This window comes from Salmo salar, chromosome ssa18 (assembly GCF_905237065.1).
Source record: "Salmo salar chromosome ssa18, Ssal_v3.1, whole genome shotgun sequence".
Taxonomy (NCBI): domain Eukaryota; kingdom Metazoa; phylum Chordata; class Actinopteri; order Salmoniformes; family Salmonidae; genus Salmo; species Salmo salar.
The window spans coordinates 28,528,842-28,817,199 of NC_059459.1; the positions used below are offsets into that span (position 1 = coordinate 28,528,842).

Genomic DNA, 288,358 nt, shown 5'->3' on the forward strand with positions numbered 1-288,358 from the left:
CATTATATTACACTGATGTGATGTGTTACTGACTAGTTCACATTATATTACACTGATGTGATGTGTTACTGTCTAGTTCACATTATATTACACTGATGTGATGTGTTACTGTCTAGTTCACATTATATTACACTGATGTGATGTGTTAATGTCTAGTTCACATTATATTACACTGATGTGATGTGTTACTGTCTAGTTCACATTATATTACACTGATGTGATGTGTTACTGTCTAGTTCACATTAGATTGCACTGATGTGATGTGTTACTGTCTAGTTCACATTAGATTGCACTGATGTGATGTGTTACTGCCTAGCTCACATTATATTACACTGATGTGATGTGTTACTGTCTAGTTCACATTATATTACACTGATGTGATGTGTTACTGCCTAGCTCACATTATATTACACTGATGTGATGTGTTACTGTCTAGTTCACATTATATTACACTGATGTGATGTGTTACTGCCTAGCTCACATTATATTACACTGATGTGATGTGTTACTGTCTAGCTCACATTATATTACACTGATGTGATGTGTTAATGTCTAGTTCACATTATATTACACTGATGTGATGTGTTACTGTCTAGTTCACATTATATTACACTGATGTGATGTGTTGCTGTCTAGTTCACATTAGATTACACTGATGTGATGTGTTGCTGTCTAAATAAGGACTATGAATAGGGTGCTATTTGGGACGCAACCCTTGGAATCTCAGCATTTCAGGGGCTGACAGTTGGGCAGCTAGCTGTTACTCCAAACATATTAGAGAGATTTATCATGTTTCTCTTCAGATAATGCTATGGTTAAACCTATGTCACCCATTATGTCCTCAAAATCTGGGGTTTAATTGTTCTTAAAAGGGAAACACAACACATCATTATTTTGTCATCTCAGCCATTTATTTTAGTTCAATATAAAGATTGGAGATTTCAAACTCCCAACTCATCTCTGATTTGTAAGTAGATCGATTATTAGTGCTTTGAAAGATCCGTTCAGTAGGAAGACTGGGAATATTGAAACGTAGTATTGTAACTTAGTACCTCATAAATTGTCTTCACCCTCTGACAAAACCTCACTGCAGACAGCAGATAGCAGCCTCTTATGACTTAACCTGCTTGGTGATTTACAAAAAGTCTCAGAGTAGAAGTGCTGATCTAGGATCAGAACCCCATGTCCGTAAAATTGTATTCATCATTATCTAAAATGCAAAACTGATCCTAGATCTGCAAGCATACCTGAGATGTTTAATGAATACAGTAGCACCATTTTCACACCTGGCTGCATGTCAGAAAATCAAATGCATACATACCCCACAGGTAGTAAGCCAGAATTAATATTAATTGTAACGTTGTGCACAACAAGACAGAGGAAATCTGTTATTTCCTTCAAAACATCAAAGCTGGGAAGATAATGGATGACATCCTGGATTCATCCCAAATGGCACCCTATTCTGTATTTAGTTCACTACTTTTGACCAGGGTCCATAGGGATCTACTACCCATAGGGCTCTGGTCAAAAGTAGTGAAGTATAAAGAGAACAGGGTGCCATTTGGGATGCATCCCATTTTATCCCATGTGGGTTGTATATTATATTAGAGTATATCATTAAGTGGAAAGCAGGCTGCTATGTTAAAAACAACACACTGGGAACAAGAGAACGGAATTAGAACTAGCCGAGGGCGTTTTATGATACCAAATTACATACATTGCCTATAGAAAGTCTATACCCCCATTCAACATTTTCACTTTTTGTTGCCTTATACCCTGGAATTAAAATACATACAAGTATTTTGGGGGGGATTGATGTACCTTCCAAGTGAAGAAAATCTATTAAAAAAAATGAAATAGCTTGGTTGGATAAGTGTCCACACCCCTTGGAAAAGCAATCCTATAATTAGCTCAGGTGTAACCAATCACCTTCAAAAACACACACCAAGTTATTTGGCCTCTGCCTGTGTTAAATTGTAGTGATTCACACAATTTCAGGATAAATTCAGCAGTTCCTGTAGGTTCCCTTTGCTGGGTAAGTTGTGAAAAGGTACAGATCAGGGGATGGGTATAAAAATATTTCATAGGCCTTGAATATCCCTTGGAGCACGGTCAAGACGGTTATTAAGAAGTGGAAGGTGTATGGCACCACCAAGACCCTGGCGAGATCAGGCCGTCCCTCCAAACTGGAAGACTGAGCTAGTAGGAGATCAGAGAGGCTACCAAGAGTCCAATGGAAACTTTGAAAGAGCTGCAGGCTTTTATGGCCAAGACTGGTCACAGTGTGCATGTGACAACAATATCCCAAGCAGTCCACAAATCTGACATGTATGGCAGGGTGACAAGAACGAAGCCATTACTCAAGAAAGCCCACCTTGAATCCTGCTTTAAGTGTACAAAAACAAACACAATTCTGTAGCCATATGGGAGAAAGTTTTGTGGTTCGACGTAACAAAAATTGAACTTTTTTGCCTAAATGCAAAGTGCTAGGTTTGGCGCAAACCCAACACGGCACATCCCTACAGTGAAGCATGGCGGTGGCTGCATCATGTTATGGGGATGTTTCTCAATTATCAGGATAAAAGGGGAAATGAATGGAGCAATGTACAGAAAAGTCCTTGAGGAAAACCTGCTGCCCTCTGCAAGAAATCTGAAACTGGAATGGAAGTTCACCTTTTAGTATGACAATGACCCGAAGCCCACAGCCAAAGCTACAGTGTAGTGGCTCAATACTTCAGTGGCTCAGTCAGAGCCCCGACCTAAATCCAATTAAAATGTGTGGCATGACTTAAAGTTTTCTGACCGTCGGCGCTCCTCAAGGAACTTGACAGAGTTTGAAAAGTTTTGTAAATGGTCAAATATAGCCAAATCTTGGTGTGCAAAGTTGGTACAGACCTATCCCAAAATACTCACAGCTGTAATTGCTGCCAAAGGTGCTTCCACCATGTATTGTATTAACTTTTCACAAAACAAATAATCCCCTTAAAAGTGTGGAGTATGGTGTGTAGATACATTGGGGGAAGGGGAATCCTTATTTAAATGCATGAAACTAACACAATAAAATTTGAAAAAAGTTCAAGAGGGTATAGAATCTCTATAGGCCCTGTAAATGTGATTTCCTTTTTCTTTGAAGTATAACAAAACCATGCAACTCAGTGTAACTCAGCCAATTTCAGTGAAATATAATGATTATCCTGACTCGTAACCTTGGTTTCAGTCTGAGAGATTTGCTTTGCTTTGTCAATATATGTATCCCTGTCACCCACACGTAATATTAGGGCATTTGTCGTCTTTGAAGCATACAGTTTCCTATTCATGGTGGATAAAAAGGTTTGGTAAATATTGTGTCGAAGAACAGCTGCAAAAGGGATACTATTTCAGAGTTCTGAATACTATCCCACTGTTCAAAAACAGACTACAATCACTCTAAAACCATTTATCATATAACATCATTGTTAGAATGAGGGTGACAGTTTACTGCTGAAGATTGCTGTTGTTACCTGTGACAGACAGTTGTTCCTGGAAACTATGCCCCCATTCAAAGTTGTGGGTTTTAAAAGTGAAGCGATACTCAGCTGAGTCCTCCTCTCTCAGATCTGAGATTCTCAGGGTGAAGGGACCTTCGTATGTTCGAATGTATTCCACACGACCTGTACACCCTGGATCTGTGGTTAGGTCTTCAGGGGTCAACTTATCACTTCTAAACCAGAATGTTGACGTGGTGTAATAATAACTTACTCTACATCAATCAATGAGCCATATGAATGTGGGTTTAAATGCAATACCTTCATTAGGTTGTGTGGCTGTAGTTACTCCCCCACATCCTTAGAGCCAAGGATTAAGTGGACATCTGACGTTTGCATGATGGCTGAAGTGTGTTAATAGGGGTAGCGTGTAGGACAGAGACAAAGACCAAGAGAAAGTCTAATTAAAGATGCACTGAAACAGAAAATGGTGTGCTGCATCCATACTAGGAAGTCCTTGATGGAGATCCTAATATGGATGCCGTATTAGTGGACATTTCTTTTGCTGATTCTTGTTGTTTGTTCCATTTCCTGACCAAGTCTCCTTGAAAAAGAGCCATATTAAATAAAACAGATGTTTAGATGGTCATAAACTACTGTATTTCCTTCACTGAACTGCCTGAATAAATACCGATGCAGAGAAATCACTCCTGTTGATACAAGCTATTCAGACAAATTTCAGCTCCTCTCAGAGCATTGAAAACAGAGAAACCTTGAAACATACACTACCTTTCAAAAGTTTGGGGTCACTTAGAAATGTCCTTGTTTTTGAATGAAAAGCAATTTTTTTGTCCATTAAAATAACATCAAATTGATCAGAAATACAGTGTAGACATTGTTAATGTTGTAAATGACTATTGTTGCTGGAAACGGCTGCTTTTTAATAGAATATCTACATAGGCGTACAGAGGCCCATTATCAGCAACCATCACCCCTGTGTTCCAATGGCACGTTGTGTTAGCTAATCCAAGTTTATCATTTTAAAAGGCTAATTGCTCATTAGAAAACCCATTTGCTATTATGTTAGCACAGCTGAAAACTGTTGTTCTGATTAAAGAAGCGATCAGCTGTGATCGGAAAAATATGGCCACCTAAAGCAAAAGAGAAATGGAAAGAACTTGTCATTGAAAATATCCTTGAAAACCTTTTTTTCTTCTCATAACTGCAGCCTACATTCCACCATTGTCCTTTGAGATGGTAGTGTTAGAGAAGTCAGCACCTCCATTTAACCCTCTTTATTTCTCCATTATGTTCTGTTGCCACTTCTGTCACTACAATCACAGGTTAAGACCCTTCCAACAGCTCTGTAGAATTTCATACAATGCTTATCGTAGACCATGGGTGGCAAACCCAAAGAGGTTCTGGAGAGCTACTCTCCTGCAAGATTCTGTACCAAACCCACTCCATCACACCTCATTCTACTATTTAGCAGCACCCATTTTTGATAAGCTGAATTAGGTGTGTAGGTGTAGGGATGGAGCAAAAGCCTGCATACCCAGTCACTCTGCAGGAGGAGAGTTAGCCGCCTCAGCCAAAGATGGTTAATAGCTAGCGGTAACACTTCACTTGACACCCAGCATCATAACACATTATAACGTCATAATCATGTCATAATAAAACAGCTGACAGATATAGTTATAACCTGTCATAATATGGTCATAATACTGTCATGACCCGCATATTTACACCTGTTGTGACATATATTGCGTTATTTTATGGCTGGTTGTGACACCTACATGATAGTGTCATAACCCACATTTATTCACGTTTTTTCCCTGCCAAGAAGTTTCTTATCATTTGAAATTGTATTTATTAAGTCCTTGTTGTAATGAAATCTTTACAGTCATGTTTTTTTCATCATATAGTTTAAATAACTTGTAGAAAATACACTTTATGACACTGTCATGAAGCATTATGACCATTATAATCACATAAGCCAGGTAGGCCTGTCAAGTACATACCTTTATGTCAGTCATCAGTCATCAGCAACAGAGCAAAACACCAGTCTCAACGTCAATAGTGAAGAGGCGACTCCGGGACACTGGCCTTCTAGGCAGAGTTCCTCTGTCCAGTGTCTGTGTTCTTTTGCCCATCTTAATCTTTTATTTTTATTGGCCAGTCTGAGATATGGCTTTTTCTTTGCAACTCTGCCTAGAAGGCCAGAATCCCGGAGTCGCCTCTTCACTGTTGACGTTGGGACTGGTGTTTTGTGGGTACTATTTAATGAAGCTGCCAGTTGAAGACTTCTGAGTCATCTGTTTCTCAAACTAGACACTCTAATGTCCTCTTGCTCAGTTGTGCACCGGGGCCTCCCACTCCTCTTTCTATTCTGGTAAGAGCCAGTTTGCACTGTTCTGTGAAGGGAGTAGTACACAGCGTTGTATGAGATCTTCAGTTTCTTGCAATTTCTCGCATGGAATAGCCTTCATTTCTCAGAACAAGAATAGACTGACGAGTTTCAGAAGAAAGGTCTTTGTTTCTGGCCATTTTGAGCCTGTAATCGAAACCCACAAATGCTGAAGCTCCAGATACTCAACTAGTCTAAAGAAGGCCAGTTTTATTGCTTTTTTAATCAGAACAAGTTTTCAGCTGTGCTAACAATTGCAAAAGGGTTTTCTAATGATCAATTAGCCTTTTAAAATGATAAACTTGGATTAGCTAACACAACGTGCCATTGGAACACATGAGCGATTGTTGCCGATAATGGGCCTCTGTACGCCTATGTAGATATTCCATTAAAAATCAGCCGTTTCCAGCTACAATAGTCATTTACAACATTAACAAAGTCTACACTGTATTTCTGATCAATTTGATGTTATTTTAATGGACAAAACAACTTTTGAACGGTAGTGTATGTGTCATGTGTTATGTACAGTGTTATGACTATATTATTACAGGGTATGACAAGTTATGTCAGCTATGACATGGTTATGATCGTGTCATAAGTTGTTATGACGCTTGTTATGACGCTGGGTGACAAGTAAAGTGTTACCTAAACTTGTTGATATGATTATACCTTCTGACCTTCCTAAAACCCCTGTGAGCAAGCAAAACCCTTGAGTTCCAACCCTAGTTTCCAGCCCCAACCATAGTCTCTTGTGACCAGCAAGTTTAGAAGATTTGGTTCTGGGTTCCGAGATTTCCACAACCCAAGAGGTTGCTCCCGAGTGGCCCATCAGTTTAAGGCACTGCATCTCAGTGCAAGAGGTGTAACTACAGTCCATGGTTCGAATCCAGGCTGTATCACATCCGGCTGTGATTGTGAGTCTCATAGGGCGGCGCACAATTGGCCCAGCGTCGTCAGGTTTGGCCGTCATTGTAAATAAGAATTTGTTCTTAACTGACTTGCCTATTTAAATAAAGGTTAAATAAAGAAATTGTGTAACTGTGTTAACCTCAAAGTAACAGTCAACTGGTGTTGGACAGGAGACAGATGAAGACATTTTGGTTGGAGAACAGTACACATACCTCATCTGGGTTCAAATACATGTATATTGGATTCTTTGTTATTTATTATTAATTAACTTATTATTAATACTTATTCTCTGTGTATTTGAATATTTTCAAATAATGTGTCCAAATCAATTACTTCCATTGGAAGTATTTGAAAGTATTTTAATAAATAGCCTACAATTTGAAAATATTTTCAAATACTTCTTTCCAAATACATTATTTTCAAATACCAAACAGACCTGAGTTCAAATCAATGATGTGTATAAACCCTGGATTGCAAAAAAAAAATTCAAAGAAGAAATTACATGTATTTAAGTGTTTCTTTGTTGAAGTGCGGACAGTAACATCAGTACAAAAAAAACAATACTATAAGGAATACGTCTTCATATGTTCTTTATTTTTATGTTCAGTTCACATAATATAATTTAAATGTATGCATTAAGGTGTCTGTAATCTAATATACTTGTCAAAATGAAATGCAGACATTAATAAATGCCTTTCTCTATCTTCCAGGATTCTTAACATTGAGGACAAGTACCAAAACGGCTGTGCAGTGGCTTCAAAACAGTCAACAACCTGTCAGTCAACTAGGGTTAATACCAATCATTGGTTCAGATGCATCAGAGTACTTACATGTATATACAACAAATACTGGGTATTCAAGTATTTTCAAATACATGCCTTTACTTTTCAAATGTATTTCCAAATGCATTCCAATATTCAACTACTTGTGTTGAATATTTATACAGTGTATTCGGAAAGTTTTCAGACACCTTCACTTTTCCACATTTTGTTACGTTACAGCCTTAATCTATAATCGATTTTCAAAAAAATTTCCTCGTCAATCTACACACAATACCCTATAATGACAAAGCGAAAACATGTTTTTTTTAGAAATGTTTGCAAATGTATTAAAAATAATAAACAGAAATACCTTATTTACATAAGTATTCAGACCCTTTGCTATGAGATTCGAAATTGAGCTCAGGTGCATCCTGTTTCCATTGATCATCCTTGAGATGTTTCTACAACTTGATTGGAGTCCACCTGTGGTAAATTCAATTGATTGGACATGACTTGGAAAGGCTCACATCTGTCTATATGAGGTCCCACAGTTGACAGTGCATGTCAGAGCAAAAACCGAGCCATGAGGTCAAAGGAATTGTCCGTAGAGCTCCGAGACAGGATTTTGTCGAGGCACAGATCTGGGGAAGGGTACCAAAACATTTCTGCAGCATTTAAGATCCCAAGAATACAGTGGCCTCCATCATTCTAAAATGGAAGAAGTTTGGAACCACCAATACTCTTTCTAGGGCTGGCCGCCCGGCCACACTGAGCAATCGGGGGAGAAGGGCCTTGGTCAGGGAGGTGACCAAGAACCCGATGGTCAGTCTGACAGAGCTCCAGAATTCCTCTGTGGAGATGGGAGAACCTTCCAGAAGGACAACCATCTCTGCAGCACTCCACTAATCAGGCCTTTACGGTAGTGGACAGAAAGAAGCCACTCTTCAGTAAAAGGCACATGACAGCCCACTTGGAGTCTGCCAAAAGGCACCTCAAGACTCTCAGACCATGAGAAACCAGATTCTCTGGTCTAATGAAACCAGATTGAACTTTTTGGCCTGAATGCCAAGTGTCACGTCTGGAGAAAATGTGGCACCATCCCTACGGTGAAGCATGGTGGTGGCAGTATCATGCTGTAGGGATGTTTTTCAGGGGCAGGGACTCTGAGACTAGTCAGGATTGAGGGAAAGATGAATGGAGCAAAGTACAGAGATCCTTGATGAAAACCTGCTCCAGAGCACTCAGGACATCAGCCTGGGGTGAAGGTTCACCTTCCAACACAACAATGACCCTAAGCACACAGCCAAGACAATGCAGGAGTGGCTTCGGGACAAGTCTCTGAATGTCCTTGAGTGGCCCAGCCAGACCCCGGAATTTAACCCGATTTGAACATCTCTGGAGAGACCTGAAAATAGCTGTGCAGCGACACTCCCTATCCAACCTGACAGAGCTTAAGAGGATCTGCAGAGAAGAATGGAAGAAACTCCCCAAATACAGGTGTACCAAGCTTGTAGCATCAAACCCAAGAAGACTCAAAGCTGTAATCACTGCTAAAGGTGCTTCAACAAAGTAAAGGGTCTGAATACTTATGCAAATGTGATATTTCAGTTTAATATTTTATACATTTGTTAAAATTGATAAATTGTTTTTGCTTTGTTATTATGGCGGTACAATGTAATACGTTTTAGAATAAGGCTGTAACGTAACAAAAAGTCAAGGGGACTGAATATTTTCCGAATGCACTGTATATCCTAACACTTTCTTCCAAATGTCTTTGAAAGTAATTTAAATTCCTAAATAGCATTTGAACCCAGGTCTGACACACACACGCCCATACACACACACACCCCGAGCCGGCAAGGTGGACAAATCTGCCGTTCTGCCATTGAGCAAGGCAGTTAACCCTCAACAAAAACTGTTCCTTGGGTGCCGATGACGTGGACGTCGATTAAGGCAGCCCCCCGCACCTCTCTGATTCAGATGAGTTGGGTTAAATGAGGAAGACACATTTCAGTTGAATGCATTCAGTTGTGCAACTGACTAAGTATGCCCTTTCCTCCACTGTACACATGTTTTCATAACGGCCTTTCTGTGAGAAGGGTCTGTGATGTTGCTTAGTAACAGAGTGCAAAAACAAATAGCTCTGGCTAAAAGTAGGACCCTGATGAGGAAGAAGTAGCATTCACCTAGAGAGGAGCACTCTACCTAGAGAGGAGTACTCTACCTAGAGAGGAGTACTCTACTTAGAGAGGAGCACTCTACCTAGAGAGGAGTACTCTACCTAGAGAGGAGTACTCTACCTAGAGAGGAGCACTCTACCTAGAGAGGAGTACTCTACCTAGAGAGGAGCACTCTACCTAGAAAAAAGCACTCTACCTAGAGGAGTACTCTACCTAGAGAGGAGCACTCTACCTAGAGAGGAGTACTCTACCTAGAGAGGAGCACTCTACCTAGAAAAAAGCACTCTACCTAGAGGAGCACTCTACCTAGAGAGGAGCACTCTACCTAGAGAGGAGCACTCTACCTAGAAAAAAGCACTCTACCTAGAGAGGAGCACTCTACCTAGAGAAAAGCACTCTACCTAGAGGAGCACTCTACCTAGAGAGGAGTACTCTACCTAGAGAGGAGTACTCTACCTAGAGAGGAGTACTCTACCTAGAAAAAAGCACTCTACCTAGAGAGGAGTACTCTACCTAGAGAGGAGCACTCTACCTAGAGAGGAGCACTCTACCTAGAGCGGAGTACTCTACCTAGAGAGGAGCACTCTACCTAGAGAGGAGCACTCTACCTAGAGAAAATGACTCTACTTAAAGAGGAGCACTCTACCTAGAGAGGAGCACTTTACCTAGAGAGGAGTACTCTACCTAGAGAAAATGACTCTACCTAGAGAGGAGCACTTTACCTAGAGAGGAGTACTCTACCTAGAGAAAATGACTCTACCTAGAGAGGAGCACTTTACCTAGAGAGGAGTACTCTACCTAGAGAGGAGCACTCTACCTAGAGAGGAGTATTCTGCCTAGAGAGGACTACTCTACCTAGAGAGGAGTACTCTACCTAGAGAGGAGCACTCTACCTAGAGAGGAGCACTCTACCTAGAGAGGAGCACTCTACCTAGAGAGGAGTACTCTACCTAGAGCAGAGTACTCTACCTAGAGAGGAGTACTCTGCCTAGAGAGGAGCACTCTACCTAGAGAGGAGCACTCTACCTAGAGAGGAGCACTCTACCTAGAGAGGAGTACTCTACCTAGAGGAGCACTCTACCTAGAGAGGAGCACTCTACCTAGAGCGGAGCACTCTACCTAGAGAGGTGCACTCTACCTAGAGAGGAGTACTCTACCTAGAGGAGCACTCTACCTAGAGAGGAGCACTCTACCTAGAGAGGAGTACTCTACCTAGAGGAGCACTCTACCTGGAGAGGAGCACACAAACATGCACATGCACACACACACTGACACACAAATTATCTCATTGAGTTTGATGACTGGGTGTTGTTATCATTATGTAGTCTGTCAGAATGGAAATACACACAAAAAAAGTGTTGTCAATTTTTACAGTTCACCTGGGATGCAAAGAATTATGCCTACACCACTGTGATATGTGGCGATGAGTGGTTCCACGTGTGCTGCACATGTGGTACACAGGCTTTTTGTAGCCCGGCGGGTAGGAGCGTTGGGCCAGTAACTGAAAGGTTGCTGGATCGAATCCCCGAGCTGACAACGTAAAAATCTGTCGTTCTGCCTCTGAGCAAGGCAATTAACCCACTGTTCCCCGGGCGCTGAAGACGTGGATGTCGATTAAGGCAGCTCCCCTACACCTCTCTGATTCAGAGGGGTTGGGTTAAATGCAGAAGACACATTTCAGTTGTGCAACTGACTAGGTATCCCCCTTTCCTTTTCCCTTTTAAATCATGCCTGAGTCACACCAATTGTGTAACAACTTATGTTTTCTGTACTTCACTTGCATTCTTACACAACCCTGATGTCGCCAATACACTTCCTTGGCACTAATTTGTCCTCTCTCCCTCTCTCTGTTAAACCCATTATGTGTAGGCCTGCTCTAAAAGGGATGACATCTCCTGTAGTATGACTTTGTCTGCTTTTGTTTGTCAAAGATACTGTATACCGTTGTCTGCCTAGCTATTTTCATTAAAAACCCACATACTCTGAAACACATACACCCCCCTGGTTAGAAAAGCACTGCCACAAATCTACCTTAAACAATAGCTAGGTTTCCGTCCAGTTGGCAACAGATTTTTATGCTAATATTCTAAAATCTGCATGAAGAACATAAGCACATTTCCCCACCAGTGGTGTGTTTCCACCAAACTGACTTGTTGCAGATAAAAATCAGTGTGATGACGTAGTGCACACAAAATGTACTTTTTCGCTTAAGTTTTCATGTTCTGAATAAACATCTATAAAGTTCAATGTGTTTCCATCGCACTTTCAACCCATCGCACTTTCAACTGTTACAAAAAACAGTATGGAAGAAAAGTTTGAAAATGTCTGCACTCACTACAATAAGTCACTCTGGATAAGAGTGTCAGCTAAATGGCTAAAATATAAAAACTGTTGAGTTAAATAGCAAATGCACCGTGCTCTAGTCAGTCAACAGCTCGCAGATACGGTGCAGGCAGGTGGTGCAGGTAGGTTAGTCTACATGATGAGATTATTATGGATTAGAGCGAGAATATTTTTATTTGTCAAACGGCAGTCAACCATCAATCGTCATGTCACTAGAATAAGACCTTCAATATTTATTGGAATGGACCATCATAAAGGCATTTCCACCACCATTTCTCGCATAATACATTTTATTGACACAAAAAGATCCCACCTTGTCAAACAACAAATTATCTGTCTGCATTTATAAAATTGTACTAAAGCTTCCTGTTTCCATCACAGCTGTCATGATTTTTTTTAATACGGTATAACTTTACTCACATAAAAACTGTTTAGTTTATAACCCTGCTTACATTCGACTAAAGATATCAACTCTTTATCACGTTTTAGGGGAGACTCAGATGCAGACAGTGTCGAAGTAACAAAATGTTATTACTAGAACACGGTGTAGGCAAAATAACAGATCAAGGGCAGGCAGAGGTCAATAATCCAGTGTGATGTGACAAGGTACAGAACGGCAGGCAGGCTCAGGGTCAGGGCAGGCAGGCAGAATGGTCAAAACCGGGAAAACAGGAACTAGAAACAGACAGGAGCAAGGGGAAAAAACGCTGGTAGGCTTGATGAACAAAACGAACTGGCAACAAACAGAGAACACAGGTTTAAATACACTGGGGATGATGGTGAAGATGGGCGACACCTGGAGGGGTGTGGAGACAAGCACAAAGACAAGTGAAACAGATCAGGGTGTGTTTTTTATACCATATTTTTTAAATTGACAGATTTAAAGCTTTGAAATGTTTTTCCTTCTGGAGTGTCTTAACTGATGTCCACTTCCCAAAACGAAATTGACAGTTTTTTAGGAGAAACGTGATATTGTTGCACTTTTTATTACAAAACCAAATTCACATATCAATACTGTTCTGTTATTCATCACATTCTGAACACATTGATGGGGCTAAAGCAGCAATAGTTCAACTCGCGTCACCCAGGAGAAGAACCCATTGCCAACATTGCTGCCAAAAAAATACAGCATACATATTCAACAGTACAAATTCATAACACTCAGGTCATTATAAACAAAGAACTTGGGCGCCTATCCATGGCCCATTACCAAATAAACCTTCACTCTCATTGGCAGAGAATGCGCACAGCATGGCGTAGTGGAGCATGGCAAGTTTAATGTCCTGAGGGTTCTTTAAGCTGTTGGACATAGGTTGTATCCCAAATGTTACCTTATTCCCTATACAGTATATTATTTTTGACAATGGGCTTTGGTGCCATTTTAGAACACAGCCCTTAACTCCTGATTTGGCAACAACTTGACAGCAGGGAGTGGGCTCTCCAGGACAGCCAGCAGGATGGCTAAGTCCCTGGGTGTCACACACACCAATACACGCACACACACACACACACACACACACACACACACACACACACACACACACACACACACACACACACACACACACACACACACACACACACACAATTCACTGGGTGTCAGACAGCCAAACATCTATGATAAGCATGCAATCCTCCAAGCGCACAACAGGGTAAACTGTATAGGGATGATCCACACAGCAGTATGGCACTCAAGGCAATGTAGAAGGTAGACAATATAAAAGCAGACATGTATATGGTCAGAACAACTTGTTCAGTGTTGTCATTTCAAATTGTCCTGCAACATCTGTAGCCTTAATGGCCACATCACTTGAATTGTTTGATTTACCTCAGAAACCCAAAGGTGTCTGTCTAAACGATTAGATGCGTCATTTAAACCACTAGCACATAATTAGATGGCTCGGTTTGGCCCTGCCAATGAATAAATGAATAATAGTAAGCGTATCCCACCTATCAGCTAAAACCAGAGTAGACAAAATACTATTAGGTAGAGAGGCCTATTCTCCACGAGCAGCAGGGCCAATAATGTATTTTTGTATTTAACCTTTATTTAACCAGGCAAGTCAAATTTTTATTTACAATGACGGCCTACACCAGCCAAACCCGGATGACGCTGGACCAATTGTGCGCTGTCCTATGGGACTCCCAATCCCGGCCGGTTGTGATACAGACTGGATTAAATCCAGGGTGTCTGTAGTGACGGCTCTAGCACTGAGATCTAGTGCCTTAGACCACTGCGCCACTCGGGAGCCTTGAGGAAAGATAACACTCTCATTGTTAAGGCTCTGCACTGCAGACTCTGCACTGCAGTCCACTGGAATCCACCTGAATATTACAAAACAGATCTGGGTTAAGATACTATTTGAAATCTTTTAAATAGTTTGAGCATTTCGTTCTAGCCTAATTGGAGTGCCAGGTGGTCGAGGTTTGCAGTTTTGGGACTATTCTATTGTTCCATTAAGCCAGGCAAGCTCAATCAAACACAGAAAAAGTATTTGAAGTGATTTCAAATCAGGGGTTGGAACCGGTTCAGGGAACAGAACCAAAAAATGGAAAATACATTTTTCAAGGAACAGAACCAGAACCGAGAATGAAAGTGATCTATATCGTTCTGGAGCAGAAACATTATTTTAAAAGCATGGGAACAGGTAAATACTGTTCCTTTTTTTACAGTCTCACAAAAAAACACAACAAAGCGCCTATGCAAAGCCCTCACTGTCACTCAGAAACTTATTCCAGTGTCTGCCTGCCTGCCTGCCCATGTGCCTGTTTGCTTGTGTGCCCATCTGCCTGCCTACCTATCTGTCTGTCTGTCTGCCTGCCTGTCTGTCTGTCCATCTGTCTGTCTGCCTGCCAGCAGAACATCTTTGCCAGTGTGTGTGTGTGTGTGTGTGTGTGTGTGTGTGTGTGTGTGTGTGTGTGTGTGTGTGTGTGTGTGTGTAGGCTACTTGCCCCTCCCCCTCCCTCCGAAACGTGCATAGTCTACTGTAGCTACTGACGTTACAGGCATGATTCAGAAATTAAGGAGATATTTTTAATTAGAGAACAACAATGGACTAACTTTTTCAATGCTAATTAAGGATACTATAGTTATCACATTTTGCATTGGATATATTAGCTACAAAAAGGTAAGATGTGTTTTTATTTTCATTCTGGTGCCGCTTTGCACGCACAAGCTTGTTAGCTTGTGTGTGCAAAGACTCTAGGCGGCATTATGTGTAATGTAATGGAACTGAGAGTCATGATGAATGGCTACCACTGGTCCAAAGTTAGTTAAGCCAACTCTCTGAAGTTCAAAGACATTTAAAGTTCCTTCATAGAAGCCGCTCTTCTTTAGGTATAATTATGTGGGCCTAATTCAGATAATGCATGTTCTGAACCTGTTCAGAACTTTGACACAATACCTGTTAGCAAAGCTGTCAGCTATAGAAGACATGCAGGAGCTTGCATGGATTTGTAGTTTTTCATGATGTCTACGATGTCTGAGAGTCAATAGAGACAAATATATTGATAAAAGTCATCTTGTCCGAGAGATATTTATATGGTTATCAAAACATCACACCAGGGTAAGCCTACAGGAAACAGACATTATTTTAAGTGTTTCTAAAATGGGAAAAAATAATGGTGGAAAAACGATTGGAACCATTTCCCTGTTTGACAGCTAGGTTTTATGGGTATTATGACACCTCCACTGTGGCTCTATAGTGCCGTGGTATGCCATATCTGTCACGAACTTCATCATCCGATGATATAGCGAAATCGTCGTCTGAAAGTGTGGACCAATACACAGTAGAGTTGGTGTACATTTTCGTAATTTATTAAAGAACGTTGAACACGAGAAAACAATAAGCACGACAAATGACAGTTTTGCATGCTCACAAAAACACGCAATGCAAAAACAATCTCCCACAAATCCCAAACACAAACACACCCTAATATATGGGACTCTCAATCAAAGGCAAAGAGAAAACACCCAAAACAATTGAGAGTCCCAACCCCAATTAATCAACCATAGAAACACAGACTACCTAGACTAGACATAGAATTACCTAAACATAGATCATAAACCAAAAACCCGTAAATACTAAATCAAACGCCCTTTTCCCAAAACACCACCCTGAACCACATAAAACAAATACCCTCTGCCACGTCCTGACCAAACTACAATACCAATTAACCCTTATACTGGCCAGGACGTGACAATATCTCATAGATGCTTCAGTTTTATAATAACTAGGGCCAGGATTTTTTCAACAATGTTTGTTAAAGTTATGATGCTATCAATTAGTTCATGTAGTGATCTACTTATTCTACAATATGTTTTCTGGTATTTTTGAAGTACTCAATATAAAAATATATATATTTGGTTGTACACTTTTTGGTGAAACTTTTCAACGTTTATATTTGGAATGTGTGCGCCTGAAATGCTCAATTGATTGAAATAAATAACTATGACTTACAGTATGTTTGGTCTGTCTTCATAGGTTTCACAGCATATCCCCCCTTTTTTTGCCTTGGGAAAGCTGATTTGTATCACAGCATTCCTGCTGCGATGGTTGTCTGGGAAGCTGTGCAGACAGAGTAAATGCATTTCCTAAAATGTCTATCATTACAGCGTGAGGATAGTGGAAAGACAGAAGAAGATAGAAAGTGAAATAATAATTCCCCCATAATCATCATGATTAGCCCCAATGATACAAGCTACATCAACTGTAAGACAACAACCCACACCAGGGAATGGCAAAATATGATTTTCAAGGGTAAATAAAGACTTTACACACTGTTACTGTCACGTCCTGACCAGTAAAGGGGTCATTTTGTTATTGTAGTTGGTCAGGACGTGGCAGGGGTGTTTTTGTTTTGTGTTGTTGGGTTTTTGGGTACTGTTCTATGTCATGTATTTCTATGTTTGTATTTCTAGATTTTCTATGTTCAGGGTTTTGGTTTGGCCTTCAATTGGAGGCAGCTGCTCTTCGTTGCCTTTAATTGGAGCCCATATTTAAGTAGGGGTTTTTGTCTTGTGTTTTGTGGGTGGTTGTCTCCGTGTATCGTTGGTGTACCTTACAGGACTGTTTTCGGCGTGCTTTTGTTCAGTGTTTATTTTCTTTCAATAAAACAAGAAGATGATTCACATACCCGCTGCAGTTTGGTCCCATCACTACGACGAGCGTGACAGTTACTCCTTTTGTGGACAACATTCCTTCGTGTCAGCTGTGTGCTTGGCAGTTCTCAGACTTAATGTAGAGGGCTTAGGGATGGAAAAATAAAAAACATATAGTGACTATCAGGTGTGTTACAGAAAATAGTCAAAGCAGTTACAGTTACAGCCACAGTTACAGCCACAGTTACAGTTACAGTCACAATGTCAGACTCATCAAACTGTGATACTTACATTATGGTCAGCGTTAATGATGCACTGTTAGTGATGGTACAGCAACCGTCTTCAGGATTAGCTTCCTGGCAAGACCCATGAAATGTTAATATCATTATACTCTTGGGCAAGGTATTTATTTTTAGGGTACTATCAGTAGAAATTTTACAAATAGGGAGCTTCAGGACCCTCAGTTCACTATTGGGAGTAAGAACAGTATAATACACCAGGTGCCATTTTGAAATTTGCTTGTGTATCAGCATTTCTTCTCTTGTTATGTCATCACTGACAGTCACTCAATTAACCATGGCAGCTAACAATTATTAGATTGGTCGTTAGTCTAGCCAGTTATCTAAACTAGCAATCATGGCCAAATACCGACCAGCACGCGAGGCTGCTCGGACCTCGACCTCCAGTGGGCCCCCCTTGATTTTGTTAGTCATTCTCACTCATATCATATTAACATGGTATAATTCATTACAAAATGTGTAGAAGTGCAGGAAATGTGTCAGAATGAATGGTGGACATTCTGCTGTGGGTGAAAATCCAGCACGTGAAGGAAGAGGAAATTAGAAATATAGTGGATGTATAATTATTTAACTATAGGTACCATAGATGTGAGTTAAATAGCTGTAAGTAGCAGTAAACGTATTTTCAAATCAAATCAAATCAAATGTTGCCTGTTAGTTTACTCAAATTAGGGTAGGGCAGGGGGAAAAAGTATAGAGAGGAAAAAAAAGAGGGGGAAAAGGGCCCAGGATTCGTCCCAGCATATTACCAACTACTCTGTTCTATAGGATATTACCAACTACTCTGTTCTACAGGATATTACCAACTACTCTGTTCTATAGGATATAACCAACTACTCTGTTCTACAGGATATTACCAACTACTCTGTTCTATAGCATATAACCAACTACTCTGTTCTACAGGATATTACCAACTACTCTGTTCTATAGCATATTACCAACTACTCTGTTCTATAGGATATTACCAACTACTCTGTTCTATAGGATATAACCAACTACTCTGTTCTACAGGATATTACCAACTTCGTACTCTGTTCTATAGGATATAACCAACTACTCTGTTCTACAGGATATTACCAACTACTCTGTTCTATAGGATATAACCAACTACTCTGTTCTATAGGATATTACCAACTACTCTGTTCTATAGGATATTACCAACTACTCTGTTCTATAGGATATAACCAACTACTCTGTTCTACAGGATATTACCAACTTCGTACTCTGTTCTATAGGATATTACCAACTACTCTGTTCTACAGGATATTACCAACTACTCTGTTCTATAGGATATAACCAACTACTCTGTTCTATAGGATATAACCAACTACTCTGTTCTATAGGATATTACCAACTACTCTGTTCTATAGGATATAACCAACTACTCTGTTCTATAGGATATTACCAACTTTGTACTCTGTTCTATAGGATATAACCAACTACTCTGTTCTACAGGATATTACCAACTACTCTGTTCTATACGATATTACCAACTACTCTGTTCTATAGGATATAACCAACTTCTCTGTTCTACAGGATATTACCAACTACTCTGTTCTACAGGATATTACCAACTACTCTGTTCTATAGGATATAACCAACTACTCTGTTCTATAGGATATTACCAACTACTCTGTTCTATAGGATATAACCAACTACTCTGTTCTACAGGATATTACCAACTACTCTGTTCTACAGGATATTACCAACTTCGTACTCTGTTCTATAGGATATAACCAACTACTCTGTTCTACAGGATATTACCAACTACTCTGTTCTACAGGATATTACCAACTACTCTGTTCTATAGGATATAACCAACTACTCTGTTCTACAGGATATTACCAACTACTCTGTTCTATAGGATATAACCAACTACTCTGTTCTACAGGATATTACCAACTACTCTGTTCTATAGGATATTACCAACTACTCTGTTCTATAGGATATAACCAACTACTCTGTTCTACAGGATATTACCAACTACTCTGTTCTATAGGATATAACCAACTACTCTGTTCTACAGGATATTACCAACTACTCTGTTCTATAGGATATTACCAACTACTCTGTTCTATAGGATATAACCAACTTCTCTGTTCTACAGGATATTACCAACTACTCTGTTCTACAGGATATTACCAACTTCGTACTCTGTTCTATAGGATATAACCAACTACTCTGTTCTACAGGATATTACCAACTTCGTACTCTGTTCTATAGGATATTACCAACTACTCTGTTCTACAGGATATTACCAACTTCGTACTCTGTTCTATAGGATATAACCAACTACTCTGTTCTACAGGATATTACCAACTACTCTGTTCTATACGATATTACCAAATACTCTGTTCTATAGCATACAACCAACAACTCTGTTCTATAGGATATTACCAACTACTCTGTTCTATAGGATATAACCAACTACTCTGTTCTACAGGATATTACCAACTACTCTGTTCTATAGGATATTACCAACTACTCTGTTCTATAGGATATAACCAACTACTCTGTTCTACAGGATATTACCAACTACTCTGTTCTATAGGATATAACCAACTACTCTGTTCTACAGGATATTACCAACTACTCTGTTCTATAGGATATTACCAACTACTCTGTTCTATAGGATATTACCAAGTACTATCCTATAGGATATAACCAACTACTCTGTTCTACAGGATATTACCAACTTCGTACTCTGTTCTATAGGATATTACCAACTACTCTGTTCTATAGGATATAACCAACTTCTCTGTTCTACAGGATATTACCAACTTCGTACTCTGTTCTATAGGATATAACCAACTACTCTGTTCTACAGGATATTACCAACTACTCTGTTCTATACGATATTACCAAATACTCTGTTCTATAGCATACAACCAACAACTCTGTTCTATAGGATATTATCAACTACTCTGTTCTATAGTATATTACCAACTACTCTGTTCTATAGGATATTACCAACTACGTACTCTGTTCTATAGGATATAACCAACTTCTCTGTTCTATAGGATATTACCAACTACTCTGTTCTATACGATATTACCAAATACTCTGTTCTATAGCATACAACCAACAACTCTCTTCTATAGGATATAACCAACTACTCTGTTCTATAGGATATAACCAACTACTCTGTTCTACAGGATATAACCAACTACTCTGTTCTATAGGATATTACCAAGTACTATCCTATAGGATATAACCAAATACTCTGTTCTATAGCATACAACCAAATACTCTGTTCTATAGGATATTACCAACTACTCTGTTCTATAGTATATTTGTCACATCCTGACCAGTAAAGGGGTTATTTGTTCTTATAGTTTGGTCAGGACGTGGCAGGGGGTATTTGTTTTATGTGGTTCTGGGTGTGTTTGTGTATGTGTTCATGTAGAGGGGGTATTTGGTTTATATGGTTCGGGGTGGTTGTGTATGTAGAGGGGTATTTGATTTATGTATTCTGTTTTTTGGGGGGGTTATCGTTCTATGTTAGTTTATTTCTATGTTCTGTCTAGGCATTTGTATTTCTATGTTTTGTAATGGGGATTGGGGCCTTCAATTGGAGGCAGCTGTCTATCGTTGCCTCTGATTGAAGGTCCTATATTTAGGAGTGTGTTTGTCATGGGATTTTGTGGGAGATTGTTTCCGTGTATAGCTTCATGCCTTACAGGACTGGTAATCGGCATTGTGTTTTTGTATACGGTTTGGTTTTCCTTCTTTGTCCTAAATAAAAAAGAAGATGAGTATACATTTTCCCGCTGCGTTTTGGTCTACACCCTACGACACCCGTGACAATATTACCAACTACTCTGTTCTATAGTATATTACCAACTACTCTGTTCTATAGGATATTACCAACTACGTACTCTGTTCTATAGGATATAACCAACTTCTCTGTTCTATAGGATATTACCAACTACTCTGTTCTATATGATATTACCAAATACTCTGTTCTATAGTATCTTACCAACTACTCTGTTCTATAGGATCTCTCTCTTGGCACAACTTACCCTGGGTATGGGGTAATGATAAGGGAATTTATATGTTTAAAGTAATGACTAAAGAATTCCACCCTGAAACGTAATTAACTATGTGAAATGTATTAGAATTATTAGACTATAATCCAATAAGGTATGATGGAGACAAGTTAAGGGTGAGAAATGTGTAGTTGAGAAAATAGAGGACAATTGAACTACACATGACCTGGTTGGAACTCTGAAAAACTTACGACAGGAAAGAGGCCCTGTCAAGGCCCCTCTAATCTAGGGAGGGAAAGGAACCGCAAGGAACTGCCAAACTGGTAGAATAGTGATAAACGAGGAATGTGAACTGTGGAAAAAGATACAGCCCACCTACTGTTTGTGTGTGTGTGTGTGTGTGCATATATGGGGGTTATAAAGACTGTTCACATTTTGGTTGACTTTAGAGCTCTCTGAATAAAGAACCATGAACATTTAGCAGAATCTGAGTCTTTGCCTGATTATTATTAAATCCAGGCTCTTACAAACCTCGGGGATTGGTCAAAACTTAAATGATTGTTTAGTTATCATCATTGGGATTGAAAATTCTCGTGACAGGTAAGTTGAGCTGTCTACACATTTCTGTAGTGAATGAAATATTACCACTAACATTTTAAAACCTTGTCTATCTGTATTTCTCAAACCCAATTCAACACAATCACAATAGCTTTTTTGTGTTTTGATCATTTTAAGCATCTTTTAAAACAGGCTTTACACCTAACAAACACTTTGTCACGTTCTGACCAGTATAAGGGGTTATTGGTTATTGTAGTTTGGTCAGGACGTGGCAGGGGGTGTTTGTTTTATGTGGTTCGGGGTTTATTGGGATATGTATTTATGTAAGAGGGGTGTTTGTTTTATGTGATCCGGGGTTTTTGGGTAATGTTCTTGTTTTGTATTTCTATGGTTTTCTATGTTGTGTATTTCTTTGTTGGCCTGGTATGGCTCTCAATCAGGAACAGCTGTACATTGTTGTTTCTGATTGGGAGTCATACTTAGGTAGCCCTTTTTCACCTGTGGTTTGTGGGAAGTTGTGGTTGCATAGCTGTGAGGTTTAGCCTGCAATCCTGTTCGTTGGATCTTGTTTTGTTTGTGTTCAATAAAAGTCATTATGAGCATTCAACCCGCTGCGCCTTGGTCCACTACGTACGACGGCCGTTACACACTTTGTATCTTTCTTAACACTTTTAACGTAGGCCACCCACTGGGCACAGACGTCAGTTCAATGTCTAGTTTTGATTTACATTTGGTTGTCAACTAATGTGAAATCAATGTGAAATCCCCCCAAAAATGTCACCCTGTCATTGGATTCAGGTTAAAAGTTGGGTGGCAAAAATACTAAATTCCAACACGTCAATGACTTCTTGCAAATCCAATCAGTTTTCCATGTTGACTCAACTGTTTAGATACAAGCATCATGAAACCTCTAACACAATATAAATAAAATTGACTTGATGAGAAACCATTTTTTAGACTTAACTTGGTCAACAATTTTTCCATGTAGTTTCTTTGTTCACAGACTCCATGAAATGATGACCTCTTAAATATTTGGTCAATTGATACATTTTGTGTATGGTTTCCTAGAAACAAGGGTGGCTCAACTTACCGCTTTGGCTCAACTTACCCCACTCTCTCCTACGTAGTGGAAAGTTACAATTAAAAAGTTGAACTTCCTGTCATCAAACATCAATCAAAATGAGCTCCATCTTCTCAGATAAGACTGACCTGAGCTCATTGTAATTACGAAATTTAACATCACAACTTTGAGGCTCTATTCTAAAACAAGACTTCATGTCTTCAAACATTTAATCAAAATGGCCTCCATTGTCTTGGTTAAGAACAAGACAGATCTGAGCTAAAGTAGGCTAATTAAGAAGGCTATTAAGAGGCAGTGATACATCATGATATAGTCACGGGTAAATGCCGTTGTTTGGCCCGACACACAGCAGTGGGCAAGTCAACCCATTTACCTGTGACTATTTTCAAAATCTAGCACGGACTCGCTTGCCTTATAGCTTTTATAAAACGGTTAACAACATATTAAAATGAAAATTGTTATGATATGGGGGAAGGTTAGTGTTAGGACATAGAAAAACACACTATCCAGGTCACACTTCCACACTCCATTCCCCCAGGGGGCAGCAGCAACCTTGTCCAGATGTTGAGCCTGGTTGATAAGCACATCCGGTGCTGCCAATTAGGTTGATTGTCAGTCAGTATCCCGGCTGGCAAGCCATGAGGATGCTGGGTTGATTTGGTGGCCCTGAGGCCTTTCGTTTGTTTTTCTGTCTTTAGTTTGGGCATACCTTTTGTATTTTTCCTTTTTGTACGTATTTATGTTTTGTCCCCATCTGAACAAATAATAATCTGCTTGGACTGGCCGAGCACGAGGTCAAGAGAGACAGAGATGGCACTAGACCAAGGAAAGAATGCTGTCTCCCTGGGCAAATGGACATCCAACACGGTCTTCAAAAGCTGATTTCTCTCATAAATACACATATTCATTCAGGTGACATGTAGCTAGGCCTAGCACTCCTAGCCATAGAGAGTGCAACAATATATTAAGGCTAGTTATGGGTTTCGTAACACAATGAATAACATACGAGAAGCTTTTGTGTAAAATAACTGAGTTAAACATGAAGGAAGATAATGTTTCAGACATGATTATACTGATTCCCTGTGGAAAGCAGACCTGTGTTCAAATACTGTTTGAAATCTTTCAAACACCTTTAGCATTTACTCTAAATCTGCCTTGGGTCCCAGAGGGGCAGAGTTTGCACTTTTATAACTATTTTATCAGGTCTATTGAGCCAGGCTAGCTCAATCAAGCCCAGATAAAGTATTTCAAAAATATTTCAAATAGTATCCGAACCCAGATCTGTTTCAGACGTGATTAAGTCCCTGTAAAGAATATTAGTGTGAGGAGAAGTGCTTCTTCTAAGTGTTTTATTAACCCACTGCTGAGTAATGAGATTTATCACAAAAGTAATTAGTGGAGCCATGCTGACTGGAGAAGGAATCATGAGTATCTCTCAAAAACAGGCAAATGCACTTGTCTTGCCGGTGCGTACACCTTCCTGTAGAAGAGGAGTGTCAAACATATGGCCCATGGGGGGGAGACAAACTCAGTATACTTTAAAATGACTAAAACCAAGTGGAAACCGTGTGTCCAGCTTGTTTATTGACGTGCTAGCCGGAACCAGAGAGGAAGAGGTGAAGCGAGACGCTGGGTTTACGCCCCAAATCTGTCAACGTTAAGCTCATTAAAAATGAAGCTAGTGAAGAGTTTTTGTATTGGGGGCAATGAGTGTCGAATTTAGTCAAGATGAAAATGAATTGCTATTTTTATATGTTGCTAATAGAAGTTTCGTAATGCTTAGGTTGTTAAAAGTGTACTGATATACACTGAGTATACAAAACATTAATAACACCTGCTCTTTCCATGACATAAACTGACCAGGTGAATCCACTTGAAAGCTATGAGCCCTTATTGACGTCACTTGTTAAATCCACTTCAATCAGTTTAGATGAAGGGGAGGAGACAGGTTAAAAAATAATTTTTAAGCCTTGACAGAATTGAGACATATAACGAGTATGTGTGCCATTCAGAGGGTGAATAAGCAAGACAAAATATTTAAGTCCTTTTGAATGGTGTATGGTAGTAGGTGCCAGGCGCAAAGGTTTGTATCAAGAACTGCAACACTGCTGGGATTTTCACGGTCAACAGTTTCCCGTGTGTATCAAGAATGGTCCACCACCCAAAGGTCATCCAACCAACTTGGCACAACATTGGGAAGCAATGGCGTCAACATGGGCCAGGTTCCCTGTGGAAAACTTTCGACATCTTATGGAGTCCATGCCCCTACAAATTGAGGCTGTTCTAAGGGCAAAAAGGGGGTGCAATTCAATATTAGGAAGGTGTTATTAATGTTTGGTATACTCAGTTTATAAGTGTGATGCCCATGACTTTGAGATTTTTTTTATATATCTGAGTTGTCCCTGTTGAAATTCGAGATGGTCTATGCATATTCATGCAGCTAGCATAGCATCTTCCTCTCCATGGAATACAAGTGGTTGACATCAACACCCCTCATTGAATATTCAAAAAAGTATTTAAATAAAGAGATGTATCCACCAATCCAAAGAGAGGAATAGGCTGGAGCTTAACAGCCCCACTATTTCCTAGTTCCGACTAGCATGTGAACGCGGTAATAATCCCCGAAATATAAGCTAGACGGTTAGGGAGAATAGAAAATTCCAAAAACAGGGCCTCCCGATCGTCAGTTGGACAGTGTTTCCTCCGACACATTGGTGCGGCTGGCTTCCAGGTTAAGTGAGCAGTGTGTCAAGATGCAATGCGGCTTGGCAGAGTCATGTTTCGGGGGATGCATGACTCTTGACCTTTGCCTCTCCCAAGTCTGCAGGAGAGTTGCAGTGATGAGACAAGATCGTAACTACCAATTGGGGACAATATATATAATATACACTGCTCAAAAAAATAAGGGGAACACTTAAACAACACAATGTAACTCAAAGTCAATCACACTTCTGTGAAATCAAACTGTCCACTTAGGAAGCAACACTGATTGACAATAAATTTCACATGCTGATGTGCAAATGGAATAGACAACAGGTGGAAATTATAGGCAATTAGCAAGACACCCCCAATAAAGGAGTGGTTCTGCAGGTGGTAACCACAGACCACTTCTCTGTTCCTATGCTTCCTGGCTGATGTTTTGGTCACTTTTGAATGCTGGCGGTGCTTTCACTCTAGTGGTAGCATGAGACGGAGTCTACAACCCACACAAGTGGCTCAGGTAGTGCAGCTCATCCAGGATGGCACATCAATGCGAGCTGTGGCAAGAAGGTTTGCTGTGTCTGTCAGCGTAGTGTCCAGAGCATGGAGGCGCTACCAGGAGACAGGCCAGTACATCAGGAGACGTGGAGGAGGCCGTAGGAGGGCAACAACCCAGCAGCAGGACCGCTACCTCCGCCTTTGTGCAAGGTGGAGCAGGAGAAGCACTGCCAGAGCCCTGCAAAATGACCTCCAGCAGGCCACAAATGTGCATGTGTCTGCTCAAACGGTCAGAAACAGACTCCATGAGGGTGGGATGAGGGCCCGACATCCACAGGTGGGGGTTGTGCTTACAGCCCAACACCATGCAGGACGTTTGGCATTTGCCAGAGAACACCAAGATTGGCAAATTCGCCACTGGCGCCCTGTGCTCTTCACAGATGAAAGCAGGTTCACACTGAGCACATGTGACAGACGTGACAGAGTCTGGAGACGCCGTGGAGAACGTTCTGCTGCCTGCAACATCCTCCAGCATGACCGGTTTGGCGGTGGGTCAGTCATGGTGTGGGGTGGCATTTCTTTGGGGGGCCGCACAGCCCTCCATGTGCTCGCCAGAGGTAGCTTGACTGCCATTAGGTACCGAGATGAGATCCTCAGACCCCTTGTGAGACCATATGCTGGTGCGGTTGGCCCTGGGTTCCTCCTAATGCAAGACAATGCTAGACCTCATGTGGCTGAAGTGTGTCAGCAGTTCCTGCAAGAGGAAGGCATTGATGCTAAGGACTGGCCCGCCCGTTCCCCAGACCTGAATCCAATTGAGCACATCTGTGACATCATGTCTCGCTCCATCCACCAATGCCACGTTGCACCACAGACTTTCCAGGAGTTGGCGGATGCTTTAGTCCAGGTCTGGGAGGAGATCCCTCAGGAGACCATCCGCCACCTCATCAGGAGCATGCCCAGGCGTTGTAGGGAGGTCATACAGGCACGTGGAGGCCACACACACTACTGAGCCTCATTTTGACTTGTTTTAAGGACATTACATCAAAGTTGGATCAGCCTGTAGTGTGGTTTCCCACTTTAATTTTGAGTGTGACTCCAAATCCAGACCTCCATGGGTTGATAAATTGGATTTCCATTGATTATTTCTGTGTGATTTTGTTGTCAGCACATTCAACTATGTAAAGAAAAAAGTATTTCATAAGATTATTTCTTTCATTCAGATCTAGGATGTGTTGTTTAAGTGTTCCCTTTATTTTTTTTGAGCAGTATATATCAGAAAACGATGGATAGAGGACTATTTTTGGCAAATTTTGATGCCAAGGATATATAACCAATTTTCAGTGCGACCCTCCAGACCTTGTGAAGACCGAAGGCAGCACCCGGTGCAAAGTTAGTTTGATACCCCTGCTGTAGGTATTGTAAAGCAGGAAAATGTGCCAACACAAAGATGCACTGCTACTAATACAGTATCTCATTGACAGACGTAAGATGACTGGTATTATTAACTGGGAAGATAATACCAGTTATCTTACTTGCCAGTTATGAAACGGGTAGTTTGGGTCCTGGATGCTGATTGGCTGAAACAGCATTCCAGTCATGTCTATATCAGACAATATACCATGGTATGAAGCAAAACTTCTTGTTTACAATTTAATTTAAGTTGGTAACCAGTTTATAATGGCAATAAGGCACCTCGGGTGTTTGTGATATATGGCCAATATACCACTGTATCCAGGCACACTGCTTTGCGTTTTTCATAAGAACAGCCCTTATACTGTGTCCATAACCAATTGGGAAGTTGGTAATTACCCGTTTTGAAGTCGTAAATACCAGTTGGCTGCATTCACATGCTTTGAACTCGTTGAGAAATGCCAATTGGCTAATGGTCAACAAGCTGCGTCGTCAACCATAAACTAAAAGTACACCTATTATGCTTGTCAACAAATTATAGTGTTCAAAAACCATACTATTGCTTGCTTTTTTTTCCTTTTTTTTTAATTGTTACGTTTAACTTCAGAACATGCTGTTATCGAGATAATTTCGTTAGTAGGTGATGTCAGAGGTCAGCATTTGAGAGAAATCGGAGATTAATTTCCCACTTGTAATTAAGTGTTGGAGGGGCATTCAAATAGATTTTTCCCAGTCATATATGGTAAATACCACTTTCCCAATTGGTTATAACGCAGCATTAGGCGTGGTATATTGGCCAATATACTACACCCCCTTGGGCCCAATTGCATAATCGTAGTGTCTGTCAACAGACTGTGGGATGTGACAACTTTGTTCCTGTGCGCAGATTTTGTCTTCACTAATCAGTTGAAAAAATCAGAATGATGCAGGTGTCCACATCTTTAGACTGGTCAGACCCTTCAGGAGGGCGGTCACACATCCTAGCAAGGCAGAGGTCCTTGGTTCGAACCTCAGTGTGAGCTGAATCAAGAGGAAGTGGTACTCGCAAAGCAAGCAGCGTGAGGTCCTTTATAGTTGTGCAGTGACCCGGATCTACAGTTGTGCATTGCCAGCTTTACGTGTGGGGCTGACTGGTAAGACGCCTTAGGAGGGCGGTCACGTGTGCTAGCGAAGCAGAGGTCCGGGGTTTGAGCCTTGTGTGAGCCGAATCAGGAGGAAGAGGTACTCGCGAAAGGCTTCTGCATACATACAGTAGGTTCAGGTTTGTTCCTATCTGAACTCAGCTAAGCGAAGTGAATACCTTTGCTTGAAAAACTATTACAAAGCAGCAATATTATTGTTTGTCCCTCTTGAGATGCCATATCAACAACATAGCCAGTACACGTCCTCAAAATAAAAATAACTAAAGAAATCTGTAATTAATTTTGACGTTTTTGCCATTTTTTACTTCTGCTACCGAACTTCGACAAGCCTCAAGAAGAAAATGTGTGCTCGAACAGCTGCCGAACACCAAAACAAACAAAAACGTCACAAAATGGGGTCATAATATATGCGCAAATTGTTTCCACTGGGAAGCATATGGTAAACTTAAGCAAGAAGCGTGACGTCCTTTACACATGCACACAGCCATATAAAACAGACGCATGCACGCACACACCTCATCATTTGGATCTGCTGTACTTCAAACACTTGACATTGCACACGACCTAGTGATAAAAAAAATATCCTACACCAGGGCTCTTCAATAACCAACCCTTGGGCAGAGTAAGAGGAACCCATAGCCTCATGGTGTCATAGCAGGCCTCTATAACCAGTCAAGGGCCATGATTAAAAAGGGATGTTGTGTTGCATGACTGTTATTATAAATATTATAGAATCAGGAACACGTGACAGGAGAATAATCTAGAATAGAGAGAAGATTCTCTCTAACTGTGATCAACAAAAAAAGAAGACTCTTCAATGTGTGCAGTGCATCCAAGCGTGACATTAAACACACTTGGGGAAATAGATTGCAGTATACGTGGAGTATCTTTTCTTTTTATTGAACATACTGCGTACACTTTCACCTCCAGCACCTGCTTGAACCTTGCAAAGATATATATACCCCCTTGGATTTCTTCAAAAAAAAATTGTTACAAAGTGGGATTCAAATTGATTGAATTGTATTTTTTTGTCAACAATCTACTCATAATACTCTGTCAAAGTGGAAGAAAAATGTATATATTTTTTTAAAGATGGAATAAAAATGAGAACTCAAATATAGTTGTTGAATAAGTATTCAGACCATTTGTTTAGGCAAGCCTAAATTAGTTCAGGAGTAAAATTTGGCTTAGCAAATCACATAATAAGTTACATGGACTCAGTCTGTGTGAAATAATAGGGGTTGACGTGATTTTTGAATGACTACTACTCTGTCCCCCATACATACTGAGGTCCCTCAGTCAAGTATTGAATTTCAAGCACAGATTGAACTACGAAGACCAGGGAGCTTTTTGAAAGCCTCATAAAGAAGGGCAGTGATTGGTAGATGGGCAACAATAACAAATCAGACATTGAATATCTCTTTAAGCATGGTCAAGTTAATTATGCTGTGGATTATGTATTAAATCACCCACACACAAAGATACAGTCATCCTTCAGAATTGAGCTGTAGGACAGGAATGAAACACTCAGGGATGTTACCATGATGCCACTGTAATTTTAAAACAGTTACAAAGTTCAATGGCTGTGATGGGAGAAAACTGAGGATGGACCAACAACATCGTAGTGGCTCCACAATAATGACTTAAATTACAGAGTGAAAAGAACACAAATATTCCAAAACATGCATCTTGTAAGCAACAAGGCACTATATTATTACTGGGGGGAAAAACACGGCTAAGTAATAAACTTTTTGGCATAAATACAAAGCCTTATGTTTGGGCAAATCTAACACAACACATCACTGAGTAATTGCCTCTTTATTTTCAAGAATGGTGGAGGCTGCATCATGGTATGGGTATGCTTGACATCGGCAAATACTGGGGAGTTTTTCCAGGACAAAAAGAAACGGGATGGAGCTAAGCACAGGCAAAATGCTGGAGGAAAACATGCTTCAGTTTACTTTACACCAGACACTGGGAGAGGAATTCACCTTTCAGCAGGACAATAACCTACAACTCAAGGCCAAATCTAGACTGGAGTTGCTTACCAAGAACACAGTGAATGTTCCTGAGTGGCAAATTAGTTTTGACTTAAATCTGCTTGAAAATGTATAGCAAGGATCCAAAATTTCTGTCTAGCCATGATCCCCAACATCTTGACAGTGCTTGAAGAATTATGAATAAAATAATGAGCTAATATTGCACAATCCAGGTGTGGAAAGCTCTTAGACTTACACAAGATGACTGACAGCTTTAATCGCTGCCAAAGGAGTTTAACATGTATTGACTCAGGGAGCTGTATGCCACAACACATTTTTTTTTCGTTATTTAATTTCAATATATATATATATATATGTATATATACTGCTCAAAAAAATAAAGGGAACACTTAAACAACACATCCTAGATCTGAATGAAAGAAATAATCTTATGAAATACTTTTTTCTTTACATAGTTGAATGTGCTGACAACAAAATCACACAAAAATAATCAATGGAAATCCAATTTATCAACCCATGGAGGTCTGGATTTGGAGTCACACTCAAAATTAAAGTGGAAAACCACACTACAGGCTGATCCAACTTTGATGTAATGTCCTTAAAACAAGTCAAAATGAGGCTCAGTAGTGTGTGTGGCCTCCACATGCCTGTATGACCTCCCTACAACGCCTGGGCATGCTCCTGATGAGGTGGCGAATGGTCTCCTGAGGGATCTCCTCCCAGACCTGGACTAAAGCATCCGCCAACTCCTGGAAAGTCTGTGGTGCAACGTGGCGTTGGTGGATGGAGCGAGACATGATGTCCCAGATGTGCTCAATTGGATTCAGGTCTGGGGAACGGGCGGGCCAGTCCATAGCATCAATGCCTTCCTCTTGCAGGAACTGCTGACACACTTCAGCCACATGAGGTCTAGCATTGTCTTGCATTAGGAGGAACCCAGGGCCAACCGCACCAGCATATGGTCTCACAAGGGGTCTGAGGATCTCATCTCAGTACCTAATGGCAGTCAGGCTACCTCTGGCGAGCACATGGAGGGCTGTGCGGCCCCCCAAAGAAATGCCACCCCACACCATGACTGACCCACCGCCAAACCGGTCATGCTGGAGGATGTTGCAGGCAGCAGAACGTTCTCCACGGTGTCTCCAGACTCTGTCACGTCTGTCACATGTGCTCAGTGTGAACCTGCTTTCATCTGTGAAGAGCACAGGGCGCCAGTGGCGAATTTGCCAATCTTGGTGTTCTCTGGCAAATGCCAAACGTCCTGCAGGGTGTTGGGCTGTAAGCACAACCCCAACCTGTGGACGTCGGGCCCTCATACCACCCTCATGGAGTCTGTTTCTGACCGTTTGAGCAGACACATGCACATTTGTGGCCTGTTGGAGGTCATTTTGCAGGGCTCTGGCAGTGCTTCTCCTGCTCCTCCTGGCACAAAGGCGGAGGTAGCGGTCCTGCTGCTGGGTTGTTGCCCTCCTACGGCCTCCTCCACGTCTCCTGATGTACTGGCCTGTCTCCTGGTAGCGCCTCCATGCTCTGGACACTACGCTGACAGACACAGCAAACCTTCTTGCCACAGCTCGCATTGATGTGCCATCCTGGATGAGCTGCACTACCTGAGCCACTTGTGTGGGTTGTAGACTCCGTCTCATGCTACCACTAGAGTGAAAGCACTGCCTGCATTCAAAAGTGACCAAAACATCAGCCAGGAAGCATAGGAACTGAGAAGTGGTCTGTGGTCCCCACCTGCAGAACCGCTCCTCTATTGGGGTTGTCTTGCTAATTGCCTATAATTTCCACCTGTTGTCTATTCCATTTGCACAACAGCATTTGAAATGTATTGTCAATCAGTGTTGCTTCCTAAGTGGACAGTTTGATTTCACAGAAGTGTGATTGACTTGGAGTTACATTGTGTTGTTTAAGTGTTCCCCTTATTTTTTTGAGCAGTGTATAAAATTCTTCCACTTTTACATTAGAGTATTTTGTGTAGCTTGGTGACAAAAAAAATACAATTTAATAAATTTTAATCCCACTTTATAACACAAGAAAATGTAAAGAAGTTCAAGCGATCTAAATACTCTTGCAAGGCACTGTATTTATGGGAATGGGATAAAGCAGAAGACATTTCTGTTGGACAGTCATGTACTTTGGACAATAAAGTAATCTTCCTTTGTTATCAATGTGATTTCAACCATGTACAACCACGTGTGATTTCAGCCACGTAAAACCACGTGTGATTTCAGCCACGTAAAACCACGTGTGATTTCAGCCACATAAAACCACATGTGATTTCAACCATGCAAATGTTTGAAGTAAAGACAAAATAGAGAACAACAGCATAATCTTCAAGGAACTTTATTGATCTTGCTGTAACAGTGTCCAATGGCATTGGCATTTCTCTGAAAATAAAGTTATTTCAAATCGTAAAACAGAAGTTAGGTTTCTTGTTTCAAATCTTTTTTAGGAAAAAAATACAAATGAAAAAAAGCCCTCCATGTAGAACAAAACTGGCCTCAAGCTGGTTTCCCATAAAACAATTGCTGCAGGCCTACTTCAAAACAAAAAGATACAATCCTAATCCAACAGAAACATGTGCAATTCAAAATGGATACAATCGCTCCATATGTTTAACACTATAAACATTTTCCACATTAATAGACTGGGATTTCATAATTTCTCATAAAGCCAAATAACGGTTTCTCTCCTTCAATCAAATCCAATAATTACATTTAATATATATATATATATATATATATATAATCTGAATAAGAGATGACCCAGAGATGGAATGAAAATGTGGTTTAATTGCTGACAGTTTTAGTTATGGTAACAGTACGATCATCTAAAACAATAATGGCCATGATTCAAAGCCTCCCCTTTTAGAAAGCCCATAGTCTTAGCTGCTGAAAGAAAAAGAAACTGAATAACAAAATAAAACTGTCTTTAAAAAATGTATTTAAAAAAATATTTATTTTCAAGTGCTAAATACAAACATAAAAGTCTGTTTAAAATATATCTATTTTCTGGTTGAGGGTCATTTGAATCAGTAGACAAGGAACTCCATTTTAGTCGCAACCTTTTATCTTGGTATGTAATGCGTAAGGCATGGGGTAGAGACACTTAGCACAGTAGACTGAAAGAAGAAGAGATTAAGGTAAGAAAGACGGTGGAAGTGTAGTCTATTACCTAAACGAGGGATATCTGTAATACAGTATCAACGCCTGATGAAAAAAATGGTCTCAGCTCTTCCTTTCATGTCCATTTGGTATTTGACATTGAAAAAAGTTAAATGTCAAGATAGAAGTAATGTATGTAATAAAATGCATAGAAAAATTGTTGGAAACGATTCATGTTTTCAAACTTTTTCCTGTCTCATTTTCTAATAAATCTCAGTGTTCTTCAACAGTTTATGTAGTTCATTCAAATGCAGCAAATATCAGACTGTTTAAACCTAACTATTGTCTTGTAAGTAATGTATCAATTAATTTGCTCCTTCCATTTGCAAATCTATCAAATCATCACCACAAACCAAAAGCCCAATCTTCATAAAATCCCCCAAAAAAGACCCAAATCACAACATAAAGTCAGACTTGTATTGGTGATGGATAATTCAAGGCTTGGAATGACGATGAAATTCTCAGCTAATCTGAAGAATAAAAAATCTGTCACATCGTCCATATTAATTTAATTGTTGGTAACCTAACGTACTACAAAACAGGCAGCTATGAGACCTTGGAGCATATTCAGTCATTTAAAAAAGAAATGAAAATGTAAACCAAACTATTTGTTTATATCAATCCCTTTGACTGAAGATTCTAAGGCCGGTACTTTGCTCTACAAAGTAGTACAAGTAGTAAATGTTGCACAATTTCCTGGGCCCCATTATAAAAAGTCTGAATTGGTAAAGAAGGCTTTGTTTACAGTGTGCTCTGGTAGTACAGACATACAGAATGGACATCTTAGATTACTGCATTGACTTGGGCATCAACATTTAGTTAATGGGTAAGAATATCTCTGGTTACCTTGTTTTCAGACCCTTTCTCTTTCTGTGTGGCTGAAGTACATACAAATATGCCAGTTGTAACCCTGAGACCAGTTCGAATAGACCAGCAGTCTTCCACTAGGTCTCAGGGTTGGCCATAGCCTGGTAGCCCAGTTGCTTTGTACTGTAGCCAACGCCTCTGTGTAGTTTCGTTGTCAAGCCAAACTATGGCTTGACAACGATAGAAGAGTTGGCTACAGTACATGAAGACTGCATTCCAATATCCCACAACTATACCACTTAGGGGAATACATGTTAAATACATTGCTTCATTCTAAGTGGTATCCTAGCATGGACATCGAAACAGAGCCACCGTATTATATGGTATAGTTTATCCACATGGTTTACATACATCACACCCAGCAACGGCGAGACAGCGAGACAGAGAGCTAAAGAAGATGGCTGCCATGAGTGACGTGAGGGCTCACAACATTGGTTTCTACAAGCCAAGCCACTGGTGCACAGCACAGGTACAAGGTTAGTTCCTTCTTCTGTTGTTCCGTTGAGGTTCCTCAGGGGTGGTTAGATGTCCATCTCAAACTGAGCGTCCTCACCTTCAAACACAAGAACACAAAATGTAACCAACAGTGTACTCTAAAGCATTGTACTCTATACTACGATGGAAGCTAGACCAACTTAGGCTTTTATAAAGCTAGCCAGCCACATTCCAGCTCAGGCTTCATCTATGTTATGAAGGTGGATATTGATCACGCAGCTGGCACTACCTCCAGCAGGCTTGTAACTGCCCGTACATGTTGCACATGGCTAGCCAAACAACAAAATATTATTTTAGAAAATGCTGGACCATCAATCCATGGGCGAGTCAGTGACACATTTTAATCAACATGAAAAAATATTATCTTGCAAATTCAGCAGGCTATGGTGTGAAATAGGCTGGAAGAAGTGCCATCCTTTTATTACGTATCATTAATGTTGTCTTTAATTACGTATCGTTAATGCCATCTTTCTTTTATTACGTATCGTTAATGCCGTCTTTCTTTTATTACGTATCGTTAATGCCGTCTTTCTTTTATTACGTATCGTTAATGCCGTCTTTCTTTTATTACGTATCGTTAATGCCGTCGTATCTTTAATGTTGTCTTTCTCTAATTACGTATCTTTAATGCCGTCTTTTATTACGTATCTTTAATGGCGTCTTTCATTACGTATAGTTAATGCCATCTTTCTTTTATTACCTATTGTTAATGCTGTCTTTCTTTCATTACGTATCGTTAATGCCGTCATTGGTGTGCTTATCAATATACGAGCACCTTTTCCCCCCTCTCTGATCGATAACATAATTAAGTCATACCAAAGTTTGACCATGCGTGAACTTTCAAATGCATCCTGTCATTACCAAATGTGTAATGTGATAGGTATTCTAATATTAAAATGGCTAGTAGTAGCAGCACCATAGAGGTACATGTATGGACGGTTTTCTGAACCCAGATTAACCTAGTCCTGGACTAAAGCGCACTTTTAATGGAGTTTCTCGGTTGCTTCTTTGTTCAAGACTAGGCTTAATCTGTGTCTGGGAAACCTGCCCGTTATATATTCTAACAATACTTCTCTGTGTAATAGTAGCCTACTGACCAGTGGCTGTCTTGCCATGACTGTTGTTGGGTTTGATGCGGTTGTTGACCTCGTTCCTCCCGTTCTCGGTCAGGACGTTGAGGCTGGTCACCCCGGGAATGATGGGCAGGTGAGCCGGGGGGGTCTGGGCGATGGGGGAGTTACGCCTGTCCAACAGGAATTTACGGTCGTAGATGATCCGGGTCCCTACGATGGAGGAGAGTGATTATTTAGTAACATCATTGGCATATTAGTTCCAACCGTTGACTGTATAGAAATAAGGTGACAACATATGTATTACAAACCTGCTTTAGAGAACTGGTACACCATGTGGATAATAACATGTTGATTACCGTAAATTCCGGACTATAAACCGCAACTTTTTTCCCAGGCTTTGAACCTCGCGGCTTAAACAATGACGCGGCTAATATATGGATTTTTCCCGCTTTCAAATTTTTTTTCAACCAAAAAAAACCCACATTCTGTGATGTGCTCAGTTTTTTGGCGGCATGAAGCTTTCATTAGACCAATGAAATTGCCGAACGGGTTAAGGTCAAACAACTTTTTGGTTTACTGTTTAGATTAAATCGAGCGCTCTCAAACTTCCCATCATTCTGATTACGGTAGTCATTTTGTCACCCTCATCATGGCAAAGACACGGAGAAATGCATATGATGCAGCTTTCAAGTTGAAGGCGATTGATCTGGCTGTTGGAAAAGTATATAGAGCTGCTGCATGGGAGCTTGGTCTTAATGAGTCGATGATATGACATTGGAAACAGCAGCGTGAGGAATTGACTCAGTGCAAAAAGACAACTAAAGTTTAGTGCTCATTTTTTATTTTTTGTTACAAGCCGTGTTTCGTTAAAGCCTATTTATTTTTGTTACAAGCCGTGTTTCGTTAAAGCCTGTGTAAAGTTCATTTGTTTCAATGTACCGGTAGGCACCTGCGGCTTATAGACATGTGCGGCTTATTTATGTTAAAAATAAAATAAAAATGTAATTCAGTGGGTGCGGCTTATATTCAGGTGCGCTTAATAGTCCGGAAATTACATCTATAACAGTCATTGTTTCCTTCAATTTACCATCAATCAACATGCAATAGTGTAGCACTGTGTAGCAGTGCAAATATCGGCCAATCAAGGTCAAATTTCATTAATCTGTTTTCTTGTTTTGCACATTTCGTCCTGTCATCATTAGTGGGTGATGACAGTCACAGAACACAAATATCTGTGACTAGAAGGGGCAAGAGCATAAACCGTTCAGCTCTCTATATATTTAAAGACCCATTTTAAACAAAAGATGACGTATGTTGTGCACAACACTGCCTAGGCACCTGACTGTCAAAGTGGTGGTGCACAATTAGCTGTAGCTCAGTTGGTAGAGCATGGTGTTTGCAATGCCAGGGTTGTGGGTTCGATTCCCACGGGGGCCCAGTACGAATAAAACATTAAAAAAAATGTATGAAATGAAAATGAAATGTATGCATTCACTACTGTAAGTCGCTCTGGATATGAGCGTCTGCTAAATGACTAAAATGTAATTATTTTTCATTTTTCACAATTTCCTGCAATTCTACACAGGGTGAATCCATATTTATGAATAGAACACAACTATTTTACTTAAGTTCTACCACAATAAATGATATAAAACTCCAGTACTCAAATAAACATTTTAAAAACACAATATACAATATACAGTATCTATCTATACACCAACAGTGCACAACAATGCCTCATTTATCATAACCATTACAGATAAATCTTACTTGCTAAATTGCTCCATATATATACACAGTACAAGTCAAATGTTTGGACACACCCTACTCATTCCAGGTTTTTTTTTTTTTTAAACTATTTTCTACATTGTGGAATAATAGTGAAGTCATCAAAACTATGAAATAACACATATGGAATAATGTAGTAAGCAAAAAATTGTTAAACAAATCAAAATATATTTTATATTTGAGATTCTACAAAGTAGTCACCCTTTGCCTTGTTAACAGTTTGATTGAAACCCATTTTTTTTTGTTATATCCCTCATGTATGGTCTTTCAAAAACCAAACGTGAGAGACATTGTGGTTAAATCTGATTACCCACTAGAGAAAAGGGAAACTTGCTTGGACAAGGTTTCGGAGGGTAATTACAAATGTGGCCAATGTGCTCAACGCAGCTTCACTTACAAATGCTACTAATTTACCCACCCCCGCACAGGACAAAGATTTAAGATCAAAGGCCTGATTACCTACATGTCCACCAATGTTATTTACATGTTGAAATGTCCTTGTGGTCTGTCTTACATAAGGAAAACCCATAGAAGCCTTAAGACACGGATCACTAAGCACCGCAGCAATATACGGGCAGGTGAGACAAACAATCCGGTTGCTGTTCATTTTGTACAAGCTGGACATCCTATTAGTTCTCTGAGATACATTGGAATAGAAATGGCCAAGATGTCACGCAGCGGCGGGGACATTGAGGAAACTTCTTCAAAGGGATTCTTTCTGGATCCACAGGCTCAGCACATCCTCCTCTTGGCCTTAACTAGGAGTTTGACTTGAAACCGTTTTTATAGTTTCAAAATGTCCAAATTATAGTTTTTATTTGGTTTTATCCTAATTGAATATTGTATGTATATTACTGTAAATATTGATCACATTCCTTGTGTATGATCATATATTTTAATACATTGAATGTTAATATTGTGAACCTCTGTTATACATTTTTTACCTCCTGTTTCAGGAAGGGATGTCACTGAGTACAGCCCCTATATATAGGACATTTCACCCCCCACCTATATATGGATGCCTGATGAAGAACTAGGTTTTTGTAAGAACCTGGAAAGAGATTTCCAACGCCCTCCTTTTGTGATGAACATGATTTTGTTGGCTCTAATTCATGTTCAGTCAAAATGTTCCTCTCTTAATATTGTCAAGATAAATGTTTTATTTCAGAAAGACATTTCATCCTGTATAGTATAATAATTTTACCAATACGTTATTGAGCTCAGTTCTGGGGTGGAAATATTATTATTATTTTTTTTTCCTTTTAAAAAGTCACCAGAAACAATCTTTTCAGTACTTATCTTGTACATATCTTGTTTTAACCACGAAGCGGCCACGGTGCACTCACATATAGGGCTCAGCCATGGACTGTTACTTTTGTGACTGAATGAAAACATCTTAACAATGTGACTTTAGTGATTGATGTTGTGAAAACAGATGGCAAAAATGCAGAATGGTGTTAAATGCCTGTAAAGAGTTTGGGGGAGAAATGTTACATGAATAAATCTGTGAAATCATTAGGCCTACTGATTATTTCTAAGTATCTACTTGTGAGTTACCAGATATGCAGTTTTCTACAAAGATGCAACCTTTGGCAGGCTGATGGAAGGCTACTCTGGGTCAGTGGGAGATGTCAATTGCATAGTCCTCACTTCCTCCTCAAAACCCACTGGATGAGAAAGCCAGAGGTCCCTCCCCTCTGACCTTCTCCTCCAATTGGTTTTGAGAAGGAGGCGAGAGAGCATGAGCAACCTCTACGATGCGGTTGAGCTAACGTAGGCTAATGTGATGAGCATGAGGTTGTAATTAACCAAAAAAAAATCCCATGACATAGACATATCTGATATGGGCAGAAAGCTTAAATTCTTGTTAATCTAACTGCTCTATCCAATTTACAGTAGCTATTACAGTGAAATAATACCATGCTATTGTTTGAGGAGAGTGCACTATTATGAACATTAAAATTAATAAACCAATTAGGCACATTTTGGCAGTCTTGATACAACATTTTGAACAGATATGCAATGGTTCATTGAATCAGTCTAAAACGTTGCACATACACTGCTGCCATCTAGTGGCCAAACTCAAAATTGCGCCTGGGCTGGAATAATACATCATGGCCTTTCTCTTGCATTTCAAAGATGAAGGTACAAACATTATTAGCTTTTACCAGATCTAATGTGTTACATTTTCCTACATTCATTTCACATTTACACAAACATCAAAGTGTTTCCTTTCAAATGGTATCAAGAATATGCATATCCTTGCTTCAGGTCCTGAGCTACAGGCAATTAGATTTGGGTATGTCATTTCAGGCGAAAATTTAAAAAAAGGGTCCGATCCTTAAGAACTTTTTAAGATTCTCCCAGAGGCTGCGATACAGTGAAGCCTAATCATACATGCCTGTGATCATCATGATTCTTACAGGCAAAGTGAAATGACAACACCCGGAGTGCATCGGACATGAAACAACGATACAAATGTCACAGCACAACCTAATAGATACAATATTTTATTTTGCAGGTGCCTTTTCGTTTTAAATATCAGTGGTGCAACTACTGCTTTCTAACTGCACTGAACCAATACAATGGCGCGCAGGAGGGAAGGACATTTTTCATGTTGGCAAAACCAGTTGGCGACAGGGGAGCAAAATGCAATCTGTTAATTATTATATAAAATGGACATATCTATTTTTAATAGAGACTAGCTCAAAACATGACTAATTATTGAAAATGACACAATCGAGCATAAATCAGAGGCGACTTAGCAGGGTGGGCTCAATGTAATGGCAGGAATGGAATTTATGTTTGATGCGTTCGATACCGTTCCATTATCCGTTCCATTACAGCTATTACAATGAGTCCGTCCTCCTACATCTCCTCCCACCAGCCTCCTCTACAATAAATCATCTATTGCATTGTTATGTAGACAGCCACCATGATTTAGAATCACTGCTGTTGAACACTAACCAACCAAACGGGACTGCAGGGGCGGGACAAACAAGCAATAATATGCAATTTATAAATTTGTGTTGGTTTTACCTCCCGGAGTGGTCGAAAATAAAGTGCCTCCTGGGGTTGTGCAATAGTCATGAGGTAGCTGCGTTGTATCGTTGATCAACACCGTCCTGGTCGGAATGACCCTGCTCTCGCTAAACTGACGACTGGTAGACGACGACATTTCACCCCCGGTTTAGTGACTGGTCAGACGGTGTTGTAATCTGTAGGTGGTTGATGCCTAACCCGACGGACGGTGGAACCCACGGCCTTTTCTCTTTCTCTTCTTATCTCTTCCCAAGTCTTTCTTGTGGCTCCTCTCGTCCTCCCAGCCGTCAGCACAGCCCCACTCCTTCCGACAAGCAGGAAGAACAACAACACAAGGAGACCGGATATGACGTTGTAGAAGAGTAGCCCCGCTGTCGCCTGGTGGAGCTATTATGCAATGACAAACGATAAACAATGATCACAGTTTTCAAACAGAGAGGAAGAGGCAAAGCGAGAGGGTTACGCCGTTTCTGGGTTTAAGCAGACCTAAGCTTGTCGCCTGCCGGGACAACTAACTATTTTTACAGTCTTTAGCTGTGTTCGAATACCCATACTAACATACTGTATACTTAATGAGTATATACTACAAGTTAATTTTAGTGTACTGTAAACGAACGGTAACCTTTCAGTTGAGCATACTAGCGCTTCGCCTGTCTATCAGAAGTTGATGCTGTTGCTATACAACCTCTTACTAGCTTGTTAACCAATTACTAGCTAGATTTATGGTGTGTTCGTAAATTCAATCTGGGGTGACAGGGTGTGCTCTGTGCGTTTAAATTCAGGGCGTTGTCATAATGTCACACAATGGATGCTCTGGCCAAGGAGTAGGGATGATCTGAGCAGGGTAGATGAAAGCGATCTGACCTCGCAACGGCAGTCAAGCACCGAAGTGAACTAGTTAGCTACTTCCAGACACAAATGAGAGAACACCGCATTCTGACCATTTTACTCGGCCTAGCAGAGCTGGTTAGGCAGTTTTCATGTTATCCAGAGCGTTGGTGACTAACGGTGCTGATGACAACAATTTAATTACGCTTTTTTACAGACGTTTACTGACGCGGCCACATTCAACTGGTGTTGAGCGTTGGTAAATTCATCAGTTATTCTATGCTCTGTCAGCACGAGAGTCCTCTGAAATCGGAGTAGATAGCTAGAGATAATTTACAAACGCACTCAAACGACTATACCGCTTAGCTAAACTATGAATGTCATGAATAATCAAGTCAATAAAAGTTGGGTAGTTAGTTAGATTGCACAAAGTAAATATACTGGCAAGTTCAATGTATTAGTAGCCAACTAACGTTACTGTAGGTAGCTAACACAGCATAATGCTGTAATGATATGCTATGCGGTTTGTAAGGATAGAGTAGCTAACAAATTGTCAGCCAACAAAGTGTAACTTATTTGAAAAGTCATTACTTTATTACATTGCTCAACATGTTCTTAACATTTAGCATAATTAAAGCAACGAATTTCTATCGCTCTCGTCAAACTTCGTCTGCATATTTTCCACAAATCTGAAACCGTTGTAAAGCCACGCCCATTTCCTGGAGAATTGCATTATGGGCCAAAAAGCACGGAAATAAGTGTCCATCGCTTGTATGCTTCGTATTTTGGCGAATCTAGTACGACACCCGGGAAACTTTGGCATACTAACTATATTCATACTATGACTAATAAACATACTACATACTCCATTTATGTCACAAATAGTACGGTTAGTATAAGTATTCGAACACAGTTTATGACAACGACTCCCATTGTTAGGGCGGAGACATGAGCATCTCGTCATTATATATTGATCTCTGCTTCAAACCGTATGGAACTGTCTGGAATAATAACTAAGGGCTAATGGAAGAGACCCACTACACGTGTTTAGATAATTTTTTTTTTTGTTAAATGTTATTTGATGTAGGTTGAGGGATATTTTGCTTTACCGTTTACACGTAGCACATGATCTACTCTAACAAACTATATATAGCAGGACATCGTTTTAGTGGATTAATATCATGATATCTCCCATATTCAAGAAAACGTACAGTAGAATGGGTTGGAGACCTGCCTTACATTCAGCTGGTTTGCAAAAACAATGATAAACTCTTAGAATGAACCACAGACAGTATCCGTAGGCATACGTAATCTTCAACGCGATATGATTATTCGTTATGCGCAGTTGCTGCACTTTCCAAGCTCTGGGCCTTGAAATGCGCATGTGCAGTGTAGTTCTGGGTGGACTTCTTTTGAACACTCAAAGTGCCATAACCATCACTGCAACTTCGGCAAGAAACCAACACAGATTAAATATGAGCTTCACAGTCGAAGAGAGGGGGAACCCCAATACATTGAGCTATCGTTTGTTTTTCAGTAAGTATGGTTCACTTTTTAATGTACATATTAGTTTAGCTTATTAGCTTGCTATAATCGTGTCCATTGTGGTTCGCCGGTTTGCTACTGGGATCGTGCCCCAACCTCCCACGTGTCACTTTTATTCATTGCTTTCGCATTGGTTTTATACTCCTATCTAATGCTACGTTCAAATGTAGCTAGATTTCACATATTGTCACCTACATCGTGGATTTATAATTATAGGCGTGTACCATCGCTTGGCCTTTGCCCCACATTGATTGATTTGAGCAGACAAACTAGTAATTGAATGGACTAGTTTTGCCGGTTGGCTGACATATGCTTCTATCGAACTTGCTGTACTTTAACTAGACTTGGTATCAGGATCCAATTAATTCCTATGTTGTGTTTATTAGATTAATTCTGCAGTTGTGGTATTTCTGATATAAACTAGTGTTGTTGGGATACCACACAAGTAACTCTCGAGAACCCAAGTGGGCCCAAGGCCAGGGGCTTTTAGCTTCCATGTCTTGGGTTCTCAGCTGAATGTATCGACCACAGCTGGCACCTAGCCCTTGATCATGACTATCTGTTCCATACATTACACAAGTCATTGGACGAAGACATCATCTGTATGGAGAGTTTTGTTAAGAGCCCTGATACTTGGTCTGAACATTAACACGTATAGCTTGCAGTATGGTTTTGGAAGCATACGGACCTTATGAGAAATAATAAATACAAAAGCAATAGGTTCAATTGATACACACCTTTCATAGGGTTAGTGTTCCCACATAGCCAGATCTCCATGTTACAGCGCATGTTTAATGAAGACAGAGGGACCACCTGTGGTAATTAGCAATCTGTGTCTCCGAACACCTGTGTAGGATTAGATGTGTAGATGTAGCATAAAGGAAGAAGGCTGACAGAAACGTGTTGTCACTGGAAAATACTGTCTGCTGCAACTATGATAAAGCCGGTTAAAACAGTGTACAATAAGTGTATTTTTAGCCTTTTGAAATTATTTTGATGTGATATGAAAGTAAAGCGTTGGAGAGTTAGGGCATTGCCCTTGGGCGGCAGACAGTTTCGTGAAATAACTATATGGTTAACATTACCATCTGTTGAAAGGGCTACCACACCAACAATTTAGAGAATTCAGTTTATAAACTGTGTGGGTTACGCCCAGTTTCTAAGATGAGGCTTCAAGACCTGTCAAAGGTGTTTCTCATTTAACCAGTTAGGCTGAATGTATCCTTGTTCATATTGAATGTGATGCAGCAGTTTTTCATATTTGTTGCATACAGTGCAGCCTTTGTGATTGAGCCCCGATGTCTATTACTCTGGGGGTTGCATTATGAATACGTGTTATTAATGTGTAAGAGAGGTTGATTACATTTAGACCAGAGCCCTTCGTGGGCATGGATTTTAAGCCTGAGCACTACCTATGCCGACAACATTCAGGCCCGAAATCAGAAATAACTTCCTCCATTAATAAATCCCTTAGCTGTTCCTCTCTCTCACTCGCTCCCTGTGCACAGGCAGCTTGCTCTGCATGCACTCTGGTCATGGTAGCTCTGACTCGGTGAGTAAGTAAAAGAAAGGGGGATACCTAGTCAGTTGTACAACTGAAATGTGTCTTCGAAGACGTGAATGTACTCATGGTATGGTGGGGTATGCAAAATGGGTCAACTTTGAGCACCTCTGTCTCCTGAATGTTTTGGTATTCAGATCCAAAAAGTCACTTTCAGACCACTTCTTCCATGGGCAAACATGCATAGAAATGTTTTTTTGTTTAAATCAAAAGGGATGCAGTCAAAGTGGTTGAATTCATATAGATTAATTTACCTGTATGTTATTGTCTGTTCTCTGTAGAAAATGCTGATGGAAAGTATGTCTCCCCATTCCATGACATACCTATGTACGCTGATGAGAGCCAGGTAAAGTATGTCACCTTTATCCCGCTACAACACCCCATTACACAATAACACACTGAATGTAGATGGGATATCTATTCAACTGTTTCTTTATAGAAAGACACCCACTAACTTTAACTTTTGATTCCATGGTGAAACCTTTTGGTCAGAATAGCTGTAATGTATTATGCGTGTGGGAGAGTAGGAGTAGCACTAGCAAGGTCATAGTCTGTTTGTCAAAGCAATGGTCTTTACCCCTCCAACACTGAACTCTTCAATCATTATGCAGTAATTCTGGATTTCCTGTTATCTTATCTCACTGGAATAATATATCCCAGTTGGATGGCCTTTCGTTTCCTCCAACTCATCCATAGTCATAAATAAATTAGAACTGGGTATATTGATATTATGATACACTAGACTACCGGTCAAAAGTTTTAGAACACCTACTCATTCAATGGTTTTTCTTAATTTTTTATTATTTTCTACATTGTAGAATAATAGTAAAGACATCAAAACTATGAAATAACACGTATGTAATCATGTAGTAACCAAAAAAATCTAAATGTATTTTATATTTGCTATTCTTCAAATAGCCCCCCTTTGCCTTGGTGACAGATTTATACATTCTTGGCATTCTTTCAACCAGCTTCATTATGTAGTCACCTGGAATGTATTTCAATTAACAGGTGTGCCTTCTTAAAAGTTAATTTGTGGAATTTCTTAATTTCTTAATGCATTTGAGCTAATCATTTGTGTTGTGACAAGGTAGGGGGTATATAGAATATATCCCTATTTGGTAAAAGACCAAGTCCATATTATGGCAAGATCAGCTCAAATAAGCAAAGAGAAACGACAGTCTATCATTACTTTAAAACATGAAGGTCAGTCAATATGGAAAATGTCAAGAACTTTGAACGTTTTTCAAGTGCAGTCGCAAAAACCATCAAGCGCTATGGTGAAACTGGCTCTCATGAGGACCGCCACGGGAATGGAAGACCAAGAGTTACCTCTGCTGCAGAGGATAAGTTCATTAGATTTACCAGCCTCAGAAATTGCAGCCCAAATAAATGCTTCACAGAGTTCAAGAAACAAACACATCTAAATATCAACTGTTCAGAGGAGACTGTGTGAATCAGGCCTTCATGGTCAAATTGCTGCAAATAAACCACTACTAAAGGAAACTAATAATAACAAGAGACTTGCTTGGGCCAAGAAACATGAGCAATGGACATTAAACCCGTGGAAATTTGTCCTTTGGTCTGGAGTCCAAATTGGAGATCTTTGTTTCCAACCGCCGTGCCTTTGTGAGACACGGTGGGGGTGAACAGATGATCTCTGCGTATGTATTTCCCACCGTAAAACATGGAGGAGGGTGTGGTGTGTGGGTGCTTTGCTGGTGACACTGTTTGTGATTTATTTAGAATTCAAGGCACACTTAACCAGCATGGCTACCACAGCATTCTGCAGCGATACGCCATCCCATCTGGTTTGGGACTATCATTTGTTTTTCAACAGGGCAATGACCCAGCACACCTCCAGGCTGTGTAAGGGCTATTTTACCAAGAAGGAGAGTGATGGAGTGCTGCATCAGATGACCTGGCCTCCACAATCCCCTGACCTCAACCCAATTAAGATGGTTTGGGATGAGTCTGACAGCAGAGTGAAGGAAAAGCAGCCAACAATTGCTCAGCATATGTGGGAACTCCTTCAAGACTGTTGTAAAAGCATTCCAGGTGAAGCTGGTTGAGAGAATGCCAAGAGTGTGCAAAGCTGTCATCAAGGCAAAGGGTGGCTATTTGAAGAATCTGAAATATAACATATATATTTTGAGTTGTTTAACCATTTTTTTTTTAGATCCTTCATGATTCCATATGTGTTATTTCATAGTTTTGATGTCTTCACTATTATTCTGCAATGTAGAAAATAGTAAAAATAAACAAAAACCCTTGAATAAGTAGGTGTTCTAAAGCTTTTGACCAGTAGTGTGTGTATACTTTTGTGTATATAAATGTATATTACACAAGTGTGTGTGTGTGTGTGTAAATATATATTACACAAGTTACACAAGTGTGTGTATGTATGTGTGTGTGTATATATATATATATATATATATATATATATATATATATATATATATATATATATATATATACTGCTCAAAAAAACAAAGGGAACACTTAAACAACACAATGTAACTCCAAGTCAATCACACTTCTGTGAAATCAAACTCTCCACTTAGGAAGCAACACTGATTGACAATAAATTTCACATGCTGTTGTGCAAATGGAATAGACAACAGGTGGAAATTATAGGCAATTAGCAAGACACCCCCAATAAAGGAGTGGTTCTACAGGTGGTGACCATAGACCACTTCTCAGTTCCTATGCTTCCTGGCTGATGTTTTGGTCACTTTTGAATGCTGGCGGTGCTTTCACTCTAGTGGTAGCATGAGACGGAGTCTACAACCCACACAAGTGGCTCAGGTAGTGCAGCTCATCCAGGATGGCACATCAATGCGAGCTGTGGCAAGAAGGTTTGCTGTGTCTGTCAGCGTAGTGTCCAGAGCATGGAGGCGCTACCAGGAGACAGGCCAGTACATCAGGAGACGTGGAGGAGGCCGTAGGAGGGCAACAACCCAGCAGCAGGACCGCTAACTCCGCCTTTGTGCAAGGAGGAGCACTGCCAGAGCCCTGCAAAATGACCTCCAGCAGGCCACAAATGTGCATGTGTCTGCTCAAACGGTCAGAAACAGACTCCATGAGGGTGGTATGAGGGCCCGACGTCCACAGGTGGGGGTTGTGCTTACAGTCCAACACCGTGCAGGACGTTTGGCATTTGCCAGAGAACACCAAGATTGGCAAATTCGCCACTGGCGCCCTGTGCTCTTCACAGATGAAAGCAGGTTCACACTGAGCACATGTGACAGGCGTGACAGAGTCTGGAGACGCCGTGGAGAACGTTCTGCTGCCTGCAACATCCTCCAGCATGACCGGTTTGGCGGTGGGTCAGTCATGGTGTGGGGTGGCATTTCTTTGGGGGGCCGCACAGCCCTCCATGTGCTCGCCAGAGGTAACCTGACTGCCATTAGGTACCGAGATGAGATCCTCAGACCCCTTGTGAGACCATATGCTGGTGCGGTTGGCCCTGGGTTCCTCCTAATGCAAGACAATGCTAGACCTCATGTGGCTGGAGTGTGTCAGCAGTTCCTGCAAGAGGAAGGCATTGATGCTATGGACTGGCCCGCCCGTTCCCCAGACCTGAATCCAATTGAGCACATCTGGGACATCATGTCTCGCTCCATCCACCAACGCCACGTTGCACCACAGACTGTCCAGGAGTTGGCGGATGCTTTAGTCCAGGTCTGGGAGGAGATCCCTCAGGAGACCATCCGCCACCTCATCAGGAGCATGCCCAGGCGTTGTAGGGAGGTCATACAGGCACGTGGAGGCCACACACACTACTGAGCCTCATTTTGATTTGTTTTAAGGACATTACATCAAAGTTGGATCAGCCTGTAGTGTGGTTTTCCACTTTAATTTTGAGTGTGACTCCAAATCCAGACCTCCATGGGTTGATAAATTGGATTTCCATTGATTATTTTTGTGTGATTTTGTTGTCAGCACATTCAACTATGTAAAGAAAAAAGTAATTAATAAGATTATTTCTTTCATTGAGATCTAGGATGTGTTGTTTAAGTGTTCCCTTTATTTTTTTGAGCAGTATGTATGTATGTATGTATGTATGTGTATACATACACACATAGAGATTTATATCTATCTATCTCACACGTATGTTTATGTGAACACCCCTTCAAATTAGTGGATTCGGTTATTTCAGCCACGCCGTTGCTGACAGGTGTATAAAATCGAGCACACAGCTATGCTATCTCCATAGGAAATAATTTGCTTTAATATGACCTTACTGAAGAGCTCAGTGACTTTCAACGTGGCAACTTTACAACAAGTACTTTTGTCCATTTTTTTGCCCTGCTAGAGCTGCCCCGGTCAACTGTAATTGTGAAATGGAAACGTCTAGGAGCAACAGACTCAAAGTGGTAGGCCACACAAGCTCACAGAATGGGACCGCCAAGTGCTGAAGTGCATTAAAATCATCTGTTCTCGTTTGCAACACTCTCCACCGAGTTCCAACGTCAGCACAATAACTATTTGTCGGGAGCTACATGAAATGGGTTTCCATGGACGAGCAGCCGCACACAAGCCTAAGCTCACCATGCACAATGCCAAGCGTCGGCTGGAGTGGTGTAAAGCTTGCCGCCATTGGACTCTGGAGCAGTGGAAACGCGTTCTCTGAGTGATGAATCACGCTGCGCAATCTGGCAGTCCAAAGGACGAGTCTGGGTTTGGTCAGATGCCATGAGAACGCTACCTGCCCCAATGCATAGTGCCAACTAAAGTTTGGTGGAGAAGGAATAAAGGTCTGGGGTTGTTTTTCATGGTTTGGGCCCCTTAGTTCCAGTGAAGGGAAATCTTAACGCTACAGCATACAATGGCATTCTAGACGATTCTGTGCTTCCAACTTTATGGCAACAGTTTGGGGAAGGCCCTTTCCTGTTTCAGCATGACAATGCCCCCGTGCACAAAGCGAGGTCCATACAGAAATGTTTTGTTGAAATCTGTTTAGAAGAACTTAACTGTCCTGCACAGAGCCCTGACCTAAACCACATCAAACTCCTTTGGGATGAATTGGAACACTGACTGTGAGCCAGTCCTAATCGCCCAACATTGGTGCCCAACCTCTAATGCTCTTGTGGCTGAATGGATGCAAGTCCCTGCAGAAATGTTCCAACATCTGGTGGAAAGCCTTCCCAGAAGAGTGGATGCTGTTATAGCAGCAAAGGGGGGACCAACTGATTTTGGAATGAGATGTAGTGTGTGACACAGGCACACAAAAAAAGCAGAATGATTTTTTGCTTTCTTCTCTTTCAGAACATTTTCCACTTGGTTGTTGAAGTACCAAGATGGACCAACTCAAAGATGGAGGTAGGTTCACCTTGATTGATTGATTTAATGAGCCAGTTTTAAAAAATACACAGTATGTGAAAAACGTGACCGGCACACCACACAATGGCGTATTTCCATGTGCAGGGTGCAGAAACAACCCTGTTGTGTGTTCTAGGGTTGGGCTCAATTCGAATTGAATGCAGTCAATTCAGGAAGTGATTTGAATTTTAAATTCAGATTTTTAAAAAACTTTTACAACTTTTTTTGTTTATTGAGGAGTCATTGAAAATAAATGCCTTTTTTTCAATTTGAATTATAATTTTAGTTTACTTCCTGATTTGACTGCCTTCATTTCGAATTGAGCCTAACTCTGGTGTGTATGTTGTGCTCTAGGCCATGCGGAGATCCTTCTCCTGCTTTACCTTTACAGTAATATACCAAGTCTTAGTCTATCAGCCTAATATAATAATGCAAACCTACTTACCTGTATCCATTTGTCACTAATCAGAACAACTCAGCCTTTATTTAGCCAGATTAGTCTTGCTTTTACGATCTAGGGCCGGTTTCCTGGATCCCGATTAGGCCTTGTCCATTAGCTTTTTAGTTATTTCAATAGAGATTCTCCATTGAGCACACGTTTGAAAAATCCTCAACTAAGCTTAATCTTTGTCTGGGAATCTGGCCCCTGGCTAATCAAGAGGTAAGCAAAATAAGGCATCAAATTTATTTCATAAAGACCTTTTTACATCAGCAGTCACAATGTGCAGTCCAACTACCTCATCCCATACTGTATTTATTTATCTTGCTCCTTTGAACCCCAGTATCTCTACTTGCACATTCATCTTCTGCACATCTACCATTCCAGTGTTTAATTGCTATATTGTAATTACTTCGCCACCATGGCCTATTTATTGTCTTACCTCCCTTATCCTACCTCATTTGCACACACTGTATATAGACTTTTCTACTGTATTATTGACTGTATGTTTGTTTAGTCCATGTGTAACTCTGTGTTGTTGTATGTGTCGAACTGCTTTGTTTTGTCTTTGCCAGTTCGCAATTGTAAATGAGAACTTGTTCTCAACTTGCCTACCTGGTTAAATAAAGGTGAAATAAATAAAATAAAATGTGCTTTACAGATACCCAGTCTAAAAGAGAGCAAGCAATGCAGAGGTAGAAACACAGTCTAGAAGGCGGGAACCTGGGAAGAAACATAGAGAGGAACCAGGCTCCGAGGGGTGGCCAGTCTTATTCTGGCTGTACTGGGTGGAGATTTAAGAGTACGGGTGGCCATTAGGGCCAGATTGTTTTTCATGACGATGGAAGCATATTCAATAATGTTTGGCTTTGCTACTTCCAGATTGCGACCAAAGACCCCCTGAATCCAATCAAGCAGGATGTGAAGAAGGGGAACCTGCGTTACGTCGCCAACGTTTTCCCCCACAAAGGCTACATCTGGAACTATGGAGCAATACCTCAGGTCAGACAGTCACTAACCTGCCACCAGACAGTCACTAACCTGCCACCAGACAGTCACTAACCTGCCACCAGACAGTCACTAACCTGCCACCAGACAGTCACTAACCTGCCACCAGACAGTCACTAACCTGCCACCAGACAATCACTAACCTGCCACCAGACAGTCACTAACCTGGTATCAAGCTACATATGGTCTGACAATGTAGACTACGCTATCCATGTCTAACTGAATTAATTGATCACCTAGAACTGAGTTGGCATTGATTGCCTATTTCTCTGTAGTGATATGAACTAAGTATCTCAATCTTTTTTTGACAGTGATATTTCTCTTTCTTGATAGACTTGGGAGGACCCCGGGCACAAAGATGGAGACACTGGCTGCTGTGGTGACAACGACCCCATCGACGTCTGTGAAATCGGTACCAAGGTACAGCACTTGTTCTTTATCCTGTAACCATTAAACCTTTAGAGCTGATCTGGTTTATTCCATTCACTCTGACATTCTTACTTGCTTCAGGTGTCATTCAAATCAGCTTTTTGACACCTAAGCAAAGTGTCCAATTTTGAAAAGTATGTTGGTAACAATTTGGCTGTTTTGTTACTACATCAGCTGTCTGTAGTGAATTTGTGGTGTGAGCTTCATGTGTGGGTGTCTGATAAAATAAACTTTCCTCAGGCATGTGATCTGTATTTGACATACTATCATTGAAATTGACCTAACCCCATACCAATATCCTACTTCTCTATGTTGTACTGATCACATCCCTGTCTCCTCTCCAGGTGTGTTCGCGTGGTGAAGTGATCAAGGTGAAGGTACTGGGGGTTTTGGCCATGATCGACGAGGGGGAGACTGACTGGAAAGTCATGGCCATCAACGTGGAGGACCCTGAAGCTAAGGACCTGAACGGTAAGCACCGGAGGAGCTGGATGTGGACTAAACTGACAATCCCTAATACAACAGGCCATTCCTTAATGCTGCCCATTGGTCCAGTCACTGCAAGTTGTAGTACTAGAATATGATTGCTCAAGTGAAGAATGCAATCATTGAACTATTGTTTTCCCAGATGTGTGTGTGTCTATTCCTATTGCCACAGTCATCCTCTCACCTGTCTCCTTATCCTGTGTACCTCAGACATCGGCGACATCCAGAGGCTGAGGCCAGGTTACTTGGAGGCCACAGTGGACTGGTTCAGGAGGTACAAGGTACCAGACGGGAAACCAGAGAACCAGTTCGCCTTCAATGGAGAGTTCAAAGACAAGGTATCCATCTTGTACTCCATACTGTTAGGTTCTAATTTTGAGTAAATAACTCACGGACACTAGAGAAGCTTGACCAACTTTAATTCTTCCCAAAGGGTCGATACAGCTGTAATTCATACACATATATATGGCTTCCCCCGTGGTAGTATTCATACCTCACTTTGGGTGGAGTCTCCTCCTTATCGCTAAACATTGCATCATTATTGCTGAGCAGGGAGCTAGCTACATGATATGATCCTTCAATGGTTTCTCCCCTTATCAGTACTGCCACATGTAATCATTTCCCTGCCCTCAACACATTCCAAGCTTAGTTGCACACACTATATACCTTCCTCCTATAACCCTTAACTTCTGGTGTAGACCCTCTAAACCTCAGCACTCCATCAGTGACATGAATAAGTATATTTCATATTCTCAGAACCCAACAATACACAGGAGTTTGTGTTGTGTCAGCCCTGTCTGAGCCAGAGTGGCCCATGTTTCTGTTGCATTAAGCAAGGTATTGCCAAAGCCTCGTGTTCCATTATCTTCGTCCACACCCATCAAGATAATTTTCATTCTGTTTACTTTGTACCACATCATTTGTACCACACTCATCTAAAACAGCTTTTTCAATCTAGGTACATGGATAGCAGTTTAGCATGTATGCCAGTCTGTTTCTGCATTAGCCATCGTGTTGTTATGCCTTCGTAGCCTTGTAGCAATGCAGTGTTGTTGAATGCCGAAACGGTGTGGTACCCAGGCTAGATTGCATTGGCCAAATAGAGGGCTGAAATTTCAAATCAAATCAAAGTTTGTCATGTGCGCCGAATACAACAGGTGTAGACCTTACAGTGAAATGCTTACTTACAGGCTCTAACCAATAGTGCAAAAAAGGTATTAGGTGAACAATGGGTAAGTAAGAAATAAAAACAACAGTAAAAAGACAGTGAAAAACAGCAGCGAGGCTATAAAAGTAGCGAGGCTACATACAGACACCGGTTAGTCGGGCTGATTGAGGTAGTATGTACATGTAGATATGGTTAAAGTGACTGCATATATGATGAACAGAGAGTAGCAGTAGCGTTGCAAGACCCACAGGGGGATATTATCCTGTTGCAACATAGTATGTCCCTGTGTTCAGTGAAGTTCAAAAGTAACTAGCAAGAAAATTGGGTTTAAAGTGATCGGCTCAGCATAATACAGAAATACAAAGGGTTGGTTTCCTTGACACAGATTCAGCCTAGTCCTGGACTAAAAAGCACTCACAATTGAGATTCTCCAATGAGTTAGCATTTTAGTCAGGGACAAGGCTTAGTCTGTGTCCAGGAAACCCCCCCCAATCTGTATGTTTCATTACCCTGACAACAGCCTCTGCTCGGTCTGTAAGTTTCATTACCCTGACAACAGCCTCTGCTCGGTCTGTAAGTTTCATTACCCTGACAACAGCCTCTGCTCGGTCTGTAAGTTTCATTACCCTGACAACAGCCTCTGCTCGGTCTGTATGTTTCATTACCCTGACAACAGCCTCTGCTCGGTCTGTATGTTTCATTACCCTGACAACAGCCTCTGCTCGGTCTGTATGTTTCATTACCCTGACAACAGCCTCTGCTCGGTCTGTATGTTTCATTACCCTGACAACAGCCTCTGCTCGGTCTGTAAGTTTCATTACCCTGACAACAGCCTCTGCTCGGTCTGTATGTTTCATTACCCTGACAACAGCCTCTGCTCGGTCTGTATGTTTCATTACCCTGACAACAGCCTCTGCTCGGTCTGTATGTTTCATTACCCTGACAACAGCCTCTGCTCGGTCTGTATGTTTCATTACCCTGACAACAGCCTCTGCTCGGTCTGTATGTTTCATTACCCTGACAACAGCCTCTGCTCGGTCTGTATGTTTCATTACCCTGACAACAGCCTCTGCTCGGTCTGTATGTTTCATTACCCTGACAACAGCCTCTGCTCGGTCTGTATGTTTCATTACCCTGACAACAGCCTCTGCTCGGTCTGTATGTTTCCCTGTCAGGACTTTGCCATTGAGACAATCAAGAGCACCCATGGCTTCTGGAAGGCACTTATCTCTGAAAAGACCAATGCTGGAGGACTCAACTGGTGAGGAGAGAACACAATGTACAATCCTCTTACAGTACAGTACCTCTAAAACTGGTGTTTATTACAGTCCCATCATTTTAATATAATTACTGTGAAGTCATTCTTAAAGGTCCAATCTGTAATTCTAACCCTGCCACTTAATTTGTGAAATTTGATTTGACTTCTGTTTGAGTACCGCAACAAGCAAGAACTTGTTTGAATCTGTGTTGGTCAATATCTTCAACAGATGATCAGGTCTATATAATTATCAAACATACATTAGTAATGGAAAGGAAACACAGACTCTTAAGTATAGCAATTCTCATTTAGTAATACAATTGTAGGCAGAAGTTGGTACAGAGTACAGTATGATCGCTCTCCACAGGTTCTGCAAAATGTCTAAGACATCCTGTAACTCATATAGCCGCTCCCAGTCCTCCTTGTGTGAGTTTCCCTGGCAACAACATTTTAATAAATCTAACCTCCCCTGACAGCAGCAACCATCTTGTCAGCAATTAAAAGCTCAGAAGTGAGTTTGACCGAAACTTGACCTTTCATCACAAGTATAAGGTCATAACAAGGTGAACGAGTCCAAGCATCTTCTGACAGGTGGCTGTTTTCATCAGGCCAGCAGCAGCCTTGTGTTCTCAGAAAACCAGTCGTATTCTCAACCTCAGATAGCCATGGTGGGGCCCAGACAGGAGGCGTATGAGCGTAGGCGGTTTCTGCCTTCTGATAGTGTGAAGGGCACAACACTCAAAACAGGTGTTAATACACACACAGAGGTCTCCTAGAAGAGGAGACCTTACAGTTTATCATAACAATTTATTAACCCTTTGAAAGGTATGAGGCCTTGGTTTAACCTCTTCATCTGAATACAGTATTAGAGAATTAATTAATATCTGACTGATCTTTCCTCCCATCCTGCAGTAAAAACACGTGCGTGTCGGCGGGAGACAGCCCCTTCTACTGCTCTACGGACGAGGCCAAGGCTGTCGTAGGCGGGGTCAGTACTTCCTGCTTCCTTATGACTATGTTCTAGAACTTCAGGGTCAGCTCAGAACTGTCTCCTTTTATATGCTGTGCTCTTAATTGCAGCGGTCAGTACTGCGGTTAATACTACGGTCAGTAGCTATTCAAATAAAATAGAGCAATTCAAGGATGAAACTCGCTTCTGTTGATGGGGCCGGACTTCAAATCAAAATGAGCAATTCAAAGTGCATTGCAGGGATTGTAATATTCTACACATGCATGCTTCCTACAAACCTCTGGTGTTTGTCAAACATGTCTGGCATACATCTTTACACTTTGCTCAGTCAGACCATCCAATTATGTATTTATTAATGCTTGTATTTTTTGCGATTTTTATTTTTTTAGACAAGCCCTTATGGAACTGAAGATCATATCCCCTGCTCAGGTAAGTCTCTTAAAATAGTTTTTACCTTAAGATTTTGAAAAGTAAGTCCCTGCCTTGACTATCAGATGGTTAATTGACGTATTGTAAAAATCCCACTTTTATGACCAACCTGGAATGATAAGGAAGGATTGCATGGTTGTACACACATTTTCTTTTAGGACAGTCAATTCCATTGCTATTCAGGAAGTAAGCTAAGATTCCAATTACATTTTTCCCCAGTGGGGATAATTGCAATTTCAGTTTACTGCCTGAATTGAAATGGAATTGACCCTGTACAACTCTTTTTTTCTTCTTCTTTTTTTCCTATTTCCAGTGGATAAATGGTTCTACTATGAGAAGAAGTAACTTTGCGAAGGAGACTCAATGGACCAGAAGTGTCTCATCTGTTTAGCTAGCATACTTGAAGATAATAGTCGATGGGTGTGACTGAGAAACAATAGACTATCTTCTCCACACTCGGAAGATGAGAGGAGATAGAAGGACAAAAAGAGTAATGAAATCATGTCTTAGGAAATGCATTTTCCCTGTTATTTAACAAAGGTCTCATTGGAGATGTGCTGTCCAACAGCTGGCACTGGTAGTGTGCTAGCTATAGCATGCACTGTATGCCAGGATCATCTCAATCGCCTTTTAATAAAGCTTTTTCTGTTGAAAAAAATTCTATGATCATTTTGTTTAATTTCAATATTTTATTTGGGTCTTTGTTGACAACCTTTTGTAGAAAGTTCTACTCTGTTACCCAGCTGACATAGTATGTAGATGAGGGTTGATTTGGTTACACTTTGCTAGAACAGTCGCATACTGTACTGATATTGAAAAACACAATACTGCCATCTAGCGGCAATTTTCTATACCACAGCGGGCTTCCGAATTATGTAATTCCATGCATGGTTGTGCGTGCGACTATAAATTCTCATTCGAGATGGCATGTGTATTTTTCTATTTGAAAAATATCAACTGTGTTTTGATTTGAGATTGAGTTCTTTGTCTCAGAATCTAATTACAGAAATGTATGGGATCGTATTTTGACACGTGACACCCCCTCCCCAGTTCTTACGCATTTCCGGTGAACTGTCAAATTTCGACCTGTCATCCACGGAGAAAGCCTGGACCAAAAGTAACAGTACGGAGTGTTAGAACCACTGACACAAGGTAAATGGTTGACATGTTTACCTTCAGTAGTTACATGAAAATCAATATCAAGTAGATATGTTTATCATAAAATCAGGCTAGCATGTTTTGAGTTTGATCATTTGGGAGTGGGCTGTTTTAATTGCGAACTATTCAGCCTAGCCTACTCGTTTTTTTTGTTTAACTTCATATTGATGTTTAATTCAGCAACTCTGATGTTGCAACTTTTCAGTCACCTGCTGCCAGACCGAATTGCAATATGGTGTCAACAACAGTATAGCTAGGATACTGTGTAATTAGCCAGTTCCATTGGAACAATTTCAGGTATAACGTATAGCACGTCTTTAGTCAATAAAATTACCAATCTTACTCGATAACCGTGTATTTTATCATAGCTGGGCAGCTATAGGTTAACTCTTGAATTCGTTTTTGCATTCCTGTAAGGTCACTTTTATAATATTCACACAGCAAGTTAGTAGACACTGTCAAGAAAGTGACAGGTGCGCCATGAAAGCCCCGGACGTATCAAATGTCATCTGTAGCCACAACTTGTTCATAAAAATAGTCTGAGTACTATGATCAGTTTAGAGGTCTTCTCAGGTCCAAAAAGTTGGACCTGAAATGACCGAGGACAATCAGCCTCGGACCTGACGACTACCAGACCTAGACCCGACCCGAGTGACAAAACAAATCACGTTGATCAGCCAAGTTACTCTTCTGGTTAACAAATAGATATTTATATGTTGGCTAAGCCTTCTATAAGTCAATAAATGAACATTTTATTAGCGTAAAATAAATATGCTATAAGCTATGCAGAGCCGTGGTCGGGTTCACTCAGGTCTATCAGCTGTCATTATATCGACTTGAGACCCGACCCAGACCAGAGGGAAAGTTGGAATTTTGGACCCTGGGGTTCCCAGGTCGGGTCTCAGGAGACATGAATACCTCTCGATCAGTTAGCCAGCTCCCTGTTAGTGTGAACGGGCTACAGTTGCCAACCTACAGTTTGGTGGATTTATTATTTTCCTTCACTTTTCTCGCCTTGGCACAACAACTCGGAAGCAGTTTACACATACCAAAGAGGTAATCCTGGGTTGGGAAAAAAGTTTGAACAATGGAGCTTCAGTATTGGAGGTTAAATAGCCATGACTAGGTCTATTGCGCTGTGTGATTTGTGATTTTCACTACAAAATTGTATTTTATCATGTGTGTGGAGGGTATTCTCTTACACTTATTTCATACTCATTCCTTTCAATCTGTTACCCAGATTTTAGCAGAGATGCATATTTAGTTTCCTAAAAAAAAAATGAACCACCAGACAGCTCAAGACATGTAAAAAATATGCATATTTTTTCTGCATAGAATTACACATAATGATCATGGCCATAGATTGCAGGAAAAAAGCTGTTTCAGGTGTTTAAAACCTCTAACCATTCTGTTTCAGGTGAATACAACAGACATGTCCTTTATATTTAACTGGATCTACAGAGGCCTCAGTGGTGTGCTGCAGTTACTAGGTACAGTTAAAATGTAAATCATTCAAACTAACTACTGGAGAAAAATGAATTACTTACTGAAGAGTGAGACTTTATTTCTGAGTGTACCTGTATTTTGACACTCATGCTCTACCAATAACTGCGTTGTTTCATAATATGATCAGATCAGGTATTCAATCACGTCATATTTTCATCAGAATTTTTTTCTACATTACATGTGGTGGTAAATAAACTGTCTCTATTCTTGTCGCTCCCTCTAGGTTTATATAAGAAGTCTGGGAAGCTGGTGTTCCTTGGTTTGGACAATGCTGGGAAAACAACGCTACTGCACATGCTCAGAGATGACCGACTGGGACAGCATGTGCCAACACTACACCCCAGTAAGACATGGAGGATGTTCAGACACCTTGCTTACTTACTTATGGCTGTCTGTTGTTGTCTTAAGTGCGCTCATCGAATGACCCTTATCTGGTGGTTCCTCAACTAGTCTATTTGTCTGCCTCTGTCCCACAGCATCAGAAGAGCTGACCATTGCTGGGATGACATTCACAACATTTGATCTTGGTGGTCACACACAAGGTACACATTAGAACTGAAACTGTATGCACACTGTGCTTTCTCTAATGGTGATACTGAGGCTTAAGTGGCAGTGACAGGTCACTTGTGAACAATGAAACTGCTTTGATTTTCACTCACAGCCAGGAGAATCTGGAAGAACTACCTCCCAGCTATAAATGGTATAGTCTACATGGTGGATTCGGCAGACCATGAGAGACTACAAGAAGCCAAAATTGAACTGGATGTACGTAAGTCATCGTCCCCCCCAAAAAACAATTCCACAAAGAATACAAATAGTAGTTTTACAGTTTTTCCCAATTGTTTACACACTAAAACTGGCCCATGAGGCACAATGAACCAAACCTGTAACTCATTTAGCAGAACTATACACCAAATCTGCAATACTACTGGCATGTTTTGCTTTATACTCAGATTGCAATTCTATAACACACATTTGGCCAAACACAACACACAATTCTCTACCTTTGGCACAACCTTCACAAATAAAATCTCTTGTGTGCAAATGAATACCAACACTGTTCAACAAGCTAAGGTAAATTACCAATTGATCACGTTCACTCTTAACATGTGCAAACACGAAATGTTCACTTTGCAATCAGACCTTTTGGTATGGATAAAAAGGCCACAGGTGAGTACTCCTGTGTTTGGAGAATAATGGATGCAAACTTGGCAGAGAGAGGTAGAGGTGGAGGAAGACTAAGAACAAGGAGAGTAATATCTGATGAAATTCTGGCGACTGTGGTGGACCATGTGGTCCATCATGGTTTGACCTTGAGAGAGGCTGGGCAGAGAGTGGAGCCCAATCTGAGCCGCTTCACCGTAGCATCCATCATCTGGATCGTTCCAAAATGAGAATAGGTACAGTATGTACTGCAGACATTGGACCTACTACTTTTACTGCTTGACAGTAGTACATCATAAAGCACAGTGAAGACTAGATTCCAATACATACTGTAAGGGGAAACAAAGTAAATGTTTCATGTATTACTGTATGTATGAAATTGGGAGCAATACTACTTTGTAACATGTTTATCTTGTATACTGTATTACTGTAGTGTTTACTGTACTGTATGCTATTTTGTTTTTGTAGAACTGAAAGACGACCATCACGTTGGTAGAACGCGTCTATTTACAGACTAAAAGGAGGCTGCCATTGTGCAAATGGTAGTTGAAAATAATGCCATAAGACTGTGGGAAATCAACAACAGATTATTGAAAACCCTGCCATCTTTCATAACATCAGAGTGAGCTTATCAACCATAGCCCGCATCCTGCATTTGTGTTCCTTTGTTTGAGTAAACACAAACAATATAACAGTATAACTACAAAAACTTGTCTTTACACTGAAATAGGTTCTGATAGTATTGTTTTGAATATGTCACATTGGTGTGTTCTTGGTTGTCACTAAATTAGATTAATTTGATGTGTGTGTGTGTGTGTCTCATTAGTAAGCAGAGTTTCATTTTGAGCAGGGATTACATGATTTTGATTGCTGTGTTTCATTTTGCAAGATGTCTTTGGGGTTTGGAGAAGATGGTTAACTGTTTTGTGGTTAGAGTTTTGTGTACCTGAGATTTAGTTTCAGCAAACGTGTGTTAACCATTGGGAAAAACTGTAAATAAGCAGCCTATCCTAGACCCAGTAGATATTGTATGGCTAAATGCTAACCAATACACCATTGCTTTTCACTGATGAGTGGGGAATTAAACTGGCACTCTACATTCTCTTTCCAGGCGCTGTTAACAGACGACACCATCTCCAACGTGCCTGTACTTATCCTGGGGAATAAGATCGACCGTCCAGAGGCCATCAGTGAAGACGCACTCAGAGGGATGTTCGGGCTCATTGGACACACTACTGGAAAGGTAGGGAGGAGAGCAGGTCGATGTTTGTCACGATTCTTTCCCTGGAGGCAGAACTGAGAGATTTCCGCTAGATGGCCCAGCTGCAAAGTCAAAATTGGCAACATAGTAAAAATTCATGAAAACAAAAATGTGCTTTCTGGTCTTAATTTAAGGTTAGGATTAGGTTTGATAACTTTGTGGCTGTGATAGCTAGTGATGACTCTGCAGAGCTGCCTCCAGATCAAGATTCATTACAATAAATGCCAACCTGCTGGAGGAGAGAGGCTTACTGTTAAATGCACCCCACATGGTTTACCCTCTAAAGCAGCAGCCTCGAGAGAAACTGACATCCGATGAAACCAATTCAAGGTGGTGGCCTACAGAGTTAGGCAGAGGGGTCTAGTCTTGACAATGACTAGATTGGGATGACAAATGTATATTTCAAGTAGAGTTAGCATCCACTTAATTATGGTAGTTTATTATGCTAACTCTGTAGTCTCGCATTCACTGCAATGCAAAGGAAAAGGTTGGAATGGAAGTTCATCTTTACTTGTCTCTTCTGTCTGCGTGTGTTTCTCTGTTCAGGGTAATGTGTCACTGAAGGAGCTGAACCTGAGGCCCATGGAGATCTTCATGTGCAGTGTTCTGAAGAGACAGGGATATGGAGATGGTTTCCGCTGGCTCTCACAGTACATTGACTGATCTATATATCACTCCCATCTTATTTCTCTTTTTCCTGATTCACACGATAGAGCTAACCTGAACCTTACTGGGTGGGCTACATCATTTCTGTTCTAATTGTCCTTTCCAGCATGGTTCCAGTAACTATGATTGATGTGTAATGCAGGCCAGCAAGGCTCAGTAGTGTGAAAAGGAAGAGTATTTGTTTATCAACTGTTTTGTATGCACAAGAGTACAGGCCTCACACATCTACCTGCTGGAAAAGCTATCAACTGCTAGCATTCTATATTTATTGTAATTTTTGCATTTGAGTGTGCCCTCAGTAAGTAAATATTTCTAAGAAAAATTTACTTCCATTGATAAACTTTCAGTATTTTTTGTTGTAGCCCCGGATAAGCACACCTCATTCAACTCATGGAGGGCTTGATGATAAACTGACAAGTTGAATCAATTCTTGTTTGTTTGTTTTGGGGCTACAATAAAAAAAGATGTGCTGTTGGGGAAACACTGCGCTATTGAAATATGCAGGCCTAGTGATTGTTTGATAACCCTCTAACAGTTGAACCCATTGATAATTGGTAGTCTGAGCCCTATGTAGTGAATTCAAACTTCCTTGTCTAAGTCAAGTATCAACCTGCAAACCCAAGATTTCGTAGTTTACACATTTCATAGTTCACGCATTTCGTAGTTTACACATTTCATAGTTTACGCATTTCGTAGTTTACACATTTCGTAGTTTTCAATGATATATTATCGGTTACTTACTGGTGGTGAACATTTTGAAGGATACCTCAAGTCTGTCAAACCATATTATTCTTATTAATACGATTAAGTTAGTTAGGGAATCCCCTCTATGTTCGGCAACGTTACCTCTACACTTATAGGGTAGGACATGCCATCGCTTTGAACCAGTTCGTAACCCTGGTTTATTTTTAAATCGGTGGCATTTGATTACAGAGGAGTGCTTATTGGTGTAACAGTTCCGCGTTGCCTTCCACGTAATATAGGCCTGGGTTGAAATACTATTTGAAATATTTCAAACACTTTGTACTTCTGAGACTTTTCTGTTGGTTCCATTGCAACAGGCAAGCTCAATGAAGCACAGCTGGAGTATTTTACCAATGAGGACAAAGTTGTCAAATGAATGTTTTTGATCGATCAATTCAAGTTGAATCACTACCAACTGATGCCAGGAATGTGACTACAAGTGCATTATCACTTTTTATTTATTAATGCTTGTTTGTAATACAAAGGTGCAGTATTTTGTAATACCAGGGTTTTATTACAACCACGTTGTCAGTCACAAATGATGTATGTCATTTCAACTACCAGTACCTACCTACTGTGTCGATGGTTTTTGTTACTGTAAAATAAGTACTTGGTGACTATTGGCTGCTCATAGCTATAATATGAGGGTACTTGTGTGGTACTGAAGAATATAGGCTTTGTAGGAAAGATACAATATATGTGAGTGCAATAGAGGGTACTTTTTATCCTTTTTGTAAATAATGTGAAATTATTCTGCATGCCCCCTTATCAAAATAAATATTTTGGACAATCCATTAGTGATTTTTTTTTTTTTTTAGCATTTTAGCATTTTATGTTCTACAATCCATGATCTATGACGCATTTACGTTGGTTCTCCTTGGACTACAATGGATGAGACTACAATTTATGATATTGGAATTGCCTCAATGATGGTCTAATACTGCCCACTAAGTTATTCCTTCCTATAGTATGGAATGTTACTGGACAAACTTTGAAATGTATCATACAGTCAGGGACAGGACCGATACTGTTTCATAACAGGTGCACACTATACTATTTTTATTTTACTAGGCAAGTCAGTTAAGAACAAATTCATATTTACAATGACGGCCTATATAGTTCTGGACGGCGCAAAACTACACATCTTTGTCATGTAGATTTGGCAAACAGTAAAGCCATTAATTTGGCGACATTGGTTGTTTCCGTAGCTATTCATCTGTTACACGCAGCATTATTCTGAGTTGACGCTCGTGACAGACCAACAAGCACTATCCAATGAAACGGGAAACAGCTGGAGAAGCGAAAGCCAATCACGTAACGATTCAAGCTATCATTACACCCCCTTTTCCTTCTGGTCCAATGAGAGGAGATTCGGAAGTAGCGTGCAGCATCAACAAATTCGAGATTGTAATAATATTGTTTGTGTTAAATTAGTGATCATATATATTTTGCCTGTTGGATGATAGGATATAATCGATATTTCTGGATGTCATTCTACAACGCCATCAGTATCATAAGGTTTTTGAATATGTTGTCGTCGTAGTTTTAAACTCACTTTTTTTCCTGGTAGGTGGAAGTCGATTCGCTTCATTGGCACAAAGTTCATGTTAGCTAGTTAGCCAGAGGGTGTATTTATTACGCCTATTCTTTTGCAAAACGTTTCTTTAAACGGAACGACACGGGGAGGGACCTACCTGCATTTGACCAATATAAACTCTCGTTTTACACCCCAGCTACTGACAACGAAATGGAGTCGACTGAAAAAATGTGTTGCGTGGTCACGGTGTCTGAGTCTTTTTCTGATCAGAAACCTGTAAGCTGTAGTGGAGTCATCCTGAACTCACAGACTAGTCTCGTGCTATGCAATGGTCTTATCTTTTCTCGCTTTATGAATGACAAGGACGCTTTCTCTTCAGATCACCGGTTCCTACTACCAGACAGTTTCAGTGGAAAACTCAAAATTAGCCTAAACTTCCGTGAACACCGAGATTTGGACACAAACCAATGCGCATACCAGTCATGCACCGTCGCGGAGAGCAACAGCACCTCGCTGCATCAGCACCAAGCGACAGCACAGCTGCTGATGCTCGCCAACTGTTTGGAGTTCAAGAGTGCTTTCGAGAAGATCTTCAAAGAGTCTGATAAGTGGCGTTTTTACGGTGGGGAGGAGGATGATGATGATGCAGAGATGGTTAGGGATTCAGAGTTTCTGAGCTGGTTTGCTGTACTCAAGGTACCACAGTTGGAATGTGTAACCCGCTTGTAGTCATGTGTTTTCTGTACAGTATTTTCATTCTTACCATTTAATGCTGATAGTTTAATGATCTGTATTTTCATACAACAACAACAAAGGTACCAGCCTTGGCCAAAGCGTCAAACGTCAACGTTGGAACCATACCATGGGCGACCAGCTCCACTCTCCGGAAAGGATGCGCGGTCCTCGCCTGTGGCTCTCCCTTCGGCGCCTTCTACCCCGATCTCTTCATGGGCACACTAAGCAAGGGTATCATCAGTAACCTGTCCGGGGAAGGTAACGCTCTCATTCTCACTGATGCCCGCTGCCTGCCCGGTACAGAGGGAGGGGGGCTTTTTGTGCCCCACGGAGACCGAACGCTCCTCGTCGGTTTGATCGTGTCCCCCTTGTGCTGGAAAGCCAGCGAGTGGATTGGGCTGACTCTTGTGTGCTCGCTCCAGATGATTTTGAGGAACATCACACAGTGTGTGAATATTTGCAATCCACACCAAGAGATCCACCACATACAGGAATCCACAGACTTCTTTCTAGCCTTACAGAGTGAAACTGAAACTCAGACGTACCCCACAGTGGCCTTAGTAGATGCTGGACAATTCTGGGGCTCTGGGGTTCTGGTTAGTCCTCGGTTGGTGGTCACCTGTCGACATGTTGTCAATGGAAAACCTGTTGTCACCTTGAGATTCAACACCAATGACAGGTAAGATTCAATACCAATGACCAGGGACCATGCTGCCATTTTACTCACCTGACCTATCTGCATCTCACATAACATTCAGTGATTTTGAAGATTCAACACCAATAATGGTTACTATTCTGTATGCATCTCATAGGAAGTTCATTAATGCTGAAGCTCCATGTATGCAAGTGTAGTGCAACCTCTGCTAAGAGGTCATGTCCTTCATGGTATGGGAGATACAGGGTTGTTGGTTCAAGTTTCACTTAAGCTGGTATACAAAAGAGAAATCCAGGGCAAACATAAAAAAAGTGAAATTTATTCCATACCAGCATGAAGATGAAAGTAGTCCACACAACATTATACAGATCAAAGTGAAGGCTCTGTCACTTACATTCCTTTCTTCCTCCACATAGGTTTCATGCCGTGGTGAGTGATGTCCTGTACTCCACCAAGGCATCGTCTCCCTATGATGTAGCCGTGGTGCAGCTAAGACACCTTCCCCCGGAGGTAGTCGTGTCACGCTTGGCCACATCGTTTACACCAGGTAGGCATGTCACTGTCACACTGACTCCACTATGTGTACTCTTTCTTTCTTCACAAGAGGAAATCCAGTGGAGGATGGGCCTTTCCTCTGAGTCTGGTTCTTCTAAAACTGCCTGAAAGGAGGAAACCTCATTGTGCTTCTGATTGGTCTACTAAGCCGGATTACTGTAAAAACCTTTGATGTAAAAATGTGATTGAGATATTGAAATGATCTCGAAGGTGATAGGTTGTCGTTTGAGATGTCTCCTCGTGTCGGTCCGTAGGTGAGGACGTGGTGGTGGTGGGTTATGGAGCTTTCGGCCAGCGTTGTGGTCCCTCTCTGACCAGTGGCATCCTGTCCAGGGCCATCGGCTGTCATGGCCAGGCTGTCATGCTGCAGACAACCGCTGCAGTGCAGGCAGGGGCCAGCGGAGGAGCTGTGGTGCGGGCAGGATCAGGAGAGCTGCTAGGTAAGCCATGGATGGAGTTAGCCAACCCTACTCTTGGAGAGCTACTGGGTTTGTAGGTTTTAGTTCCAGCCCTGCTCTAAAACACCTGATTCAGGGTCAAGGCCCTGATGAACAGCTATGGCTGGAACAGAAGCCTGCAACTGCAGATTTTGAAAGAGTGATACTGTTTTTTTAACAGTGGGGGGCACTGGTTGACCATAGAAAATATGACAGGACAGCCATTCATTAACAGTACTATCTGTGTCTAAAGCCACATTTCAGAGCCTTCTCTCTCTAACCCAAACCTCATGGCTGATTTGTCCTTATTGTATTCCAGGTCTGGTTTCCAGTAACACCAGAGACTTTTCTGCCAAGGTGACCTACCCTCACCTGAATTTCAGTGTCCCAATGACTGTCTTGGAACCGTTGCTACGGAGATACGCCCAGAAGGGCGACATTGGTGTGTTCCGGGACTTGGATACGACCGATGAGGGAGTCAAGAGGTTGTGGAGGCTACAGACTGCTCAGAGCAAACTGTGACTAATTACACACACACACACACAGAGCACTTACAAAGACTTTCTCACTTTTCTATGACCTTGTTTTAAGGTGCTATAAATATCGGTTTGAAATGTGAGAACGTTTATCTACCATCACGTCATTTCTTAGGCTTGCTAACACCAGACTTTCTAAGTCCTTGACCGTGAGTCACAGCTCGCTGTGTAGTCACGTGGGTCGCGTGTCAGACTAGTCTTGTCTCTCCTCAATGTTACAATACCATGATATGGTAACATGATTACCACGACGAAGAGTGGACCAGAGCTGACTAACATTCCATCTCTGAAGTACTGGTATTTCAAATGGGTTGATGTTAGTACATACATGATTCATTCATGACACTGTCTTCTTGTGTAACATATTGATTGTTCTCGTACAATAACGATCTTATATGATAGGATTTATAATGACCCATCTTGTTTTTTCCCCCCCAATGTCATACACACAGGTACTTATCTTATAAAATGAGCTATAGTGAGTCTTCACAGCATGAGAGCACATAACGCTTTAGATACAATCTCTACAGATTAGTACCGAACACCTTCAGCGGTTTCCACCATGTCATCTTCTCTGTTTTCATACTGTACCCATCTCGAGGATAAATTCCTACTATTACAGTAAAGCATCATAAAATTAAAACCATTGCATGGACCCCCTTAAGTGTCAGATTTACAGCTGGTGAAGTTACACACGGCTCACTCCCGGCCAGGCGGGATGGGAGGAGAAATCTGATTATCTGACGTTGCACAGACTGATTGGTCCCTTTGGGTAGCTCAGAGGAAAAAGATGTCAAGACCCCTTTTCACACATCTGTTATTCTCTCCCTTGCACTCAGAGAGAGGAGCTTATAGATGTCAGACCTGGGTTCAAGTACCATTTGAAATAATTGCAAATACTTTGGCTGGGCTTTATTGAGCTTCCCCGATGCAATGAACCAATAGAATAGCCGATCTGGCACGCGAGGTAGGCTGGAGCAAACTTCAACGTTTTTGAAAGTTTTCAAATAGTATTTGAACCTGTTGTAGACACTGAGGTAACACTTTATTAGGGCTCTAAATCCGTATCGCGGAAGTTCAGGATGATAGAAATTTAAAGGTAATGTTCCTGCGTTAGCATAGACTGCATTCACTGTGAACGCTGCATTTTTAGGCTCACTCAGAAATTACCTTTAAATTTATATCCCGGATTCCATCATGGCAGAAATATGATTAAAAAGGATTGATTACTTTTCCATTTGAAAAATTACATTGCAAGGCAGTAGAGCTTAACAGGGTTTAGAAAGCTCATACTAAACCTGTGCCAACAGAAAGCGCCACGGCTGTTTGCTAGCCTTCTATAGATGTAAGCCTCAGAAGCAGCAGAAAAAGGTTAGGAGGAATGGAAGTGAACTGAACTGTTGGACAAAAGACCAAGGAGAGGATAATCGCTCGTGGACAGATTCACGTGTAAACGGCGAGAATGGGAAGTGACAACTTCGCAAGAACTTTACTTCTGGGAAACCAAGATTAAGGAGAAGACAGTATGACAGGAGTATGGTGGCCTGGTAGGGCCATATAGAACCAATGTATTTTATTATTAAACACAATGTTGATCCACAGATGATACAACGGACACTTGTCAATCAAGCAGTACTGTCTGCCAGTATCTCAAGGCATTAGCAATACAGGACTAATAATAATAGTCGCAAATCTGTCTTCAGACACTTATTCACATTTAGGAGTGTAGAGTGAGAAACTTTATTTTACTAGACTTGATGAGACAGAGCACTACTGTCATAGATGAGCTGAAGCATAAGGGATGGAATGGGGATAGTTCAATTATGCAATAGAAATACAATGAGTATAAAGTCGATTCCTCTCCTCATCTCCTCTCCTTCGGCACTAATTTGAAAGCACTGGGTTGGTGAAAACAGTAAGCAAAAGCCTGAAGGAAATGGGCTTTTATCTGTCCAGTTCTTTCATATCAGTGCAGAGAAAGAAGGAAATTAAGGATAGGAGCCAAGGGTAGGAAGCCACTTTTGACTAATTGAGAAGCATCCAAAAGCATCTCCAGTTCCTAACATGAGCACATAACCTCCAGCTGCTTCCTGCCTTTAACTTTAAATGTTCAGCTGCTAAAAACTTCTCCAGGAGAATGTTGTCTTGCACATACAACAGAAAAAATAAAGATATTCACAAGAATTTAGGACACATCTCCTGACTTGTCAGACCACAGTTTCTAGTTATTGATATCCCACATTGTCACCCCACCTCCTCCTCTCCAACCGTCCCCCCCACCGCCCCCTCCTCTCCAACCCCCCCCCCTCTCCAACCCCCCACTGCCCCCCCCCCCTCTCCAACCCCCCACCGCCCCCCCTCCTCTCCAACCCCCCACTGTCCCCCCTCCTCTCCAACCCCCACTGTCCCCACCTCTTCTCCAACCCCACCACTGTCCCCACCTCCTCTTCTCCAACCACCCACCGCCCCCCTCCTCTCCAACCCCCCACCGTCCCCACCTCTTCTTCAACCCCCCACCTCCTCTCCAACCCCTCTCCGCCACCGCCCCACCCCACCCCTCTTCTCCAACCCCCCACCGCACCCACCCCTCCTTTTCTCCAACCACCCACCGCCCCCACCCCTCCAACCCCCCACCTCTTCTCCAACCCCCCACCGTCTGTCCTATCCTCCTCTTCTCGGTGCCCCATCGTCCACACCTCTTCTCCAAACCCCCACTGTCCCCACCTCCCCCTCTTCTCCAACCCCCCCACCGACACCCCCCTACCTCTCCAACCCCCCACCGACAACCCCCTACCTCTCCAATCCCCCACCGTCCCCTCCCTTAGTCACGACTGATTTAGTGTTGTTCTGAGTGTATTTCTTCAATTGTGTCCATCTCTTCAGGTTTTCAGGATCATTGTGTGTGTGTGTGTGTGTGTGTGTGTGTGTGTGTGTGTGTGTGTGTGTGTGTGTGTGTGTGTGAGAGAGAGCGAGAGAGAAGTAGAGATGCTCCGGTAGTAATGTTGGACTAGCTAGACTTCATTGTTTCTTCACCAAATATATCCTTCATCATCTGCCTCTCCCACCTCTCCTTCCTCCTCCTCTGCATTCTCCTCCGCTTCTTTATCTTCCTCATCCTCCCATCCGACCCCACTGCCAAAATCACCTGAATATGCCACCGCCTCATCTGGAGAAGAGTAAGAGAGAGAGAGAGAGAGGTGAACTAAAAGGGCATGTGTTTGACTTTGTCTGTGTTTTAATGGCTGTTTCTGAACCCTGCCGCAGGAACCATTCTAATCAGCAGCAGGTTCCGTCCAGCCAGACGACCATTTTATCTTGAAATACTTCTCTCAGCGACAAGCGGTTCTTTAGAATGCAAATGATCCCTGACTTGAATGTGGCACTGCATATACTCACTTCTTAATCCCCACTGATGCATATCAAAGTAGTGTAGTGGAGGTATATGACTTATTCATTTTCCTAATTTAGCAGATGCTCTTATTCAGAGCGACTTACAGGAGCAATTGAGGATAAGTGCCTTGCTCAAGGGCACGTCAACCAATTTTTCAGCTAGTCGGCTTGGGGATTCAAACCAGCGACCTTTCGGCTACTGGCCCAACGCTCTTAACCACTAGGCTACCTGCCACCCCAATTAGCCATTATGTAGTACAATAGAGAAATCATGCACAAAGTAGCGGAATATCATCTGCAGGCAGCAAGAGCGCGCAGCTCACAACTGGTTTTGGCATGGAGCAGCTCACAACTGGTTTGGGCATGGAGCAGCTCACAACTGGTTAGGGCATGGAGCAGCTCACAACTGGTTTGGGCATGGAGCAGCGCACAACAGGTTTTGGCATGGAGCAGCTCACAACTGGTTTTGGCATGGAGCAGCTCACAGAAGAACGTCATCGGTAGCCGGGAAAGACGTTTCAACTTATGATATCTACCAGTAAATGCTAACAATAATTTGTATTTTATTTAACTAGGAAAGTCAGTTGAGAACAAATTCTTATTTACAATGACGGCCTACCTCGGCCAAACCTGGACGACGCTGGGCCAATTGTGCACTGCCCTATGAGACTCCCAATCACGGCCAGATCTGATACAGCCTGGATTTGAACCAGGGACTGTAGTGACGCCTCTTGCACTGAGATGCAGTAGACCGCTGCGCCACTCAGACGTCTCAGGCAATAATGTGTATGCAAACCAGGTATTGAAAAAGTTTGGTCCGAAGTCTTGGTTAGTAGGCTATTTGTGATGTGCAATTAAGCCATCATGAGCTGTTTGCATCAGGGGCGTATGGATGAGTGGGCCTGGGTGGACACAGGCCCACCCACCGGGGAGCCAGGCCCTTCCAGGCCCACCCAATCAGATTGAGCAAAAACAAAAAAGTATACATTATTTTTACAAAAAACACAGTTCCACTCACCAGATGGTAATTTGAAACAACCCTTTCCTGCAGTCAATTAACAAAAGTGCCCTCTTTGGCCTCATGGGTGGAATGTTATTTCATAATTAATAAATATATATTTTAAACAGATGAAAATCCGGTGTTTCTATGTCAAACAGTTTTGTTATATTTCAGTCTTCTGTGATGTATATAAAGTGTAATATTGGGATTCAAACTAAAAATGGAATACATTTCTACTCTATATCTGACATGGTACAGGTGTCTTATTGTTTTAAGTCCATAACTATGTGTGTGAGGTGGATACTTTAGTTTCAAAGTAGATTTGGTTAAGACCACCAAGAACCTCACTGTGGATACTTTAGTTTCAAAGTAGATTTGGTTAAGACCACCAAGAACCACACTGTGAGCCTGATTTAACCCACTGCAGTAAAAGGTTAACTTCTTGTTGAAAGTTATTCTTGAAAAGGGAGAAGCTAACAAATTAGCAACGACATCCTCCTCAATAACATCTGCTGCAGACGCTGTAAACTAGCCTACAACAAAAGATAGCTAGATAGACCGTGGGAGAACTACTGCGACCTGTTGGCTTTTGAGAAGGCAGAAGTTTCCATATGTTTTTTGTAAAAACGGTCCCACCCATTACAAGTCTAAATGTGATTGGTTGATTCCACTGTCACTCCAAAATGTTGTTCTTAAACAGTTGAATGGCAGATGCCTTCTATCTGATGGCCTAACCAATGGCTGACTTAGCTAGCTAGATTTATCTCCCCAGAGAAGACCAAAGAAAAATCCTGATTGGATCTTTTTTTCTTTTCAGTTTTAACCCTTTCCAACAAAAACAAGGGATTAAATCAGAACATAATTGAAAATAATGTCATAAAAATGATCATTGTTATTATTATTCTTTTATAAATCCTTAGCTTTCTCTGAAGGCATAGATGGCCCTCATAGTTCCCCACTGTGTTTGGGTTAGTAATAATTTGCAGAGTGGCTCTATTTGCACTCAGCATGCATTTTTTTCACCATTCTGAAATGTCTAAATAATCCATATGTTGTTCTGAAATATGAAGACAGAAATACTGGACATTTTGAACTCTTATTAAGGTGGCGATTTTACAAAATGACAATCATGGTCTTGAATTGGACTCGCATTTTTCTGGTCTCGGTCTTGATTCGGTTTCGGACCCCTTGTCCCCCCTCCCAGTCTTGGTCTTGATTCGGACTCGATTTGCTCCGTTCTTGGTCTTGAATCGGTCTCGCTTTAGGTGATCTCGAACACAACACTGCGAATTACTGTAAGTCATTCTGGATAAGAGTGTCTGCTAAATTACTCAAATGTAAAAAAAAAAAAACTATGTATGCGTTGGAGTACAGACTGTGTATGAGTATCAATACTGATTGTGTGTGGTGGTCTGTAGCCTACTAAGTATGTGAGTTGGGTTCTATACTGAGTGTGTCCCAGGGGGTTTCAGCAATTGAACCCTGATTGTCTCTTACCACAGTCGGGGTTGCCATGGATTCTGGAGCTGGCTAGTTCCCCTCCCTGTTGGTCGACACACCAGCATTCTCCCCTGGCCTGATCACATTGCAGCTTCCAGTAGTATCCATCCTCATTACAGCTAGGGATAAACAAGCCTGACACACACAAAGAGGATTTTACATATGGAGGCACACATACGTTTTTAGATAGAATACATATATCAAATAAAATGTTATTTGTCACATTTGCCGAATACAACAGGTGTAGACCTTACCGTGAATTGTTTACTTACAAGCCCTTAACCAACAATGCAGTTCAACAAATAGAGTTAAGAAAATATTTACTAAATAAACTAAAGTAACACAATAAAATAACAATAACGAGGCTATATACAGGGGGTATCAGTACTGAGTCAATGAGCGGGGGTACAGGTTGTTGTTTGCATTTTGGTGTATGTGATGTTAAATTATTCTAGCCTACCCTGTTATTTTAAAATAATTAGTGTTTGTATTATAGACTTAATTATCCTATGGTTTGATTAATTTAAGAAAACATTTAGTGGTTTGTATTAGAAGATAGGGAGAAAAGCTAATTGTTACATGATTGTAGAAAGGAAGTGCAGTTTTGGATCTTAATAGTCCAACAATAGACCTGCAAATCACTGGAATGCTAATAACCCCAAGATTTTGTACAAATAGAGCACCCTTTTCCTCAGCAGTCATTCCTTTCTGAGGAGGTCCCCAAGAAGGAGCTACAATGGAACCCAAGTTTGTCCTCTGTGCTCGGAAACAGAATCCTGGTGCACGGGGGCTACGCTTACAGAAAAGAACGAGATATGGCTAACAAATCTTTCTGGAAATGTACAGAGTACAATTCGTATTCGTGCCGAGGTTGCCTCACCCTCGCTGATGGGGTTGTTGGGAGACCACAACCACATCCCGGACGGAAAGCAGATAGCAGTCCGACATGTACTGAACAACATGAAGAAGAGGAGTTTGGAGACCATGGAAAGCACACTGCACATTTTGGAGTCTGCTACTTCGGCCATGTCAGGTGCTGTCAGGCATTATTTGCCCTCAGAATATAACTTAACAATCAGTATACAGAGGCACAAGCAAAAGAACAAAGACAAGCAGACGCAGGTTCCGGCTACAGTCCCTGGGAACCATGGCACGGCAGCTGGTGGTGACCAAGTTGGACCTGCAACTCTCCCCAATCCTGTCACTCCTGAAGTGGATCCAGTCATCCCTCAGATGAGGAGCACAACGGGGCCCGGCAACCCTCTCCAACCTGGTCATACCTGAGATCTACCATACTACGCATCGTGGAGAGCTGTTTCTTCAGCATGACAGTGGGCCAGACCCAGACAGGATTTGTATCTTCACAACCAAAGACAACTTGGAATTCCTGTGTGACTGTGAGCACTGGTTTGCCAATGGAACATTCAAGAAGGTCCTACCTCCATTCCATCAGGTGTACACCATCCACGGGATGCTCACATATTCATGGGATATGCGACAGGAGGCTGTGCTTGTAGCAGCTTGTATGCTGCCTGACAAGTCTGAGGTAGGCCTAGGGATAATCATTTTACTAGCATATTAATGTTGTTTTAAAGGGATAGTTCGTTCTTTAGAAGTTTAGCTTATTTTTGACTTCCCTAAGCTGTGGATATTTCCTCCCAACGGTTTTTACAATTTGTGTTAGCTAGTTATTTAGGAAGGTCCAGAATAAGAATACGAATCTGGCTAGCATTTTTGGAGAATGTGGAAATGGGTAATTTTAGTGAGTGATGCATTCAAAAGCATAAATTAAGTTCATTTAAAAAAAAAAGCTATCTAACAGCCTACTATTTTCTTTTTTTGTGTGGACATACAGTTGTGCGTTCCAGGCACTGAAGAAATTGAACCCGGATCTGAAGCCAGAATCCGTCATGACTGACTTCGAGCCAGCAGCTCCTGTGAAGGCCTTCAAGAAGGTGTTCCGGAGGTCCGCAACCGGGGTTGCTTCATCCATCTGGGACCACACTTCAGACGGCAACTGTCCCGCTGTCCTGAAGTGGCATCAAAGTACCGCAGCGACCCCGACTTTGCCCTCAAGATGCTCCACACGCTCGCATTTGTCCCGTCCGCTGATGTGATGAGATGTTTCAAGGAGATGGAGGAAACTCTGGTCTTTCAGGACCCAGTGTTGTCCACATTTGTGGCTGACTTTGAAGACACAAGGATTGGGCACCCGTTGGGAAAGGGTCAAAGAAGCCGAAGAAGAGCACTGGAATATTGAAACAAGGTTGATGACAACAGCAAATGGGTGTCTAACATGTTTCTATCTTTTGATTACAGAAATGTGGAACTACTACGATACTGTCCTGAAGGACATGGGGAAGACCAATAACGTCACAAAGGGATGGTGTCAGTCGTTTGTGGGGCGTCTCACCCCGATACCACAGTGACACAAACCACAATTTGCCAGTTCCTCGACGCCTTGCAACTACAACAACATAGGACGTCGCTACAGAGGGAGCAGGAACTCGCTGGTGTGCTATAGCCACGGAAGTTGCCCCGCGTGCGCAGCCACCAGCAGGAGTTGAAGCGACTCGTGGAGGACTACCAGAATAAACCACTTTAGGAGTATCTGAGAGGCATCGCCACCTTCAACAACACTGGAAAATGTCTGCTATGCCACATTTATGAGAACAGAGAGTACGTCTAAACTGGCACACCTCACCATGGCACTGCCCAGGTTCTTACCGCATTGTTAATTCAGGCCCTTTTTTTGTTGTTAGTTGCCTTTGGTGCTTATTATTTTGTATAATTTTGTTGGAGAACCAGGCTATTTGTGAATTGTGGTTTTGCTTCATTCATTCTGTTCAATCAAGAGATCCATATTTATAAAGCATTTGAATTGATGATGTGTTTAGGTTATCATATATACATAATTGATATTACATAAGCCAGTAAGCCATACGTTCTGGCCAACCATCATACTTAATCACGGTCAGTGTAAGTGTAGTGTAGCTTAAATGATACTGTATGTATGCAGCATTTGTTTTCTGCAGACAATTTCAAATGTCATAAGCCATGAATACAAAATCCATTCATTGAGAAGGTATAGGATAGAGGGGAATAACTGTGTAGACAGCACCATAGAAATAGAATGGCAATGTAATTAGAATATTCTATGGTCAGCATACTGCTGCTGCACCAAGGGGGGCTGCTGCTGCACCACCAAGGAGGGGGGGGGGGGCTGCACCTGCACCACCAAGGAGGGGGGGGGCTGCACCACCAAGGGGCTGCTGCTGCACCAAGGAGCTGGCTAATAACTAGAGAACAAGGACACACGTGCTATGAATCTGGACTAGTTCCTTTACAAGGTTACGGAGACTTAAGCCCTGACACCATCTATCTGTAGGCTATTATAATATAAGATATGCACCACTATTTTATCAGCATCCTACTGAGGAACAGAAAAGGGATGAAATTGGGATAGAATGTCATAGGACGTCTATATCTAAGTAAATGCAGAATAAGGTGAAAAATGTGTTAACCCTTTACACTCGTACCTGTATACGGGTTGAAAATGGAAGATTTGGGCACTAATAATCTCCTAAATTGGAACGTAGTAGCTGTACAGTAACATGCTATACATGATGTCAGAGCTCAGGGTCTCCGCTTCACAGCTCTGTATGGGTTTTGACTGACAGATGTTCTGAACTTGAGCACCATGCAACAAGAAGTGCCCTCCATCCTTTCCGGTAATTGGACAACTTTTGCCAGAAAAATTGAGTTAGGGAAATGCTGCAAATTAAGATGACTTGATGGATTTTGAAAGATGAGATGTTAAAGATTATAATGAAGACAGCTTTGATGTCATACAAGTAAGCCAAACACCCGTGAGTCCAAATGTGTACTTCACATTCCATATCATAAAACTCATGTGATATACAGTGTCAACGTTCATGATCACTATGTTTGATGTACAGCTACAAGATGACATAGCGTCATACCCTGGGTTGTTCTCAACAGAATGAGCCTGTTTGTCTGTTGTATAGAACATTTTCCACAGACCACGCATCTGAATGCTCTCATGACTCCATTCTATGGGCACCAAAATTACAATCCGTTTCTCTGAATTGCCTAGTGAAAGCAATAGAACAAGCCTTCAAATCATGCCCACCTGACCCAGATTGTGATTTATATTGGACTGTTATTTGGATTGCGTAAACAACAGTAATTCTGTGATGGTGGGGAGGCAGGGCTGTGTTCCAAATAAAACAACTACAAGTGTGCTTGCTCTAGTTCCTCAACGGCACAGCTAAGAGAGCTCAAAAAAAGCACCTTATAGTTGAAGACTGTCATAAAAGTGCATTGAAATGACTTAGGAACTGTGTACACTTTGGAGAGATGTGTGGCCCCTTGGAGACACCAGTTAGTCCTCTCACTCAGACCCTTGTCATTTTTTTTGTCTTATCGTGCTCCTGTTCCATGTTTTTGTCTTATCATGTTACTGAATTTATCCCAGAGTATTTTCTGATTTTGTTATCGACAAAAGCGTCGAAAATCAACAGTGTAATGATTGGATCCAGTGTCAGGTGAACTGTTGTGCACTCAGCTTTGGTCTAAACATTTCCCCATCATCTCCAAACTGTTACCTTTTAATCACTACCATGGTTATGCATGTGCTTTTCATATTTCTTCTGTAAGAAGCATTTAAATGTATCCCTATCCATATAGGACAATTTCCATGAGTGTAAAGGGTTAATGTAAATAATGTTGTATTGGGGCATATTCAAACCACGTGATTTCACGTTATCACATTAAATTAACATTTTAGCAGACACACTTATTCAGAACAATTAGGGTTAAGTGCCTTGCTTAAGAGCACATCAGATTTTTCACCTAGTGAGCTCGGGGATTCAAACCAACAACCTTTCAGTTATTGGCCCAACGCTCTTAACCGCTAGGTTACCTGCCATCACGTGAAATTCCGTAAGGGGTATGCTCACTCAAAGCCCACATGCACGTCTGGGAAATGTCAATCATGCAGGAACATGTAGCACATAATAAATACCCAGTTTGTTCTTGCCTCCCTCCTGTACTTGGATCCTCTCCAGCTCAGCCAGGCAGGGGGGCTCTGAGGGGGAAACACACCAACGCTTCAGTACATCACTTCAATACACACAGACACACACACACAAAATTGGCCAAATCGTAGAAAATTCAGATAGGCGTAGAAAATCTGTCGAACATTCACACAAATCTCCCATTGTAATGATACACGATTTATATGCCACTTTATATGCCACTGTGTTTCTCAGGTCAGATTCTTCCGTCTGTAGACTATGGAGTGGATTTGGATTAGAGACTGAAACTGTACCCAAAATGGCTCCCTATCCACTATATAGTACACTACTTTCATGGGCTCTGGCCAAAAGTAGTGCACTATATAGGGCATATGGTGCCATTTGGGACGCATGCAGTGGCTCCAGCCATGGGTCCAGTGGTAAACACAGGTCTTGTCTAGTTTCTGGCCGGCTGCTTGGCTGACAAACACAATCTGTGAGAGCTGTGGGAGGACCATCCTGGCAACAAGCTACAGTGATGTTACTGCACCACTGTGGCCATTTCCCCACCACTGGGCAACTAAAAACAACTAGTGGGAAGACATACAGTGATTGGCTGCGAGAGGGGCGAGAGGGGATAGAGAGGAGAAGAGAGAGGAGAAGAGAGGGGAGAAGAGAGGGGAGAAGAGAGAGGAGAGGGGAGAAGAGAGGGGAGAAGAGAGAGGAGAGGGGAGAAGAGAGAGGGGGGAGAAGAGAGATAGGAGAAGCGAGAGGGGAGCGGAGAGAGGAGGGGAGAAGAGAGGAGAGAGGGGAGGAGAGCGGAGAGAGGGGAGAAGAGAGAGGAGAGAAGAGAGAGGAGAGAAGAGAGAGAGGGGAGAAGAGAGGAGAGAGGGGAGAAGAGAGAGAGGGGAGAAGTGAGGAGAGAGGGGAGAGGAGAGAGAGGAGAAGAGAGGAGAGAGGGGAGAAGAGAGGAGAGAGGGGAGAAGAGAGGAGAGAGGGGAGAAGAGAGGAGAGAGGGGAGAAGAGAGGAGAGAGGGGAGAAGAGAGACGAGAGCGGGAGAAGAGAGAGGAGAGAAGAGGAGAGAGGGGAGAAGAGAGGAGAGAAGAGAGAGGGGAGAAGAGAGGAGAGGAGAAGAGAGAGGAGAGCGGAGAGAGGGGAGAAGAGAGGGGAGAAGAGAAGAGAGAGGGGAGGAAAGAGGGGAGAAGAGAGAGGAGAGCGGAGAGAGGGGAGAAGAGAAGAGAGAGGGGAGGAGAGAGGGGAGAAGAGAAGAGAGAGGGGAGGAGAGAGGGGAGAAGAGAAGAGAGAGGGGAGAAGAGAGGGGAGAAGAGAGGGGAGAAGAGAGGGGAGAAGAGAGGGAAGAGAAGAGAGAGGAGAAGAGAAGAGAGAGGGGAGAAGAGAGGGGAGAAGAGAGAGGAGAAGAGAAGAGAGAGGGGAGAAGAGAGGGGAGAAGAGAAGAGAAGAGAGAGGGGAGAGGAGGAGAAGAGAGAGGGGAGAAGAGAAGAGAGAGGGGAGGAGAGAAGAGAGAGGGGAGGAGAGAAGAGAGAGGGGAGGAGAGAGGGGAGAAGAGAGAGAGAGGGAGAAGAGAAGAGAGAGGGGAGAAGAGAAGAGAGAGGGGAGGAGAGAGGGAAGAAGAGAAGAGAGAGGGGAGAAGAGAGGGGAGAAGAGAGGGGAGAAGAGAGGGGAGAAGAGAGGGGAGAAGAGAGGAGAAGAGAGAGGAGAAGAGAGAGGAGAAGAGAAGAGAGAGGGGAGAAGAGGGGAGAAGAGAAGAGAGAGGGGAGGAGAGAGAGGAGAAGAGAGAGGGGAGAAGAGAAGAGAGAGGGGAGGAGAGAAGAGAGAGGGGAGGAGAGAGGGGAGAAGAGAAGAGAGAGGGGAGAAGAGAGGGGAGAAGAGAAGAGAGAGGGGAGAAGAGAGGGGAGAAGAGAAGAGAGAGGGGAGAAGAGAGGGGAGAAGAGAAGAGAGAGGGGAGGAGAGAGGGGAGAAGAGAAGAGAGAGGGGAGAAGAGAGGGGAGAAGAGAAGAGAGAGGGGAGGAGAGAGGGGAGAAGAGAGGGGAGAAGAGAAGAGAGAGGGGAGAAGAGAGGGGAGAAGAGAAGAGAGAGGGGAGGAGAGAGGGGAGAAGAGAGGAGAGAGAGGAGAAGAGAGAGAAGAGAAGAGAGAGGGGAGAAGAGAGGGGAGAAGAGAAGAGAGAGGGGAGGAGAGAGGGGAGAAGAGAAGAGAGAGGGGAGGAGAGAGGGGAGAAGAGAAGAGAGAGGGGAGAAGAGAGGGGAGAAGAGAAGAGAGAGGGGAGGAGAGAGGGGAGAAGAGAGGGGAGAAGAGAGGAGAGAGAGGAGAAGAGAGAGGAGAAGAGAAGAGAGAGGGGAGAAGAGAAGAGAGAGGGGAGGAGAGAGAGGAGAAGAGAGAGGAGAGAAGAGAGAGAGGGGAGATAGGAGAGACACATCAACGGACACACAAGCACACCTTTCCCCAAAGTATACTCACTCTTTCTCCAGAAGCAGAGGCACCACTCAGCCGTAGACACCTTCCCGTCCCTGTAGGAGTCACATGAGTTGAAGAAGGGCTGGATGCAGACCTCATACTTGTCCAGGTTAATGGCTGCCAGCTCGGCCTGGTCCAGATACAGATCACTGTTGGTGTCCAGCTTAGAGAACATCCAGCCTACAGAGTCCTTACAGCTGGCCACTACGCTCCTGTCCAGGACTACAGACAGAGAGGGATATATGATACACACATAGAGACACACGCACAAGCTGGCAAACACACACATGTTCAGACATACACACACGTTGAGATACACACGCACATGCAAGCACACACACACCCACAGTGAAAAGGGGAGAGGAGGAATGAGGAATAACCCAAACAGACAGATCAAATATTCATAACAGTGGTAGAGGTCAGGATTATAGTAACTCCAAATATCATTAGGAAAATAAATGAGAATATCCACAATGTTGCATCTGATATGATGCTGGCCCTAGTTAACTCTTCCCTGATGCAGTGCAGGCCCTAGTTAACTCTTCCCTGATGCAGTGCAGGCCCTAGTTAACTCTTCCCTGATGCAGTGCAGGCCCTAGTTAACTCTTCCCTGATGCAGTGCAGGCCCTAGTTAACTCTTCCCTGATGCAGTGCAGGCCCTAGTTAACTCTTCCCTGATGCAGTGCAGGCCCTAGTTAACTCTTCCCTGATGCAGTGCAGGCCCTAGTTAACTCTTCCCTGATGCAGTGCAGGCCCTAGTTAACTCTTCCCTGATGCAGTGCAGGCCCTAGTTAACTCTTCCCTGATGCAGTGCAGGCCCTAGTTAACTCTTCCCTGATGCAGTGCTGGTCCTATTTAACTCTTCCCTGATGCAGTGCAGGCCCTAGTTAACTCTTCCCTGATGCAGTGCAGGCCCTAGTTAACTCTTCCCTGATGCAGTGCTGGCCCTAGTTAACTCTTCCCTGATGCAGTGCAGGCCCTAGTTAACTCTTCCCTGATGCAGTGCAGGCCCTAGTTAACTCTTCCCTGATGCAGTGCAGGCCCTAGTTAACTCTTCCCTGATGCAGTGCAGGCCCTAGTTAACTCTTCCCTGATGCAGTGCAGGCCCTAGTTAACTCTTCCCTGATGCAGTGCTGGCCCTAGTTAACTCTTCCCTGATGCAGTGCTGGTCCTATTTAACTCTTCCCTGATGCAGTGCAGGCCCTAGTTAACTCTTCCCTGATGCAGTGCAGGCCCTAGTTAACTCTTCCCTGATGCAGTGCTGGTCCTATTTAACTCTTCCCTGATGCAGTGCAGGCCCTAGTTAACTCTTCCCTGATGCAGTGCTGGTCCTATTTAACTCTTCCCTGATGCAGTGCAGGCCCTAGTTAACTCTTCCCTGATGCAGTGCAGGCCCTAGTTAACTCTTCCCTGATGCAGTGCTGGCCCTAGTTAACTCTTCCCTGATGCAGTGCAGGCCCTAGTTAACTCTTCCCTGATGCAGTGCAGGCCCTAGTTAACTCTTCCCTGATGCAGTGCAGGCCCTAGTTAACTCTTCCCTGATGCAGTGCTGGCCCTAGTTAACTCTTCCCTGATGCAGTGCAGGCCCTAGTTAACTCTTCCCTGATGCAGTGCAGGCCCTAGTTAACTCTTCCCTGATGCAGTGCAGGCCCTAGTTAACTCTTCCCTGATGCAGTGCAGGCCCTAGTTAACTCTTCCCTGATGCAGTGCAGGCCCTAGTTAACTCTTCCCTGATGCAGTGCAGGCCCTAGTTAACTCTTCCCTGATGCAGTGCAGGCCCTAGTTAACTCTTCCCTGATGCAGTGCAGGCCCTAGTTAACTCTTCCCTGATGCAGTGCAGGCCCTAGTTAACTCTTCCCTGATGCAGTGCTGGTCCTATTTAACTCTTCCCCGATGCAGTGCTGGCCCTAGTTAACTCTTCCCTGATGCAGTGCTGGTCCTATTTCACTCTTACTTGATGCAGTGCTGGTCCTATTTAACTATTACTTGATTTTGTATTGTTTATGTTATTTTTATTTAACCTTTATTTAACTAGGCAAGTCAGTGCTGCCCTTAATGAACTCTTACCTGATGCAGTGCTGGCCCTAGTTCACTCTTACCTGACGCAGTGCTGGCCCTATACTAACTCTACTGTACTGTCTCTTAACTTTATTGAGACAGTTCTGAAATGACAGAGAAGGTGGGATAACCAGATTAAAGGGTTGGAGCGTAGTTTGAACCACGACCTGCAGTGGGGAGAGGAGTATACCTGTCTCAGCTGGGAGTGTTGCTGGTAGATCACAGACTCTGAACCTGTACCATCTACCTCTTACCTGATCCAGAGGTAGCCCCTGCTGTGTTACTGGCTCCAGTCTTGCTGTTGTTGTTCAGCTTGGCGTTGCCCTGCAGCAGCTGGAACCAGTCCCTCAGCCTGTCCCCCAGATCAGACAGATCCTGCCCTGTACAACTCTCTATGGGGGAGAGAGGGAGCGAGAGAGAGAGAGAGAGAGAGAGAGAGGGATAGAGGGAGAGGAAGAGCGAGAGGGATAGAGGGAGAAAGTTATTGTATAGCATTGCAGTTTGTGTGTGTGTGTGTGTGTGTGTGTGTGTGTGTGTGTGTGTGTGCTCACCATGCTTGACCTCTGTCTCTGTGGTTGGGGCCGCGGTTGGACAGGGACAAAGACCTGAACACTTCATAGTCAACTCCTTCCTTGTGAGGCACGCCTGCTGCTCCAGTTTACACTGCAACGCACACACACACACACACACCTCTTATCAGGCTATGTATCTCTGTGTTTTGTGTTTATTATCAGTGAATTACAACACGGCTGTAATGTTGTTGTGTCTCTTGGATCTAAAGCTTGTACATAATGCTTCAGATACTGTAAGAGGTTAACAGTGTGGACGGCCTCCAGAGATATACAGATACAGTAAGAGGTTAACAGTGTGGACGGCCTCCAGAGATATACAGATATAGTTAGAGGGTAAGTAACAGTGTGGACGGCCTCCAGAGATATACAGATACAGTAAGAGGTTAACAGTGTGGACGGCCTCCAGAGATATACAGATATAGTTAGAGGGTAACAGTGTGGACGGCCTCCAGAGATATACAGATACAGTAAGAGGTTAACAGTGTGGACGGCCTCCAGAGATATACAGATATAGTTAGAGGGTAACAGTGTGGACGGCCTCCAGAGATATACAGATACAGTTAGAGGGTAACAGTGTGGACGGCCTCCAGAGATATACAGATACAGTTAGAGGGTAACAGTGTGGACGGCCTCCAGAGATATACAGATACAGTTAGAGGGTAACAGTGTGGACGGCCTCCAGAGATATACAGATACAGTTAGAGGGTAACAGTGTGGACGGCCTCCAGAGATATACAGATACAGTAAGAGGTTAACGGTGTGGACGGTCTCCAGAGATATACAGATATAGTTAGAGGGTAACAGTGTGGACGGCCTCCAGAGATATACAGATACAGTTAGAGGTTAACAGTGTGGACGGCCTCCAGAGATATACAGATACAGTTAGAGGGTAACAGTGTGGACGGCCTCCAGAGATATACAGATACAGTTAGAGGGTAACAGTGTGGACGGCCTCCAGAGATATACAGATACAGTTAGAGGGTAACCGTGTGGACGGCCTCCAGAGATATACAGATATAGTTAGAGGGTAACAGTGTGGACGGCCTCCAGAGATATACAGATACAGTTAGAGGGTAACCGTGTGGACGGCCTCCAGAGATATACAGATACAGTAAGAGGTTAACGGTGTGGACGGTCTCCAGAGATATACAGATATAGTTAGAGGGTAACGGTGTGGACGGCCTCCAGAGATATACAGATACAGTAAGAGGTTAACAGTGTGGACGGCCTCCAGAGATATACAGATACAGTAAGAGGTTAACAGTGTGGACGGCCTCCAGAGATATACAGATACAGTAAGAGGTTAACAGTGTGGACGGCCTCCAGAGATATACAGATATAGTTAGAGGGTAACAGTGTGGACGGCCTCCAGAGATCTACAGATATAGTTAGAGGTTAACAGTGTGGACGGCCTCCAGAGATATACAGATACAGTAAGAGGTTAACAGTGTGGACGGCCTCCAGAGATATACAGATACAGTTAGAGGGTAACAGTGTGGACGGCCTCCAGAGATATACAGATACAGTAAGAGGTTAACAGTGTGGACGGCCTCCAGAGATATACAGATACAGTAAGAGGTTAACAGTGTGGACGGCCTCCAGAGATCTACAGATATAGTTAGAGGGTAACAGTGTGGACGGCCTCCAGAGATATACAGATACAGTAAGAGGTTAACAGTGTGGACGGCCTCCAGAGATATACAGATACAGTAAGAGGTTAACAGTGTGGACGGGCTCCAGAGATATACAGATACAGTTAGAGGTTAACAGTGTGGACGGCCTCCAGAGATATACAGATACAGTAAGAGGTTAACAGTGTGGACGGCCTCCAGAGATATACAGATACAGTTAGAGGTTAACGGTGTGGACGGTCTCCAGAGATATACAGATATAGTTAGAGGGTAACAGTGTGGACGGCCTCCAGAGATCTACAGATATAGTTAGAGGTTAACAGTGTGGACGGCCTCCAGAGATCTACAGATATAGTTAGAGGTTAACAGTGTGGACGGCCTCCAGAGATATACAGATATAGTTAGAGGTTAACAGTGTGGACGGCCTCCATATATATAGACAACATAAAGACAAAGGGCTGTGATAAATAGCCTCAGAGGACCAGAGAGTTGTGGTGACGCATCTCTCCCATGTGTTTCTATTGATTTATGCTTTATCTTCTCTGACCTTGTTGAGAATGATGTGTTGAAAAGGGAAATTAAATGACTAAGTTCGATTCATATAAAGGCTCATTTGAGATAAATATAAGAAAATTGTGACTTGTCACTTTGTGTGTGTGTGTGTGTGTGTTGCTGTACCTGGGAGGCGTAGTTGTGTCCGTCAGAGCCACACACAGGACCAGAGGAGGAGATGGGACAGGGCTGACATCCTCCTTCAGGAGACCTCAGGGCAGGCTGCTTCAGTCTACAGAGCGTGCGTGCACACACACACACACATGCACCACGTGCACACACCACACACACACGCGCACCACACACACACACACACAGTATTTGAGCAGGCTGCTTTACTTAAGACACAGAGGACAAAGAGGTTCTATAATGCTTCCAATGGCTTGGTGGCAGCAGTAATGTATACTGAACAAAAATATGAATGCAACACAACAATTTCAACAATTTTACTGAGTTACAGTTCATATAAGGAAATCAGTCAATTTAAATAAATAAATTATGCCCTAATCTGTGGATTTCATATGACTGGGCAGGGTTATCCGTGGGTGGGCCTGGCTCCCAAGTGGGTGGGCCTGGGAGTGCAGTAACACAGCAGGGGCTACCTCTGGATCAGGTAAGCAGTAGATGGTACAGGTTCAGAGTCTGTGATCTAGTAGTAACACCCACTGGGGAGATAGGCCCAGCCAATCAGAATGAGTTTTCCCCACAAAAGGGATTTATTACAGACAGAAATACTCCTAAATTTCACCAGCTGTCTGGGTCGCTGGTATCAGACGATCCCGTAGGTGAAGAAGCCGGATATAGAAGTCGTGGGCTGGCGTGGTTACACATGGTCTGTGGTTGTGAGGCCGGTTGGACAAAGTGCCAAATTCTCTAAAACGACGAATTGGCATGCTGACTGCAGGAATGTCCACCAGAGCTGTTGCCAGAGAATTGAATGTTAATTGCTCTACCATAAGCTGAGGCAGTTTATGGTAGAGCAATTAACATTAAATTCTCTGGCAACAGCTCTGGTGGACATTCCTGCAGTCAGCATGCCAATTGCACTCTCCCTCAAAACTTGAGACATCTGTGGCATTGTGTTGTGTGTCAAAACTGCACATTTTAGAGTGGCCTTTTATTGTCCCCAGCACAAGGTGCACCAGTGTAATGATCATGCCTGTTTAATCCGCTTCTTGATATGCCACACCTGTCAGGTGGATGGATTATCTTGGTAAAGGAGAAATGCTCACTAACAGGGATGTAAACAAAGTTCTGCACAAAATTTGAGAACATTTCTGGGATCTTTTATTTCAGCTCATGAAACATGAGACCAACACTTTACATGTTGCATTTATATTTTTGTTCAGTGTACTGTGTTGCATACATCAGTTCGGCTTCGAATTTCACCTCAGAATAAATCTATATATTTATATTTTATTTTGTGAAAGCTTGTGTTGTGATAATGTAGTTTGATGGAGGTTTTCTACCTGTTAACACATCCACAGACATATCCTGAGGATCCATCCACAGGATCCTATCACAACAACCACAGGGTATTTATAGAGCTAACGACGTACAGTACCAGTACAGTACACCTAGATGTGTTTAATCATCTGTCTGCAGCACAGGAGGTTGGTGGCTCCTTAATTGGGGAGGACAGGCTCGTGGTAATGGCTGGAGCGTCACTCCGTTCCAGCCAATATTATGAGCCGTCCTCCCCTCAGCAGCCTCCTGTAGTCTGCAACACAGCAGTATCATTAAACATCAAGCTGTAATGAGGGAGAGATTAATTAAGAAAACACACTTTACTGTTAGGGAGCTAACCGTAGAAGAAGAATTTAATTCACTAACCTTAGCAACCTTAGAATTACCATTGAATGGGGTGTGAGACCAATCTACACACACTCACCTGTGCTCGAGCTTCTTGCGGTTGACACACACAGCCCTCTGGTATCCCTGGGCGATACACACCTTGTTTCGGCTACACTTCACCTTCTGACAGGGGTCTTTGGTGGTGTCAACATCTGTGGAAAGACAAGAAGATGCCATTTCCATCGCTATTCACATGGCCGTAACACATCTGGACAAGAGGAACACCTATGTGAGAATGCTGTTCATTGACTACAGTTCAGCATTCAACACTATTGTTTCCTCCAAGCTCAGAGTCCTGGGTCTGGACACCACCCTCTGCAACTGGATCCTGGACATTCTGACGGGCACACTCTTAGAAAAAAGGGTTCCAAAACGGTTCTGTGGCTGTCCCCATAGAAGAACCCTTTTTGGTTCCAGGTAGAACTCTGTGGAAATGGTTATACATGGAACCCAAAAGGGTTCTACCTGGAACCAAAAGGGTTTCTTCAAAGGGCTCTCTTATGGGGACAGCGCGAAGAACTCTTTTTGGTTCTAGACTGCGTGGCTTTGCACGACACCAACTCCATCATCAGGTTTATCATGAAGGCAGTCAAATTCCACGTGACCGTTTAGTCACGATAATTAGGCTTCTCCAAGCTGCTGCTGGTCATTAGTAGCCTACCAAACTTGCTAACTGCTTGGTAGTCAGCCCTGTATTGTCCCTCTAATCACTCTGACATCAATGCAAATGTAATCCAAAATCTAATAAAACACTTAATGAGAACCCATGAGCTCATGTTGCACAATATTTCTATAGGCTATGCAATTGCCGAGAAAACAGAGTGATGGCCTTTACTAAAAATAGGAGGATCCCATCAGCTTTCTATAGGCTAGGCCTACTATATTTATTTATCAACTTTCCTAATATTATGCACATTGCTTATTTTTACAACAGGAGTATAGCCTACTTGGCTGGCATGAAAATGAACCACAGGAAAAGCGTCCTCCATTCCCTATTTAAGTGCATTGACGACGTATATTTTCGAGACAGGTGCATGATAATGGTCCATTGTAAATCAAAACAAATTTCACACATATATTATTTAGTACAGTATATTTAAGTAAATACAAGATTAAATCAAGAATAGTCTGATGGGTGACAATATTAGCCTATTATTGATAAGAAACATTGCAATTTTTTTGCAACTTTTTCTAATCATAGTCGCACACCTCATGTGGCCTAGCCCATAGGCCTATATGTTTTGGTAAAGTTTATATCACAACTAAAGTAGCCAAATAACACATTCATCCGATTTACAAGGGGTGTAGAGCCTAACTGGCATACATAAGCAGTGCGTGAGTTTCAAGTTCGGGGAAGATAATTTTCACCATAAAAATGCACCTTTATAATAAAAGCATTACATGCATAATTGCACTTGCGGTCGCTTTTGATAATGGTGTTTTCCCGCTAATGGAACATTCACACTTATAGCCTACAGCCATGTGCGCATGCTACTCTTATAATGTGAAGAAATAGCCTAATAGTTTATCAACATTTTAAACTAAACGTTCTGATCTGTTGCGTCAGCCACATTGCGTAAAAAAGTTATTTTGATGCTAGTGGTTGTATTTATTTGGGATCTATCACATCCCACAAATGTCCCAGACTATGTTTGGAATATTTATTTCTCGCACAGAATAGCATAGGTCAACATTTGTACTATGGAGGATAGTAGATTGACATAGGCTAGTGCTTTTGCTGTTCGTTAGGCCTACTCATCTTGTTGGCTGACGAAAAGTATATGTGGACAGTTATCCAATATCTTCAATATGCACAAGTCACCCACAACAAGTCACCCACAACACTACTCCCATCCACAACACCACTCCCTTCCACCTACGGGTGTCAGGGAACCACAACGAGGCTATCCAGTTCCTGCTCATCAAGTCCCCTCTGATTCCCGTGGTATTGGGATTCTCCTGGCTCCAACGACCCAATCCCCTCATTAACTGGTCTACTGGTGCCATTATGGGCTGAAGCCCGTTCTGCCACGCCCAATGCCTGAAGTCAGCCCAACATGCCCCGGGACGTCTTCCTGGGGGCTCGGAAGGTGCCCCGGACCTCTCCCTCATTCCCGCGGAGTACCAGGACCTCCGGGAGGTGTTCAGCAAGGCCGGACCACGTCGCTTTCGCCGCACCGACCCTATGACTGCGGGATTGACCTTCTCCCTAGCACCACGCCGCCCCGGGGACGTCTGTACTCTGTTGGGACCGGAGACCAAGGCTATGGATACCTACATTGGGTACTCCCTAGCTCACGGATTTATCCATCACTCTTCCTCTCATGCCAGCGTAGGCTTCGTCTTCGTGGAGAAAAAGGACAAGACCCTGCGCCCGTGCATTGACTACCGGGGACTCAATGACATTACGGTTAAGAACCGTTACCTGCTACTACTCATCTTCTCGGCCTTCAAGCCACTCCAGAGGGCCACTGTGTTTTCCAAGCTGGATCTACGGAACGCCTACCACCTGGTGCGGATACGAGAGGGGGACGAGTGGAAGGTTGCCTTCAACATGGCCAGTAGCCACTACGAGTATCTGGTCATGCCCTTTGGCCTCATCAACGCCCCTGCGGTGTTCCAGGCTCTGGTGAATGATGTTTTCTGCAACATGTTGAACCGGTTCGTCTTCGTCTACATTGATGACATCCTCCTCTTCTCCCGCTCCCCTCAAGAACACGTGCTCCACGTCTGGCAGGTCCTTCAACAGCTTCTGGAGAATCAGCTGTTTGTGAAGGCGGAGAAGTGTGAGTTCCATCGCTCCACCATCGTTTTTCTGGGTTACATCATCTCTGCTGGGAGTGTCCAGATGGATCCCGGGAAGGTGAGAGCAGTGATGGATTGGCCTCAGCCTACGTCCAGGGTGCAGCTGCAACGTTTCCTGGTGTTCGCCAATTTCTATCGCCACTTTATCCTGGGTTGCAGCACCCTGGCTTCCCCCGTCAGCACTCACCTCGCCCAAGGTTCCATTCACGTGGTCCCCAGCTGCTGACCGGGGGTTCCGGGACATCAAACATCGCTTCACCACATCTCCCATCCTGGTTCATCTGGACCCATCTCGTCAGTTCGTGGTGGAGGCCGATGCTTCGGACATCGAGGTGGGGGCTGTGCTATCCCAGTGTTCTGCCTTTGACCTCAAGCTACATCCCTGCACCTTCTTCTCCCATCGCCTCAATGCCACGGAAAGGAACTACGATGTGGGGAATCGAGAGCTTCTCATGGTGAAGATGGCATTGGAGGAATGGAGGCACTGGCTGGAGCGGGCGGAACATCCGTTCATCTACCATGGTCCCAGACGTGTCCTCATTCATCGCCGCTTGCACAGTTTATGCACAGAACAACACTCCTCGGCAAGCTCCGGCTGGTCTCCTCCAAACTCTGCCTGTCCCCCACCATCCCTGGTCTCACATCTCCCTGGACTTTGTCACGGGTCTTCCCCCCTCTGATGGCAACACCGCCATCCTGACCATGGTGGATCGGTTCTCCAAAGACGCCCACTTCATTCCTCTCTCCAAACTACCCTCTGCCAAAGAGACGGTGCAGCATGTCTTCCGGATCCATGGACTGCCTGTGGAAATGGTCTCCGACCGGGGTCCTCAGTTCTCGTCCCAATTCTGGAAGGTGTTCTGCACCTTCACTTGGTCGTCGGCCTGCCTGTCCTCCAGGTTCCACCCCCATTCCAACGGCCAGTCGGAGCGAGCCAACCAGGACCTCGAGACCACCCTGTGCTGCCTGGTCGCCACCAACCCAACCACTTGGAGCCAGCAGCTTGTGTGGGTCGAATATGTCCGCAACACCCTTCCCTGCTCTGCCACGGGCCTATCAACCCTCGCTCTTCCCTGAGCAGGAAGAGGAGGTCGGCATACCTTCTGCCCAGTCGGCCCTCCTCAAGACCACCTCCAGGTATCGACGACAAGCAGATCGCCATCAGACCCCGGCTCCCCAGTATCATCTCGAGCAGAAGGTATGGAGTCTCGCAAACCGTCCCCCCGGTTTATCAGCCCTTTCCCCATCTCCAAGGTCATTAGCCCCTCTGCTGTTTGTCTTCTGTTGCCCCGTACCTTTTGTATACACCCTACCTTTCATGTATCCCGTATCAAGCCTGTGTCTCACAGTTCCTTGTCTTCCATTTCCAGGCCCACCCCTCCTCCCCGTGTCGTTGATGGCCATCCAGCGTACACGATGAGATGCCTCCTGAGGGTTCGACCATGGGGCAGGGGTTTCCAGTACCTGGTTGACTGGGAGGGTTATGGCCCGGAGGAGAGGTGCTGGGTCCCTGCTAAAGACATCCTGGACTCAGCCCTCATCGCCGACTTCCACCGCTGGCACCCCAGTCAACCACGTATGTGGGGGGGGTGGGGGGGTACTGTCACGCCCTGATCGGTCTCACCTGTCTTTGTGCTTGTCTCCACCCCCTCCAGGTGTTGCCCATCTTCTTCATTATCCTGTGTACTTATACCTGTGTTTTCTGTTTGTCTATTGCTAGTTCGTCTTGTTTGTCAAGCTTACCAGCGTTGTCCTGTCAGCTCCTGTCTTTTCCCAGCTTCCCTTTTTCTCACCCTCCTGGTTTTTGACCCTTGCCTTTCCTAACCCTGAACCCACCTGCCTGACCACTCTGCCTGCCCCTGAGCCTGCCTGCCGTCCTGTACCTTTGCCCCGGTTGCTGTAATAAACATTGTTACTTTGACACGGTCTGCATCTGGGTCTTACCTTATCCTGATAGACTTATGAAGTGTGTACAGCCTGCGCAAAAAACAAAGCAGAGCTCATACCTTTAAATACCTTTCAAGCTCATACCTTTCAAGATGGAATTCCACTCTGGAAATGGTAACACGTGTCCACTGAAACCAACAACCACAGAGATGCTCTGGCCCAACAGAAAACTAACATCACCATGCCAACCAGTAACCGAAAGGTTGCTGGATCAAATCCCTGAGCTGACAACGTAAAAATCTGTCGTTCTGCCCTGAGCAAGGCAGTTAACCCACTGTACCCCGAGCGCCGAAGACGTGGATGTCGATTAAGGCAGCCCCCCGCAACTCTCTGATTGAGAGGTTGAAGGCATTCAGTTGTACAACTGACTAGGTATCCCCCTTTCCCCAACCACAGCTGAACTGGAGAAAATGCAGAAGCTGCAGGCACTACTAGAGCCTTGCAGGTAATCTTCTCTATCTCACTATTAGTGTTATAATAAGATTGTGTGTGTGTGTGTGTGTGAGAGAGCGCGAGTGTGTAAAGTGTGTGTGTGTGTGTGTGTGTGTGTGTGTGTGTGTGTGTGTGAGTGAGTGAGTTTGTGTATATAAAAAGCCTCTCACAATTGACTGAAGTGATTTTGAATTATCTTTCACTGCAGGTACTTGACTGAACTTCTGGGAGGGGAAGTACATTTCCTGCTCAGTTGTGTTGTCTGATTTGTGCCATCTCCTTCGGGTGATGGAGAGCTCCGATGATGACCCTGCCTACATGATAAGATTCAAGCTAACATTCACAACAGACCTGGAGAAACGCAAGGAAAACACCAAGCTCACATGGCTGAAGATCGCCACAGCACTCGACCCAAGGTTTAAGGACCTTAAGTATCTTCCCAGACCTGAGAGGGGTGAGGTGTGGGCTTTGGTCAGCAACTTGCTGAAGGAAGAGTGGCCTGCACAGCAACCCGATAAAGCAAAGAGTCAGAGCCACCAAAGAAGAAAGTCTGACTTCCCAGTCTGACTTCCCAGTTGCAATGCTTGCGGTTAACCACTGTCACCGATTCCTTCCAAACAACTCATTGTTGAATTTTCGATTTCCAAATTGTTGTGTAATGTTTATGTCCAATGGCCGATGAGCACCGATACGTTTTATCTCTATTTTCTCTTCATTATTTCTCTTCATATGACAAGGATTAAAAAGGATTTGCCAGTAGACTTGATTCATGAATCATGATGATGACTGCTAGCTAAGATTGTGAAAGTAAGATGTTGACATGATCAGTCCAATCAAAGCTACTGTACAAATAACGTGATTTGACGTAATTTCTGTGGCCAATGACCTTGAGCCTTCTGGAAGGGCACTTCTAATCTAAGTCTATGGCAGTACACAGGAGGGCCCACATTATTGATGTCTCCCTTACTAAAAGCGGGTGACGTAGTGTCCCATGAGTGACAGAACACTGAGCCAATCATGGTGCAATGTTCATATTTTCTCCTGGTCTGCCCCAAAACCACAGAAAGCACTGAGCTAGGTTGAAACACCTGTATTTTTGAGCTGCCTGTTTGTACGCGGCTTTATTAACTCAATGATATATGTCTTTTTTTACATTGTTTGCATACTGATATGTGACCCGTATTAATTCCAAAATAACATGGAAAACAGGCAAGCCCCCCCCCCCAATTTTTGTAAATTATATGCTTTTTTTGTTTTTTTGCAAAAAATGTTTTACTGAGGAGTGGCTTCTATCTGGCCACACTACCATAAAGGCCTGATTGGTGGAGTGCTGCATAGGCTGTTGACCTTCTGGAAGGTTCTCCCATCTCCACAGAGGAACTCTGGAGCTCTGTCAGAGTGACCATCGGGTTCTTGGTCACCTCCCTGATCAAGGCCCTTCTTTCCCGATTGCTCAGTTTGACTGGGCGGCCAGCTCTAGGAAGAGTCTTAGTGGTTCCAAACTTTTTCCATTTAAGAATAATGGAGGCCACTGTGTTCTTGGGGACATTCAATGCTGCAGAAATGTTTTGGTACCCATCCCCAGATCTGTGCCTGGACACAATCCTGTCTCGGAGCTCTACGGACAATTCCTTCGTCCTCATGGCTTGGCATTTGCTCTGATGTGCAATGTCAACTGTGGGACCTTATATAGACAGGTGTGTGCCTTTCCAAATCATGTCCAATCAACTGAATTTACCACAGGTAAATTTGTAGAAACATCAAGGATGATCAATGGAAACAGGATGCTCAATTTCGAGTCTCATAGCAAAGGGTCTGAATACTTATGTAAATAATGTATTTCTGTTTTTTATTTTGAATACATTTGCAAAAATTTCTAAAATCCTGTTTTCACTTTGTAATTATGGGGTATTGTGTGTAGATTGTTGAGGATTTTTTTTTTCTTCATCCATTTTAGAATAAGGCTGTAACGTAACAAAAATGTGGAAAAAGAATGCACTGTACATAAACTACTCATCCTACAAAAGACATTTGCAAGACTAGCCACATCCTCTTATTACCTGGCTCCATCTGCACCGTTGTTTAAGAAACGAAATATCTCATCTATTTACGACATTAATGCACGCCAATTATGCACTTCCATCTATAAATACTCATATCTCACAGACAGTTTACCTAAACCCTTCAATGGATCCTTCCAGGTTCATTCTGAAATCCATTTATGTACCACAAGACACTGCGATAATCGTCACCCTCCCTACTGCCGCACCTCATAGTCGCACCTCATAATTCTCTATCAGATACAGAGGTACCATACTCTGGAATTCTTATCTTCACATTGTCAAAACCTCATCATCCCTCAATAACTTCAAGCGAAGACTGGGGGTCAGCCTAATGAACCAAACTACCCAATAATCCCCTCCATGTAACGCTCACATGCACACACACATTTTTTCTTCTATACTGAGTATATCATGTACAATTATAATTAATATGCTTTGTTTGACTGAATCAACTTTTTTTTGGTACTTATATTTGTGATGTAGTTTTCATATCAGCCCTTTTAGGCTTCCAACCTCACCTGCACACCGTTTTTTACAGTTTATATCTGCACTGTTTTGTCTTTCACTTCTTTTCTTTAGTGCGAATAAATAAAACCTAAACTTTCCACTGTATAGCCTTTCACATGTACATCACTATTCAGTCGTTAGCCAGACAATAAGCATTCAATGTCAGATTGTGGTAGTGTGCAGTTCTACAAAACTACCTTGTTTGGTGAACAATGTCTGATGTTTGAGTATTTAGCCAAACAATAAGCATTGCCAGTAAGATGTTGGTAGTCCAAACTGTTGACTGAGTTTTACCTGTGTGTATGAGGTATGTGAGGCCCAGGTGTGAAGGCCCAGGCAGCCTTGTAAATAATAATGTGCTCTTAATTGAAATGCCAGGTTAAATAAAGGAGTATGTGATGGAGGTTAAAGTGTGCAGTAAGAGATACAGAAAGAAACTAACAATGATAATGAACATTTAAAAGCAACTTTATTAACCCTCAACTCAAAATATAGCTACAATCTAAAATGCAAATGGAAAGTAAAAGGTCTATAAAAAGTATTAGTGTATAACTTTGGCGGTAGAAATACACTCCACTACTGAAGCTCTTCTGCAAAACAGTCTTTAAACACAATTTCTAGCGCATCTCTTGCAGAATTAATAGCCTTTCTGGAACATCTCTTGCAGGCAGTATTAGGTCAACCTAGCCTTTTGTACGATGGCTTCCAACATTCTCCAACAATATCCTTGTTGTTTAGGCTTATTAATACACACCATTAAATGGAGAGTAAAATGGGGTTAAAAAGTATTTCTCTGTTGATACACTACATGACCAAAAGTATGTGGACAGCTGCTAGTCGAACAAAATGATGGGCATTAATACGCAATTCTGCCCAAACCATTACAGTGTGTGAATTGTAAAATATATGGTCATGTGTCAAATGTTTGCAGACGGGAGAAGTATGGTATTGAAGAATCTGTGAATGGAAAATATTGCAACTGGCCTGTTAGGGCGAAGGAGGTCGAGATGTCAAGGATCAGAGCTGTACAGCAGATCTCCTATGTGGAGGCGGTGAAGAGAGTCGAAGGGGCAAGAGGCCACAGTGTTGAAAAAGATATGGCGATGGATGCATTACAACCAGTTACTAATGTTTAAAGTCAATCAAGTGTTCTGGACACAATCATTGTGAAGGTGAATTTTGTAGCATTTATAGTCACAGTGATTGATTGTACAGCATAAGTATCTAAGAAGTTGGACAACATATCTGTGAACATATCGAGACATTTTTGGGGCAACAAGACTTCATGTCAGAAGCACTGCAAGGACTACTGTTGCTAGGAAATGTCCTTCTGACCTGATTAGAATTGGGGAGGGTTTTACAGAAAAGCAGGTTGATTTTGATCAGTTAATTTATTTTTTGATAGTTTGTATGATATTTATTATTACCCACCCACACATCTACCCACACATCCAATTGTTGTAAACACCTTTATACCACAGAAGAAAGAAAACCCTGCAGACACTAGACCCTCCACAGAATGAGTTTGACACCCCTGGTTCAGAGCATCTGCTCATTGAGGTAAATAAAGGGGCAAAACAATGCCTATTACAGAGCCCCTCTGCTCAGGTGCAGGACCTTCAAGGGGCTGTGGTCTCTCAATGTGGGCGTGTTCTTTTATTTTCTGCTTCTTCAGTGTCTAATGGTGGAGCGCAAACAAGCTTTTTACTGTAGGTGCATTACCGCATAAGAATGTTCAAACAGAGGTTGTGTTGCATTGAGCATGTGGCTAAAGTTAATACCTCCTCTGTAGGTTTCTATCAGATGCATGGGGAGGGGACCACACAATATGGGTAAAGATCTATAGGAGGAGGGACATTTTTTCTTCATGAATAAGGTATATTGATTTCCTACTATTCCCTCTGCTATTTGTGGTCAAACTGGTTTCAATTGCTGAGATGTCTACACCAGTGGAGGCTGGTGGGTGGAGCGATAGGAGGCTGGAATGGAAGAACTGGAACGGTATCAAACACAAACATATGGAAACCATGTTTGACTCCGTTCCATTTATACCATTCCAATAAGCCCATCCTCCTATAGCTCCGTCCACCAGCCTCCACTGGTCTACACGACCCTCCTTGAACATGTAACTAGAATCATTGACAATCTGATACCTACAAAAGACAGAGCTGGCATCACATTTACATTCATTTTTTTGATTGACATACCCTGGTTTGGTGAACAATGCAGTCATGTACACGTCTGATGGTGGAGAAGTTAGCCAAACATCATCTTCTGAGATGGTGGTAGTCCAAAACTATAGAATGTATGTTTTACTTGTGTATGAGGAGAATGTGTGCACATGAAGCTAAGCTGTGCTATGAGATCAAATAAACAAAAAGGAACTAACACTAAAACACCCATCTTTATAAACCCAAAACATATCTACAATCTATGATTAATCAATGATGATATGTTCACAGCCTGAAGAATAGAAATGCACTCCACTTCTAATGGTCTTTTTAGAGCATATCTTGCCATATGATATACACTCCTCCTCAGGGCAAGGAGTTCGACAAAGTCTAATTTCCTCAGTCATGATACCCGACTAGGAACGCAGTCATCAATGGTAGCAGGAACTTATCCTTACAAACCACAAAGGGTTTCCTGAGATGTTAAACACTTCTTCAGGTCCAGACGTTTTCAATAATACGACCTCTCAGATCTTGCGGAAGGACCTTTAAGGGGCTGTGCTCTCTCAATGGGTGTGTTCCAGGCAGTGAGGTTGTGTTGCTCTTATGTTCTGATGTGTCAATTTGCATAAACCCTCCTTCCAGACTCACATTAAGCATCTCCAATCCAAAAATTAAATCTAGAATCGGCTTCCTATTTCGCAACAAAGCATCCTTCACTCATGCTGCCAAACATACCCTCGTAAAACTGACTATCCTACCGATCCTTACATTTACATTTTAGTCATTTAGTAGACGCTCTTATCCAGAGCGACTTACAGTAGTGAATGCATACATTTCAATTCAATTCAATTCATAATTTTTTTTTTTTCCCGTCCTTGACTTCGGCGATGTCATTTACAAAATAGCCTCCAACACTCTACTCAACAAATTGGATGTAGTCTATCACAGTGCCATCCGTTTTGTCACCAAAGCCCCATATACTACCCACCACTGCGACCTGTATGCTTACGTTGGCTGGTCCTTGCTACATATTCATTGCCAAACCCACTGGATCCAGGTCATCTAAGTCTTTGCTAGGTAAAGCTCCACCTTTCTCAGCTCACTGGTCACCATAGCAACACCCACCCGTAGCACACGCTCCAGCAGGTATATCTCACTGGTCACCCCCAAAGCCAACACCCCCTTTGGCCACCTTTCCTTTCAGTTCTCTGTTGCCAATGACGGGAACGAATTGCAAAAATCACTGAAGTTGAAGACTTCTATCTCCCTCACTAACTTTAAATGTCAGCTGTCAGAGCAGCTTCCTGATCGCTGCAGCTGTACACAGCCCATCTGGAAATAGCCCATCCAAACGACTACCTACCTCATACCCATATTTGTTTTTCTGCTCTTTTGCACACCAGTATTTCTACTTGCACATCCTCATCTGCAAATATATCACTCTAGTGTAAATTGCTAAATTGTAACTACTTCGCCACCATTGGCCTATTTATTGCCTTACCTCCTTACTTCATTTGCACACACCGTATACAGATTTTTCTATTGTGTTATTGACTGTACGTTTGTTTATCCCATGTGTAACTCTGTGTTGTCGTTTTTGTCGCACTGCTTTGCTTTATCTTGGCCAGGTCGCAGTTGTAAATGAGAACTTGTTCTCAACTGGCCTATCTGGTTAAATAAAGATGAAATAAAAAAACATTTAAATATTTTTTGCTCAATGCTAAAACCCTACAGTTAACAGCTCCTCTGTAGCTCAGCATTACGAGTAGAGAGACCATACCATATGGTAAGTAGAGGAAGACTAAGGCGGCATGAAGTTTTTTCTTAATGGTTTCTAGATCAGCGTTTCCCAAAGTCGGTCCTGGGCCCCCTTCCCGGGGGCACGTTTTGGGTTTTGCCCTAGCACTACACAGCTGATTGAAATGATCAAAGCTTGATGAAGAGTTGGTTATTTGAATCAGCTGTGTAGTACTCGTTGACTTTATTATTCATTCTCAATCTCAAGAATTCTCCTGACAGAATCTCTGTTCTCTGTTCTCATTCCTTCTCATTCTATTTCAAAGCAGCTCTTAAGGCACTATTGGAACAGATTTTGTGATGCACAGACATGTTGTATTCACATGTATAGTCATCTTATACGGTATCTATGTCTGCGGTGATAGGTATCATCTCATGTTATGGCAGTGTAGGATGAAGAAGACTAAATCAGTAATACACAGATCATCAGCGGATTATCATAGCCAACCCACAGATACCAGGTTTGAAAATCAAATCCAAAAACAATCCACCTCCATTCGTCAGCCACGGGTCTGTTGTGCGCATGCACACACGACAGCGCCAAAAAAAGAGTCATGGTAATGATCCAGCCTGATCATCACCCTTCCAGTCTGTCATCAACTGGTCTTTCTCCATTTGTCAGCTACACACTCCGCTTCTGGCATTGATTGTGTATCTATCCCTCAAACCTCCCTCATATTATTTTTTCTCTCTCTGCCTCTCCTCTCTCTCTTTCTCTCTCTGTATCTCTCTCTCACAGCCTCTCTCTCTGTCTCCCTCTCTCCTCTCTCTCTTTGCCTCTGTTCCTCTCTCCTCCAGGCTGGTTTGATGCTTCGACCCACAGCTAATTCACACTAATGCATCAGCAGACTCAGAACAGAGCAGGCTGCCTGCCAACTTGGCCCTTAGAGAGAGAGAAGGAAAAAAGAAAGATCCATTTGTCTGACTCGTGCCTTTGCCCTACAGTCGACTGCATAACCGTCTGTTGACTTCTTTAGAGGATTTAACCTCAGCTAAAGAAATAAGAAGAGAAAGAAAATACATGCAAATAGAAAATACACAATACATGTTTATAGAAAACATTGTAAATAAATGTTGTTGGTATAGCAGCAGCCACAATACTGGTGCTGAAAGGCTTGGAGTTGCGTTGTGTGTTGTATAATAGCATAAGGTGGTTAGCCCAGTGTTAACAGGCTCCCATGGATTAAAGAATTGCCTGCACCACAATGATGATGTCTCCATAGCAACAGGCTCTATGAGCTGCGGGTCTAACTGTTACACTTTTCACATAGGCTTTGCGGTATGTTGCGTGAACATTTTTGGGGAACATTTTTTATATGGTCCCCTTTCAAACAGCCAAAGTTTTACCACATTCTTGTTGGCATTCGTCTTTTATAATCCCAGTCCGTATTAGATAGAACGCCTGCCTGTGGGGAAAACAACCTGTGGTTACCTAGGTCACCCCATTGCCTCACAACAAAAACTTGACCCCTTTTAAACTCAATTGTCTTGTTGTCTGCTTCTACTAAACAAGTTAAATGTCTTACCTGTGATTAAATGTTTTCCACACACATAGCTGTGGCATACTTGGATACTGGGTCCCCACATTTCCCACGCCAAATAGCCTGAAGCCACAGGGCTCTTCATGCAGGCTCTATTTCCCTACTTGGGAGCATTGTGATCCATATGTTGGGATTTTGACCTGGCTACTTATACAGTACCAGTCAAAAGTTTGGACACACCTACTCATTCAAGGGTTTTTCTTAATTTTTTTAAACTATTTTCTACAATGCAGAATAATAGTGAAGGTGTCAAAACTATGAAATAACACATATTGAATCATGTAGAAACCAAAAAAGTGTTAAACAAATTAAAATACATTTTATATTTTTGATTCTTCAAAGTAGCCATCCTTTGCCTTGATGACAGCTTTGCACACTCTTGGCATTCTCTCAACCAGCTAGGTTGGTTGGAGGAAATAAAAGTACAGGCTTTGTTGCCGGCAATACTTTCAGATATAAAGAAAAATTGGCAAAATGTTGACGGTATGCTAAAGTTTGTGGAAAAACGTCTTGGTTTGAAATGTGTATGTGATTTGTAGATCAATCTGCCACATTATATTTCTGAGAACTCTCTCTCCGTCCCTCTCTCTTTCCCTCTCAATACCCCTCTGACCTTCCTTCGCTCTTTAAACAAACATCTTCCTTCATCTGACTCCCTTCACCTCTACTCTGTCTTTATCTTTCTCCCTCTACTCTGTCTTTATCTGTCTCCCTCTACTCTGTCTTTATCTGTCTCCCTCCACCTCTACTGTCTCCCTCCACCTCTACTGTCTTTGTTTGTCTCCCTCCACCTCTACGGTCTTTGTCCGACTCCCTCCACCTATTCTGTCTTTATCTGTCTCCCTCCACCTCTACTGTCTTTGTTTGTCTCCCTCCACCTCTACAGTCTTTATCCGACTCCCTCCACCTCTATTGTCTTTATCTGTCTCCCTCCACCTCTACTCTTGTCTTTATCTGTCTCCCTCCACCTCTATTGTCTTTATCCGACTCCCTCCACCTCTACTGTCTTTATCCGACTCCCTCCACCTCTACTGTCTTTATCCGACTCCCTCCACCTCTACTGTCTTTATCCGACTCCCTCCACCTCTACTGTCTTTATCCGACTCCCTCCACCTCTACTCTTGTCTTTATCTGTCTCCCTCCACCTCTACTCTTGTCTTTATCTGTCTCCCTCCACCTTTATTGTCTTTATCCGTCTCCCTCCACCTCCATTGTCTTTATCTGTCTCCCTCCACCTTTATTGTCTTTATCTGTCTCCCTCCACCTTTATTGTCTTTATCTGTCTCCCTCCACCTCTACTCTTGTCTTTATCCGTCTCCCTCCACCTCCATTGTCTTTATCTGTCACCCTCCACCTCTACTCTGTCTTTTATCTTTGTCTTTCTCCTCAGTCTCCCACTCTTCACCCCCCTTCTCCCTATTCATCTTCCTCACATCATCTCTCACTTCTTCCTTCATCTCTCTCTCTCTCCTTCTCTATCCTTGTTATGTCATAAGAGTGTGCCGCTATTAACTCTCCTTATTAGGCACTGCATGTGGTAATCCAGCCTAATCCAGATTATCACCAGGCTAATCCCTGGAGATTGGGACTGGAGAACGGTGAGCTCAACTCAGTCATCATCATCTCTCATCCTCTGTTTACAAACCTTTTGCTACTAATGTCATCAGAGCTATCGCATATTGCTTTTTCCAGGACATAGATAGGCTATACCTCAACTAGCCTGTACCTTTGCACACTGACTCGGTACTGGTGCCCCCTGTATATAGACTCGTTATTGTTATTCTTATTGCGTTACTTTTTATTATTACTTTTTATTTTAGCCTACTTGGTAAATATTTTCTTCTTCTTGAGCTGCATTGTTGGTTAAGGGCTTGTAAGTATGCATTTCACGGTAAAGTCTACACTTGTTGTATTCGGCGCATGTGGAAAATAAAGTTTGATTTGATTATATGGAGATGTGACTCAGTGTACAAAACATTAGGAACACCTTCCTAATATTGAGTCTATGTCCTGAAAAGAGCAGGTATTCCTAATGTTTTGTATACTCAGTGTATTTAGTAATCATGTAGTTTATGAACACACACAGATGAGTGTGTATACATGCACATACACAGAACCACACACACACTTTGTGGCTGTGCTAGCTAGTGACCACTCTGCAGACCCGCCTCCAGGGCAAGTAATAACATCCATTTCAGACAGAAGATGTGGTATGTTACCTGTAAAAAAAATATAAGGCGAAGTTTTATGACCCCCTTTCAAACAGCCCCTTATTTTTCACTTCTTTGCAGGTATACCCCTTTAATACATTTCAGTGGGTAACTGGCCAATTGGGAGGGGTGGAGGTATTGTTAAACCATGGGAGCTGTTTGCAATTTAAATTAGGGAGGGGTTAAACAATGGAAGTGTTAAGGAATCATGACTCTGTCTTTAGGTGGCTTTTATTGTTCTGTGTATTTTAACCCCTACCCCTTTCAGATATATTAGAAAGCTGGTATAAAATCCAGGCATGGTAAATTAGTGGAATTTTGGTCTGTGTATGAATGGGGTATAAAAGCCAACCTGCTCAGCCTGGCTCTACAGCGAAGACATCACACTGACTATGAAGATGTCTGAGAGGGACAAATCTATCCATCTCTTTCCTTATATCCATCTCTCTCTCTCTCCCTCTTTCACCATTTATCTCACTCTTTCTGTATCTCTTCCCCTCTCTCAACTGTATCATGGCGTCAGAGAAGATGGCTGACTGTGTTTTTTTGTTCGTTTTTGTTGTTTGTAACTTATTTTTTAACTTATTTTGTACATAATGTTGCTCTTATGACCGAAAATAACTTAGGGACATCAGAACAGTGATTACTCACCACGGACTGGCAGAAGCTATTTTTCCTTTAACGAGTCCGACGAGCCCGACGTGAAGGACATACTGCTTTCCCAGGAACAGGTCCAAATCCCTGTCATTTGCGACGGAGAAAAAGAGGGCGGAGGTCGGGCTGCCTTCTGAGAATTCAAAGGCGATCGAATAAACCCCCACTTCTGTTCTACTAGCTAACGTGCAATCATTGGAAAATAAAATCAACTACCTACGAGGAAGATTAAACTACCAATGGGACATTAAAAACTGTAATATCTTATGCTTCACGGAGTCGTGGCTGAACGACGACATTATCAACATAAAGCTGGCTGGTTATACGCTGTATCGGCAGGATAGAACAGCGGCGTCTGGTAAGACAAGGGGTGGCGGATAATATTTGTAAACAACAGCTGGTGCACGATATCTAAGGAAGTCTCAAGGTTTTGCTCGCCTGAGGTAGAGTATCTCATGATAAGCTGTCCACACTATCTACCTAGAGAGTTTTCATCTGTATTTTTCATAGCTGTCTACATACCACCACAGACCAATGCTGGCACTAAGACCGCACTCAATGAGCTGTATTCCACCATAAGCAAACAGGAAGACGCTCATCCAGAGGCGGCGCTCCTAGTGGCCGGGGACTTTAATGCAAGGAAAACTTAAATTCGTGTTACCAAATTTCTATCAGCATGTTAAATGTGCAAACAGAGGGAAAAAAACTCTAGGCCACCTTTACTCCACACACAGAGACGCGCACAAAGCTCTCCCTCGTCCTCCATTTGGCAAATCTGACCATAATTCTATCCTCCCGATTCCTGCTTACAAGCAAAAATTAAAGCAGGAAGCACTAGTGACTCGGTCAATAAAAAAGTGGTCAGATGAAGCAGATGCTAAGCTACAGGATTGTTTTGCTAGCACAGACTGGAATATGTTCTGGGATTCTTCCGATGGCATTGAGGAGTACACCTCATCAGTCATTGGCTTCATCAATAAGTGCATCAATGACGTTGTCCCCACAGCGACCAAACGTACATACCCCAACCAGAAGCCATGGATTACAGGTAACATCCGCACTGAGCTAAAAGCTAGAGCTGCCGCTTTCAAGGAGCGGGACTCTAACCCGGAAGCTTATAATAAATCCCGCTATGTTCTCCAATGAAACATCAAAGAGGCAAAGCTTCAATACAGGACTAAGATTGAATTGTAATACACCGGCTCCGACGTTCGTCAGATGTGGCAGGGCTTGCAAACCATTACAGACTACAAAGGGAAGCACAGCTGAGAGCTGCCCAGTGACACGAGCCACCAGACGAGCTAAACTACTTCTATGCTCGCTTCGAGGCAAATAACACTGAAACAGAGTGAAACAGAGAGCACCAGCTGTTCCGCACGACTGTGTGATCACGCTCTCCGCAGCCAATGTTTATTTTTTTATTTCACCTTTATTTAACCAGGTAGGCCAGCAGAGAACAAGTTCTCATTTACAACTGCGACCTGGCAAAGATAAAGCAAAGCAGTGTGACACAAACAACAACACAGAGTTACACATGGAATAAACAAACGTAGAGTCAATAAAACAATAGAAAAATCTATACAGTGTGTGTAAATGTAGTAAGATTAGGGAGGTAGGGCAATAAATAGGCCGTAGTGGCGAAGTAATTACAATTTAGCAAATAAACACTAGAGTGATAGATGTGCAGAAGATGAATGTGCAAGTAGAGATACTGGGGTGCAAAGGAGCAAAAAATAAATAACAATATGGGGATGAGGTAGTTGGATGGGCTATTTACAGATGGGATATGTACAGGTGCAATGATCTGATCTGACAGCTGACGCTTAAAGTTAGTGAGGGAGATAAGTCTCCAGCTTCAGTGATTTTTGCAATTCGTTCCAGTCATTGGCAGCAGAGAACTGGAAGGAAAGGCGGAACAAAGGAGGTGTTGGCTTTGGAGGTGACCAGTGAGATATACCTGCGGGAGCGTGTGCTACGGTGACCAGTGAGCTGAGATAAGGCGGGGCTTTACCTAGCAAAGACTTATAGATGACCTGGAGCCAGTGGGTTTGGCGACGAATATGAAGCGAGGGCCAGCAAACGAGAGCACACAGGTCGCAGTGGTGGGTAGTATATGGGGCTTTGATGACAAAATGGATAGACTGCATCCAATTTGCTGAGTAGAGTGTTGGAGGCTATTTTAGAAGTGACATCGCCGAAGTCAAGGATCGGTAGGAGGGTCAGTTTTACGAGGGTATGTTTGGCAGCATGAGTGAAGGATTCTTTTTGGCGAAATAGGAAGCCGATTCTAGATTTCATTTTGGATTGGAGATGCTTAATGTGAGTCTGGAAGGAGAGTTTACAGTCTAACCAGACACCTAGGTATTTGTAATTGTCCACATATTCTAAGTCAGAACCGTCCAGAGTAGTGATGCTGGATGGGCGGGCAGCGATCGGTTGAAGAGCATGAATTTAGTTTTACTTGCATTTAAGAGCAGTTGGAGGCCACGGAAGGAGATTTGTATGGCATTGTATGGTACTAAGCTCGTCTGGAGGTCGGAAACCAGATTGCATAGCGGAGAAGGTACGGTGGGATTTGAAATGGTCGGTGATCTGTTTGTTAACTTGGCTTTCGAAAACCTTAGAAAGGCAGGGTAGGATAGATATAGGTTTGTAACAGTTTGGGTCTAGAGTGTCTCCCCCTTTGACGAGGGGAGCTTTCCAATCTTTGGGGATCTCAGACGATACGAAAGAGAGGTTGAATAGGCTAGTAATATGGGTTGCAACAATTGCGGCGGATAATTTTAGAAAGAGAAGGTCCAGATTGTCTAGTCCAGCTGATTTGTAGGGGTCCAGATTTTGCAACTCTTTCAGAACATCAGCTATCTGGATTTGGGTGAAGGAGAAATGGGGGAGGTTTGGGCAAGTTGCTGTGGGGGGTGCAGGGCTCTTGACCGGGGTAGGGGTAGCCAGGTGGAAAGTATGGCCAGCCGTAGAAAAATGCTTACTGAAATTCTCAATTATTGTGGATTTAATAGGTGGTGACAGTGTTTCCTAGCCTCAGTGCAGTGGGCAGCTGGGAGGGGTGCTCTTATTCTCCATGGACTTTACAGTGTCCCAGAACTTTTGGGAGTTTGTGCTACAGGATACAAATTTCTGTTAGGAAAGCAAAGGCTAGCTTTTTCAAACTGCCTGTGTATATTGGTTCCTAACTTCCCTGAAAAGTTGCGTATCACGGGGGCTATTCGATGCTAATGCAGTACGCCACAGGATGTTTTTGTGCTGGTCAAGGGCAGTCAGGTCTGGAGTGAACCAAGGGCTATATCTGTTCCTGGTTCTACATTTTTTGAATGGGGCACGCTTATTTAAGATGGTGATGAAAGCACTTTTAAAAGAATAACCAGGCATCCTCTGCTGACGGAATGAGGTTAATATCCTTCCAGGATACCCGGGCCAGGTCGATTAGAAAGGCCTGCTCGCTGAAGTGTTTTTGGGAGCGTTTGACAGTGATGAGAGGTGGTCATTTGACCGCAGACCCATTACGGACGCAGGCAATGAGGCAGTGATCACTGAGATCCTGGTTGAAGACAGCAGAGGTGTATTTAGAGGGCAGGTTGGTCAGGATGATATCTATGGAGGGTGCCCGTGTTTACAGATTTGGGGTTGTACCTGGTAGGTTCCTTGATAATTTGTGTGAGATTGAGGGCATCTAGCTTAGATTGTAGGACGGCTGGGGTGTTAAGCATGTCCCAGTTTAGGTCACCTAACAGTACGAGCTCTGAAGATATATGGGGGCAATCAATTCACATATGGTGTCCAGGGCACAGCTGGGGGTAGAAGGTGGTCTATAACAAGCAGCAACAGTGAGAGACTTGTTTCTGGAAAGGTGGATTTTTAGAAGTAGAAGCTCGAATTGTTTGGACATAGACCTGGATAGTATGACAGAACTCTGCAGGCTAACTTCGCCCCCTTTGGCAGTTCTATCTTGTCGGAAAATGTTATAGTTAGGGATGGAAATTTCAGGATTTTTGGTGGCCTTCCTAAACCAGGATTCAGACACGGCTAGGACATCCGGGTTGGCAGAGTGTGCTAAAGCAGTGAGTAAAACAAACTTAGGGAGGAGGCTTCTAATGTTAACATGCATGAAACCAAGGATTTTACGGTTACAGAGGTCAACAAATGAGAGCACCTGGGGAATGGGAGTGTAGCTAGGTGCTGCAGGGCCTGGATTAACCTCTACATCACCAGAGGAACAGAGGAGGAGTTGGATAAGGGTACGGCTAAAGGCTATAAGAACTGGTCGTCTAGTGCGTTCAGAACAGAGAGTAAAAGGAGCAGGTTTCTGGGCGCGGAAGAATAGATTCAAGGCATAATGTACATACAAGGGTATGGTAGGATGTGAATACAGTGGAGGTAAACCTAGGCATTGAGTGACGATGAGAGAGGTTTTGTCTCGAGAGACATCATTTAGACCAGGTGAGGTCCCCGCATGTGTGGGAGGTGAAACAAAAGGGCTAGCTAAGGCATATTGAGCAGGGATGGAGGATCTACAGTGAAATAAGACAATAATCACTAACCAAAACAGCAATGGACAAGACATATTGACATTAGGGAGAGGCATGCATTGCCGAGTGATCATAGGGATCAGTGGGAAACTAGGCGAGCTGGAGACACGGCGATTCAGACAGCTAGCAGGCTGGGCTAGCAGAAGGGCCTTAGGGGGACGTCGCGACGGAATAAGTCTGTTGTAGCCCCCTCGGACAGTTACACCGGCAGACCAGTCGTGTTGGATCAGCAGGGCTCCGTGTAGGCAGTAAAAGGGTCCAGGCCAGTTGGTAAAATAGGTATTGTAGCCCAAGAAATTGGCTGATGGTCCTCTTCAGCTAACAGTCCGATATGCTCTAGAATGCTAGCGGGCCGTGGCTAGCAGGCTAGCGGATGGGCCTTCAGGGGACGTCGCGACGGATTACGTCGGTAGACCAGTCGTGGTGGAATCGGCAGGGCTCCACGTCGGCAGTAAAAGGGGTCCAGGCCAATTGGCAAAATATGTATTGTAGTCCAAGGAGTGGCTGATGGACCTCTTCAGCTAGCCGGGAGATGGGCCTAGTACGAGGCTAGTTCCAGGCTCACTGGTGCTTGCTTTGGGACAGAGATGTTATCACGCTGTGCAGACTGGCAGGAGTTGACCGGGCTAGGGTGAGCTGATGACCGCTAGCAGTGGCTAACTGACTACTAGCTAGTAGCTAGTTAGCTGGCTAGCTTCTGTTAGGGGTTCCGGTTCTAAAGTATAGAAAATAGCAGATCCATACCACATTGGGTGAGACAGGTTGCAGGAGAGTATTGTTGAAACTTAGGTTAAAAATATAAAAAATATTTATGAAATATATACGAAGGAGAAAAAAAAAGATATATACACGGGACACGACAAGACAAAGACAAAGATGTCTGAACTGCTACGCCATCTTGGAATGTGTCGGAGCACCTTTAAACAGGTCAACATTCACAAGGCCGCAGGGCCAGACGGATTACCAGGACGTGTACTGCGAGCATGCGCTAACCAACTGCAAGGGTCTTTTCACTGACATTTTCAACCTCTCCCTGTTCAGGTCTGTAATACCAACATGTTTTAAGCAGACCATCATAGTCCCTGTGCCCAAGAACATTAAGGTAACCTGCCTAAATGGCTACCGACCCGTAGCACTCACGTCTGTAGACATGAAGTGCTTTGAAAGGCTTGTCATGGCTCACATCAACAACATTATCCAGAAACCCTAGACACACTCCTATTAGCATACCACCCTAACAGATCCACAGATGATGCAATCTCTATTGCACTCCACACTGCCCTTTCCCACCTGGACAAAAGGAACACCTATGTCAGAATGCTATTCATTGACTACAGCTCAGCGTTCAACACCATAGTGCACTCAAAGCTCATCACTAAGCTAAGGACCCTGGGACTAAACACCTCCCTCTGCAACTGGATCCTGGACTTCCTGACGGGCCGCCCCCAGGTCGTAAGGGTAGGTAACAACACATCCGCCATGCTGATCCTCAACACAGGGGCCCCTCAGAGGTGCGTGCTCAGTCCCCTCCTGTACTCCCTGTTCACTCATGACTGCATGGCCAGATACAACTCCAACACCATCATTAAGTTTGCCGATGAGACAACAGTGGTAGGCCTGATCACCGACAACAACAAGACAGCCTGTAGGAAGGAGGTCAGAGACCTGGCCTTGTGGTGGCAGGACAACAACCTATCCCTCAACGTGATCAAGACAAAGCCCCCATCAAGCCCCCATTCTCATCAACGGGGCTGTAGTGGAGCAGGTTGAGAGCTTCAAGTTCCTTGGTGTCCACATCACCAATAAACTAATATGGTCCAAGCACACCAAGACAGTCGTGAAGAGGGCACGACAAAACCTATTCCCCCTCAGGAGACTGAAAAGATTTGGCATGGGTCCTCAGATCCTCAAAAGGATCTACAGCTGCACCATCGAGAGCATCCTGACTGGTTGCATTACTGCTTGGTATGGAAAATGCTCGGCCTCCGACCGCAAGGCACTACAGAGGGTAGTGCATACGGCCCAGAGGGTAGTGAGAGAGAGAGATAGAGAGAGAGAGAGAGAGAGAGAGATCAGTTCTATTAAAGTTGAGACCTCCAACAATTCCTACAGCATTGTTTGATATTTCAATTATTGACAATATTATAAAATACAATGCCGCAAAATGGACTCCAGCAAGAAAACACAGTAGTAGAAAGTATAATCTCTCCCTCCCCCTCATCCCCTCTCTCCTGACCTTTACAGGAAGTCATAATTACCTGCTAATTAAGCTAGGAGAGATATAGCAGTACTAATGGACTCAGCCATTCCATTCCCACACTTTATTTGAGCTGCAAATCAAGACACAATGGTCATGGACACAACTTCAAGCTTGTGTTCCAAATGGCACTATTTTTCATATACAGTTTATTATAATTGACCAGGGCCCATAAGGCTCTGGTCAAAAGGTAGTGCACCTTTATAGGGAATAGGGTTCCATTTGGGATGCAACCTGGATGTCATGACTTCATCGGCCTGTGGCTCAATTAAAGACAGAGAAGAGGAGAGCAGAGAAGAGAAGACAGGCTAGGCTACTCAATGTTGATTGGTAGTTGGTCGACAGCAGAGCTCAGAACCTCCTCAGGGAGAAAGATACAGTCAGACGGCTGCTGTTACAGCGAGCTAACATCTCTAACATCACTTGACGTTTTCACTGAGGCCATGTGTGTACAGCATCTGACCTAGAATACAAATGGGATTGTAAACAAACATGTAGCTTGCCTTGTCTAATACACCAGTGTAGTGTGTGATACCTCAGTTGTGCGCCTTTTGGTTCCTTTTTTATGCGACCTGGGCTGAAGCACGTCTGGGTGAACTCTCATTCTAATGGACATTATTGTGTCTGATAAACCCAGTGATCGTCAACCCCTGATTCCAGGCCTGGCACTGATCCCTGCGATGTTGCCGACCTGTCCCTCAGATGGATGGCTAGCTAGCCTATACTGATTTAGTCAGCTTTCAAGAGCTCGGTTTTTGTTTTCTCTAAGAATGTTTTATCGATCAACTCACCACGATGAAATTGAGGTAAATATAATGGATAACATGATCACTCTCAGGTTATTTCTCAAAAGTGGTGGGTGCTGAATCTTCGTAAGTAAAGTCCATAGTAAATGACATGGCCAGCACAGCAGATTTAATCTGATCATCCTGTTGCAGAATAACTTTTTTTGCAATGTAGCAAATGTAAAAATTGAAGTGTATTCCAGGTTTAAAAAGGCTTCCGAAGTTTGTAATTTCTTCTTTGAAATTTCAGACTTTATTTTCCTTTAAGAAAAATGTATCTACCCTTACAAAAATGTCCACTGTTTATAATCCACATTTCCTGCTGCTGCAGGATTATTTTCCTGCTGTAGCAAACTGGCTCAAATGAAGATCCTACACCAGTACAATAGATGTATAATATACAGTATGTTAAAGAACTGAGGGGGATCTTACTTTCATTAGAGCCTCCCTGATTCTCATCCCAGGTCCTCACATAGTCATCCTGCAGAGACAGAGAGATCCAGGTTAACCCATAGCAAAAGAAGCATCATGATTAACTGAGTGAGTGAGTCACTGGTTGCGTCCAAAATAGCACCCTATTCCCTATATAGTGCACTACTTTTTACCACAGCCCTATGGACCCTGGTCAAAAGTAGTGCACTATAAAGGGAATAGGGTGGCATTTAGGCCATAGACACTGTGGGCCCAGATGAGTCTGCATGGGGATCTAAGAAACAGCATGGCATACTATAGTACTGCATCAGAAATGTCTTGCAAAGTATGTGTTCCAAATTGCACCCTATTCCCTATATAGTGCACTACTTACCCTATATGCTCTGGTCAAAAGTAGTGCACTATATAGGGACTGAAGCGCCGTTTGTGGAACATATGGCATCAGGGGGAGCGGTCTTTCAATTGTATAAGTTACTTTTTATTCTTAATTAGAACATTAATCATTCTCATTAAAATGGACAAGGAGAGAGAGAGAGGGAGAGAGAGAGAGGGAGAGAGAGATGTATATGAAAGAGAGAGAGGGAGAGAGATGTATATGACAGAGAGAGGGAGGTTAGGGTGGGTGGGTAGAGAGAGTGTAAATGGCAATAAAGTGAGAGACAGAGACACAATGAAAGTGAGTTACAAGCATTCAAAAAAGACAAAGAAAAAGGGATGGGTAGAATATAGATGAAGAAATAAACTGACCTCTACTTCCTGGTAGAACGAGAGCCAGAGGAAAAGAAGAAAAGAGAGGGATAGTTAGAGGATAAGAATGTGTAACATCAGATATACTGAGGTGTATTCATCAACATTTATCACCATCTTCAATATACAGCGTCTCTTGATTCTTGGTCTCCACAGAGACACAATGAATAGCAACGAGCTTTAGCTGGCAGTGAATTAACATATAATTGATTATGCAATAACAACAAAAAACTAAATATAAGATTGTTTTATGCTCATAAATGGAATGCATAGCAGAAATAAAGTAAACGTCATATTTCCCCAGTACCAATAGAGGTAAAGGGCATATTTCCCCAGTACCAATAGAGGTAAAGGGCACATTTCCCCAGTACCAATAGAGGTAAAGGGCACATTTCCCCAGTACCAATAGAGGTAAAGGGCACATTTCCCCACTACCAATAGAGGTAAAGGGCACATTTCCCCACTACCAATAGAGGTAAAGGGCACATTTCCCCAGTACCAATAGAGGTAAAGGTCACATTTCCCCAGTACCAATAGAGGTAAAGGACACATTTCCCCACTACCAATAGAGGTAAAGGTCACATTTCCCCAGTACCAATAGAGGTAAAGGTCACATTTCCCCAGTACCAATAGAGGTAAAGGGCACATTTCCCCAGTACCAATAGAGGTAAAGGGCACATTTCCCCAGTACCAATAGAGGTAAAGGGCACATTTCCCCACTACCAATAGAGGTAAAGGGCACATTTCCCCACTACCAATAGAGGTAAAGGGCACATTTCCCCAGTACCAATAGAGGTAAAGGGCACATTTCCCCACTACCAATAGAGGTAAAGGACACATTTCCCCAGTACCAATAGAGGTAAAGGTCACATTTCCCCAGTACCAATAGAGGTAAAGGACACATTTCCCCAGTACCAATAGAGGTAAAGGACACATTTCCCCAGTACCAATAGAGGTAAAGGGCACATTTCCCCAGTACCAATAGAGGTAAAGGTCATATAGATAAGCATACATTTACATTGTGATATCGTCCCTGTATTGGTTTGGTTGTGATATTCTCTATAGCAAACCCCAAAGAAATGAAGCATACTGACATAGGCCTATCGCTTGGTCTCAAAACAGTAAATAGCCATTTAGAGAAATATACGGTCTGCCTCCTTAGCGATGGTATACTCCGTAGGATATACATCACCATAAACACTTACTGTACTGGAAGAGGGGGTGCCAAAAAGCTCTCTGGAGGAAACAATAAAGCGTGACACACTCATAAAGGCGTCCTGGGGTCTCTGCTCTCTCTCTCTTATCGCTCTGCTCTCTCTCCTCTCTCTACATCCAAAGTGGCCTGTTTTCATGGAGGTAAATATTTTATGCACATTTTCCCCACCAGTGGTGTGTTTCCACCAAACTGACTTGTTGCAGATAAAAATCAGGGTGTGATGACGGTAGTGCACACAAAATGTACTTTTTGCTGAAGTTTTCATGTACCGAATAATCTACAGTTCAATGTGTTCCCATCGCATTTTCAACTCTACAGAGTTGAATGTCATTTCAACCCAAAGATTTGATGTGATCACGTTGAATCAACGTGGAAAACAGATTGGATTTGCAAAAAGTCATCAACCTAAGAGAACTTCGTATTTTTTTTCTACACCCAACTTTTCTCCTAAATCCAATGATAGGGAAACATGTTTGGTTGATTTCACATTAGTTTCACAACTGAACTAAAACGTAAATCAAAACTAGACGTTGAACTTACAGTATTTGCCAATTGTTTACACACTAAAATTGGAACTTGAAACACAAATCACCGAAACCTGAAACTCATGTACCAAATCACTAAACCAAGTCTGCAAAATTGCAGCACAATTCCTGCTTTACACTCAGTTTTCAATTCTATATCACACTTCTTGCAAAACACTACACACAGTTCTCTACATTAGGCACAGCATTCAAAATTAAAATCTCTTTAGTCCCTTTGGAAAGCAACGCCAATCACAATGCCAAGCTCTATACACCAATTGGCAACACCCACTCCCCACAGGTGTAAACACTAGTTGCTGAATTGTTCACTTAGAAATCAGAGTTTTAGCACTATAAAAGGCCACAGAAGAGCTCTCCTATTTTGGAGGAAAATGGAAGTCAATGGTGAAGCAAGAGTTAGAGAAGGAGTGAGAGTAAGAGGAGGATGAGGAAGGACAGTTGTCTCAGATGAGATCAGGGCCACATTGGTTGACCATGTGCTCAAGCATGGGTTGAGTATGAGGGAGGCTGGGCAGAGAGTTCGGTAGAAGACACCAGCTGTTCACACCAGAACAGGAGAACGATGTTGTGAACATGGTGGTGGCAAACAATACCATTAGACTACGAGAAATCCAGAACCACATAATTGCAAGCAACACAATATTCAATGACATTCACCAGGTGGGACTGTGTATTACAGCACAACCAAATCCAGATGAAACAGGTCTACAGGGTGCCATTTGAGCAAAACTCAGAGAAGGTTAAAGAACATGTCACGTCCTGACCAGTATAAGGGGTTATTTGTTATTGTAGTTTGGTCAGGGCGTGGCAGGGGTGTGTTTGTTTTGTGTTATCGGGGTTGTTGGGTATGGTTCTATGTTTTTCTATGTTGTGTATTTCTTTGTGTCAGCCTGGTATGGCTCTCAATCAGGAACAGCTGTACATCGTTGTTGCTGATTGGGAGTCATACTTAGGTAGCCCTTTTTTCACCTGTCTTTTGTGGGAAGTTGTTTTTGCATAGCTGTGTTTAGCCTGCAATATTGTGCATTCGTTCGTATTCTTGTTTTGTTGTTAAGTGTTGAATAAAAGTTCAAATGAGCACTCAACCCGCTGCGCCTTGGTCGAATCCTTACGACACCCGTTACAGAACTTCCCACCACCAACGGACAAAGCAGCGGGGTAAGGAGCTGGAGAGGAGCTATCGGGAGTCGTGGACCTGGAAGGAAATTCTGGACGGGGCTGGACCATGGCACCAGGCTGGTGAATACCGTCACCCACCGGAGGAGATAGAGGCAGCTAAGGCGGAGCGGCGCCGTTATGAGGCTTTATACGCGCTGATTGGACCGTGTGAGAGGCAGCCCCAAAAAATGTTTTGGGGGGGGCACACGGGTAGTTTGGCTGGGCCAGGGTTGAGCCCTAAGCCAACTCCCCGTGCTTACCGGAGGCAGCGTGGTACTGGTCAGGCCCCGTGCTATGGGGTGATGCGCACGGTGTCGAGGCCGAGCATCCACAGGCCGGTGTGCTCGGTGCCAGCGTTCCGCATTTGCTGGGGGAAGCGGGCACCCAGCCAGTACGGGTGGTGCCAGTCCTGAGCTCGAGACCACCAGTGCGCCTTCACGGCCCAGTGTATCCTGTGCCCGCTCCTCGCACTAGCCTTGGGGTGCGTGTCTCCAGTCCGGTCTCCACTACCAGCACCACGCACCAGGCCTCCAGTGCGTCAGCCCAGTCCAGCTTGTCCTGCTCCTCGCACTAGCCCTGTGGTGCGTGTCCCTAGTCTGGCACTTCCTAAGCCAGCCCCACGCATCAGGTCTTCAGTGCGCAGTCCCCGTCCAGAGCGTCCGGCGACAGTGCCCCGTCCAGAGCGTCCGGCGACAGTGCCCCGTCCAGAGCGTCCGGCGACAGTGCCCCGTCCAGAGCGTCCGGCGACAGTGCCCCGTCCAGAGCGTCCGGCGACAGAGAGACGGCCCACAGTCCGGAACCGAGAGAGACGGCCCACAGTCCGGAACCGAGAGAGACGGCCCACAGTCCGGAACCGAGAGAGACGGCCCACAGTCCGGAACCGAGAGAGACGGCCCACAGTCCGGAACCGCCAGAGTCGCCCTACAGTCCGACGCGGCCAGAGTCGCCCTCCAGTCCGACGCAGCCAGAGTCGCCCTCCAGTCCGACGCAGCCAGAGTCGCCCTCCAGTCCGACGCAGCCAGAGTCGCCCTCCAGTCCGACGCAGCCAGAGTCGCCCTCCAGTCCGACGCAGCCAGAGTCGCCCTCCAGTCCGACGCAGCCAGAGTCGCCCTCCAGTCCGACGCAGCCAGAGTCGCCCTCCAGTCCGACGCAGCCAGAGTCGCCCGTTGCGAGGGTCCCCAGTCTGGGGTCGACGGAGAGGGACCTCGCTCTAGAGGCAACACTGAAGTGGGGTGAGCCAGTGGTGGAGCGGGGTCTGTGTCCTGCTCCTAAGCCACCTCCATAGGGGGGAGTATTGGGAAGGGGGGATGTTGCAGAAGAACCGTCGGTGACGGTGGCCACCCTCCCTTCCCTCCCCTGTAGTTTTGGGATTTTTTTTGGTGGGTTATTGTTTTGCTAGTTTTTTTTTCAGGTGCATCCGGGGTCTGCACCTTTGGGGAGGGGTACTGTCACGTCCTGACCAGTATAAAGGGTTATTGTAGTTTGGTCAGGGCGTGGCAGGGGTGTGTTTGTTTTGTGTTATCGGGGTTGTTGGGTATGGTTCTATGTTTTTGTATTGGCTCTCAATCAGGAACATCTGTACATCGTTGTTGCTGATTGGGAGTCATACTTAGGTAGCCCTTTTTTCACCTGTCTTGTGGGAAGTTGTTTTTGCATAGCTGTGTTTAGCTTGCAATATTGTGCATTCGTTCGTATTCTTGTTTTGTTGTTAAGTGTTCAATAAAAGTTCAAATGAGCACTCAACCCACTGCGCCTTGGTCGAATCCTTACGACACCCGTTACAGAACAGCGCTATGAATATGTCCCAAGTAAGTACTATACTGTGAATTTCAGCACTGTATAGACACATTATAGTTCTGTAATCCAGTGTATTGTGCCTTACCATATTGACTGCTCTCGGTCTATGTCACATTTCTGTTTCAGAGAGTCTTGGGCTGGATGTCGCTGCAATTCAGCACGCTTATATTTACATCGATGAGGCTGGCTTCAACCTAGCCAAAAGAAGGGGATTGGGATGGAACATTATTGGCCATTGTGAATGTCCCTGGACAGCGTGGAGGGAATATCACCATGTGCGCAGTCGTTAGCCAACAAGGTGTCCTCCATCACCATGCCAACCTTGGTCCCTACAACACCGCCCTTCTCATCACATTCCTGGACACACTACATGGCATCCTCATTCCAGCCGAGCAGTGGGGTGGACCAGAGCAGCCAAGGTATGTTGTCATCTGGGACAACGTGAGTTTCCACCGGGCTGCTCTGGTCCGCAACTGGTCATCGACCACCCACAATTTATTGTTCTATACCTCCCACCATATTCCCCATTCCTAAACCCAATTTTTTTTGGGCATGGCGATGGAAGGTGTATCACCGTCATCCCCTCACACGCATGCCTCTTCTCCAAGCAATGGAGGATGCATGTGGTGAAGTTGATGTGGGGGCTTTCAGCGGCTGGATCCGTCACTCCAGAAGATTCTTTCCCCGCTGTTTAGCCAGGGAGAACATCGCTTGTGATGTAGATGAGGTGCTGTGGCCAGATCAAAATAGGAGGCAGGATGCAGCCTAATGTCTTTTTTCTTACATTTTGCATGCGTTTTTGTCATTATGGTTTTAGAGTTTTGAAAGAATGAGCCGCTTTCATTATTTTTGTACAGAAAACCCTTTATCTTACTGAATGTTTTTCCTGGTTTTCTCCTGTTGGCTATGGAAAGTGTTACATACAAAACACAAGTGTTAAAAATACTGCATTTTGGAAATAAATTACAATGTTTTTGTTTCTGTATTGCATTTGTGTGTTTATTTATGTATATTTGAATAGGTATACATTATTGTAACAGTCTTTTACAACCGGCTACAGTGTAACACTGAAAATGCATAAACCTACTGATGGGATATTCATAGTAGTGTTTTGTGTTGAGCACATCATAAACCTACTGATGGGATATTCATAGTAGTGTTTTGTGTTGAGCACATCAGTGAGTTGTTGGTTGGTAGAAAGATCTCTTCATATGATGCATGTGTGCTTCATTTTGATGCAAAAGTTCTGGGAAAATGTCCCAACGATTCAGCAAACGTGTGTAAACAATTGTGGAAAACTGTAAGTCTGTGCCCAGTGGGAAGAGTGTGTGTGTCAGAGTTTCCAGGCCGACCATTAATCGGATGCCTCCGATGTTCCTGTTATTGATGATGAAGCTCTTGCATTATTTAACAGTGTGTGTCGAGGTGGAACTCATTTTCTAAACTGCACAGGGTAGCAAGGTGACTTTGAAGTTTAATTGCAGTTTGTGGCAACTAGGCAATGTCAAAAGGCTGAAAGAAGGTCACGATATCCCAAATCATTCTGTTATGCAAATGGCTGCCAATCCTCAAGGATGCATATGCATTTACATGTTAGTCCTTTAGCAGACGCTCTTATCCAGAGAGACTTACAGTTAGTGAGTGGATACATTTTTGTACTTTTTCTTACTGCATGCATGTAGCTAACACAAAAGACCTCAAACCCAATTGACAAATATCCAGTCGTATCACAATCATAGGTCTGTTAAAAGTGGGATATAGTAAAAATTGCCAACTACGTCACATACTATATGTGCAGATATATGCACCAGATCATTGCTTTCTCTCTCGCTCTGCTGTGTGTGCATCTTGCTAGCGGTCAATGAAATGGCGAGGGGCTAAAGCTCATTGGCTAGAACTCAAATTGTTCGGGGGCTGGCTAACGTGGGGGAAAATTGAGGGAAAATGGAGCCACACAGATTACAGTAAACAGTTGCTTTCAACCGTTGCTAATTGAGGTAAGACATGAATTCAGATCATAGATTATGCATGTATGAACTACACATTGACACATCCAGCCCAAAACGGGAGGTTTAAAAAATACTTAGTAGTCGCCAAAGTTCCGTGGCATGTCTGCTTAACTTGGGCTGTCTCAGTATCTGACATGGCAGACAGCTCCCCCCCTGCTGTGTATTCACCCTGACTGACAGTATAATCCCTCATATCACTGGGACGAGACTCAGTCTGTATGTGTGGATGTGGTCATGTGCACATGCTGGTCTGTGAATGACGGGTATTTCTAAGTCAACGTCAGCTGTCACATGCTGTATCCTGTTCAGTTGTCCCAAAGAAAACACTGGGGATGGGGTGGATCACAAAAGCAAAACAGAAGGTAGTGGGACATGCACCTCAGATGACAATCTATGCATGCATGACTATCCATACACAATACCATGTCTAGACGAGGAAGGAGCAAATATCCGTATCGTATCAGAGCAACACTAATCTCATAGGGAAAGGCTATATGAACACCTTCACTCCTGACATTACTCAGTGACTGACTTCAGTATCAGTATGTGTATCTGTTCCCTGCAGGAATTGAACCCACAACCATGGGGTTGCCAGATTCACACTCTTACCACTTGAGTCTACAACCGCTCATCATTAAAGGGTAAAAATGGGAGATGTTTTTTTACAGAAGCTATTGCCCTCTGCGATGACAGAGGGAGGAAGATAAAGTGAGTTCTGCTCTGCCTCTCTGCTTCTGAGTAAATTCAGTTCCGCCCTGCTGCATCACACTACCTGCTGGGCAGCTCTCATTTGGCCTGGCATCCAACTGCTGATTTTAGCCTGTGTAAAACTCTGCAGTCTGCACTGTCCTCATTTCTGGTGTTCTCTCAGTCTCCGTTTCATTCTCTATATGTTTGGCTCTCAGTTTCTCTCCTCAGTCTACTCTCTCCCTCTGTTTCATCTCACTTTCTTTTTTTTTCCACTGCCTCATATCTTCCCTCTTATCTCATCCCCTTTCACCTCTCTTCCATCCTCCTCTCTCCAGTCTTCTCTCATCCAACATGTTGTGTTATGGCAACACTGTTTTGTGTTATGGCGCAGTGTGTTGTGTTATGGCAGCAGTGCGTGTGTTATGGCAGCAGTGCGTGTGTTATGGCGCAGTGCGTTGTGTTATGGCGCAGTGCGTTGTGTTATGGCGCAGTGCGTTGTGTTATGGCGCAGTGCGTTGTGTTATGGCGCAGTGCGTTGTGTTGTGTTATGGCGCAGTACGGTGTGTTATGGCGCAGTACGGTGTGTTATGGCGCAGTACGGTGTGTTATGGCGCAGTGCGTTGTGTTATGGCGCAGTGCGTTGTGTTATGTTATGGCGCAGTGCGTTGTGTTATGGCGCAGTGCGTTGTGTTATGGCGCAGTGCGTTGTGTTATGGCGCAGTGCGTTGTGTTATGGCGCAGTGCGTTGTGTTGTGTTATGGCGCAGTGTGTTATGTTATGGCGCAGTGCGTTGTGTTGTGTTATGGCAGCAGTGCGTGTGTTATGGCAGCAGTGCGTGTGTTATGGCGCAGTGCGTGTGTTATGGCGCAGTGCGTGTGTTATGGCGCAGTGCGTGTGTTATGGCGCAGTGCGTGTGTTATGGCGCAGTGCGTGTGTTATGGCGCAGTGCGTTGTGTTATGGCGCAGTGCGTTGTGTTATGGCGCAGTGCGTTGTGTTATGGCGCAGTGCGTTGTGTTATGGCGCAGTGCGTTGTGTTATGGCGCAGTGCGTTGTGTTATGGCGCAGTGCGTTGTGTTATGGCGCAGTGCGTTGTGTTATGGCGCAGTGCGTGTGTTGTGTTATGGCGCAGTGTGTTATGTTATGGCGCAGTGCGTTGTGTTGTGTTATGGCAGCAGTGCGTGTGTTATGGCGCAGTGCGTGTGTGTTATGGCGCAGTGCGTTGTGTTATGGCGCAGTGCGTGTGTTATGGCGCAGTGCGTTGTGTTATGGCGCAGTGCGTTGTGTTATGGCGCAGTGCGTTGTGTTATGGCGCAGTGCGTTGTGTTATGGCGCAGTGCGTTGTGTTATGGCGCAGTGCGTTGTGTTATGGCGCAGTGCGTTGTGTTATGGCGCAGTGCGTTGTGTTGTGTTATGGCGCGGTGCGTTGTGTTGTGTTATGGCGCGGTGCGTTGTGTTATGGCGCAGTGCGTTGTGTTATGGCGCAGTGCGTTGTGTTATGGCGCAGTGCGTTGTGTTATGGCGCAGTGCGTTGTGTTATGGCGCGGTGCGTTGTGTTATGGCGCGGTGTGTTGTGTTGTGTTATGGCGCGGTGCGTTGTGTTGTGTTATGGCGCGGTGCGTTGTGTTGTGTTATGGCGCGGTGCGTGTGTTATGTCGCGGTGCGTTGTGTTATGGCGCGGTGCGTTGTGTTATGGCGCGGTGCGTTGTGTTATGGCGCGGTGCGTTGTGTTATGGCGCGGTGCGTTGTGTTGTGTTATGGCGCGGTGCGTTGCGTTATGGTGCGGTGCGTGGCTGCGGTGCGTTGCGTTGTGTTATGGCGCGGTGCGTTGTGTTGTGTTATGGCGCGGTGCGTTGCGTTGTGTTATGGCGCGGTGCGTTGCGTTGTGTTATGGCGCGGTGCGTTGCGTTGTGTTATGGCGCGGTGCGTTGTGTTATGGCGCGGTGCGTTGTGTTATGGCGCGGTGCGTTGTGTTATGGCGCGGTGCGTTGTGTTATGGCGCGGTGCGTTGTGTTACGGCGCGGTGCGTTGTGTTACGGCGCGGTGCGTTGTGTTACGGCGCGGTGCGTTGTGTTACGGCGCGGTGCGTTGTGTTACGGCGCGGTGCGTTGTGTTACGGCGCGGTGCGTTGTGTTACGGCGCGGTGCGTTGTGTTACGGCGCGGTGCGTTGTGTTGTGTTACGGCGCGGTGCGTTGTGTTACGGCGCGGTGCGTTGTGTTGTGTTACGGCGCGGTGCGTTGTGTTACGGCGCAGTGCGTGTGTTACGGCGCGAGTGTGTTGTGTTACGGCGCAGTGTGTTGTGTTACGGCGCAGTGTGTTGTGTTACGGCGCAGTGTGTTGTGTTACGGCGCAGTGTGTTGTGTTACGGCGCAGTGTGTTGTGTTACGGCGCAGTGTGTTGTGTTACGGTGCAGTGTGTTGTGTTACGGCGCAGTGTGTTGTGTTATGGCGCAGTGTGTTGTGTTATGGCGCAGTGTGTTGTGTTATGGTGCAGTGTGTTGTGTTATGGTGCAGTGTGTTGTGTTATGGCGCAGTGTGTTGTGTTATGGTGCAGTGTGTTGTGTTATGGTGCAGTGTGTTTGTGCTGCGTTAAAGGAGCTGTGAGGCACAGATTAGATCACTAGAGCTTGCTAATTGGTCTATATGTATATGTATGCACACAGGGGTATTCATCGCTTTCAACCAGGGGTTTCAAGATTAGAAGTGTGGAGGGAATGGAGATAGATCACATGCTGCAGTAGCAGCTGCCCACTTCTCTTCTCTGGCTGTAGGGAGGTTTAGGGAGACAGGGTCGGGCTCGTGTGGGGATCCAGCTCAGAAGCTGCTGATCCTGGGAGGGCTTAGAGGGCTGGGAGGGTAGGGAAGTAGAGAGTAGAGGCTACAGTAGGAAGTGATATTTGAGAGCTGTCAGATCCTGGGAGGGCTTACAGGGCTGGGAGGGTAGGGAGGTAGAGAGTAGAGGTTACAGTAGGAAGTGGTATTTGAGAGCTGTCAGAGTGGTGAGGATGTGAGAGAGGTGTTTAGTACCTCTGAGGGGGTATGACTCAAAGAGATGGAGGGAAAGTGGGAGGAGAGAGAAAGCGCGGTAGAGCAAGTGAGAGAGGGAGAGGACAGAGCAGAACACACATAAGAACAGAGGGAGAGAGAGGTAGAAAGAGAGAGCATGAGAGAGAGATCAATAGATTGTCAGATCAAACTGAACAGAGTGTTAGGGAATGTAAACATGTTGACATCACAGGAAGTGCCCTGAGGTGGCCACTCTCCACTCTGTCCATTACAAAGACAACACCTTGACACCGTGTGTGTGTGTGTGTGTGTGTGTGTGTGTGTGTGTGTGTGTGTGTGTGTGTGTGTGTGTGTGTGTGTGTGTGTTTCAGTTTCCACTGCCAATGCTGTTGCTGAGACAATATTTTTTTGTCTTCATAAAAGAGGTAAAGAGGAAAGTACATGTTTATTTAAATCTCACGTTAATTGACTACCAGCACAATGTTCTCGCATGAAGTCAAGGGAGTGGGCAAGATTATGATTAGGAAGCTTGACACGAGCACAATTTTCTATAGCCTTTTCCCAGGAGAAAAGCAACATTGGAACTATATTCAGCTGATCCACATTAGCCTACTTGGTGACTCATGAGATGATAGACATTGTTTCAATATTGGTTCAATACAGGCCCAATTCATTGCTCTGAACAGTATTGTATTTTACAGGATGATGGGGGAAAAGAGCAGAAATTGACTGAAATGTTAAAACCCTCTAAGTGTTTCCATTTCCCCCATGCTGTGTTACTAATCTAGTACCCTATAAAATCTGTTAGATTTTTTGCCTGATTCTGTTCATTTTTCCACCAAACTCTTTTTCAGGTTTTTGCTCTCAAAAATCACACTTTTTTAACCCATAAGAGTCGAAGCCCTGTCTAAGCAGGGAGGGGGGTTTACTACTAAACTATAAGAAATTGTTTTAAGAAGGGTCATTCCAGGGATCATGTTTCTATTTAATTTTGAATTTTTAAGACCTCTTGAAGTATATAAAAAAATATTTGATGAAAACATTTATTTGGCCTTACTGTTATTAGCCCATACAAACGCAGATTCACTACATGGAATAAAAGAGTCCCCACAAAAAAATCGAAAGGAAGTGTCTGTCCTATATCAGGAAACATTTTGTTTTATATATTTTTAACCCCTTATTTTTGTCACTAAACAGTCTCCATATATACTTCCATATATTTTTTCAACTAGTACTTGTGAGTCTTGTGAGGCCTGTCGGCTTCCTAGAGCAAAACATGCATGGGCTACTTTGTAGTTAACATTTAATTGAGAAGGCTTTTGGGAAAGCCTTTCCATCTACCAGAAGATGGTTGTCAACACATTAGCATCATTGCTAACAGCTACACAAAGTGGTAGACAAATATGCACACACAGACACGGGCATTCCTGTGCCGTTGCATCTTCAGAAAGTTGAAGGAAAATAGGAATCACTGATGCATTTTGTTCATGTCTTGTGAAAATCTTGGGCAAATGAATGCATTTTCTAATCGATTCAATACGTTTGGTTGACTTCCTACTTAGTTAAAAAAATATATATATCGTTGAATTCTATTTTAATGTCTGATTCCGTTCACGTTCTCCACAACGCTGATTTTATCACTATGTCCCCTGGTGCTGTCAGACACACACAATGCCATCTACAGTATCCAGCTGTAATTGATTGTAGATTTTGTTACTTGGTGCTGCTGGCAGTCTTGTCTGGCCAGGCCATCGTCCATACTGCTGGACTGGGCTTGCTGAAGGGATACATGCGATTCAAGGAAAATCAACACAAGTTCAGTGGCATTTCAGAGACAGACTATGCCACTTTTTAAGAATGATTGTGTCTTTCTAGGAAAACACAATAATTATTGTGTCTTTCCCTATGGGCCCTGGTCAAAAGTAGTGCACTATATAGGGAATAGGGTGTCATTTGGAACCCGTCGTGGATGATGGATGATGATGCATCGTGGATGATGATGAAACGATATATTTTCTTCTCTCTTAATTACATCCCACCTATCTCTCTGCTGCTGGGCCAAGACACCCCACAGTGTAGCATGGTGCTCTCATCCACTCTCGCTGTCAGTACTGATCTAGGTGCACTCTATCTACGGTGACTTCCCAAGAGCCCACAACCTCTGGTGCTGGGCCAGAACACCCCACAGCGCTGTCTAGGAGCTGATCTAGGCGCACTCCATCCACGCCCTACCCGCTGATCTATGTTCACACTCCATCTAATCTGCCTTTGATCAGACAAATGTCTGCTGCATGTGAAAAAGGCCGGAAGCTTATCAGAGCTCTAGAACAGCACAATAAAAGAATGTCGGTGAGATGATGTCTCTTGACAAAGCTGTACATATGAACCAAATGAGAGCAGTACATTAAACATCTTAATCTGAAAATATAAACAACCTATAAATAAATAAATAAATAAATAAATAATAGTCAAGATAATTGAATAAACAGCTGAATGCCTAGAGCAGGGATGTCAAACATACAGCCCGTGCACAGGCTGGAGGGGGTCCAATCCGGCCCGCTTGGGGGGGTTCCAATCCGGCCCGCTTGGGGGTCCAATCCGGCCCGCTTGGGGGTCCAATCCGGCCCGTGGGTGGTTTGAGTAAATCATTTATTTATTTTTTGGGAAAAAAAGTTGTGGGCGGTGGAAACGAACTCAATATACTTTAGAATGACTAAAACCTCATCTTGACTGTCCAGCTCGCTAATAATCACTAGACAGTAACAGGGAGCATCAACAATTCAAAAGAACAATTGATAGAGGACTGATTTTGAGGGCAAGGAAATATAACACATTTTCAGTGCGGCTCTCCGGACTTCATTGAAGACCGAATGCGGCCCCCGGGAAAAATGAGTTCGACACCCCTGGCCTACAGCTTTTCTGTGACAGTCCGAACAAGGGCAATATCCAGGACTGGAACAGTAGGCTACAATAGTAATTCCTGGGCATGACCCTAACAGTAATCTCCTGAATAGGATCATCTTTAATGGAGTATTTGGCTGCACTGTCACCAATGCTATTATGTATAATTATGATCCATATGCTGTTCTGGAGTTACGATGGTACAGGTCCACCCTCACTGTCCGCTGTCCAGCACATACACCACTGGGCTACAGCCATTTGAAAGGACCACAATTCTGGTGAAATTTCTGTTCAAACAGCAAAAAACATTTAATGGCAACTGTATTTTGGATAAATTCCAATCTGGTTTTCATGCCCACCACAGCACAGAAACAGCCTTAAAGTGGTAAATGATCTTAGAGGCAACACAGATGCCAAACAGCTCTCTGTTCATGTACTCTTACATTCAAGTGCTGCATTCGACACTGTTGACCATGATGTCCTTCTGGACAGACTGGAGAAGTGGGTTGGCATTTCCGGTCCAGTCCTAAATTTAACCGGTTGGTGAACATAACTCAAAGAAAATAAACTCAGCCAAAAAAGAAACGTCCTCTCACTGTCAACTGCATTTATTTTCAGCAAACTTAATGTGTAAATATTTGTATGAACATAAGATTCAACAACTGAGACATAAACTGAACAAGTTCCACAGACATGTGACTAACAGAAATGGAATAATGTGTCCCTGAACAAAGGGGGGGGGGGTCAAAATCAAAAGTAACAGCCAGTATCTGGTGTGGCCACCATCTGTATTAAGTACTGCAATGCATCTCCTCCTCATGAACTGCACCAGATTTGCCAGTTCTTGCTGTGAGATGTTACCCCACTCTTCCACCAAGGCACCTGCAAGTTCCCGGACATTTCTGGGGGGAATGGCCCTAGCCCTCACCCTCCGATCCAACAGGACCCAGACGTGCTCAATGGGATTGAGATCCGGGCTCTTCGCTGGCCATGGCAGAACACTGACATTCGTGTCTTGCAGGAAATCACGCACAGAACGAGCAGTATGGCTGGTGGCATTGTCATGCTGGAGGGTCATGTTAGGATGAGCCTGCAGGAAGGGTACCACATGAGGGTGGAGGATGTCTTCCCTGTAACGCCCAGCGTTGAGATTGCCTGCAATGACAACAAGCTCAGTCCGATGATGCTGTGACACACTGTCCCAGACCATGACGGACCCCCACCTGCAAATCGATCCCGCTCCAGAGTACAGGCCTCGGTGTAACGCTCATTCCATCGACAATGAACGCGAATCCGACCAACACCCCTGGTGAGAGCAAAACGCGACTCGTCAGCGAAGAGCACTTTTTACCAGTCCTGTCTGGTCCAGCGTCGGTGGGTTTGTGCCCATAGGCAACGTTGTTGCCGGTGATGTCTGGTGAGGACCTGTCTTACAACAGGCCTACAAGCCCTCAGTCCAGCCTCTCTCAGCCTATTGCGGACAGTCTGAGCACTGATGGAGGGATTGTGCGTTCCTGGTGTAACTCGGCAGTTGTTGTTTCCATCCTGTACCTGTCTCGCAGGTGTGATGTTCGGATGTACCGATCCTGTGCAGGTGTTGTTACACGTGGTCTGCCACTGCGAGGATGATCAGCTGTCCATCCCGTCTCCCTGTAGCGCTGTCTTAGGCGTCTCACAGTACGGACATTGCAATTTATTGCCCTGGCCACATCTTCAGTCCTCATGCCTCCTTGCAGCATGCCTAAGACACGTTCACACAGATGAGCAGGGACCCTGGGCATCTTTCTTTTGGTGTTTTTCAGAGTCAGTAGAAAGGCCTCTTTAATGTCCTAAGTTTTCATAACTGTGACCTTAATTGCCTACCGTCTGTAAGCTGTTAGTGTCTTAACGACCGTTCCACAGGTGCATGTTCATTAATTGTTTATGGTTCATTGAACAAGCATGGGAAACTGTGTTTAAACCCTTTACAATGAAGATCTGTGAAGTTATTTGGATTTTTACAAATTATCTTTGAAAGACAGGGTCCTAAAAAAGGGACGTTTCTTTTTTGCTGAGTTTACATATCAAATGTGGCGTTCCACAAGGTTCGTTTTTTGGGTCCGGTACTGTTCAGTTTACAGATATATATATATATATATATATATATATATATATATATATATATATATATATATATATATATATATATATGTTACCTCTCGGCAGCGTTTTCAGAAAGCACAGCATTGATTTTCACTGCTACGCAGACGATAAACAAGTATACATTTCTGTGTCAGAGGATTTTAACTCCATGGATAAATTGTTAGACTGTATTAGTGACTTAAATATTTGGATGGCTCACAACTTCCTCCAGCTAAATCAAGACAAGACCGAGGTACTTATTGTTGGAGCCAAAGCACCAAGAGAGAATCTAGCCGCACGTTTTAATTCACGGGCAATAAAGATAAAACACGGGTTAAAAAACCTAGGTGCAATTTTAGATTCTGAACTAAATTTTGAATCACACATTAGTAATGTGACTAAAATAGCTTTTTACCACCTGAGGAGCATTGCCAAGGTGTGCCTGTTTCTCTCGCAGGCTGATATAGAGAGATTCATCGATGCTTTTATTACAAGCAGGCTTGACTACTTAATGCTCTCCTGTCTGGTCTACCCCCAAAAAACAATGGTCAACTGAAAAACATACAAAATGCTGCAGCACAGGTACTGGCCAAGACCAGACAGAGAGCACACATTACACCCATTTCAAGGTCTCTGCACTGGCTGCCTGTGAGTTATAGAATTACCTGTAAGATTATTCTATTGGTTTTTAAATCAGTCCACGATTGTGCACCCCAATACATGTCAGACATGCTTTTAAGTTATGTACCCAGCAGATTCCCTTAGGTCCTCTGGCACAGTCCTTTTAACTATCCCAAAGCCTAGGACCAAGACGCATGGAGAGGCAACCTTTAGTTATTATGTCCCCAGCCTCTGGAACAGCCTGCCAGAGAACCCGAGGGGGGCTGAAACTGTCATCATATTTAAATGAGATCTTAAAACACACTTTTTTAGTTTTGCTTTTCCTTGGGGTGCTTTTTAGTTGTTCAGTTTATCTTATGTTTGTTGTGTAGTAAATATTTCAGCTTTTATTTTCATTGTTTTTTATTTGTTTTTCCCTGTAAAGCACATTGCGTTGCATTCCATGTCTGAAATGTGCAGTATATATATAAAGCTTGATTTGATGTTTGAATATTTCAGAAATGCATCCTTCCTTCCTGTCCTCCTTGAAGTAATCACAGATCTGATTCATTTGGATTGATGTAAGCAATAGGATGTTAAGCTTGCTTTCACCTATCAATCACTTGTAAATCTGTGCTTAGCTCAAGGAAGGATGCATTTCCAAAGTATTTGAACAAGGTGTTGTGTAGTAGAATCAGTAACATGAGGACACGATGGGTATAATTAAAGGGGAAGTTTACTCAGCAAGCTTAGCATACATCATCAGCACATGCATACTCTTCTTCTACATATCACTACATCTCACTAGGTATTCCGTTCTTTATGTAATAGGTACAGTGCATTCGGAAAGTATTCAGACCCCTTGACTTTTTCCACATTTTCTTACTTTACAGCCTTATTTTAAAAATGTATTAAATAAATGTTCATCTTCATCAATCTACACACAATACCCCATAATGACAAAGCGAAAATACGTTTTCAGAAATGTTTGAAAATGTATTAAAAATAAAAAACTGAAATACCTTAAGTATTCCTTAATATTCAGACCCTTTGTTATGAGACTCGAAATTGAGCTCAGGTGCATCCTGTTTCCATTGAGTCCAGCTGTGGTAAATTCAACTGATTGGCCATGATTTGGAAAGCCACACACCTGTCTAGATAAGGTTCCACAGTTGACAGTGCACGTCAGAGCAAAAATTAAGCCATGAGGTCGAAGGAATGTCCCTAGAGCTCTGAGACAGGATTGTATCAAGGCACAGATCTGAGGAAGGGTACCAAAATATATCTGCAGCATTGAAGGTCCCCAAGAACACAGTGGCCTCCATCATTCTTAAATGGAAGAAGTTTGGAACCACCAAGACTCTTCCTAGAGCTTGCGCCCGGCCAAACTGAGCAATCGGGGAAGAGGGGCCTTAGTCAGGGAGATGACCAAGAACCCGACAGAGCTCCAGAGTTCATCTGTGGAAATGGGAGAACCTTCCAGAAAGACAACCATCTCTGCAGCACTCCACCAATCAGGCCTTTATGGTAGAGTGGCCAGACAGAAGCCACTCCTCAGTAAAAGACACATGACAGCCTGCTGAGTTTGCCAAAAGGAACCTAAAGGACTCTCAGACCATGAGAAACAAGATTCTCTGGTCTGATGAATCCAAGATTGAACTCTTTGGCCTGAATGCCAAGTGTCAAGTCTGGAGGAAACCTGACACCATCCCTACTGTGAAGCATGGTGGTGGCAGCATGATGCTGTGGGGATGTTTTCAGGGCAGGGACTGGGAGACTAGTCAGGATCGAGGGAAAGATGAACGGCGCAAAGTACAGAGAAATCCTTGATGAAAACCTGCTCCAGAGAGCTCAGGATCTCAGACTGGGGTGAAGGTTCACCTTCCAACAGGACAGCGACAGTAAGCACACAGCCAAGACAACGCAGGAGTGGCTTCGGGACACGTCTCTGAATGTCCTTGAGAGGCCCAGCCAGAGCCCGGACTTGAACATCTCTGGAGAGACTTGATAATAGCTGTGCAACAACACTCCCCATCCAACCTGACAGAGCTTGAGAGGATCTGCAGAAAAGAATGGGAGAAACTCCCAAAATACAGGTGTGCCAAGCTTGTAGCGTCATACCCAAGAAGATTTGAGTCTGTAATCACTGCCAAAGGTGTTTCAACAAAGTACTGAGTAAAGGGTCTGAATACTTATGTAAATGTGATATTTAAGTTTGATATTCTTTAGACATTTGCACCAACAAATTATCTAAAAACCTGTTTTTGCTTTGTCATTATGGGGTATTTTGTGTAGATTGATGAGGAGGAAAAAAACAATTTGATCCACTTTAGAATAAGGCTGTAATGTAACAAAATGTGGAAAAAGGGATCTGAATACTTTCTGGGTGCACTGTATGTTATAATGCATGTATGTCACTAGTGGTGAACTTGGGTAGTGCAGCAGAACACAACACAACACAACACAAGGCCTATGGGTTCCGTTTTCACTCTACAGTGTGGCCCTAACACTTTCTGGTTAGGAGGACTGAAGGGGTGGGTGTTTGTTGTGCCAAAATCAAAGAAGAGGAACAGGTGCCATGATTGGCGTTCATAAAACAACCTTTGTTTTTGTGAGTGTTTTGTTTCGTCCGAGAGTGTGAAGGATTGTAACTCAAATGGCATCATATTCTCTACTAGGGCTCCAGTCAAAAGTAGTGCACTAGATTGGGAATAGGGTGCCATTTGGGAGCACACTACATGTGTCATGCAACCACTCTAACAACAAGATACTTGTCTCAGAACCCAGGTCAAAGCAAGGTACAATGCAGAAGGTTATATGTTGTTTTGGTCACCACGCCTACTGCTTGCATTGCTTTATAGCTTTAAGGATTCACGAGCACCTGCAAAACTGCATCCAACTGATTTGATTATCAAGCTTGCAAACACAGACACACACTGAACACAACACCATAATTACCACATTCTGGCACAAATCACTGAAACTTCATAATGAGCTTCGCTCCGGCAAGCCAAACCGCCTAAACACCCCCCACCAAACACAAACACACACCTACCCATCCATCCTGCATTTTTAATCAGCCTGGCTTTGACTGGGGGACTGAGGGGAGGTGTTTGTGTGTGTGTGTGTGTGAAGTACTGAGGCAAGGTTTGTGTGAATGCACAGAACGTTTTCTGTTCATTAAAAATGAAGTGGAGTAGAGGAAGAACAGGTGCAGGCAGGGACCTGGTGGCACAGCCCTGGACCGCTACTGTTGTCTAATGAGCTACTGCTGAATTGGTAGAGGGGGGATGCAGATTGAAGTGATTCGATGAGAGAGACCTAAGGATAGGACAGCTGTGCGTGCATTTTGGTGCCATTACACACTCTCCTAACAATAATGAGTGTTATCCTCTCCCACAGGTGGGTCTCATTATCAGTCTATCTATTCTAGGTCATCATCAAAGATAGAAAACACCATAGGACTCTGGTCAGAAGTAGTACACTGTGAAGGGAGTAGGGTGCCATTTGGGACACAGTCACTGATCAAGGCTGATCAGACTGATTCCAAAGTGTGACTTCACAATGTGACATTAATAGGGGGAAGTTAGTTGAGCATAAAATTGTATTCAGTCAGAGACTAAATCAGATAAATTATGCATAACGTGCAGACCCACTGCAATTTCAACAAAGCAGGTTTAACCATGCAGTTCCAACCATGCCATCCAATTTCCTATTATTACAAGGATGGATGAGATGGTGGCTTGACCTGTGAGCTGCTGCACAATGACAGAGGTAGCGTCCCATATAGTACCCTATTGTCTATATGGAGCTATGGGCCCTGGTCCAAAGTATTGCACTAAATAGGGAACAGGGTGCCATTTGAGATGTAGCCAGACTCATCGGATGTTCCTATCTGAGTTTCATCCAGGTTGATAGACTAAAATCAGCCGTCATAGCTCATCAGCCATATCATCGGCCCTATAATGGAGTTGCATTAAACATCTTAAGATATTAACATTTTGACCAGTTTGTGTGACTGTGAAACCTGGGTGGTAAAGGAGAGTTGGAGACATCAACAGCCTCTTTCGGTGTCCCTTTGAGCTGCAGTAACAGAGTTCAAATTGAACATGGATTTCTGATTGACTGTCTCATCATCATAATGGTCATCGGAAAAGGAGGCCAGGGGATACAGCATATTGACTCAACCGTGAATCACGCTAGTGTACAGAAGACACTACACCAGGAATATAGAGATACTGCTGTATAGAAGGAGAAGTTAAGAATAATATTCAAGGATGAATGAAGTCTATTTAGAGAAGGGAGATGAGATGTTGTTCTTTAAATTATAAATCACTCACATCGTCAAATCAAGACATGAAATTAAATTGTAAGGCTTGTGTGCCAATAGTTTCAGTCAAAGGGTGGTCTTCTCAATGGGACTCGTGACACTGTAAGGCCTTTATACCACAATGGCTTCCTCCAGAAGCCAATCAACATTATTGTGTTTTCATTTGTTTTGGGATTTCCAGCCTGGGTGCATTAGTGGAATGAAGAATTGTCCAGTGCACCTGTCTGTCAGATTAAAGGATTGGATGTATTAAATGTAGTTGTTGACAGTAATTGTTACTTCTAATCGCCTTGTCTTTTCAATGACGGGGATTGGATTGATTGAAGTGTGGAGTGGTGATGGCTATTTTTAATCGAATATGAAACAGCCATCATCCACACTCTATCCAATACATACTGTAAGTCTTTTACTTGAAAGAGGAGGAGAATAAATATAGAATATTCATGTATAAATATGTTTATGTTGGTATGTACAGTGTGTGTATATTTGTGTGCATGTTTTTTCACGTTCTGCCTCTTTAATTATTGTTTTTTTCCATTGTTGCATTAAAATTAAACATTCTTCCCCTCAAAGGACTCAGTGAGTCAACACCAATTTTAGTAATTTGGCTTGCTAGATAGCATCATGGGCGACCCTTCATAGATTAACCAAATCATTTCCTGAAAAATACCCTTTGAACTCATTTTCTGGTTTTGTTAGCATTTTTTGTATTTTATTTCTCTTCAAAGACATCATGGGAAACAACAATAGTGATTAAAATATAATACTGTATATTTGGAATAAACCAATATATTGCAGCAGAGAATACACATTACTCTGGAGCCTCTATGAAACCAAATACATCCTCTGACCATTTGGTTATTGGGGTTGATGTAATGAACCAATGTATCATGCAGCTCAGGTCAAGGTTCATAGGACTAAAATCATTAGTATTCTGATTATCTCATCAGCTGCATGGAGATTCAGACTAATGTTTAATTTGAGGACTGAGGAGAGTGTATAACTCTCAAATGATACCGTATCATTATTCATATGGATAATAAGGAAGGTATTGATGAATCCATAATCTCTCCCAGGAATGATACTAAAAGTACAGGTAACTGCCAAAATAACAGAAACACCAACATGAAGTGTCTTAACAGGGAGTTGAACCACCACGAGCCAGAACAGCTTTAATACGCCTTGTCATAGATTCTACAAGTGTCTGGAACTCTATTAGAGGGATGCAACACCATTCTTCCACGGGAAATTCCATAATATGGTGTTTTGTTAATGGATGTGGGAAACGCTGTCACAGGCGCCAAAATCTCCAATAAGTGTTGAATTAGATTGAGATGTGGTGACAGACGGCCATGGCATGTGGTTTACATTGGTTTTATGAGCATGAAAACATTCAGTGACCACTCGTGCCCTGTGAATGAGAGCATTATCATCCTATGGCAGCATAGCCATGGTAGCCAAAATAATGGTCTGCCCAGCATTTTTATACATGACCCTAATCATAATGGGATGTTAATTGCTTAATTAACTCAGAAACCACACCTGTGTGGAAGCACCTGCTTTCAATCTACTTTGTATCCCTCATTTAAGTGTTTCCATTATTTTGGCAGTTACCTGTATGTTATAATGAACACAAACAAAAAAGGAAAAAGCACATCAACCCTCCCCTTGACATCTACTCACTAGATGGGCTCATACAAATCCCTGGGTATCTGTCTGGACATGGCACTATCATTCCACACACACACATCAAAAGTCTTTCAAGCAAAGGTCAAGTCCAGAATAGGCTTTCCCTACCGGAACAAATCTTCATTCACACACTCTGCTAAACACATCCTGTTCCAAATGACAATACTACCCATCCTGGATTATGGAGATGTCATCTACAGCACGGCCCAAAGTCCGCCCTCAACAAACTGGATGTACTTTACCACTCCACCATACACTTTACTACTCTACCCCCCCCCCATCCTCCTACAGAAAGTGGTGGGGGAATAGTCATCAACTTCCCTCTGAAACGAGTTACTTTCAGGCCCATTTCAAAGGACCTCTGTTGCTATGGCTGTACACTGACATCAAAGAGGTTGCTATTGGCGATCCCCATGGAGTTCTGTGATGCACTGCCTCTGATGTTTCTTCTGTCAACATCACCAGAGACATATCAGCACTTTTTCCCCCTTAAATACACACACACCATGCACCCCCCTACCAACACACACACACAACATTCCCCCACAAACACAAACAAACCATCACACACACACACACACCTCCCTCCGGGATGGTAACCACAAAGATATTCCATGTCACCTCTGACATCATACACAGTAATCAAAGTCTTCAGAGAGAAAAATACATAAACTCCTTCGTTCAGGGCATGCAGGCAGAGCTGTGGTCTCTGTTTGTGCCTCATCTGGGGTTTGATTTCAAATTGAGGAAAAGACAAATCTTAACTCTACTGGACGGCAAACCCACTGAGAAGAGCTGAGCTTTTTGGGGTTTTTTCAACAAAAAAGGAGTGGGTGGGGGATGGTTGCGATGTGTGCAAAGTTGTGTACAGATTCCATCTGTGTGTGTCTGTGTGCCACTGCCCGTGTAAAGACACAGCAGCACCCATCCAGGCCCATCATAATAATCCCACTGTAATTCATACTTAATCTTCATGCCCACAATTTCATTATTTCTACAATAAAGTTCAAGAGGACATACATCTAAACTTAATCCTGCTTCGCCAGGAGAGTACTCTGGTGTGTGTGTGTGCGCCTCTATGCATGTGTGTGTGTCTATGCGTGTGTGTGTGTGTGTGTGTGTGTGTGTGTCTCTATGCGTGCGTGTATGCGTGTGTGTGTGTTGTAAAGTGGTTGTTCCACTGGATATCATAAGGTGAATGCACCAATTTGTAAGTCGATCTGTGTGTGTATGTCTATGCGCGTGTGTGTGTGTATGTCTATATGTGTGTGTGTGTGTGTGTGTCTATGCGTATGTGTGTGTATGTCTATGTGTGTGTGTGTGTGTGTCTGTCTATGCGCGTGTGTGTGTGTGTCTATGCGCGTGTGTGTGTGTGTGTATGTCTATGTCTGTGTGTGTGTGTGTATGTCTGTGTGTGTGTGTGTGTATATGTCTATGTGTGTGTATGTCTATGTGTGTGTGTGTGTGTGTGTGTGTGTGTGTGTGTGTGTGTGTGTATGTCTATGCGCGTGTGTATGTCTATGCGCGTGTGTGTGTGTGTATGTGTGTGTGTGTGTGTGTGTGTGTATGTCTATGCGCGTGTGTATGTCTATGCGCGTGTGTGTGTGTGTGTGTGTGTGTGTGTATGTCTATGCGCGTGTGTGTGTATATGTCTATGCGCGTGTGTGTGTGTATATGTCTATGCGCGTGTGTGTATGTCTATGCGCGTGTGTGTGTGTATGTCTATGCGCGTGTGTGTGTATGTTTATGCGCGTGTGTGTATGTCTATGCGCGTGTGTGTGTATGTCTATGCGCGTGTGTGTGTATATGTCTATGCGCGTGTGTGTGTGTGTGTATGCGCGTGTGTGTGTGTGTGTGTATGTCTATGCGCGTGTGTGTGTGTATGTCTATGCGTGTGTGTGCGTATGTCTATGTCTGTGTGTGTGTGTGTGTATGTCTATGCGCATGTGTGTGTGTGTATGTCTATGCGCGTGTGTGTGTGTATGTCTATGCGCGTGTGTGTATGTCTATGCGCGTGTGTGTGTATATGTGTGTGTGTGTGTATATGTGTGTGTGTGTGTATATGTGTGTGTGTGTGTGTATGTCTATGCGCGTGTGTGTATATGTCTATGCGCATGTGTGTGTGTGTATGTCTATGCGCGTGTGTGTGTGTGTGTATGTCTATGCGCGTGTGTGTGTGTGTGTATGGCTATGCGCGTGTGTGTGTGTGTGTATGGCTATGCGCGTGTGTGTGTGTATGTCTATGCGCGTGTGTGTGTGTGTATGTCTATGCGCATGTGTGTGTGTGTATGTCTATGCGCGTGTGTGTGTATGTCTATGCGCGTGTGTGTGTATATGTGTGTGTGTGTGTGTGTGTATGTCTATGTGTGTGTGTGTGTGTATGTCTGTGTGTATGTCTATGTGTGTGTGTGTATGTGTGTATGTCTATGTGTGTGTGTATGTCTATGTGTGTGTGTGTGTCTGTGTGTGTGTGTGTGTGTATGTCTATGCGCGTGTGTGTGTGTGTGTGTGTGTGTGTGTATGTATGTCTATGCGCGTGTTGTGTGTGTGTGTGTGTGTGTGTGTGTGTGTGTATGTCTATGCGCGTGTGTGTGTGTGTGTGTGTGTATGTCTATGCGCGTGTGTGTGTGTGTATGTCTATGCGCGTGTGTGTGTGTGTATGTCTATGCGCGTGTGTGTGTGTGTATGTCTATGCGCGTGTGTGTGTGTGTATGTCTATGCGCGTGTGTGTGTGTATGTCTATGCGCGTGTGTGTGTGTATGTCTATGCGCATGTGTGTGTGTGTATGTCTATGCGTGCGTGTATGTCTATGCGTGCGTGTATGTCTATGTGTGTGTGTGTGTCTATGCGCGCGTGTGTGTGTCTATGCGCGCGTGTGTGTGTGTGTGTGTGTGTGTGTATGTCTACGCGCGTGTGTATGTCTATGCGCATGTCTGTGTATATGTCTATGTGTGTGTGTGTGTATGTCTATGCGCGTGTGTGTATATGTCTATGCGTGTGTGTGTCTATGCGCATGTGTGTGTCTGTGTGTATGTCTATGCGCGTGTGTGTGTGTGTATGTCTATGCGCGTGTGTGTGTGTGTGTGTCTATGCGCGTGTGTGTGTCTATGCGTGTGTGTGTCTATGCGCGTGTGTGTGTCTATGCGTGTGTGTGTCTATGCGTGTGTGTATGTCTATGCGCATGTGTGTGTGTGTGTGTATGTCTATGCGCTGTGTGTGTGTATGTCTATGCGTGTGTGTGTGTGTGTGTGTGTGTGTATGTCTATGCGCGTGTGTGTGTCTATGCGCGTGTGTGTGTCTATGCGCGTGTGTGTGTCTATGCGCGTGTGTGTGTCTATGCGTGTGTGTGTGTGTGTCTATGCGCGTGTGTGTGTCTATGCGTGTGTGTGTATGTCTATGCGTGTGTGTGTGTGTATGTCTATGTGTGTGTGTGTGTGTGTGTGTGTGTATATGTCTATGTGTGTGTGTGTGTGTGCACCCGGGACAGCAGGGAAGACGTACAACCATTTAGACACATTTACCTGCTTTACTGGGGTTGGGAACATTTCATAATTGCATCAGAAAGTGTTTAACAATTTGCATAACAATGAGATAGAAGCTTAGTTAGACATACTTGGGAAGTGGGGATTTGTCATTTCTGTGCGATAATAGATTTTGTTGACATTTTTGTCATTTAGCAGAGGGTTTTATTTAGAATGATTACAATATGACACTATTGACACAGTATGGCAGAATTATTTTGGACATGGAGGGGCTCGGCTATTTCCTTCATACAAAATAAGGATATTTATTATAGTATTTATTATAATATTTCCAAACATTTCAATCCAATAATCAACTCGGGAAAAAGCCTGTATTGTATGCTCCAATGAAGTCATACGATCCCTCAACCTAGATATGGGATCAACTAAAACTCCTCCTAACAGGATTCTCAAGGAATATAATCATGAAATAGGCCTATAATGTTGGAACATAATACAACAGGCCTCTCATCTAAGTAATGCTGGTCATTTCCATGTAAAAGGACCAACGTGTAGTGCATAGGAGCATGTCAAATTGGATGCCAAATAAAAGCTAAGAGTCTTTCTAATTTTTTTTAGCATATATACATTTTTCAACCATTTTCCATCCTACAAATTAGGAATAAGGAATTTCTTGTCAAACAAATGGAAAGGGGGTCTTTAAAAAAAACAGATAAAGTCTTAAAAGGTATTAGAAATACATCAAAACAATAACGTTGAAGTAAAGAACCCTGCGTTCTTGCCTACTCCTGCTCCCTCCCTCCGGCCCTCCATGTTGCGGGTCTACTATCCACCGGTCCTGGCAACCCACATTGCGCACACCTGGCAACAATCATTGCGCACACCTGCTCATCATTTTATCCTTGATTACTCCTCCTTTATTTAGCCCTCAGTGGTCTTCAGTCAGTCACTGGGTGTTATTGCTTGCTCTCATGTTATGTACACGCCTCATGTTTGTTCACTTGCTTTGGTTCTTTATTAAAATCATCTTCTGTTTCCTGACTCCTGGCATATACGTTACACCTGCCAACTAATATCAACACTTCTATTTTGCTTTTCTGCCTTCTGTAAACTTAAACATTGCCTTGTACCATGAAATCTTGTTATCAAAAACCTAGATATCTTTAAGATATTTTGTAATTTCTCTCCCTTGTGAGGAGGGAGAATAATGCAAGTTGACAGAAGTAACAAGTAAAGGTAGACCTATCAATTAGTGTCTTTACTGATATACATTTTCTTTATAAATTATTAAGTGATTAAAACTAAATTGTGTTACCAAATGGGTAACAGAATTTCAAAAAATCTGTAACAGAATATCTGCAATTGAATTGGCTGCAATGGGAAATCATAGTTGTCACAAACCACCATTGGGTCACCTGCTACTGTCCTCTCTTCCACTGGCATACTGTTATGTTCAGCTGAACTGTTTTAGGGCCCTATAAAATCCGTGATACGGGGAAAGCAGACAGAATCCCAGAGTCCAGACAATAAAATGGAATTCAACAATAGTAAACATTGAACTTAGTAGGGAATCAACTAAATGTATTGAACATGTATTAATTTACCCAAGTTTATCATAAGACATTAACAGAATGCATCAGTGATTCTGTATTTCCTGCAACTTTCTGAAGAGGCAACGAGAATTTCCACTGTCTTGTGCGGAGCGCGCAGCTACCACATGGAGTAGCAGTTAGCGATGATACTAATAAAACATTTTCTGGTAGATGGAAAGGCTTTCCCAAAATCCTTCTCAATTAAATATAACCAGAAAGTAACCTATGCTTGCCTGGCAGAATTATATTATGATTATTTGCTTTTGCAAACTCTCCCATCACGTGTGTGCTACAAGAAAACATCGCAAACAACAGCCTCTTGTTAGGTGCTCACTGGAGATAAAGGGTAACTACACTCATTAATATACATTTATCCACATTTTTCCAGACCTCAAAAGTAGTCCTCTGATGTGGTTTAAGCAAGGATTTAGAACATCCAATGAAGTTGTTTTACTATTAAAAGTGTGTGATTTTGAGAGTGAAAACCTTAAAAACGGGGAAACAAACAAACCTGGAAAAACAAAATAGAGAAAATGTATTTTGGGAAACAACTGATTTTATAGGTCCCTACTGTTTTTTATTTCTCTTTCTGTCATCTGGTGGTCAAAGCAAGAGTGTGAAAAGGCTGGACAACCCTAACCTCGCTCTCTTTTCACTCTCCAATTTATGTCACCTCTCCCGGCTCTTACTGACACCTACCCATGAGCCCCCTCTCTTTCCATTTACTGTAACTAGCATCCTCACTCACTGAGCACCGAACTGGACTGACCATCTGATCTGATTCTCCGCACCTTAGCACACATGCACACATATACAGTACATTCATGTTACACACACACACACACACACACACACACACACACACACACACACACACACAACTGCTGCTACCAGACTTTTATTATGATTGAAACAATTGCCCCCCAAACCCCCTTCCCCAAAACACGTGTAAATATTTCACTATAAATTTTGCCTTCCTGTATTATACTTATGGTAAAATGTTTATTCTATTCTACTGTCATTGACTTTATGTTCGTATTCTTATCTTTTATTATTTCTTATTGTTGTTGCATTGTCCAGAAGGAAGCTGCAAGTAAGCATTTCATTGGACAGTGCATACCATGTGTATCCTGTACATACAACTAAATACACTTGAAACTTTGATTTCATCACTCACAGATTCATCATTTTTTTGGTCTAGCCTTGATTTCAACGTCTACAAACGTCTGGACCGGCCTTCATTTGGCCCAAACATAGACGTCCATGATTGTTTCAGATTTGGTCCGGTCCGGACCAAATCTGAACCAATCATAGATCTCGACATCACTCGTCCATATGTATATATTCATTCCTACTTAGATTTGTGTGTATTGGGTATATGTTGTGTAATTTGTTAGATATTACTGCACTGTCAAATCTAGAAGCACAAGCATTTCGCTACACAGAGTAGATTAGAGTTCAGTACAGTAGAATAGAGTAGATTATAGTTCAGTACAGTAGAATAGAGTAGATTATAGTTCAGCACACACTAGACTTGAGTACACTAAAATGTACTGTACTGAACTATACTCTACTGTTCTGTGCTGTATTGTACTCTACTGGGCTGTACTGTGATGTCCAAACTTGTGAAACATAGATGTCTATGATTGGTTCAGATTTGGTCCGGTTCGGACCAACCACATTTGGTCTGGTTTGCTGGTGGAGCTCATTAAAATAATGAGGATATTGCATAATTCTACCTTTGTGTACCTATTCAGGATTCATCACCATGAAGAGAATGACACTCATATCCATAATTGTGCATTTCTGTGTAGTACAGATCAGGGAACCATGAAGAAATTCTGTTACCGGGTGTAAATCCACTTCACTTACTGTAGTTCAATATCAAAAGAGATTTTTTCAAACTCAAGGTGTCATGTCATAGCTGACACCCCATTCTTTCTGCAGACATCTTTGAATCTTAATTCTGAGCATATATTTAACTGAGTTTTTTGGAAAACGTGGTCATATAAAAAACTGAGGGAGTTTTGACAGAAATTCTGTTACCAAACTTTGCATCTGCACAGTTCTTCCAGTAAAATGTGTTTTCTAACATTTTCTGTGTACATTGTTTAAAGTGTTCCTTGTGCATAGCGTTGTATGGTTTGTTATAACTTTGAAATCAATGTTTTTTGTTACATTTTAAGTGAGAAATCTGAGTCTCAACGAAATTCCATTACCGTGCAAATGCCCTGCTGTGATCTTTGGTAATCACTACTGGATGTAGGATTTCACACACACACACACACACACACACACACAATATTCGTAAACAAAACAATATTTACATGCCCTTTAGGCTAAAATCAATCGCTACAGCCGGATTAATTTTAAAGCTAACTGCATTACCTCAGCAATCAATTATCAGAACTTGTATTATAATTGCATTGTTGCATTGTGCCTATTCTGTTTGTAACAGATCATTTGCAAACACTAGGCTGAGTCATTAGCAGTAGGACAGCAGGCCAGAATGCATAAGGGGTGAATGTGGGGACGGATTTTTAAAGGGGAACAAATGTCATTCTAAATCATTGCAAATTTGCAATGTGCATAATTACTACTGCCAATAATATGCCAAAGAATGGTAAAGTATCAATAGGTAGGCCTATGGACAGTGAGTCTAGGTGGTAGAAAATATCCTGATATGATGCTTTCAAAACACGCTTTCAATCTTGTATTGGTGTGAAGATGGCAGGTACCTATGTAGTAGTGTAAATCACACATTATACATTGCATGAATGCACATGTAACTGCCAAAATAAAGGAAACACTTGAGTAAATTAGGGAAACCAAGTATATTGAAAGCAGGTGCTTCCAATCAGGTGTAGTTCCTGAGTTAATTAAGCAATTAACATCCCATCATGCCCAGTTGCCCATTATTTTGGCTACCATGGCTTGAGGAAGAGATCTAAATGACTTTGAAAGACTGGTCTCAAAGAAGCATATGGGGTTTAAAGGGTGTGTGTTTGTCTCAGTCACCAGATCTCAGCCCAACTGAACACTTATGGGAAATGCTGGACCGGTCCCTGAGACAGCGTTCTCTCCACCACCATCAACAAAACACCAAATTATAGAATTTATTGTGGAAGAATAGTGTTGCATCCCTCCAATAGATTTCCAGACACTTGTAGAATCTATGCCATGGCGCATTGAAGCAGTTCTGGGGCCTCGTGGTGGCCCAACGCCCTATTAAGACACTATGTTGGTGTTTCCTTTATTTTGTCAGTTACACAATTAAATGTAGGTTACCTTGCAGAGGTCCTTTGAGTGTTTACAAATTATGTATAATAATGATATGACTGCATAGGCAACCCTACATTCTCCAGAAAATGCAATAGATCAGTGCACCATGACCACAATGAGGCTGTACCCTAGGCTACACTCCTCTAGGGCATATCTGAGGTCAACATCTTAGGCTACATCTGAATGATTATGCCAAACATTTTTTTTTTTTTTTACACAAGATAATGTTTACAATAAAAAAAACACCATAACATCTGGCTACACAAACGCTTCAGATGTGTATCTTAAGCAATGACACCAAACCCTTGATATTAATTATCTGCCAAATAAAATCGGAGTAGCCTAGCAAACGCATCACAGTTATTAGGACCGTTTGCCAAGCGGAATCGTGCCGCTGGCTTCTGTTTCCCTATCAATATAGCTTACCGCATTACGGCAGATCTCTCAATCAACCAAAACAGCGACTTACGTCTCTGAAGCGATTCCAATGCTTGATCTTGCGGCTGTACTGTGAAATGGTGGACAGCCAATGCTCGTCTTCCATGAAATTCGCCGTTTTCTCCTCCTGTTTCCCGTTGTTAATTTCCGCTTGCAAGGTGAACCCCACCAGCATCATCAACGGGACGAAAAGGCACCCCAATTCCGTCATCATCATGGTGCGGTTAGAAAACGCGCGCGGCACTTCGTTCTAGCTTCTCTTCACGAGGAGAGAAGAACAGTAGGATGCGACCTGATTGCGCCTTCCTGCTGCTGGAAGAAAATTGTAAAAAAAAATAGATAGAGAGAGAGAGAGAGAGAGAGACTGGGGTGCCACTGGGCGCGTTCGAGCCGATCACTTTTGTCAAGTCTGGTCACCGCATTTCAAGGTGTGTTGCATTGTCCGACTTGCGCCTACATGTCCACTGCATGAATTTAACACAAATCGTGTAATCAAAGGTCATGAAGTTTTGACTGCAGTTGACTACCAGTTTCTGCAGTTGCTCTTCACCAACGTCATCACAGCCATCCCCTGCATTGTGGAAGGCTCTATTGTCAACATGTCATTAGGGTTTTGTTTGTTTGACCTAAACAAATGTCACAAAGAGATGACTGAAGACTGAATCAGGAACCAACTTTGTTGCTATTCATACAGTTGATACAAATGAATGTGATATTTAAGGTTAATCTCACTAATTGATTATATAATGTACACACATCCCACTGGGCACAAACGTCAATTCAATGTCTATTCCACATTGGTTCAAAGTAATTTAATTGAAATGATGTAGAAACAGCGTTGATTCAACCAGTGTGTGCCCAGTGGGATATGATTTCAGTTTGTGAGTGTGTGATATGGGGGTTGGAGACATGTTTATTTTGACATTATAAACAATGGAAACACTGTCATGTTGATCTGAGCCTTGCTGTTGGAAAACCACATAAGTGTCCGACTTTAGGCTGTGGCATATGCACCTCCCCCAACTTCACTCCTTGACTTTCATCTACAGTCAATTGCTTTAGCTTTACCACTGAAACGCATCCACTGTCATGTGTTATGAAATGTGTAGCACCTGCCCGTGCCATTACACATCAAAGGTAAATTCATATCTACAGTGGACATCATAAGTGGGCTATTCACCCCCATTGGATTCTTTCAAATTTTGTTTCAAACGAAAGGAAACTTCTTGGCAGGAAAAAACATAATTTGCATTAATGTGGGTTTTCTCAGAGCCAATTATCTCAGAATCATATTTTAACAAATAGAACCTTATAGTCCCACACTCTCGATGTAACAAAGACCATCCCACTGGGCACAGACGTCAATTCAATGTCTATTCCATGTTGGTTCAACGTTATTTCATTGAAATTACGTGGAAACCGTTGATTCAACCAGTGTGTACACAGTGGGACGAGTGTGGCAATAATGCACTGCTGGGAATCGCCTATCACTTAATATCACTCTCCTACCTATTACAGTTCTGCCTAAATAAATTCCTCTATCACTTTCCTACCTGCCTATTGCTGTCCTAGGTGCGATAAGCCAGCCCCAAGGGGAATTCTGCTTTAGACACTCTGTAATTGAAATACTGTATTAACTGATCCCATCTTTACTATTCCTCAGCTGAAAATAAACATTTTGCGCTCCTTTCTCTAAAGCCAGTATGTGAAGGCGATAATCTGACCTCTCCACAGAAAGCAATCAGTGTGCCAGCAAAGGAGAGCGAGGGGGTAGAATTTATTTTTTGGATTGAAAACGCACACATGAATACACAGAGCTAAATTGAATTCAGATGGGAAATGGGACTGACTAGTACATCTATCACACGTCTTTATTGTGAAGACTGTGCATGTCTCGCATTCATCACGACCCGTGCTTATGTACGAAGTGATATCAACACTATACTGCAGACGACCATAGCAACAGTACCTCAACTATACAGTATGATAATGATGCATCTACTGGTGTTAAGGTTGCCTACACAAGTGTTAAGGATGCTAGACCAACAAGACTAACTTGGTGAGGTGTAACTAGGGTTGCAAAATTCTGGTAACTTTCAATAAATTCCCTGGATTTTCAGAAATCCTGGTTGGAGGGCTTCGGGTTTCCTGCTTATTCCAGAAATCCTCCAACTGATATTTCGGGAAAACCAGGGAATTTATTGAAAGTTCCAAGAATTTTGCAACCCTAGGTGTAACGTTGACACAGTGGAAATTCTGTCCAGACCACAATACAACTGACCCAGAAAAGGCATTTCTGGATCTGGGGCTACAGCAGTAAGTCTACGTTTTAAGAAAGCATCTAATGCACTTACCCAGCAACTATATAACCATAGAATTTAAGGATTCTCTAAATTTCATCCACCAGCCACCCCATTGCATGGTCCTTGTACCCAACACACATTTGGATAATGGGCCTAGTTTGCTATTACCCCTGCACTCAAGGAGCAGAAGTGGGGGGAAAGACTGCAATGTCACTGCATGGGAAATTGTGCATGAATATGACACATGAGCCTCAGCCTCTGGACTGATTGGATGTGACAGGCAGAGCCCTTACAAAAAAAAACACATGTCAAATTTAAATTTTCACATGTGAAATAGCTGTTCTCACATGTTGAGCTTACATTTCACATGTGAAACGGTATTTTCACATGTATATAATTTCAGGTCACACGTTAACACCATCTTTTCACATGTGAAGAGAATAACATGTTTTCACCTAGTGTGAATTGCAGTTTGACATGTGTAAAACAATCTTGTGTAAAAATCTAATTTGCAGTTTCTTATGTAAAAAACTTTCACATGTGGAATTGCATTTTCACATAAGAAACTTAAAATTAGATTTTTTACACGATTGTTTTTCACATGTAAACTTGCAATTCCATATGGGAAAGTGAGATTTTCACATGTAAAGGTTTTTCACATATGAAACAGCACATTTGATTGTTTAACTTCCAATTCCACATGTGAAAGTAAAAATCATATTTGCAGTTTCACATGTAAGAAAACTCTGCTTTTATACTCATCAGGATATGCATATAATTTGTAGTATTGGATAGAAACACTCTAAAGTTTCCAAAACTGTTAAAGTAATGTCTGTGAGTATAACAGAACTGATATGGCAGGCAAAAACCCGAGGACAATCCATCCAGATTTTTTTTTCTTCAGCTCACCCCTGATTACTATGGCTGTCAATGGGAATATAAAAGGAATACCTCCCAGATTGCAGTTCCTAGAGCTTCCAGTAGATATCAACAGTCTTTGGAAAGAGTTTCAGGCTTGTTTTTTGAAAAATGAGCTAGAATTTGTCGTTTTTGTAAGTGGCTCCCATTTTGGCTGTAGTGTTTGTAGCGCATTCCATTGAGGGCGCGTACTTCGTTATTTATCTCCGGTAATGACAATACTATTCTCTGTCTTAAATTGTATAGTTTATTTACATATTAGGGTGGCTGAGGATTGATTATAAACGTTGTTTGACTTGTTTGGAAGAAGTTTATTGGTAACTTACAGGATTCATTTGTATGCATTTTGAACGAGGGAAACCGGTGGATTACTGAGTCAAGCGCGCCAACTAAACTGACTTTTTTGGGATATAAAGAAGGACTTTATCGAACAAAAGGACCATTTATTATGTAGCTGGGACCCTTGTGATTGCAACCAGATGAAGATCTTCAAAGGTAAGTGATTTATTTTATCGCTATTTCTGACTTTCGTGACGCCTCTGCTTGGTTGGAAATGTATGTAATGCTTTTGTGTGCAGGGCGCTGTCCTCAGATAAAAGCCAGTAAATGAGGCTGAATTAACTGTTTTGCTGCCAGACAAGGCGCCGCTGATAGCCATAGCAATGGGAAGGTGTTGGGACTGCTGATGGGACTCTGCTGTTATGTAGGCCCTAACAGTTTGTGGGCACCATTTGTCACCGTTATAGTGCAATGAAGGTATTGTTTAGTGTTGTGTTGTATTGTGGTTTTGTTGGCATGCATAAACATTTATTTTTATTTTTGCTCCACCAAGATTTACATTCTAAAGTTGCCACTGAGCATTCGTTATGTTACCCTGACCTTTGCTTTCACTTCCTTCTTTCCAGCAAGTTTTGCCTCATTAATTCCAGCAACATAGCACCCTGCATCCCACTACTGATTTGCCTCTAAAGCTAAACAGGGTTGATCCTGGTCGATCCCTGGATAGGAGACTAGACGGAAGTTGTGAAAAATAAATGTTTGGGGAAAAAGTTCCATATGTGGGAATTTTCTTTTTCACATGAGGGAAAAACTTTTCAAATGTACATTTTACTCTGGGTTTCCTCGGGTCCCATTGTTTCTCAAGAAGAGATAGAGAAACTGATGGTGGCGGTGGAATGCCTGCCTCCAGGGTGAGGAGATGTGAGATCAGGTTTACCCTCCTTACAGCAGCTGGGAATAAATATTGGCTCTCAATGGCAGCAATCATGATGACAATCCGTATCATTCCAGTTACCTCAGGTCTCATTCTTTCTCAATGGAAGGGAGAGAAACTGGAATGCTGCTCGATTTCAGGGAGGAGAAATGTTAGATCCGAAGATCCAATGTCCTGGATGTACTTCATGACGAACAAGAGCTACCATATGCCTGCTATGAGAATATGAGTTGTGGTTCGCTATTATCGGTACAGAAATGGTAGCTATGGGCCACTAATGGAGTCAGTGTAGGATGTAGGTTCATTGCTCCCCCAAGGATAAGAATGTGATCTCTAATTATATAGCTTCTTGTAACGCCCTGGCCATAGAGAGGGCTTTTTTTTCTGTATTTTTGGTTTGGCCAGGGTGTGACATGGGTGGGCGTTGTAGGTTTCTTTTTCTATGTTGGTAGTTTTCTTTGTTTCGGCTGTGTATGGCTCTCAATCAGGAACAGGTGTAGATCGTTGTTGCTTACTGGGAGTCATACATAGGCAGCCTGTTTTTCCTTTGGGGTTGGTGGGTGAATGTTTTCTGTCTAGTATTTTGTTATTCCTGACAGAACAGTTTGGCTGTCATTTTCGTGTTTTCTTTTGCTAGTGTTCATTCGGTCATTAAAATCATTTAAGATGAACACATCCTCCGCTGCACCTTGGTCTCATTCTGACGACGGCCGTTACACTTCTGCATCACACGGATGAGGTGTTATGACATCATTTCATTATTGGAAGCCCGTCCAGCGAAAAGCAGAATAAACAAAGTCGACCAACAATTAAGAAGACAAATTGGTTGCCATATGATGGCAAAATAAAAAAAATACAAACAATTATTAAGTGGCTTGCTACCTATGACTTCACGTCCTGGTCTAAAATAGCATTAAAAGTAATGTAAAGGTATGGGATCCATCTGATGAATAAGCTCGTATAACATTCATTGGGGAGGACGGTCTCGTGGTAATGGCTGGAGCGGAATAGGTGGGATCGTATCAAATACATGGAAACCATGTGTTTGATGCCATTCTATTCGCTCCGTTCCAGCCATTATTATGAGCCATCCTCCCCCTCAGCAGCCTCCACTGCTCCAAAAGTAGTGCACTATAAAGGGAATACGGTGGTATTTCAGACACATACTATTTCTTAAATAATATATAGGTGGTGCTAAAGAGAGAGATGGCATCATGAAACAGCTTGTGCTGTTCGAAGGGAGAGAGAAGTCAAGGTAAGGTTAGCTACTTAGAAATTTTGATCCTCATCTTTTTCTTTCTTGTCTTTGGCCTTGATGTCATGCTGCTAGCAGGGCTCGCTACATAGGTAACAGCACAGTAGGGGGTCCTCCCCTCTCCTCTTCCTCCTCCTCCCTCTCTCATGGAACACCTAGCTTTTTCACTTAATGGAGTCTGTGAAGGAAGAAACCACAAGGAAAAAGTGAAAAGCAAGTGAGGTCCAAAAAAACGATTTTCACAAAGTCCAATTAATATATTGTGTTAGATGTTTCATGATTGTTGTATCTAAAACAAAGGCATTATCGCTGGGATATGAGGTAGTAACAGGGCCTAGCCCTCGTTAAAAGTGTTTTTAAAATGCACAACATGATTGTTAGGTGTTAACTCTGTGTTAATAGATGCTTAAAATTACTAAAAGACAAAAAAGTGATTGTGATTGTATTGAATTGTCTTTGAGAAAATAAAGATATACATGGTTTTAAAAAGGTAGTGGTAATATTTCATTCAGTACAGGAAATTTGGGATTCACAGGATGACAGAAAGTACACAAGATCAGTTGGATAACAAACCAAGCACTCTCATGATAGAACTACCTTCTTTTATGTGCGATCAGTGAAAGAAAGCAGTACCATGTTTATCTCTCGATACCAGGATGACGCAAGTGAAGTTTAGTCTAGTGCTGTAAGTTATATTTGAATGCATTCTTCATTACTTAATACATTTCGTTAGAATATAAATATAAATATATTTTAAATATATATATATACAGTACCAGTCAAAAGTTTGGACACACAAGGGTTTTTCTTTAATTTTACAATTTTCTTTATTATAGAATAATAGTGAAGACATCAAAACTATGAAATAACACATACGGAATCATGTAGTAACCAAAAAAGTGTTCAACAAATCAAAATATATTTTATATTTGAGATTCTTCCAAGTAGCCACCCTTGGCCTTCATGTAAGCTTTGCACACTCTTGGCATTCTCTCAACCAGCTTCACCTGGAATGCTTTTCCAACAGCCTTGAAGGAGTTCTCACATATGCTGAGCACTTGTTGGCTGCATTTCCTTCACTCTGCCGGTCCAACTCATCCCAAACCATCTCAAGCGTCATCCGGGTATGCCATCACTGTAAATAAGAATTTCTTCTTCACTGACTTGCCTAGTTAAATAAAGGTTAAATAAAAAAATGTGGGTTGAGGTCGGGTGATTGTGGAGGCCAGGCCATCTGATGCAGCACTCCATCTCTCTCCTTCTTGGTCAAATAGCCCTTACAGAGCCTGGATGTATGTTGGGTCATTGTCCTGTTGAAAAACAAATGACAGTCCCACTAAGCGCAAACCAGATGGGATGGCGTATTTCTGCAGAATGCTGTGGTAGCCAAGCTGGTTAAGTGTGCCTTGAATTCAAAATAAATCACATACAGTGTCACAAGCAAAGCACCCCCACACCATCACACCTCCTCCTCCATGTTTTACGGTGGTAAATATACATACGGAGATCATCCGTTCCCCTACTCTGCGTCTCACAAAGACACAGCGGTTGGAACCAATCTCACATTTGGACTCATCAGACCAAAGGACAGATTTCCACCAGTGTAATGTCCATTGCTCATGTTTCTTGGCCCAAGCAAGTCTCTTCTTCTTATTGGTGTCCTTTAGTAGTGGTTTCTTTGCAGCAATTCGAACATGAAGGCCTGATTCACACAGTCTCCTCTGAAATGTTGAGATGTGTCTGTTACTTGAACTCTGTGAAGAATTTATTTGGGCTGCAATTTCTGAGGCTGGTAACTCTAATGAACTTATCCTCTGCAGCAGAGGTAACTCTGGGTCTTTCTTTCCTGTGGCGATCCTCATGAGAGCCAATTTCATCATAGCGCTTGATGGGTTTTGCGACTGCACTTGAAATTTCCCGTATTGACTGACCTTCATGTCTTAAAGTAATGATGGACTGTCGTTTCTCTTTGCTTATTTGAGCTGTTCTTGCCATAATATGGACTTGGTCTTTTACCAAATATTCTGTATACCACCCCTACCTTGTCACAACACAACTGACTGACTCAAACGCATTAAGAAGGAATGGAATTCCACAAATTAACTTTTAAGAAGGCACACCTGTTAATTGAAATGCATTCCAGGTGACTACCTGAAGCTGGTTGAGAGAATGCCAAGAGTGTGCAAAGCTGTCATCAAGGCAAAGGGTGGCTACTTTGAAGAATCTCAAATATAAAATATATTTTGATTTCTTTAACAGTTTTTTGTTTACTACATGATTCCATATGTGTTATTTTATAGTTTTGATGTATTTGCTATTATTCTACATTGTAGAAATAGTATAAATAAATAAAAACCTGGAATTAGTAGGTGAGTTCAAACTTTTGACTGCTACTCTGTATATATATACAGTAGTAGTTGGAAGTTTACATACACTTAGGTTGGAGTCATTAAAACTCGTTTTTCAACCACTCCACCAATTTTTTGTGAACAAACTAGAGTTTTAGCAAGTCGGTTAGGACATCTACTTTGAGCGTGACACAAGTAATTTTTCCAATAATTGTTTACAGACAGATTATTTCAATTATAATTCACTGTATCACAATTCCAGTGGGTCAGAAGTTTACATTCACTAAGTTGACTGTGCCTTTAAACAGCTTGAAAAATTCCAGAAAATGATGTCATGGCTTTAGAAGCTTCTGAGAGGCTAATTGACATCATTTGAGTCAATTGGAGGTGAACCTGTGGATGTATTTCAAGGCCTACCTTCAAACTCAGTGACTTTTTGCTTGACATCATGGGAAAATCAAAAGAAATCAGCCAAGACCTCAGAAAAAGAATTGTTGACCTCCACAAGTCTGGTTCATCCTTGGGAGCAATTTCCAATCGCCTGAAGGTACCATGTTCATCTGTATAAACAATAGTACGCAAGTATAAACACCATGGGAACACGCAGCCATCATACCGCTCAGAAAGGAGACGAGTTCTGTCTCCTAGAGATGAACGTACTTTAGTGTGAAAAGTGAAAATCAAATCAAATTTATTTGTCACATACACATGCTTAGCAGGTGTTAATGCAAGTGTAGCGAAATGCTTGTGCTTTTAGTTCCGACTATGCAGTAATATCTAACAAGTAATATAACCTAATAATTTCACAACAACTACCTTATACACACAAGTGTAAAGGAATGAATACTAATATGTACATAAAAATATATAAATGAGTGATGTCCGAACGGCATAGGCAAGGTGCAGTAGATGGTATAGAGTACAGTATATAGATATAAGATGAGCAATGCAGGGTATGAAAACATTATATGAAGTAACATTGTTTAAAGTGGCTAGTGATACATTACATCAAGATGGCAAGATGCAGTAGATGGTATAGCGTACAGTATATACATATGAGATGAGCAATGTAGGGTATGAGAACATTATATAAAGTGGCATTGTTTAAAGTGGCTAGTGATACATTTAATTACATCAGATGGCAAGATGCAGTAGATGGTATAGCGTACAGTATATACATAAGAGATGAGTAATGTTGGGTAAGTAAACATTATATACTGCTCAAAAAAATAAAGGGAACACTTAAACAACACAATGTAACTCCAAGTCAATCACACTTCTGTGAAATCAAACTGTCCACTTAGGAAGCAACACTGATTGACAATACATTTCACATGCTGTTGTGCAAATGGAATAGACAACAGGTGGAAATTATAGGCAATAAGCAAGACACCCCCGATAAAGGAGTGGTTCTGCAGGTGGAGACCACAGACCACTTCTCAGTTCCTATGCTTCCTGGCTGATGTTTTGGTCACTTTTGAATGCTGGCGGTGCTTTCACTCTAGTGGTAGCATGAGACGGAGTCTACAACCCACACAAGTGGCTCAGGTAGTGCAGCTCATCCAGGATGGCACATCAATGCAAGCTGTGGCAAGAAGGTTTGCTGTGTCTGTCAGCGTAGTGTCCAGAGCATGGAGGCGCTACCAGGAGACAGGCCAGTACATCAGGAGACGTGGAGGAGGCCGTAGGAGGGCAACAACCCAGCAGCAGGACCGCTACCTCCGCCTTTGTGCAAGGAGGAGCAGGAGGAGCACTGCCAGAGCCCTGCAAAATGACCTCCAGCAGGCCACAAATGTGCATTTGTCTGCTCAAATGGTCAGAAACAGATTCCATGAGGGTGGTATGAGAGCCCGACGTCCACAGGTGGGGGTTGTGCTTACAGCCCAACACCGTGCAGGACGTTTGGCATTTGCCAGAGAACACCAAGATTGGCAAATTCGCCACTGGCGCCCTGTGCTCTTCACAGATGAAAGCAGGTTCACACTGAGCACATGTGACAGACGTGACAGAGTCTGGAGACGCCGTGGAGAACGTTCTGCTGCCTGCAACATCCTCCAGCATGACTGGTTTGGCGGTGGGTCAGTAATGGTGTGGGGTGGCATTTCTTTGGGGGGCTGCACAGCCCTCCATGTGCTCGCCAGCGGTAGCCTGACTGCCATTAGGTACCGAGATGAGATCCTCAGACCCCTTGTGAGACCATATGCTGGTGCGGTTGGCTGCTCAAGGAACCATAGCTGGTGCGGTTGGCCCTGGGTTCCTCCTAATGCAAGACAATGCTAGACCTCATGTGGCTGGAGTGTGTCAGCAGTTCCTGCAAGAGGAAGGCATTGATGCTATGGACTGGCCCGCCCGTTCCCCAGACCTGAATCCAATTGAGCACATCTGGGACATCATGTCTCGCTCCATCCATCAACGCCACGTTGCACCACAGACTGTCCAGGAGTTGGCGGATGCTTTAGTCCAGGTCTGGGAGGCGATCCCTCAGGAGACCATCCGCCACCTCATCAGGAGCATGCCCAGGCGTTGTAGGGAGGTCATACAGGCACGTGGAGGCCACACACACTACTGAGCCTCATTTTGACTTGTTTTAAGGACATTACATCAAAGTTGGATCAACCTGTAGTGTGGTTTTCCACTTTAATTTTGAGTGTGACTCCAAATCCAGACCTCCATGGGTTGATAAATTGGATTTCCATTGATTATTTTTGTGTGATTTTGTTGTCAGCACATTCAACTATGTAAAGAAAAAAGTATTTAATAAGATTATTTCATTCATTCAGATCTAGGATGTGTTATTTTAGTGTTCCCTTTATTTTTTTGAGCAGCGTATAATATAAAGTGGCTAGTGATAAATTGAATACATCAATTTTACCATAATTAAAGTGGGTGGAGTTGAGTCAGTATGTTGGCAGCAGCCACTCAATGTTAGTGATGGCTGTTTAACAGTCTGATGGCCTTGAGATAGAAGCTGTTTTTCAGTCTCTCGGTCCCCGCTTTGATGCACCTGTACTGACCTCGCCTTCTGGATGATAACGGGGTGAACAGGCAGTGGCTCGGGTGGTTGTTGTCCTTGATGATCTTTTTGGCCTTCCTGTGACATCGGGTGGTGTAAGTGTCCTGGAGGGCAGGTAGTTTGCACCCGATGATACGTTGTGCAGACCTCACTACCCTCTGGAGAGCGTTCCAGTTATGGGCGGAGCAGCTGCCGTACCAGGCGGTGATACAGCCCGACAGGATGCCATCGATTGTGCATCTGTAAAAGTTTGTGAGTGTTTTTGGTGACAAGCCGAATTTCTTCAGCCTCCTGAGGTTGAAGAGGCGCTGCTGCGCCTTCTTCACCATGCTGTCTGTGTGGGTGGAACATTTCAGTTTGTCCGTGATGTGTACGCCGAGGAACTTAAAACTCTCCACCTTCTCCACTACTGTCCTGTCAATGTAGATAGGGGGCTGCTCCCTCTGCTGTTTCCTGAAGTCCACGATCATCTCCTTTGTTTTGTTGACATTGAATGTGAGGTTATTTTCCTGACACCACACTCTCGAGGGCCTTCACCTCCTCCCTGTAGGCCGTCTCGTCGTTGTTGGTAATCAAGCCTACCACTGTAGTGTCGTCTGCAAACTTGATGATTGAGTTGGAGGCGTGGATGGCCACGCTGTCATGGGTGAACAGGGAGTACAGTAGAGGGCTGAGAACGCACCCTTGTGGGGCCCCAGTGTTGAGGATCAGCGGGGTGGAGATGTTGTTACCTACCCTCACCACCTGGGGGCGGCCGTCAGGAAGTCCAGGACCCAGTTGCACAGAGCGGGGTCGAGACCCAGGGTCTCGAGCTTAATGACGAGTTTGGAGGGTACTATGGTGTTGAATGCTGAGCTGTAATCGATGAACAGCATTCTTACATAGGTATTCCGCTTGTCCAGATGGGTTAGGGCAGTGTGCAGTGTGATTACGTCATCTGTGGACCTATTGGGGCGGTAAGCAAATTGGAGTGGGTCTAGGGTGTCAGGTAGGGTGGAGGTGATATGGTCCTTGACTAGTCTCTCAAAGCACTTCATGATGACGGAAGTGAGTGCTACAGGGCGGTAGTCATTTAGCTCAGTTACCTTAGCTTTCTTGGGAACAGGAACAATGGTGGACCTCTTGAAGCATGTGGGGACAGCAGACTGGGATAAGGATTGATTGAATATGTCTGTAAACACACCAGCCAGCTGGTCTGCGCATGCTCTGAGGACGTGGCCAGCAATGCTGTCTAGGCCTGCAGCCTTGCGAGGGTTAACACGTTTAAATGTTTTACTCACGTTGGCTACAGTGATGGAGAGCCCGCAGGTTTGGTAGTGGGCCGTGTCAGTGGCACTGTATTGTCCTCAAAGCGAGCAAAAAAGTTGTTTAGTCTGTCTGGGAGCAAGGCATCGTGATCCACGACGGGGCTGGTTTTTCTTTTGTAGTCTGTGATAGACTGTAGACCCTGCTGCATACCTCTCATGTCTGAGCCGTTGAATTGCGACTCCACTTTGTCTCTATACTGACTCTTAGCTTGTTTGATTGCCTTGTGGAGGGAATAGCTACACTGTTTGTATTCGGTCATGTTTCCGGTCACCTTGCCCTGATTAAAAGCAGTGGTTCGCGCATTCAGTTTTGCGCGAATGCTGCCATCAATCCACAGTTTCTGGTAGGGGAATGTTTTAATAGACGCTGTGGGTACAACATCACCGATGCACTTGTTAATGAACTCGCACACCGAATCAGCGTATTCATCAATGTTGTTGTTCGACGCAATGCGGAACATATCCCAGTCCACGTGATCGAAGCAATCTTGAACCGTGGAATCCGATTGGTCGGACCAGTGTTGAACAGACCTGAGGGCGGGAGCTTCCTGTTTTAGTTTCTGCCTATAGGCTGGGAGCAAAAAAAGGGAGTCGTGGTCAGCTTTTCCGAAGGGAGGGCGGGGGAGGGCCTTATATGCGTTGCGGAAGTTAGAATAACAATGATCCAGGGTTTTGCTACCCCTGGTAGCACAATTGATATGCTGATAGAATTTGGGGAGCCTTGTTTTCAGATTAGCCTTGTTAAAATCCCCCGCTACAATAAATGCAGCCTCAGGATATGTGGTTTCCAGTTTACATAGAGTCCAATGAAGTTCTTTCAGGGCCGTATATGATCGAAGAGAATTCTCTTGGTAGATAATGCGGTCGGCATTTGATAGTGAGGAATTCTAAGTCAGGTGAACAAAAGGACTTGAGTTCCTGTATATTGTTATGATCACACCACGTCTCGTTAATCATAAGGCATACACCCCCGCCCTTCTTCTTACCAGAGAGATGCTTGTTTCTGTCGGCGCGATGCGTGAAGAAACCAGGTGGATGTACCGACTCAGATAGCGTGTCTCGAGTGAGCCATGTTTCTGTGAAACAAAGAACATTACAGTCTCAGATGTCTCTCTGGAATGCTACCCTTGCTCGGATTTCGTTTACCTTGTTGTCAAGAGACTGGACATTGGGGAGTAGTATGCTCGGGAGCGGTGCACGATGTGCCCGTCTATGGAGCCTGACCAGAAGACCGTTCCGTCTGCCCCTTCTTCTACGGCATCGATGTTTTGGGTCGCCGGCTGGGATCCAATCCATTGCCTGGGTGGTAGGCCAAACAGAGGATCCGCTTTGGGAAAGTCGTATTCCTGGTCGTAATGTTGGTGAGTTGACGTTGCTCTTGTATCCAATAGTTCCTCCCGACTGTATGTAATAAAACCTAAGATTACCTGAGGTAACAATGTAAGAAATAATACATATAAAAAATAAAAAAAATACTGCATAGTTTCCTAGGAACGCAAAGCGAGGCGGCCATCCCTGTCGGCGCCGGAAGTAGAATCAATCCCAGAACAACAAAGGACCTTGTGAAGATGCTGGAGGAAACAGGTACAAAAGTATCTATATCCACAGTAAAACGAGTCCTATATCGACATAACTTAAAAGGCCGCTCAGGAAGGAAGAAGCCACTGCTCTAAAACCGCCATAAGAATGCCAGACTACGGTTTGCAACTGCACCTGGGGACAAAGATCGTACTTTTTGGAGAAATGTCCTCTGGTCTGATGAAGCAAAAATAGAACTGTTTGGCCATAATGACCATCGTTATGTTTGGAGGAGAAAGAGGGAGGCTTGCAAACCGAAGAACCCCATCCCAACCGTGAAGCACTGTTGTGGCAGCATCACGTTGTGTGGGTGCTTTGCTGCAGGAGGGACTGGTGAACTTCACAAAATAGATGTCATTTTCCTCCTCATGATGCCGTGGATATATTGAAGCAACATCTCAAGACGTCAGGAAGTTAAAGCTTGGTCGCAAATGGGTCTTCCAAATCGACAATGACCCCAAGCATACTTCCAAAGTTGTGGCAAAATGGCTTAAGGACAACAAAGTCAAGGTATTGGAGTGGCCATCACAAAGTCCTGACCTCAATCCTATAGAATATTTGTGGGTAGAACTGAAAAAGTGTGTGCGAGCAAGGAGGCCTACGAACCTGACTGAGTTACACCAGCTCTGTCAGGAGGAATGGGCCAAAATTCACCCAATGTGGGAAGCTTGTGGAAAGCTAACCGAAATGTTTGACCCAAGTTAAACAATTTAAAGGCACTGCTACCAAATACTTATTGAGTGTATGTAAACTTCTGACCCACTGGGAATGTGATGAAAGAAGTAAAAGATGAAATAAATCATTCTCTCTACTATTATTCTGACATTTCACATTCTTAAAATAAAGTGGTGATCCTAACTGACCTAAGACAGGGAATTTTTACTAGGATTAAATGTCAGGAATTGTGAAAAACTGAGTGATCGGCTCTCATGAGCCGATCGATTGGCTCTCATGAAAAACTGAAATATCACATTTACATAAGTATTCAAACCCTTTACTCAGTCCTTGTTGAAGCGCCTTTGGCAGCGATTACAGTCTCGAGTCTTCTTGGGTATGACGTTACAAGCTTGGCACACCTCTATTTGGGGAGTTTCTCCCATTCTTCTCTGCAGATCCTCTCAAGCTCTGTAAGGTTGGATGGGGAGTGTTGCCGCACAGCTATTTTCAGGTCTCTCCAGAGACGTTCTATCTGGTTCAAGTCCGGGCTCTGGTTGGGCCACTCAAAGACATTCAGAGACTTGTCCCGAAGCCACTCCTGTATTTTCTTGGCTGTGTGCTTAGAGTCTCTGTCCTTTTGGAAGGTGAACCTTCGCCCCAGTCTGAGGTCCTGAGCGCTCTGGAGCAGGTTTTCATCAAGGATCTCTCTGTACTTTTCTCCGTTCATCTTTCCCTCAAACCTTACTAGTCTCCAGTTCCTGCCGCTGAAAAACATCCCCACAGCATGATGCTGCCACCACCAAGCTTCACTGTAGTGGTGGTGCCAGGTTTCCTCCAAAAGTAACGCTTGGCATTCAGGCCAAAGATTTCAGTCTTGGTTTCATCAGATCAGAGAATCTTGTTTCTCATGGTCTGAGAGTCTTTAGGTGCCTTTTGGCAAACTCCAAGCGGGCTGTCATGTGCCTTTTACTGAGGAGTGGCTTCCGTCTTGCCACTGTATCATAAAAGCCTGATTGGTGGAGTGCTGTAGAGATGGTTGTCCTTCTGGAAGGTTCTCCTATCTCCACAAAGGTACTCTGGAGCTCTGTCAGAGTGACCATCTGGTTCTTGGTCACCTCCCTGACCGAGACCCTTCTCCCCCGATTGCTCAGTTTGGCCTGGCGGCCAGCTCTAGGAAGAGTCTTGTTGGTTCCAAACTTCTTCCTTTTAAGAATGATGGAGGCCAGTGTGTTCTTGGGAACCTTCAATGCTGCAGAAATGTTTTGGTACCCTTTTCAGAGCTCTACAGACAATTCCTTCGACCTCATGGCTCGGTTTTTTCCTCTGACATGCACTGTCGACTGTTGGACCTTATATAGACAGGTGTGTGCCTTTCCAAATCATGTCCAGTCAACTGAATTTACCACAGGTGGACTCCAATCAAGTTGTAGAAACATCTCAAGGATGATTAATAGAAACAGGATTTACCTGAGCTCAATTTTGAGTTTCATAGCAAAGGGTCTGAATACTTAAGTAAATAATATATTTCTGTTTGTAAATTTTAAAACATTTGCAAAAGTGACTTAAAACCAGTTTTTGCTTCGCCATTATGGGGTATTGTGTATAGGTTGCTGAGGATTATTATTTATTTAATACATTTTAGAATAAGGCTGTACCGTAACAACATTTGGAAAAAGTCAAGGGGTCTAATTAATTTCTGAAGGCACTGTATACATACAGTGAGGGGGAAAAAGTATTTGATCCCCTGCTGATTTTGTACGTTTGCACACTGACAAAGAAATAATCAGTCTATAATTTTAATGGTAGGTTTATTTGAACAGTGAGAGACAGAATAACAATAAAAAACATCCTGAAAAACGCATGTCAAAAATTGTATAAATTGATTTGCATTTTAATGAGGGAAATAAGTATTTGACCCCTCTGCAAAACATGACTTAGTACTTGGTGGCAAAACCCTTGTTGGCAATCACAGAGGTCAGACGTTTCTTGTAGTTGGCCACCAGGTTTGCACACATCTCAGGAGGGATTTTGTCCCACTCCTCTTTGCAGATCTTCTCCAAGTCATTAAGGTTTCAAGGCTGACGTTTGGCAACTCGAACCTTGAGCTCCCTCCACAGATTTTCTATGGGATTAAGGTCTGGAAACTGGCTAGGCCACTCCAGGACCTTAATGTGCTTCTTCTTGAGCCACTCCTTTGTTGCCTTGGCCGTGTGTTTTGGGTCATTGTCATGCTGGAATATCCATCTACGACCCATTTTCAATGCCCTGGCTGAGGGAAGGAGGTTCTCACCCAAGATTTGACGGTACATGGCCCGTCCATCGTCCCTTTGATGCGGTGAAGTTGTCCTGTCCCCTTAGCAGTAAAACACCCCCAAAGCATAATGTTTCCACCTCCATGTTTGACAGTGGGGATGGGTCATAGGCAGCATTCCTCCTCCTCCAAACACGGCGAGTTGAGTTGATGCCAAAGAACTCCATTTTGGTCTCATCTGACCACAAAACTTTCACCCAGTTGTCTTCTGAATCATTCAGATGTTCATTGGCAAACTTCAGACGGGCATGTATACGTGCTTTCTTGAGCAGGGGGACCTTGCGGGCGCTGCAGGATTTCAGTCCTTCACGGCGTAGTGTGCTACCAATTCTTTTCTTGGTGACTATGGTCCCAGCTGCCTTGAGATCATTGACAAGATCCTCCCGTGTAGTTCTGGGCTGATTCCTCACCGTTCTCATGATCATTGCAAATCCACGAGGTGAGATCTTGCATGGAGCCCCAGGCCGAGGGAGATTGACAGTTCTTTTGTGTTTCTTCCATTTGTGAATAATCGCACCAACTGTTGTCACCTTTTCACCAAGCTGCTTGTCGATGGTCTTGTAGCCCATTCCAGCCTTGTGTAGGTCTACAATCTTGTCCCTGACATCCTTGGAGAGCTCTTTGGTCTTGGCCATGGTGGAGAGTTTGGAATCTGATTGATTGATTGCTTCTGTGGACAGGTGTCTTTTATACAGGTAACAAGCTGAGATTAGGAGCACTCACTTTAAGAGTGTGCTCCTAATCTCAGCTCGTTACCTGTATAAAAGACACCTGGGAGCCAGAAATCTTTCTGATTGAGAGGGGGTCAAATACTTATTTTCCTCATTAAAATGCAAATCAATTTATAACATTTTTGACATGCGTTTTTCTGGATATTTTTGTTGTTATTCTGTCTCTCACTGTTCAAATAAACCTACCATTAAAATTATAGACTGATAATTTCTTTGTCAGTGGGCAAACGTACAAAATCTGCAGGGGATCAAATACTTTTTTACCTCACTGTAAGGTTTACATTCTAAATTGTATGGTCCAATGTCCATCGGATCAGTTCTTATTGCCCTGGTGTGATATGGTGCCATCTGGTGTAGCATGGCCGACTTTGAATGCAGAAACTAATCATTCTCAAAGTCATTAGAGGCTAAAGGCTCTGTTCAATCTGTATCGCTGACATGTAAAGGTAATTTCCTATTGAGCCGACATCTGCAGCATTTACCGTGACTGCAGTCTCCGCTTACGCGGGAACATTGACTTAAAATTTCAGTCACGCTGTAACGGTGAATTCCGATGATACGGATTTAATAAAGCCCTAATTCACGGAGTCTATATACTAAATCTGGAGTCAATCTGATTTATGGTTCATGATCAGAAGATTTAAAAGTATTTATAACATTAGCATATGTGCTAACATGCCTCTAGAGTATATGTACAGTGCAGCCATATTTGTTTTTTTCTCAAAACCATTAAAGACTGATGTAATTAGTATAAATACAAAATCTGGAGTGAATCTGATGTATAGTTCACGATTAGAAAATGATTGTAGATGATTTTGAGTATTGAAGTTTCATATGGAAAGAATGAGTTAATAGTTTCCTTATTTTTTGAGATATCACTACCAAATTCAGTGTGGTTCATCTTAGGGATGTCAATGAAACCGATGACCGAAGTTTCAAGTTGATAGGCCACTGTGGATTTACAGTGGTTTAAAATGGCCATGTAGATTTTTGATTTGTGAATAACTTGGCTACCTTTTGACCAGTCCCTTAGCTTTTCTCAAACTAAGCTGAGTGTCATTTTGGTGTCATTTCGTCCTGCAGTTAATGAGAATTAGCATATTAGCATTTATGCTAATATTCATACTGGCCATCTTTGAATGTATTAACATTATTTTCTCAAACTCTTTAGGGTCTATTGTCATGAGTCCAAATAACACATTTGGACTGGATCTGACTTTAAATCCATGAGAAGATTTTTTTAGGATTATTTTTAGCATTAGCATTCACCCATCCCTTAAAAAATCCCTTAGCTTTTCTCAAACTAGGTTAAGAGATGTACCATGGGCCTACATGCTGGTGTTATTTGGAATTATGGTTCATGAGTATACGTTTTTCAGAGGTGTTCCAAAATGTTCAAGATGGAGTAAAATCAACGTATGGGTCCTTGAGGCAACTATTCAGCCTGAGAGCTTTAATGTGAACCCGTATAACAAATACTCAAATACACATGCACTGTATTTGAACCCAGGTCGGATCTATTTACACCGAAAGTTGTCATGAAGTGACCTAATTTATACTCATGTATTTCTCAGCACGTAGTACTACTTTTGTGAGAAATGTATTGTGAGAAAACTTAACATGATGAAGCATCATACATAGCTCATAAGGCATTATAAATGTTCTTATTATGCATTCCCATTATGCAATTCTCAGAAAATGTTCTAAAATCGAAAAAACATCTCCAGTCGAAATGGAACAATGCAAGAGACAGTGGCTACGTGATCAAATGGGTAAATCCTCCCTCTCTTAAGGTCTAATAATGAGGACAATTCAGTCCATCACAATCTTCTGGGCTACTGTTGCATGACTCAGTACTGGAGAGACACAACTAACACTATTTCTTTTTAACAAATTATTATTTACAATAATGGCCTACCCGGCTAAACTCTAACCCGGACGACGCTGGGCCAATTGTGTGCCGCCATATGGGACTCCCAATCACGACCGGTTGTGATACAGCCTGGAATCGAACCAGGGTCTGTACAGACGCCTCTAGCACTGAGATGTAGTGCCTTAGAACGCTGCGCCAGTCGGGAGCCACTATAAGGTAGAGGGCTTGAGTGGACCGATCAGTTATTATGACACTGACATTGTATTATGACACTGATATTGCATTATCCTCTTACATCTAGACGTTCCGCTAGCGGAACACCTGCTCCAATATCCAATGATAGGCGTGGCGCGAATTACAAATTCCTCAAAAATACAAAAACTTCAATTTTTCAAACATATGACTATTTCACAGCATTTTAAAGACAAGACTCTCCTTTATCTAACCACACTGTCCGATTTCAAAAAGGCTTTACAGCGAAAGCAAAACATTAGATTATGTCAGCAGAGTACCAAGCCAGAAATAATCAGACACCCATTTTTCAAGCTAGCATATAATGTCACAAAAACCCAGAAGACAGCTAAATGCAGCACTAACCTTTGATGATCTTCATCAGATGACACACCTAGGACATTATGTTATACAATACATGCATGTTTTGTTCAATCAAGTTCATATTTATATCAAAAAACAGCTTTTTACATTAGCATGTGACGTTCAGAACTAGCATACCCCCCGCAAACTTCCGGAGGAATTTGCTAACAATTTACTAAATTACTCACGATAAACGTTCACAAAAAGCATAACAATTATTTTAAGAATTATAGATACAGAACTCCTCTATGCACTCGATATGTCCGATTTTTTGTTGCAACCCCTATTACTAGCCTGTTCAACCTCTCTTTTGTATTATCTGAGATTCCCAAAGATTGGAAAGCTGCCGCGGTCATCCCCCTCTTCAAAGGGGGTGACACTCTAGACCCAAACTGCTACAGACCTATATCTATTCTACCCTGTCTTTCTAAGGTCTTCAAAAGCCAAGTTAACAAACAGATTACCGACCATTTCGAATCCCACCGTACCTTCTCCGCTATGCAATCTGGTTTCAGAGCTGGTCATGGGTGCACCTCAGCCACGCTCAAGGTCCTAAATGACATCATAACCGCCATCGATAAGAGACATTACTGTGCAGCCGTATTCATCGACCTGGCCAAGGCTTTCGACTCTGTCAATCACCACATTCTTATTGGCAGACTCGACAGCCTTGGTTTCTCAAATGATTGCCTTGCCTGGTTTACCAACTACTTCTCTGATAGAGTTCAGTGTGTCAAATCGGAGGGCCTGTTGTCTGGACCTCTGGTAGTCTCCATGAGGGTGCCACAGGGTTCAATTCTCGGGCTGACTCTTTTCTATGTATACATCAATGATGTTGCTCTTGCTGCTGGTGATTCTCTGATCCACCTCAACGCAGACGACACCATTCTGTATACTTCTGGCCCCTCTTTGGACACTGTGTTAACTAACCTCCAAACGAGCTTTAGTGCCATACAACTCTCCTTCTGTGGCCTCCAACTGCTCTTAAATGCAAGTAAAACTAAATGCATGCTATTCAACCGATCGCTGTCTGCACCTACCTACCCGTCCAGCATCACTACTCTGGACGGCTCTGACCTAGAATGCGTGGACAACTACAAATACCTAGGTGTCTGGTTAGACTGTAAACTCTCCTTCCAGACTCATATTAAGCATCTCCAATCCAAAATTAAATCTAGAATTGGCTTCCTATTTCGCAACAAAGCATCCTTCACTTATGCTGCCAAACATACCCTCGTAAAACTGACCATCCTACCGACCCTCAACTTCGGCGGTGTCATCTATAAAATAGCCTCCAACACTCTACTCAACAAACTGGATGCAGTCTATCACAGTGCCATCCATTTTGTCACCAAAGCCCCATACACTACCCACCACTGCGACCTGTACACTCTTGTTGGTTGGCCCTCGCTTCATACTCGTTGCCAAACCCACTGGCTACAGGTTATCTGCAAGTCTCTGCTAGGTAAAGCCCCGCCTTATCTCAGCTCGCTGGTCACCATAGCAGCACCCACACGTAGCACGCGCTCCAGCAGGTATATCTCACTGGTCACCCCCAAAGCCAATTCCTCCTTTGGTCGTCTTTCCTTCCAGTTCTCTGCTGCCAATGACTGGAACGAACTTCAAAAATCACTGAAGCTGGAGACTCATATCTCCCTCACTAGCTTTAAGCACCAGCTTTCAGAGAAGCTCACAGATCACTGCACCTGTACCTAGCCCATCTGTAAAGAGCCCATCTATCTACCTCATCCCCTTACTGTATTTATTTTATTTATCTTGCTCCTTTGCACCCCAGTATCTCTACTTGCACATTCATCTTCTGCACATCTACAATTCCAGTGTTTAATTGCTATATTATAATTACTTCGCCACCATGGCCTATTTATTGCCTTATCTCCCTTATCTTACCTCATTTGCACTCACTGCACTCACATAAACTTTTTTCTTTTTTTCTACAGTATTATTGACTGTATGTTTTGTTTATTCCATGTGTCGAACTGCTCTGCTTTATCTTGGCCAGGTCACAGTTGTAAATGAGAACTTGTTCTCAACTAGCCTACCTGGTTAAATAAAGGTGAAATAAATAAATAAAATATTGTATTATGACATTGATATTGTATTATTACACTGACATTCTATTATGACACTGATATTTATTTTGACACTGATATTGTATTATGACAATGATTATAATAGTATTAATAAACTGACAGTATTATGACACTGAAATTGCATTATTGCACTGATACTGTATTATGACACTGATACTGTATTATGACACTGATACTGTATTATGACACTGATATTGTATTATGACACTGACATGGTATTATGACACTGACATTGTGTTATTACACTGACATTGTATTATGACACTGACATTGTATTATCACACTGACATTGTATTATGACACTGACATTCTATTATCACACTGACATTGTATTATGACACTGACATTGTATTATGACACTGACATTGTATTATCACACTGACATTGTATTATCACACTGACATTGTATTATTACACTGACATTGTATTATGACACTGACATTGTATTATGACACTGACATTCTATTATCACACTGACATTGTATTATGACACTGACATTGTATTATGACACTGACATTGTATTATCACACTGACATTGTATTATGACACTGACATTCTATTATGACACTGACATTCTATTATCACACTGACATTGTATTATGACACTGACATTGTATTATCACACTGACATTGTATTATGACACTGACATTGTATTATCACACTGACATTTTATTATGACAATGACATTGTGTAATTACACTGATATTGTATTTAGACACTGTTATTCTGTTTTGACACGGACATTATATTATTACAATGATATTGTTTTATGACACTGACATTGTGTTATGACACTGATATTGTTTTGCTACACTGACATTGTGTTATTACACTGATATTGTATTAGGACACTGATATTGTATTATTACTCTGACATTGAATTATTACACTGATATTGTATAATTGCACTGATATTGTATGGGGAAACGCCTGAAGAGAATATATACACAGACATGGTAGGCTATGGTATAATATTAATATTATAAACATGTTTTTTATGGGTAAAGTGCCTGAAGAGAAAATGTGATGCCATTCAAGGCTAAAATCCAGACCAGAGGGATTCCACATTCAAATTAACCGTACCAATCAGTTTAGTTGGGTTAAAGGTAATCTTATCCAATTAGCTCACCTAAAGAAATGTGTCTTGGCAATCTGGGCTGGACAAAGCTTGAGAACAGTTATGAGGGACAGTAATGGGAGTGACCTTAACAGTAATGTGGGTCTATTCTTTATGTAAATTAAAGTTAAGATTTGTTATGAAAGTTCCCAGCACACCTGTAATGGAACCCTGTCCTTATCTCAAGATTCTGTAGACCTGAGTAAACATAGGGATGTGGTAGTGTGTTTATCCTATTTATGTCTCTGCCTGTATCTCTGCTTCTGTTTCTCTGTCTGCCTCTGCCTGTCTATCTCTGTCTCTGCCTGTATCTCTGCCTCTGCCTGTATCTCTGCCTCTGTTTCTCTGTCTGCCTCTGCCCTTGCCTCTGTCTTTCTATCTCTGTCTTTACTTCCCTCTTTCTGCCTCTCTCTTTCTCACTCTTTTTCTCTGGCTCTCCTCTCTCTTTCTCTCTCTTTTTCTCTGACTCTGGAGTTGCCTGGAGTTTGGAGCAGAGGCCATGTTCAATTAGAAGCTACTGCAGCCCTGAGCAGAGAGAAGTCTTTCTCTCTGTCTCTTTCTGCCTCTGCCACTCTCTCTGTCTCTGCCACTCTTTCTGTCTCTGCCTCTGTCTGTCTGTCTGTCTGTCTGTCTGTCTGTCTGTCTGTCTGTCTGTCTGTCTGTCTGTCTGTCTGTCTGTCTGTCTGTCTGTCTGTCTGTCTGTCTGTCTGTCTGTCTGTCTGTCTGTCTGTCTGTCTGTCTGTCTGTCTGTCTGTCTGTCTGTCTGTCTGTCTCTCTCTCTGCCTGACTCTGCATCTGCGACTGGAGTTTGGAGTGAAGATAATGCACTCTTTAGGGTTGTGTGATTTAATGCTGGAGGAGGCAGAAACAGATCTGTAATGGTTGGAGAATCTCGCTGAGACCCACTGTTCTTCATGTCAACGCTAACATTGTATTACTCTGCACACAGCAACTTCAGATATAGCCTAGGTGCGCTCCCCGCCTAATGTTGAGTAATTCAAAACTATCTGGGCATTCTGGACAGGACTCATTTCAGGGGTCAATATGTTGAAATGTTGCCATACTAGCTGTTCACTTATCAACCATTACAATCTTATCTGGTAAACTATGACAGTCAATGGTGTTCTGAACAAACATGTTCTGATATAATCCTTTTGTCATAAGTATTTTACTGTGAAGAGAAAACTCTTTCAGAAGAATTTGGGATTCATTTAACTGATGGAACACTGCAATGTTCTACAGACAGATATTGTAGCATGGAGAGAACCATATCCAATCTGTAAACTCTGTTTCTATCTGCAGCGTTATGCAATGTTAGTCTAGCCAGCACTGGGACGGCCTAAGCTAAGTACACCCCTGTCTTTTTGTGTGTGTGTGTGTGTGTGTGTGTGTGTGTGTGTGTGGTGAGGGGATTCTGTTAAAAACATTTTAAACAAAACAAGTAAACTCACTACATTATATTACTCCCATCCAACACAGCGCACTCCATTTCTAAAACACATCCACAGTCAGATTTTCTAACCTTTGACCTTCTAATACCAGGAGGCCCTCTCTCCACAAAAAGCATGGCGTTTCTATGGTTACTGCAAACTCTGCCTCCTCCTTGTGATGCTGATCAAATCAGTACAGGTCTTGATTTTAGAAGACCAATCCGGGTCCAAATGAATGCATATATATATGTATATGTGTGTGTATGTATGTATGTATGTATGTATGTATATATATATGTGTATGTGTGTGTATATGTGTATATATATGTATGTATATATGTATGTATATATGTGTGTATATGTATGTATATATGTATATATACTGCTCAAAAAAATAAAGGGAACACTTAAACAACACATCCTAGATCTGAATGAAAGAAATAATCTTATTAAATACTTTTTTCTTTACATAGTTGAATGTGCTGACAACAAAATCACACAAAAATAATCAATGGAAATCCAATTTATCAACCCATGGAGGTCTGGATTTGGAGTCACACTCAAAATGAAAGTGGAAAAACACACTACGGGCTGATCCAACTTTGATGTAAGGTCCTTAAAACAAGTCAAAAGGAGGCTCAGTAGTGTGTGTGGCCTCCATGTGCCTGTATGACCTCCCTACAACGCCTGGGCATGCTCCTGATGAGGTGGCGGATGGTCTCCTGAGGGATCTCCTCCCAGACCTGGACTAAAGCATCCCCCAACTCCTGGACAGTCTGTGGTGCAACGTGGCGTTGGTGGATGGAGCGAGACATGATGTCCCAGATGTGCTCAATTGGATTCAGGTCTGGGGAACGGGCGGGCCAGTCCATAGCATCAATGCCTTCCTCTTGCAGGAACTGCTGACACACTCCAGCCACATGAGGTCTAGCATTGTCTTGCATTAGGAGGAACCCAGGGCCAACCGCACCAGCATATGGTCTCACAAGGGGTCTGAGGATCTCATCTCGGTACCTAATGGCAGTCAGGCTACCTCTGGCGAGCACATGGAGGGCTGTGTGGCCCCCCAAAGAAATGCCACCCCACACCATGACTGACCCACCGCCAAACCGGTCATGCTGGAGGATGTTGCAGGCAGCAGAACGTTCTCCACGGCGTCTCCAGACTCTGTCACGTCTGTCACATGTGCTCAGTGTGAACATGCTTTCATCTGTGAAGAGCACAGGGCGCCAGTGGCGAATTTGCCAATCTTGGTGTTCTCTGGCAAATGCCAAACGTCCTGCACGGTGTTGGGCTGTAAGCACAACCCCCACCTGTGGACGTCGGGCCCTCATGCCACCCTCATGGAGTCTGTTTCTGACCGTTTGAGCAGACACATGCACATTTGTGGCCTGCTGGAGGTCATTTTGCAGGGCTCTGGCAGTGCTCCTCCTGCTCCTCATAGCACAAAGGCAGAGGTAGCGGTCCTGCTGCTGGGTTGTTGCCCTCTTACGGCCTCCTCCACGTCTCCTGATGTACTGGCCTGTCTCCTGGTAGCGCCTCCATGCTCTGGACACTACGCTGACAGACACAGCTCGCATTGATGTGTCATCCTGGATGAGCTGCACTACCTGAGCCACATGTGTGGGTTGTAGACTCCGTCTCATGCTACCACTAGAGTGAAAGCACCGCCAGCATTCAAAAGTGACCAAACCATCAGCCAGGAAGCATAGGAACTGAGAAGTGGTCTGTGGTCACCACCTGCAGAACCACTCCTTTATTTGGGGTGCCTTGCTAATTGCCTATAATTTCCACCTGTTGTCTATTCCATTTGCACAACAGCATGTGAAATGTATTGTCAATCAGTGTTGCTTCCTAAGTGGACAGTTTGATTTCACAGAAGTGTGATTGACTTGGAGTTATATTGTGTTGTTTAAGTGTTCCCTTTATTTTTTTGAGTAGTGTATTACTTCAGAAAATTACACATTTCAAATATGTGCAGTCTAGAGATTTTTAACCTTGATCTTGATAAGAAATGACCATATGAGACACATTTCTTGTTGTATTTAATGGATTACATAAATTGGAGACTAATAAAATAATTAAAGTAGGCTACACCAACGTTAGTGTTTCATTCATATAACATGTCGGGTAATCATTGCCACAGTAAGTTTTCCGCGGTAAACAAGGAAATACTTTATTTCAGTTGTACGGAACATAGCCACAGAAAGATGTTTGGGGGTGGGAGTGGTACGAAAACATTTTACAAGTGCTACAGACGGCTATAAAGGATGGCTAATACAGGACTAGTAAAAATATATTTTTATTTTAAATATTACATTTTTTAAATGTATTCCTGATTTCTCAGGGGTGATGCAGCACCCTCAGCACCCCTACTTCCCGCAGCTATGGTACGGAATGATTGTCAAATAGATAAATCGTCCTTAGTCTGCTTGAAAGTTGGATAATGTTGTTCCGATCTTAATACCCACCAGAGGACGAACCTTGAAAGATTTAGGTAGCAAGCAGGACTAAAGCTGGCCATATATTACACCATTTTAAGATGTGATTTTGCAACGATTTGATAATACCCACCAAGCACAGATACAAAGTCAAAATTGGCTATATTGTAAACATTTATAAAAAAATAAAATAAATAATGGGTTTTAACTTAAGGTTTGGGTTAGGCATAAGGTTAGCAGTGTGATTAAGGTTAGGGTTAAGGTTGGGGCCAGATTGTAAAAAGAAACATTTTAGAAATGGGCAAGCTTTATTACTTTGTGGTTGTGGTAACTAGGGACCCCCAAGAAGATGGGGTAATGATGATAGTTCTTAAAGCCACGGCACATCTGGGAACACTTTTCTGATCGCATTTCAGCAATCGGTTTGGATTAAATGTTACAATTGGAAACTTCAAAACATAATTTTTTTATTCTGATCATCCAGATATGGATTTGGATTTGGTCATCCGATCTGTCCTTTAATCAGGATTAAGTGTTGTTTTGTGTCAAAACTCAAAAGCTAGTGATTAGAATAGTTTTGTTGCTGAAAATCTGGATAATTCCTATGTGAAGACTCAATAGCGCATTGAAACCAGATGAAGTCGGTTAAGATGGCGTCTCAAACATAACATGCACAGTTTGAGCTACCATGGGAAGTGATGTTGCAGGCTAGCTCAGTGCTGCCCCCTCTCATTATTAAGTATCTCATGTTGAAGGCCGACTATGGTACTGCAGGCTGCATCTACAGGTAACTGCCGAAATAAAGGAAACACCAACATAAAGTGTCTTCAATGAGTCAGAACCTTGGACCTTGGCATAGATTCTACAAGGGTATATTGGAGGGATGTCTATGATAAATTCCATCATTTGGTGTTTTGTTGATGGTGGTGGAAAATGCTGTCTCAGGCGCAGCTCCAGAATCTCCCATAAGTGTTCAGTTGGGTTGAGATCTGGTGACTGAGAATGCCATAGTATATGGCTTATATTGTTTTCACACTTATCAAACCATTCAGTGACCACTCGTGCCCTGTGGATGGGGGCAATGTCATCCTATGGGGCATAGACATGGTAGCCAAAATAATGCCCTGCACAGCATTTTTACAAATGACCCTAAGCATGATGGGATGTTAATTGCTTAATTAACTAAGGAACACACCTGTGTGGAAGCACCTGCTTTCAATATCCTTTGTATCCCTCATTTAATCGTGTTTCCATTATTTTTGGCAGTTACCTGTACATTATCGTCTTGTTTTGAGTGCGATATTAAAATAATCGTTTCAAGGACATACATCTGATGTATTAGAAGCAATTATTTGTACCATGATTGTCTTAAAAAAAATGTTTACATGAAGATTGCCATATTTCCATACACTTTCATGGGGGATCATGTTTTCTGCTAAGAATGCCTGTAGTACCGCGATTGGCCTTGAAATTCCGTGGTTTCAATGAGGGGGCAGTCGTTCTCCCCTGGTATGTGGTCAGTTATATTGAGAAGTGTCAAATAAATTAATGTACTTACAAGTGATATGCAGGCTATATTATGTTTCATCTTAGGTACCTTCATGTATGTAGTTTACAGTGTAGAAGTAGTACCCTAACCTGTCTAGTAGATGGCATGGTCTAGGCCTGTTCAATGCACTATGGATTCTGTGATTTTTATATTGTGGTATCTGGATCAAAATTATTATCAGATTATTTTCTGAAAAACCTGCTCAAAAACAGCCAGATTGATCTGATCCTGGATTGCAACAAAATAATATTAGGCTGCGTTTAGTTAGCCAGCCCAACTCTGATATATTTTCCACTAATTGGTCTTTTGACCATTCACATCAGATTTCTTCAACATCAGATCTGTTTTTAGAACTGATCTGATTGGTCAAAATAACAATTTAGTGGAAAAAAAGATCAGAATTGTGTTACAGTCTAAATGCAGTTTTACAGACTCGGGATAATCTGATCTAGATTAAACATTTTGAAAAACTAAGCCCAGCTGATAATCTGGTAGCCATCGATGGTTGCAATTTTATGGTCATATCTACATGACCATTGTGTCCCATTGGAGTCAAAATTAAAATAAATGCAGTATGTCTTGTCAACTGACTTTAATACATAGAACCTATGTGTGTGTGATAATTTTTCTACAATGATCATGGGCGATCCTGTTGAACGAACAACGAGGGAGAGCTCGGTTTGTTGTTTTGAGTGTGTATTGGAAAGGTTATTTTTTTGGCATCAGTTGCTGGGACTGCTACTCTCTGTCCAGTGCCGACTAAGGCTGGGTCTGAGCTATTTGGCGTAGTAGCTAGCCTAGCTACTAGCTAGCTGCCTATCAAGCTAGTATGGTTTTCTTGAGGGATTGAACACAGCTCGCGATGCGGTTAGCCATTGTGGCTGGGATCGCGGATTGTCCCGGGTTTGTGGCTGTCTAGATCCCTGCTGTTTGTTTTCAATCTTCCCTGTGACCTGCGAGGAGTAACAGTGTAACCTACGTTGCTAACATGACAAAGACCAAAGCCAGCGGGAGTACCGTTGAGGACAGTGGTGTCTCTCTATCACAGGTGAAGGATCTTTTAAACAACCAAAAAGAGTTCTACAAGCAGTTGTTACAGGAAAATAGCTTCAAGTGTTTTGTCCAAATACTGGTGGATTCAACTAATAAAATAATGGAAGATCTGACCAGAGAGGTCCAGGACCTGAGGAACAGTTTGCAGTTCTCCCAGGGTCAGCTCAATGAGTTGAAACAGGAGAACGATGTAAGGGCCGACGTCGGACAGGAGAAGTAGGTACGGGGAGTCAGTCATTTATTCGGGAACAGACAGAACAAGACAGGAACAGCGTCAACACACGGGTAACACAGACATATAACAATGCAGCAGCAGGGAACAGCTGGGGAACTGACAAATATAGGGGAGGTAATAAACAGGTGATTGAGTCCAGTATCGCTGAAGCACATGACGAGGGAAGGCAGGTGTGTGTAAATGATGGCGGCAGGAGTACGTAATGCAGGGCAGCCTGGCGGTGGAAGAACAGGAGCAGACATGACGGCAAGATGACAGCAATCTGTAAGCCATTAAGAGGACATCAGTTCTGTGTGTGAATCCATGACGGATAAATCAGACTCAAGGGACAATCAAGGCAGAACATGGTTGTGGACAGAATTGCAGAATCTCCACGAGACCTAGATGGAGTCTGAGGACAAAGCGAGGGAAATGATCTGAGAAATTGAAGATGGACCACAGGACTGGAAAACCCACCCCCGGCCCAGGTGAGAGGCCCTGGCCGATAGTCAAGATCCTGAGGTTCAAGGTAGCTGTTCTGTAAAGAGCCAAGAACTTGAGGAACATACAGTACCAGCCAAAAGTTGACACACCTACTCATAAAATGGTTTCTTTATTTTTACTATTTTCTACATTGTAGACTAACAGTGAAGACATCAGAACCATGAAATAACACATATGGAATCATGTAGCAACCAAACAAGTGTTACACAACTCAAAATATATTTTATATTTGAGATTCTTCAAAGAAGCCACCCTTTGCCTTGATGACAAATTTGCACACTCAACCAGCTTCATAAAGTAGTCACCTGGAATCCATTTCAATTAACAGGTATGCCTTGTTAAAAGTTAATTTGTGGAATTTCTTTCCTTAATGCATTTGAGCCAATCAGTTTGTAACGTGGACGATGGGAGTCGGGAAGCAAGTGCAGATGGTAAGTTTAATAAATGTAACAATACAAGATACATGAGTAGTGTACTGACAAGAAACACAGTCAATACTGCTTGGGAATGGAACTCAGGGAGTGACAGATATAGGGGAGGTAATCAGTGAAGTGATGGAGTCCAGGTGTGCCTACTGATGAAGCGCAGGTGTGCGTAATGATGAATGCCAGGACCGGTGCTTAGTAAACCTATGACGTCGAACGCCGGAGGGGGGAGTATACGTGACTGTACACCTTCCTAGACGCATGGCACAAGGCGCAGAACGACGCCGGCCCCTGAGAACGAGGAGTGGGCCGGTGAAGATGGAAATCATGGATGATGTTGGGGTCCAGAGTGTCCACCACTGGAACCCAACACCACTCCTCTGGGCGGTACTCCTCCTAGTCCACTAGGTACTAGAGCAGACCCCCACGACGTCGTCAGTCCAGTAGGGATCTGACGGCATAGGCGGGACACCCCTCCCCTTGATGTCGAGGGAGGGCATGGGGGACAGCACCAGCCAGGGGACCAGGAACCAATGGCCTGAGAAGGGAGACATGAAACGAAGGTGAGCTACAGCAGTCAACTGGAAGCTGTAACCTATACCTCACCTGGTTGAACCTCTGGAAAAACTTGAACGGTCCCACAAACCGGGGGCTCAGCTTCTTGCAGGGCAGGCAGAGTGGGAGGTTCCTGGTGGAGAGCCAGACACAATCACCAGAATGTAACACGGGCGCCTCACTGTGGTGGCAATCCGCCTGCTCCTTCTGTCGATGGACGGCACACCAGAGCATCCCTCCAAACCTCCTGTGCGCTGAAACCATTCGTCCACCGCAGGGGCCTCGGTCTGGCTCGGAATCCACGGAGCCAGGGCCGGTTTATAACCCAGGACACACTGGAAGGGAGTAAGCCCGGTGGAGGCGTGACAATGAATTCTGGGCATATTCCGCCTAGGGAATGAATCAGGCCCACCCCCTGCCGGTCCTGGCAGTGACTCCTCAGGAACCTCCGCAGCTCCTGGTTCATCCTCTCCACCTGCCCGTTGGACTGAGGATGGTACCCGGAAGTGAGGCTGACCATGACCCCCAGGTTCTCTATTAAAGCCCTCCATACCCGTGATGTGAATTGGGGCCACGGTCAGAGACGATATCCTCCGGAAGGCCATAGTGCCGGAAGACCTGCTGGAACAGAGGTAGGGAGATCAGAGGGAGGAATAAACCGGCATGATTTAGAAACTCTGTCTACAACCACCAGAATGTTGGTGAAACCGTCAGAGGGGGGAGATTGGTAATAGTCAATGAACAGATGAGACCAGGGACGCTGAGGCACGGAAGGAAAGGGGAAGGAATTTCCCTGCTGCAGCGTGCCGGGGAGACTTAGTTTGGGCACACACAGAACCGGAGTTGACGCAGCGAGTAACGTCCTGCACCAAGGCGGGCCACCAGTACTTTTCAGAGAGTGATTGTATAGTACGGGTGATCCCAAGATGTCCAGCGACAACAGCTGTGCGTGCCCAGGACAACAGTCGCTCCCTTACCTCCATGGGAATGTAGATGCGCTCAGGAGAACAGGTAGTGGGAGTGGGTTCCCTCTCCAGAGCCTGGCGAATGTCCACATCTACGTCCCAGACCACAGGGGCTACGACACGAGAGGGAACATGAAAACAGATCCTCCGGCATTCGGGTGACCAGTCCGGGATTTGCATCCTTGACCATGAGATGGTGGGGTTATGGCATTGGATAATGATCTTGTGAGCTGGTGCACTAGTGATGAAGGGGATGGTTTCCTGATGAATGGACTCCACAGTGAGGGTGAGTGGTGTGGGGATGTGTGTGATGGTTCCGGATCCAAGTAGCCGAATATCAAGGGCTTGAACCAGAAACGGAGAGGAGAGCGGATGTTCAGAGAGGAGGCAAGGGTCTGATTAATAAAGTTCCGTGGCACCGGAATCCACTAGCACTGTAGAAACAGTACATGAGGGACAGCCAGCTAAAAAGGGCTTAACAGAAACTGATGAAGATGGGATACTCACACCTGCCCAAGGAGGTGGAAGATAACGTGACCGTCCCTCTGCTCTCATGGATCCCAAGTTGGGACGTACCGGACACTGCTGAAGCTGGTGCCCCCCTGACCACAATAGAGACAGAGCCTCAGCTGTCTCCGTCTGCGCCGCTCTGCCGTGGAGAGGCATGTGACCCCTACCTCCATAGGTTCAGGCTCTGCATCAGAGTGTTCACTGAGGGAGGGAGAGAAGCGATGTGGGTACCGACGCTCCCAAAGTAGATTATCCAACCAGATGGCCATCGTGCGTCCAAGGAGTGGTAGTCGTCAGGACATGCCAGTTCCGTTTGGACCTCCATGTGCAGTCCTCTTCGGAAAAGCATACGGAGCGCCGTCTCATTCCATCCGCTGGATGCTGCTACTGTATGGAGGGTGAGTGCGTACTCGGCAGTGATCTAGTTATGCTGCCGTAGTTGGAGTAGCAGCTCACCCCCCTCTCTACCCTCCAGTGGATGATCAAAAATACCTCTGAACAGAGCCCTGAACCCCTCATATGAAGCCAGCTCCTCCTCTCCTCTTTCCCAGATGGCCATAGCCCACTCCAACACCCACCAAGTCAGCAGAGAAATAACCATGGCTACCTTGGACCTCTTGGTGGTGGGGGCTCCCATCTGATGCGCAAAATATAGGGAGCACTGGAGTAAGAAGCCATAACATTCAGATGGGATTCCTTATATTTATCTGGAAGAGACAAACGTGCGTTGCTGACCTGGGCGGACTGCTGAATGGACTGATGTGCTGGCTTGACTGGTGGGTATCCTCCACTAGTGGAGGGCAACGCCTCTCTGGCATGTTCAAAACTTTGAAGAACCTCTTCTATAGCCGTCCCCAGGTTTGCCAGCTGGTCGTGTTGCTTACGAAGTAGGTATCCCAGTTCGTCAACCGTCTGGGAGGTGTCCTGATTTCCTGCTGCTTCCATTTGGTGAGGCAGTATTCTGTAACGTGGATGCTGGAAGCAAGCGCAGGTGGTGAGTTTAATAATAAGCGGCACAATACAAGATACTTGATTAGCGTACAGATATGAACCACATAGTCAATACTGACTGGGAAATGGAACTCAGGGAGTGACAGATATAGAGGAGGTAATCAGTGAAGTAATGGAGTCCAGGTGTGCCTATTGATGAAGAGCAGGTGCGCGTAATGATGAATACCTGGACCGGTGGTTAGTAAACCGGTGACATCGAACACTGGAGGGGAGGAGCAGGAGTAGACCTGACACAGTTGTGTTGTGACAAGGTAGGGTTGGTATACAGAAGAGAGCCCTATTTGGTAAAAGACCAAGTCCATATTAATGCAAGAAAAGCTAAAATAAGCAAAGAGAAATGACAGTCCATCATTACTTTAAGACATGAAGTCTAGTCATTCCTGGACATTTCAAGAGCTTTGAAAATTTCTTCAAGTGCAGTCCAAAAACCATCAAGCAATATGATGAAACTGGCTCTCATGAAGACCGCCACAGGAAAGAATGTCCCGGAGTTACCTCTGCTGCAGAGGATAAGTTCATTGGAGTTACCAGCCTCAGAAATTGTAGTCCAAATAAATGCTTCACAGAGTTTAAGTAACAGACACATCTCAACATCAACTGCTCAGAGGAGACTGTGTGAATCAGGCCTTCATGGTTGAATTGCTGCAAAGAAACCACTACTAAAGGACACCAATAAGAAGAAGAGACTTTGCTTGGGCCAAGAAACACAAGCAATGGATATTAGACCGGTGGAAATCTGTCCTTTGGTCTAATGAGTCCAAATTTGAGATTTTTGGTTCCAACCGCCGTGTCTTTGTGAGATGCAGAGTAGTTGAACGGATGATCTACGCATGTGTGGTTCCCACAGCCTTTGATATTATTGACCATAGCCTGTTGCTGAAAAAACGTATGTGTTATGCTTTTTTATGCTTAAGCCAAAGTTCAAACAGCTGTGCCTATAATAGTGTTTAAGAGATCATACAAAATATTTTATTGTGACTCTTATGTGGATGATGTTAAAAATATTTGTTGGTCTGATGTGATTAATGAGGAGCATCCAGACGCCGCACTTGATGAATTTATGAAATTGCTTCTTCCAATTATTTATAAACATGCAACTGTTAAGAAACTGACTGTTAGAACAGTTAAGGCTCCATGGATTGATGAGGAATTGAAAAACGGTATGGTTGAAAGAGATGGGGCAAAAGGAGTGGCTAATAAGTCTGGCTGCACATCTGACTGGCTAACTTACTGCAAATTGAGAATTTATGTGACTAAACTCAACAAAAAGAAGAAGAAACTTTATTATGAAGCCAAGATCAATGATATAAAGAATGATGGGAAAAAAACGTTGGAGTACTTTAAATGAAATTATGGGCAGATAGACAAATTCAACTCCATCTTTCATCGAATCAAAAGGCTTATTCATCACAAAACCATTTGATGTTGCCAATTATTTGAATGATTATTTCATTGGCAAAGTGGACAAACTTAGGCAGGAAATGCCAACAATGAACAGTGAGCAATTGTATTCATGCATAAAAAAAACAAATAAATAAAGAAAATCATTACAAGTTTGAAATTTGTAAAGTTAGTGTGGGAGAGGTGGGGAAATTATTGTTATTGATCAAAAATGACAAACCTCCTGGCATTGACAACTTAGATGGAAAGCTACTGAGGATGGTAGCTGACTCTATAGCCACTCCTATCTGTCATATTTGTTATCTGAGCCTAGAGGAAAGTTCTTGTCCTCAGGCCTGGAGGGAAGCCAAAGTAAATATGCTACCCAAGAGTGGTAAAGCGGCTTTTACTGGTTCTAACAGCAGAACTATAAGCTTGCTGCCTGCTCTTAGCAAACTGTTGGAAAATAATTGTGTTTGACCAAATACAATGCTATTTCTCTGTAAACAAATTAACAACAGACTTTCAGCATGCTTATTGAGAAGGGCACTCAACATGTCACTGACACAAATGAATGATGATTGGTTGAAAGAAATTGATAATAAGAAGATTGTGGGAGCTGTACTGATAGATTTAAGTGCAGCCTTTTATATTATTGACCATAGCCTGTTGTTGAAAAAACATATGTGCTATGGCTTTTCAACCTCTGCCATAATGTGGATTCAGAGCTATCTGTCTAATAGAACTCAAAGGGTTTTATTTGATGGAAGCTTCTCTAATGTCAAACATATAAAGTGTGGTGTACCACAGCTCAGCTCTCTAGGCTCTCTATTCTTTTCTACTTTTAACAATGACCTGCCACTGGCATTAAACAAAGCATGTGTGTCCATGTATGCTGATGATTAAACCATACAGTTGAAGTCGGAAGTTTACATACACCTTAGACAAATACATTTAAACTCAGTTTTTCACAATTCCTGATATTTAATCCTAGTAAAAATTCCCTGTCTTAGGTCAGTTAGGATCACCACTTTATTTTAAGAATGTGAAATGTCAGAATAATAGTAGAGTGAATGATTTATTTCATCTTTTATTTCTTCCATCACATTCCCAGTTGGTCAGAAGTTTACATACACTCAATAAGCATTTTCAGTTCTGCCCACAAATTTTCTATAGGATTGAGGTGAGGGTTTTGTGAAGGCCACTCCAATACCTTGACTTTGTTGTCCTTAAGCCATTTTGCCACAACTTTGGAAGTATGCTTGGGGTCATTGTCCATTTGGAAGACCCATTTTTGACCAAGCTTTAACTTCCTGACTGATGTCTTCAGATGTTGCTTCAATATATCCACGTAATTGTCCTTCCTCATGATGATTTCTATTTTGTGAAGTTCACCAGTCCCTCCTGCAGCAAAGCACCCCCACAACATGATGCTGCCACCCCCGTGCTTCACGGTTGTGATGGTGTTCTTCGGCTTGCAAGCCTCCCTCTTTCTCCTCCAATCATAACAATGGTCATTATGGCCAAACAGTTCTATTTTTGTTTCATCAGACCAGAAGACATTTCTCCAAAAAGTACGATCTTTGTCCCCATGTGCATTTGCAAACCGTAGTCTGGCTTTTTTATGGCGGTTTTGGAGCAGTGGCTTCTTCCTTGCTGAGCGGCCTTTCAGGTTATGTCGATATAGGACTCGATTTTACTGTGGATATAGATACTTTTGTACCTGTTTCCTCCAGCATCTTCACAGGTCCTTTGCTGTTGTTCTGGGATTGATTTGCACTTTTCGCACCAAAGTACCTTCAGCTCAAGGAGACAGAACACGTCTCCTTCCTGAACGGTATGACGGCTGCGTGGTCCCATGGTGTTTATACTTGCATACTATTGTTTGTACAGATGAACGTGGTACCTTCAGGCGATTGGAAATTGATCCCAAGGATGAACCAGACTTGTGGAGGTCTACACATTTTTTTCAGAGGTCTTGGCTGATTTCTTTTGATTTTCCCATGATGTCAAGCAAAAAGGCACTGAGTTTAAAGGTAGGCCTTGAAATACATCCACAGATAAACCTCCAATTGACTCAAATAATGTCAGTTAGCCTATCAGAAGCTTCTAAAGCCATGACATCATTTTCTGGAATTTTCCAAGCTGTTTAAAGGCACAGTCAACTTAGTGTATGTAAACTTCTGACCCACTGGAATTGTGATACAGTTCATTATAAGTGAAATAATCTGTCTAAACAATTGTTGGAAAAAATACTTGTGTCATGCACAAAGTAGATGTCCTAACCGACTTGCCAAAACTATAGTTTGTTAACAGGAAATTTGTGGAGTGGTTGAAAAACGAGTTTTAATGACTCCAACGTAAGTGTATGTAAACTTCCAACTTCAACTGTATATGTATCAGCAACCACAGCTAATGAAGTCACTGAAACCCTTAACAAAGAGTTGCAGTCTGTTTTGGAATGGGTGGCCAGTAATAAACTGGTCCTGAAAATCTCTAAAACTAAGAGCATTGTATTTGGTACAAATAATTCCTTAAGTGCTAGACCTCAGCTGAATCTGGTAATGAATGGTGCGGCTGTTGAACAAGTTGAGGAGACTAAATTACTTGGCGTTACCTTAGATTGTAAAGTGTCATGATCAAAACATATGGATTCAGTGGTTGTAAAGATGGGGAGAGGTCTTGCCGTAATAAAGAAATGCTCTGCTTTTTGGACACCACACTCCAAAAAGAAAGTTCTGCAGGTTCTAGTTTTTTCTAATCTTGATTATTGTCCAGTTGTGTGGTCCAGTGCTGCAAGGAAAGACCTAGTTAAGCTGCAGCTGGCCCAGAACAGAGCAGCACGTTTTTCTCTTAATTGTAATCAGAGGGCTGATTTAAATATTATACATGCCAGTCTCTCTTGGCTAAGAGTTGAGGAGAGACTGACTGCATCACTTCTTCTTTTTATAAGAAACATTAATGTGTTGAAAATCCCACATTGTTTGCATAGTCAACTTATACACAGCTCTGACACACACACTTATCCCACCAGACATGCCACCAGGGGTCTTTACACAGTCTCCAAATCCAGAACAAATTCAAGAAATATATATAGAGCCCTTATTGCATGGAACTTCCTTCCATCTCATTTTGCTCAAATAAACAGCAAATCTGGTTCCAAAAACAGATAAAGCAACACCTCGAGGCACAACGCCTCTCCCCTATTTGACCTAGATAGTTTGTGTGTTTGCATTGATATATAGGCTACGTGTGGCTTTTTTATTTTTTTATTGATGTAGTTCTGTCCTTGAGCTGTTCTTGTCCATTAACATTCTGTATTATGACATGTTTCATGTTTTGTGTGGACCCCAAGAAGAGTAGCTGCTGCTTTTGCAAAAGCTAATGTCGATCTTAATAAAATACCAAATGGAAAGGAAATAAATGAAATGAAATAAATAAACAGGAAATATATATATTTAAATATATTCATATTTCTAATTATTATTCAATTATTATTTCTAGATTGCAAAGATAAAATAATAGATTTTTTCTTCTCACTGACGGCAAATGCTTGGAATTTTCCGTTTGTTTTGCCAAGGCATGTCATCTTATCCCCCGCTTTCACAAAATCTACTTGCCTGCTTACAATGTAACACTTCAACCACTAGATATTGTGCAAACGCATGGTCTAAAGTTTGCAGGGAGTTACGCACATTCTCATATCAAGTTCAGTTTTTATTAGGGCTGTCAGAGCTTAGTTAACTCCAGTCAACTTTTTGTAATTTTAATGCATATTTAATCTTTATCGTGATTAATCGCATTGTCTGAAAGCTTTCAAAATACACGCAAAACATACATTTATAGGTCTACAGCTAAAAACAGCAATGTGATGTCAAAACAATAGAGGTTAAAGAAAGTGTGCTTCATCAATTTTCCTGATTTTGCTAACCATTACTATGGACAAAATTAAGACATACAAATTGTTGTAATGCTTTTCATATAAAAACAATCTTAAGTACAGCTCAATTTGAGCAAATTCTGAATTTGAGATTAATCATGATTAATCACAGCTAAAACTGTGATTAACTCGATAAAGAGTTAAAAAAAAGTTAAAAAAGAGTTTAAAAAAACAAAAAATGCCAACTTTTGTGTGAAAACTGGTGCACACATGTATTGGGGTATATTTTGTATACGCTACGTTTATAAATGAGGCCTTGTAGATATGTCAAATTACTCAAGATGTGCCTAGGTAGCATACATGCCCAACATATCAGAAAACAAAGCTTAAATTAAATGTCATGAAATAACTAGAAACATTCAGTGTTGGGGTAGCTACTCTGAAAATATAGGTTACCAATTATTTCACACTGGAAGATTAAGCTACACTAAAGCTACCGTTAAGAAAAAATATAGTTTACTTAACTAAATGACTTTGAAAAAGTAGTTCACTACATCCAAACTTCTCTGTGAAACATGATCATATTTAGGCAAAATCTGAAAGGTCATAGACTACAAATTATAAGAACAAATCACTTTATATGTTAATACAATCTGTAATTTAGCATATTAAACACAAAAATTATGTTCAAGTGAGAATTAGGCAGGTCTGATACCAAAAAAAGAAAGGAAATTAGGCTGTTACCTACTTTACCCATATTTTATTTTAGCAAAATAAGTAGTGTGTAGTTCCAGTAGTTAGCTACACTGCTAGATGTCAAAAAGTAATTAACTACTTTTTAAACTACCACCAAGCTACTGCAAAATGTAGTTAAATTACCAGTTGAACAACATGTAGCTCACTTCTCCCCAAAACTGGGAAAGTTTACTGTTCAAGGGTCATGACATAGTATTACAGTGCATGCACTGTCTCCAAATGTGATTTTCTCCCTTGAGAAATACCAAATTGTGTACATTTCAAGGGTTGGTGTGGGGATAGTCGATACTATCTTTTGGTACGTGGGTTACGTGGGTTTCGTGGCGTTTGACAGTAAAATTGAGAGGGGTGGAGCTGAGAGGGGGTGGGGCACAGGGCTCGGGGCTCCGGGAGGTGGGGGGCTTCATCAAAGGACACAAAATGTTACAAGGCAAGCTGGTTTCCAGTAGTTACCACAGCTACAAAGTAAATATTGGCTATATTGGAAACATTAATGCAAGCAAATTTGTTTCTTCTTAATTTAAGGTTAGGTATACGGTTAGCAGTGTGGTTAAGGTAAGGGTTAGGTTTAAAATCAGATTTAAAAAAATGTGAATTTTAGAAATAGGCGGGCTTTATGATCTTGTGGCTGTGGTAACTAGTGACGACCTTGGCACTCGCTAATACGTTAAGTTAGGACGTTGGGAACGTGCGAGATCATCTGATTGGTCGGTAGGCATATGTGGGAGGAGTGTTTACGCGGCTATTTATTTAGCTAGTTCCATTCTATTATTGTCTTTGGTGTAGTCCAGCTGGTCTGGTTGGTGGTGAAAGACATAGCGCTCTTAGCACTTATTTTATTTATTATTTCACCGTCAACGGGTTTAAAAAATGTACTTTACGTTTTCTCATAACAACTCGCTGGACGACGGTTTCCCTTCCTCCCCACAGGAAGACCTGGGTTCTCAACGGTTGTCCTGGGGGAATCTGGTGCAGAAACTAACCGTAATCAAAAGGATCAATCAACGGTTGGCAGACAAAGATCATTGCAGTTGGAATAGTGACACTGGTGAGTGTTTGTTTAGCACTGCAGCCTTTTGCCTGAGTGAGGAGTAGCCTACTGTCTTTGCTGTATTTAGGATTGCTACAACGTTGCAAAAATAATGTATCACACAAAAGGTATGCAGCAATATTGATTCCAAAACAGATTTAAATCTATAACACTTTTTTTCTTGGCATCAATAGTTGCTTATCCATAGGCTTCATATGAAAAAGTTCACCTCAAGATCGATTGTTACAGCACTATACAGTACAATGAATGAAAAGTAGCCTTATCATTTTCTTTTCTGTTCCAGGATCAGTCACAGACATGTCCATGATATCAGAGTCTGACAGTGGTCTCTTCTACAGCCCACTGGAGGAGTCTCTCTGTGCCCACATTGTAAAGACCATTGTCGAGAGCCTCTCCGATGCTACAGACACTGTCCTGTGCTGCTCCAAACTGGTCCTACCAGATCCTCTCCTGCACAACATCAGTCGGGAGCTTCTCCATCTGGCTGCTAGTGAGCCTTGCGGCCTCAAGGGGGCGCTCATTGATCTGTGTGTGGAGCAGGGGGACCAACAAGGAGAACTGTGTAGTGTGGAGCAGATAGCCGTTGACCATAACCTGGTTCCTACCTTCCATCTCACCCTCGTGCTACGGCCAGAGGTGGGGGGGTTGTGGCCCAAGGTGCAGAGGCTCTTTGGGGGCCGGAGGGCTGTGTCCCCCCAGATGCAGAGTGGGAGACACACACTCAGGCTCAGTACCGGGTTCAGGGCTATCAAAAGAAAGCTGTACACTTCAGGAGAGCTGCTCGTTGAAGAGTGCTGACCTGGCAAGAGCTATGGGTGTGTTTTAGTAGATATCAGACCTGAGTCTAGTAATACATATCTGAAATACTTTGATATACTTAGTATGCTGCACTTTGTTTGGTTTGCCTGGTACAATGGAACCAATGTAATGGTCCCAAAAGTGCAAATCAAGCACGCTTCAATACTTTGACTCTGGTCGGATGTATATAATATTGTCTGTGACTCTGGACTGAAGACAACACTACATTGAGAGAAGCCTTGTATGGCTCTGGGTGAAAAAGTGAATTCAGATATTCCAATGTGGTCACCAATGTACCTAAAGAAAACTCACTCCACTTCTGAGAGTGTGTAGGTACCTTGAATAGTCAAATTCTGAAGATGCTCTAAATTCCCATAGTGGGGAAAGAAAAGATTGTGCAACAATGTTAACCATGTATTTTTCTTTTCGTATATACTAAAATGTATTGAATGTTTTCTAGGGAACACATCTTATGGCAGCTTTTCCACATCAATTGACATGTGGAGACAATTGAATGTAAGATATGGCCGTTAAGACAACGCAAAACTGCTGTTTTTGAACCATGGATTTGATTAGACAGTATTTATTTGAACCATGGATTTGATTAGACAGTATTTGATACTCATATTCACCTGAACTGCTTTTTGTACTTTCCTTCAAGAACTTGAAACTGAAGAACTAAAATACATTTTCAAATTAAAATATCCATGTGAAATATTTTGTTACTGGATCAAATATTTGTCTCTGTAATAAAATAAACCCACACTAGGTCATTATATAGTGATTATAAAGAAACATTTGTTTCATTTGAATAAATACAGATTCATTTGTGCAATAATTTATAATCCACCAAGCTACAAGCAAATCCACAGGGTACATTCAATTATATAATTACATTAGCTACATAATTCCATCTAGCCCATGTAATAGTAAATGTATAGTATATACAGGTACTAACTATAAATGTTATATAAACTGTCTCAGATGTCTATCCTTAAAGGCCTTGAGTTGGTTCTTCTAAATATTTATCAAAGCATAATATGGGAAAGAGCTTTTATTATAGCAGCTGTAGCAGTATATCATTCAAAAATACATTTCAAGGTTTAAAAAAAAAGAGAAACACTAGTGTTTGTATTTAAACCAGCCATCACCTTGTCAGTTTGTTTCACAGTTCTACAGGAAGTTAAGTCTGTCCGCAGGAGTGTGCAGAGAGAGAAAGAGGGGTCCCCCCACAGCCCATATGTCTGCAAGGCATTTTCTCTCTAATTGCTGCTCCAATCTTACGCTCCAATATGTGTGTGTTGGCTTGAATAGACTGTTGTCTATTGATTTCTTCACATTTGATTCAAGTACCAAATAATCTGAGGGGGAAAATAAGTATGGAGCAATCAAAACATCAAATGGATCTCCAACAACAGAACCTTTTTCATTGAGGTTCAAATCAGAGCAGATGGGCAGCAGGTCATGCAAGCACACATCAAAAATGTTAATCATGGGCATCTATCAGTTACATTTTTTTAATAACACATTGGTTAATAAAAAATATTGGAACAGTGTAAAAGTTCATTAGTGTTTCACTTTCATGGATCTGTGAAGTTGAACTGGTTGCTGATTGCTCATTTGGCCAGATGGGAATGTTCTGGGAGCCTAACTTTAGTCAACCAGTTTAACTGCAATGGGAAACACATCCACTGTCAATGATCTATCAGCAGGCAAGTAAGGGCATTTCACACATAGCTCTGAGCTATAGTATTTTATTTACATTTGGTCCAGTTGGTTTCACATTGCCAAATTAACAAAATTTCCTAAACCAGAAAAAAAACATATGTATTGTCACAGATGCAGTGAAATGTGTTGTTTTACAGAGTCAGACATGGTAGTACGGCGCCCCTGGAGCCTTGCTCAAGGGCACAGAAAGACTTCACCTTGTCAGCTTGGGTATTCTAACCAGCGACCTTTCGGTTACTGGCCCAACACTATCCACCAGGCTACCTGCCGCACCACATGTTCAAGCATTTTTTTATTGGAGAAAAATGTTCACGTTAAGTATATTAAGTTGAGAGCATGTGAACATCTGCGAGAGGATTTTGTGCATGCAGGAACAGTCATGTATGCTTTTTACATAATAGCATAGGTTAACAGGAAGGATAAACCAATATCACGATATGTCTTGCTCATATCGATATCAACCCCAAATCAAACAATATTGAAGTCAAAACAGTATCAAGCGATACTGATATATTTTTCAAGTTTTATTAGTCGTACAGGATACACGTGGTATACACCAGCCAATGAAATGCTTACTTGCAGCTTCCTTCTTGACAATGCAACAACAATAAGAAATAATAAACGATAAGAATACCAACATAAAGTAAATGTCTCAGTAGAATATAATAAACATTTTAGCATAAGAATAATACAGTAAGGTACAATTTATAGTCCAATATTTACATGTGTTTTGGGGAAGGGGGGATTTGGGGGCAAGTGTTTAAATTGTGCAGTATTTAGCAATCATAATAAGAGTCTGGCAGCAGCAGTTGTGATTTGTGTGTAGCATTAATTTATATGCGTGTATGTCTGTGGGAATTTTAGATATTGGTGCCCACCATTACAACGTACCCTTCTGTATGTCTGTGGGTTCTTATCCCTGTATCGTGATCTAAATCTCTGACAGTCGTAGGCGTTCCCATCCGCTGAGCCCTTTGGTACAAGTCAGAGTCTCCGAAATGATGAGCAAGGTACAGCAAGCCTTCCTCTGGAAGACAAAAACACACAGAAATGTATCCAATATATTGAAAAATATAATTATGCACTTTATCAAAAATCTTAAACTTCAGAATGATTTCACTGCAATGGCCTGGCGACGCATCCACCATAGTTCAAATCAAAATGTTATTTGTCACATGCACCAAATACAAACAGGTGTAGCCTTACAGTGAAATACTTACTTACAAGCCCTTAACCAACAATGCAGTTAAGAAAAATGTACTAAAATAAACTGAAGTAAAAAAATCTTTAACAAGAAATAAAACATAATAGCAAAATTGAACTTAAACAAACTAAAAATATAAACAAATAAAACCGATTATCCATCTCTCCACACACCATCTCACGTCCTCAACCCATTTTCTCCTGCCCTCAATCATGTCAACATCTACACTTGGTTTCGGAAATAGCCACGGAGGAACATTGCCCAATGCGACCTCTCTCCCCCAGTCAGAGCAAATTTTTTCAGAGTTCCCATTTGTCTTGAACCAGGGGCGGAAATCCCGGGGGACACACGACCCCCCCCCATCCTGGGAAAAATATGATTTGTCCCCCCCAATATATCACTGAAACATAACTATGTAATTTAAATAATATTAATAATACGCAATGAAAGCAATTGTGCTGATTATAGACACTTAATAGCGCGTTTTTAAGTTTCAAAAGATTGCAACCCCCCCACCCTTTGCCTCACAATGGTTTGATCCACTGCCAGTTCCTTAGTTTGCTAGGTAACAGAGGTCGTATCTACTGTCTGAAAGGCACTCAATGCACGTAACTGACGTGAGGTTAATCCAGTCAATCGCGCACACACACTAGCTGAATATGCAGAGCTAGCGCGCAAATATGAACTACTAAGCTAGCTAGTACCTATTCCATTTATGTGGCATCATCAAAGATGGAATCAGCATGCAGATGATGTAAGTTAGTGCTTCAAAGTCCCTGTGATAAGGTTAGCGATAAACTGAAATCCAAACTGAACAGAACTACACTCTCTTCTACCATTGTCTTAAATATATTTAATGGTCTCGTTGCAAAAGCTAAATTGTCGCAAGTGAACTTTTATTTATTTATTTTATTTCACCTTTATTTAACCCGGGTAGCAAAGATTATAGCAAATACCACTGAAACTGAATTGGTGCTCGCTAGCTTTGCAAATTCAGCTATTGTTGGAAGCCAGCCAATATGAAACAAACTATTAAAATTACAAAAGGTTGCAGCATATGTTGTGTAAATGGTGAACTCATACAGCTGTCAACTCTTGTCCTTTTAATCCGTTTCACATTTGCTAGCTACCTTTTAGATCGAAGCCCAAATAGAATGATTGAAGATGTAAATAACCTACACACTGTGTGTGTAGCCAGCCAGCCAGCCAGGTAGAAAAATGGCAGAAAAATAAAAGACGGACATCAGACTATTTTTCAATACACCAAAACGCATAGTAAGAACCCTAGTAGCCTAATATCTCAAAGACTAGTTGATAAAATGTTCATAAGAAAGAAATGAAATTCTAATGGAAATGTTTCACAATGATGTCATTAGGCAGAGCAGGCAACAGATGGCACACAGACAGCAGAGTTGGGGACAGATATGCAAGGACAGACTGGCAGAGACAGGGAGTCTCAGGTAAGTTTGTTGAGTCTTTGTTTGGCAACATTATGAAAGGTTCTCAATTTTTTTGACTTGTAAAATAGGAACATAATTTGAAAATGCCATGGATACCCCCACTCTCAACTTAAACTGGTGACTGAACTAAGATTTGTTAAAGGCAATGGTATTGCTGTTGTGATTAGTTGTGTAGTTTTGGGTACCGGTAGTTAGGAGTACGGCAAACACCTTATTTCTTTGGTTCCTCAATATACATTTACCATATTACAATGTAGGCTATGTGTTACAGCACTACTTTTGGTGTCCCTTTCAGGAATTGCTCTTGAGAAAATTTCATGTAATTGTCCCCTCCAAAGTTGATATCAGATTTTCGCCCCTGTCTTGAACGCACTGATGTCTAAATTTCAGAGTTCCCTGTTGTTTTGAACTCGACATATGATCCCCGCAGAAATTAATGTCGCAATCGAAACAATTGGAAACTGGGAACTCGGAAATCTCTGACTTGAAACCACCAGAAGATGCGAATGGAGAAGGATAACTGGGAGTATTTGTATGGAGGTCAACGAGAGTGTCGAATTTGGTTAACAAAAAATGTAATGGCTTATTTGTTATTTGTGGCTAATTTGACTTAATAGAAGTTTCGTAATGATAAGGTTGTTATGAGTGTACTGATATAAGTAGGACTATAAATTGGAGGGTCATGCTAGAAGGGATCCAGCTTTTTACAAATTAACGTCAGATTTACTTTTTGTAGCAGCAGGTTAGTATAATTTACGCAGCAGTTTATGATAATTAGGTTAAGGTTATGAAATGGGTTTGGGTTAGCTAAAATGCACCAAAAAAATGTTGACCTTAATTAGACAAAAGCTGGATCCCTTCTAGCTATGACCTTATCGGCGTTGTGCCTGATCGTCATTAATTAACACAAAAAGTTTTCAAAAATGTTATATATTTTTTAAGGTTTATAATCATATTTTAAGAGGATCAGGTTTAGTAATAGGTGTAGCGGTCTAAGGCACGGCATCTCAATGCTTGAGGCGTCACTATAGACACCCTGGTTCGAATCCAGGCTGTAATACATCCGGCCCTGATTGGGAGTCCCATTTTTTCCATTTATGTTTTGAGATTGGACTTTAGCAGATTGGTAAAAAAAGGGGTCAGATGAAGCAGATGCTAAGCTACAGGACTGTTTTGCTAGCACACTGGAAAATGTTCCGGGATTCTTCTGATGGCATTGAGGAGTACACCACATCAGTCACTAGCTTCATCAATAAGTGCATCGATGACGTCATTCATGCAGTAACTGTACGTACATAACCCAACCAGAAGCCATGGATTACAGGCAACATCCGTACTGAGCTAAAGGGTAGAGCTGCCGCTTTCAAGGACTCTAACCCGGAAGCTTATAAGAAATCCCGCTATGCCCTCCAACCAACCATCAAACAGGCAAAGCGTTAATACAGGACTAAGATTGAATCGTACTACACCGGCCCAGGATGCTCGTTGGATGTGGCAGGGCTTGCAGACTATTACAGACTACAAAAGGAAGCACAGCCGAGAGCTGCCCAGTGACACGAGCCTACCAGACAAACAAAATTACTTCTATGCTTGCTTTGAGGCAAGTAACACTGAAACATGCATGAGAGCATCAGCTGTTCCGGATGACTGTGTGATCACGCTCTCCGCAGCCGATGTGAGTAAAATTCACAAAGCCGCAGGGCCAGACGGATTACCAGGACGTTACCAGGATGTGTACTCTGAGCATGCGCTGACCAACTGGCAAGTGTCTTCACTGACATTTCCAACCTCTCCCTGTCTGAGTCTGTAATACTAACATGTTTCAAGCAGACCACCATAGTCCCTGTGCCCAAGAATACTAATGTAACCTGCCTAAATGACTACCGACCCGTAGCACTCACGTCTGTAACCATGAAGTGCCTTGAAGGAATGGTAATGGCTCACATCAACGCCATTATCCCAGAAACCGAAGACCCACTCCAATTTGCATACCGCCCCAACAGATCCACAGAAGATGCAATATCTATTGAACTCCACACTGTTCTTTCACACCTGGACAAAAGGAACACCTATGTGAGAATGCTATTCATTGACTACAGCTCAGCGTTCAACACCATAGTGCCCTTAAAGTTCATCACTAAGCTAAGGACCCTGGGACTAAACACCTCCCTCTGCAACTGGATCCTAGACTTCCTGACGGGCCACCCCCAGGTGGTAAGGGTAGGTAACAACAAATCCGCCACGCTGATCCTCAACACGGGGGCCCCTCAGGGGTGCGTGCTCAGTCCCCTCTTGTACTCCCTGTTCACTCATGACTGCACGGCCAGGCATCACATCACCAACAAACTAACATCACCAACAAACTAACATGGTCTAAGCACACCAAGACAGTCGTGAAGAGGGCACGACAAAACCTATTCCCCCTCAGGAGACTGAAAAGATTTGGCATGAGTCCTCAGATCCTCAAAAGGAACTACAGCTGCACCATCGAGAGCATCCTGATGGGTTGCATCACTGCCTGGTATGGCAACTGCTTGGCCACTGACCGCAAGGCACTACAGAGGGTAGTACATACGGCCCAGTACATCACTGGGGCCAAGCTTCCTGCCATCCAGGACCTCTATACCAGGCGGTGTCAGAGGAAGGCCCTAAAAATTGTGAAAGACTCCAGCCAGCCTAGTCATAGACTGTTCTCTCTGCTACCGCATGGCAAGCGGTACCGGAGCACCAAGTTTAGGTCCAAGAGGCTTCTAAACAGCTTTTACCCCCAAGCCATAAGACTCCTGAACATGTAATCAAATGGCTACCCAGACTATATGCATTGCCCCCACAACCTCTTTTACACTGCTGCTACTCTCTGTTTTTATTGAGGCATAGTCACTTTAATAACTCTACCTACATGTACATATTACCTCAATTACCTCAACTAACCGGTGCCCCCACACATTGACTCTGTACCGGTACCTCCTCTATATAGCCTCGCTATTGTTATTTTACTGCTGCTCTTTAATTATTGGTTACTTTTATTTATTTGGGGGGGGGGGGGTATTTTTCTTAAAACTGCATTGTTGGTTAAGGGCTTGTAAGTAAGCATTTCACTGTAAGGTCTACACCTGTTGTATTCGGTGCATGTGGCAAATACAATTTTATTTGATTTGATTGGCGTCACCTCGTTGGTCAGTATGTGTTCAACCTGTGCTGGTTTGTCCATTTCGTTAGTTGGAAGAGGTTTCATCTGTGTTGGCCCAGTGGTCTTGAGAGATGTGGAGGGTCAACACCTTAACTTGAGCCTTCCCTGTGGTTCAGTTGGTAGAGCATGGTGTTTGCAACGCCAGCATGGTGTGTGCAACGCCAGGGATGTGGGTTTGATTCCCACGGGGGGCCAGTACAAAAAGAAAAAAAGAAATGTATGCATTCACTACTGTAAGTCGCTCTGGATAAGAGCGTCTGCTAAAATATGTAAAATGTTAACTTCCCTGGGTCCCACCTAGTCAACAGCCAGTGGAATCGCGTGGCACGAAATACAAATACCTCAAAAATGCTATAACTTCAATTTCTCAAACATATTACTATTTTACACCATTTTAAAGACAAGACTCTCGTTAATCTAACCACATTGTCCAATTTCAAAAAGGCTTTACAGCGAAAGCAAAACATTAGATTATGTCAGGAGAGTACCCTGCCAAAAATAATCACACAGCCATTTTCAAAGCAAGCATATATGTCACAAAAACCAAAACCACAGCTAAATGCAGCACTAACCTTTGATGATCTTCATCAGATGACACTCCTAGGACATTTATGTTATACAATACATGCATGTTTTGTTCAATCAAGTTCATATTTATATCAAAAGCCAGCTTTTTACATTAACATGTGACGTTCAGAACTAGCATACCCACCGCAAACTTCCGGTGAATTTACTAAATTACTCATGATTAACGTTCACAAAATACATAACAATTATTTTAAGAATTAAAGATACAGAACTCCTTTATGCAATCGCGGTGTCAGATTTTAAAATAGCTTTTTGGCGAAAGCACATTTTGCAATATTCTGAGTACATAGCCCGGCCATCACGGCTAGCTATTTTGACACCCACCAAGTTTGGCCCTCACCAAACTCAGAATTACTATTAGAAAAATTGGATTACCTTTGCTGTTCTTCATCAGAATGCACTCCCAGGACTTCTACTTAAACAACAAATGTTGTTTTGGTTCCAAATAATCCATAGTTATATCCAAATAGCTCCGTTTTGTTCGTGCGTTCAGGTCACTATCCGAAGGGTGACGTGCGAGCGCATTTCGTGACAAAAAAATTCAAAATATTCCATTACCGTACTTCGAAGCATGTCAAACGCTGTTTAAAATCAATTTTTATGCTATTTTTCTCGTAAAATAGCGATAATATTCCAACCGGGCGACGTTGTATTCATTCAAAGGCTGAAATAAAAAAAATAGAATTCTCATGAACGCGCATCTCCAGTGTCACTGTTCCCAGGCTGACCACTCACAATTCTCCTGCTGTTCTTTGCCCAGAGACAGCAGACACCCCATTACACTTTCTGGCGCCTTCTGAGAGCCAATGGAAGCCTTAGAAAATGTCACGTTACAGCAGAGATGCTGTATTTTTGATAGAGATGCAACTGAAGGACAACAAATTGTCAGACAGGGCACTTCCTGTATGGAATCTTCTCAGGTTTTGGCCTGCCATATGAGTTCTGTTATACTCACAGACACCATTCAAACAGTTTTAGAAGCTTTAGAGTGTTTTCTATCCAAATCTACTAATTATATGCATATTCTCATTTCTGGGCAAGAGTAGTAACCAGTTTAAATCGGGTACGTTTTTTATCCGGCCGTGCAAATACTGCCCCCTAGCCCCAACAGGTTTTAAGTTGTCGCGCCCTATTTGTGTTAATTTGTCTGATCTTCCCTGTTTTCATTTTACGCCTCATTTTTGGTTTGCTTCCTGTCTTTAAGTTTGGTGTGAGTTTTTCTTGTTTGCCTCTTAGTGGGCAAATTTAGTGGGTGCTCATGGTGGGTGTCTTTTAGGTCCCAGTTGTTGTTATTGTGCAACTTTCTGTGGACACCCCCATGAGTGTCTTTCAGAACCCCTCCTAGAACCCCACCTGTTTCATTTTGGTTGTTGTCAGTGACTCTTTGTTAGTTCCCCCTTATGTTTGAGCGACATTTTTTTGTTTTCTTGCTGGGGAATGTAACAGAATATTAGCTCAAAGGTATTGTGGAGCTCCTGCACATAAATATAAACAGTACCGGCAGCCAAAATGAATACCGGCCCCTATTTCAGTCCAAGTCAAGCACTTCCAATGATCAATATTGACAATGTATGTATAGCCACTTAAACCTGTGTATTTATGTGTAAAGTTTAGTCGGATAGTTCCCCCTTAGCCATACTTTTAATACAAGCAGCATTACGTAAACATAAGCCCTTACAGTTCTGGTGAAGGCATGTCTATGCTCTGCAGCCATGGATGGATGATACCACCACAAACCCAGGGAAACTACCACCATTAACAAAGAAGAAATGGAGAAATAATTCCAGGAACAAGCATGCATTAAATGAACAGCTGCGCTCTGAGGAGAGATGGGCATGGGCAAGGCGGGCAACATTGTATGTGAATGGGGACCACCTCCTCAACATGCCAGAGAGACACAAGCTTGTGGCCAGGTGCTGCCAGGACTTCTTTCAACTCACCCCTGGAGGCCTGTCTGCTGTTCCACAACGGAGGCCACTGGAGGGAGGTAGGATAGGATAGGACAGCCTTTCTCAACCCAGTTCAAAGGGCCCACCAGTCATTCCATATATTTGATGTACCCTAACACCAGCACAACTGATTCAAATCAAATCAACACTGGTGGCGTTCCTGCCTGATCAGATCTCACAACGCTTGGATAGGTGTTTAACATATCAGCTAACTACATCATATAATATAGAAATCTGATCCCCGACTGTGCAGTCAATGACGTGGCACACAACCATTGGTTGATGCAATGCAACCGCCGTGTTCAAGAGCATCAAAGCTGTGATAGCCGTGTTCGACTGACTGATCTACAAAGTACCTTGCATCATAAATAACAACTCAATATTATTTGTTGATCAGTCAGTCAGTCACAATTTACCCATGATACATTACAAGTTTGATAATCTCAAACACAGCCATAGTCCGCAATGTAGTTAGGCAGGAACACCACAATTGGTTGAGTTCCTGCCCAACATTATGAGCAGGCGTTGCATTGCATCAACCAATGGTTGCACACCATGTCATCGACTGTGCAGTTGGACATCAGATAGCTATGTCATATGATGTGGTTAGATGATATGTTAAATACCTATCCATGCTTTGTAAGATCTGGCATGCGTCTGTAACGTAGTCAGGCAGGAACTCAACTGTGTTCAAGAGTTTCCACTAGATTGCACAGCCACAAAGTAAAAATTGGCTATATTGTAAAATTCATTAAAACAAAAATGTGCTTTTTGGTCTTAAGTTAGGGTTAGGCTAGGAACAAGGTAACTAGTGTGGTTATGTTTAGATTTAAAATAATCATATTTTAATAAAAGAAATTGTAGAAATAGGCATGGTTTATGAGTTTGTGGCTGTGGTAACTAGGGGCGACAGTGTCAAGAGCGTCAAATCCGTGATGCATTGTGGGTAAATTGTGACTGAGTGATCTACAAATAATAACAAGTAGTTTATTTATGATGCAAGGTGATTTGTAAATCAGTCAGTCGGCAGTTGCCCGCGGTGACGGCTGCAATGTCGAACAAGCCCATTGGCTTTCAGATTAGTTAACTCATTTCAGGTGTGTTTGTGTTGGAATACTTCAAATATATGGAGCGACTGTTGGGCCCAAAGAACTGGGATGAGAAAGGCTGGGATAAGATAAGCTTTATTGTCCCCGGGGGTTCAATCGTCTTGGACACACAGTACTCATTTATTGAAATGAACCCTATACATTACACGCTCACAGGTGACAGTGAGGACCAACGCAGCATGCCACACCACACCCACAGAGGCTCACCCCGGATGAGATAGAGGTCCATAAGTCCTTCCTGGTGGAGTACTTCACCAAGGGGCCTGGTGCTATCTGCCAGCTAGACTCCCAGTACTTCCAGGAGAGTCCCACGAGTCGCTGCAGCCACGAGGAATCCCCCTACAAGCTGCTGCATGTCCTGCCACACATACAACAGGAAGTGATGAATAGAATGCAATACAGTACACAATATATTAACATGCACAGTGTATAAAAAGGCTATAGTAAGAGAATGGTATAGTTTTATTTGGTAACCTTTTACCTTAAAGGGATAGTTCACTCAAATTACAAAATGATATGTTGATTTCCTTATCCTGAAAACAATGCTGTGAGGGTATGGCAGCAATCCATGCTTTGGTTTTGTTTACTTGGCCACTGTTTCCAAATGCAAACTTTTTAGCTTTGTGGCACAAATCCAATGCAGGTCAATGGTACCGGTATTCACATTTTTCACACTTAATTTCCAAATCATCTATAAGTAACTTCACAGAGCTACACAATATCAGTATAATTGACTTCCATTAGATTGGAAATTAGCATTTGGAAACAGTAGCCAGGTAAACAAAACCAACGCATGGAACACTGTCATAGCTTGTCCATAGACTGCTTACAGGGTAAGAAAACAATATATAATTTAGTCATTTGGGTACACTATCCCTTTAATTTGCCCTTCTATACCTATGAAAATTCACAGTAATAACTGTAGAACAACATTGTTTTATCATGTAGTTACATAGTAACTGCTTTGTAACTACATGGGAATAGTTTAGCAATGTAGGTTATTGTGGAACAAGGACTGACATTTCCAAATCAATTGATCATGGAGGTCCTGGGCTATTCCTCAGACATTTGCCCACTCACAGCTGTGGTGAACCCTGCCCGGGCTCTAAGAAATCCCTCATCTACCCGCAGGCTGCTCTATATCTCCTGTAAACCCGAAGGAGAGCCCATGAGGAACTTCAGGGATCTGTGCTGCAGTCCTGACCCATAGAGGAAGCTGACATGGGAGGCGTTCAGTCTGACTGTAACTGTGCCTGTGGATATGTTCCCTCACACACCACACTCCAAACTGTTGCTGGTCTTTAAGAGATAGTTCATTACTACCACTACAACTACAATTTACACTACATCTGAACCTTTTCTAGTTTTTATAATTCTTATACATTGTGAATGTTGTCCTCTGGATTGTGTGTTGACTACAGAGATAAAATAGTCGAATCTGTGGAAATTCAATTCCAAAATCCTCTCAAAAAGGAAAGTGATCATTACTTAAAAATACAAATTCTAACAGCTTTTCAATGTCATGTAGAATATTAAATCAATGTTGTACGTTATTCAGAAGCATAAACTACAGATACTGCATTGTGAGGGGTTGTGTCTCTATATCCTACAGCAGCAGTGAATCAAAAAAATGTCTGCCTTGTAAATGGATCAAAGTAGGAAATGGGTGGAGAGCAGGGTGAAATGTGTTTGGGGTTGCTTGCTCACAAAATGCTGGAGTAGATTCTCTTCTATCTTCTTCTCTTCTGTGTTTGATTGAGGCACATGCTGTACTCCATCTGTTATGTCATGTTGCATGCCTGAACTGCATAGGCGTAAACTCCATATATGTACACTAGGTGGTGCTATGGAGTCAACTATAAACTTCCAATGTGTCGCCTTGAGTTACCTGTTTTACATTATTGCTGACATAAAAGACAGGAAGAACCCTTAAATTGAATCACCATTAGGGTGAAATCTACAGTATTTGATCAGTTCTCCCTTCTAAAAACCCATGGTTTATATATAAAAAAAAGAACAAAAGACATTATGGACATACTCGGTGGCCAGTTAATTAGGTTGGACCCCCCTTTGCCTCCAGAACAGACTGAATTCTTTGGGGGATGGATTCTACAAGGTGTCAGAAAGGTTGCACAGGGAGGTTGGTCTATGCTGACGCAATGGCATCACGTAGTTGCTGCAGATTGGACGGTGGTACATTCATGCTGTGAACAGCCCGTTCCATCTCATCCCAAATATGCTCTATTGGGTTTGGTCAGCAATAATGTTCAGATACGGTGTGGCATTAAATCGTTGCTCAATTGGCACGAAGGGACCTAACGTGTGCAGGAAAACATTCCCCTCACCAGTGCAATACCGCCACCAGCCTGTACTGTTGAAAGCAGGAAGGATGAGTCCAAGGACTCATGCTGCTTACACCAAATCCTGACTGCCATCAGCATGACGCAACAGGAACTGGGATTCGTCGGACCAGGCAATGTTTTTCCTCTCCTCAGTTGTCCAGTGTTGGCGATCGTGTGCCCACTGGAGCCGCGTCTTCTTGTTTATAGCAGATAAAAGTGGAACCTGGTGTGGTCGTCTGCTGCAATAGCCCATCCATCCATGACAAGGATCAACAAGTTGTGCGTTCCGAGATGCTGTTCTGCACACCACTGTTGTACTGCACAGTTATTTGTTTGTCTCTTTCGACCTCTCTTATCAACAAGCTGTTTTCACCCACAGGACTGCCGCTGACTGGATTCTTTTGTTTCTCTCACCATTCTCGGTAAACCCTAAACACTGTTGTGAGTGGAAAGCCCAGGAGATCGGACATTTCTGAGATACTGGATCCGGCACGCCTGGCACCGACAATCAGACCACACTCAAAGCCGCTTAGGTCATTCTTTTTGCCTATTCTAACGTTCAGTCGAACAGTAACTGAATGCCTCAACACCTGTCAGCCTGCTTTATATAGCAAGCCACGGCCACGTGACTAACTGTCTGTAGGAGCGATCAGTTCTCATGAACGGGTGATGTACCTAATAATTTGGCAATGTTGGGGTCAATGTAGGAAGTGAGTAATTGTCAGTCCCACTTTAAATGAAGTACAACTTATACAGTTTAGCATGTGTCCCAAATCATCTCAAAGCATTTCAGTTCGAGCCCTGGTTTTTAGGTACTGGTTCACTGTAGTTCACTGACAGTCTAGTTGACTGACTTATTGCACTCAATGTGCAAGCAATGTTTCAAATATACAGCAGGAAAAAAACCTGTTTGAGCCAGAGAGGTTACACTCTATGTGTTGTAATGTGTTGCAACAATTGTCCCTTGGCCTGCCTAACAACGGGGTGTTATTTTCCCCACACAAGAGGTCAGAGGGATGATGTCACGCCAGACCTAGACCACCAGACCTGCTGACCAGCAGGCCTAGTCACAGACTGGCCACTAAGCCAGGAGATAAGAAGCCTGGTCCCAGATCTGTTTGTGCTGTCTTGTGACAATGACCATATTAGTTGGCAAACCAGCATTTGAGTTGACAAGACAGCACAAACTGATATGGGACCAGGCTAGTACAATAGTGCCAGGTTGGCTAGACAGATGACCACATAGTCAAATGTAGTTGAGAAAGAGATAAATGCATTCCAGGGGGTCAAGATGAGTTGGCATGTTTTGTTTATCTTTATTGCGTGTGTGTCAGTCAGTGCCACTTTATGGTATGTCTTACAGGGGGAGTTACCTGGTTTTTTGCTTATCTAGATTTGCATCAAACAGTTCAAGAATGTTCTCTGATATATCAGTCAACATCACATCGGAACTTGTAATCATAAAGCGTCTTAGGGTAGGAGTGCTGATCTAGAATCAGTTTAGCCTTTTAGGTCAGGGGTATTCAACAGGGGGTCCTCAAAAATGTATATAATGCATTTTTATGAATATTGCTAGCACCAACAGAAGAAATAAAATTTGAATTAAAAAAAAAATGTTACACCTTTATTTTACCAGGCAAGTCAGTTGAGAACAAATTCTTATTTTCAATGACGGTCTAGGAACAGTGGGTTAACTGCCTGTTCAGGGGCAGAACGACAGATGTGTACCTTGTCAGCTCGGGGAGTCAAACTTGCAATCTTTCGGTTACTAGTCCAACGCTCTAACCACTAGGCTACCCTGCCGCCCCAACATACAGTACTTACAGTAGAAAAGATGATAATATATGTTTTTCTAGTGAGCAAATTTCTAATATTGAGCAAATTACACTCATTGGAGCCAATTACACTCACTGGAGTATTTGAGTATTCAATTAAAATGGTCAAAAAGTTACAAAAATAGCTTCTAGCAAAGAGCAATTTCTCAAGAAAGAATTTTGCTAGGACTGTCTGGGAGTGATCTGAGTGGAGAGGGGAAAACGGAAAAGTAGCTGTTAATGGCAGAGAGGTTTGGAACTCTCTTTCGTACTGGTCTATTAACTAATGTACTGCATGGTGATGACACCACGGAAGGCCAAAACTCCATCCCACCAAAACAGGCCGAAATTTCAGGTGGTAATTTCAAACAGTGCTTACACTAAAAGGGCATTATCATAATTTTCCCAATTTCACAGTATTATTCCAACAACATAGTGTAGAAACATATGCTGCATAAAACACAGGAAAAACACATCTGGGCCTTTAACCAGCTAAACAGGTGCTCTTATGCCTTGCTAACTGGTTATATGCGGCACGTGTATAACTACACGTCTAGTATGTGAACATGGCATTAGCGGAAATGTTTTGGAGTTACCTTTCTAGCCACTAGGCTATGTTAGAGTTTACACTTCCTCTTTAAATTATAGCGTGGGGAGGTCAAATAATGAAAAACTATCTACCAAATCTATTCATTTTAAAATGTTGATTACTTCTCCTTGCCATTATCATTCACATGATAAGACAAGGTGTGCACATTGGAGCTCCCTGGGTCACCGGTTTGCCTGCCCTGTCATAGGTTACAAAGATACACATATCAGAGAATGTTGACTTGAGTGGGAATATTCAATGTTTTAAATTAAACTGTCAATCTTTCATAGGAAACCTATTGAAATCCTAGAAATATAGATAATAGAATATGAATTCCCATTCAAGTTGGCATCCGGTAAAAAAAAAGAAAAAAATGTAATACAACATTTTTTCAAGTAATAATCAAATCTTTTGACAACCCTGTTTATAAGCTTTCAAATGATATCAAACCCATCCGAATTATATCAAACCCAACCAAATGATATCAAACCCAACCGAATGATATCAAACCCAACCGAATGATATCAAACCCAACCAAATGATATCAAACCCATCCGAATTATATCAAACCCAACCAAATGATATCAAACCCAACCGAATGATATCAAACCCAACCAAATGATATCAAACCCAACCAAATGATATCAAACCCAACCAAATGATATCAAACCCATCCGAATTATATCAAACCCAACCAAATGATATCAAACCCAACCGAATGATATCAAACCCAACCAAATGATATCAAACCCAACCAAATGATATCAAACCCAACAGTCTCATGGTGTGGTGGGGTATGCAAATGAGCGACTTTGAGCACCTCTATCTCCTGGACGTTTAGGCATTCAGATTCAAAAAGTCACTTTCTGACCACTGGGCAAACATGTAAGGAAGGTTTCGTTCAAATCAAAAGAGGTGCATTCAGAAAGTGATTGATTTCATATAGTCTATACCTTATCTATTGTACACTACACCTGTTAACGGATCCAGTGATTGAGCAAGTGAACATGGTTAAAAACCAACCAGAAAATATCAGGTTAAAAACCAACCAGAAAATATCAGGTTAAAAACCAACCAGAAAATATCAGGTTAAAAACCAACCAGAAAATATCAGGTTAAAAACCAACCAGAAAATATCAGGTTAAAAACCAACCAGAAAATATCAGGTTAAAAACCAACCAGAAAATATCAGGTTCAAATCAAACCAAGAGTGTAAATTGTATGTACAACAAATCATTTGGGGTGTGCTTATATTTGTGCAATTACACAAGTTTTTTACATATCCCAACACCCCCTGAGACACCTGCAGGTGGGGTTACAGCCAGGGTTAAGTGCTTTGCTCTGGGATTCAAACCAGCAACCTTTTGGTTACTGGCCCAATGCTCTAACCTCGAGGGTACCTGCAGACAATATATGATGTGTGGTGTTCTGTGTCCATCCCACTTGAACAATAGAGAGTTTATTATCCAAACATACTGTATACTGTACTTTATAGGGTATTCAAGCCTATCTTGAAGGCCTTATTCTGACAGTTCGAACTGACCAGTCAAAAGTTATGTTTACTTAACGAAATTAGAGAATGCATGCTTCTGCCTACAAAGAGTTGTAAGATTGGATGGCTCATGGCAGTTTTGAACACTTGTCATGTTCCAACAGGTAAAATAGGGCGTGTGATTATAATTGTGTGTTTGATCATTTTAAGGATCTCGTTTTGGCAAAATATTAGGTTAAAGTTCAACCAGCAGGGAAAATCCATGTATGACGGCTGTGCTCTGTGCAATACAGAACCATATAGTATGTATTTACAACTCTTCAGTAGTGATATGAGATATTTATCTACAGTGTAGGTGTACCAAGTAAACTGTATAAAGTTGATTGAGTCATGCCATGAGTCAACCAACCTGATTGGCGGAGGCATGGTTAGAGAAGCGGTCTGGTAACTGGAGGCTTGCATTGTTTCAATCCCCAAACTGACTGGGGTGAAATCTGCAGGGAATGAGACGGCAGCCAGAGGTTTACCGGCTTCAACATCCCGTATGCTACCTAGCACCGTTGTGCACTAGAGCAAGGTTCTTTGCTCCAGCAGCCCTTAACTGTGTGTTATAAGTGTCCGATTGGTTACTGTTACAGCAACAAATACAGGATTTCCATCCAAATGGACCAACAAAGCAAGTTTTCTAGCATTGCAATGATAGTCTTAAAGGCTTTAACAGGAAGCTTAAAATATGGTGTTCTTGATCCTTCCAATTCATTGAAAATAATTGGTCATTGAAAATACTTGGTCAAAGTTCAACCAGGTGGGAAACTCCATGTATGACCGGTGGTGCTCTACTCGTGCAAAAAGGAAAATATATATTATGCATCCATATACTTTTATTTCTGTTCTTTTCAAGCAATGAAATAAGATCTTTATCTGTAGTGCACTGCAGTCTAAGCTGTATATGGTTGGTTGACTCATTGGAGTATTGAGGTCATGTTTCAACAGGTAAAATATGGCCGTTATTATGGTGTGTTCGCTTGATCCTGAACATGTGTTGACATTTGAGTCATTTCATTCATAATATCCCTATTATATAAACACGAGTCTAGGCTATAGGATGACCAATATTATTACTGCAAATAGGCCGTTGAGGATTCAAGTTATTCAAGTGATTCATGAGAGTCGAATATATATATTTTTGAATATGTGAGATTCTATTCATAGTTATTATGTAATCATTATTCTATAAACATGACATGAGGCTAACGTTACAGCTTGACTAACATTATGGCAGCAATAGGCTACCTCTAACACTCTGTTGTTTCAAGGGATTCAGGAGAGTCAACAGAAAAGCTTCTATTTTGAATAATGACAATATGGAATATATACTCATAATATCCTCATACTCATGTTGTATTAGATCAGGTATTCCCAAACTGGGGTACACGCAATGCCGTTGAGGGTAGGCCAAATAAAAATGTGAATCGCATTTTTTTTTTTATACTTATTTTTTTCTTCACATTTTCAAACAGTCCATTTATCTTTTCCAACTGGGCTATACATTTGGGTGAGGTTTTTTTCTCACCTGCGAAGCCTCGTTTCACTGCCAAAATTCAAATTAAACCACCGATATAAACCAGTGATATAACAACACAATGTCAAATACAGGTAGCCTAGACAAATAATTAATATCCAATCACATTAACCGTTACTCTCTCGCTGGAATTCCACTAACGGTCTGTATGTAGCCAAACATAGCTGCTGCTCATGTTGGTATCTGTACTGATGGCGCAAAAGCCATGACAGGGAGACATAGTGGAGTGGTAACGCACGTGCAAGCAGTTGCTCCCAATGCCACTTGGGTACACTGCAGCATCCACCGAGAGGCTCTTGCTGCCAAGGGAATGCCTGACAGCTTGAAATACGTTCTGGACAATACAGTGAAAATGGTTAACTTTGTTAAAGCAAGGCCACTGAACTCTCGTGTATTTTCTGCACTATGCAATGATATGGGCAGCGACCATGTAACACTTTTACAACATACAGAAGTGCAATGGTTATCAAGGGGCAAAGTATTGACACGTTTTTTAAATTGAGAGATGAGCTTAAAGTTTTCTTTACTGACCATAATTTTCACTTGTCTGACCGCTTCTCACATGACTGGCCTACCTGGGTGATGTTTGATCTGAGTGATCTGAATCTAGGATTAAAGGGACTCTCCGCAACTACATTCAATTTGCGGGACGAAATTGAGGCTATGATTAAGAAGTTGGAGCTCTTCTCTGTCTGCATTAACAAGGACAACACACAGGTCTTTACATCATTGTATGATTTGTGTGCAAATGAACCCAAGCTTACGGACAATGTCAAATGTGATATAGCAAAGCACCTGAGTGAGTTGGCTGCGCAATTACGCAGGTACTTTCCCGAAACAGATGACACATACAACTGGATTCGTTATCCCTTTCATCCCCTGCCTCCAGTCCACTTACAGATATCTGAACAAGAGAGCCTCATCAAAATTGCAACAAGCGGTTCTGTGAAAATTGAATTTAAGCCACTGTCAGATTTCTGGATTGGGCTGTGCTCAGAGTATCCTGCCATGGCAAATCGCACTGTTAAGACACTGATGCCCTTTGCAACCATGTACCTATGTGAGAGTGGATTCTCAGCTCTCACTAGCATGAAAACAAAATACAGGCACAGACTGTGTGTGGAAAATGATTTAAGACTGAGACTCTCTCCAATATGGCACGTTTTATGGTGTGTTTGCCTAACACCCGAGCCTTGATGCCTGATCGTGAGTTGAAACATAAAAAGGTAAATGCGCCACACAGGGGTGAAAATCTGATATCAACTTTGGAGGGGACAATTACATTACATTTTCTCAAGAGCAATTCCTGAGGGGGACACCAAAAGTAGTGCTGTAACACATAGCCTACGTTTAATATGGTGAATGTATATTGGGGAACCAAAGAAATAAGGTGTTTGCCGTACTCCTAACTACCGGTACCCAAAACTACACAACTAATCACAACAGCAATACCATTGCCTTTAACAAATCTTAGTTCAGTCACCAGTTTAAGTTGAGAGTGGAGGTATCCATGGCATTTTCCAATTATGTTCCTATTTTACAAGTAAAAAAAATTGAGAACCTTTCATAATGTTGCCAAACAAAGACTCAACAAACTTACCTGAGACTCCCTGTCTCTGCCAGTCTGTCGCTGCATATCTGTCTCCAACTCTGTCTGTGTGCCATCTGTTGCCTGCTCTGCCTAATGACATCATTGTGAAACATTTCCATTAGAATTTCATTTCTTTCTTATGAACATTTTATCAACTAGTCTTTGAGATATTAGGCTACTAGGGTTCTTACTTTGCGTTTTGGTGTACTGAAAAATACTCTGATGTCCATCTTTTTTCTGCCATTTTCCTGCCATTTTTCTACCTGGTTGGCTACACACACACAGTATGTAGGTTATTTACAGTAGGAGATGGGCTTCTATCATCTTATCTTTTATCATTCTATATGGGCTTCGATCTAAAAGGTAGCTAGCAAATGTGAAACGGATTGCAGTGACAAGAGTTGACAGCTGTATGAGTTCACCATTTACACAACATATGCTGCAACCTTTTGTCATTTTAATCGTTTGTTTCATATTGGCTGGCTTCTAACAATAGCTGAATTTGCAAAGCTAGCGAGCACCAATTCAGTGGTGTTTGCTATAATCTTTGCTACCCGGGTTAAATAAAGGTGAAATAAAATATATAAATAAAAGTTCCCTTGCGACAATTTAGCTTTTGCAACGAGACCATTAAATATATTTAAAACAGTGGTAGAAGAGAGTGTAGTTCTGTTCAGTTTATCGCTAACCTTATCACAGGGACTTTGAAGCACTAACTTACATGCATGCTGATCTTGGAATAAATTGACGATAGCAAAGATTCCATCTTTGACGACGCCACATAAATGGAATAGGTACTAGCTAGTTTAATAGTTAATATTGGATTAACCTCACGTCAGTTACGTGCATTGCGTGCCTTTCAGACAGTAGATACGACCTCTCTGTTACGGAGCAAGCTAAGGAACTGGCAGTGGATCAAACCATTGTGAGGCAAAGGGTGGGGGGGTCGCAATCTTTTGAAACTTAAACACGAGCTATTAAGTGTCTATAATCAGCACAATTGCTTTCATTGCGTATTATTAATATTATTTAAATTATATAGTTATGTTTCAGTGATATATTGGGGGGGACAAATCATATTTTTCCCAGGATGGGGGGGTCGTGTCCCCCCCGTCCCCCCGGGATTTCCGCCCCTGGCGCCACACTGCTGTTCATGCTACAAGGGGATTTTATTGATACAACGTTTTGACCTTAGGTCATGGATGCCTGATGGAGACCTAAGGGTTGAAACATTGTATCAATAAAATGGCCTGGGAGCATGAACAGCAGTGTGGCGCATTTTCATTTAGATTTTTCATGAGTTCACCTATAACTCCAGCACCTTGAAAATGTACCTGGATGTGCGCATGTTCTTCAGCTTTTGAAACATGAGTCCTCTCATTCATAATGTCCTTGTTATATAAATATGAGTCTGGTCTACAGGATGAGTCATATTTTCATTATGCAAAAGCATACCTTTATTTATTCAGCTTATTCAGGAGAGTCAAAGGAAAGGTTTACATTTTTTATAATTAGTATGGCGAATATGTACAGTGGGATCCGAAATGATTGGCTCCCTTGATAAATATGAGCAAAAAACACTGTATAAAATAAATAATACAAATACTGAACTGTATTGTATGCTAAACATTTTTAGAAATTAGATTATTTTAATGCCATTGCTCAGAGAAAGAGATTTTGTTGAGCAAGTAATATTAATAAAAATGAAAAAGATAGGGTTCAAAATTATTGGCACTCTGTTTTCAATACCTCACTTTGCGAGGATAAAGGCACTGAGCCTTGTTCTGAAAGGTTTTATGAGATTGGAGAACACATTGGGAGGGATCTTTAAACCATTCCTCCACACAGAATGATATCCTTCATCTGCGCTTATGGACTGCAGTTTCAATTTGCTTCATGAGACTGAGATGGCCATTGCAAAATGTTGATTTTCTGGTCAATTAACCATTTCTTTGTAGATAGCGAAATAGCCACATAACATCAAAGATCCAGCACCTGACTTTTCAGTAGGTATGGGGTTCTTTTCTTCCATAACAACTGCCCCAGGACCAGTGGAAGCAAAATAGCCCCATAACATCAAAGATCCAGCACCTGACTTTTCAGTAGGTATGGGGTTCTTTTCTTCCATAACAACTGCCCCAGGACCAGTGGAAGCAAAATAGCCCCATAACATCAAAGATCCAGCACCTGATTTTTCAGTAGGTATGGGGTTCTTTTCTTCCATACCTACTGCAAATTCTGGTGGTGGATCTTTGATGTTATGGGGCTATTTTGCTTCCACTGGTCCTGGGCCCTTGTTAAGGTCAACGGCATCATGACCTTTACCAAGTACCAGGACATTTTAGCCAAAAACCTGGTTCCCTCTGTGAGGAGGCTGAAACATGGATCTTCCAGCAAGACAGTAACCCCAAGCAACATTAAAATTTGCAAAGAAATTGTTAATTGACCACAAAATCAACCTTATGCAATGGCCATCTCAGTCTCTGGACTTGAAGCCCATTTAAAACCTGTAGTTTGAATTGAAGAGGGCAGTCCATAAGTGCAGAAAAAGGATATCAAGGATCTGGAAAGATTCTGTATGGAGAAATGGCCTAAGGGACAGATCAAAATGTACTACGGGGAGGGGCTGGTCCAAGTCAAGGTGTCATCAACAACAAAAAATGCACCCCCCTCGCCAACATTCAAATTATTTTCACGACCCTGCAAAATAAATTGAACACCCTCCCCCCTCACAGAATTAACTCAAAATAATGTTTACGGCCAAAAATAACAACTGTCACGACCCTGCGTTCATAAACGTGGATATCAACTTCGCCACTTCATCATGATTTTGTGGCACAGTTGATGCTACGCAGGGCTACGGGCCAGAAGGTTGTAGGTTCGCTGACCACCACAGAGGAGCTCTCCCTACCTCTTTCATTACACTACGATCAGAGCCGGCTGCAGACAATGATCAGCTAGGAAAACATTTCAACATTTTGATGCCATTTTTATAATTATATAAAATATACAGTATGCAACTCATTTTCAACCAACAGGTGTCTGTGCCAATGCACCACACAACCAATAAACAAACCATACCGACTTCGGGCACTTCAATATCATGGTTTGCGTTTTCAACACCACAATAAATAGACTATGTCAATCTCGACAAACAGAAAATACATCACTCCCTATCTTGTAGGCTTACCCAGTATCGAAGGCTTGGCTTGACAATCTCCGAATGTCATTCAAATTTTTTATGTTTTGTAACAGATGACTCTTACCATTCATCATTTGGCCGCTGCACAGTTTGAATTGATTGATTGATTTTATTTGTCAGTTCAAAAAATACATATACACAAATATTTTTAGAAGTGTACCGGGATTGCACAATAAAGTCGGGAACTTATTTCCATTGTGGTCCCTGTTTTTTTTTTTTACATAAATACCATTACATAGATACAGACACAACAAGGGATGTCGGCCAAATGAGCCACATTTACGTGTCCTTAAAAACAGTTATAACAAATTACAAAAAACACTATTCCTTGTGTTTCGATGTGTAGCATATGCATTACTTTATAGTCTGTTTCAATGTGTTTTTGTATACTTTCCTAAAATAATAATTGTCCACCTCACGGTTCAGCTGTCAGAGATTTAAGCACTACATGTATCAGAGCATTGCATGCATAGGCCTATAGGCTATGATATTCATATTTTTTGAAATATATACTGTGTATATAGTCTATATAAAGGAAGAGAAGCATAGGCCTAACCCCAGAGAGATAGAGAGAGATAGAGACATGCGGTGGCATGCTACGGCACTGACATGCATTTCTTTATGTCAGATGGCTACTACGTCTTCTATACAGATATAGACGTACAGGAGGCTAATTTGTAAATTTTCTCTCAGAATATTTTGTATAAAGATAAGCATTATATTGTTAGATTATAGGAGTAACTCTGGTAGGCCTAAAACAGACTTCCTCATATCAAGTTCAACTGTCGGAGTCAGTTGAGCAGAAGAGCATATGGAAACCAGGGACAAAACGCACTACCCTCCCCTGTGCCCCCCAAAAAACACACTACCCTCCCATGTGCCCCCCAAAAAACACACTACCCTCCCCTGTGCCCCCCAAAAAACACACAACCCTCCCCTGTGCCCCCCAAAAAACACACTACCCTCCCCTGTGCCCCCCCAAAACACACTACCCTCCCCTGTGCAACCCAAAAAACACACAACCCTCCCCTGTGCCCCCCCAAAAAACACACTACCCTCCCCTGTGCCCCCCAAAAAACACACAACCCTCCCCTGTGCCCCCCCCCAAAAAACACACCACCCTCCCCTGTGCCCCCCAAAAAACACACCACCCTCCCCTGTGCCCCCCAAAAACACACAACCCTCCCCTGTGCCCCCCCAAAAAACACACTACCCTCCCCTGTGCCCCCCCAAAACACACTACCCTCCCCTGTGCCCCCCAAAAACACACAACCCTCCCCTGTGTCCCCCCAAAAACACACTACCCTACCCTGTGCCCCCCAAAATGCACTACCCTCCCCTGTGCCCCCCCCAAAAACACACTACCCTCCCCTGTGCCCCCCCAAAAACACACTACCCTCCCCTGTGCCCCCCAAAAAACACACCACCCTCCCCTGTGCCCCCCCCCCAAAAACACACTACCCTCCCCTGTGCCCCCCAAAAAACACACTACCCTCCCCTGTGCCCCCCCCCCAAAACACACCACCCTCCCCTGTGCCCCCCAAAAAACACACCACCCTCCCCTGTGCCCCCCAAAAAACACACTACCCTCCCCTGTGCCCCCCAAAAACACACCACCCTCCCCTGTGCCCCCCAAAAAACACACAACCCTCCCCTGTGCCCCCCAAAAAACACACTACCCTCCCCTGTGCCCCCCCAAAACACACAACCCTCCCCTGTTATCCCCAAAAAACACACAACCCTCCCCTGTGCCCCCCAAAAACACACTACCCTCCCCTGTGCCCCCCCCCAAAAACACACAACCCTCCCCTGTGCCCCCAAAAACACACAACCCTCCCCTGTGCCCCCCAAAAACACACCACCCTCCCCTGTGCCCCCCAAAAACACACCACCCTCCCCTGTGCCCCCCAAAAACACACAACCCTCCCCTGTGCCCCCCAAAAACACACTACCCTCCCCTGTGCCCCCCAAAACACACTACCCTCCCACTGTGCCCCCCAAAAAACACACAACCCTCCCCTGTGTCCCCCCAAAAACACACTACCCTACCCTGTGCCCCCCAAAAATGCACTACCCTCCCCTGTGCCCCCCCCAAAAAACACACTACCCTCCCCTGTGCCCCCCCCCCAAAAACACACTACCCTCCCCTGTGCCCCCCCCAAAAAACACACCACCCTCCCCTGTGCCCCCCCCCAAAAAACACACTACCCTCCCCTGTGCCCCCCAAAAAACACACTACCCTCCCCTGTGCCCCCCCAAAAACACACAACCCTCCTCAAAGCAAAAAAAAAAAATGGGTCCCCTATTTTGGACCACCCCTCCCCCAATAATTTGTATCTGTCCCTAAGATCCCTCCCAATGTGTTCTCCAATCTCATAAAACATTTTAGAAAAAGGTTCAGTGCTGTTATCATAGCAAGGTTAGGTATTAAAGGGTACTGACAACGGGTGCCAGTAATGTTGACCCCTATCTGCCAATGATTTCAGACCCCACTGTATATGAGTTTATATTAATCGTTTTTATACTCACAGAATATAACACAGAATGAGTAACATTATAACAGAAAATACCCATCACCCTTTGGCCTCGCTCTTTTGATTCAAGTGATTCAGGAGTGTCAAAAGGACAAGCTCTACCTTGAATAATGAACATTTGGAATATGTATATGAGATTATATTCATAGTTATTACTTTCTGCAATATTATATTAAGTAGGCCTAGCCTATATTTCTAGTGATGTGATGAATCATAATGTTGGAATGTATTATTCAACTCCCATCACCCCACATCCTCTCCATGAACAACAAAATGCAATTTTCCTTATTGTAATGACCAATTTATGGAAAGGTTACTGCTGGGCACTGACTTTGGAAAGGTGGTGTCTGTCTATCGAAATAGACAACGCCTATCAAACAAACAGCTATCCGACCATGTTGACACAAGTTGCGTAATTTGTGATCACATAAATTAACATGAGTGCGACTGTAAAGAAACAAACAAAAAAGGGGGGGTGGGGGGTGTTATCTGGATGACTTTCAACATTTCACTGCCAGGGGTTGTAAAATAAACATCAGATACGAAGGCAACCAATGAAACGATTAGGGTAGAAGTGGCATCAAATGCCCCTCGACCAATTGCAGTCTATAAAACGAGGTCTGAAGATGAAACTCAGCAGCAGGTTAGGTAAGCGGAGTCATCACTACGAGTAGAGCAGACGACGCGTTCAATTGTCAAATTTCGCCCGAAGAAGCCATCTCCACGTTGTGCCCCTTTTGGTACATTTTAACGATTCTCTTCATTCCACGCAGTAAGTTATGTATTTGATGCCAGTTGATAGCAAATGATGTGTTCGTTTTAGAGTAGCCTATGCTATCCTAGCATTGCAAACAGTGATGCTTGCCCACCAGGAAATCGAGCACCCACTTTCATCTTGCTGCTAGCACGCACTTTCACAGTGAAGTGCGTGCTCGATTTCCTGGTTGGATGGACCATGATGCCGGTGTTTGTCATGTAAACTGAATAAGCTATCTGTCCTCTTTTAAGTCCAGATCTCATCTCAACACTGGGCACGTTACAGAATTCTACAGCAAAAATGACAGAGACGACAAACCCCAACAAGCAACAAAACGGAGATGCCGTGATGCCAGAAACGTCGACGAGGGATGATGTTTTTGATGATAGTTATAGAGCAAAAGAGGGCCCTAAACCACCGATGAGACTGGTGTGGAGAAACATCATATTAATGTTTTTATTACATATTGGAGCGCTTTATGGACTGATGATCGTGCCCTCCGCGTCGGCCCTGACTCTGGCTTGGAGTAAGTATCACCATTTACTTAATGTGCCATTTTATTCAAATGTTGTTGCACTTATATCGGTTTCTACGCCCTTTTCCTCGTTAAAGTTGTGGGTCTACGCAGCATGGTTTATCTGGTCGACCAACGAGAAGAGAATGTGCTGAGCCGGGTGATGCATTTGTGGAGTAGGCGTTTGGTGGTGTTACACCGACATGTTGCTACTTGCCCGCCCTCCTATAAGAATAGTGTTGAATGTTGGTAAATCTATTTCGGGGCACACCTACTCAATATTTTCCCCATGGAAATAACAAACATACAGTCATAAGGGCCTATTGGGTGACTTCTCTCGTATAGTATAATATGTAGCCTAACAGTTTACGGACCATCTATCTTCAATTGAACGAACAGCTCATAGGCTAGGCCTACTGTTGTGCAGATGGAGAGACTTTTGGAATGTGTGGCCCGAGGCACGTCTGTTCACAATATATTTCTGAATTAGAAAATAGCTGCACCCATCTTTGTTTGCTTGTTTAGACATAGGAAAAAACCTGCAGGGGTTTTAGTTCTGTTTTTGTGAGAATAGATAGACAGAACTCATGACTTGGATTATACTGTAACGAATACTAAACAACCAAAACTGTGTTTCCACTGTTGTCTCTCTCGCTCTAGCTCTCATATGCTGAACTGCATATTATTCCATTGGGCAAGACAAAGAACAATCGGCATTCCAATAGACATTCCATTGTGAGGCTACATGGCACCACAACAGAATGTCTCTTCTTTGCTGCCTGGACCAGTTAGTGGTCCCAGGTCTCACATCCTAAGCAGCCTTGTGTGGCTGCACATAGAAACACATTCAACAGTTTTACAACAACAACAACCCTGAGAGTAGACATGCATGCATACGTACTGCCATTGCCAGTTCCCAACAGAAATAACTCTATAATGACAGAAACTAGGCAGGGATGGGGAACAGGCATGGGACACGATATCCCTTGTAACTACTAGGAGTCAAATGTCTCTGTGTTTCACATGATTCTGTGTGTGTGTGAGCCAGACATGGGTGTCTGTATATCTAGCCTAATCTCTTTTTCTTTCCCCTAGCTGCTTTGTGCTTCTTGCTCAGTGCCCTGGGTATAACTGCGGGGGCCCACCGCCTCTGGAGTCACAAGTCCTACAAAGCCTCCACCCCTCTCCGTGTCTTTCTGGCCCTCGCTAACTCCATGGCCTTTCAGGTAAACAAAGGAAAACTTTATTGAACCCCAGAGAGGATGCAGTATAGGACCCCTACAGGGACAAAAACAGACACAGGCATACACACATCATAAACTTGAAGGCTAAACTTGTGCGAACAACCAACATGGCTCTTCCAAAACGCCAAGGCTCTTTCTCGAGTGTAGCTTCAATTAAAAGGCCTTTATTGTGTTGGCATATCTGTGAGGGAAAGTTAGAAACAGCAGGACAGAGCTAGCAGAGGCTACCGCCAAGTGCCAACGATTTAGCGGCTTTAGCCAGCCTTCATCAACACACGAATACCTATCCAAATTTCGTACAAAATCCCTGTGAAATAGACCCAATTTATTCTAGAAATCTCCAAAATTAGATCTATGAAGGCACCATCACGTGGCCCAATGACAACCTTACAAACTGATGACTTGACTTAATTAAAGAAGTGACCAATGCAATCAGGTTAAGGGTTTGGTTAAAAAAGGTCTATGGCAGTCCCCACCAATAACAACTTAATTAATGAGTGACCCACTGTGCAATATGCTGGTATATAAAGTATGATTGAGTGTTAGCAAATTTCCACTGGAATTAACGATTGCATTTAATCTGAGTGCTGTTGCCTGTATAATCTGCGTTGTGCTGACTGACTGATGCTGCCTGTTTAATCTGATGGTCACCTCTTAATACACATTGTGTATTGAACTGTAATTCTCTACTATATGTTTTCTAGGTTTATAAATGCATAGTATACTGTGTTTAAACCCTCTCTCTGGTGTTGTGCCCATACATATTAATATTAATGTGTTCTGACATCTCAATGTCTTGTAGAATTACAGCATAGAGAGAAACCATGTATTTATCTCTATGGTACAAAGAACAGAAATGGGACAGCACTCCAGTAAATATACTTAAATGTACATTTGTATTGCCGAACATTTCGGGTATGAGCCCTTCAGCTTGCATGACAATCAATGTTAATGGTTCTCTATAGTAGAAAGGCCAAACTGTATATATCAAGCATCTCAGAGTAAGAGTGGTGATCAGGTTCTCCCTCCTACTCTGAGACGCTTGATACACACGGCCCCAGATTCTTGTGGTGTTTTTAGGTTGGATATAAGTGGCTCCTAAACAACCACATCACCATTATTTCTTCCAGAACGACATCTACGAGTGGGCGAGGGACCACCGGGTTCACCACAAGTACTCTGAGACGGATGCCGACCCCCACAATGCAGTGCGGGGCTTTTTCTTCGCTCACATTGGCTGGCTGCTCGTACGCAAGCACCCCGACGTCATCGAGAAGGGCAAGAAGCTGGAGCTGACGGACCTGAAGGCAGATAAAGTCGTCATGTTCCAGAAAAAGTAAGATGCCAGTTTTCCAGTCTATGCCCTGTACCATCCTAGTTCCATGCCTTTCATCTTATATGCCACTTAGCAGACGCGTTTGTCAAAAGTTGATCATGGTAGTGGAAACATTTTTGGATGGGTGGCCCCAGCGGGAATCAAACTTGCGATCTTGGTATTGCAAGCCCCATGCTTTACCAACTGAACCACACAGTATGTTGTCTATCATCTCCTGTAATGAGTTTATTTATGACGCAATGCACATTTCTGTGAAAAAAGATAAAGCGTTATCTTAATACTTAAAGATATTGCTTTAGAGAGATTGCTGCTCCTCAAACGTGATCTTTTGATAAAGCTTGACCTAACAAAGACTATCTCCGTCAGCGTTATTTTATCACCTGTTAACTTTATCAAAAGATAACATTTGGGAGCAGCAAAACAGTGAGCCACATTCCCCTTTTCCATGTATTGGAGCTTGTTCTTGGATGTGCGTAAAACCCTCTACTTTCATAAGAACAGTTATACCCTCAGGCCACCAATTATGAACAGTGTTTATTTGTTTTTGAGGAACTGGATTCTTGTTGTACTTTAAAAAATCTACATACAGTAGCTTGCTGTCACTTTTCAGTTGAAAGTATTTTTTTTAAAGGCCCAATGCAGCTGTTTTTATCTCTCTTTCTGGGTAACAATTAAGTACCTTGCTGTAATAGTTTTCCATTAAAACAGACAAATAGCTTTAACTTCTCTGGGCTGGGTGGGATGTGATCGTCCCACACTATTCAACAGCCAGTGAAATAGCATGGCGCGAAATACAAAACAGCAAAAATCTAATTTCATTTTCTCAAACAATCAACTATTTTACACCGTTTTAAAGATAAGACTCTAGTTAATCTAACCACATTGTCCGATTTCAAAAAGGCTTTACGGCGAAAGCATAACATTAGATTATGTTAGGACATAAACTTCACAAGAAAATCCACACAGCCATTTTCCAAGTGAGGACATTCATCACAAAAAACCAAAATACAGCTAAAATATTCACTAACCTTTGATCTTCATCAGATGGCACTCATAGGACTTCATGTTATACAATACATATATGTTTTGCTCGATAAAGTTCATATTTATATCCAAAGACAGCATTTTACATTGGCGTGTGATGTTCAGAAAATGTATTCCCACCAAAACTTCCAGTGAATGTGCACATCAATTTACAAAAATACTCATAAACGTTGATCAAATTGACCAGTTATTGAAAGAATTATAGATGCACTACTTCTTGACGCAACCGCTTTGTCAGATTTCAAAATAACTTTACGGAGAAAGCACATTGTTCAATATTCTGAGTACATAGCTCAGCCATCGAAGCAAGCTATACAGCTACCCGCGAAGTTCTGGCATCAACAAAACTCTGAATTAGTATTATAAATATTCTCTTAGCTTTGCTGATCTTCGTCAGAATTCATTCTGAGGACTCCTACTTCCACAAGAAATGTTGTTTTTGTTCGAAATACTCCATATTTATGTCCAAATACCTCCGTTTTGTTCGTGCGTTCAGATCACTATCCAAAGGTATAATGCGCTAGCCCAGTACCAGAGACAAAGTCAAATAGTTCCATTACTGTTCGTAGAAACATGTCAAACGTTGTTTACAATCAATCCTTAGGGTATTTTTAACATAAAACTTCGATAATATTCCAACCGGACAATAGCGCGCCCCTCCTTTTTCTTCTGGAATGAATACGCTATCGGGCTCGCGCATCACCAAGTCCTTTGTCTATAGGCAGTCCACTCATTGACTGAGCTCCTATTCTCTGCCCGGTTACAGGAGAATATGGAAACTTTCTGAAGGCTGTTGACAGCCAATGGAAGCCTTAGGAAGTGCAACGTGACCCCACAGACACTGTAGTTTTGATAGGGATTCAAAAGAACTACAATTCTCAGATTTCCACACTTCCTGGTTGGATATTTCTCAGGTTTTTGCCTGCCATATGAGTTCTGTTATACTCAGACACCATTCAAACAGTTTTAGAAACTTCAGTGTTTTATATCCAGATCTACTAATAATATGCAAATATTTGACTCTGGGCCCGAGTATTAGGCTGTTTACTCTGGGCACGCTTTTCATCCAAAATCGAAAATACTGCCCCCTATACCTTGACAGGTTAACAAACTATTTCTCAGCAAGATTTTTGCTAGGAGTGGTCTAAGTGGGAGGTAACTTAAAACTAGCTGTTATTGGCAGAGCTGTTTGGAACTGTCTATTAACCAATTTACCGGTCTATTATTGGTCTATTAACCAAGCTGAAATTCCCTCCCATGTAAACAGGCTGATAAGAAGGTCCTGTATAGATTATATTTTCAAACAGCAACTATCAGGAAATAACAATGATCAAAATTGTTCACACCTTTAGTGTTAGTTTCATCAGCTGTTGTACAATGTGATACACCACACAGTAAAAATAGAATTTTTGACTGAACTGGGCCTTTTTAAAGGTGTTGGCCCTGCCAAGGCCTTTGGCAGTAACCTTGCTTTGAATCATGCAGTGTTATAGCTAGAAGCCTATTTGCATTCTGGAAAAGTTGTACCAAACCTCCATTGGCAGTGGCACGGCACACAATGTACCACAGAGGGGCAATTTAGCACTCATTGAACACTTGAAAGACCTCTGTATAAAATCCACCATAGAAATCGGTGGTTACAGAATGAATGTCGCATCAAGATTCGGACTGCATGTGACTAGTGATCAGATGATGCCATTGAGTTTTGCATTTCCCCCTCTACCATATATTGTCACTACAAGATAATCAAGCAACCCAAAACCGGTGTGTTCCACATTATTGTACGTGTGTATGTTCTGTGAGACCAGTTACTCATCAATGTTTAGATGTTTTTGAAATCATTGTCTATGCATGACAATATCTAAGGTAAACCAAACTCTTGAGTGCTCCACACAAATGTCTCATTGTTAGGACCAGGTGCTTTCTTGACCATGTGACCAGACATGAGAAACCTATGCCGTAGTTAGCTATACTTCTGTGTATGTTGCATGAGAGTAGCCCCAGTAACTTGACTGTGCTCTCTGCACTGCTGCTCTCTGAACCAGTTCCACATTCTAGTCACGACCACAGGAAGTGGTAGTCTGGGTCGTGATGGTGCTGGTGGCTGATCTTTTGATAAGAGCTGTCATCTCTGCCAGGACCTTGATCAGGCCATACCCACACAAAGTACAGTGACTGGCTGGCCATTGGTCAACTTGCAGCGGGTACTCTTGGATGCAGTCCCAAACTAGTATCACCACAGCTCTTGTAGAAAAGGGTGATTTAACATATGGTGGTAGACACAATCAACTGATCAGAAGATTTTGTCCAAACATGTTTTTTATGTGGTCTGAGAAGTAGGTGTGACGTACCGCGGTTTAGTACCTCTGTTTATGAATCTAGGTGCTTGGTGGTGGTGACTTTTCAGCGTTAGTAACTATGTTTAGATTCAAACAATGTCTCTCTTCTCAGTGTATCTCTAACGTCTCATCTCTGCCCTCTAGGTACTACAAGCTGTCTGTGGTCCTGCTGTGTTTCCTGGTGCCCACGTGGGTGCCCTGGTTCCTGTGGGATGAGTCCCTGTGGGTGGGCTACTTCGTCCCGTGCCTCATGAGGTACGCTCTGGTGCTGAACGCTACCTGGCTGGTCAACTCTGCCGCTCACATGTGGGGCAACCGACCCTACGACCGCAACATCAACCCCAGTGAGAATCGTTTCGTGGCCTTCAGCGCCATCGGTAAGGCCGGATCAGCTTTCTCTTTAAAGGGAGTGAGGGGAGATCCACTCCAGAGTTGCATTTCAATTCCAATTCTCTTCAATGAGGGCAATTTGGCATTGGAATTTGGTTTACTTTGTGAATTTAAATACAATTGACCTCAACCCTGCCACTCTCTCCTTCCTTATTTTTGAGTAGTGTTATTGATAGGATAGGCTTGATGGACAAGTGTGGTGGGAATGGGATTCAATCCCAATATAACAGATAATTTTGCTTATTTTTAACCTAAAGTCTTAATACAAGTAACTTCTTATTTCAAGATATTTTACCCTATAATTAAGGTAAAATATCTTGAAATAAGATTAGTCACTTGCATTAATCCTTTTTTAGGTTACAATAAGTAACATGATCTGTTAATTTAGCTTGGTAAGAAACCCCCCCACACACTTTTATGTGAATTATCACTCAATATAAACATTTAGGCTTGCTTAGATTGAACTTTTTGCACAGGGGGCAGTGGCTTGTATTTCGCAACCAATCCCGGGCACTATAAAGTATTCTTATAGCATAAGAAAAGTTGGGACCATAGATGGTATAATAAATTAATGCAGGTTTCCCAATTGGCAAATCTGAAATGGCACCCAATTCCCTATATAGTGCAATACTTTTGGCCAGAGCCTTGCCCTCGAAAAGGAGTATAGACACAGCCAATGACCATTTAAATAATTTTGGTGACCCCACTGCAGTTCACACCCGACTCTGAATACCACTGTGCTACTGTAACCTCTTTTCTGTAGGAGCTGCCTGTTTGTCAGCTGTGAAAATCATGCTTTAGTTGAATAGCTTAAAACAAGTGGGAATTGTAATTGACTATCAACCAAGATTAAACTAATATAGCTCAGATACTTACAACTCTGGATTTAGAGGGCTGCTGTAGTTGGTGCATGTTTGAGTCATCTAATGCTGGTTCTTCAAGTTGGAGACTATAATTAACTTAGTTGAATCATGTGTTTGAGTACTAGGCTAGAACGAAAGCTTCCACACAGCCTCCCACCAAGACTGAAGTTACCCAGCCCTGTTGTGGAACTTCTGTCTCCATGTGCTTTAGTTTACATATCACCTGTACTCTTATCAAATTATGTTTTCAAGCCTATTGGGAGGAAAAGTAACTCTCATAGATGCACAACTATAGCACATCGGCCTGTTGGTCTTAACATTTTTATGAAAAAAAATGTCCTGTCTTGTGTCCTTCCTTCCAGGTGAGGGCTTCCACAACTACCACCACACCTTTCCCTTCGACTACGCCACCAGTGAGTTCGGCGTGAAGTTGAACATCACCACCGCCTTCATAGACCTCATGTGCTTCCTGGGCCTGGCCAAGGACTGCAAGAGGGTGTCCCGCGACCTCATCTCGACCCGCGCCCAGAGAACCGGTGACGGCAGCCACAAGACTGGCTGAGTAATGTTGTCTCAACCGCCTCAAACTGTTACGGACTTGATAAGACCGATACCAGATATGTTAAAACAGGCCAAACCAACGAAAGATGGAAAGAATGTAGCTGTAGTAAATTGCAGCGATGATGATGGAGTTAGTAGTGCTGCACATAGTAGTGATCAGACCATGGTTCATTGATGTTTCATTTCTATATTAGTTAAAAACCTATTCCTGAGTTCCTCAGACTAATATTGGCTTGCAAACGGTCCTAGACCTTTCAGTAAATTGTGTATTTTTTTTATGTTGTGTTTTTTAAATGAATGCTGTGTGAGGTGACTATTAGCCAAAGCGAGCTTATAGTGGCAAGAATGGGCATATTGGCACAGACACTTGAAGAGTCTTGATTAGAGAGTCTTGTTATCTGTGGAATAGCCTGAAGTGTGTGGCGGAGCTAGATGGTGTAATGTGTGAAACATTACACCAACCAAACTACCTGCCTGTGCCATCTGTGCACCAACAATGAAGATGGAAGAACATTAACCTCTAATTTATTCATGTGCTATTATTAATTAACCCTCTGTGGCACTTTTGAAATTGTTAAGTGAAAAAAAAAAAAATGGAGTTTGAGGTTTCTTGACGTTAAGGCGACGCAGGCAAGTTTTGTTTTGATCATGTCGTTTGGTTCAATTCGGACAAAAAATGATCTCTTCGATATGTCAGGATCGATCTCGCAATCAGTCGCGCTTTGCTGATGTTCATTTCATAAGAGTGGAGTAGTCTTAAGTCCTGAGAAGTCTAGCTTTTGTCAAGTTCAAAATTCTAGTTTATTGACGTTTTATTTTATCACGGCACCCAACTTCAGTCTTATTTTACTGTAAGCTGCTGTTGAAACAGCCCTACCTACTTCATAGTCAACGTACTGTTTTAGCTGTCATTATATACCAGACCCTATTCTATATAGGCTGGCATAGAAGTTCACTTCTGCTGCGGCATTACACATGAAAGCACCAGTGGTCTCCTCCTGTCCAAGTTGCTCTTAACAGGAGTCTTTCCTCCTTGCAGAAGAGGATGAAGGAAGTTCTCCAAGTTTCAAATGGCACCCTATTCCCTATATAGTGCACTACTATTGACCAGGGCCCAATGTGGGCTCTGGTCATAGGTAGTGCACTATATAGGGAATAGGGTGCCGTTTGGGACATACATAAGGTCTCGGGGTCATTTGTGTATAATACGATTTATACCTCTGGTGTGGGTGAAGGTGCCTGTGACTTCAGTTGGTGTTTTTTCCCCATCCTGCTTCACAGAGACACCTCTGCACTGAAATGTAGTGAAATGACATACTGATCAGTCTTTATTATACAAAGAAATACTTGTTTGTATTTATTTTTTACTCTTACTGCAGTTGAAATACGAATACGGGACTTCGGTCTCCCTTCTCCAATAGGACAATGTGAAAGAAAGAGGCTTTGAGAGCATTTGCGTACATGTCGTGTCTCGATATCTTGAAGAAAAACATTTTGTCAGGACTCGCCCAAGATGCCTTATGGAAGTAATGTTATGTACTTTGCTTGTAGACATGGCCATGTCTAGAAAAAGATGGATGCAACATAGGGGAGGGAAAGAAAGCGCCAACAATTGATGTCCAACCAAATGAACACTCTAGGAGTGATCGTGAAAAACTATAGGAATTCCACTTTCTAGGAATGAGAGATTTGCTTTGGTACCGGGGTTGTTATTTAATGACTGTCTTAAAATATATATATATATACTTGAAAGAATATCCCAAGATGCAAGAGTATGTATGAGAGAATATCCCAAGATATACAGTATGAGAGCTAGAGTAACGGATAGCACTTATTTAAATTGGAAGTAAAAGGAAAGACCATATGATTTACATCTAGGGATATTCTTTAAAGTATCAGATTCTGATGAGGAATTAGGAATCAATTTTAGCATAATATTTCAACGAATGTTTTGGCTCTGAAGAAACAAGATTCCAGATTAGTTATGAACTCATCAAATTGTAATAATATTTGTCGCACTTTGGTCTACTTTTTTCAGTGCAATTATTTTGTACAGTGTTAACTTCTTGAAGTCTGAATGCCTTAAAAAAACTGCCGCATTTTTTTCAAGGAATGTTTTACCCACTGTATGTACCGTAAATAAACCAAATTTTCTACATGTTGGAAAGTATGTTCTGCTGTCAGTTTTGTTGTAATTCTGTAATCTCTCCGTTCCTAATTGAATAAAAGACATGTCGTTGTCTTAGCATTTACTGGTCCCGTCCCAGCTGCATTGTCTATGTAATTGTTTTGCAAAGTGCCCACCGTAGATCATTAAAAAAATATATTAATTGGGAAATGTTATGAAACGAAAACAAGCGTTTCTTATTTGTACAATTCAGATTAGTCCCTCCCACTTCGGCACATTTGGTTCCTGGTGAATACACCCCTGGTGAAGGTGTGCTGTGTATGCAGCATAATACTGCGTTATTCTCACCACTGCCTAAAGTGATTATAAATTAAAACTCCAGCTATTGTAGAAGACCATTCTCTGACTGGCCTTGTCCCCAGGCAATGGGTGGATGCTGTTTCACTATTCTGTGACCTATTCTCACAATCTCTCTTCCCTTTACTGAATCATGGTATTTTAGACTAGAATATAAACTTTACACTATCATGCAACACCAAGCACAGAAAAATACATAGCACTTGTACAGCTCCTTTGAATGTGGTATTTACCTATCACATTGCTTATTCAAATCCTTAACCTGACCGTAGGCCTCAAACTAAAGGTTTGGTGTATTTAGTCGGTGTGCCTCCTGACAGACGACATGCATACCAGTCGGCCTAAGTGTTTTTCATAACGACTTGAAGTTCTTGTTTGCCGACAGATGTCATCACTTCCTTAAACAGTTGTTTCACGATTGTATGTTGGTCTCCTGGGCTCCCTAGACTGTCATTCAGGTTGAATGCAATTTGCTCTTTCACTCACTCTCCCTCTCCAGCTAACCCGCTCTCACACACATCCTCTGTCTCTCTCTCAGATCGCTCTCTCTCTCTGGACATGATGTGCTTGCTTCCTGTTTCTTCACATTCCTCTAGTTCCTCAGCCACCTGCTGATCAGTTCCATCTTGTGCGGGACGTGCATGACTCACTCACCTATTGAAGCTATCTCATAACGTCAGGCCGTGGGCGCCTGCTATGCATGTTGTCCTCTCCGGCCAACACTGTGAGCAGCAACAAGACACTGCTTCACCGTTTTTATCTGATCCGTTTTATCTGATCGCCGTCTTCTGTGTGTGCCAGAGTCTTGGTTTATCTATGGTATTGTTCTTCAGCCTCTGCTAAATGGGTTCATTTTGGTGCATTGACTGATCGTGAGTTGAATGAACCGTTCTGATAAAGCATGGGCGCAGACAGCTAAAATACCGGTTTCAGTTTGGCAGTCGGCCAACTTCTCTTCAAAAACGAACATATCTGCACCCCCTACTGGAGAATATATTAGTTTCAAGCCGATAAGAACCACCACTGAAAATGATCTCTCTTCTCAGATCTAAATAAGTCCAACTAAATAGACAGGATAATTATTTTCGCCTGCGTAGCAGTCTGTTCAGCTAACATTCCACTCCTTGTACTATTCCTGAATGGCCAGTTTGTGCCTGGACAGTGAAGAGTTAGCCTATGCAAACATGGTCAGAGTTGAAACTGGCTGACTCTAGTCCAGACCTGGGTTCAAATACTATTTGAAATCTTTCAAAAACTTTGAGCGTTTGCTTTAGTCTGCCTGGAGTGCCAGGGTTTGTACTTTTGAGACTGCTATTGGTTTCATTGCAACAGGCAAGCTCAATCAAGTACAGCTAAAGTATTTGAAATAGTGTTTGATCCCAGGTCTGCTTCAGTCCAGTTGCAGTGGGTGTCCCTACCACAGCAACACAGTCTGTCTGTGAGCTTGCCTCCTTGCCCAATGGTCTGCTGTCAGACTCAGCCCAGCTCCCAGTGACATCACCCCTCTCGCGATTGGCTGCCTGGTGTCAGACCATCCACTGCTCTGCTCTGTGTGTAACACTTGTGTGGTCATCAGGCTGACAGTTTTTGCCTACTGGTAGAATATTAGCCTAGAAAATAGGAAGGCAAACTTTTTATTTTATGTTTTCTTTCTTAACAAAACAGGGTGTCTTGCCTACGGCTGGAATATTAGAAAAAAGTAATAATTGCTAACTGTTTCCTTCAATTGTAGTATGATACAATAACACCACAGCAAAGCTTCTGAGGAACTTCTAAGTCAGGTTCTTTATTTTTCTCTTATGTATCCTGATGCCTAGTCACTTCACCCTGCCTTCATGTAAATATCTACCTCAAATACCTTATTATTATCTATCCTGATGACTAGTCACTTCACCCTGCCTTCATGTACATATCTACCTCAAATACCTTATCTATCCTGATGCCTAGTCACTTCACCCTGCCTTCATGTACATATCTACCTCAAATACCTTATTATCTATCCTGATGCCTAGTCACTTCACCCTGCCTTCATGTACATATCTACCTCAAATACCTTATTATTATCTATCCTGATGCCTAGTCACTTCACCCTGCCTTCATGTACATATCTACCTCAAATACCTTATTATTATCTATCCTGATGCCTAGTCACTTCACCCTGCCTTCATGTACATATCTACCTCAAATACCTTATCTATCCTGATGCCTAGTCACTTCACCCTGCCTTCATGTACATATCTACCTCAAATACCTTATCTATCCTGATGCCTAGTCACTTCACCCTGCCTTCATGTACATATCTACCTCAAATACCTTATCTATCCTGATGCCTAGTCACTTCACCCTGCCTTCATGTACATATCTACCTCAAATACCTTATCTATCCTGATGCCTAGTCACTTCACCCTGCCTTCATGTACATATCTACCTCAAATACCTTATCTATCCTGATCACTAGTCACTTCACCCTGCCTTCATGTACATATCTACCTCAAATACCTTATTTATCCTGATGCCTAGTCACTTCACCCTGCCTTCATGTACATATCTACCTCAAATACCTTATCTATCCTGATGCCTAGTCACTTCACCCTGCCTTCATGTACATATCTACCTCAAATACCTTATCTATCCTGATGCCTAGTCACTTCACCCTGCCTTCATGTACATATCTACCTCAAATACCTTATCTATCCTGATGCCTAGTCACTTCACCCTGCCTTCATGTACATATCTACCTCAAATACCTTATCTATCCTGATGCCTAGTCACTTCACCCTGCCTTCATGTACATATCTACCTCAAATACCTTATCTATCCTGATGCCTAGTCACTTCACCCTGCCTTCATGTACATATCTACCTCAAATACCTTATCTATCCTGATGCCTAGTCACTTCACCCTGCCTTCATGTACATATCTACCTCAAATACCTTATTATTATCTATCCTGATGCCTAGTCACTTCACCCTGCCTTCATGTACATATCTACCTCAAATACCTTATCTATCCTGATGCCTAGTCACTTCACCCTGCCTTCATGTACATATCTACCTCAAATACCTTATTATTATCTATCCTGATGCCTAGTCACTTCACCCTGCCTTCATGTACATATCTACCTCAAATACCTTATCTATCCTGATGCCTAGTCACTTCACCCTGCCTTCATGTACATATCTACCTCAAATACCTTATTATTATCTATCCTGATGCCTAGTCACTTCACCCTGCCTTCATGTACATATCTACCTCAAATACCTTATCTATCCTGATGCCTAGTCACTTCACCCTGCCTTCATGTACATATCTACCTCAAATACCTTATTATCTATCCTGATGCCTAGTCACTTCACCCTGCCTTCATGTACATATCTACCTCAAATACCTTATTATTATCTATCCTGATGCCTAGTCACTTCACCCTGCCTTCATGTACATATCTACCTCAAATACCTTATTATCTATCCTGATGCCTAGTCACTTCACCCTGCCTTCATGTACATATCTACCTCAAATACCTTATTATTATCTATCCTGATACCTAGTCACTTCACCCTGCCTTCATGTACATATCTACCTCAAATACCTTATCTATCCTGATGCCTAGTCACTTCACCCTGCCTTCATGTACATATCTACCTCAAATACCTTATTATTATCTATCCTGATGCCTAGTCACTTCACCCTGCCTTCATGTACATATCTACCTCAAATACCTTATCTATCCTGATGCCTAGTCACTTCACCCTGCCTTCATGTACATATCTACCTCAAATACCTTATTATCTATCCTGATGCCTAGTCACTTCACCCTGCCTTCATGTACATATCTACCTCAAATACCTTATTATTATCTATCCTGATGCCTAGTCACTTCACCCTGCCTTCATGTACATATCTACCTCAAATACCTTATTATTATCTATCCTGATGCCTAGTCACTTCACCCTGCCTTCATGTACATATCTACCTCAAATACCTTATTATTATCTATCCTGATGCCTAGTCACTTCACCCTGCCTTCATGTACATATCTACCTCAAATACCTTATTATTATCTATCCTGATGCCTAGTCACTTCACCCTGCCTTCATGTACATATCTACCTCAAATACCTTATCTATCCTGATGCCTAGTCACTTCACCCTGCCTTCATGTACATATCTACCTCAAATACCTTATATATCCTGATGCCTAGTCACTTCACCCTGCCTTCATGTACATATCTACCTCAAATACCTTATTATTATCTATCCTGATGACTAGTCACTTCACCCTGCCTTCATGTACATATCTACCTCAAATACCTTATCTATCCTGATGCCTAGTCACTTCACCCTGCCTTCATGTACATATCTACCTCAAATACCTTATTATTATCTATCCTGATGCCTAGTCACTTCACCCTGCCTTCATGTACATATCTACCTCAAATACCTTATCTATCCTGATGCCTAGTCACTTCACCCTGCCTTCATGTACATATCTACCTCAAATACCTTATTATCTATCCTGATGCCTAGTCACTTCACCCTGCCTTCATGTACATATCTACCTCAAATACCTTATTATCTATCCTGATGCCTAGTCACTTCACCCTGCCTTCATGTACATATCTACCTCAAATACCTTATTATCTATCCTGATGCCTAGTCACTTCACCCTGCCTTCATGTACATATCTACCTCAAATACCTTATTATTATCTATCCTGATCACTAGTCACTTTACCCTGCCTTCATGTACATATCTACCTTAAATACCTTATTATTATCTATCCTGATGCCTAGTCACTTTACCCTGCCTTCATGTACATATCTACCTCAAATACCTCGTACCTCTGCACATTGATCTGGTACTGGTACTCCCTGTATATAGCTCGATTCTTATGTATTTTATTTGATTCCAATTGTGTTACTATTTTATTTACATTTTTAAACTGCATTGTTGGGAAGGGCTCGTAAGCAAGCATATCCCGGTAAACTTTACACCAGTTGTATTTGGTGCATGTGACAAATAAAATTTGATTTGATTTTCCATTTAGTCACTCAAGTGTAGGTTATATAAATCGATTATTATGAGTGGACTATACTGAAGTGATTTGTTGGACCATTTGATGGGTGTGATGTGTTGGACTGCTCATCACACATTGGGAAGCTATTGGGGCGTGATAATGAGGTCGTGGTCACAAATAAAATCAACCGCTTTAGTTTTTTTTTTTTTGTCCTCAAAAAATGCATTCAAATGGAATGTAGGCATAAGTTTAATAATTTCACAAAATGCTTATTTTCTTAAAACAAATTAGGCTACCATAGTTTAGATCAGGAGTCTCCAACAGGTAGATCACGAGCTGCCAGTAGCTCGCAGCCCACCTATGAGTAGCTCGCCAATCAATTCAGAAATGAATAATAAACATCAAGACCCTGGCCACTATCCAATCAAAGCCACATTGACATTATCCCTACCCCTGAAAAGCTAAACGGAACACAATATCTGTCAATGAATTTCAAGCAATATTGCTCCGGTCTGTCGTGTTTGTCTATCGCTCTGTATGTAGCCAGTTTGCGATGCTAGTGATAACCGTCTTGTGGGTAGACTTTATCCATAATCAACTAAAGGGAAAGTTCACCCATTTTTACATGTGGCCTGATTTTCACTCTTTCTGTGCTTGTAGTTGATCCTTCAAACTGTTTACCCTGATCCACGCTATAAAGCATGTGTGGAACACAAACAAACCCTGGCTGAAATTAATCCTAAATTTACGTGCGTAGCGGGTCAAAGATCCAGGACCATAGTACCAGGTATCGCTCGTTAACGTCATGTAGAATGAGCATCTTTCTAATTGCACCCTGAAACCATTATTTGCATGTCGTGTGAAAGCAAAACGTATTCTGTAGAATTCTTGCAAACGCTCCAGAGAACCGACCAGGGTACCAAATTTCATATGTAAAAGGGCCTATAGGATGTTATAAAATGCTCTAAAACACTCAAAATGAACTCATATTGCATCAGAATCCCATTCTGAATGATGCCTCTGAAGTCTTAAAAAATATTCCACTGTGCCATAAATCCATGTTTGACTCATACTGTTTACACCAACAACACAACGGTTCAAATATGGATTTATGGGACAGTGGACATTTCTAACACACTTTAGACACATTTTCACAGTCCATTGCAGTCAATGGCAAGTGAGGACTCAGTAACGAATTAAAATATGGAAAATAATAGTGAAAAAAAGGCCACATGTAAATGTTAGTTTGTTTTATCACTTTGGTGCAATTTTCACAAGAATGTGGTACATTTTCACAACTCTTAATACAAAAACTCTAAACAAATCATCAAAAAGGCAGTTGTTTAAAAATTATAAACACATTTTCAATTGACTAAGTAAACACACAAAATCATAGTCACTTTTTAACCAAACTTAATCAGTGTTTCATCTAGAAATACATGTTTCACATTGCAATACCTGTTCATATAAAGTAACTGCCTTTCTGAATGCATGGTCACATTACTGTCCAACTGCTCTTAATTGATGATCACTTAAATGTTTTGTAAACCTATAGATTTTACATGAAACTCATTTGTCTACTACAGATTTTGAGAACTACATAATGGAAATGTACAGTACCAGTCAAAAGTTTGGAGACACCTACTCATTCAATGGTTTTTCTTTATTTTTACTATTTTCTACATTTTAGAATAGTAGTGAAGACATCAAAACTATGAAATAACACATATGGAACCATGTAGTAACCAAAAAAGTTTTCAACAAATCAAAATGTATTTTATATTCTTCAAAGGAGAGAATGCCAAGAGCGTGCAAAGCTGTCATCAAGGGAAAGGGTGGCTTCTTTGAATAATCTCAAATATAAAATATATTTTGATTTGTTTAAAACTTTTGTAGTTACTACATGATTCCATATGTGTTATTTCATAGTTCTGATGTCTTCACTATTATTCTACAATGTAGAAAATAGTAAAAATAAAGAAAAACCCATGAATGAGTAGGTGTGTCCACATTTTTGACTGGTACTGTATGTCTGTAAAGTAGAAACATAAGAAGTATGACATATTATGATTTTACTTCACAATTACTTTAAAAAAAAGCTGATATTGACAAGATCAAAGACGTACTGTATGTGACAAATCAAATCAAAGTTTGTTGATCACGTACACAGATTAGCAGATGTTGCAGCAGGTTCCGTGAAATGCTTGTGTTTCTAACTCCTACATTGCAGAAAAACGACATCAATACCAATACGCAAATAATCCAGAAAGTCCAAAACAAGAAAAAGGACAACAGTCCACACCTTTTGACCCCAGTGGGAATCAAACCCATAACTCTGGTGTTGCTAGTGCCATGCTCTTATGAACTGAGCCACGTACAGGACCACGACAATACATAAGTACAATACAATACTGTACAATATAATATACAATTACAATACAGGTGGAAGATATACAATTGCCATCCCCATGAGTGTACCACCCTCCTTCAGGCTATGGATGAGGCATGCAATGAAATCAATATGTCAGGCTTGGATTCACCATGCCAAAAGGTTTTTCCCCAGGAGCATGAATCATGAGGATATTTACTGCGATTTCGATGAGAATACAGTATGGCCAAATGCTCAAGACAAGCTTGATGAAAATTAGTGCCTGCTGTCACTTGTGCTCCCTCTCTGGCCTCTAGGTCACCAGGCACCTGTCACCATCGTTACACGCACCTGCGCATCATCAGACTCACCTGGACTCCACCACCTCCTTGATTACATCCTCTATATATGTCACTCCCCTTGGTTCCTTCCCCAGGTGTCATTGTTTCTGTTTCTGTGTCTGTGCATTGTTTGTGTTTCTTGTTTTGTTCATTTGATTAATAAATTATTCACTCCCTAAACTTGCTTCCCGGCTCCCAGTGTACACGTTACAGAATGACACCTCACCAAAGGGAAGCATCAGGGAGTTGCACTTTAAAAAAAAAATGGTGTTGGAGGTACCCACTCCCCGGGTGTCCGAACCGGAGCTACCTGGGAGGCCTCAGCTGGTTTGTCGGGTTCCTCTGCTCAGTGGGATCGATAGGCTCCCATGCCTCAGCTGGCTCGACAGGCTGCCATGCCTCAGGGGGTTCTATAGGCTCCCATGCCTCAGCGGGTTTGATAGGCTCCCATGCCTCAGCTGGTGAACAGGTTCCTGTGCCTCGATCGAGGCAACCGGGAGTCCTCAGCCGGCCCATCAGGCTCTCACGCCTCAGCCGGTTCGTCAGGTTTCTGCACCTCAGAAAAGGTGACCGGTCCGCTCGTGATCCCCAGGATCGTCATTTTGGTGGGCGTCATGCGGCTGGAGCCGCGCGTCGGGAAGGAGATACTGTCACGTGTGCTCCCTCCAGTGCTGTAGGTTGCCATGCTCCCGCGTCTCAGCCGGACTGACAGGTTTCCCACGCCTCAGCAGAGGTGACTGGTCCACTCCTGATCCCCGGGTTCATCATTTTGGTCGGCTTCCTGCGGCTGGAGCCGCGTGACGGGAGGGGGTACTGTCACGTGTGCTCCCTCTTCGGCCTCTAGGTCACCAGGCTGCTCGTTATGGCACACACCTGTCACCATCATTACAGGCACCTGTATGTCATTACTCACCTGGACTCCATCACTTCCTTGATTACCTGCCCTATACAGTTGAAGTCGGAAGTTTACATACACCTTAGCCAAATACATTTAAACTCCGTTTTTCACAATTCCTGACATGTTATCCTAGTAAAAATGCCCTGTCTTAGGTCAGTTAGGATCACCACTTTATTTTAAGAATGTGAAATGTCAGAATAATAGTAAAGAGAAAGAGAATGATTTATTTCAGCTTTTATTTCTTTCATCACATTCCCTGTGGGTCAGAAGTTTAGACTCAATTAGTATTTGGTAGCATTGCCTTTAAATTGTTTAACTTGGGTCAAACATTTCGGGTAGCGTTCCACAATAAGTTGGGTGAATTTTGTCCCATTCCTCCTGACAGAGCTGATGTAACTGAGTCAGGTTCGTAGGCCTCCTTGCTCGCACACACTTTTTCAGTTCTCCCCACAAATTTTCTATAGGATTGAGGTGAGGGCTTTGTGATGGCCACTCCAATACCTTGACTTTGTTGCCCTTAAGCCATTTTGCCACAACTTTGGAAGTATGCTTGGGGTCATTGTCCATTTGGAAGACCCATTTGCAACCAAGCTTAAACTTCCTGACTGATGTCCTGAGATGTTGCTTCAATATATCCACATCATTTTCCTTCTCATGGTGCCATCTATTTTGTGAAGTTCACCAGTCCCTCCTGCAGCAAAGCACCCCCACAACATGATGCTGCCACCCCCGTGCTTCACTGTTGGGATGGTGTTCTTCGGCTTGCAAGCCTCCCCCTTTTTCCTCCAAACATAATGAGGGTCATTATGGCCAAACAGTTCTATTTTTGTTTCATCAGACAAGAGGACATTTCTCCAAAAAGTACGATCTTTGTCCCCATGTGCATTTGCAAACCGTAGTCAGGCTTTTTTATGGCGGTTTTGGAGCAGTGGCTTCTTCCTTGCTGAGCGGCCTTTCAGGTTATGTCGATATAGGACTCGTTTTACTGTGGATATAGATACTTTTGTACCTGTTTCCTCCAGCATCTTCACAAGGTCCTTTGCTGTTGTTCTGGGATTGATTTGCACTTTTCGCACCAAAGTACCTTCATCTCTAGGAGACAGAATGCGTCTCCTTCATGAGCGGTATGACGGCTGCGTGGTCCCATGGTGTTTATACTTGCGTACTATTGTTTGTACAGATGAACGTGGTACCTTCAGGCGTTTGGAAATTGCTCCCAAGGATGAACCAGACTTGTGGAGGTCCACAATATTTTTTCTGAGGTTTTGGCTGATTTCTTTTGATTTTCCCATGATGTCAAGCAAAGAGGCACTGAGTTTGAAGGTAGGCCTTGAAATATATCCACAGGTTCACCTCCAATTGACTCAAATGATGTCAATTAGCCTATCAGAAACTTCTAAAGCCATGACACCATTTTCTGGAATTTTCCAAGCTGTTTAACTTAGTGTATGTAAACTTCTGACCCACTGGAATTGTGATAGTTAATTATAAGTGAAATAATCTGTCTGTAAACAATTGTTGAAAAAATTACGTGTCATGCACAAAGTAGATGTCCTAACCGACTTGCCAGAACTATAGTTTGTTAAGATGAAATTTGTGGAGTGGATGAAAAACGAGTTTTAATGACTCCAACCTAAGTGTATGTAAACTTTCCGACTTCAACTGTATATCGTAAACCAGGAAAAAGGAACATTCAGGAACATACAAAACATAATTTTATTGAGCCACCTTAGACGTTGTTTATTAACCAGTGTTTTACCAGGTATATTGACAGAAAACACATCTCTTGTACACCAAGGACCCGGGGAAGAGTTGCAGGGTAGGTGAGAAGAGAAAAACGTGCCTTTATAAAGCAGCTCTCATGCTAGAAAAGATTGGGAGACCCCTGCTTTAGACTGTAACATTATCAAATCTCAAGATATGATGCTTCTAGCATCACAAGTGACTTTCTTTCCATATAGGGTAGACTATTAGTCCATGATCCAGCAGGGGGTTGGATAGGCTTACATTTCAATATGACTTATTGTAATTTGATTTATTGTAATTTGATTATAGTTAATTTTTTGAAAATACAAAACAATAGCCTATGATAGGCCTATGATAGCCTAGAAAGAAATTATTCAATTATTATTCAACAAAACAAATCATACATCAGCATATAAACCTAAATTAAGTAAAATACCTAAATAAGATTGATTACTAAATCCGCTCAGAAAATGTATCCAAAAACATCCCACGAATGAAACTTCCCAAATCACTGTCCCCTAATCGAAATTTGCACATAAGAAGATGCGCGGACGTCAAAGGCTGTCAAAGGACCAGAGATCTATATGGTTTTAAACTGTAAATGAGTCAGACGTAGGGGTTAGTTGGGCACAGTAACCCAGTATGAGAAGTTAGACAGCGACCATCTGGATTAGTGATGGATATAGCCAATCTTATCAATGGTCCTTATTCGGGTCCCCTTAACTTTTATTTTTATTTTTTGTAGGCTATCTCAAAATGTCATCACATTTAATTCAATTGCACTTGGTTTTGTGAAGTGGAACAATAGAATTAGGAATTAGTCATTTAATAGGATCTCTATAGGTGGAACGTATATCCAATTCTCACAAACTAGTGCAGCATTTGGGTGAAATGTTAACTTGAAATAGCAATTGTTGTCGCGTGAAGTTGTCACGTCATGTTAGGCCTGCAACAGTAGGCTGTTAAATGGGATATGCAAAGGACAGAATTAAGTGATCGATTAATTCGTTTGGCTTCATAAATCAGGTTTCCATCCAACTTTTTTTATGCAAGTACATTTCAGATAAAAAAATGTCATGACAGGCCTGGTGGAAACAGAAAATTATTCGGTCAAATTTCCAAATATTGACAAAACAAAATATGCTAGACAAGTTGGGATATTTTTGTGTTAGTAAAATGAATGATGTGAGAAATTTAGGTGGAAACGCTTCTTTGTGCAAATATTCAGGGGCACAACTTTCACTGGGGATGGGGGACATGTCCCCCCCGCCACATTCAGAAATAGCATTTTTGTCCCCCCCAGTTTTATCATTGGAATGTGATACAAAACAAGGCAACGGTGTGCTTTAGGACCATGCGGACGCCTCCGAGCAGTCGGGTAGGTTGTTTGGAGCATTTATCCAACTGGATTTAGGACCACGTGGACACCACAGAGTGGGCTTACAGGCTGTATGAAGGCAAAGCTTCTGGAAGGCTGGCTGGACCAGCACGGGAGAGTTGAGCATAGTTCAGTGTGTACGCGTTGCGCTCTTTCACTGAGTTGTAAAAGGAACAGAAACTGGCTACTCTTTAGTTGACTGATGTAGCTGGCAAGGTAACTGCTGTTTAACTTAACAGAAAAAAACAAAACGAGTGTTTATTCGCAGTGCTGAGCTAGTATTGTAACTGACATGTAACGTTAGCTAATGTTTCATCCCTTCTCGACTGAGGTGAATGAATAAGCTACACTAGTGAGTAGCTACCACAGCCAGGTCAGCTCTAGCCTCTAGTTATCTGTCAGATAGCAATATGAGGTGGCTATTATTACTATCTAACAGCAGTTGTTTGTATGGACATGTTTTGTAGCTTTTGTTTTTTCCCGTTTCAGAAGTAAATTAATTTGGAAAGCGTTCGACACTTGATGTACTGTTAGGCAGCCAAAAGTTGGCTTACATTAGCTATTATTTTTGCTCAATCAAGCTAGACATGATTCAAAACATGAAACCATCGACCAAACGATTGAAGATTGATATTCTGATGTTTCTATGCAATTTCAGTTGTATTAGTCAGTATGTCAATGTAACCTTATTCATCTTTCAGTTTCCCTAGCTAATTCCCTATTTTTCACACTGACACAGTAATAAACAGCTCTAACGTTACATGCTTTACTGTCATGGTGCACAGTAGAGGTCTGCGAGGGACCCATTTCTTCATCCCGCTTTCTTCATGCTGGCACCTGCTGGTTATCTGTCAGACTCCCACCTGCTACTGCAACTGGTTCCAAACCCAACCGCAATGTTATTTTAGGCGTATGTAATGCAGCTCACTTGCCAGCCATAGTCCCAGCAATTGTTGCACCCTATAGGCAATATCAAATGCGCAAAAATAACTTAAGAAATAGGTTGAATTACCAGAGATTCTAACATGGCCCTTACATTGTATTACTGGGCTATATCAGCAAATATGCTAGATGTAGTTTGAAGAGAGCAGAGTTGGAGAGACTTGAACTTTCTCTTGAGCTATTTTTATTGCCTACCTTTTAGGAGTGTCAAGATTTTCAGACAGAAATATGGGTGTTCAATATTTAGACCTATTTCTAGGCAATGAGTAAACTATAGCCTAATCATAGGCCGATTTAGGAAGTACATTTCCTTGGAACAATAACTGTTCCGTGCTTCTCCGCTCATGTATACATAGGCTAGCCTACTCTATTTAATTGAGACCACACACGCACCTGATCTTGCAGGTATGGCTACTGAACTGGAGGCAGCAAGAATGATAGTGACACTTGCTATGTTTTGCATAGTCCTAGAGGATATAGCCTTCCTTTTAGGAGGACAATTTGCAGGCAGAGACAAATAAAAGGGTAATCCATACTTATTGAAAATGAAAAGGTGCAACACTCGCTCACCATAGTAGCCTAACCTATGGTCACCATAGTAGCCTAACCTATGGTCACCATAGTAACCTAACCTACGGTCACCATAGTAACCTAACCTATGGTCACCATAGTAACCTAACCTACAGTATGTGTGCGTTGTGCCTTTTCCTTTTCAATCATGATTACATATTGTGATTGCACTTCGACTCACATTGGTTGAGCACCCTCCACTTCTTTTCTTTGTCAATATTTATTTACAGACACTGTAGTTAACTACAGTCTAATCATATTTAAGTTAATTTCATATCTAAGTGAACTGCCTTGTGAATTTCCGCTCATGTACTGTAGGCAGACTACTCTATTTCAATGAGACCACACATGCTAGGGGTACTTGAACTCTCACGCCCAACTAGGAGATGTAGGCTACTGAAGTTGAAGCAGTGAATTCTAAGTGTGTGAATAATGGAAAAAATATGTGATTTTAATACAAGAGGTAGGCTAACGCATACAAAGCAGAAAGAGGACATTTCAAAAGAATCTGTTGGACAACCAAAATATTTTCATCCCAAATGTCACGTCCTGACCCTTGTAAGAGGTAATTTGCCATAGTAGAGTGGTCAGGGCATGACAGGTGGTTGTGCTGGTTGGTTTTTGGTTTTCTGTTTATATGTGGGGGTTTTCTAGTATTCTATTTCTATGTTTTGATTTCCATGTTTTGGCCGGGTATGGTTTCCAATCAGAGGCAGGTGTCTTTCGTTGTCTCTGATTGGAAGCCATACTTAGGCAGCCTGTTTTCCTTTGGGGTTTGTGGGTTGTTGTTTTCCGTTTTGTCGATGTACCTGACGGAACTGTTGGCTGTCGTGTTTGTTATTTTGTTTAAGTGTCATCATAAATAAAGGAAATATGAGCACTTTACACGCTGCGCCTTGGTCCCCTTTCGACGACCCTTGTGACAGAACTACCACCAACGGACCAAGCAGCGTGCATTCTCCAGGAGGAAGAGCAGGACCAAGCAGTATGGGTCAGAGGAGTGGACCTGGGAGGAGATCCTGGATGGTAAAGGGTCCTGGACGTGGGAGGAAATCCAGGCTGGAAGGGATCGCCTCCCATGGGAACAGGTAGAGGCAGCGAGGGCGGAACGGCGATACTGGGAGGAACGGCTAGGCAAGCAACTAGAGGTCGAGAGGCAGCGGCAAAACATTTTTTTGGGGGGGCATACGGGTAGATTGGCGAAGGCGAGGTTAAGACCTGAGCCAACTCCCCGTGCTTACCGTGGGGAGCGAGTGACGGTAAAAGCACCGTGTTATGCAGTGGTACGCACGGTGTCGCCCATGCGCACTCACAGCCCGGTGCGCTCGGTGCAAACTCCTCACCTTTGCTGTGCTAGAGTTGGCCAGCAGCCAGGGAGAAGTGCACCGGTTCAACGTATCTGGTCTCCAGTGCGTCTCTTCGGCCCAGGTTATCCTGCACCTGCTCTATGCACGGTCCCCCCCATTCACCAGCACGGCCCAGTTCGTCCTGTACCAGCGCTCCGCCCTTGCCGGGCTATAATCAACATCGAGCCAGGACGGGTTGTGCCAGCCTTAAGCGCCAGACCTCCAGTGCGCCTCCAAGGCCCAGTGTACCCTGTGCCTGCTCCACGCACTCTCCCTCCAGTGCGCCACCATAGCCCAGTACGTCCTATGCCTGCTTCTCGCACTCTTCCTCCAGTACGCCTCCATAGCCCAGTACGGCTGGTGCCTGCTTTGAGCACGCGGTCCTCAGTGCGTCTCCCCAGTCTGGTGAGACCGGTTCCAGCTCCCCGTAGGAAGCCTCCAGTGATGATCAATGGTCCGAAGCCTCCAGCGATAATCCATGGTCCGAAGCCTCCAGCGATAATCCATGGCACGAAGCCTCCAGTGATGATCCATGGCCCGGAGCCTGTAGTGTTAATCCATGGCACGAAGCCTCCAGTGATGATCCATGGCCCGGAGCCTGTAGGGATGATCCATGGCCCGAAGCCTCCAGTGATAATGCATGGCCTGGCGCCTCCAGTGATGATCCATGGCACAAAGCCTCCAGTGATGATCCATGGCGCGGAACCAGTAGTGATGATACATGGCACGGAGCCTGCAGCGAAGGTCTCCAGTCCGGAACCTACAGAGACGCTCTCCAGTCCGGAGCCTCCAGCGATGCTCTCCAGTCAAGAGCCTCCAGCGACGCTCCTCAGCCTGGGGCCTCCAGCGACGCCCCTCAGCCCGGGGCCTCCAGCGACGCCCCTCAGCCCGGGGCCTCCAGCGACGCCCCTCAGCCCGGGGCCTCCAGCGACGCCCCTCAGCCCGGGGCCTCCAGCGACGCCCCTCAGCCCGGGGCCTCCAGCGACGCCCCTCAGCCCGGGGCCTCCAGCGACGCCCCTCAGCCCGGGGCCTCCAGCGACGCCTCTCAGCCCGGGGCCTCCAGCGACGCCTCTCAGCCCGGGACCTCCAGCGACGGTCTGCAGCCCGGAGCCTTCAGCGGCGGTCTGCAGCCCGGAGCCTTCAGCGGCGGCCTGCAGCCCAGATCCTCCAGCGGCGGCCTGCAGCCCAGACCCTCCAGCGGCAGCCTGCAGCCCAGACCCTCCAGCGGCAGCCTGCAGCCCAGACCCTCCAGCGGCGGCCTGCAGCCCAGACCCTCCAGCGGTGGTCTACAGCACAGAGCTTCCGGTAAGGATCTACAGTCCGATTCATCCGATAATGATCCACAGGCCAGGGTTATAGAAGCGGAGGGATCTGCGGGCGGAATGGGGGTTACGCCCTGATCCGGAGTCACCTCCGTTGCTGGAGGATTGGAGGCAGAGGAAGGGTCTGGGTGTAGCGCACGAGCCGCCATAGACGTTTGTCACCCTCCCTTCCCTCCCTTTGTGTTTGGGGTTGTTTTTGTTGGGTTTTTGTTTGGGTGCAGTCGGGGTCTGCACCTTTGGGGGGGGGGGGGTACTGTCACGTCCTGACCCTTGTAAGAGGTCATTTGCCATAGTAGAGTTGTCAGCGCATGACAGATGGTTGTGTTGGGTGGTTTGGGGTTTTCTGTTTATATGTGGGGGTTTTCTAGTATTCTATTTCTATGTTTTGTTTTCCATGTTTTGGCCGGGTATGGTTTCCAATCAGAGGCAGGTGTCTTTCGTTGTCTCTGATTGGAAGCCATACTTAGGCAGCCTGTTTTCCTTTGGGGTTTGTGGGTAGTTGTTTTCCGTTTTTACGATGTACCTGACGGAACTGTTGGCTGTCGTGCTTGTTATTTTGTTTAAGTGTCATCATAAATAAAGGAAATATGAGCACTTTACACGCTGCGCCTTGGTCCCCTTTCGACGACCCTTGTGACACCAAAGTCGTCTGTCTGACTGCCTGCTTCCGCCTAGAGCATGAAAAATGCAGACCGCGCCGCAATGATCTCTGTCTGGACCGCAGCCCTCTAGTGCAGTTAGTACACAACACTATGCTCATCATGTTTTAGCAGGATTAGATGGTGACTGGGGTCCCAGCAGGGTCAGACAGCGAGGGAAGACCAGAATGATACAAAGTTCCATCTTGAGTTGATGGGTAGACCTACAGTAGCTACAGGACAGCAGTTTAAAGCTACAGTCTGGGATCTGGGAATTATGGTCATTTCAATTATTGAACCATTGATTATATTTTGGATAATATAATGTATAAATGTACACCAAGGTAATTCTTTGACATGCCTCATTTTAGGAGAATCAGATGGTGACAGGGGTCTCAGCAGGGTCAGGCAGCCAGGGAAGACCAGTCAGTTACAGAGGTGAGGTGAATTTTTGCAGATACAACACTTTATTCTCTCTGTCCAGCAAACACTGGACAAGCCAGATGCTATTTTAAGGCAGTCTGACCAACTCCCAAAGTTGATTTCCAAACTGTATCAAGGGTTGATAGAGGATTTTCCCGATGACACAAAACATGTAAAACAAAAATGTGAGGAAGACCTGGGAGACGCTATTGATGATGAATGGATTCAGATATGTTAGAATGCCCAGTCAGGTTCATATAATCTCAGACATAAATTACTGCAGTTTAAGACCATCCATAGAACGTTCTATATGCCAGTGTCACTGAATATCATGCACTTAGAAATTGTATTATTCTGCTGGAGGTTTAAAGCACAAAAGGGGGCATATTTGCATATGTTATGGTATTGTGAAGGCTGGCTGAATTCTGGCAAAGAGTATTTTCTTTTATCTCAGCATGTCTACAGATTCTCCCTTCTCCCTGTTTTTGTTTGCTTGGAAATGTTGATACTGGAGACTGTTATCAGAAGAAACTGTGTAACCTAGCATTTATAATGACTAACAAATGCATTGCCATTAATAGAACGGTTGGTTATCCTCCCACAATGTATGGAAGAAATGTCAAGTTATGTACAGTTTCACTAGATTTGTTTTAAGATTGAGGGTATACTGTGCTACATTCATAAGGTCTGAATGCCTTCTGTGGAATACTGTACGACAAAAGGAGTCTGTATTGAAAACATGCCCACGTCAGGGGTGATACCTATTTAGGCAATCCCTAGCTGCTGGGCTGCTCAGTCCTGGGCCTGGGTGTCTGCCGTACTGTTGGTTGTCACTCTGTCCTTGGCCTAACACACCTGAAACCAATAATAAATATTTCACTAAGATCCTAATGCTGAGTGGGGTGTGTTGGGTTGGGGCGCTGCAGGGCCGTGGACCCCTAGGGGCAGGACGGGGTGACCCAGCTATATTGTGTGCAAGTAAAAAGAGCTCTGTAGTAGTATTAGGCCAATGATATGAATTATATGGAGGGTGTACTGCTTCTGTGTGTTAATGTGTAGGTTTATCTGTGTTCTTATTAAAATTCTGTTTTCCAAACCTTTCCCTTGAGACATAAAAAAAAGAATGGAAGGAAGTTGTGTTGGGGAGAGAGTTGAGTTATTGAAAAGACTGGTGGGGGTCGGGCGTGTATGCGGCTTGGGTTGACTGGGCGGTCTGGCTGAAATTTGATATAGAGGATCAAAAGTTGTCTTTGTACTTTATTTGTAAGAGTTGTTCATTTCTTAAGCTATTGGTTAAAGGTGCAACACAATATTGATTATTGAATTATCATGGATCTAGTTCAGTCATATCAATCAAACAAATTTAATAATCTCTTACCTAGCTTGATGACTGGGGCATTTTTGTTTACTTTTTGTTGTTCTAAATAGAGATGGCTAGAAGGGCCAATGGGAGGTCCCCCAGACCCCCTGCCAAGTTATGTCCCCCTCTGCAAATAGCACTGCTTGCTGATTTTAAAAGTCATAGTTAATTGCTCAATAATATAATAATACTCTTAGCAAAAAATATATTTTTATATTTTACAATATGTAGAATCTATGAGAATAAAAAGGTCCAGAACTTTTGTGAAACATCACAGCACAGTTGAAAAATATATGGCAAATAGAAATCAAAACTGGATGGTGTTCAGAGATAGATGGGAGGGGTTGAGTGGAGCTGAAGGATGGGACTGGATGGTCTTCAGAGATAGATGGGAGGGGTTGAGTGGAGCTGAAGGATGGGACTGGATGGTCTTCAGAGATAGATGGGAGGGGTTGAGTGGAGCTGAAGGATGGGACTAAAAACAAACAAAAGATAACTATTGTAAAATATACTGTGTCCGTAAAATGTATATTGTATGTATAAGCTGGAAGTAGAAGCCTAAGTGTTGTCATCCATTAGTTTACTCCAATTAGGGGAGGGATGGCAGGGTTAGGGGGAAATAATAAAGTAAAATATATTTTTAAATATATATAAGTATTTACAAAAATATATAAAGAAGATTGGAAATGATGCAGACAAATACATTGAAACAATATTAAAGCTGATCTACCACTTAATTTTTTTATTTTTATAAATAGGTTTTAAAAATGTTTTAAATCCAAAGTTTCCCCCTTGCAAATAATGATATAATAACCATCATATCTAAGTAAACTTGGAGTCATGGGATGACGTGTGTTACTCCTAATATGACTTGTTGGGAAAGCATATAGTTTATTAGGCTACAGATTAATTAAATTATGGTTACTGCATTGTTGCGTTTAGAGCTTGCAAGAAAGGCATTTCACTGTACTTGTGCATGTGACATTAAAACTTGAAGATTACATAAATGATGATGAATTTCACAGGGTGGTGAAAGTGCAAGGTGCTTGATGCTCCTTTCCAATAAACATCGAGGGTCTTATTCAATTTTTCTAGTGACATGATAAATTGATGCTTGGCTGCCATTTGACAAATAAAAAGAATCTCGCTCCTTTGTCAATAATAATTTCATTATGTAGGCTATAATAATGCACTCTAGCCAACCGTGCTATCTGCGCACACTATCTGCGTGCTGTTGGCTAGAGCACACGTGCCAACACCAGAGTGGGCACACACAACATAACACATTTTTTGTGAAAAAAAAACATCATTAGAGTTGAAACCTATTTAACTTGTGTTTTTTATTCGGTACATGGGAATTTAACTCAACATTTACTTGTATGTGTAGGCCCACTATGTCACCGCGCACAGTCTTTTATCGGCAACAAGTCCATTTTATGGAAACACATCTGTGGTGGGGAAATGCACATGTTTTTATGCGGATTTGAGAATATTCGCACGACAATCTGTGGCAAATTGGATGGAAACCAAGCTAGTGGGCTACAGTGCAACTTGGAATTCTCATAAAGGACTAATGTCATCATTTTGAGGAAGGACATTGGCAGTAATGCGCAACAGCTTTAATATGCAACACTAGCTAGGTTTCCATCCAATGGAAATATTTTTAAATGTGCATAAAATAATATGCATGAAATAATATGCACATTTTGCCACAAGAGATGTGTTTTCATAAAACGGACTTATTGCGGGATAAAAGTATGTGCGTGATGACATAGTGCACATAAAAATAATGTTTGCATTAAATTCCCATGTACAGAATAAAACATACAAGTTAAATGGGTTTCCATCACATTTCAACTCTGCTGATGGTTTAGTCACAAAAACTGTTGCGTTATATAGCAAATGTGCCCACTCTGGACTTGACTTGTGCTCTAGAAAACTACTCAACAGTTTGCAGATACAGTGCTGGTAAACTACCTACATTATGAGCTTATTATGGATAAGAGGGATAATATTTGTATTTATCAAAGGCAGCCACATCAATCATCATGTCACCAGAATATGACCCTCAATATTTATTGGAAAAGGAGCATCAAGCACATCACTTGCACTTTCCTTACTACAGCTATGACGGAAACAGGAAGTTTTGGCACAATTTTATGAATGCCAACAGATAATGTGTTCGTTCATTTGACATCGTGGGATCTTTTTGTGTCGGTAACATTAATTATGCGAGAAATTGGGGTGGAAACGCTTTTATGGGCAAATATTGATATAATAACCATAATATCAAATTAAACTTGGAGTGAAATGATGACATGTGTGGTCTTCCCACTATTACTTGTTGGGAAAGCATGCCGTTTATTTATTAGGCAACAGATGAAATCATTTATGATGAATTTCACAGGCTGGTGAAAGTGCAAGGTGATCTTGATGCTCCTTTCCAATAAATATTGAGGGTCTTATTCTGGTGACATGATGATCGATGCTTGACTGCCGTTTGACAGATAAAAATATTATTGCTCTTATCCATAATAATCTCATCATGTACTGGAAGACTAGCCGCACAGCCTACCTGCACTGTATCTGCAAGCTGTTGGCTACAGCGCACATGCCAAGACCAAAGAGGCACATTTGCTATTTAATATAACAGTTTTTGTGACAAAATATCAGTAGAGTTTAAAATGTGATGGAAAACACTGAACTTTAAAATGTTATTTGGTACATGAAAACTTAAGCAGAGAAAGTACATTTTGTGTGCACTGTCATTACGTACCGATTTTTTTTTTTAAATCCACAACAAGTCAGTTTTCTGGAATTAAAATATTTTCATGAAAATCTGTTGACAATTGTACGTAAACCTAGCTATTTATGCTATAAATAAACACTTTTTCCTCGATTTGTATTAGGCTAATTATCAACTCATTTTCGAGTAGGTATAATATGTCTTCAGTTCATTAGAGGATCTAATATGCCTTACCACCCCCAAAACAATCAACATGAATACTCGATCTCTAATTCTAGTGCATGATTGATTATGTTAGGCTAAACAATTATCAATATGAATAGGCTATCTGATGTTCTTTTAAAACTATTTCCCTAAAATGTATTTTTGGTTAAACCATTTAAAATTCATTTTAATAGGCCTATATTTCATTTTACATCAGAAGTTCGAAAATAACTTGGGGGAACCTGAGCGCATTCTTGAAAATGTAAAATGACAACAATGCTTCAACATTGAATTTGAAACAATGGGATGTTAATTAGAATAACATCTCATGTTTGTTCCAATGATATAATATCAGTAATCCGTGACTGTTACCAGTTAACACTGTATCAAACTCTTTCAAGACGGTGTGTAAATAAATTTTTCAGGGCGCAAACACCACCAGATCTATTAGCGATCAGTCGATTTCAGCCGGTTTAATATTATTGAACTTTATCCTGAATCCTTCAGAAGGCCGCGCAATGAAAAAGAGATTTCGGGCTGCTATTTGTCCGCGCGAGGCCCAGGGTGCCCTTTTGATCATTTCTGTCTCTCCTCGGTGTGCTCCTTCTGATTGGTCGAGGGAGTAAGAAGGGGAACATCTTTAATTAAGTAGATAATCTCTTGTTGGGATGAGAGTGGGTCCATTTCAGAGCCCCCCTCGAGTGAGTCCCGCATGAGAACCTTGGCATATACAGCCAGTGGAGTTGTGTATGTATGTAGGGTTGGTAGCCTCTCGCTATATCCTCTCTTCTCCTTTAGAGAGCTGCTCTAATGTGCATGCCATCTCTATCCTCTCTCGTCTCTTCTGGCAGGATGTTCATGCATTTGGAGGTCTTTTACTGTATCTTCATTTTGATGTCTCACATGACAACGTCTTGCTGCAGCTGGTGAGTTTTAACCATTTTGGATTCTTTGTGATTGCCTCATTGATTTGATACGATGTATGTGATAGGAAGGTCGTTCATGAAATATTGGTAAATAGGCCTATTGGAATATATAAATAATTCCATGATTTATATGTTGAAATGTTTTTCTATTTACTGATCAAATTAAAAAGTGATTTTCTGTTCAGTTTTTTTACCTTCCAAAATTGTTTACCAAATTACATCATTTGGTGCAGGACTGGGAAACAGTTAGGCTTCTTGATTTTCCTTTATGAAAATGTAGGCATGGACAATTATTAAATTATTATAATTAAATATTTTCCTACAATTATTTTTTGTTCCATGTTTATTACTCATGAATATACTTTCATCCCACTGTATTTTATTGAGTTTTTGTGTATGTGACCAGTAACAATGTATTTTGTTAGTATAAATTAATAATTTTATCATAATTAGCTTAGGGCTTTATTTTAGGTATTTTGGATATAACATCCCCAAGAAATGTCACTTTACCAGCATGGTTATTGACCAGCAAGCGGGGGTTTCATTCATATGGGAGACAATGATTTAGATTGATGATGGTTTAGTACCATGTTATTACATTTTATTAAAGATCGTTATCTAATGAGGGAGCAAAGAAATCCCTCCCTTTACTGAAGGACACTGAATTTCTGAGAGTATGCTAATAAATGCTTCAGTAACATGTTATTTAAGATAGCCAATGATGCTTTCGTACCTTGTTATTAAATGTTATTAAAGATAACTAATGAGAGACTTAAGTGAGGGAGCTGTGGAATTCCTGCCCTGGCTGAAGGACAACTTTTAATTCCCAGAGTTAATAAGCTGTCTGCTCTTCCAGGTCAGTGAATAATTTCCTTATGACTGGACCTAAGGTAAGCCAACATTCTTTTGATCTTCTGGCCAGATCCCTCTTTCCCTTCCCTTCTTCCCTATCCCAAAAAAGAGAGCAAAGACCACCCCTGTAAGGATCTCCTATTGCTGTCTGCGTATGTTACTCTCTTTCCCCTCTGTTTCTAAATAGACTGCATTTCTCCAGAATGAGATTGTCATGGTTACATATAAATCTAAATATCTCCTTTCATCATTGATTTGTTGTAACAACAGCAAGGGTAGGCCTTATCAGTGTTATGGTGGCCTTTTGGGTTCCTATCTACAGCTCTTGACTCTATTAAGGCTGAGAAGCTTTGAATGTCCATGGGTTGAGATAGTAGAAGCATGTAGAGTTATTTGTTCAGTGTGTATAGAGGCAACCTGGTCTTAGAGCAATTCTTACTATTCTATATGTAAATCAGAGATGCTCCTTTAGTATGATATGTTACATTTTGTATGGTAAGTATCCATTTGTATGCAATTTGTATACAGTTCATATTATATATGTTCCGAATTTGCAAAACATACAATATGTTGCGAATTTGCAAAACCTATTATATGTTACGAGTTCTAGCTAGGTGGCTAGGTGGCTAACGTTAGCTAGGCTAGGGGTTAGGGTTAGGGGTTAAGGTTAAGGTTAGGGTTAAGTTTAGAAGTTAGGTTAACGCGTTAGGGTTAGGGTTAGCTAAGAGGGTTAAGGTTAGGGTTAGGGGAAGGGTTAGCTAACATGATAAGTAGTTGCAAAGTAGCTAAAAACTAGTAAGTAGTTAAAGTTGTTAATTACCTAAAATACTAAAGTTGTCCGTGATGACATTCGAACTCGCAACCTTTGGGTTGCTAGACGTTTGCATTATACGCCCGACCAACCACCCTACTTTCATTTTTTCCTTAAGTAACTTTCTGTCTTATGTAACCATACCAAATGTAACATAACATACTGATTTGAGTGTCCCAGATTTACATTTACTATGTTATGTCTAGTCTATGAGACCAGGCTGGCTCTATCAACTCGTGGACCTATATATCTAGGCTAGGCAGTAGAGGTCCCTGGGTTGATAGAGCTAGACTAGAGGCAGTAGAATTCCCTGGCTTGATAGATCTAGACTAGACTAGAGGAGGAGAGGCATAGATAATGTGTGTTGCGTGTGAATAAACTAGAGGCAGTAGTGGCAGGGAAGGCAGTGCTGGCCTGTGCAGTACTATGGTGTGGTGGGTGGTCATCATTAGCCCACCAGACCCCAGTGAGAAGCAGAGAGGTGGTGGCTCAGTCTCTGCACAGGCCACTTGAGACATATCATTCACACAGTCTCAACAAGGACCAGAGAGCTAGGCGAACAAGCCAAGTGGACATAGTGAACTTGTAAAGAATAGGGCTTGGGATTCCAACTCATTCAGGGGTTGTGAAACAGGTTAAAAAAGTTGAATTAATATTGTATTAAGACTTTTCCCACCGTTGTTAAAAACTTTAAAAATCTTGTATACACTACAACTTTTAGGGTTATGGTAGTAAATGTCCCTAGAATGTATTGCTTCCCATGGTCATGATTGAACCTATTCAGTTTTAAGTGACCTGATGATATACTCTGTGTTCCTCAAGGTGCACCTGATTTACTCTAGCAGCGTAGCGGCCGGGGCTCAGAGCGGCATCGAGGAGTGTAAATATCAGTTTGCCTGGGACCGATGGAACTGCCCTGAGAGAGCCCTGCAGCTGTCCACACACAGAAGCCTCCGCAGCGGTAAGAGCCAATGAATATAGTGTACTATTTTTGACCAGAAGATATGTAGGACACTATACGGTCAAAAGTAATGTAGTACTGTATATGCTGACTCTTTCTAGAACGTGAGATGGCATTTGTTTGTTTAGTCATGAGATTCATCAGTCAAAAGGATCATTACAGCAACCCAACAGCCGCCATGGTCGCCTCGCCCAAATCCAACAGCAAGCCCCACGGTCACCCTGGCTAAAACAACACAACCCCACGGTCACCCTGGCTAAAACAACACAACCCCACGGTCACCCTGGCTAAAACAACACAACCCCACGGTCACCCTGGCTAAAACAATACAACCCCACGGTCACCCTGGCTAAAACAACACAACCCCACGGTCACCCTGGCTAAAACAACACAACCCCACGGTCACCCTGGCTAAAACAACACAACCCCACGGTCACCCTGGCTAAAACGACACAACCCCACGGTCACCCTGGCTAAAACAACACAACCCCACGGTCACCCTGGCTAAAACAACACAACCCCACGGTCACCCTGGCTAAAACAACAGCAACCCCACGGTCACCCTGGCTAAAACAACACAACCCCACGGTCACCCTGGCTAAAACAACACAACCCCACGGTCACCCTGGCTAAAACAACACAACCCCACGGTCACCCTGGCTAAAACAACACAACCCCACGGTCACCCTGGCTAAAACAACAGCAACCCCACGGTCACCCTGGCTAAAACAACACAACCCCAAGGTCACCCTGGCTAAAACAATACAACCCCACGGTCACCCTGGCTAAAACAATACAACCCCACGGTCACCCTGGCTAAAACAATACAACCCCACGGTCACCTTGGCTAAAACAACAGCAACCCCACGGTCACCCTGGCTAAAACGACACAACCCCACGGTCACCCTGGCTAAAACAACAGCAACCCCACGGTCACCCTGGCTAAAACAACACAACCCCAAGGTCACCCTGGCTAAAACAATACAACCCCACGGTCACCCTGGCTAAAACAATACAACCCCACGGTCACCCTGGCTAAAACAACAGCAACCCCACGGTCACCCTGGCTAAAACAACACAACCCCACGGTCACCCTGGCTAAAACAACAGCAACCCCACGGTCACCCTGGCTAAAACAACACAACCCCACGGTCACCCTGGCTAAAACAACACAACCCCACGGTCACCCTGGCTAAAACAACACAACCCCACGGTCACCCTGGCTAAAACAATACAACCCCACGGTCACCCTGGCTAAAACAATACAACCCCACGGTCACCCTGGCTAAAACAACACAACCCCACGGTCACCCTGGCTAAAACAACACAACCCCACGGTCACCCTGGCTAAAACAACAGCAACCCCACGGTCACCCTGGCTAAAACAACAGCAACCCCACGGCCACCCTGGCTAAAACAACACAACCCCACGGTCACCCTGGCTAAAACAACACAACCCCACGGTCACCCTGGCTAAAACAACACAACCCCACGGTCACCCTGGCTAAAACAACACAACCCCACGGTCACCCTGGCTAAAACAATACAACCCCACGGTCACCCTGGCTAAAACTATGCTACAAATCCAATTCACAACATCCTACTGAGCCACCCATCGACGGGACACTGCTCAGGGGCCTTGCGAAAATATGGCACACCAATGGCAATTAGAGCCAATGTGTTAATTACCAGGAGAAATAGGAGATAAAGGATACTGTGGAGTGAGAGGCGTTGAAATAGAAGCCCCACTCTGAAGATAATGACTAGAGGAGAGGAATGACCTCTTCAGGAGAAGGTATTCCTGAGTGCATTTAAAATGTCTCTCTCACACACAGCGAACAGAGAGACAGCGTTTGTCCTTGCCATCAGTTCAGTAATCATTACGACTATAATACCATATAATATTATATATAATATTTGTTTTTTGTCCACAGCGAACCGAGAGACAGCGTTTGTCCTTGCCATCAGTTCAATAATCATTGCTACTAAATCAAATAGCATTTACATAACAATAACGAGGCTATATAGAGTGGGTACCGAGTCAATGTGCGGGGGTACATGTTATTCGAGGTCATTTGTAAAGTGACTATGATATAATATAATATTATATATAATATATGTTTTTTTCCCACAGCGAACAGGGAGACAGCGTTTGTCCATGCCATCAGTTCAGCAGGGGTCATGTACACTCTGACGAGGAACTGCAGTCTGGGGGACTTTGACAACTGTGGCTGTGATGACACCAGGAACGGACAGCGGGGTAAGAGAAGATTTAAAAATCCACACACAGATCATTACAAGACATCCATAGATGAAACAGCTGTGTACACATTGTGTTGTATTCACACTGTGTTGTATTCACACTGTGTTGTATTCACGCTGTGTTGTATTCACGCTGTGTTGTATTCACGCTGTGTTGTATTCACGCTGTGTTGTATTCACGCTGTGTTGTATTCACACTGTGTTGTATTCACGCTGTGTTGTATTCACGCTGTGTTGTATTCACGCTGTGTTGTATTCACGCTGTGTTGTATTCACGCTGTGTTGTATTCACGCTGTGTTGTATTCACGCTGTGTTGTATTCACTCTGTGTTGTATTCACAATGTGTTGTATTCATGTAATGTGATTCGGTTGTAGGCAAAACAACAAAACAGGTATTTTTTCAAGTACCTTGGAAATAATACCCTTCCGTTTTTTCATCACAAATGGTGAGCCATCCTCTCATACAGACAAACTGATGTCTCCTGCTTGTGTCCCCAGGGGGTACAGGCTGGCAGTGGGGGGGCTGCAGTGACAACGTTGTGTTCGGTGAGGCCATCTCCAAGCAGTTTGTTGACACGCTGGAGACAGGCCAGGACGCACGGGCCGCCATGAACCTCCACAACAACGAGGCTGGACGCAAGGTACAGTATTTAGTTAACTTTACTTTTACTTTACACCTTGGTGATGGAAGGGGTAAGCTATCCCTCAATACCATACAATCTAAAAAACTTTGATGATATAGTGAAATATTATCATGATTCCAGATAGATTTAGAGCTTGGTTTTCTGGTTGTTCTGAAAACCCAGATCATGTTGAGATTGAATCAGTGCAATTGCCATAGGGGGGAGCTCTTGTAGTTCAAGGTGAAGGGTCAGATATTTGAGTTTCCCACTCAACCCCCAACTGACCGACTGCTCAATGTAAAGTACCTTTAGAATCATTTCTTTCTTTCTCAGTCTGCTCATTGAGTATTACAGCATACAGCAAGCGTACCACCCAAGCATCCCTTTCACGTCCCCATAAGTGAGGTGCCACTTGTCCTCCAATAACCACAGTGTGTTCGCTGTACCACAAGGGCCTGTTTACCAGTCAATGAATGTCCTTTATTATGACAAGTCTTACGTTTCAGAATCTCAGGATCACTGGTGCTAGTTCTTAATTAGAGTATCCCATGGTGCCACACACTGCAGACCAGGGCCAGTATTATGCCTGCCCGCTCTCTTTAAGTAGTTTTTAGTTTTATTCTTGCAATAAGCGCCCAACATTTATTCTGTTAGTCTTTGTGTGGCCCCTAAGGAGTCCTTAGTCAGGGACGAAGGACCACAAGTGAGAGGCTGGAGTAGTCTTTGTTTACTCCGCCTAGGAGCCCTCCTGTTGGGGCCTCGTTGCCCCTCCGAGCCCCACGGCACCTGGAGCATCATTGTAACAAAAAGAAACTCACCCCTTTTTCATTTTGCCGCTCAATAGACTCTCCATAGACTCTTCATTGGGTGTACTCATGGCAGAAAACATGTTGACAATGGCCTTGTCTAATAAATACTCCTCTCATTCCAGGAGGGACACAGTCAGTGTCTCAATGTGAAACTTTGATTCGGCACTCACCTCGGGAGAAAGCTCTTCCCCTCCCCGTAAAGAAACGTTCCTTTCAACCGACATCTGTTGACATCTGTGTCAGGGTGAAGTCAGAAAATATTGAGGGGGACCACAAAAACTCCAGCATGAACCTTGAACCTATCCTTTCTCCCTTAGTGAATTCATCCTCTTTTTTGTCAAATGGGAAGGCTTGAGTGTGCAATGGGTTCATTTGACAACACATCAATCAAGAGCCAATGGTCTTCACATACACAACTGATTCTTTAAAACAACTTCATACTCAGCCACCAAATCAGACAATGAACCTCTGTTGCTATGTCCCCATCTTAAAAAGAAGTCTGAGTAATTATACATTTTTCTACACTCCTGTTTCACCTGGTATTTGCCTGGTATTTACATAATAATTATATGGCAACAACAGGTTCTGTCTGGAGTTTACACAGTATTTACTTAATTTCCGTAATTTTCATGTTATTATTATGTAATTACCATTTTTCCAGGTGAATCACAGACTGTAGAAAAGCTTAACCAAAGACTCTCTCGCTTCCTCCCTCTCTCCCCCTCCCGCTTTCCTTCTCTCCCTTCCTTCCTTCCTTCCTTCCTTCCTTCCTTCCTTCCTTCCTTCCTTCCTTCCTTCCTTCCTTCCTTCCTTCCTTCCTTCCTTCCTTCCTTCCTTCCTTCCTTCCTTCCTTCCTTCCTTCCGCAACCCCTCCCTCCACTCCTTCCCTTTCCTCTCCTTCCCAGGCAGTGAAAGGGACTATGCAGAAGACGTGTAAGTGCCATGGCGTCTCTGGGTCCTGCACCACACAGACCTGCTGGTTACAGCTCCCAGATTTCAGGGAGGTGGGAAACTATCTGAAGGAGAAGTACCACCGAGCACTGAAGGTACAGTATATATTGTTTATATTAAACAATATTGTTTATAAGCACTCTAAAGACACTTCACATAGAATTAATTTTATCATTCATTTATTCAAGGTGGACCTGCTCCGGGGGGCCGGGAACAGTGCAGCCAGTCGAGGTGCCATTGCTGAGACCTTCAGCTCCATCTCTCGTAAAGAACTGGTCCACTTAGAGGACTCCCCAGACTACTGCCTGGAGAACCGTACCCTGGGCCTGCCCGGCACAGAGGGCAGAGAGTGCCTGAAGAAGGGCAAGAGACTAAATAAGTGGGAGAAGCGGAGCTGCAAGAGGCTGTGCGGGGAGTGTGGTTTAGCCGTGGAGGAGAGGAAGGCTGAGCTGGTGTCGAGTTGCAATTGCAAGTTCCACTGGTGCTGCACGGTAAAGTGCGAGCAGTGCCGCAAGACGGTGACCAAGTACTTCTGCGTGAAGAATGGGGGGCAGAGGGGGAAGAACGAGAGCGCCGGCAGCCGTAGGAAGAACCTGAGGCTGAGGAAGAAGCACTGAGCAGCATCCATCTTCCTCACCATCATCATCATCATCACTGCCACACGCCATGTCTTCTCACAAGCTGATTTTCACAGACCTCTGTGCACCGAAACTGTGCCCCTCTCAAATATTTCTACAACACGCGTTCTGCTTTTGTTCTAAAGACATAATTGAAAATGTATTTATTGAATAAGACTAGTATTGTTATTATCCTAATCAAATGTTTAATAGTGGGGGAGAAAATGTGTAAAAAAAACATGTTGATAAAACGACATGATAGAGAAAGAAGGGATACTATTACTTGTCTAGAACTGATGGTATACATATATTTAACAGTATATATTTTTTTACTTTTTCCCCCAATTATATATATCATTATAAGTCATTGGGCATTTAAAGCATGTTACATATGGCCGCTCTGAATAATCTCCTTCATATTTGATAGCTTGAACAACTCTTCCTAAACGGTCAGTCCACAGCATACCTCAACAACTTCTTATTTATTGTCATAAGTACCACCAATGAGCTATGCCATTTCTGATTGGTCAGTTTATCAGACATTCCTTCCTGTCACGATGACAACTCCAGCCCAAGCTCTCTCTACGCGTGGCAGTGCCTGAGATTAAAGCATCCCAGTAGTTTGTCAAGCATGTATCACAACAGATATTGAGATTATACTGTAGGTTTGAAAAAAGAACAAGAGACTTCGGGGCACATTCCACTCGTCCACTTCCCTACAATGACCACCCCTCCCCAGCCCTCCCCAGCCCTGACCAGCCCTCCCCAGCCCTGACCAGCCCTCCCCTCCCCAGCCCTGTCTTCCCCTCCCCTACCCTCCCCAGCCCTGTCTTCCCCTCCCCTACCCTCCCCTGCCCTGTCTTCCCCTCCCCTACCCTCCCCAGCCCTGTCTTCCCCTCCCCTACCCTCCCCTGCCCTGTCTTCCCCTCCCCTACCCTCCCCTGCCCTGTCTTTCCCTCCCCTACCCTTCCCTGCCATCCCTTCCCATCCCTTCCCTCCCTCTCCAGCCCTGCCCTTCCTAGTCCTGCCTTAAGGATGTATTTAATTGTAAATAAAATGAAGCACTTTGTTCTGTATATTGTTAATTTATTGTACATATTTTTCCCAAGTTGTTGCTTTATTGTTGATATTTTCTTTAAAACTTTTGTAATTAAAAAAGTATAATCTACAACCCCCTATTATATTAATTTATTGAGCATGCCCATCACCCATTTCACCTCCATTCATTTCAAAAGTGTTGAATTAATTTCAGAAGTGTTTAAATCAAATGCATGATTATTTCTTATATTCCCCCTGTGTGACATATAAATCACCAATGTTCAGCAGTGGTAGGCTACAACACAACCTGAGTCTTGTTACATTGTTCACTTGGGGATCTGATAACCCTCTGGGCCAAATTAACAACAAGAGAAAACTTTTCATTATACTCTTCCTTCACACCTTTCTCAATTACGCCTTGACAAATATCTCCTCTTTATTTCTGCCCCTCGTCCATGTAATCCTCAAAGAGCCTCTCCTAACGCCCTGGAGCTCAGAACTTTCTTTACAGTTTAATACTAGTTTAATTAACTTTGTCTAGACAGAGTGCATGGTGGGAAGGAAACACGAAGAAGACAGACAAGTTGCCCTTAAAAATTCTTAAAATCACCCACCCCGCCTCTAATTTTGTATGCTAATCTCCTTTTTACTCTACCCCTCCTTCGGAATGAGTGGTGAGTTCGGACAAAAACTGTTAGGAAAACTTGGTGGAGTTGCCTTCCTTCTCCGTGAACTCGCCAGTGGCTTCCTGCTGGCTGTTTCATTCCTGGGCCCCTTCAGCTTCCTCGATTCACCTACCTTTCTCTACTCTAGGGCCTTCCTTTGCTTGATTTAACAATGAGCGTCGAGCTAATCAGCCCTCTCGGAAATGCGCCACTGCTGAGCCACTTAATCCCCTCTCCTCTTCCACTGGCTCAATGGACCGCCGCCTTCAAAAGGGCTTTGGGAAAAGGTTTTGCACGGATTCACACTGTTCCCTCAATACAAGTTAGTTCAAGTATTGTGCCCACAACAAGTGGGTTTGATAAACAAATGCTTGCCAGGGTGGATACCCACCCACCATCCCACCTGTGGTAGCCTAAAGAGGGTGCCAGGGCTGGGGGAAGACGGTAGCGCATGGCAGCCCGACAGGGCCCTCCAGACAAGGGGACCTGAAAGAGGAGATTAGGAGCCCCTATTGAGAGTAGGGGCAGTTCATTTCTGCACCCTCATCTTTCTGTCCAATAAAGTGTCAAGGAAACACCTTGTTGACATATTTTTTATGAAATAATGACCAGAAACTCAGAGACAGAACACACCCCTCATTAAATGAGCCCTGTTGGCTGGATGGAGCTAGGGGGTGGCATGCCCAGCAGAGCAATTCTCTGTAATCACTATTCTGTGCGCATATAACAAGAATATTTGTGCAAGTCTCCCATTGACATCAATACATGAAGGTAGGATTTGGCCCTCGAAAGAGTCACCATAAATGTTATGCTGAGGTCCAGTACAAGATCTGGATTGTGTTCATTAAGGCACTCAACAGAACATTTTGTAAATAGGTTGTGTTTGTTAGGGTATGTAGTGGACAAATTTTCAAACGTTTTGCAACCGAAAATGAAACTGAACCTTTCTTATTGGAAAAGTCCATGTAGTCCCTCGCTGTTTCAGTCTGTTTTTTTCCGTTTGGTGACCAATGAAACCGGCCCTGCTGACAGAGACACTGCCTGCAGGAGTGGAACTGTGGGAAGAATGAAAACCCCACACAGCAGCCGACCCAACCGAACACTTTGAGTTGGTTAACACACACACACACACACACACACACACACACACACACACACACACACACACACACACACACACACACACACACACACACACACACACACACACACACACACACACACACACACACACACACACACACGCATGTATATGCACTCACACAGCTGAGCCAGAAGATGTAAGTTTAGTAGATCATACAGCTATGAAGACTCTGGCTACTTCTGGACTAGGAGCACCTCAGGGTCCTAAAGCCTAAAGCTGTACAATAGCACTGCACTGGCTGACCCTCTCAACCTTGCCTCACACTGCACCTAATCACCTAATCACACGCTCAACATCGTCGGTCTACTAATCACCTGTCCTGGCAACCCCCATTACGCACACCTGTCAACCCCCATTACGCACACCTGTCAACCCCCATTACTTATACCTGTCAACCCCATTACGCACACCTGTCAACCCCCATTACGCATACCTGTCAACCCCCATTACTCACACCTGTCAACCCCCATTACTCACACCTGTCAACCCCCATTACTCACACCTGTCAACCCCCATTACGCATACCTGTCAACCCCCATTACTCACACCTGTCAACCCCCATTACGCACACCTGTCAACCACCATTACGCACACCTGTCAACCCCCATTATGCACACCTGTCAATCCACATTATGCACACCTGTCAACCCCATTACGCACACCTGTCAACCCCCATTACGCATACCTGTCAACCCCCATTACTCACACCTGTCAACCCCCATTACGCATACCTGTCAACCCCCATTACTCACACCTGTCAACCCCCATTACGCACACCTGTCAACCACCATTACGCACACCTGTCAACCCCCATTACTCACACCTGTCAACCCCCATTACTCACACCTGTCAACCCCCATTACTCACACCTGTCAAACCCCATTACTCACACCTGTCAACCCCCATTACGCCTACCTGTCAACCCCCATTATGCACACCTGTCAACCCCCATTACTCACACCTGTCAACCCCCATTACACACACCTGGACTCCATCACTACCCTGATTACTCCCCCTTTATCTAGCACATTCTTGCATCACTCTTCAGGCAGTATTGGTTCAGTTTTCATGTCCAGAAGCTTCTCTTGTTTTGTAACTGTCGATGTTCATTATTATTAAACTCACCATCTGCACCTGCTTCCTGACTCCCCGCGTCTACGTTAAAATCACATTGATGTCTGGAAGAATTACTGTATGAAGAAATTAAGGAACTTTACGTCAAGCAACGTACAGGTAACTGCCAAAAATAATGGAAACACTTGAGTAAATGAGGGATACAAAGTGTATTGAAAGCAGGTGCTTCCACACTGGTGTGGTTCCTGAGTTAATTAAGCAATTAACATCCCATCATGCTTAGGGTCATGTATAAAAATGCTGGGCAGGCCCTTATTTTGGCTACCATGGCAATGCTAACATCCACAGGGAACGAGTGGTCCCTGAATGGTTTGATGAGCATGAAAACGATATAAACCATAATGTATGCCATGACCATCTCAGTCACCAGATCTTAACGCAATTAAACACTTATTGGAGATTCTGGAGCTGTGTCTGAGACAGTGTTCACCACCATCAACAAAACACAGAATTGTGGAATTTCTTGTGGAAGAATGGGGTCGCATCCCACCCAATAGAGTTCCAGACACTTGTAGAATCTATGCCAAGGTCCATTGAAGCTATTTTGGTGGCTTGTGGTGTCCCAATGCCCTATTAAGACACTTTATGTTGTTTTTTCCTCTATTTTGGCAGTTACCTGTACATGGAAATGCTCTGGGAAACGTTATAGTTGTGTGTGGTGTAACTTCAGTTGGGCTATCATACGGCCACGGTGTGTGTGGTTTTTCTCTCTCTCTCTCTCTCTCTCTCTCTCTCTCTCTCTCTCTCTCTCTCTCTCTCTCTCTCTCTCTCTCTCTCTCTCTCTCTCTCTCTCTCTCTCTCTCTCTCTCTCTCTCACACACACACACACACACACACACACACACACACACACACACACACACACACACACACACACACACACACACACACACACACAAAACCAGTGCGAGACAAGGTTAGGTTCTCACACAAACACCTATGTTTCACATGCAGAATGCAGCGTGCAACACGGTTCACACACAACAGACCTCCCTCCAGAGAGTGAAGCAAACTCTGACCTCAGGTGCTGAACTTCCGCCTCCTCTCCTCCAACACTCAGAGGGGTTAGGGTGGGGGGGCTGGTCCTGCCAGGTCCAGTTTGCTCTGAGGCATGAGCCTGAGGTGGCGGAGAGGCAGAGGTGACACTGCCGGGGAAGAGGGAGAGATTAAAGATCCACTCTCTCTCACTTCCCGGAGGGTCAACAGATTCTGCAGTTCTGGTGGCACTGGAAGCAGAGGGACACTGGCAGATAGAAAGCAGAGCCAGAGATGTCAAGGGATTGGCAAACTGTCTTCAATTATGGTTTCAAACATTCCATGACAATATCATTTTATTTGGGATTCATTCTAGAATATGTCTGTCTTGGAACTTCTGCTCGAAATTCCAGTTTTTATGAATGTACTTAAAGACTATAACTATACTTATCTTAAGATGAGTGAACAATCATTCAGTTTTACACATAACAATAATTTAACATTTCTCTGTCAACTTTCCTTTTAAAATAAACCCTTTATACACTGCATACTGCCTATCTCTTACAGCCGTTGTTTCAATCTCAATCGGAAAAAGAATAATAGACAGATAAGAGAAAAATGACAATTTCGCTCAAGTGATGATACAAGGCATGGAAAATAGGACAATTACATTTAATGCCTCCTGGAATCTCTAACTAATAGGATTGTAGGCTTAGTCAATCTGGACACACAACACCCAGAGAGAGAGAGAGAGAGAGAGCAAAGCCAAATAAAAGAGAAGAGAGACCAGGAGACAAGAGAGAGAGATTCCATGAGAAGAATGGTTTAATAACTACTATTGCTATTATATTGTTCTGTTTCTGATCTGCTATTGTTGAGTTGAAGGTACAACAAACAGTAAACCTGCCTTGCAGTAAAAAGCTTGGTGTGGGGTATCAGCAGGATAGAGATGTGCACCCCTGTCTCAGCACAGCAGGGTGGCCAGTCAATCCCTTTACTGTGAGATCTGTGGGGAGAAAGGGAAAAGAATGGGAAGAGAAGAGGCATGGATCAGATCCGCTCACTGCTCAGAGCAGGAAACATCGAGCATGGGAACACACCAGGAGGTCATCATCAGTCGAATGGTGCTAATAGACAGACAATGAAGGAGAAGGAGAACAGAGAGGACAAGCATACCCATAACATGATGCTGCCACCACAATTTTACAACCTTGCATTCACTCCACATTACTGGCCAGCATGACAAGTGAAAAGAAGGAAGTCTATTTTAAAAATACATTTAAAATAATCAATTACGTTTGCAAGAAGGCCCTTAAGTAATACTGCAAGACAACATGGCAAATAAATTAACTTTTTGATTAAAATAAAAACATCAGGTTTGGGTCACATCCAGTGAAACCCTCTGTATTTTCAAGTATTGTGGTGGCAGCATCATGTTATGGGTATGCTTGTCACTGTCAGGGACTGGGGAATTTGTCAGGAGCAAAATAAATACTAAAGGAGCAAAGCCCAGGTAAAAAGTAGGAGGGAAACCTGCCTCAGTCTAACCCTGGGATAGTTTTATTTTCAATGGGACAATTACACACATTTGAATGCTAAAGACACACCAGAATGGTATTCCAAGAGGCGTTGAGGGTTTCTGAGGGGTCCAGCTTCAGTCCTGACTTAAATTTACTTGGTTTGCATAGTCGATTATGGCAGCCCCTAGCACCTCTCTGATTCAGAGGGGTTGGGTTAAATGCAAAAGACACATTTCAGTTGAATACATTCAGTTGTACAACTGACTAGGTATCCCCCTTTCCTTTCCTTTTCTTTCATGATGCTGTCCATCAATTGTTCCCAACCAAATTTACTGATCTTGAGCAATTTTGTCAAAAACAATGGATATAATGTTGTCCTAAGAGTTGTGCGGAGTTGGAAGAATCTTATTCAAAATTATTTGCAGCTGCAATTGCTGTAATTGCTGCCCAAAGGTACTTCCACCAAGTCTGGGGTGTGAAGATATACACAATCAAGATATCTTTGTTTTTCCATTTTTTATGAATTTGAATCTTAAAAAATGTCTAGACTTTTTCTTTCACTTTGAAAATGTGGAGCAGTTCACTTTGAAAGTATAATTTATTCCCTATTAAGAATAAATCGTTGTAAAAAGACTCCAACATCCGAATCATGGAGTGTTCTCCATGCTCCTGTTCGGAAGGCGGTACCGGTGCATCAAGGCTCAGACAAACAGACTCCTAAACAGCTTCTATCCCCTGGCCATAAGACTGTTAAATGGCTAACAACTACTGCTCTCCCTCTCCCACAGACTATCCACACTGACTCTATGCCCATCCACAGGTCTCTACCCAGTCAGACACAACCTAAGGTTCTGCTACAATTATTATTGATTAGATGTATTACACCATTACGCTGCTGTCCATTGATTATTGATTGCCATTACCATTAGTATTTATATATTTAACCTGCTACTAGTCACGATTACTCCTGTATACTTATATATATATATATTACCTTAAGTATTTACAGTTGTCAGGCGTGTGCGTACTTGTGGTGAAGTCAGGTGCAGGAGAGCAGAGAATTGTGAACAGGCGCACACTTTATTTCGGCAGGAGAAAGATTACAGACGGACGCAGCTGCGTCAAAAACCTCCAGCCAACAAAGCAAAGTGTAAAGCGTGCAAAAACAGTCACAAAACATAAATGTTTAACAATTCAAACAAGCTTCGTGAAAATAAAACGGAAATAACGAACGCCAGCCTGGCGCGTTACAAAACACGTAACACACAAACAATATCACACAAAGACATGAGGGGGAACAGAGGAATAAATACATGAAGTGTGATTGGGAAATGTAAACCAGGTGTGTAAAACAAGACAATACAAATGGATAAATGTAAAATGGAGTTGCGATGGCTAGAAAGCCAGTGACGTCGACCGCCGAACGCTGCCCGAACAAGGAGAGGAGCCGACTTCGGCGGAAGTCGTGACAACAGTACTGTCACGATAGTCGAAGGGATTAGACCATGGCGCAGCGGGTTGCGTGCTCATCATTATTTTATTTATAAAAAAAAAACAAGAAACAAAGAAACGACAGTACGACAGTTTCGCAGGCTATCCAAAACAGCAATGCAAAAAACAACTACCCACAAAGGGACAGGTGAAAAACAAGCTCCCTAAGTATGACTCTCAATCAGAAACAACGATGTACAGCTGTTCCTGATTGAGAGCCACACCAGGCCAATAAAGAAATACACAACATAGAAACCCTAGAATACAAAACAAGAACATAAAGCAAAAACCCCGGAACACATAAATCCAACACCCCTCTACATACACACACACACCCCGAACCATATAAAACAAATACCCCCTGCCACGTGACAGTACCCCCCCAAAGGTGCAGACCCCGGATGCACCTGACAACAACCCCAAAAAGAAACCCCTAAACTAAAGGGAGGGAAGGGAGGGTGGCTGCCGTCACCGACGGCTCTCGTGCAACACCCCCCCCTCCCCAAACCTCCTTCGGTGGAGGTGGCTCAGGCTCAGGCCTAGGTCCACTCCCTGACCAGTCCACCCCCACTGAATACCTTTGCCAGAGGCCAGTCCCTGAAGACCCTGGACTGTCCTCTGGGAGCTCCGGACTGTAGGCCGACTCTGGGAGCTCCGGACTGTAGGCAGACTCTGGGAGCTCCGGATTGTAGGCAGACTCTGGGAGCTCCGGACTGTAGGCAGACTCTGGGAGCTCCGGACTGTAGGCCGACTCTGGGAGCTCCGGACTGTAGGCAGACTCTGGGAGCTCCGGACTGTAGGCAGACTCTGGGAGCTCCGGACTGTAGGCAGACTCTGGGAGCTCCGGACTGTAGGCAGACTCTGGGAGCTCCGGACTGTAGGCAGACTCTGGGAGCTCCGGACTGTAGGCAGACTCTGGGAGCTCCGGACTGTAGGCAGACTCTGGGAGCTCCGGACTGTAGGCAGACTCTGGGAGCTCCGGACTGTAGGCAGACTCTGGGAGCTCCGGACTGTAGGCAGACTCTGGGAGCTCCGGACTGTAGGCAGACTCTGGGAGCTCCGGACTGTAGGCAGACTCTGGGAGCTCCGGACTGTAGGCAGACTCTGGGAGCTCCGGACTGTAGGCAGACTCTGGGAGCTCCGGACTGTAGGCAGACTCTGGGAGCTCCGGACTGTAGGCAGACTCTGGGAGCTCCGGACTGTAGGCAGACTCTGGGAGCTCCGGACTGTAGGCAGACTCTGGGAGCTCCGGACTGTAGGCAGACTCTGGAAGCTCCGGACTGTAGGCAGACTCTGGAAGCTCCGGACTGTAGGCAGACTCTGGGAGCTCCGGACTGTAGGCAGACTCACTCGGTTCCGGACTGTAGGCAGACTCACTCGGTTCCGGACTGTAGGCAGACTCACTCGGTTCCGGACTGTAGGCAGACTCACTCGGTTCCGGACTGTAGGCAGACTCACTCGGTTCCGGACTGTAGGCAGACTCACTCGGTTCCGGACTGTAGGCAGACTCACTCGGTTCCGGACTGTAGGCCGTCTCACTCGGTTCCTGACTGTAGGCCGTCTCACTCGGTTCCGGACTGTAGGCAGACTCACTCGGTTCCGGACTGTAGGCCGTCTCACTCGGTTCCGGACTGTAGGCCGTCTCACTCGGTTCCGGACTGTAGGCCGTCTCACTCGGTTCCTGACTGTAGGTCGTCTCACTCGGTTCCGGACTGTAGGCCGTCTCATTCGGTTCCGGACTGTAGGCCGTCTCACTCGGTTCCGGACTATACACTGTTGCCGGATGCTCTGGACGGGGTACTGTTGCCGGATACTCTGGACGGAGTACTGTCTTCGGACACTCTGGACGGGGCACTGTCGTCGGACACTCTGGACGGGGCACTGTCGTCGGACACTCTGGACGGAGTACTGTCCAGAGTGTCCGAAGCTGACGCACTGGAAGCCTAGTGCGTGGGGCTGGTAGTGGAGGTACCAGACTGGAGACACGCACTTTAAGGCTAGTGCGAGGAGCGGGAACAGGCTGAATTGGACTGACGCACTGGAGGCCCGGCGCGTGGTGCTGGTACTGGATATACCGGGCCGTGGAGGTGCACTGGCGGTCTCGATCGCACCTCCTGCACAACCCGTCCTGGCTGGATGGAACTAGTAGCCCTGCACGAGCGAAGTGCTGGTACAGGGCGAACTGGGCTGTGCAGGGGCCTGATGGTTGCCGTGCGTAGAGCAGGCATAGGGTAGCCTGGACCTAGGAGGCGCACCGGTGGCCAGATGCGCTGCGCAGGCATCCTCCTACCAGGCTGGATGCCCACTCTAGCACGGCACTTGTGAGGGGCTGGGATCACTCGCACCGGACTGTGCGTGCGCATGGGCGAGATCGTGCGCATTTCCGCATACCTCGGCGCTCTCCACTCCATACGTTCCCCATAATAAGCACGGGGAGCTGGCTTAGGTCTACTGCCTGGCCTAGCCAAACTACCCGTGTTCCCCCCCAAAAAAAATATTGGGGGTGCTTCTCCGGCTTCCTAGCCAGCCGTGTTCCCCGGTAGCGTTCCCGGTCCTCACCAGACTTCCTCCATGGACCCTCTCTGGCCAGAATCTCCTCCCAAGTCCAAAACTCCCTACAGTCCAACTGTTGCTCCTTCCTCCGCTGCTTGGTCCGTGTTTGGTGGGAGATTCTGTCACTGTTGTCGTAGGGTTGAGACCAAGACGCAGCGGGAAAATGTACACTCATCTTCTTTTATTAAAGTGAAGAAGGAAAAACACCAAAAACGTATACAAAACGAACTTGACAGTCTTGTCAGGCACACATAGCTAAACAAGAACAATCTCCCACAAAATACTAACACAAACACATACCTATTTATAGGACCCTCAATCAGAGGCAACTAGAAAACACCTGCCTCCAATTGAGAGTCCAACCCCCAATTAACTAAACATAGAGATACAAAATAACTAGACTAAACATAGAAATACATTAACATAGAACAGTGCCCAAAACCCGGAATAATAAATCAAACACCCTACTACTAACACAACCAGCCCGAACCACATAAAACAAATACCCCCGCCACGTCCTGACCAAAGTACAATAACAAATAACCCCTTTTACTGGTCAGGACGTGACAAGTACTGTATATATTCCTGCTACCAGTCACTTTTCAGTCCTGTTTACATGTATATCTTATTACCAGACACTTTTTATGTATAAACCCACCTCAAACCACTCCAGTATCCCTGCACAATGAATTAGTTACTGGCACTGACCTGTCTATACAATACTTGCATTCTTGTTTCTTTAACTCTCATCATAGTTCTTGTGTTGTTATTATTCAGACTTTTATTTTTTATTCTATTTTCTATTATTATCTATATTATTATTATCACTGCCATGTTGGAAAGAACTCTCAAGGTAAGAATTTCACTGTGTTTTACACCTGTTGTATCCTGTGCATGTGGCAAATAAACTTTGAAACTTGAAGTTTTACAGTACAAAATATCATGTGGTATTTATGGCAAAATAATTATTAAAGGCCCCCTCCTCAATTCCTAAAAATATAAAATAGTGGGCCTTTAAGGTGGTTGGTACAAAAGGTACAGAAACTGGCCAAAGTTACACAGACAAAGTAAAGAAACTGTAGCCTTGATCAGCTGGTCAGATGACTGAGCAAAGTCAATGGTGTGCAATACAAATAGAATGCTATCTTCAAAGTGTGACCATAGAGTTTACCCAGGGGTCAATGAAGTAAGAGGTTACTGTAACCAATGTTTAAATATTGACAGACCATTTCAAAAGTATTTGTCTCTCCCCTCCACCTAACACACATGCATACAAATGCATGGACAGACTCACTCAGACACGCACTCCTGTACAGACGTCACGCATGCACGTGCGTACACACATCTACAGTTTACACACACACACACACACACACACACACACACACACACACAGGGTTGGGTAGTAATTTATTACATGTAACAAGTATTAATAATAAAAATCATATTACAAAAATGAAGTAACTGCCAGACACCTTTTGAAAAAAGGTGTAATCAGATTACAGTTACATTAATACAGTGCATTCGAAAAGTATTCAGACCCCTTGACTTTCTCCAGATTTTGTTACGTTACAGCCTTATTCTAAAATGGATTAAATTGTTTTTCTTCTCATCAATCTACACACAATACCCCATAATGACAAAGCAAAAACAGGTTTTTAGACATTTTCGCAAATGTATTAAAAATAAAAAACTGAAATATGACGTTTACATAAGTATTCAGACACTTTACTCAGTACTTTGTTGACGCACCTTTGGCAGTGAATACAGCCTTGAGTCTTCTTGGGTATGACGCTACAAGCTTGGCACACCTCTATTTTGGGAGTTTCTCCCATTTTTCTTTGCAGATCTTCTCAAGCTCTGTCAGGTTGGATGAGGAGCGTTGCTGCACAGCTATTTTCAAGTCTCTCCAGAGATGTTCGATCAGGTTCAAGTCCGGGCTCTGGCTTGTGTTGTCTTGGCTGTGTGCTTAGAGTTGTTGTCCTGTTGGAAGGTGAACCTTCACCCCAGTCTGAGGTCCTGAGTGCCCTGGAGCAGGTTTTCATCAAGGATCTCTCTATACTTTGCTTCGTTCATATTTCCCTTGATCCTGACTAGTCTCCAGTCACTACAGCTGAAAAACATCCCCACAGCATGATGCTGCCACCACCATGCTTCACCGTAGGGATGGTGCCAGGTTTCCTCCAGACGTGACACTTGGCATTCAGGCCAAAGAGTTCAATCTTGATTTCATCAGACCAGATAATCTTGTTTCTCATGGTCTGAGAGTCCTTTACGTGCCTTTTGGCAAACTCCAAGCGGGCTGTCATGTGCCTTTTACTGAGGAGTGGCTTCTGTCTGGCCATTGTACCATAAAGGCCTGATTGGTGGAGTGCTGCAGACATGGTTGTCCTCCTGGAAGGTTCTCCCATCTCCCCAGAGGAACTCTAGAGCTCTGTCAGAGTGACCATCGGGTTCTTGGTCACCTCCCTGACCAAGGCCCTTCTCCCCTGATTGTTCAGTTTGGCCGGGTGGCCAGCTCTAGGAAGAGTCTTGGTGGTTCCAAACTTCTTCCATTCAAGAATGATGGAGGCCACTGTGTTCTTGGGTACCTTCATTGCTGCAGAAATGTTTTGGTACCCTTCCCCAGATCGGTGCCTCGACACAGTCATATCTCAGAGCTCTACAGACAATTCCTTCGACCTGGTTTTGTTTTTTTTCTCTGACATGCACTGTCAAGTGTGGGACCTTATATAGTTATATAGACAGGTGTGTGCCTTTCCAATGTCCAATATATTGAATTTACCACAGGTGGACTCCAATTAAGTTGTAGAAACATCTCAAGGTTGATCAATGGAAGCAGGATGCACCTGAGCTCAATTTAGAGTCTCATAGCAAAGGGTCTGAATACTTATGTAAATAATGTATTTCTGATTTTTATTTTAAATACATTTACAAAAAATTCTAAAAACATGTTTTCTATTTGTCATTATGTGGTATTGTGTAGATTGATGAGGAGAATATGTATTTTAATCAATTTTAGAATAAGGCTGTAACATAACAAAATGTGGAAAAAGTCAAGGGATCTGAATACTTTCCGAAAGCACTGTAAAGTTACCGTCAACAACTGATTACATATTTGATTACTCAATCTAATCAGGATGTGTGCTAGAAGTGTTCGCCTAAAACATAATAAAATAGTTGTGCTGTGCTGTGCTGAGTAAGCCAGACATCTTGGAAGTCACCTTTCAGTGGAAATTCTGTTCTAATCTATTTGAAATCTGATGCCAAATTTGCTTTCGACAGAACCATTTTGTAACCAAAACTTAAGACCCGCATTTACTGAGACCTCATTCATCCCACATTTCATCAGGATCTTTGTGTCCTGTTCACTTCCAAAGCACTGGGATGACATACAGTATAATTTGATTTCTCTTTAGAGAGGGAACTGATTGGTGTACAGCATAAACTTGAGGAGGCAGAGATGCTGACTAACCAAGGAAGTAATCCATAAGTAATCCTTAAATTACACATTTCGAGTAATCCAATGAATTATGTTACTAATGACCTTTATTGTCACGTAATCAGTAACTGATTACATTTTTAATGTAATCCATCCAACCCTGCACACACACACACATAAAGAGAGATGAGCAAAGATACATAAAATGTATGTTATTTGCACCGAGTTTCAACTCAGAATCCTATAGTCTATGGGCGAATCTCATTTCAAGATTTCAAGTGAATGTAATTTGGAATTGTTTGTATACACTGTGATGTCAGAAACCTGAGCAAGATCTATTTTTCTGACAGTTTTCGTTCTAATCAAATAGCAGTACTCTGACGCCATCTGATGGATGTGTGCGAAGTTGCTCTATAGCAGTTAGTCATTCAGTACACTAGATGTCGCTGTACTCTCATTCTGGGTACTACACCTCGCTTGGTATTTCCCTTCCAAAAACATTTTCGTCGTTTGTTTTTATGCCTGTCACTGCCGTTCTTATTATACCTCAGTGGTCACGGCTGTTTACACATTTGACTGGTGCTAGCAACCACTGAGCTTTGGAAGCTTGTAGGCTCGGTGTTTAATGTATTGCATCGGGAAAGAAACAGACAATTTATGCATGGCAATGTTGTGAGCAAACACGTAGCATAAGTCCTAAAGAAGAGGTGTCAGTATCTCGAGTCAAGAGAACATCCTTTGACAGCGGGCGAGGGGAAATCTTGGCTTGGGTTCGGTACACCGGCATGGCAGCGGCAACAGTGGTCGAGAATGATCCGACGGCGAGCGAAGGCGGTGCCGCATCATTCTCGGAGCCGGAGGTCCACAGCCCTATCTGGAACGACTCTCAACTTCGAAAGTATCCTTTCCAGACCAGACCGATTCCCAGACTCTCTCACACGGATCCTAGAGCTGAGATGCTCATAAACAACGAGGTAAAGTGACAGTTGACATGACAATTAATTTGCTGTCATGTTTTTGTTCAAGTCTGATAGCTAGCTCAAATTAAGTAACCCATTGTATTTGTCAAATGGGCCTAATACAACGGGTGTATACTTTACCGTGAAATGCTTGCTTACTAGCCCTTCCCAACGATGCAGTTAAAAAACAATAAGAACAATTAAAAATAGTAACACGAGGAATAAAATATACAAGAATGGAGCTATAATATACAGTACCAGTACCAGATCAATGTGCAGGCCGGTGTACGAGGTATTTGGTGAGAAACAAAAGTAATTAGCTAACGATAGCTATATGGCTAGCTGCTACATTGTCAAATAATGTTAATCAACAAGTATTTTGTCTTGCACACACCACCTGCTTGTATCCTGTATGTTGTTGGTAAGATAGCCAATGTTCTCTCAACTGAATCAGCTGCCTGGCAAGCCAGATAACATGATTTTGACAGTGGTTCTATTTTTTTCAATTTCACCTGTTTTATCCAGGCTTGTTCTGCATGAATCAAATCTCATGCAAGAGAGACCCTACTTCGCTGGGTGATAGTGGACAAGTCCAGTGTTCTTCCAACCTGGGCCTGGGGTCCTTCGTATGGGGTGTTATTCCAATTTATCATGGCAGGGCTTGATGATTAGGTGAAACAGGTGTTTTTGACGCTGGATTGGAACACAAGTTTGGCTGTAGCCTAGGTTACAACCCCTTGGTCCCCAGAACCAAGGCCAAAGAACACTGGACTTGACAAGTCTGCATGGCATGACACTGCAGTGTAGATAATCAGTTTGCTGGTAACACACATCTTGCCTACCATTGACTATCTTATTTTCCTAGTTAGCCAATGAAGCAGATTTTTTTTTCTTCTCCTGTCTGATACTATTTGTAAACCAGGTAATCTGGACCCCTTGTTAGTAAGGTCCTCTCAATGTACACGTGCCACCTCCCTTGCTTTATGTTCAATAAAAAAACATGTCATGCCTCCACTTGAATGCTTCTCTCCAAAAGTCAGTCGGCATTTACTACATCTGATATGACATGGATTCCCATGAAATCATATCGACTGGTTGATCTCTAACTTGGCCTACATCAGAGGAATGCAACAGTCACACCCTGTTATAACACTGAAATGCACGTACCACTAAATAAATCAGTATTTCTCATATGACTGTCTTTTGCATCCATTGATGTGCCTTTCTTTGAAATATGATTATACAATTCCAGAGATTAGGCTACAGCCTGGAAGATCAATGCTGGCTGTTAATATTTGGCATGCTGGCAGCAGGCATGGTACTATGGATGCATATTGGATATCTAGGCTATTACAGTGTAACTAACTGTTGACATAACAGTGAACTGTAGTGAATTATCAGTTATATGTCCCATACACAAAGCTAGGCATTGTGCATGGCAGACATAACTGTTTTGTGTGCTGCGTGATCCATCTGCAAAGTAAACTTTTTCTGCATGCAAATCACAGGTTTTATTCCTTGGTCTTTATTCAGCTATTTTTATAGGAGCAGTTGACTGCGTGATTCAAATATTTTTGTATTTTTTTGGGGGGGGGGGCGTGTGGCATAGAATGGTTGTGTTCCACTATTATGACCTGTGGTGAACTCCCGGTGAACTCAGATGGGAGAGGGAAAGAGAGGATGAGGATGGGGGGGGGAGAGGAGGGATTGAGTTTTGACCAGACACAGCAATGTTGACTAGGAGGTGAATGAGCTGTATAATTCAGATTTACCGCGCGATAAACAGTAGTGTACCCGCGCGATAAACAGTAGAGTACCAAATAGAGTAGACCAACAATTTGCTGTTGACATGAAATTAGTTGAATAGCGTCTTATTGACCCAAGTTAAAAAGTCAAACAACATAGTCTGTTGAAATGGAGCTAACGTATCCTATTCATAATTCATTCAGTATATTTTGCCTCTTGCTTCCGCCCTGCTTGCTGTACGGGCTTCGCTAATGAAATGCAGTGCAGCGGCGCAGCGCGCATGTGCTACACAGCCTACGTTCCAGTAGTCACGTAGCACTTGCCACTTGTGTCCAATGGGACCATCAATCGCTCTGCTTGCCAGCAAACCGCAGTGTTGTTGATACACATGGCCAATGCAGGCTCTTCCTATTCGCCAGAGACAGGTGTGCCTTTCTTTGCTACGTGCCAAAGGATCATACGTATAATGTATTAAAAGCTATTAAATATTGATGAATTCCCCATGCATTTAATTTGGACTTACTATAGCCGAACTATTCAATGCGTCAAAGGAAAACGGATTAGATGTATATTGATATTTTATGGTCTGGTATACCACGGCTGTCAGCCAATCAGCATTCAGGGCTCGAACCACCCAGTTTATAATGATATTTAATGCATATAACGTTAGGCCTATCACTATTAGGAAAACATGTTAACAAATTATGTAAAAAAGTTGAATACTTTTTGTATAATTTAACCAAAATTGTTGCTTGCTTCAGTGCTATATTATAAGGAATAAAAAGATCAAAGTATATGCCGTCTTTTTCTAATCTAACAAATCCTCCTTTTTGGGGGGGGGCTTCCAGGAACCTGTGGTTTTAACAGACACCAATCTAGTGTATCCGGCTCTCCAGTGGGACATCCCCTACCTGCAGGAGAACATTGGAAACGGGGACTTCTCTGTGTACATCGCGGAAAACCACAAATTCCTCTACTATGACGAGAAGAAAATGGCCAACTTTGAGAACTTTGTACCCAAGTCTCGACGGATAGACATGAAATTCTCGGATTTTGTGGAGAAAATGCATAAAACGCAGGAAGAGGGAGGAGATGAGAGGTAATGTTTTTGTGTAAATGGCTATATTAAACCATCATCTGAGGGAGGATGATCTGCTGTTTGTTCTGCTGACCTGCTGCAGTAGAGCTAGGTCCTTAGGGACAGTTGATGAAAAATATTAGAGACATTTTTATCAGTGCTGAATATGAGTGAAAGTAATATACAACTTCTCTTATTTGAGTCACAAAACATGTGTAATATGGACAGAATCAGATGAAATGCTATCCAGTCTAGGTGTTTGCGTTGCAGGAGTGCTGGGCATTGCTCTTTAGACGAAAGTAAAATGTTGAGTGAGTCAAATTAAATCTAATGCAGGAACTGAAATAGCTAGCTGTGGAGAATGACTAAGCATTTACGTATAAGGCATCTTGGGAACACTTTGTACCACTCTCACCTGACTGAGTTGCTTGGCCTGGGAGAGAGAGCGACACACGCACACACATATCACTTACTGCCCTGAGCCCCTTCCTTAGAACTAATGCTTGCTGCTTGTGTCTATGTACTGTAGATTTGATCAGTTCAATTACGTTTTCTGTCACATTATATAGTGGTGGTTTTGTGCAACGTTTGTTGCATGGCATTACTGTTTTCTAATTGAAATCATTCTTTGTGGTTTGGCAAGGAATGCTTTCTTCTGAGCCGGGTTGAACATTTTCTATTGGCAAGACAAGCTTTCATTTCCGGATGCATGTACACTTGCTGAGTACACTTGACTCCTGATAAGTGCAAACTCTGTGGAAGTGCATTGCATTTCAACTGTCCCTATTCAATTGTATTTCTCTTCATTCCTCTGTATATCTGTGTTAACCACTGGGCTTACAGCAGTATATTCACTACAGTTCCAACCCTTTTGCTTTTATCAGTAGTTGACTCTACAGTTACAGCATTACCCCTTCTTTGGACTGTTAATGACAGTGCCATACAGGACAGTCTTATCCTTTGTGTCTCTATCCACATTGTGCTCCAACTAGCTCCAGGATCACTGTACTGCAGCTCCCTCTGTGGCTGTGCTCCTTCCAAAATATGTGCAAAGCAGAAGATCCATTTCTGTCTCATCAGATGGTCTAATTCTATTCTGTTCATCCTCCCAGGGTGTACCTGCAGCAGACACTGAACGACACAGTGGGCAGAAAGATTGTGGTGGACTTCCTGGGTTTCAACTGGAACTGGATCACCAAGCAGCAGAGCAAGAGAAACTGGGGCCAGCTCACCTCCAACCTGCTGCTCATAGGCATGGAGGGTAAGAGACCTAGCCCTGGCCTATAGGCATGGAGGGTAAGAGACCTAGCCCTGGCCTATAGGCATGGAGGGTAAGAGACCTAGCCCTGGCCTATAGGCATGGAGGGTAAGAGACCTAGCCCTGGCCTATAGGCATGGAGGGTAAGAGACCTAGCCCTGGCCTATAGGCATGGAGGGTAAGAGACCTAGCCCTGGCCTATAGGCATGGAGGGTAAGAGACCTAGCCCTGGCCTATAGGCATGGAGGGTAAGAGACCTAGCCCTGGCCTATAGGCATGGAGGGTAAGGAACTAAGGGGTTTATAGGAATGAAGGTTTAGCAGGGTTTTCCCCAGGATGTTTTAACAAGGTTGGTGCTGCTGGGGATGGGAGGCCTGGAAGGGGTCAGTGCCTCCCTTGGGACTCAGAGATTTTGGCGTTTTCCTGCAGTCTTGGTCCATAAATGATAACAAATAGTTGCTTTTTAAAGGTACAAAATCAGCGCCGCTTTTTACATTCTTTGGGGAGAACCCTGGTAAGGAAGGGACCCTGGGGCTTTTAGGCATGGGACCATGGGCTAGCAGGTGATTTCCCTAGTCCTATTAGACAAGGAAATTATATACAGTATATCTACAATGTGGGTGCCATATATCGCTGATGGAAAGAGTGAACTACCCTGTCTCAATGTGCAGTGAAATGCCTTGTGGAAAGGGCATTAAGAAAGAAATTCACTCACCTTCATTTCAGCTGAAATTAGCTTAAGGGCATTGCTCCTCCAGAGACAGACAGGTAATCCTGTGATCTGCTCAATGTTTGTAGGCAACGTGACGCCAGCCCATTACGACGAGCAGCAGAACTTCTTTGCACAAATCAAAGGTTACAAGAGGTGCATCCTGTTCCCTCCCGACCAGTTTGAGTGTCTCTACCCCTTCCCTGTTCACCACCCCTGTGACAGACAGAGCCAGGTAAACCCTACTTTCTGATGTCATTTATTTGACCATTTTAAAACAATCAACCAGACGTGGATACAATGCAGTCATAGAGGATAACACATCAAGGAAAACGTATTTCCATTGTGGTCCCTTTAGAAACCGGTGTTTGATTTGATATGCAGTGGATTTTCTGTTTCTCAACTGTTTCTGTTTGTTTTTAATTCATCTTACTAACAGCAAGTTTACTTTTGCCATTTGTAGGTTGACTTTGAGAACCCTGACTATGAGAGGTTTCCCAACTTTAAGAATGTGTCGGGCTATGAGACTGTGGTGGGCCCGGGAGATGTTCTCTACATCCCCATGTACTGGTAGGAGCTGCTTTACACTGTTCTACCTAGTATTATGTGTGTGGTGGGATCCCATGTACAGTACAGTGTGTATTGGTAAGAGTCGTTCTGTACCGAGACTGAAAATAGACTGATTTTGATGCTGTTTTCTCACTGAGGATTCTGTCGCTGCAATGTCAACACTGTGGCATTGTGGAACCAGACTGGTCAGTTTGACCTGTCGGTGACATTGTAAATGATCTGATAAGTCTGCTCTGTTTTCGTTTCATGGCTAATTCAGGTGGCACCACATTGAGTCCCTGTTGAGTGGTGGAGTGACCATCACTGTCAACTTCTGGTACAAGGTACTGAATGTGCTCACTGATATATGCCAAAATGTATCACCATGTCAGTATCATCTTTACTACATTCATGTCAACTAATGTTGTGGCACCCTAAAGAAGGCACTATTACGGTCAAAATATTGGTGAAGTGAATTGAATATCTTTGCATTGAAAGATAGATTTCTCACTGTGCTCTCTTCGCTAATCATTTTTAATTAGCTTGGATCACCTTGATACATCCCTTACTAATAGAAATAGTATTAGAGGACATGTTATATTTCTGTCCTCACTAAATGATCTGTTATTCCCCCAGGGTGCGCCCACGCCCAAGAGGATCGAGTACCCACTGAGAGCTCATCAGAAGGTGGCCATCATGAGAAACATAGAGAAGATGCTGGGGGAGGCACTGGGAGACCCACACCAGGTACTGGAACTGGACAGATGAGGAATATTCTGATGGGATTTATTTATGGGAGATCTAGTCTGGTATGTTAAAGCAATTGTACACGAGAGGCCGTGGGTTTTGACTTTTTTAGCACGTCTGTGTTGCGGTCGTAGGTACGAGGCGAAGCCCACCCATCACAATGCTTGTTTTGACCAACCCGTTGTAGAAACCTTGGTTTTTTTGTATGCACTGGCTACTTTAGCCATATCTGTCATGACAGCCATAATGTCATATCTGGGCATGACAGCCATAATGTCATATCTGGGCATGACAGCCATAATGTCATATCTGGGCATGACAGCCATAATGTCATATCTGGGCATGACAGCCATAGTCAGAGTTGGCTAAACCCAAGAACAAACATATCTGGACCAGGTTGCCAAAGATCCCATAGACTCACTAGTTCCAGAACTAGAACATGACTAAATCACCTAATTTCTAGAACATCAAATGACATTTCACAGCTCTGAGATCCCAATGAGATTCCATTGAGATGAAGATTCTGGCTGGTTCCATAACTAGAACATGACATCAGATGAATGACATTCCATTTGGCGGCTCTGTATTTAGTTGGTCCTGTAGGAATAGTGCAGAAAGCTTGCCATGCCCGGAATCTTACGGCTCCGGAACGCTGACCCTGATAGCAACCCAATTACTGTGAATATTTATGGTCTACCTGATTTAGCACAGAGTGAATGGAAGAAGGGGGATGTGTGGTACAGCACAAAGACTAGAGGACAGGACACTCAGTGAAACAAAGCTATAGCTACAGTATCTCACCTAGTAGTAGGCCCTAATAGGTTTTCAACAATGGACTTGTTTTAGTGCGATTGTATTTTAATGCATCAATGTGCTTTCTGTTCTGTAGGTTGGCCCTTTATTGAACATGATGATTAAAGGCCGATATGACCAGGGATTCAGCTAGAGGTACTGCCTCAGAACTGTCTGTGTGTGTATTTGTGTGAGTGAGTGTGCGTGCCCAGGTCTGATTGTGTGTTTGTAGGTGAGCATGTGTGTGCACGTGTTTGTGCATTCGGACTGTTAAGCTAGCAGTGACTTGGCCAATCAGCCATTTTGACTGTTTTTATTGTCTGGGAGCCATAATCATCACAACTTCAGCCACCAGTGGGAAGACAATAGTGGACAACGGACCAGCCATGGAGACCCACATTCAGTGTGCTGTCAGAGAGGGATGATCTGTGTAAACTACACAATGTAGAGTTGTGGTATTTTAGAGGGAGTGGAGTGATAGGCAACCGCTGTAGATGTCAAAGAATAAACCCCCAAACACCCTCAAAGTGGAAGTTGCCCATAATTAACCACTGATGCAGGGTCAGATATTGGACATTTTATAATCACACCCAATAGGATTGGGGTTGGGAAAATCTGATCCTAGATCTGTAGTTGGGGGCAATTTCTACCTTGAACACTAAACAGATGTGTGTGTTGGGTGGTTGTTAGTCATAACCAACAAGATACTCCCTTCGTCTATTTAACCGCTCCCCTGTCATTACAGTTTGTAACCATAGCAACACACCTGCAGCTTGAATATTAAATGGGGAATAGCTGTGTAGTAACTAAAGTAGGCCTGCTTACTTTGTGACAAACTTCTCAATTAATTTGCCACACATGCACCCTGAAAGAGATATATTCTTGTTGTTCTGTTGACTAGGTCAGTAAGCTGATTTTTGTTTCTGTATGATTGCTGAACATTTCTATGTTCTAGCTGACAAGATTTTCTTTGATGGTGTGTTTTTGTGTACATTCAGGCATAACTGATTTTCTGTTGGTGTGTTATTTTTGTTGTTGTAAATCTGTTATGATACATGGTACAATTAAGTTAATGAGGATGGGCTTAAAAGTATTTAAACTAATTTCAATTGCAGCTGCACAGTAAAATAAGAATATATTACACCCAACATGCTTCCAGTGGAATGACTGAAGACATCTCACCAGTTTTGCTACTCAAATGCATCCTAAAACAGGGTTTCCCAAACTCGGTCCTGGGGCCCCCCCTGGGAACACGTTTTGGTTTTTGTCCTAGCACTAGCTTAATGATGAGTTGGTTACTTGAATCAGCTGTGTAGTGCTAGGACAAAAAACTAAACGTTCACCCAGGACCGAGTTTGGGAAACGCTGTCCTAAAAAACAGTTATGTTTTGCTCCGGTAACAGTCACACAATACGCTAACCCTATATTCATTTAAATTCAATATAATTTAAAATATATTCTACTTGTAGTTATTACAACAGTATTTCTTAGTACTCGTACCAAGACTGTACCTAGTGGATGGCGTGCGTGCGTGCGTGCGTGCGTGCCTCTCCAATCTTACACTTCCCCTACTGTTGCTGTTTTTTCTCATTTCTTTTTGGAAGGATGTCAAAGTGTGTGTAGAGTTCAGTTGAATTCCGGTTGTTATTGTGCCATTGTCAAATGTTTCTAGTGAACACTTCACTTCAACAGGTGCAGTTTAGAGCACAGGACTAATTTAAAGCACATATTGTCAGTCCTAGTGCTGTGTGCCAAACCAGGTGTGTCCTTACAGGGTTGGGGCTATTTCAATTTGGTCAATTCAGGAAGACAACAACTGTAATTTCAATTTTCCTCAATGATTTTCTGTGAGGAAAATGTGGAGTTGGAATTTTAGTTTGCTTTCTTAATGTAAACGATGTTCAGATAGTTGTGTGTGTGACATTGGTTATATTCACTATTTGACTTGATTTTAAGCTGCATCATATTCATTTGTTATTAAAACTAATGGCCTAGTTAAACCAGACTGACCACGGCTGTGTGAATAGTGAACGCAGCATTCCGTCTGATTTAACTAGTAGGCTAATATACTAATGCTGCATGTTCAATTCCTACACCTTCAGTGACTGACAAAACATTTCTAGAGGAGTTTCTATGTTCTAGCCATGTGTATTATAATTATTAGCATTTTCCCAACAGCATGTATTGTACTCCTCTGGCTTTCCCCCCCAAAAAATATGGAATCCATCAAGCGGAATGTTCATATCTTATTGTTTATATTTAGGCTAATATTCTAAGAATGTTAATGTCCATCAAGCGGAATGTTCATATCATATTGTTTATATTTAGGCTAATATTCTAAGAATGTTAATGTCAAGGGAGTGTATGCTTGATTGTTGATAGTATATCAATATTGTTGATGAATAGACTAGTTCTTCAATGAATTATTATTTGACAGTTAAGTCTGAGGTTAAATTGCTCTCTTCTGTGTATTTGTTTCTCCTACCTGTGTGCCTAGCTTGGTTATGACATGGCTCAAGAAACAGCAAGAACAATGATATTTTTATTTCATTTTTGCATTATGTAGCTTTAAATGCAAAACCTGAACATGGTTAAATAAACTCTTTGCTGTGTTTTTTTTATTTTACAAATACAAAACAGTTTTCTGGGTTCCTGCACTTGTATGATTTGAGTTTGTCTGCTGTATGTATTTTGCACTGATTTCAAAATGACTGCTGAACAAGGAGTTATATTGTTGTGCTAGTGGCTTTGTAATAAAATCAAACTTTTTTGATCAAGTCCTTGTATCAGTCATCACAGCGGTTTGGTGTCAAATTCAAGTATGTCACTGTAGAGATTCATTGTGAGGAAATAGACCAAAGGATACAGCTATAGCACTGGGAATGTTTAATATACTAATATCACAATAAGTTCGCAGTATTGTACACCAGCAGTAATGTAAAATAGAGAATTTTCTTTAAACACATTTGACGTTAATGTAGAAATTAGTTTTGAGGGATGACTAGTGAAATTGTCTGATTATTTGAGTCTGACCATGGGAGATTCTCAATTGGGAAAAAGTCCTTCCTCTCCTCTGTGACCCGGAATCCAGTAAGGGGTTGGCATATGTTGGAGCGTGTCAATTTGTTAATAGGTCAACGAAGGAGTTTGGCTCCTCTCCTCGACTGCCACCTCCGGCGAAGGATGCTCGGGTGTATCCTACCGCAGAAGTGTTTTGAAATCAGCCACACCTCCTTTGAAACAACTATTATTTTCTCAGAGGGGAAAAGCATGTACACATTTAAAAATGATACAGTACTTATTTATCCTTTTATCTATAAAATGTCTAGCACAACTAGCATTTTTAAGCCACATGTATTTTGGAATTCCACCTCTAAACATAATTTTCCTGATGACAAGCACATTTATTTCCTGTTTTCATCTCCTCGACTCAAAGGAGGCGAGGAGAGGACGCGAGGAAATCTAATTGAGATTCTTCCCATTTCCTCCAGCCACTTCAAACTTGCCAGATTGATGTCTTATGTATCCATCGGAAAGCACAATATCACCATCTGCTGGTCTGTCCTAAGGTTAGTGTGTTCGTCTTTCATCTCCGACTGGATTCGAACCTGGGTCTTCTGCGTTCCACAAGGACAGGAGAATGGAATGGACTCTAGCTACATGTGTATTTATCCTGCTCTTTTTAACAGACAATGTGATTCCACCTCTGTAAATGTAATTTGCCTGATGACAAGTTAATTTATTTCCTGGTCTCCTCGCCTCCTCTCCTCGAAAAGGTGGCAAGGAAATCCAATTAAGATTCTCCCCATTTTCGTTAGGCATTTGCTTGGGGAACTAATGCAAGTCTTCAATAAATTCACATGCTGATAAGGTGCCATTTCCAGCTCTAAGTAGACGTAGATTAGGCTTATTGCCTGGTCCAAATCACATCAGACACCCTGGAGTTGCACGGCTCCAATTCCACATCTTCCCAGTGTCAGCCCATCTTGTATATCTTTAATTAGAGTGTGTGAAGGGAGATAAACACACAAACATTATATTACAAGCATACAATAATACTCTCAATTGGACAATCGATAACAGAGAACATAAGAGATTACTTTTTACACTTCAGTCTGGTTCCCAGATTCCAAATTGAATAGTTGGTTCTCTGCCCCAAATGATGATGCTAGCGAGGTTGTTTAGCTGTAAGTTATGCGGTAGACTTGGATTTGGTTGGACCATGGAGTTAGTTAGAGAAACTCAAGGGAGGGTTGGACCATAGAGTTAGATAGAGGGCGCAACACTGCATCTGTTCTATTATGGCATCTATGAGACCATAGGCAGCGCCGTCTCCATTTTGAAGTATTCCATTTTCTTCTTCTACTACTTTATGAGTTGGTAAACAAACTGAAAGGGGTGCATACTGCCACCTGAAGTGTGTTGTCTGGACAGGTATAAAGCCAAGGTTGGCAATATGCTGCCACCTGCAGTTATGGAATGTTGGTATAATTCATTGGCTGATCCGTCCTGATGACCTGGATGGAATTGTGTGATCCTTCCTTAACCCATAGGAAGTTCCACCCAGTTGACTACTTAAAAATTGTGAAAGTCCTCCATGGCGCTGCCCATGCTAAAACAGGCTTTTGGGCACTAGAGTCCTCTATTTATCTCTATGAGTTGGACATAGAGATCCTATAATTCACTATGAATACACTGTGTGTGTAGTAGAACAGGTATGAAGGAGAACCACTAACGTCACTCTCTGGTCTCACTCAGATGCAGACAGCACACTGCCCTCTCATCCTTGCTGTGCACCACCTCAGAGCAGGCGTGAGCCTCGATCCATACGGCCCGGCTCCGGCCTGTCAGTCGTTTCAACTCGCTCGCCAACGATATTCCTTTCCGCCGATCCTCGCGAACAGGTCTGAAACAGTCTTCACGCTGAGCTGTCTGAGGACATTGAAGCCGTCAATTATGGCCAGCTACTCCAGAGAAATAACCCCAATTTTGGTTATTACAAAATAGTGGGATTTGTTAAGATTTTGAGACATTTGCAAACTGTTCTTTTGATTGGGTTGGTCTTGCCATCTTAAACACAGCAAACATTTTTACCTAAACATATTTACAGTTACTGACAAATTCAATAAATGTGGCCCATGCAGGAAATCTCATACATTTGGCTGTCAACAACACTTGAAGTATCTCTCTCACCCGCACGCACGCGCACACACACACACACACACACACACACACACACACACACACACACACACACACACACACACACACACACACACACACACACACACACACACACACACACACACACACACACACACACACACACACACACACACACACACACACACACACACACACACACACACACACACACACAAAATATGTCCTCATCCTATATCCTCACCTCTTTTCCCTGAGCCTGCTCCCTGAGTCTGAGAATGAACTTCCCCTGTCCCCTCCACCTCCCCTGGGCCTGGAATACACATTCCTGGTCCAGAAGGATCCTCTGGGTGGGTCTGGCAGGGAGCCTGCGCCCCAGGGGCTCCTTGACTACCTCCTCTATCAGAATGTAGTCACTGGCGTTGCCCGCTGACAGCAGGAGGCTGGACTGTCTGGCTTTCCTCAGTGTCTGCAAGTGAAATGGAGATCAGGTACACGGTTAAAGGCACGATCTGTAATTATAACAGCCTGCCCCTGCAACTTTGTTTGTTTGGTAAGTAATGGGGTAAGGGAAATGTAACCACTCCCGTGACTGACTCCCATATGCTTACCTGTTGGATGAGGTCATTGCCTGTGATGTGCCTGGGAGCTCTGAGGGTCACTGGTGATTGGTCAGGAGACACTCCATGTACTTCCACCAGAAAGGAATCGTCCTCCAGTCCACAGCTCACCTCCATCTCCTCTATAACTGGCTTCTCGTCATTCACAAGCTGAAACAAAGGTGAATATTAAAGGTAGGGTTAAGGTTGAGTCTTTTTTAGAGACATCAACAACAGTTCATTCATATCTGCAAAGAATGGCATAATTGGCGCATTCCACACATACATTGAAAGGAACAGGGTCAGTTGCAGTGCAATGCCACCAGAGCAGGTTTTGGGGTTGAACAAGCTGAACAGGTTGAGTAGATCAAATAAAAAAATGTCCAATATAATTTGAATTCTAGGCTCTGAAGCAACAAAATTGAAAAACTGTGCAATGACTTTACTAATTGGAAGTCATACATTTGGTCATAAGAGAACGGAACAGTGATTTTGAGTAGGTTGAAATACAACCAGACCTTTTCTCTCGTTTTGAGGCATACTCTGCCCAGGTAGCCTTCGTCAGGGTTCCAGCTCTCGACAACCCTGAGTATCTCCTCCTCAGGCCTGATCGTCCTCTGCAGGAGAGGCTTCCGAACCTCCCCCCTCTCACCCCGAACCTCACCCTGAGCCTCCCCCCTCTCACGGGGCAATGCCACCCTCTCTTCCATCAGGAAGTAAGAAGAGAGGGAGACTAGAGTAGAGGAGGAGAGGGATGGAAGGATCTGGGAGGCAGATATATATATAGAGAGAAAGATAGAGATTAAGCATTATATTGCTGCAATTGCACTGTTGAAATGAATCTCGAAGCTCCAAATGATCTTAACCCCCCACCAAATGTGTAGAATGCCGAGGTACAGTACATGGTGAAGTGAAAGATGACATGCTTACATTGTGTAGGAGCTCTCTGGCAGTGGTCCTCTCACTCACACCCACCACCGTAAAAGGCTCAGGCCCAGGGACTCCATGGACGGTGACCCTGTACTGCACAGCAGCCCTACGCTCCTCTGTGCTGAAGAGCTGGGAGACACACAGACACACACACAGCGTGAGTTTAGTGGTTAATGCACGGCTGAATCAAAATCCGGCACACCCTGTAGCTCTCAAGGACAGTAGGAGAAAAGTAGGAGAAAACCCTGCACTACACACTCACCCACTATACACACTCACTACACACTCACCCACTACACACTCACTACACACTATAGACTACAGACTCACCCATGATGCAGGCCGTGAGCCTGCTGTTCCGCTGTCTTCAGATGTACGGCTGTAGATGAACAGACTGGAGACTGGCAGGACCTCGTTGTGCTGATTCCTCAGCTGCACGTGTCTGTATCCTGCCACACACACCCCCACACAGTTTTGACAGGATTGCCACTGTTAGTATTGGGAATATAATGCTCTCATTTGACAGCATTGCAACTTTTTCTGCCTTTCCTCTAGTTTTGTTTTACCCATGCTGTCTCTTTTAAACTGAACTTTATATGGGCATAGAATTTTACCCATTTTGTGTGAATTCAATTAGCTAATCAAATTGAAAAAAGTTGTGTTTATCTCCAACAAGTCAGTTGGTCAAATTTCTGCACTGCTAGAGCTGCCCCGGTCAACTGTAAGTGCTGTTATTGTGAAGTGGAAACGTCTAGGAGCAACAACGGCTCAGCCACAAAGTGGTAGGCCACAGAAGCTCACAGAATGGGACTGCCGAGTGCTGAAACATGTAGCTTTAAAAATCAAATGTATTATTGTATGAAATATGGATTAAAATGATATGCAGCCATAGTTCTACAACCACCGAATGCCTTCAAATGCAACATTACTACCCCCAGAAGAAAAATAAAAAATATAATGAATTATTTTCAGTTTTGAAACAGGGTTACAGTATTTTGAAAATGTCGGTTACATTTATTACACATCAAACCCAAACTGTCTGACGATACTCATGACTGAAGCCTACCTTCACAGTACGACATTATTCTGGACAAAAAGATCCAGGTGTAGTAAGCCTTGAATGGGCATGTGAAGACAAATAGGTACAGGTCATTTGCATGTATCCTATTTTGTTTGCACATGTCCATTCCCTTGGTATACAGTATGCCCATTCAGTTTGCATTTTATTAATTTAGCAGACACGACTTACAATAGTGTGTGCATACATTTTCATTTGTACTGGTCCCCCGTGGGAATGGAACCCACAACCCTAGCGTTGCAGGAGCCATGCTCTACCAACTGAGCCACACGTGACCATTTGGTGCTCATTCAGAGCCATATCAGAAGTGTTAAAGCTATAGTCCTTAATTAAAACAATAACAAAGCGTTCACCCCACCTCTGTTTTTGTAAAGAGCAGAGGGATGGGCCTGGAGAAAATATAACCACTCTCAAATTCATAGACAAACCTATGGATGCAAGGACAGGCCATCCTGTCCTTGCATCATGAAATCAACATGATAGTTTTAACCATGTTTTGAGGCTATAGAGTCTTTGCATTTACATTGTTTACAAACATTGGGGTTAAAACAAGCTTATATTTTTGGTTCTGATGGGATATGACAGTTGAACTAAGCTCATGAGGAATTTACAAGTTATATTATTATTATTATTATATTTTTCAAGAATCAATGGGTATATATAATTTATTTAAAAGTCCAAAACTGTATGTAGGAACTAAGGATTCTATCTTTAATGTTAGGAAAGAATGTAGCCCCACTCACAGCAGGTGTTCATGTTTGAAATGTCTCATGTGAAATGACTGTAGCTGTACCAGGCTTGGGTCTTCTAATAAAAACACACTCTTTGTGTGTGTGCCAGTGTGTGGAAGATAAGTCACAGATTAAATGATGCAGCGTGCGTGTGTGCCTACCTGTCCTGAGTGCTCTGAGTGATATGATTCTCTGAGCGGTGGTCTGGGAGCTGTTGTGTTCCACCACGGTAAACCGTAGGAAGGCCAGGTCAGCCATGAGCAGGGGGAAGTGGAAGCTCTGGTTCCATATGGGGTTCAGGGGGTTATGGTGGACGGGTTTGGTGCGGAAGTGACACCCGTCAGCCTGCATCCCCAGGATGTCCACCTCGATGCATGGACTGCCTGCTATAGTCCCTGGGCATAGATTCTGACCAGAGATAATCTGGAAGGAATGGAAAGAGAGAAGGGGGGGGATAGGCGAGAGACACAGATAGAGAAAGACATCAAGAAAACATGTGTTGCACCAGATGAACTGACCGAAAAAGGAAACCTTTGAGGATCACTAGCTACTTGTTGTACACATATACATTCAATCCATTACCTCTGCTATGTACTCACAGTGAGAGACAACAGGACGGGGCTCATCCCCCTTGGGTCTCTGTCCAGGGGGCAGAAGTGTCCGTAGAGTGGGCAGCTGGGGTCCCACAGGACCGGGGGCTTCAGGACGTACCCACAACCCCCGTTAGGCTCAAACATGGCGGCGTTCAGTTGCAAAGGAAGGTCTGTCAGAGAGAGAGAGAGAGAGAGAGAGAGAGAGAGGGAGAGGGAGAGAGAAAGAGAAAGAGAGAGAAATATGTAAACTATTGGAGAGACTCAAAAATAGGTTTGTGCGCCAACAACTAGACTTTCAGACAGACAGACAATGTCATTTTCAAGATGCATGTTGTGCTCCAACTTCAATTGACTTCTCTGAATCAACTTCTGAAATATTGAATTCGTCGAACCCCTTGTCCCTTCGTACTTTTGACTGAATGCAGACAGGGCCAACTCGTTCTGGCAATCGGCCAAATATCGGTTCCTCATATGAAGCTAGCCAAATTAATTTCCCACTTTCTCCCACATTTGGCATAATGATGCAAACTTTACTTAGTTGACAACTCCTAGTGTCTAGCTCACCATCGGTCTGGTAGTTGAGAGCGACCAGCTGTATTCCATGCAGCCAGAAGAGTAGGGGACTGGGGTTAGTGGAGTCGATACGTGTGGCTGCTGGGTAGGTCCGCAGGAGCTGGTCGCTGGTGTGTTGGATCAGCTTCTGGGCGTAGCGGCGACACAGGCGTTTGGCGGCGTTCTCATTGACTGAGGAGACGTGGTAACACTTTGGGGTGTGGATGAGGGAGCTGAGGGAGGCATTACAGGTGTACGGAGGGGAGGTAGGTGGTTCTTCCCAGTTGGGACGGGGGCCCTCCGATGCTGCTCCTTCAGATTTAGGGGGAACGGGTTATGAGAGGAGTGTGTGTAAGAGGGGTATGTGTGTGTGTGTGTGTGTGTGTGTGTGTGTGTGTGTGTGTGTGTGTGTGTGTGTGTGTGTGTGTGTGTGTGTGTGTGTGTGTGTGTGTGTGTGTGTGTGTGTGTGTGTGTGTGTGTGTGACACACTGAACGCAAAGGGTTTAACTTATCAACTTTCAAATATATCCAAAAGATGTCCAGCCTGTCTAGGAAGAAATAGCAGACCCGTAACCATTGAGTTACAACTACGTTTTGATAGCTAGGCATGGGGCAGAGAAGAGTAGTCTACCTCTCCCTGGGGTGCGCATCACTGTCGATGGGTCCCCTGGAACACCTTTCTCTGGATCTTTCCCAAAGATGTACCTCCTTCCCTTTCCTTTAGGAGAAAGAACATCCTGTCTCTCTTTTCTCTCCCTGGAAGTGGATAGACCTGGGACACACACAGACTCATACCTTCACAAGGAGATCTCACAAGTCAGGAATATTACATTAACCTACTCTCGTGAATGTGAGACTGGAACACAAGGCTATTTACAAGGCATTGTATAGTTTGTTTATAGAAGAGTATGTAAGGAATATAAGGAAAGACCTGGGAATTTGACAGCTTGGCAGTAGATCACCAGATCTGAGAGCTCCTGGGCTATCTGACGTCCTTCCTTCTTGCTTCGAGGCAGCTTGAACTCTTCCTCCAGCTCCTCGCCAAATACATGTGTGTGTGTGTGAGAGTGTGTAAAAATACAAAAGAGACAAGACTCTTGTCTCATGATGTTATTAATCAAATATACCGGGAGAAACTGGGTAATAAACAAAAAAATCCAACAAGATAAATACTTTTGTATTTCTACGTCTGCTGGATCCTGAATGGAGGACAAACTCCTTGTCCTCGCATTTCTTCATCTTCTTGGGGACTTCGTCACTGTGTTTGGTCTGTAACTTCTCCCCTGAAAGAGACTTTCCCTCAGGCCTATCCTCCAGGATATTATCTGTATCAACGTAGACATTCCCAGACAAAGACATTATTATTGCAGTATAAACAAAAACACACATTCATGCAGTGTAATCTAATTTGAGGTTTTCAGTGATCTAAGTAACATTAAAACATGTGGCCAAAAACTATTGGCATTCAAGCAATTTCTTGTTGTTTTTGACCCACTTGGTAATCAAATTGAGTATCAGTGGGTACTAATTTAGTAGATAAGAGGCTTTTGAAAAGTCACAACACACAGTCACACAGCCAGTGTACTAGAGCACTGCACAAACAGGGCACACATCTATTCAGCAATAGGACAACAAGCATGCTGTGGAATTGGCAAATCCTAAGTGATCAATTTGATTCTTTTTATTACCTTCTGGGAGAGAAGAAGCAGTAGATAAAGCCAGGGCGTCAGCTACAGAAGAAGAGTGAGTAGGGGGTCACAGGATAAGTAGGAGAATTGGGATAATTAACATTATTGCTGTTTGAGGTTGTTACCACAGAAACGTCTGGACTATAAACTGGCATACACTGGGATGCTCTTGGTGTTGTGACCATACCATCGGATAGTGATTCATACTCATAGTCATTTTCATCCTCGTCCTCTTCTTCCTCCTGATCCTCATTGGTTGGGAAGGGAGGAGGCATCACACTACTGGCCTGAGAATGCATCTGGGCCAACTGGTGAGCCTGTATCAGGAAGAGTCATTTAGGACAATCTTAGTTCCTTCTAATTATGTATTAGTGTGCCATCAATTTAGGTATATATAGCACATTATATAGATACCGGACTGGATCAACAACTGTTAAGAAAACTTTTGGTCAGTGTGTTCCTTATCAGTGGCCTTGCCTTCTGTTTGAGGATGTCCACCGGCGTCTGGTGAGCTTTTAGCTTCTTGTTCTTGAGGAGGATTTTCCCCCTCAGTTGCCATGGTGATGGCAGCTGTGGGTCGTCCGAGAAATCACTCTCGAACAGGAACTTTGTCACCAGCTTATCCCCAAACACCGTCTGTTGAAGGACAACACAAACACACCATCAGAGTTGTAATCTGTTCTGAGGGGAAGAAGGATCCATTGTGATTGACCTGTTAATGGCAATGTAACGTATATGTTCCCGGGTGGTGGTTCACTAACTCTATGACTACCCTGAACCCTGAACCCTTAACCTCACCCTGTCTCTACTTCCTTTCGTAAAACACCAACGAGCATCAGAAAGAGCCCATTTCACATCTCAACAATGAACTAGACAGGACAGTAAGCAGGCCTACCAACCTTGAATATGTCGGCCATCTTGCGTTGCTGCGGCAGGGAGCAGTGATTCTCTATGGACAGCATCACAGGTAGGTCAGAGGTCACGAAGGCAGAGCGGTTCACTGCCTCCACCACATCCTGCAGGAACGGGAGATTAACTCAACTCAATAAATGAAATTCAACTAAATTCAACCCAACTAAACTCAATTCAACTCAGCTCATCTCAACCCAACTCAATTCAACCCAAACCAACTCAACTCATCTCAGCTTAGTTAAACTAAATTCAACTCACTTCATTTCAACTCAACTCACCTTGAAGGGTATGCGGGTAGTGAGGGTGTGTCCATGGTAGATGATTGGCATGCCATCATCTCCATCCCAACAGTCCAGTTCAACACTCCTACATCCCTGGAGGAGCACCTGAGACAACAACAAACCAAACAGTAACGTAACGACCTGGACACAACACCTGGACACCTGGACACAACACCTGGACACCTGAACAAAACACCTGGACACCTGGACACAACACCTGGACACAACACCTGAACACAGCCCCTGGACACCTGGACACAACACCTGGACACCTGAACACAACACCTGGACACCTGGACACAACACCTGGACACCTGGACACAACATCTGGACACCTGGACACAACACCTGGACACAACACCTGGACATAACACCTGGACACAACACCAGCAAAAAACACCTGGACACAACACCTGGGCACCAGGAAACAACACCTGGACACCTGGATACAACACCTGGACACCTGGACACAACACCTGGACACAACACCTGGACACAACACCTGGACACCTGGACACAACACCTGGACACAACACCTGGACACCTGGACACAACACCTGGACACAACACCTGGACACCTGGACACAACACCTGGACACAACGCCTGGATACAACACCTGGGCACAATACCTGGACACCTCTATGGCTTGGATCAGAAAGA

General features: G+C 42.9%; 10 protein-coding genes and 1 long non-coding RNA gene across 25 annotated transcripts in view; 7 read left to right on the forward strand and 4 right to left on the reverse strand.

The window, feature by feature from the left end:
• Positions 1–33,178: 33,178 nt before the first annotated feature.
• LOC106577217 (eukaryotic translation initiation factor 4E-binding protein 2) lies at positions 33,179–41,620 on the reverse strand. The gene is made up of 3 exons (XM_014155124.2): positions 41,278–41,620; positions 36,475–36,660; positions 33,179–35,435 (listed from the first exon to the last, which is right to left on the reverse strand). Exons 1-3 carry the CDS (start codon positions 41,414–41,416, stop codon positions 35,404–35,406), a joined length of 357 nt encoding a protein of 118 aa, XP_014010599.1. The 5' UTR covers positions 41,417–41,620; the 3' UTR covers positions 33,179–35,403.
• Positions 41,621–42,911: 1,291 nt separating this feature from the next.
• Positions 42,912–57,384, forward strand: LOC106577215 (inorganic pyrophosphatase 1). The gene is made up of 11 exons (XM_014155121.2): positions 42,912–43,644; positions 45,496–45,560; positions 50,486–50,539; positions 51,861–51,980; positions 52,320–52,406; positions 52,760–52,886; positions 53,112–53,239; positions 55,245–55,330; positions 56,240–56,315; positions 56,687–56,726; positions 57,040–57,384. Exons 1-11 carry the CDS (start codon positions 43,446–43,448, stop codon positions 57,069–57,071), a joined length of 1,014 nt encoding a protein of 337 aa, XP_014010596.2. The 5' UTR covers positions 42,912–43,445; the 3' UTR covers positions 57,072–57,384.
• A 237-nt stretch (positions 57,385–57,621) lies between these two features.
• LOC106577216 (GTP-binding protein SAR1b) lies at positions 57,622–64,017 on the forward strand. 2 transcript variants are annotated; one of them, XM_014155122.2, is made up of 7 exons: positions 57,622–57,878; positions 59,302–59,374; positions 59,614–59,733; positions 59,867–59,932; positions 60,052–60,155; positions 61,666–61,797; positions 62,362–64,017. In XM_014155122.2, the coding sequence occupies exons 2-7, from the start codon at positions 59,317–59,319 to the stop codon at positions 62,476–62,478; spliced, it is 597 nt and encodes a 198-aa protein (XP_014010597.1). In that variant the 5' UTR covers positions 57,622–57,878; positions 59,302–59,316; the 3' UTR covers positions 62,479–64,017. The 2 variants fall into 2 exon arrangements, with proteins under 2 accessions (XP_014010597.1, XP_014010598.1); XM_014155123.2 differs by lacking the exon at positions 57,622–57,878 and adding an exon at positions 57,905–58,940.
• A 563-nt stretch (positions 64,018–64,580) lies between these two features.
• Positions 64,581–69,883, forward strand: tysnd1 (trypsin like peroxisomal matrix peptidase 1). Its single transcript, XM_014155120.2, has 5 exons — positions 64,581–65,458; positions 65,578–66,176; positions 66,569–66,699; positions 66,962–67,147; positions 67,464–69,883. The coding sequence occupies exons 1-5, from the start codon at positions 64,973–64,975 to the stop codon at positions 67,664–67,666; spliced, it is 1,605 nt and encodes a 534-aa protein (XP_014010595.2). The 5' UTR covers positions 64,581–64,972; the 3' UTR covers positions 67,667–69,883.
• A 708-nt stretch (positions 69,884–70,591) lies between these two features.
• On the reverse strand, positions 70,592–143,850 carry LOC106577213 (testican-2). 2 transcript variants are annotated; one of them, XM_014155117.2, is made up of 11 exons: positions 143,531–143,850; positions 112,646–112,654; positions 111,899–111,947; positions 87,788–87,902; positions 86,023–86,128; positions 83,693–83,804; positions 83,396–83,533; positions 81,087–81,305; positions 78,618–78,680; positions 73,568–73,705; positions 70,592–70,846 (listed from the first exon to the last, which is right to left on the reverse strand). In XM_014155117.2, the coding sequence occupies exons 1-11, from the start codon at positions 143,714–143,716 to the stop codon at positions 70,710–70,712; spliced, it is 1,272 nt and encodes a 423-aa protein (XP_014010592.2). In that variant the 5' UTR covers positions 143,717–143,850; the 3' UTR covers positions 70,592–70,709. The 2 variants fall into 2 exon arrangements, with proteins under 2 accessions (XP_014010592.2, XP_014010593.2); XM_014155118.2 differs by lacking the exon at positions 112,646–112,654 and having other exon boundaries at positions 143,531–143,849.
• A 40,404-nt stretch (positions 143,851–184,254) lies between these two features.
• On the forward strand, positions 184,255–186,069 carry LOC106577211 (DNA damage-inducible transcript 4 protein). The gene is made up of 2 exons (XM_014155116.2): positions 184,255–184,551; positions 184,838–186,069. The coding sequence occupies exons 1-2, from the start codon at positions 184,374–184,376 to the stop codon at positions 185,350–185,352; spliced, it is 693 nt and encodes a 230-aa protein (XP_014010591.1). The 5' UTR covers positions 184,255–184,373; the 3' UTR covers positions 185,353–186,069.
• A 555-nt stretch (positions 186,070–186,624) lies between these two features.
• Positions 186,625–199,487, reverse strand: LOC106577212 (uncharacterized). The gene is made up of 3 exons (XR_006760415.1): positions 198,926–199,487; positions 196,788–196,938; positions 186,625–188,107 (listed from the first exon to the last, which is right to left on the reverse strand). It is a non-coding gene; the product is annotated as an uncharacterized lncRNA (long non-coding RNA).
• A 12,701-nt stretch (positions 199,488–212,188) lies between these two features.
• Positions 212,189–223,026, forward strand: scdb (stearoyl-CoA desaturase b). 4 transcript variants are annotated; one of them, XM_014155112.2, is made up of 6 exons: positions 212,189–212,498; positions 212,735–213,009; positions 214,093–214,223; positions 215,372–215,577; positions 219,105–219,337; positions 220,576–223,026. In XM_014155112.2, exons 2-6 carry the CDS (start codon positions 212,784–212,786, stop codon positions 220,773–220,775), a joined length of 996 nt encoding a protein of 331 aa, XP_014010587.1. In that variant the 5' UTR covers positions 212,189–212,498; positions 212,735–212,783; the 3' UTR covers positions 220,776–223,026. The 4 variants fall into 4 exon arrangements, with proteins under 4 accessions (XP_014010587.1, XP_014010589.1, XP_014010588.1 ...); XM_014155114.2 differs by having other exon boundaries at positions 212,223–212,466; XM_014155113.2 differs by having other exon boundaries at positions 212,242–212,498; positions 212,740–213,009.
• A 22,251-nt stretch (positions 223,027–245,277) lies between these two features.
• LOC106577209 (protein Wnt-8b-like) lies at positions 245,278–253,869 on the forward strand. The gene is made up of 7 exons (XM_014155110.2): positions 245,278–245,483; positions 246,340–246,373; positions 247,969–248,107; positions 250,242–250,367; positions 250,869–251,011; positions 252,708–252,848; positions 252,942–253,869. Exons 1-7 carry the CDS (start codon positions 245,368–245,370, stop codon positions 253,368–253,370), a joined length of 1,128 nt encoding a protein of 375 aa, XP_014010585.1. The 5' UTR covers positions 245,278–245,367; the 3' UTR covers positions 253,371–253,869.
• A 13,987-nt stretch (positions 253,870–267,856) lies between these two features.
• Positions 267,857–277,947, forward strand: hif1an (hypoxia inducible factor 1 subunit alpha inhibitor). The gene is made up of 8 exons (XM_014155109.2): positions 267,857–268,306; positions 270,886–271,136; positions 272,228–272,376; positions 273,172–273,317; positions 273,546–273,652; positions 273,912–273,975; positions 274,268–274,378; positions 275,268–277,947. The coding sequence occupies exons 1-8, from the start codon at positions 268,118–268,120 to the stop codon at positions 275,322–275,324; spliced, it is 1,074 nt and encodes a 357-aa protein (XP_014010584.1). The 5' UTR covers positions 267,857–268,117; the 3' UTR covers positions 275,325–277,947.
• Positions 277,948–278,041: 94 nt separating this feature from the next.
• Positions 278,042–288,358, reverse strand: part of LOC106577205 (1-phosphatidylinositol 4,5-bisphosphate phosphodiesterase epsilon-1) — a 34,435-nt gene continuing 24,118 nt past the window's right edge. For 5 of the 10 annotated variants that reach the window (XM_014155104.2, XM_045700997.1, XM_014155105.2 and 2 more), the window contains 18 exons: positions 287,695–287,802; positions 287,404–287,520; positions 286,982–287,140; positions 286,692–286,821; positions 286,505–286,546; positions 285,990–286,141; positions 285,748–285,853; positions 285,448–285,588; positions 284,829–285,128; positions 284,271–284,434; positions 283,833–284,094; positions 282,193–282,311; positions 281,863–281,991; positions 281,451–281,696; positions 280,945–281,103; positions 280,578–280,802; positions 279,907–280,102; positions 278,042–279,164 (listed from right to left, as the gene is read on the reverse strand). In XM_014155104.2, coding sequence (XP_014010579.2) covers positions 279,908–280,102; positions 280,578–280,802; positions 280,945–281,103; positions 281,451–281,696; positions 281,863–281,991; positions 282,193–282,311; positions 283,833–284,094; positions 284,271–284,434; positions 284,829–285,128; positions 285,448–285,588; positions 285,748–285,853; positions 285,990–286,141; positions 286,505–286,546; positions 286,692–286,821; positions 286,982–287,140; positions 287,404–287,520; positions 287,695–287,802 — 2,754 coding nt within the window. In that variant the 3' untranslated portion in view covers positions 278,042–279,164; position 279,907. Of the gene's footprint in view, positions 280,103–280,577; positions 280,803–280,944; positions 281,104–281,450; positions 281,697–281,862; positions 281,992–282,192; positions 282,312–283,832; positions 284,095–284,253; positions 284,435–284,828; positions 285,129–285,447; positions 285,589–285,747; positions 285,854–285,989; positions 286,142–286,504; positions 286,547–286,691; positions 286,822–286,981; positions 287,141–287,403; positions 287,521–287,694; positions 287,803–288,358 lie in introns of those variants that run through there. The other 5 variants (XR_006760416.1, XM_014155106.2, XM_014155107.2 and 2 more) reach the window with 5 other exon arrangements.

Coding starts and splice junctions, on each gene's coding strand:
- LOC106577217 (XM_014155124.2), bottom strand. CDS start 41,416: ATGTCGTCGTCTACCAGTCGTCAGTTTAGCGAGAGCAGGGTCATTCCG. Junction 36,661..41,277: donor ATTTTCGACCACTCCGGGAG/GTAAAACCAACA, acceptor CCTCCATCGTAG/GGACCCGGATCATCTACGAC. Junction 35,436..36,474: donor TCATGGCAAGACAGCCACTG/GTCAGTAGGCTA, acceptor TTGTGTTTGAAG/GTGAGGACGCTCAGTTTGAG.
- LOC106577215 (XM_014155121.2), top strand. CDS start 43,446: ATGCGCAGTTGCTGCACTTTCCAAGCTCTGGGCCTTGAAATGCGCATG. Junction 52,407..52,759: donor TCTGTGAAATCGGTACCAAG/GTACAGCACTTG, acceptor TCTCCTCTCCAG/GTGTGTTCGCGTGGTGAAGT. Junction 55,331..56,239: donor AATGCTGGAGGACTCAACTG/GTGAGGAGAGAA, acceptor CCCATCCTGCAG/TAAAAACACGTGCGTGTCGG.
- LOC106577216 (XM_014155122.2), top strand. CDS start 59,317: ATGTCCTTTATATTTAACTGGATCTACAGAGGCCTCAGTGGTGTGCTG. Junction 59,375..59,613: donor TGGTGTGCTGCAGTTACTAG/GTACAGTTAAAA, acceptor CGCTCCCTCTAG/GTTTATATAAGAAGTCTGGG. Junction 60,156..61,665: donor AAGCCAAAATTGAACTGGAT/GTACGTAAGTCA, acceptor TTCTCTTTCCAG/GCGCTGTTAACAGACGACAC.
- tysnd1 (XM_014155120.2), top strand. CDS start 64,973: ATGGAGTCGACTGAAAAAATGTGTTGCGTGGTCACGGTGTCTGAGTCT. Junction 65,459..65,577: donor GCTGGTTTGCTGTACTCAAG/GTACCACAGTTG, acceptor ACAACAACAAAG/GTACCAGCCTTGGCCAAAGC. Junction 66,177..66,568: donor AGATTCAACACCAATGACAG/GTAAGATTCAAT, acceptor TCCTCCACATAG/GTTTCATGCCGTGGTGAGTG.
- LOC106577213 (XM_014155117.2), bottom strand. CDS start 143,716: ATGATGATGACGGAATTGGGGTGCCTTTTCGTCCCGTTGATGATGCTG. Junction 83,534..83,692: donor AGAGACAGAGGTCAAGCATG/GTGAGCACACAC, acceptor TCTCCCCCATAG/AGAGTTGTACAGGGCAGGAT. Junction 81,306..83,395: donor AGGGGCTACCTCTGGATCAG/GTAAGAGGTAGA, acceptor CTCTGTCTGTAG/TCCTGGACAGGAGCGTAGTG.
- LOC106577211 (XM_014155116.2), top strand. CDS start 184,374: ATGTACTTTACGTTTTCTCATAACAACTCGCTGGACGACGGTTTCCCT. Junction 184,552..184,837: donor CAGTTGGAATAGTGACACTG/GTGAGTGTTTGT, acceptor TTTCTGTTCCAG/GATCAGTCACAGACATGTCC.
- scdb (XM_014155112.2), top strand. CDS start 212,784: ATGACAGAGACGACAAACCCCAACAAGCAACAAAACGGAGATGCCGTG. Junction 213,010..214,092: donor GGCCCTGACTCTGGCTTGGA/GTAAGTATCACC, acceptor TCTTTCCCCTAG/CTGCTTTGTGCTTCTTGCTC. Junction 214,224..215,371: donor CTAACTCCATGGCCTTTCAG/GTAAACAAAGGA, acceptor TATTTCTTCCAG/AACGACATCTACGAGTGGGC.
- LOC106577209 (XM_014155110.2), top strand. CDS start 245,368: ATGTGCATGCCATCTCTATCCTCTCTCGTCTCTTCTGGCAGGATGTTC. Junction 245,484..246,339: donor ACAACGTCTTGCTGCAGCTG/GTGAGTTTTAAC, acceptor CTGCTCTTCCAG/GTCAGTGAATAATTTCCTTA. Junction 251,012..252,707: donor ACAACGAGGCTGGACGCAAG/GTACAGTATTTA, acceptor TCTCCTTCCCAG/GCAGTGAAAGGGACTATGCA.
- hif1an (XM_014155109.2), top strand. CDS start 268,118: ATGGCAGCGGCAACAGTGGTCGAGAATGATCCGACGGCGAGCGAAGGC. Junction 273,653..273,911: donor CTCTACATCCCCATGTACTG/GTAGGAGCTGCT, acceptor TGGCTAATTCAG/GTGGCACCACATTGAGTCCC. Junction 274,379..275,267: donor CACTGGGAGACCCACACCAG/GTACTGGAACTG, acceptor TCTGTTCTGTAG/GTTGGCCCTTTATTGAACAT.